This window comes from Melitaea cinxia, chromosome 17, assembly GCF_905220565.1.
Source record: "Melitaea cinxia chromosome 17, ilMelCinx1.1, whole genome shotgun sequence".
Classification (NCBI taxonomy): domain Eukaryota; kingdom Metazoa; phylum Arthropoda; class Insecta; order Lepidoptera; family Nymphalidae; genus Melitaea; species Melitaea cinxia.
This window is the reverse complement of record NC_059410.1, coordinates 633,145-878,267: the sequence shown is the minus strand read 5'-3', so window position 1 is coordinate 878,267 and position 245,123 is coordinate 633,145. Positions and strand designations below refer to the sequence as shown.

The 245,123-nt window shown below is 37.0% G+C and overlaps 16 protein-coding genes and 1 long non-coding RNA gene across 21 annotated transcripts; 10 read left to right on the top strand and 7 right to left on the bottom strand.

The window, feature by feature from the left end:
- Nucleotides 1-3,976: 3,976 nt before the first annotated feature.
- On the top strand, nucleotides 3,977-16,379 carry LOC123661533 (translin-associated factor X-interacting protein 1-like). 4 transcript variants are annotated; one of them, XM_045596492.1, is made up of 11 exons: nucleotides 4,553-5,165; nucleotides 5,587-5,724; nucleotides 7,829-8,016; nucleotides 8,638-8,813; nucleotides 9,427-9,553; nucleotides 10,050-10,158; nucleotides 10,844-11,010; nucleotides 11,698-11,893; nucleotides 13,602-13,754; nucleotides 15,122-15,296; nucleotides 16,100-16,379. In XM_045596492.1, exons 1-11 carry the CDS (start codon nucleotides 4,671-4,673, stop codon nucleotides 16,261-16,263), a joined length of 2,088 nt encoding a protein of 695 aa, XP_045452448.1. In that variant the 5' UTR covers nucleotides 4,553-4,670; the 3' UTR covers nucleotides 16,264-16,379. The 4 variants fall into 4 exon arrangements, 1 of the variants encoding a protein (XP_045452448.1); XR_006744349.1 differs by lacking the exons at nucleotides 4,553-5,165; nucleotides 7,829-8,016; nucleotides 8,638-8,813; ... (5 more) ...; nucleotides 15,122-15,296; nucleotides 16,100-16,379 and adding an exon at nucleotides 3,977-4,116 and having other exon boundaries at nucleotides 5,587-5,903; XR_006744350.1 differs by lacking the exons at nucleotides 4,553-5,165; nucleotides 7,829-8,016; nucleotides 8,638-8,813; ... (5 more) ...; nucleotides 15,122-15,296; nucleotides 16,100-16,379 and adding an exon at nucleotides 3,977-4,120 and having other exon boundaries at nucleotides 5,587-5,903.
- Nucleotides 16,380-22,085: 5,706 nt separating this feature from the next.
- On the top strand, nucleotides 22,086-27,410 carry LOC123661547 (WD repeat-containing protein 89). The gene is made up of 7 exons (XM_045596505.1): nucleotides 22,086-22,339; nucleotides 22,865-23,085; nucleotides 23,487-23,662; nucleotides 24,983-25,246; nucleotides 26,593-26,681; nucleotides 27,000-27,102; nucleotides 27,263-27,410. Exons 1-7 carry the CDS (start codon nucleotides 22,191-22,193, stop codon nucleotides 27,398-27,400), a joined length of 1,140 nt encoding a protein of 379 aa, XP_045452461.1. The 5' UTR covers nucleotides 22,086-22,190; the 3' UTR covers nucleotides 27,401-27,410.
- Nucleotides 27,411-28,368: 958 nt separating this feature from the next.
- LOC123661482 (cysteine and histidine-rich protein 1) lies at nucleotides 28,369-35,940 on the bottom strand. The gene is made up of 7 exons (XM_045596437.1): nucleotides 35,561-35,940; nucleotides 34,198-34,436; nucleotides 33,873-34,027; nucleotides 31,348-31,575; nucleotides 30,376-30,533; nucleotides 29,251-29,450; nucleotides 28,369-28,534 (listed from the first exon to the last, which is right to left on the bottom strand). The coding sequence occupies exons 1-7, from the start codon at nucleotides 35,771-35,773 to the stop codon at nucleotides 28,507-28,509; spliced, it is 1,221 nt and encodes a 406-aa protein (XP_045452393.1). The 5' UTR covers nucleotides 35,774-35,940; the 3' UTR covers nucleotides 28,369-28,506.
- Nucleotides 35,941-44,189: 8,249 nt separating this feature from the next.
- LOC123661774 lies at nucleotides 44,190-45,152 on the top strand. The gene has a single exon (XM_045596713.1). The coding sequence runs from the start codon at nucleotides 44,190-44,192 to the stop codon at nucleotides 45,150-45,152; it is 963 nt and encodes a 320-aa protein (XP_045452669.1).
- A 1,888-nt stretch (nucleotides 45,153-47,040) lies between these two features.
- On the bottom strand, nucleotides 47,041-55,998 carry LOC123661521 (SAP30-binding protein). Of its 2 annotated transcripts, XM_045596480.1 has the most exons (2): nucleotides 55,218-55,998; nucleotides 47,041-47,326 (listed from the first exon to the last, which is right to left on the bottom strand). In XM_045596480.1, the coding sequence occupies exons 1-2, from the start codon at nucleotides 55,860-55,862 to the stop codon at nucleotides 47,105-47,107; spliced, it is 867 nt and encodes a 288-aa protein (XP_045452436.1). In that variant the 5' UTR covers nucleotides 55,863-55,998; the 3' UTR covers nucleotides 47,041-47,104. The 2 variants fall into 2 exon arrangements, with proteins under 2 accessions (XP_045452436.1, XP_045452435.1); XM_045596479.1 differs by lacking the exon at nucleotides 47,041-47,326 and having other exon boundaries at nucleotides 54,932-55,998.
- A 4,839-nt stretch (nucleotides 55,999-60,837) lies between these two features.
- Nucleotides 60,838-64,357, top strand: LOC123661894 (trafficking protein particle complex subunit 11). The gene has a single exon (XM_045596830.1). The coding sequence runs from the start codon at nucleotides 60,876-60,878 to the stop codon at nucleotides 64,185-64,187; it is 3,312 nt and encodes a 1,103-aa protein (XP_045452786.1). The 5' UTR covers nucleotides 60,838-60,875; the 3' UTR covers nucleotides 64,188-64,357.
- Nucleotides 64,358-64,363: 6 nt separating this feature from the next.
- LOC123661895 (proteasome subunit beta type-1) lies at nucleotides 64,364-65,216 on the bottom strand. Its single transcript, XM_045596831.1, has one exon. The coding sequence runs from the start codon at nucleotides 65,097-65,099 to the stop codon at nucleotides 64,401-64,403; it is 699 nt and encodes a 232-aa protein (XP_045452787.1). The 5' UTR covers nucleotides 65,100-65,216; the 3' UTR covers nucleotides 64,364-64,400.
- Nucleotides 65,217-65,439: 223 nt separating this feature from the next.
- Nucleotides 65,440-66,036, top strand: LOC123661334 (dolichyl-diphosphooligosaccharide--protein glycosyltransferase subunit DAD1). Its single transcript, XM_045596296.1, has 2 exons — nucleotides 65,440-65,787; nucleotides 65,865-66,036. Exons 1-2 carry the CDS (start codon nucleotides 65,580-65,582, stop codon nucleotides 65,993-65,995), a joined length of 339 nt encoding a protein of 112 aa, XP_045452252.1. The 5' UTR covers nucleotides 65,440-65,579; the 3' UTR covers nucleotides 65,996-66,036.
- Nucleotides 66,037-70,379: 4,343 nt separating this feature from the next.
- Nucleotides 70,380-144,743, bottom strand: LOC123661773 (E3 ubiquitin-protein ligase AMFR-like). Its single transcript, XM_045596712.1, has 10 exons — nucleotides 144,266-144,743; nucleotides 102,223-102,480; nucleotides 90,454-90,606; nucleotides 89,670-89,780; nucleotides 88,627-88,805; nucleotides 78,965-79,075; nucleotides 78,250-78,440; nucleotides 74,532-74,780; nucleotides 71,100-71,190; nucleotides 70,380-70,581 (listed from the first exon to the last, which is right to left on the bottom strand). Exons 1-10 carry the CDS (start codon nucleotides 144,569-144,571, stop codon nucleotides 70,380-70,382), a joined length of 1,851 nt encoding a protein of 616 aa, XP_045452668.1. The 5' UTR covers nucleotides 144,572-144,743.
- On the top strand, nucleotides 122,389-124,279 carry LOC123661752. Its single transcript, XR_006744396.1, has 2 exons — nucleotides 122,389-122,772; nucleotides 124,138-124,279. It is a non-coding gene; the product is annotated as an uncharacterized LOC123661752 (long non-coding RNA).
- A 495-nt stretch (nucleotides 144,744-145,238) lies between the features above and the next one.
- On the top strand, nucleotides 145,239-158,832 carry LOC123661772 (protein VAC14 homolog). Its single transcript, XM_045596711.1, has 20 exons — nucleotides 145,239-145,432; nucleotides 145,505-145,655; nucleotides 146,721-146,951; nucleotides 147,364-147,581; nucleotides 147,839-147,959; nucleotides 149,649-149,787; nucleotides 150,755-150,948; nucleotides 151,194-151,329; nucleotides 151,627-151,732; nucleotides 153,058-153,229; nucleotides 153,500-153,618; nucleotides 155,303-155,382; nucleotides 156,031-156,190; nucleotides 156,322-156,402; nucleotides 156,534-156,614; nucleotides 156,746-156,826; nucleotides 156,958-157,038; nucleotides 157,170-157,250; nucleotides 157,382-157,462; nucleotides 157,885-158,832. The coding sequence occupies exons 1-20, from the start codon at nucleotides 145,332-145,334 to the stop codon at nucleotides 158,012-158,014; spliced, it is 2,544 nt and encodes an 847-aa protein (XP_045452667.1). The 5' UTR covers nucleotides 145,239-145,331; the 3' UTR covers nucleotides 158,015-158,832.
- Nucleotides 158,833-160,494: 1,662 nt separating this feature from the next.
- LOC123661771 (inhibitor of nuclear factor kappa-B kinase subunit epsilon) lies at nucleotides 160,495-167,175 on the bottom strand. Its single transcript, XM_045596710.1, has 8 exons — nucleotides 166,429-167,175; nucleotides 165,720-165,947; nucleotides 163,763-163,898; nucleotides 163,536-163,687; nucleotides 162,574-162,792; nucleotides 161,419-161,810; nucleotides 160,954-161,095; nucleotides 160,495-160,698 (listed from the first exon to the last, which is right to left on the bottom strand). The coding sequence occupies exons 1-8, from the start codon at nucleotides 167,173-167,175 to the stop codon at nucleotides 160,495-160,497; spliced, it is 2,220 nt and encodes a 739-aa protein (XP_045452666.1).
- Nucleotides 167,176-167,545: 370 nt separating this feature from the next.
- On the top strand, nucleotides 167,546-176,293 carry LOC123661648 (cactin). The gene is made up of 12 exons (XM_045596600.1): nucleotides 167,546-167,825; nucleotides 167,962-168,294; nucleotides 168,725-168,962; nucleotides 169,645-169,819; nucleotides 170,324-170,457; nucleotides 170,622-170,774; nucleotides 171,595-171,718; nucleotides 171,933-172,189; nucleotides 174,540-174,678; nucleotides 174,784-174,970; nucleotides 175,541-175,685; nucleotides 176,072-176,293. Coding segments are annotated over exons 1-12 (2,076 nt in total). The 5' UTR covers nucleotides 167,546-167,823; the 3' UTR covers nucleotides 176,261-176,293.
- Nucleotides 176,294-177,808: 1,515 nt separating this feature from the next.
- On the bottom strand, nucleotides 177,809-178,837 carry LOC123661649 (NADH dehydrogenase [ubiquinone] iron-sulfur protein 3, mitochondrial). Its single transcript, XM_045596601.1, has one exon. The coding sequence runs from the start codon at nucleotides 178,739-178,741 to the stop codon at nucleotides 177,941-177,943; it is 801 nt and encodes a 266-aa protein (XP_045452557.1). The 5' UTR covers nucleotides 178,742-178,837; the 3' UTR covers nucleotides 177,809-177,940.
- A 2,441-nt stretch (nucleotides 178,838-181,278) lies between these two features.
- Nucleotides 181,279-188,456, top strand: LOC123661770 (tudor domain-containing protein 5). The gene is made up of 11 exons (XM_045596709.1): nucleotides 181,279-181,540; nucleotides 181,636-181,844; nucleotides 182,176-182,282; nucleotides 182,373-182,541; nucleotides 183,128-183,320; nucleotides 184,539-184,650; nucleotides 185,191-185,419; nucleotides 186,148-186,338; nucleotides 186,518-186,659; nucleotides 186,756-187,094; nucleotides 187,674-188,456. The coding sequence occupies exons 2-11, from the start codon at nucleotides 181,656-181,658 to the stop codon at nucleotides 188,454-188,456; spliced, it is 2,454 nt and encodes an 817-aa protein (XP_045452665.1). The 5' UTR covers nucleotides 181,279-181,540; nucleotides 181,636-181,655.
- Nucleotides 188,457-211,338: 22,882 nt separating this feature from the next.
- Nucleotides 211,339-212,332, bottom strand: LOC123661538 (uroporphyrinogen-III synthase-like). The gene has a single exon (XM_045596497.1). It carries the CDS (start codon nucleotides 212,211-212,213, stop codon nucleotides 211,461-211,463), a length of 753 nt encoding a protein of 250 aa, XP_045452453.1. The 5' UTR covers nucleotides 212,214-212,332; the 3' UTR covers nucleotides 211,339-211,460.
- A 575-nt stretch (nucleotides 212,333-212,907) lies between these two features.
- Nucleotides 212,908-213,663, top strand: LOC123661539. Its single transcript, XM_045596498.1, has 2 exons — nucleotides 212,908-213,201; nucleotides 213,358-213,663. The coding sequence occupies exons 1-2, from the start codon at nucleotides 212,908-212,910 to the stop codon at nucleotides 213,604-213,606; spliced, it is 543 nt and encodes a 180-aa protein (XP_045452454.1). The 3' UTR covers nucleotides 213,607-213,663.
- Nucleotides 213,664-245,123: the final 31,460 nt, after the last annotated feature.

The following is a 245,123-nucleotide window of genomic DNA, read 5'->3' as shown; positions in this document are numbered from 1 at the left end:
TGAATCATTTTGGTATCATGTTATAGCCTATTAACTTCCTAAATAAAAAGAAAGAACTCGAAGAGGATCTTGCTATTACAAACACAGCTAGAGTAATTCATCTCAGGCGACCGCGACCGACGTTAATACGGCCCTGGTGGGCTGGCAACTGGTAAAATTTTCATGGATAAATGGGGTTCCGGGCTGTGGAAAGACAACCGACATAATCGAGAACTTCAATGAGAATGTAAGGAATAGTAGCCACAATCACAGTCGAAATTGCAAAGGACCTAAAAGAAAATTGCTGTTTGGTGACCGTAGTGCTGGCTATATCGCACCGAAGACGTTGCTGCCCGTCTTCAGTCTGTGCATTTGAAAGTCAGTGGTTGGATTGTTATCCCGCCATCGGTCGGTTTCACCAGTTCAGAGATTGTATAATGAAACTTTGTTATCCCTTAGTCACCTCTGACGACACCCACGGGCAGAGAGGGTGTGGCTATATCTTAAGCTGCGGTAGCCACATAGCAGAGATATAGACCACAACAAATGAAACTACAGTTAGTACATTTTTAGCACTTAACTGCTGGCCATACAGATGTTTGCCGTGGTCTGGGTGTTTCTGCAGTCCTTGTGGGTCTCTCCACCGTGGCTCGGAGAGCACGTGGTTGCTATCATGTACACCTGATAGTGATCGTTACTCATAGTGGGGAATATATCGGCCAACCCATCCGCATTGGAGCAGCGTGGTGGGTTGGGCTCTAATCCTTCTCCTAGATGGGGAAATAGGCCTATGCCCAGCAGTGGGATATTACAGGCTGAAGCGTATAGTGTAGCGTTCCTGTATAATTATTAAGTGTACGGTCACTTGGACAAGGAAAAATTATTATTATATCCGCCAAGTTTTATAATTTTGTTTTAGAATTTTTAATTAAAGTTATACAAGTATGTTACAACAAGTGATATACAGACAAAATTGTTTTAAATTTAATTTTCGATGATTAATACTTGTTTTTTAGTGTATAAAATATTTTATACATAGAAATAATACATATATAAATACAAATATTACACCCAGATTCGGGAATCGAACTCGCAATCCGCGGAAAGGAAAGCAGGGCTAGAACAGACTGCGCCAACAGGCCAGTCATCAGATATCTATGATAACAATCAAGACCAAGAGATTAAAGTGCACTCCGAGGCAAAGTAGGTAAACTTACAAGGACAGACACCCAGACCGGTAGGAAATACGCATTCAGCCTGTAACATCCCACTACTGGACCTAGGCCTCTTTCTCTATGCAGGAGACGGAGTTTAGCTTCATCCACCACGCTGCTCCACTGCAGGTTGGCGGGTATGTTACTATGAGTAACGATCGCTATCAGATATTTATGATAACAACCGGGACCGAAGACTTAATGTGCTCTCTGAGGCGCAATGGTGAAGACCCACAAGGACAGACATTCAAACTGGAAAGAAATATTTGTGCAAATCAATTATCAAACCCAAGCGAGAATCGAACCCGCAAACCGTCGGTGTTTTAGGCTACTACTAGCACCACTATACAAGAGATAAGAATAATAGCATGTAAATTCTCCCTGCAGTTCATTTCTGATTCAGTTCAGTTCAGCCTATTGCAGTCCACAGCTGGACATAGGCCTCCCCAAGTTCGCGCCAGACATCCCGGTTTTCCGCAATTCTCATTCAGCCTACACTGGTAATCTTATGTAGGTTTCGTTTTTCGTAAATCGTTTGCCAAGACGCGGTCTCCACTCCAGGACCCGTCTGCTCCAACAGCTATCGGTCCTGCGACATAGATGACCAGCCATGTCGGTCTCTGTATGAACTTGGACAAAACGAAAGTTATGTTTAACAACCAAGCCATACCGAGACCGGTATCGATCGATGGTAGCCTCCTCGAGGTTGTTCAGGATTATATTTACCTAGGCCATACTATCCAACTAAGCAGCAACAACTTCGAGAAGGAGGCCGATAGGAGGATTCGATTGGGCTGGGCGGCGTTTGGCAGCCTTCGTCGAGTCTTCACTTCGAAGATTCCGCAATGCTTGAAGACAAAAGTCTTCGAGCAATGCGTCCTGCCTGTATTAACATACGGAACCGAGACGTGGACACTGACGAAGGGACTGGTCCACAAGCTTAAAGTCGCTCAACGTTCAATGGAACGGCTTATGCTTGGTGTTTCTCTCAAAAGATACGATCAGAAATGAGACTATCCGCGAGAGAACGAAAGTAACCGACATAGCCCACAGAATTAGCAAGTTGAAGTGGCAGTGGGCTGATCGTTTCTGATTGTTCCATTTAAATTACAAAAATGTAAGTATAAGTTTAAGAATAATAAATTTATAAAATATTATTTAATGGTTTAGATTTAAAAGTCAATAAGTTACACTTCATTTATGTATTCTGAATTACATTTGTCTATTCATTACAATTTGTTTCGGAAGTTGCTAACGATTACTCTGTTATATTCTATTTATTAACGATAAATATATATATATATATATATATATATATATATATATTATGTATGTTCGAGGATATCTTCGTCATTTATGAACCGATTTTAATAATTCTTTTTTTGTTGGAAAGGAGATATCCTAAGTGTGATACCATAATAAGGAAACCAGGATCTGATATTGGAATCCTAGAGAAATCGAGGAAAACCCTCTAAAATCGTAATGACGACTAGTTCGTTTGTTAATTTTTTTCGTCTACTTACGTTGTATTATTTGTCGATGTATTTGAAGTCGCTTTTTTTCGTTTGCCAGCAAACAATTATTATTTCTAACGATTCTAAATAACAGCGATAACAATATGTAGTACCTATACAGCTTAACCCTGATAATCACTACAGAAACTAATCGCTTGTTTAAGATAAAGGATTGATAACGCCCTAACACTGTTTTAACGACAATTTCTTAAAATGTATAGCGCATCACCAAAATACGTTAGAAATATCGAATATGAAATTGAATCAAAATTACAATTAATCAAGCCTACCAATTCGGAGTTACTGGAGACAAAACAGCTGTATTTTGACAAAATTCTTGAGGTAGATACGCAATATACTAAGTAAGTTTTTGTTTTATACTATTTTACTTTCAATAATTATTTCAGGCCTATCAAGAAGGTTTTAAGAAACTCATTGACTATGCTGTAACACATTCTTCTCTTCTATCCAAAATAAAAGAGGCTTATGATAATGCTTTACAGATAAGAGATGAAAGAATTTCACAATTTATAACACAAGATGTAAGTAAAAAATAAATTCTGTCATTACATTTAAAAGTTTATTTCAATTATGAGGTAAGAAAGTTTTAAAATGTTGCTGTGAAAACAAACTTTATTACTTATTACTGCTTAAAAAAATGAAGTCAAATACTTCTAGCGTTAAAAAATAACGTGCATATTCCTTCGTAAAGTTGATATAGTTATAGTAATATAATTTTTATATAAATAAGACATTTTTCTTTTTAAATCCAGAATAATACCTGCGTCTGATACACATGCCGTTATCTCAAATTCTCAAGCTACTTTAGTATTTCAAAGTTTCAAATACGATAAAACAATATGATTCTCAGTTATGTAAATAATTGAATTGTAGATCTAATGTCAATTTTAGCAAATTTAACTAACGATAACTTGTGTAAATAAATAGATGCATATGAATGTAACTTAGCTATACCTACCTATGTTTAATAGGTTGAAAGTAATGTAAAGATGTGACCATTGAACTATTGAATAATTGATTGATTTTCTAGATTGTAGTGCTTAATACCCATTTAATACCTTCTTTTTTATCGCGCAATTACTAACGTATTTGTGCAAATACAAATAATGTATATCTCATGTAATGATAAACAAATAATACTATCTTATACAAAAACAGAGGAGAATACGATTATGACTATTTATAAATATAGTAGTATATAGTTAACCTTTGATAAGGGTACACTTTGCAAGTTTGCAGTACAGTTCTTTGACATGATAGGGACACTCGACAGTCATATAATTATATGATAGGCTCACCGCTCATGAGCTCTTGACAAGTTGACAGTGACAACTTTTTCTTAAACTGTTTTCGTTATTTTCCTTCATTTTTCTTGTTATGTTTATTTAGTAAGTAACTATTTTGGATACATGAATAAAACAAGCACAATTATATAAAGAAAAGTTTAAAAAATAATACGTTACAGCAGTTTCATCAGTTAGTTGATTTGTATAATATGTCTTCACAATTATCGAGCGATTCAAAAGTTTACGTTCTCGACGGCGGTTTTTCATCTCAAATATCCCGACACGTCGGTGTCTCCGCTGATGGCGACCCTTTATGGAGCGCGCGCTTCCTTCAGACGAACCCTGATGATATCGTCAAAACACATTTGGATTTCATTCGAGCTGGCGCTGATATTATAAGTACGAACACTTACCAAGCTTCGGTCAGCGGTTTTGTGAAACATCTCGGGGTAACTGAAGAACAGGGATACGGGCTGATACGTCTCGCGGTTGACCTCGCGAAGTGCGCCAGAGATAAATATATTGAAGAGTGTCTGGAAAAGGGTATTCGGCATCGCCAGATACTAATAGCAGGATCCGTCGGTCCATACGGTGCTTACTTACATGATGGTTCAGAATACACTGGCACATACGCTGATAAGACTGCCGAGGATACCATGAGAGAGTGGCACAAACCACGCATAGACACACTAGTTTCATCTGGCGTAGACTTGCTGGCTCTCGAAACTATACCCTGTCAAAAGGAAGCTCTAGTCCTAGTTGACATGTTAAAACAGTACCCAAATACAAAAGCTTGGATTTCCTTAAGTTGTCAGGATGATAAGAGACTCGCTCATGGAGAAGATTTTCAATCTGTAGCAAGGAATTGTTGGAAAGCAAATCCTGAACAACTTATTGCTGTAGGAACAAACTGTTGTTCACCAAAAATAGTAGCAAACTTAATAAGAGGTATTAGTGAGGGAATGAGTTCCCCTATACCCATTGTCACATACCCTAATTCTGGAGAAAAATACAAACCTGATAAGGGATGGATAGAGGGTGATTGTGGCTCTCTAGACTCTTTTGTACACGAATTTTTAGATCTGAATGTGAGATTTATCGGAGGTTGTTGTAGAACATACGCTGAGAACATAACAAAGATAAGAAATAAAGTAGATAGCTACCTAAATAGATCACCAAAATAATCAAGGTATCTTGCAATTTGTCAACAAGGAGATTACAAGGAGATTGGATTATGTTATTTTTGTGGTTCTTAAAAGATAATTAAAATATTTTATCTTGTTTATATAAAACACCTCATTATATTTCCATAATAAACTATTAAATGTATACTTTTAAGTTTTTAGCACTACATAAATACATTATTTATTTGTATATATGACCTTGTTATCAAAATATAATTTAGTTGGTAACACAATATTTATGTTAAGTTACTTGGAATGTAACATTAATGTCTCTTTTTAAGTCATTATTAAAGAATTGTTTATAAATGTAAAATAACGCAATAACAATAATAAGTTTCTTATGTTAATATTGTTATAAGAGGTATAATAAAGGAAAAAATTGTTACAGAAAGTTTTCGGTATATCTACTAGAAAGAAACACAGAGATGAAAAAATGAGAGCAATAATGAGAAAAAATCAAGAGATCAGAGAGGAAAACTTAAAACTATCTTTTGAGATATCAAAAATGAAAAAAGAATTAGGAAAAGTGTGTAAAACCTTGATAAAAATATTCCTTTTTGATACAATATACCAAGTTGTGATATATGTAATTATGTAGTAGTATTGTGTTGTTTCAAGTTGTGATAGACTTATGGCTTATGTTAGGTGCATCTTTTGTTAATTTAAAACCAATAAGGCTGAGCAATTAAATGTAATAAACTTCAAGGAAATGAGTTTTTTAATGTATTATTATATAAAGCTGATGATATAAATTAAAATGAAAAATAATATATACTAACAGTTGGCAGACCTCTTGTTATTAGTTATTATTCTTTATCTATGTTCTAAGCGTTATGTGAATTCCTATGTGTTGATGTTTGTGATGTCCATTATTAGTTATGCTGTATTTATTTTATGCTTTTTTTCATTATTTGTTTTTAATTTTTCTATTTCAATCTTTTTTATTCATGTCATTAAAGAATAATAAGATAAAATGACTATTTTATTTACTTTTTTAGAGGAGTAAAAAAAAAAGTTAAATAATTAAAAACAGATATATATATATATATTGTGAATTCCTTAAAATTTAACAAACTCATAAATTGTCTTAGTTAAAAAATAAATTTCGAGTTAATATTTAAAAGCAGGTAAATTTCAACCTTAATTAACACCTGCACTTACGACTTTAAATTTTATTAGGGGTCAATAACGTGTCTCAGAAAGATTCAAAATTCGTGACGTAAAATTTTTGAATCGAAAAATATAGCCTAGCTTAGCCACGCGCGCCTTGACCAATAAAATCGTAGTAAATTTAAAAGTTGCGTTCAAATTTACGCGACGCGTTGGCGCAGCGGTCACATCGCTGGAAGTTGCGCTAGCGGTTGCGGGTTCGATCCCCGCATATGACAATCACTTGTATTGGCCATATGTCGTGATGTTTGTCGTGGTCAGACCTTTTGTGCTTGTGTATTGTGTGTGTTTTTGGACCCCCGACACAGGAGATAATCCTAGTGGGGGCTGTTGAGAGTGAAGCGTTTATTGTTATTGTTATAAATTAATTAGTTGAAGTAAGGCCCTTAATTAATGCTTCGTTCCTATCATAAGTAGTGTGATGTTATGTAGCCTACAGCTTTCCTCGATAAATGGGCATTAGTACCTGACATTAACGCATTCAACCAAACAATAATATTAGTATGTTCAAAACTCATAAAAATTATCTCTCAATTATCAGGGCTCGATGTCAAAGACTTATTTTTCGTTTAGGTTATTCAAAAAATAGCTAATTAGCTATGTATATATCCGCCCATTGTCAAAGATAATCTATAAGTGTCTTTAAGCTTTATTTACATTTTATTTGTGGTGTATAATAAAAAATTCTTGTACGGTTACATACCCATACTACGTGACCCATTTTTACAATTTTTAACCCCCCGTTGCCTACCCGTAGTATTTGCTAAGACCCTCTCCCCGTCGAGTTTTCACGTAGTAATCTATACAAATAAATAAAATTGAAAGGTCTGTTTGTAATATTAAAGTAACCGCTTTTTACTAAATGAATATGGATGTATTCACGGTACGTATACTAAAATAACATTTTTTACAATTTTTGTCTGTCTGTCTGTTTGTTCCGGCTAATCTCTGAAATCGCTGGACCGACTTTGACGAGACTTTCACTGGCAGATAGATGATGTAATAAGGAATAACTTAGGCTTTTTTATTTTAAAAATTTATTTATTTTATAACTCTGAACTCTCAGCTAACTGAATTATAACTTATTAAAATGCACGCGGACGAAGTCGCGGGCACAGCTAGTTCAAAAATATGGCTTAAATAATTTTTTTGCAAACAGAAAGTTAAAAAATTTCGGCTCCCGTTTGTCTATTGAGGATTGCGGAAAACCGGGATGTCTGGCGCGAACTTGGGGGGGCCTATGTCCAGCAGTGGACTGCAATAGGCTGAGCTGACTGACTGACTTATCTATTAATACCATAAAAGTGCCATATTTGAATATATGTAGCTCCAAAAAGCGGGAAGTTTTTCTAGAGATTATTGATACAACTACGTAACGAAAACTACGGGTACGGGTCATGTACTATGGGTACGTTCCCTACACGTATACCTAAATACGCTGAAAGAAATATATTTTTTAGTTAACAGATGACAAGTTTACCGATTACTTAACGTTAATGAAAGAGCGCGATGCGCGTTATACGTTGTACTTCGAAAATGTCGCGCTTCAGCTGAAGCTGCGCGAGTTGGACGGTACTTCTAGCTCTTCTTACATTGAAGACGCTTACGGTGATCCCGTTGTGCTTAGAATTGCCCTAGAACGATGTCGGTAAGTAGTGAGGAGTTACAGAGAAACAAGAATATATAAAGTCAACTTGGAAAGACATTAGAACCTTTAAGTAGGATCATAATATAAAATAGTGCATGGTAACCAAAAAAGATATTTTGTGACTTAGACTTATAAATTCTGTTTCTTTTTCTTCGAAAAGAGATTCAATCTTTTTTTTTTTTTATTGAAGTACCTAAAACTTCTTTACGCACGCTTGACTTGGGGTAGTGAATACGTGACGAGAGCGTTACGAAGAGTGTGATCCGTGTACCGATTTTGATGTTTTTTTTTTAATGTCACTAGGTCGGCAAACAAGCGTACGGCTCAGCTGATGGTAAGCGATTACCGTAGCTTATAGACGCCTCCAATACCAGAAGCACCGCAAGCGCGTTACCGACCCAATCCCAAATCTTCTTGTAATTCTTTTTGTATTCAAAAACAATCGCTATATGACTTGTATGTCATATTATGTCATTGTCATATGGCGCGATTTGACGAGTAGTGTTTGACTTATTTCTAATAATGTATATTTGATTTTTTTTTGTGTCCAAACTCCAAACACAATTCTTGTGCTTAGGTATATGTATGTGTAAAGCCTTTGTATGTAATGTTGAATTTTAGAGAACAACTAGCAACAGCTCAAGCGGAAGTGAAAAGAATGGCCGACGAGTACTCGGAAACGGTGCCTCGGCGCGAACACGACAATTTAGATGCCAAGTTTTATGATGTTTCAAAGAAATTGGATTCTTTGACTTCCGAATACAAAGCGTTGCAGAATACACACAAACGGGTTTTAGGTAAGGCACATCATAATAATCATAATTATAATCGTTCGATATTTGAATTTAAATAGAAAAATCTCACGAGGAGAAAGCGCAGTGGTCACAGCAACTAGCTGTTACGATAACGTAACGGATTCTATCCCGCTCGTGATAAAAGTTTAGATCATACAGATGCTACTCGTAACCTGGGCTTTTGTATTAACGTTTAAACTTCAAAAAAAAAACTAAGAGTTCTGTCCTATATCTACAGGGTACGTTGTTATATTTCATTATAACCGTTTGGTAGTCCATAAACTTTTTTTTCATACGACTAGGTCAGCAAACAAGCTTTCTGCTCACTTGATGCTAAGCGATTGTAGTATGTTATAGGCAAGCGCGTTGCCGACGCTACTTCCAATCCCCCCAGGAGCTGTCACCTTACTCACTAGCAGGATCACACCAATGCTTGAAAGCAGTATTATTTTGCTGTGATCTTCTGTAAAGTCGAGATACTTGCCCAGTCAGGCTGCTCCAGATATTGAGCAGGATAATTCCTTCTGTGCCCTACCCTAGTAAAACTCTTTATGATCTGAATCTGTCCTGATTGTAACATTCTTTTTTGAGTCCTAACTAATGGTCTTTGGTACAGCACAAAAGAAAGGCGTTGAAGAAGAATTAATGGAATGCAAAGAAAGGTGCAGGGAACTAGATCGCGCGGGGACGCCGCGCCCGCAGTGGGAGATATGCGCTGACTTCATAGGGGGCGGGAGGGACAGGTCAGGCGTTATAACCAAAAATATATACCAATAATAAAGTTGAAGAGATTTTGAAGAAAAACTTCTTTAAGCACGCTTGACTTGGAGAGTAAACTGGTGAATGCGTGATGAGAGCGTTTTGAAAAGTTTGATCGGGTGAGGCGAACGGAGCAAGAGAGATGAATTGTATGAAATTCTTGTGATTAAATTAGTTTAATCTCTACTTAAATTTTAATTTTGTTTCGTGCAACTCAGCGTAACTGAATCAAACTGTGAACGTCTCACGGCTGTATAAAGGCTTTTTCGCCTCTATTCGAGTCGAATCGCTTCCAATAGCCAATATTTATGCTATAAGCGGTGTATCTTGGTTTATACAGACCATGCTGATATTTGCCGTATACAGAGAGTTTATGCTTGTGCATTGTGTGTTTCCGGACACCCGGCACAGAAGTCATTCCTGCTCAAGCTGTTGACTTAAGCGATAATTTAAAACGTAATAAATAAATGGTCCAATCAGATGGTGGCAGTTGGCTAGCGGGCTATCATCGCGAGACATGCTCAGGGTTCTGCTCAAAGAACTCGGACCTGCAGCTGAGTCGGAACACTTGGAATATTTTGACGGACTGGTTAGTATTTTTTTGACCACCGTTTGACACTATTTATGTGGTTCAATGCTGTTTTGGTGTTTTATTTTACTTTACCTCTAGTTTTCCTTTAAAACGCATAAATCTTTCGCCTTTTACTAAAGATTTTAATTTAATCTGAATATACCGTTATCGCATTGGGCAATAATAAATATAACGTTTTTTTTTTTTAATCTAAGGAATATAATGTATAATTAAATTTGATAAAGTTAAGTGGTGAACGGTAGTGACGTAATGAGGGCCTAGTATAAAATGGTATGAAAAACACGACTGAAACTACATTCGCCTTCCATGCCTTCGTACATTTTTTTTCTCAGTTGCCCGGTTGCGATATTCAGAAAACAGTTTGTTTTGAGTACGAACTGTTACATTTCAAACAATACATATACTTAATTTAAGCATAATTCTCAGAATTTCCTTCTGAATCGTAAAACGATTTCGGTAAAACGTTACATCACTATGACATTTTTAACGTGAAACTTCTTTACGCACGCTTGACCTGGGGAGTAAGCTAGTGAATGCGTGACGAGAGTGTTACGGAGCGTGTGATCGGGCGAGGTGAACGGAAGTTAAGAGGGAGATATAAGTAAGATGGAACTAAAGAAGTTTTACTTCAGTCGTGTGGTCTAAAGCACATTCGTTTTTTATTTTATTTAATCGAAACTAGGGAACAGATCCTATGATCCCACCGTACCTTCGTTACGAGGGTCGCGTGCGCAACCTGCGCCTGTCACGAAGAGAGATCAGCGTCATCATCAACGACGTGTGGCTCGGCAAAATGAAGCGCAGAGATGTCACCCTGCAGGACTATCTCACGAATTACTTTGAGGACAGGTATGTATTGCCTGTTCGATTTATTTCTCAAAAATATTCCGTAGCCGTATAGACGATCGCAACACCAGAAGCATCACTCGCGCGTTCCTGACTCTACCCTCAATACCCTCCAGGAACTTTGGTAACCTTATTTAGTACCCCACGACAGGAACGTTACACTGCTTGAAAGCAGTATTAATTAGCTGCGATCTTTTATAAGGCTAAGGTACTTCCCCAGTCGGAGTGCTCCGGATTTGACCAGAATTAAAGGCGTAGAATAAGTAGCTCATTCAAAATTTTGTATTTCACAAACCACTATCCATGCTATTGGTAATAAAAAACGTTGTAGTCTAGTCCTAATTTTATTTCTTCTTATAAGAAAGGATCTTTACCACATAATGTGCAAGCTTAAAAACTTATATAGACCTCAATTTGATCGTTCGAAAGCTCGGAAACAATCCGGCGGCTGTGTTTATCGCCTATCTTCTCCTAAATGGCTGGACCAATTTGGTTGAAATTTTGTTTGTAGATTTCAATGGGTTCATTGATGGTTTGTAAACATAATATGACCCGGTAGGTGTCGCTGCTGTTAGTATATCAGCAAACAAGTTTGGCATGACAACATCTGTCGGATCCGCTAGTATATATATTATTTTAATAGATTGGTTAAAAAAACACGTAGACATACATCTTATAATGTGTGTCCAGATACCAACAACCATCCATCCGTGCGGAGTGGGCTTACAACCTGTGTGCTGGCGCGGAACAAATGCTGGACGAGCCTCAAGTGAAGTTGTTCTGGGGCGTCCTGCACGGACACCTGGCCGAGGATATCTACTGGGGGCTGCGGGCGCAGTGGTACGGCCTCAAGGACCAGCTCTACGGGCAGAGCCGGGATGGGGAGGTAGGGCGGTACTTATTTTTAGTGGACATATTATGATATATATGTCTGTAATTTCCTTTTTAACCGACTTCAAAAAAAGGAGGAGGTTACTAAATTCGACCGTATATATATATATATATATATTTTTTTATGTATGTTCGGGGATAACTCCGTCATTTATGAACCGATTTTGATGATTCTTTTTTTTTGTTGGAAAGAAGATATCCCTAGTTTGGTACCATGATAAGGAAACCAGGATCTGATGATGGGATCCCAGAGAAATCGAGGGAAACTCTCGAAAATCCGCATAACTTTTTATTGGGTGTACCGATTTTGATGATTTTTAATTTAATCGAAAGCCGATGTTTATCATGTGGTCACATTTAAATTTCATCGTGATCTGATTATAAGTTTTGGAGCTATTTTGATAATGCGTATTTACTTGGCTATTTTTTCGTCTACCTATGTTGTATTACATGTCGGTATAATTGAAGTCGGTTTTTCTTCGTATGCCTGTAAACACAATTATTTTACACAACTAGGTCGGTAGACAAGTGTACATACACAAGAAGTACCAAATAGAAATTTATGATATTGCGACATATTGTTATTATCTTCTTTTGTTTCAACGGTTGCTATGTTAAAGTTATGTTATACTTTGTGCTGTCAATAAAGTGTACCATGAATGTTCCTCTAAGGTAGGGAATAAATAATAAATACTATTTATGCATTTAATATTCTAAATAACTACAGCATGGGTACCTGTGGGTATTAAATTTTACAGCAACACATTATGAAGGATTGTGCATTTTTTTTTTTTTAAATATTTATTTGCCTAAGTTTTCTTGAACGCTGTTCCGTTTTGATGACTGGAGAGGGGCGTTAGTGCTACAATAGAGTTTTTTTGTTGTAACTGTAGTCACTAACATATAAATACATATATGTATCATGTTATTTGTTCCAAAAAAAAAAAGATTTTTATTTTTTTATTTACTTTCACTTTAAGTGGTAGCAGACAGTAAACGACACATCCTTGCATAATCGTTTTAGACCTTGACAATGTCACCAGTTGTGGATAACGCTATTTGACGGATGACAGTATCCGACGGTAAAACGTTTTTTATTAATTACTAGATGACTCGGCAAGCGTTGTCTTGCCGCTAAACGCTATTTAAAAATAGGGGTTAGTGGTAGAATAGTGAAAATTTAGGGATGTATGTATTTTTCAACGCCAAATCATAATAAAATAAAAAATAAATAATTTATCTAAAAATAAAAATAAAAATTTAGTATTGGACCACCCTTAACATTTAGGGGTATGAAAAACAGATGTTGTTCGATTCTCAAACCTACCCGATATGCACACAAAATTTCATGAGAATCGATCAAGCCGTTTCGGAGGAGCTTAACTACAAACACCGCGACACGAGAAATTTATATATTAGATTATTTATTACTATTAAATTCTATTATATTAATGAGACATTTTTATTCACATATACTAATCTTAAATTTGTACTTTATTCATTGAGGAAAAACCTTTCCTACTAGCCTATTCAGCCTCTCACTGTTAATGCCTATTTGTATCGTCATCCGTCAAATAGCGTTATCTGCTACTGGTGAAATAGTCCCTTTATATTATTGTTGATTTGTAATACGGGTCTGTATGTCATGCCTTAAAAAAGAAGTAAGTAGTATCCCAATAATTAAAAACAAACTCATCACACAGACCATCTCAATCGAAGACTTCGAGAAAGTAGCAAGAGCCACTTTCCCGCTAAAAAGCGAAGTGGACATCAAGAATCTGACCGATGTCGTGAAGAAGCAACTCAAATTGAAAATCAACGCTACTGACATCAACTTGGATAAGCTATTTTTCGAGGTAAATTACAAACCTTGCTAATATGCTACTTTTTAGTGAAGAATATAAAATTATATAAAACTAGCTGACCCCGCAAACGATGTTTTGCCGTAACACAAAATTTCAAATATTTTTCTCAATTTGATCGCAGCACCAACTGTCGGGACAAACTGAAATTGAAATAGAATAATATTTAATATTTGATGCTGCGATGGTAGCGCAGTCTACCGGATCCAATGTAAAACATTCCAAAATTAACAACTACTTATAAATGTAAAATTAGTTAAATAAACATTTTCCAGTGGACCAAATTGTGAAACTAAACCATCCTCGAATCCCCTTGAACTCTCACAAAAAATTTCATCAAAATCCGTCCAGCCGTCTAGGAAGAGTTCAGTGACATACACACGCACACAAGAAATATATATATAAAGATTAGGAATATATCCGCCAACTCGCATTGGAGCAGCGTGGTGGATTAAGCTCTGATCCTTTTCCTGCATGTGTAAACAGACCTATGCCCAGTACTGGAATATTACAGGCTGAAGCGATAAAATTATTGTGTAGGCTTGGCTTAAACCAAGTTAAATAGGTTCCAATCGTCAGGAGCGTATAACTTTTCTTAAAAATAGTTTTATTATGAAGACGTTCCCTTTAAAAAAAAAATATCCCATAAATTTCGTTTTACTCAAGTAACGCTTCAGCCTGTAATATCCCACTGCTGGGCTAGGCCTTTTTACCCGTCTAGGAGAACGATCAGATTTTAATCCACCACGCTGCTCAAATGCGAGTTGGAGGGTATATTCCCTACTATGAGTAACGATCGCTATCAGGTGTACATGATAACAACCGGCACCAACAGCTTAACGTGCTCTCCGAGGTACAGTGGGGAGACCGCCAAGGACTGCACAAACACCCAGATCACGGCAAACATCTGTATGGCCATTATAAATGTAGTCATGTGTGGGTTCCAGTGCTGCGACCGTTGCGCCAACGCGGCGCCAACTCACTTACTCAAGTATGCACTTTATTTATTTCGACTTGTTAAGATAAGAATACAAACAATAAAACTATACTACCGCTGTGATTTTATTTTAAGTGTCATACTTGCCAACGTAGCGATCTTCGTACCACCATTTTTTTTTTTTTGCTATAAAAATATCTGTTCAAAATTTCATTAAAATCTATCCAATAATCTCGGAGATTAGCCCGGAAAAATACTTGGAGAGTGAGCTGGTGAATGCCTGACGAGAGCGTGCAGAGAAAAGTGTGATCGGGCGATGCGAACAGAAGTTGAGAGGAAGATATAAGTTAGTGAAGATAGAAAGAGTTGAGAGAGACTTGCGTTTTGTAAGCTTGGTGTAAAACACACTTGTTTTTTTTTTTAGAATGAGGAAGGTTTCGAGCGTGCAGAACTCGCTCGAGAACTATTCAGACAGCGTCAGTTGGCTCAAGACAAATACATTCGAGAGCTCGTGGCAGAACTTGGAGGAAGACACGCCAATAAGACCATCACTGTCGACAGTTTGAAACGAGCTTTCGCTATCGTTGACCCGGCAATAAGTATGCATTTAATTTAGAAAATTCACTTCTTAAAGATTTTCTACACTTTATCTCCCTGTTGAATAATTCTTGATATAGTGGTGCGAGTAGAAAAACCGCTCTGGTGTACTGTTGCGAGTAGTGGCCTGAATCATCGACGGTTTGTGGGTTCGATTCCCTGATATTTGTACAAATACTTCTTTCCAGTTTGGATGTTTGTTCTTGTGGGTCTTCCCGCTGTTCCTCGGAGAGCACGTTAAGCCGTCGATCCCGGTTGTTATCATAAATACCTGAAAGCGATCGTTACTCATGGTAGAGAACAAATCCGCCAACCCGCAGTAGAACAACGTTGTGGGTTAAGCTCCAATCCTTCTCCTAAATAGACAAAGAGGCCTATGTTGATTCCTAAAAACTTTTTGTTTTGCTTATGAACCGTTTTCTGAACACAGAAACCGAGCTTCAAACGTATAGTAGTAGTATGTATTGTATTTGTATTGAATATTATCTATCTTTCTATTACCTACATTCATATGTATGAAATCTACACAATGATATGGAAAATACAAAGAGAAATCCAACCAGTACCATGGTAAGTATTCCAAACTTCGGGCATTTCGATAAAATCCGAAAAACTTGTTTCATTACAATGACTGCAATTCGCGTAAACCTTATAAAACAATACACAATGAGAAATATTAAAATGGAATCAGCACTTCCCAAACAAACCCTTTAAACAAGTACATATAAATATAGTATTACCATTACTCTGGGCCTCACTCGGTTTATTAAATTTAACTTAATTTCACATTTCACTGTTATTACAGACCACATACGTATGGAACGCTACATCCGCTGGGCGTTCTCGGACCAGACGTCTGAGCTCAGTAGCATCAGCCCGATACCGCTCCGCTCTCTCATCACTAGGCTTGCGGCTGGAGACATAGAGAGGGTAGGACAGCGTTACAAGGGGGCTAGGAGACTTAAATAAACATTTATTGTAACACGTATTTTAACTATTTGTTATTATAATTACGACACAAATGTATATCATTGTCATTTTCAATAGGTATTTGGATAAAAAATATATTTATTAGCAACAATAAATTTTGTTTTTTTTTTTTTTTAATTGTAAAGTAAAACACTTTACATATTTATCATCCCAATAAAACTCAGCTCAGCTCAAGCTATATTCAACACATTACAGCATGATTACAGCTCAACTTCTCAACAACTAATTGACAGCTACCCCATATCCCTATTTAATATATAAAAAGAATGTTTCTCTGTATATCCTTTATAGAATCGTAAACTATGCATTTGATCATGTCATGATCTTCAGCAAAATGTTGTGCATGAGCCCACAACGGTTTCATGATGATAATAAACTCGTTGTTCAATTAAAATAAAAGCACGGTTTTTCCGAATGAAAATAGGTACATCACTAACCCCTAATAACATAAATATGTCAATTGTCATTAGTCATTCGAACAGTTGACAGGAAAAGCGCGGGAACTTTGAAGTGAAAAGGCGGTTTTTTTTTTTTTTTCAAAAATATTTTATTAATTTTATAATTCATTCACTGGAGTTTTTTATAAATAAATACTTATAAATTAATCAAGAGATGGGGAGAAGTAAGAAAAGGAAAAAGAAGGAGGAAGGTAACGCTGAGGACGACTCGTTGAGCTCCGACTCCGAGTCCATAAAATCTGTTGAGCTAACAGACGCCGAAAGGTATGCCCCGTTTCGGGTAGCCGATTACGTGCGGCACTACCCTGAGAACGGGGGTAATTTTGACTATATTGTATTCCTGGAGAGTACAGAGGCTGACAAGCCAATCGGAACAAGAGACATGATGACACTCGCTAATAGCATAAAAAAATATAATAAAGGCGTGAAACAACTAAAACGCATTAATAAAAGTAAAGTTGGAGTTATCTTTGATAGACCTGCTTTTGCTAACGCGGTCTTAGGCAACAAAAAATATCTTGATGGGTACAAACTTAAAGCTTCCCTTCCGGCTGCCGCTACAGAGGTCACTGGGGTAATTTCTCATGTGCCTATAGAATTATCCAATAAAGAAATATATTCAGCTCTAACTAGCACGAAAAATATTATATCTATACGTAGATTTATGCGACGTGTAAGAGAAAATGGAGAAATAAAATTAATCCCCACAAAAACAATTTCTATAACCTTTTCCTGTCCCAATTTACCAGATAGTGTGGACCTCAACAGCTGGCGGTTCGAAGTACGGCAGTACATCCCGCCAGTAAAGCAGTGTCTAAAGTGTTTAAGATATGGTCATATTGCAAAATTCTGTAAAAATTCACAAAGATGCAGCATTTGTGGCGAAGGTCACAATTTTAAAGATTGTCAGACTCCTTATACTGCAGCCAGTTGCTGTCACTGCTCTGGCAATCACATTGCCATATCCCCTGCATGCCCTGTTAAAAAAGAAAAAATCCAGCTTAACAGAGATAAATTTCAGAAAAAAAGCTTTGTTGATGTTTTAAACAGCTCTCACTTTCCATCATTAAACAAAACTGATCAGTTCTTATCTCTTTTAAATTCCGAAATAATACTCAAATCTATTACAGAAGCTTTAGTAAAACTTATAACACTAAACAAAAATAATGAAATACCTATCTCTTCCCAAAATATTAAAAATGTCCTGCAAGATACATTAAAAAAGGTTACTAATAAATAAATTGTACTTTATGGATACTTTAAATATTGTGCAATGGAATGCTCAGAGTATTCTACACAATCAACATATTTTTAATTATTTCCTTTTGGACAAAAATATTCACATTGCGTTAATTTGTGAGACTTGGTTAAAGCCTTGTCAAAAATTTAAGATACGTCATTACAATGTAATTCGTCTTGATTCAGGAAACACCCACAATGGCGTAGCCATATTAATACATAGCTCTATTTCTTATTCTAAAATTGATACTTTTTATGATGACTCCATTCAAAATGTTGTTGTTCGTATAAAATACTCTAGCAACAAAGAACTTACTATCATAAGCTTTTACAGTCCAACTAATTGCAATCCCGCTTTTTCTAAATCTAAACTAGACAGGTTAATTAAAAGTTTACCAGAACCAATCTTCCTAGCAGGAGATTTTAATGGCCTAAACTCAGCCTGGGGCTGTTCTACTTCTAATTGTCGAGGCAAAGACATTTTAGAGTCTATCAATAACAATAATTTGGTTATACTTAATGACGGAAGTATGACCACTGTTGGTTCGCACATATGGAGACAGAATGCTCTTGACTTAACCATAGTATCACCTTCATTGGCTCTAGAGTGTGACTGGTCAGTACATGACGATCCCTTAGGCAGCTACCACTTTCCTGTAATCACAAAAATTTTACTTAATAACAATCATTACAATGCCACTCCTATTCCCAATAGTAGCTCACTACCCTGCTTCCCTAACCTGAACAACGTTGATTGGAACATTTATAATTTAAATGTCCAACTATTGCTCACTGAATTTTCTCTTGATACACAAGACCCCCTTCATAACTACACAAAATTTACAGATATTTTACACTCAGCACTGTGGAAATCATCTTCTATTTCTAAGCACTCTTTGGTTAATACAGCTTTATCTTCATGCTCTCCTTCTAACTTAAATAAAAAAAAAAAACTTCTTCCTTGGTGGAATTTCAATTGCACCAAAGCCGTATTAAATAGCAAAAACGCTTATTTGACTTTTAAATCTGATCCCACTGAGGCTAATTACATTAATTTTAAAAGACTACAAGCCACCAAAAAATATATTATCAGAAATGAGAGAAGAAACAGTTGGATAAAACTTTGTGAACAATTTAACAGATCGACTCCTATATCAGTCATTTGGACGTATATGCGAAAATTTAACAAAAGCTATTCTCCACCTTCCCATAACAACTCTGACTATTCTTGGATCTTTGATTTTCTCAAAAAATATACTCCAGATACTGTAGAGCCAGCCTTTAATCTTAATTCTTTCTGCCATATTCTTCCTAATCAAAATTTTATTATAAAATCTTTTACCATTGTCGAATTAAATTCTGCTATTTCATCCAGAAAAGACTCTACACCTGGCCTTGACTACATTTCATATAAAATGCTTAAACACCTGTCTTCTCAATCTAAACTAATTTTATTAAATATCCTGAATCTTCTTTGGGAGCATAATCTTATTCCTATGGATTGGAAGGTTGATTGTTTAGTACCTATCTTAAAACCCAACAAGGACAAGTTTAACTTTGATTCATATAGACCTATAGCATTGACTTCTTGCATGGGAAAAATATTTGAACAACTTTTAAAACAAAGATTGGAACATTTCATAGAGTCTAATCATATTTTACCTTCTAATCAGTTTGGTTTTAGAAGAGGCAGGTCTTCAAGGGAGAGCATTGCTCACTTACATCTTGATATTTATAATGCTATACAATCAAAGCAAGCTCTCGCTGGAGTTTTCTTCGATGTAGTTGGAGCCTTTAATAATGTTAACCATCATATTCTATCCACGGAATTAGCTGCGATTGGTTTACCTGTAAAAGTTATACAATGGATTTTTAATTTTTTGCACAGTAGGAAGGTATTTGTTAAGTATAATAATAGACTTATTGGTCCAAGGCTTTCTCATAAAGGTACATGTCAAGGTAGCATTTTGAGTCCATTGATTTTCACACTTTATATACATAGATTAAACTTAATTCTAGGCTCTCATATATACAATTTACAGTTTGCTGATGATTTGGTAGTCTATTGTTCTAGTAATAATATAACTACCCTAAATCTTAAGTTAAACGAAGCTTTAGTTAAATTAAATTCTTATTTTAATTATCTTGCATTGGACATTAGCTTTGAAAAGTCTAAAGTCATAGTTTTTAATAAAGTAGGGTCTGAAAGAATTAAAATAAACTATAATAATATATCTCTTCTTATCACAAATGAAGTTAAATTTTTAGGTGTTATATTCATGAATAACTTATCATGGAACAAATATGTAGACCACATAGTTGATAGAGCTCTTAAGGCTCTTAATATTTTAAAGTCTCTTGCAAAAACATATTGGGGTTCTGATCCAAAAATCCTTCTTACCCTATATAAATCTCTTGTACGCAGTCATTTTGAATATGGATTTCTATGTTTTTCTGCTAATGACAAGTTGGTTAACAAATTAAATATTATTCAAAATCACAGCCTGAGACTTATCACTGGCGCCATGAAAACAACCCCAATTAATTCGTTACAGGTCGAGTGCAACATTTCCCCTTTACACCTTAGATTTAAATATTTGAAATACTGTTTTTTGCTAAAACTGTTTTCCATTAGTAATCATCCTCTAATTAAAAAGCTTAATTACTTACATAGTAAATATCCTGTAAATGCTCCATTAACTTCTAATAACCCATTTATTCTCTTCGAATATTCATTCATGTTAAATCTAAATAACCAACACAAAATACACAGTTCTAGCAATTGGATGTGTTACGAAAAGGAGTTTGACTGTCTTATTAATCAAATCGATATTATTATTGACCATAAGCTAAAAGAGCGCCAGGAAGTTTACAACCTCATAGCACAATACTCTGATAAGTTCAAACAAGTTTACACAGATGGATCAAAAAATGATATAAATGTTTCCATGGCCTATTATGTACCTCATCTGAAGTTTGGCCAAGGCGTCAGATTGAAAAAGGAGATATCAATATTTACAGCTGAAGCTCTAGCAATTACTGCTGCCCTAGAATTCATTAAAAAACAAACTAATCAATATTGGCTGATCATTACTGACAGTATGAGCGTTCTAAAGGCTTTAGATAATTATCAATTCAGTGCTAATACAAACTTCATCATTTTAGAAATAAGACATCTCCTTTATCAACTATCCAGAAGAAACTACAACATCAAATTATTGTGGACACCTTCACATATAGGAGTAAGGGGAAATGAACATGTGGACTTTCTGGCACGTTCAATTGTTGACAGTGACAGCGGCAGCCCTGTTGACGAGAATGTTGCCGTACCATACACTGATCTATTAGTTGCTATTAAATCAAAAATCCTATCTGATTGGCGTGATCTTTGGCGACAAACCTTGTTAAGAAAAGGATCTTGGTATGCTCAGATAAATCAAGATATTGGAAAAAGTCCTTGGTTTACTAAATCGCATCAACATAGAAGCAGAAAATATTATACAATACTATGCCGCTTGAGATTTGGACATTGCAGATTTAATGCACATTTGAATCGTATGCGTATCATCTCATCGCCCGTTTGCCCACATTGCACCAACAACTCTACACAGTCTTTAGATCACATATTTTTTGAATGCTCCGCTTTTAATCTGGAACGCCTCTTATTTATAGCCAACTTGTTATCAACTTCTGGACCAAAAAATGTCCCGCGCAATACACAAGATTTATTGACTAATTTGGATAACTATACTAGTATATTTGAATTTATTTGCAATACTATCAATGATATTTGAAACAGGATCAGGACCTTCATTCATCGGATGTGAAATTTTATTTTGACATTTCAGGCTTCGGCCTATTACAGACTTGGTTTCGACCTCGCCTAACACTTATAGACAAAGAAGAGTAGACGAAAATATGAAATTTCAGACTTGGTTTCGGCCTTACTCTACCAGTCATCGAATCAGAAGAACAATAAAGTTACTTCAGACTTGGCTCCGGCCTTTTGATATATCAGAACGAAACTTACAAATTCAGACTAGGCTGTATGGATTATAGTCCTTTGCCTTTCCCTATTGGGGATAAATTTTAAAACAACAATCGAACAGTTGACAGTAATCATGCTGTTGTTATAGGTTATAAAACCAGTGTTTATCTATTTCATTTTGTTTATTTTTTGATTTATTAATTTAAAAATAATTCGTTAAAATGACTGATATAATAGAAAATGAAGAATTAGACAAAGATACGGTCGGAGCGGACGAATTAAACAGTTTATTTAGCAAAAAATATAATCTGCTTACCGAGACTGCAGTAACGTTAAAGTCCACATACATAAATAAACTAAGCTTAACTAAGTAAGTATTACAATTATTTTTATTTTAGTTAATATAATATTCTCAAAACGAGATCTGTTTAATAATTATAATAACGTAACTTGACATTGGAGTTGTTCGTCTTTCGATACTAAAACTTCAAAAAAAAGTTTCGCTTTTTTATTTTATGGCAAAACATGATGCACAACTACAAAATAATCAAACAACATACAAATATACGGTTACGGTCGGTCCCGGTTGTTATCATGTACACCTGATAGCGATCGTTACTCATAGTAGGGAATATATCCGCCAACCCGCATTGGAGCAGCATGGTGGATTAAGCTCTGATCCTTCTCCTACACGGGAAAAGAAGCCAGTAGTGGAATATTACAGGCTGGCGTTAAGCGTATACAAATATACAGAATTTTCATAAAATTTAATTATTCATTAAAATACTATCTTAATATGCATTATAATAAGTCACAGGTGTTTTAAGGTTATCATTGTACAATTTTTATTTTCTATACAATGAAGTACTTAACTTTTAATTAATTTACTCAACAGATCATTAAACTTGGCTGTGAGTTTACTAGACAATAGCATAGAGGTATATAGAATAGAAAAATCATCTCTGAACAGAGTTTGTAAGCTCAGTGGCCACAAGAAAACCCTCACGGAGCTAGTGTTCAGTCCTACGGAAGATCACCTTTTGTACTCGGCTGGTCACGATGGAATTAAGCTGTGGGACACACGAACCAGTGGGTTGTGTGTGCAACAGTATGAAGGTTAATTAAGTTCAATTATAAATAACATTAAAAATGTATAAACTTAATTATATTAATAAGTCCTGAGTTGTGAGTCTGTGTTGTGCTTATAAATAGTATAAAATGTATCCCATTCTAAAACCTTTTTATTGTGAAAGAATGACATTCATATCAAGCCAACTGTACTCTCAAACATATTGTAACATTTATTGCTTGACTTACCTCTGAACTATGTAGTTTAGATTAATCCCATTTGTAACATTCCATTGATAGGCCTTTCTTCTCCATGTAGGAGAAAGGTGTAATTTTATAATGGCAAAACAATAAATGAAACCATCTGATACTTTTAGAATTAACCAATTGCAACAATACTTACTTTAAGTAATATCAGTATTGATTTTCATAAATTATTTATAATTCAGATGAAGAGGATTCACCCTCAAAACCGTATGACGCTATGGATATATCTTGCACTGGGCGTGTAATTTGTGCCGGCAGCCAGTTGGTTCAAGAGGACGCTTACCTCGTCTTCTGGGACCAAAGGAAACCGAAACCACTGGGAGGCTACTGGAACTCACACACTGACGATATTACGCAGGTATTTGTGCTGTATTTTGAAAGGATGTATACAATGCTCAATACTAAGCTGTGTGGCTATGGCAGATAAATATAGCAACCCACTCACTTCCCGTGGGTGTCGTAAGAGGCGACTAAGGGATAACACAGTTCCACTACCACCTTGCAACTTAAAATGCTGACCGATGGCAAAATAGCTGTCTGTCCAACTACTGGCTTTGAATTATATAGGCCAAAGATGGGTAGCAGCGTCTTCGGTTTAACAAAGCCAACCCTGTGGTCACTAACCCTCCTACGATTGTTTTATATATCACTGTCCAAAAAAGGTTGAATATTCATGTTTCAGAGTTTCTTGCAAAACATGCAAATTCTTGTTTTTTTTTTAACCGACTTCCAAAAAAGGAGGAGGTTCTCAATTCGACTGTATTTTTTTTTTTTTATGTATGTTACATCAGAACTTTTGCCCGTGTGGACCGATTTCGACAAATTTTGTTTTAATCGAAAGGTGGTGTGTGCCAATTGGTCCCATTTAAATTTATTTGAGATCTAACAACTACTTTTCGAGTTATATCTAATAATGTGTTTTTACTTAACGCTTTTTTCGTCGACCTACGTTGTATTATACCGCATAACTTTCTACTGGATGTACCGATTTTGATAATTCTTTTTTTGTTGGAAAGGGGATATCCCTAGTTTAGTACTGTGATAAGAAAACTAGGATCTGATGATGGGATCCCAGAGGAATCGAGGGAAACTCTCGAAAATCCGTAATAACTTTTTACTGGGTGTACCGATTTTGATTATTTTTAATTTAATCGAAAGCTGATGTTTATCATGTGGTCACATATAAATTTTATTGAGATCTGATGACTACTTTTTGAGTAATCTTTAATAACGCGTAGTTGCTTGACTATTTTTTCGTCGATCTACGTTGTATTACTGGTCGATGTAATTGAAGTCGGTTTTTTTTTTCGTTTGCGAGCAAACACAATTATCGTTATGTAAATATAACAATGCGATGGCATATAAAATATACTCAATTATTTGCTTCACTGCTGATATAAAGATCATAGCTGAATAATACCGTTTTCAAGAAATATTGTGTTCCTGTTGGTGAGTAAGGTGACCAGAGCTCCTGGGGGGAATTAGGGATTAGGTCGGAAACGCGTTTACGATGCTTCTGGTAATCGCTTACTATCAGGTGAGCTGTACGCTTGTTTGCCGACCTAATTACATTTAAAAAAATCTGTGCTTTTGATATTAAAGACGAATTTAAATTTTATTAAATTTAATTTTATTGCTAATATAGCAGTAATTAATTACAAATTTTAAAATATTCCAGGTTAAATTTCACAAAGATAAAACGGAGATCCTTGCATCCGGGTCTCTCGATGGCCTCCTCAATGTGTATAATATCATGGAGGAAACAGAAGACGATGCGCTCACATATTCTATGAACTTAGAGAATTCAATAGAAAAGATATCATGGCTGAACGATATACACGCGTCTTGTATCACCCAGTCTAATGATCTGCAGATATGGGACACGTCGAGTGGGGATTTAGTTAAAACTTATAGCAGGGATAAGATAGCTAGAAGTATAAAGGTATGCAATAGCTGTTGTCGAGTATTTTTAACCGACTTCCAAAAAAGAAGGAGGTTTTCAATTCGACTGTATTTTTTTTTATATGTTACATCAGAACTTTTGACCGGGTAGACCGATTTCGACAAATCTTTTTTTAATCGTAAGGTGGTATTTGTCAATTGGTCCCATTTAAATTTATTTGCGATCTAACAACTACTTTTCGTGTTATATGTAATAATGCGTTTTTACTAGCCGCTTTTTTCGTCGACCTACGTTGTATTATTATACCGCATAACTTTCTAGTGAATGTACCGATTTTGGTAATTCTTTTTTTGTTGGAAAGGGGATATCCCTAATTTGATACCATGATAAGGAAACCAGGATCTGATGAAGGGATCCCAGAGAAATCGAGGGAAACTCTCGAAAATCCGCAATAACTTTTTACTGGGTGTACCGATTTTGATAATTTTTAATTTAATCGAAAGCTGATGTTTATCATGTGGTCACATATAAATTTTATCGAGATCTGATAACTACTTTTTGAGTAATCTTTGATAACGCGTAGTTACTTGACTATTTTTTCGTCGATCTACGTTGTATTACTCGTCGATGAAATTGAAGTCGGTTTTTTTTCGTTTGTGAGCAAACACAATTGTTATATATGAATTTAGTAAAAAATATCTTTCTTATCAGTTATGAACATGTTATTAATAAGTTTTATCATTCAATACAATAAAATAATAATAAAAATGTAAATGCAATATGTTTTTGCACGCTAATCTTAGAAACTGCTTATCCGATTTTGATGCGGTTTTCACTAATATATTGTGGTAAGCTTCACTTAACAGTTAGTGTTAGTTTCATGTCAATCGGTTCATAAGTAAAAAAAGTTATGCCAATTTAAAGAATCATGTTGAACATGTAAATATCTAAAGGATGGTGTTTATAATCCAATATAAACCAAAAGATATATTCAAAAAATGCTCAGCGACAGTCGTGGGCACAGCTAGTGCTTAATAAAATTTAAACTAAAGACTAGCCATTGGGCGCAGGTTGTAGGTTCGATATCCGCCTGAGTCTGTATGCCATATTTATATTGTTATTTATATATCTATATATGTATTATTCTATGTATATTTATTTTTTAAAAATGTAGCTATATCTGTCGGCTGTTACCTATAACACAAGTCCTAAGTTGCTATAAGATATTTATTTTTAAACAAATCTTTCTAGGTTTTTGTTAAACTTTATAAAGCAAACTAGGAATTTTATATAACTACATGGATGTCTGAACGAAATAAATAATTGAAATTGCCAAAACTTTTGCATTCATAGTTGTGTAATAAGAAATTATTGTCAAATTTCAGAGATTAAGACCAGATGACTGTTACCTAGTAGATACATTCACATCGGCAGATAAGATGGTGATACTGGCTGGCTCCTATGGAGGAGATGGGTAAGGGTACTCTATATTACTTTTACCATCATCATATATTACTTTTTTCATCATTCATCAAATTTTCCCTGTATTTCAAAAAATTTAATCTTGTCTCTGGTGTGTTGTTTTATTTTGGGTGATAAACTGATGTTATATTAAATATCCTGTAGGACAATTTGTTTTTTTGAAAATAATTTAATATATTGTCTACATATGTATGTAGAAACAAAGGGTTTAGGTACAGGACAAAGTAAGATTTTTTTTATAGTTATGGTCTGAGTGCCTGTTATACAAGACTACATATGATATCAATTTGTCATAATTAAAAATTTCTAGGAATGTTCTGCGGTCAGTGACGGAGACGGGCAAGAAACTACAGCCCACATCAAATTTCACTAGTAACAAGCAAGTTGTCAGATGTTGTGCCTACGATGAAGAAGTGAGTGTTATTACCTTAATCATTTTATCATTCTCCTTTTCTTTCAGAAATAGAGACATAAGAACTTAAAGTATTTCCACGTTTCTGTCCTTTATTTTAAAAATTATATTTAAAAAAAACCTTTACAAATTATAATTTACTTTTTTTTTACAATTTTCAGCGAGATATATTAGTAACAGCTGGTGAATCCGGTCTGGTGAGCGTTTGGACCACCGACAGCAGTCCTCAAGCGGTGTCCATATCCAAAAAACTTAATAAAAACTTAAAGTTGCATGACAAGAGACATAAACCTTATTAATACATCATAACTATGTTGTTTCATTTTATCCGCTGTGGTTATGCCCTATTCAACATTATTTATATTGTTTGGTCCCCTGAATTGTAATTAATATCTTCATACCTCCTTATTTTTTACATAAATTAAAACATTTTTTTAATACCTATTATTTAACCAATTCTAAGTTTCTAAGTCGCACAAACTGACCTTCCAGTAAATTCAATTTATTTATTTATTTATTAATTAGCTCAATATTAAATTAGGGATTAAAGTAATTAAGGGATACCATATCATTCTTTTTTATCTTTCCGTATTTCTTTAAAACAATTTTCTTAAATTCCGATCAATCATTTGGCTATCTTTCTGCAATTGATATGAAATTAGGTCAGTTACTCGTATTTGAGTTAAAATACTTTTTAAGCGTGAAGTGATTAATAAATAAAACAAGAAAAAAGTATTTAAAATTTTTATTTTTACGAATATATAGCACTCCATTTTGATTTTAAAACATTAGTTACTTAATACATTTAATTTCACTATTATAAAATTATTTAATTAAAGTAAATTACGAACTAATATTTGTATTAAAACTATCAAAAGTCACTTTACTTAAAATCGTAAGAATTATTATTTTAATGCTCTCAAAATACAAATAAAAGAAAAATTACTAAAAATTAATTGTCATTATAAATATAAAATAAATATCAATCAAATCTGCCAATATTTTTTTTTTTACTATCTACAACAAATTTGTACTGTTATAATCTCCAACGCCTTTTTAAACTTAAAACACGTTAATATTTCTTATCAAACTCCTATTGAATTGACGTTAAAAAAATACTTCAAGATTTTACTTTTTGGATGAGAGACTAGGAGTTTCGCACCCCTAGTGTAGTAAAACAGAGATTATAATTACTAAAATTCCGCTGTCTGTACGTCCCCTACGTAAGGTTATTAAGATTTTTTTACAGCGGAATAAGATCTGAGACTGCATGTGATTAAAGTGGATTTATTATATCAGCTACAAAAAAAAAAATATTAGTGAAACATTAAAAAAAATATTGCATCGATCTTTGGTGAGTCCAAAGCGGAAGAATGTATTTAGTGATGAGGCTCGTCATCAGTCATCATTTTGTCGACAAGAACATTATGAGCCTGGAACAAAAACGAAAATAATTAGTTTTGATGTCCTTTTTATTGAGAATCAACTAGTGTAACATGTGATAGTAAAGTTGATTGACCAGTAAATGTAGCAGATGTGTTTCACAAACTATCAGGTGATGATTATATAGTTTTTTTTTTAAATATAAGTTTTAACATTCATGGGCTCTTAAGTGCCCACGCCATTTTTATTTACATTTTAATTTTTAAAGCGTTGAGGCGTTTTATATTCAACACTGCATGTTTCAAATTGCGAACTAAAGCTTATTTTCTCTAATTCGATGGTGAGTCCAAAAATGTTCGTGCGAGATATATATACATATATATTTATGTAGGTTGATAATTAAGATAATTATTTACGACTATGGATTTTTTCTATCTTTTTTTTCATGCTACGGTTATATAGGTTTATAGGCAGTAATGTAGATGTCAGTGTCACGTGACGGATAGACAGTGAGAGGTGTTTTTAGTGTGAAGGCGTGTAGCGTTTGAAGATGTGTAGCTTGGGGTGGCGCGGGTGAGTCACCGGAAGTGGATGGCCTTGCTGGGTTTTTTTTTTCTATCTTTTTTTTCATGCTACGGTTATATAGGTTTATAGGCAGTAATACACATGTCAGTGTCACGTGACGGATAGACAGTGAGAGGTGTGGTTTAGTGTGAAGGCGTGTAGCGTTGGAAGACGTGTAGCTTGGGGAGCGCGGGTGAGTCACCGGAAGTGGATGGCCTTGCTGGACAGCAGGCGGTTGGTGTCGGCGGCGTCGTGCAGCGGCAGCGCGCGCGCGGGCGCCGCCTCGTCCTCGCGGAAGGCGTGCGCGGCCAGCGCGGGCGCCAGGCGCGCCTCGCCGTACGGGCCGCGCACGCACGCCCACGACACGGCCAGCGGCGCCGCCGGCTTGCTCTTGAGCACCAGCTGCCCACCGCAAACGTTATACTGTCGCATTACACTCCGTACGTGCACTCTGTCGTGTATCTCGTGTTTTCATGTTAAATTACAGCTATTTTGAAATTGTTAGTTCATTTGCTACCATGACTATTTTTTGAGGAGTAGATTTTTTTTGATGTTGGTTAAGTATGTTTATTACCGTATGGCGAGATAATTTCATTATATTTTTTTTCATTTAAATATAAAAGATGACCGCGGATTTTATTGTTTTTCTATTTGGGTATTTGTTCCTGTGGATCTTTCCACAAAATTACAATAATTAATATAGTCATCAGGCGCAATATATATATCGTCGGTTAAATGGAAAAATTACATTTCTCAAAATTTTCTAACCGTAAGGTTATTACTGGAAAGAGTGTTAACAACATTATTTTTTATATGAATGAAAGACCTTTTAGAAAATTACACGTCAAGCTCACTAGATGACACCATTGCATTTCGGTACTCTGCGGTCATCGCCATATACATGATTCTAGAGAAACGTCGCTCTACCATTTTTTATAAATATTGTCATTTTTTCAAATAACAACGATATCTAAATCTTTATGTAAATATCTTTAAAGTTATGTATAACACTTACATGTAAATATAAAAATTATAAGGAAAAATTAATTTTAATAAAAGTAAAAACTTTATATGCGTGTATTGCAAAATTTGCTATTTTTGAATAATGTCACTTTTTTATTTAACCGACGTATAACATTGGCAGTTATTAGCAATTATTACTTTTAGTTGAGGAACAAATTTATGGTTGGTTAAACTAAAATACTTCTCATGTGTAGGAGGAAAGGTCTTGCACTGATTTACACCGGATTATATTTACATTCGATCGTACTCCCTATTTCTTGGAATCCTGGATAAAAACACTTAGTCTTCAGTAAATAGTAAATACCTGGTAAGTGATCTCACGCTGCGAACTCTGCGTGGGGTCGCGCTGGTTCTTGTTGACGAAGGCCTTCACGACCCACTGGTGCGCGAAGGAGCAGAACCGCGACGTCTCGTAGTACAGCTTGTGGAGCTCCTCCGTGCGGTACGGCTTCAGCTGTAAGTCTACACGGACACCGTACTTGAAAGATTGCCAATTTCTATGCAACCTTTTTTAGGTCTCTAGAGTATTACTGTTCGGTTTTTGCACGCCTCCTAAGGAGGTTGTGCTTTTTTTCAATTCTATCCTAATAACATACAATCAGACCCATCTGTGATTATCTGCAAGAACCAAATCAACTAATCGAATGTATTATCGTTGTATTTTTCATCATTAGTTCTTATACAAGCTACTAGAGGACGCTGCTAGAATAAATTTCAAGGAGACTGATAGTGGTGTGTGATGCTTCATCGGAGTAGTGTGGGTCTGGTCTGTGGACTGATAGTAGTATGTGTAATAGTCCAGCAGGGTTGGATGGGGGGTAAATTTAACTTAGAGGGTGATTTTCTCGCAGGAGATCAGGTCGAGCAGTTGTGCTGCTATCACTGAGATTTTGAAGATAGTGGTGTGTGCGATAATCGATCGAGTGGGACTGAGGGACATTTACTGTTGAAGATGATCTTCTCGAAGGAGAGCAGGTTTTCTTATTTATTAAGCAATATGTTGTCACTTCTCTGTGTACACTTCCCTACCGCTTTTTCACTACGCTGTGTCCTATATACCCAAAGGTTGTCTGGAAGAGATCGCTACACTAGCGATAAGACCGCCTTTGTACACTGTTTTTTTTTAATTTATATGTAATATGTTATTGTGTTGATCGTTGTTGTGTACAATAAGGAGTATCTATCTATCTATCTATCTATCTATCTATCTATGTTGTCGCTACACGCTGCTGTGCACGATCTATGAAATCATTATGTGCGCCGGTGCAGCGGTTACCGTTGAAGGTGATCTTCTCGCAGGAGAGCAGGTCGAGCAGCTGCGCGTGCAGGCGCAGCTCGGCGGCCGCCTGCTGCTCGCGCGCCGCCAGCAGCCCCAGCAGCTCGGCGGCGGAGCGGCGCGGGTGCGCGCACGCCGCCTCGTGCGCCGCCGCCGCGCGCGCCGCGCCGCGCCAGCCGCAGCCCAGGCACGCGTAGCGGCAGCCCGTCACTCTGCGGCGCGTGGACGCTCACACGTGCCCGAGCACCCGAGCACTCGAGTGCACTGAGCACACGCACTCACACGTGACCGACCACTCCAGATACTCAAGTGCACTGAGCACACGCACTCACACGTGACCGACCACTCCAGATACTCGAGTGCACTGAGCACTATTGCACATGTCCGATCACTCCAGGTACTCGAGTGCACTGAGCACACGCACTCACACGTGACCGACCACTCCAGATACTCGAGTGCACTGAGCACACGCACTCACACGTGACCGACCACTCCAGATACTCAAGTGCACTGAGCACACGCACTCACACGTGACCAACCACTCCAGATACTCGAGTGCACTGAGCACACGCACTCACACGTGACCGATCACTCCAGATAGTCAAGTGCACTGAGCACAATTGCACGTGCCCGATCACTGTAGCTCAGTGGTTCTTAGCCTTTAAGTCACCATTTCCAAAATGTATGTTTTGTCATGGACCACCAACTCTTGTTGGAGTAAAATCTGGAGTACTTTGTTATATAGCCTTATGGCCTCGATTTCGCTGACCAGTTCGGATGCTTCCACGAACTACTGGTTAAGAACCACTGCTCCAGACGGTAGTGTGCAGTGTGCACTCAAACACATGAGCGAGTAGCGCGAGTTGGTCCATACCAGGAATGTTATGAATACGAAATTTCATATCCGGTATATTGGTTTCGAATACGGTTACATATTTTAAAATATTATTAATAAATATTAAATATACCTTCGATACGAAAAAGACGTATGCGCCGTGTGTGTTGACTCGCCCGAGCAAAAATATAAACATGTCATAATCTGTCGTATATTCATTCCTATACGAAATTATTCAAAAACTTTTTATATCAGAATTTGTTACGGAGCTCCATAACATCCCTAGTTCAAACATAAACTCTAATCGCTTAATTTACTCATTGCGTTAAGATATACCGCTTATAAAAAAAGATGCGCATCAAAATAGAAATACTCCAATAATTTATTTACCTATAAAGCCCCAAAAATGCATAAATATATCATACGACCCACTAACGCACCGTTAAAAAGTGGCACACGATGCTTAAAGATTACGTAAAATTGAGTAACGGGTGAGAATTTGTCCGTGAGAGCATGGACATCTCTCATGAGGCTCATGACACAGTAAGTGGTATTGAATCAACACACAAGTTGCTTTACTATACTACGAACGGAACTCACAAAATAATTAATATATATTGGAACTGACTAATTTTTTTTTCTTATTCTTTAAAAAAATAGGAGGTTTTGTCACACAGTGACCACGTCACCAACATCGTTTTTAACTAAATCAACAACGTATCTTTAAATATATGACTACAAGTTGTTAAAAAAAAAAACAAAGATCTCGATTATTTTTATTTAAATTAATAGTAAAATAATTGGTTTTACTATTAGCTCCAAAATAAAACAGTTTTTATCATTACTGTCCGTAGAGTTGTATCTCTGATATTTAGGTCGACGATAATATATTTACATTTACTCTTTCTTAAAATAAATTGTTAAATAGAACGAGACAGGAACAGTTCGTGCATTATCAATTTCCTAAATAAATAAACTTTAATGATTTCACAGCAATATTCATAGAATCATTAATAAATAAATGGAATTTGATTAATTGTTGAAAAAGAAATTCTTAAATCATAAATGGCGGAATCACTATGAATTAGGCCGCACAATGTTGTAGCACAAGATGAATTATTTTAGAATTTTTATAATATTATAATAGTCTAATAATTCGAAAAAAAGAATACTGCAATTATTATATCTGCACGATGGATTAGCTTCAAATAGAATATTGATTAGTTTGGTTCGCATTCGCCCGATTATTTTACCTAATCAAGCACATATTTATCGCGTGGTAGTTGGACACATTCGTCAAGAGGTTTCGGAACATTTATCGCTTCACTGTTATATTTAGTTGGTTAATAATGTAAATACAAGAGGACTAATTATGAGTCTTATGTTAAAAGAAAATCTTATAAATATCCTTGCACTATTAGAGAAAGAAGATTGTATTCGAATATTAGGGTAGTTTAATATGGGATGGAGGAATAATACCTATAAAAATTATCATAATTATCGCTATAATCCATACTTAATTGGGTCTGGACATGCAACCCTAATTTTTCCTAAAGAAGAACTTAGGAAGTAGTATCAGTAAGAATTAAACATAGAACCAGGGTTAACGAGTTTAAGCGTAAGCGTTAAAGCGACAGTTTAGTTGGTCAACCAGCGCCATAGTGAAGGTAAACACACCTGTGGTACCTACGGCGCTTGACCGAAGCCTCCGTCACCTCTGAGACGAAGTAGGTTCTTCTGATGGCGGATATCAGAAGCCAGTACACACTGGTCACAATGCGAACCAAACCAGCGAAAGGGTAACGGGGTGACGAATCGACAACCAGTTGGGAAAACTTGTACGGCCTGGGGACGAAAGTGGAAATCAGCTCCCGGTGGAACGATTTAGTGGATAAGTTTATGCGTTTGCTTAAGGACACAATGAGGAGATATGAAACAAAGAAAATAAATATTTTTGCAGAAAAATTAAATTAAATATGATGAAAAATTATATATTATACATAATCAAGTTTTACCTCTCTTCACAGATATTCTCTTCGTGGTTATGGAGAGAGTGACGGGGAAACACTCGCGTGCAGTGCCTGCACTCCAGGGGAAGTTCTGAAACCGTTTTCTCGACGGCCAGGTTCCTCGAGGACAAAGCTTTGGAAATCTCCACGCGACAGTTGGGACAGGTGGCTGTCTCGTCGCGCAAGCGTGCGTCAGCGAGCAAGTGATTGAAGCAAGGCGCACACATTAAGTGCCCATTACTACACTGAAAATTAACCAATGTTCAGTAACATACTTAAGTTATGGACACATCCAGAAGTTTTTGGGGGCACAAAGTGGATAAATGCATTGATGATTGCCGGGAAAACAGTAATTAAACTTTCAACATTTCATATGTAATACAAACAATTCTGACAATTCAAGTATGATTTAAACTACACATTAAATGTTAAGAAAATAGAATTCTATATGAAAAGATTTTATTCAATATTATGGAAAAAAACAATTTTAATAAAATTAATTTATTTGAAACATTATAAACAAATTAGTTTAATGTGTAGGTATGTATGTTTCTACCTGATCCGCTCATATTAGTTGACCCTGAAAAAAAACTATAAATATTCAGACAAAAACAATTTAGAATTTTAAAGTTCATATTTAATTTTATGAAATTTTTGCATCTATAAGTACTTACTCGAACAATATAGTTACATAAATTATTGCAAAATAATTTTAGAAGTTATGTAATTTTAATTTGGCTTTGTACTTTATACTATTCACACGTAGTTATGAAGTTAGACTGTGTTATTTATATAATATCTTGACGCTCAACTCAAGTAGAGATCATTTTTTTAAATTATAAGTTAATCTGTGTGAAATTATTACTGGAACGGGAATGGGGTAATTCTAAGGTGTTTCAAAGAAAGAACTACATCTCACAAATAAATATATTTATTGAAGTGAAATGCTACAAAATGTGTACATACTACATATTTCTATAAAAAAATGAGATCATACACTAAAATTTCAACTAAACAATATCACAGACTCTTAACCACAACAAAAAATGCAATAACTTAACTATGCAAAATATACATAGAAGTTCGTGGTGCCATTTATTTTATATTAATAATATCGGTTGACAATTTCACAAAATTATAGCTAAAACATATCAGAACGATTCTAACAACAGAATCTTACACGTTACAACCAAATTCTGGCTTCTCAGTCGATATATTCCAAGTCGCAATTTGGATTATATAAAATTTTAAAAGTAAAAATAAAATATTATGAAATATCAAGTTTCGTAATACGTTAATATTATGTAAAAGAATAAAAATATAAAACAGCTGATGACACAAATCAGTGTTATCAGCTGTTTTGAAATACCTGATACACGGCCGCTTGAGGCAAGTCCAGACAAACTGCGCAACACAATATGCCCCCCAGTCTGTGCTCCAACTTTTCAATCTGTTCATTCTCTATTACTGTTTTACGTTTTTTAGGAGAAGGCCCCTCGTCGTCTTTAACGTTTGACTCAATTTTACTCTCAGGATTTTCACTAGAAGAAGGAACAGGATCACCTTCGGGGGTCTCAGCCATTTTCAAAAAAGAAATAAAGTAAAAACTAGAAAAATGTCAATATTGGGCACTGCTCGAGTTTCGAAACTGTCAAATAGATATAAACAATGTTCATTCGCGATCGCGAACAAAGGTTTGTTGTGTTTATATAGATGCCCCCGCCCTTCTCACTTCAACCCCGTGTGTTCTAGTTACGGGCACAGACTCGTACTCGTTACGAGTGGTTACGAGCTTACGAGTCAAGAATACGATCGATAGTCGATACGACTCTAAGCGATCCTATACAAATCGATATTTTATTTATTACTCGTCAATTCAAAAAAATTATACTTAATTAGCGCTTAATAGCCCTGGCTTCTTACGAATGCAATGCTGATACTCAATATAAAATAAAATAAATATAATATATGATATAAGCGCAAATAAATGTTTTTATTTACGAAATCTCATCTAAAACTATCAGTGTTCCTCTACTATATAACCTTGCGCTGGAAGCACTCTATTTATTAAAGAAAACCGAATGAAAATCAGTTGCGTAGTTTTAAAGATCTAAGCATGGAGTTTGGAGAGCTCTCTCTCTCTCGCAGCGCCAAAGAATCAAGCCGATTCGTGTTGAACGCGGTCAAATGGAAGGAGCTGATATTAAGGCGCCCCAGCCCACAGGTGAGAGTAGTATTCCATGTGGGGCCGGATCTGTGCCTTATATAATTGTAAGAAGTCGAACCAATATCTCGCCAATTCTGCTCACGTACTTCGCTTTTGCCCCAGCAATAGCTCTTTTGAAGGATCTGGAGGCAAAGCTATACTCCTTTTTTAACCGACTTCATATATATATATAATGTATGTTCGGGGATAACTCCGTCGTTCATGAACCGATTTTGATAATTCTTTTTTTGTTAAAAAGGCGATATCCCTAGTTTGGTACCATAATAAGGAAACCAGGATCAGATGATAGGATCCCAGAGAAATCGAGGGAAGCTCTCGAAAATCCGCATAACTTTTTACTGTGTGTACCAATTTTGATGATTTTTAATTTAATCGAAAGCCGATATTTATCATATGGTCACATCGAGATCTGATTACAACTTTTGGAGTAATCTTTGATAATGCGTATTTACTTGACTATTTTTTCGTCTACCTACGTTGTATTACTTGTAGATATAATCGAAGTCGGTTTTTCTTCGTTTGCTTGCAAACACAATTATTAATGCGCTGTTCTTTATATCCTAGGACATCGATGCATTAACCCAAGCTCGGTAGCTTTCCCGCTTATGACATTTAGCTATTTTGCAGGGTCGACCAAACCAGGGCTGGGATTTGACGCCGATAGGCACGGCAGAGCACGAAATAAAATGTTCCATGGCTTGCAGCACCACTTCGGCGACAGAATCAGCAACGACGTCTGGATGGGTAGGATGCAAAGAAGGACCGCATCCCATCCCAATGAGCTGACCTATAGTGCCAAACGCATCGGCTGTCCGCAAAGAGAGGCCATGATAGGCGTGTAACTGGCACAGAACTCCGGACTAGACAGTGGTCTGACGCGTCAAGTGGGGCGTCCACGGAAATCACATAACTGTCCGGATGAGTGGTCAGCAGAAGGTCCAACAGGGAAGGCGTATGATCTTCCACATCAGAGATACGCGTTGGTGATTCTACTAATTGTGTCAGATAATGATCTGAGGCAAAGTCGTAAACAGATCTTCCCGCATGATCGGTTGTACGTGAGCCGAGCCACTCGGTGTGGTGGGCGTTGAAATCACCTAGTATCACGATCTCTGCGGATGGGATCTGTTATAGCCATTTGTATGTGCTCTATAAGTCGATCAGTTTCGTTGTTAATGCTGTGGGACCTATATAGGCAGGCATAGACTCGGGGATGGTCGTCGCTGTCTATGCGCAACTAGAGGATGGAGAGGGGTGACGAGAGCAGACATCTTCTCTGACGTACGCGCCAACTCCAGCCCGCGGTATCAACAAGTGTTCTAATTTGTACCCCGGACAGGAGAGATAAGAGGTATCAGCTGAGAGGATATCTGTGTAGTTTTTGCGTAGTCTGTGCAGCCATCATGTTTGGGGGGGGGGAGGGACGAGCTCTAGTCACCTTACTCACCAACAGGAACACAACACTGCTTGAAAACAGTGCTATTTAGCTGTGATCTTCTGTAAGGTCGAGGTACTACCCCAGTTGGGCTGCTTCATATTTTAAGCAGGAATTTTTCCTGCTGTGCCCTACCTCAGGATCAGGCAAATAAAGCATATATAGATATATAATATAATTATATAGGTGTATTTAATGTAGTGGAATGTAAGTAAATAACAAATAAATAAATAATAAATAGATAAATATTAATAATAACTATATACAAATAAATATATTAAAAAAAAACACTTACAGTAACACAGGCTGTACGAACCAAGTCGTACATTTGCGAATCAGCGAATTTATTAAATAAATTGGCTATTAATATAATAATTATTCAGTACGTTTTCGATCTATCAAGGCGATCGCGCGTGCTCGCACACCGGGTCATTTGATCATCATCAAGGATCAATAAATTAATTAATTTAATTAATTGTGATTCGGGTTTATTTCATATTAACAAGAAAAGTGTGTAGAGTCAAACAAGGACGCTACATCCTTTTATGGTCCTTCGAGCTTTTATGGTCCTTCGAGCTTTTATGGTCCTTCGAGCTTTTATGGTATTATATGGTATATTAATTTTACGAGCAAAAAACTGACATTTCGTGAGGTGAATCCTTTTATGGTGACATTTTGTGAAGTGAACTGTGGACATTAGATTACAGACTATTTTTTATCGAAGAATTTTTAGCACATCAATTTAAGTAAACATGGAAGATCTTCTATCAACACAGCAGCAGTTGGTTGGAGCTATTGAGCAGCTCTACAGCAATTTCAAGAAAGACGGGCCGGAACGCAAGACCGGTGATTACATCAGGAGGAGACTTGAAACGCTAGATAAGTATTGGGAGGAATTTCAAAACAACCACCTTAAATTATGTGGTTATAGTGACAAGTCGCATGATTATTTTGTGACCGAGCAGTTCGACACAACTAGGGAGCGCTACGAGCATGTCAGGTCCGTCATCGTGAATTATCAACTACGTGACGCCAAACCGGGCACTCCGCTGCTGCGGCCAGCGACTGCACTGGCTGGCGCCGGGCCGCCGCAGCCGCCCACTCGCGCCTCGTCGACGGCAGCAAGGACGGACAGCGCGCACGAGTCTGAAGCACATCAGGTAACTTTCAGGGCACAGGGCGTCAATAGCAGGACAGATGAGTTGCTAAGAAAGCAAGCGAGCAACTTCAGGGCGCTTCAGAGAAAGGTAGCTAGTATTAACTTAGATACGGAGTTAGATAAATGGGAGTTTGACGATTTATTAAAAACGTTACAATCCCGGTGGTCGGCTATAGATACTTTACATCTTGAAATAGATAGTGAACTAGAGGGGAAAAATCAGGAATACGATGCGGCTTTCTATCATTATGAAAGATTGTACGAAGACATGAAAAGGGCTATTAATAGGAAAATGAGGTCTATGTGTCATAGGGAGAAAACAACTCCGCAGATGGAATTGCCTATTTTTAGCGGAAGCTTCCAGCAGTGGACATCGTTCAAGGATCTTTTCACTGAAACTATCCACACAAACGCATCTCTATCATACGCGCAAAAGATGCAGTTTTTAAAGGGTAAGCTCCGAGGAGAAGCCGAGCGGTTAGTTCAACATTTACAAATAAGCTCAGATAATTACGATACCTGCTGGGAGATACTCAATAATAGATATAACAATAAAAAGCTTATTTTTACGTCACACATCAATACTTTGATGAATATTTCAGTGTCGCAACAACCGTCGTTCGGACATATCAAGAAAATCCGCGATACGTCACTGGAGTCGCTAAATGCGATAAAAAACCTGGGTGTAGACATAAGTTCATGGGACCCTTTATTAGTACATATTTTAAGCCAAAAACTAGATTCCGATACTTACAACGAATACATATCATCGTTAAAACAACCAAAGGAATTACCTATTTTAAAAGATTTTCTAAATTACCTAGAAACTAAATTTACGGCTCTTGAGACTTCACGGAAAAAGCAAGAAAACCCGACAGCGAAGTCTAGTTTCAAAAATACATATTATAATAATTCACCAACAGAAAATCGCTTAAATTACAAGAAACCTACCTACTTTACACAATCAAAGGTTTCAAGTAACAGAGTTCAAAAACCTGCACATACGGCAAAATTACCGTGTCACTTTTGTTCAAATCGCGAACACGGCTTATATTATTGCACAAAGTTTCTAGAGTTGCCTAATCATATGAAACGAAAATTTATTATAGACAAAAATGTATGCAAAAATTGTCTTTATGATCACGAAGGCAAAAATTGTTATTCTGAATCGCGTTGTCGAGAATGCGATGGTAATCATAATACAATTTTGCATGACGTATTTTGCAATAAAGTATATACGTCGAAAAATACAGAGTCGAAGGTTTCGAAATCGGACGTGGGTAATACACATGTTTCGGTAAATTGCAAAGACCCTGAAATCCTGTTGGCAACAGCCATGGTACAGGTACAAGCTCGGGACGGTACATACCATAACATTCGAGCCCTACTAGATCAGGGGTCTGAGACTACTCTCATATCAGAGAGAATAGCTCACATTTTAGGTTTACCACGCAAACATTGCAAGGGAACTATAACTGGAATAGGTGAAAAGGAGAGCAATTGTAAGGGGATTATTAAAATCAAATGTAGGTCTAATCAAGAAGACTTTTCTTTCGAAACAGATGCGTATATCATGAGAACTTTAATAAAGAATCTGCCCTCCTACAGCTTTCCTAAACCAGAGTGGCCTGCATTAGAAAATTTGCCTTTAGCGGATCCTTACTTCAATATGAGAAGACCGGTAGACCTTTTACTTGGAGTAGATGTTTTTAGTAACTTACTATTAGACGGAATTTATAAGGCGGGGCCCGCTCTCCCGATGGCTCAAAAAACGCGTTTAGGTTGGATTTTGAGTGGCTGCGTAAAAAAGAGTTTTAAATGTAACATAATTGTACATAACATCGACGACATCTGTCAATTTTGGCAAGCAGAAAATATCTCAGAGCCATCTACTATGTCACTTGCCGACCAGCAGGTCATTGATTTTTATAATAAAACTACTATACGTCAGTCGGATGGCAAGTATCAAGTGCGCCTCCCCCTTAAAAATGAAATAGAAAATAAATTAGGCCAGTCAAAATCAAAGGCCATTGCACAGTTTAAACAGTTAGAACGAAAGTTTGTTAAAAATATAAATATAGCACGAGAGTATAAATTATTTATAAACGAATACAAGCACTTAGGTCATATGATACACTCAAATAATTCCGATTCATCCGGTTTTTACCTACCGCACCATTGTGTTATTCGAGATGAATCAACCACAACTAAGTTACGGGTGGTTTTTAATGCTTCAGCGCCTTCCACTTCCGGTTTGAGCTTAAATGAGTTGATGGAAAGAGGTCCTAATTTACAACAAGATCTACAGAGTCTTCTTATCAAGTGGAGACAGTTTAGATATGGGTTTACTGCGGATATTGAAAAAATGTTTAGAATGGTTTGGTTACACCCAGATGACCAAAATTATCAAAAGATCATTTGGAGAGAGTCGCCGTTAGATAAAATGAATATTTTTCAATTAAAGACAGTGACATACGGCACCAAGGCTGCGCCGTTTCTGGCAATGATGACACTTCGACGTTTAGCTCAAGATGAGAGACAGAATTATCAAGAGAGTTCCGCGCCGAAAGTTATTGAATCATCATTTTACATGGACGACTTAGTCTACGGATGTCATTCTATCGAATCAGCAAAGCGTTTAATAAACGACATTGTTTCGATTTTAAAGTCCGGAGGGTTTAATTTACGAAAATGGAAGGCCAATAATCAAGATATACTCCCAAATAAATATAGTAATATAGAACAAATCAGTTATGACTTTAAAAACACCGAGTCATCAAAAACGTTAGGCCTGAGTTGGGACCCACAGCAAGATCAATTTACATTTACCTCAAAATTAGACTTCATGACGAAAAACCCTACAAAACGTATTTTACTTTCAAATATATCAAAATTATTTGACCCACTGGGCTGGCTATCTCCAATTTCAACTAAAATAAAACTATTATTTCAACAAGTATGGCAATTACAATTAAAATGGGACGAACCTTTACCGGGAAATATATTGAAAGAGTGGGAAAGTATGAAAATTGACTTAGAAAATATAAATAAATTTTATATACCTAGGTGGTTAGGAACAATAAAGAATAATGTCATCGAACTCCACGGATTTTCAGATGCGTCAACAAAATGTTACGCTTGCGTTGTTTATTGCAAGGTAATGACACATGAACAGACATCGGTAACTATGATAGCAGGAAAATCAAGATTAGTTCCTGTAAATAATAAACTTACTTTACCGAAACTTGAGTTATGCGGTGCCTTATTACTCATAAAGTTATTGTCAAAAATAAAAAGTTGCCTTGAGACATACCAAATTAATTACTACTGCTGGGTTGATTCCATGGTAGTTTTAGGATGGATTAACGGTGTACCTGAGCGCTGGAAACCATTTGTAGCAAATAGAGTAAAGCAGATTATCGAAGTGGTACCGCCTAGCAGCTGGAATTACGTTAAGTCGGAGGAGAACCCCGCAGACTGTGCTAGCCGTGGTTTAACAGCATTACAATTAAGAGATCATAAATTATGGTGGAACGGGCCGACTTGGTTAAAAACGCATAAAACTAAAGATCAATTTAATACTAAAATAACATTTTTTACATGTCAAGAAGCCAAAAGAACTAGAAAGATCGTAGCAACTGTAATTCATAATCAAAATGAAAATATCATAACATCATTACTTTTTAAATTTAGCTCGTTAAGCAAGATTGCGAGAATATTAGCCTGGGTCTATAGATTTATTAATAATAAACGTGAAAACAAGAAATACTTAACGTTAAGTGAAATAAAGCAAGCCAATATAAAAATCATTCAACAGTGTCAGCAAGAATATTTTATTCAAGAATTACGTGACATACAGAAAAGAAATAATGTATCATCAAAAAGCAAGATTTGTATGCTCCACCCTATACTTGATGAAGATAAAATTTTAAGAGTGGGGGGACGTCTAAAACACGCAAATATTAACCTAGATATGAAACACCCCATTATCATTCCCAAAAATAGTCGTTTATCAGAATTAATTATCAACCAGTGTCATGAACTCACCTATCACGGTGGCGCCAAGCTTACTTCCGGGTTTATTCGACAAAAGTACTGGTTGGTAGGGGGACTCAAAGCCACGAAAAAGCGTACTTTTCAATGTGTAAGGTGCAGAAAGCACACTCCGAGTCAGCACTATCAAATTATGGGCGATTTACCTACAGCAAGGATGAAAGAACAAAAATCAAATGTAAAACAAGATGACGTTAAGCAAGTATATCACGTTACCAAAACAAGTAAGAAGAATACCTATAGCCTTTCGAAATTGTTGCTTACAATTTTATTTTTTATAATGACATTTATATCAAGATCAGAAGGTTCGTTTAATATTACGCCGCTTAGAAATAATCAAAGTTTGTACTTCGACAAGATAACAAAAATGTCTCTAATCAAAGACGAGTGGCGCCTAGTCGTCTACTACGACATGAGTCCCTACTGGGAGGGGTCATTCACATTAAGCAAGTACTTAGATTATTTACAAAACATTTGTAATAGTGAACAAGAGCATTCACAATGTGCAGCGATCATGTTACAATTACATCACGGTTATGAACAATTAAATCATTATAATAATGTTATGATGAATAAGCATACTGTGCGCACGCGACGAGGAATAATAAACGGAGTAGGTAATTTAGCAAACTCTTTATTCGGAATTTTGGATAGTAATTTCGCTGAAAAATATGAGCAAGACATTCAACTCATCAAGCACAATCAAGAGCATCTCGCCGCACTCTGGAAGAACCAGACCTCAATTGTCGAAGCCGAGTTAAATGTATTGAAACGCACGGAGAACGTTATGAACAAGCAACACAAGCTCATCAACCAACGATTAAATCAAGTAGAACAACAATTATACGCCGTCAAAAAGGAAAGCTTTAAAAATAACGACTTTATTCTCTCCGCAATAATAGCCAACAACATATTATCTCATCTCAAGGACATACAGAATATCCTACTAGCCACTATGACTAACATTTATAACGGCCAGCTCAGCTTACACCTCCTGACACCTGATCAACTACGCCAAGAACTAAACACTATTTCAACTAAAATATCGAAAGACTTATCACTCACTACCTTTTGAGAACATAAGTTTACCTAATATTTATCATTTATTAAAGGTAAAAGCTAGAATGTCAACAAACTACCTATTATTTGAAACTAAAATACCTCTAGTTCACCGAGATACCTACGAAATTCATAAAATCATCGCCGTACCACGTTTAGTAAATAATAACATCATGATTCATATAAAACCCGTATCTAGTTTCCTAGCTATTAATTTACAGAAAGAGGCTCTGTTGCCTATAACTGAAAGTGAATTAAAATCGTGTCTGCAGCAAGAGTCAGGCACTCTTTTATGTAAGACCAAGTCTCCGGTGTACACCCTGAAGGACGATGAAAGTCTTTGTGAAAGGGATGCAGCCACCGGAAGATGCAGAATTTATGAGGAACCGTGCCAATCACAGTGGCATGAATTAAATCAAGTGAATACTTACTTTTATTTTTATTGTAAACAACAGAACGTAAAATTACTATGCGACGATCAAGTTTCATCGTTACCGTTATTGTATTCTGGCTTATTGACAATAAATGACGGATGTATACTGAAGTTCAAGGACTTCACTGTGTATACTCATAAACAAGAAATGAGTACTTTGCACTTCAAAGCCGATATTATTGCTCCAAACTTATCTCCGATAAACTACTTTTTTAATATATCGGTTCCGACCCTCGGCGCTACTAACGCAAGCGACAAAGACGACGTCAGCGAGCATTCGAAGCGGCTAATTCAGCTGCAGGAGCAAATCGAAGAGATGAAGCAGACTGTTCCGTTGTATGACAGCATTAGTAGCCACGACATTCATCATTATACGGCAACCTACATCATCGTTGCCGTGGCTATCGTCGGGGCAGCTATTTGGGGATCGCGCAAGATCCTCCGCAGGCGGTCGGCGCAGGCGGCGGCGGAGCGCACGGAGCGGCCGACGCTGGCCACCCCGCGGCCGGCGGCAGCGCGGCGGCGGCCGCCCTCCTCCACAACGGTTATTGACCAACAGTGTGTGTGTAGTGCGAGTGACGATAGTGTTAAATAAATAGTGTTAAATTTAATTCTATTTAGATAATTAGTTTTTTTTTTCTTACTAACAAGTGTAGGTTAAGAACAAATTGAAATCACCTTGTATCATCTCATCACTACTAACTTTTCGGTGTGGGAGCATGTACGAACCAAGTCGTACATTTGCGAATCAGCGAATTTATTAAATAAATTGGCTATTAATATAATAATTATTCAGTACGTTTTCGATCCATCAAGGCGATCGCGCGTGCTCGCACACCGGGTCATTTGATCATTATCAAGGATCAATAAATTAATTTATTTAATTAATTGTGATTCGGGTTTATTTCATATTAACAAGAAAAAGTGTGTAGAGTCGATCAAGGACGCTACACAGGCTTAAGTGTGTATTGTAAGTAGAACATAAGTGTACATATATGGTAACTAGGAAATAAGTGTACATATATGATAACTAGCAAATAAGTGTAAATATAGACATAGATAAAAAAAAAATTGAAAAATATCATCAAATTAAAAAGAGTAATAAATAATTGTGTTTGCTCGCAAACGAAAAAAAAACCGACTTCAATTACATCGACGAGTAATACAACGCAGATCGACGAAAAAATAGTCAAGTAACAACGCATTATCAAAGATTACTCAAAAAGTAGTTATCAGATCTCGATAAAATTTAAATTTGACTACATGATAATCATCGGCTTTCGATTAAATTAAAAATCATTAAAATCGGTACACCTAATAAAAAGTTATTGCGGATTTTCAAGAAGTTCCCTCGATTTCTCTGGGATCCCATCATCAGATCCTGGTTTCCTTATCATGGTACTAAACTAGGCATATCTTCTTTCCAACAAAAAAAGAATTATCAAAATCGGTACACCTAGTAAAAAGTTATTGCGGATTTTCAAGAGTTTCCCTCGATTTCTCTAGGATTCCATCATCAGATCCTGTTTTCCTTATAATGGTACTAAACTTGGGATATCTCCTTTCCAACAAAAAAAGAATTATCAAAATCGGTACATCCAGTAGAAAGTTATGCGGTATAATACAACGTAGGTCGACGAAAAAAGCGTCAAGTAAAAACGCATTATTAGATATAGCTCGAAAAGTAGTTGTAAGATGTCAAATAAATTTAAATGGGACCAATTGGCACACACCACCTTTCGATTAAAAGAAAATTTGTCGAAATCGGTCCACCCAGTCAAAAGTTCTGATGTAACATACATTAAAAAAAAAATAAAAAAAATACAGTCGAATTGAGAACCTCCTCCTTTTTTGGAAGTCGGTTAGAAAAAAGCAAGCCACGGTTGCTTAGACCGAATATAAAATCATCATATCAAAAAATTCGATCTAGCGGTTACATCGTTCCATAGCTTAATTGGCTAAAGCACCGACACGGTAAGTCGGAGATGCAGGTTCGATCCTCATTGGAACGTTCGATTTTTGATGTGATATTAAAAATTGTTTAGAATTTCCTAATGTGTGGGTAACACAAAAATAAATCATAAGAATTAAAAATAGCATGGTGTCCTCTCCTGACATAGATTTCAATGTAATGTGAAACTTTGAATAGTTACGAGTGCTGTAAAGGACTCACTATAGACGGCGCCACGGTCGCTTAGACCGAATATAAAATCATCATATCAAAAAATTCGATCTAGCGGTTACATTGTTCCATAGCTTAATTGGCTAAAGCACCGACACAGTAAGTCGGAGATGCAGGTTCGATCCCCGCTGGAACGGTAGATTTTTGATATGATATTAAAAATTGTTTAAAAAAAATCAATTTGTTCTATTCCAAAGATCCTACAAACATTGGTATTAATTAGAGCGTTTGCACCGCTACACAAGAATGATTGTTTTTTAAAGCTCAATTCGAAGTTATGAAATGTTCAAATGAAACAAAATCAGTGTATACTTTACTTCATTTTTTAGTCTTAATGTTTAAATTTATAACTATGAGTTTTTCAGTCATATTTTTGGTTTTTTCGCAATGGACCCAAATGCAGAAATGACTGTTCCTTTAGTGCCTGTGACATTGCTGGTGAGAGGTTGCTGCAGGAGACCCGGTTGTTTGATGCTGGGCTTAGATGCTACATTGGGAGCTGCTTGATCCCACTTTGATTTACGCTTCTTATCTTCATCGCTGTCAGATTTCTTAGCGACGCCGGATATAAAATCAAATTTTGATATTTTATCGCAAAAGATGCAGTTTTTAAAGGGTAAGCTCCGAGGAGAAGCCGAGCGTTTAGTTCAACATTTACAAATAAGCTCAGATAATTACGATACCTGCTGGGAGATACTCAATAATAGATATAACAATAAAAAGCTTATTTTTACGTCACACATCAATACTTTGATGAATATTTCAGTGTCGCAACAACCGTCGTTCGGACATATCAAGAAAATCCACGATACGTCACTGGAGTCGCTAAATGCGATAAAAAACCTGGGTGTAGACATAAGTTCATGGGACCCTTTATTAGTACATATTTTAAGCCAAAAACTAGATTCCGATACTTACAACGAATACATATCATCGTTAAAACAACCAAAGGAATTACCTATTTTAAAAGATTTTCTAAATTACCTAGAAACTAAATTTACGGCTCTTGAGACTTCACGGAAAAAGCAAGAAAACCCGACAGCGAAGTCTAGTTTCAAAAATACATATTATAATAATTCACCAACAGAAAATCGCTTAAATTACAAGAAACCCACCTACTTTACACAATCAAAGGTTTCAAGTAACAGAGTTCAAAAACCTGCACATACGGCAAAATTACCGTGTCACTTTTGTTCAAATCGCGAACACGGCTTATATTATTGCACAAAGTTTCTAGAGTTGCCTAATCATATGAAACGAAAATTTATTATAGACAAAAATGTATGCAAAAATTGTCTTTATGATCACGAAGGCAAAAATTGTTATTCTGAATCGCGTTGTCGAGAATGCGATGGTAATCATAATACAATTTTGCATGACGTATTTTGCAATAAAGTATATACGTCGAAAAATACAGAGTCGAAGGTTTCGAAATCGGACGTGGGTAATACACATGTTTCGGTAAATTGCAAAGACCCTGAAATCCTGTTGGCAACAGCCATGGTACAGGTACAAGCTCGGGACGGTACATACCATAACATTCGAGCCCTACTAGATCAGGGGTCTGAGACTACTCTCATATCAGAGAGAATAGCTCACATTTTAGGTTTACCACGCAAACATTGCAAGGGAACTATAACTGGAATAGGTGAAAAGGAGAGCAATTGTAAGGGGATTATTAAAATCAAATGTAGGTCTAATCAAGAAGACTTTTCTTTCGAAACAGATGCGTATATCATGAGAACTTTAATAAAGAATCTGCCCTCCTACAGCTTTCCTAAACCAGAGTGGCCTGCATTAGAAAATTTGCCTTTAGCGGATCCTTACTTCAATATGAGAAGACCGGTAGACCTTTTACTTGGAGTAGATGTTTTTAGTAACTTACTATTAGACGGAATTTATAAGGCGGGGCCCGCTCTCCCGATGGCTCAAAAAACGCGTTTAGGTTGGATTTTGAGTGGCTGCGTAAAAAAGAGTTTTAAATGTAACATAATTGTACATAACATCGACGACATCTGTCAATTTTGGCAAGCAGAAAATATCTCAGAGCCATCTACTATGTCACTTGCCGACCAGCAGGTCATTGATTTTTATAATAAAACTACTATACGTCAGTCGGATGGCAAGTATCAAGTGCGCCTCCCCCTTAAAAATGAAATAGAAAATAAATTAGGCCAGTCAAAATCAAAGGCCATTGCACAGTTTAAACAGTTAGAACGAAAGTTTGTTAAAAATATAAATATAGCACGAGAGTATAAATTATTTATAAACGAATACAAGCACTTAGGTCATATGATACACTCAAATAATTCCGATTCATCCGGTTTTTACCTACCGCACCATTGTGTTATTCGAGATGAATCAACCACAACTAAGTTACGGGTGGTTTTTAATGCTTCAGCGCCTTCCACTTCCGGTTTGAGCTTAAATGAGTTGATGGAAAGAGGTCCTAATTTACAACAAGATCTACAGAGTCTTCTTATCAAGTGGAGACAGTTTAGATATGGGTTTACTGCGGATATTGAAAAAATGTTTAGAATGGTTTGGTTACACCCAGATGACCAAAATTATCAAAAGATCATTTGGAGAGAGTCGCCGTTAGATAAAATGAATATTTTTCAATTAAAGACAGTGACATACGGCACCAAGGCTGCGCCGTTTCTGGCAATGATGACACTTCGACGTTTAGCTCAAGATGAGAGACAGAATTATCAAGAGAGTTCCGCGCCGAAAGTTATTGAATCATCATTTTACATGGACGACTTAGTCTACGGATGTCATTCTATCGAATCAGCAAAGCGTTTAATAAACGACATTGTTTCGATTTTAAAGTCCGGAGGGTTTAATTTACGAAAATGGAAGGCCAATAATCAAGATATACTCCCAAATAAATATAGTAATATAGAACAAATCAGTTATGACTTTAAAAACACCGAGTCATCAAAAACGTTAGGCCTGAGTTGGGACCCACAGCAAGATCAATTTACATTTACCTCAAAATTAGACTTCATGACGAAAAACCCTACAAAACGTATTTTACTTTCAAATATATCAAAATTATTTGACCCACTGGGCTGGCTATCTCCAATTTCAACTAAAATAAAACTATTATTTCAACAAGTATGGCAATTACAATTAAAATGGGACGAACCTTTACCGGGAAATATATTGAAAGAGTGGGAAAGTATGAAAATTGACTTAGAAAATATAAATAAATTTTATATACCTAGGTGGTTAGGAACAATAAAGAATAATGTCATCGAACTCCACGGATTTTCAGATGCGTCAACAAAATGTTACGCTTGCGTTGTTTATTGCAAGGTAATGACACATGAACAGACATCGGTAACTATGATAGCAGGAAAATCAAGATTAGTTCCTGTAAATAATAAACTTACTTTACCGAAACTTGAGTTATGCGGTGCCTTATTACTCATAAAGTTATTGTCAAAAATAAAAAGTTGCCTTGAGACATACCAAATTAATTACTACTGCTGGGTTGATTCCATGGTAGTTTTAGGATGGATTAACGGTGTACCTGAGCGCTGGAAACCATTTGTAGCAAATAGAGTAAAGCAGATTATCGAAGTGGTACCGCCTAGCAGCTGGAATTACGTTAAGTCGGAGGAGAACCCCGCAGACTGTGCTAGCCGTGGTTTAACAGCATTACAATTAAGAGATCATAAATTATGGTGGAACGGGCCGACTTGGTTAAAAACGCATAAAACTAAAGATCAATTTAATACTAAAATAACATTTTTTACATGTCAAGAAGCCAAAAGAACTAGAAAGATCGTAGCAACTGTAATTCATAATCAAAATGAAAATATCATAACATCATTACTTTTTAAATTTAGCTCGTTAAGCAAGATTGCGAGAATATTAGCCTGGGTCTATAGATTTATTAATAATAAACGTGAAAACAAGAAATACTTAACGTTAAGTGAAATAAAGCAAGCCAATATAAAAATCATTCAACAGTGTCAGCAAGAATATTTTATTCAAGAATTACGTGACATACAGAAAAGAAATAATGTATCATCAAAAAGCAAGATTTGTATGCTCCACCCTATACTTGATGAAGATAAAATTTTAAGAGTGGGGGGACGTCTAAAACACGCAAATATTAACCTAGATATGAAACACCCCATTATCATTCCCAAAAATAGTCGTTTATCAGAATTAATTATCAACCAGTGTCATGAACTCACCTATCACGGTGGCGCCAAGCTTACTTCCGGGTTTATTCGACAAAAGTACTGGTTGGTAGGGGGACTCAAAGCCACGAAAAAGCGTACTTTTCAATGTGTAAGGTGCAGAAAGCACACTCCGAGTCAGCACTATCAAATTATGGGCGATTTACCTACAGCAAGGATGAAAGAACAAAAATCAAATGTAAAACAAGATGACGTTAAGCAAGTATATCACGTTACCAAAACAAGTAAGAAGAATACCTATAGCCTTTCGAAATTGTTGCTTACAATTTTATTTTTTATAATGACATTTATATCAAGATCAGAAGGTTCGTTTAATATTACGCCGCTTAGAAATAATCAAAGTTTGTACTTCGACAAGATAACAAAAATGTCTCTAATCAAAGACGAGTGGCGCCTAGTCGTCTACTACGACATGAGTCCCTACTGGGAGGGGTCATTCACATTAAGCAAGTACTTAGATTATTTACAAAACATTTGTAATAGTGAACAAGAGCATTCACAATGTGCAGCGATCATGTTACAATTACATCACGGTTATGAACAATTAAATCATTATAATAATGTTATGATGAATAAGCATACTGTGCGCACGCGACGAGGAATAATAAACGGAGTAGGTAATTTAGCAAACTCTTTATTCGGAATTTTGGATAGTAATTTCGCTGAAAAATATGAGCAAGACATTCAACTCATCAAGCACAATCAAGAGCATCTCGCCGCACTCTGGAAGAACCAGACCTCAATTGTCGAAGCCGAGTTAAATGTATTGAAACGCACGGAGAACGTTATGAACAAGCAACACAAGCTCATCAACCAACGATTAAATCAAGTAGAACAACAATTATACGCCGTCAAAAAGGAAAGCTTTAAAAATAACGACTTTATTCTCTCCGCAATAATAGCCAACAACATATTATCTCATCTCAAGGACATACAGAATATCCTACTAGCCACTATGACTAACATTTATAACGGCCAGCTCAGCTTACACCTCCTGACACCTGATCAACTACGCCAAGAACTAAACACTATTTCAACTAAAATATCGAAAGACTTATCACTCACTACCTTTTGAGAACATAAGTTTACCTAATATTTATCATTTATTAAAGGTAAAAGCTAGAATGTCAACAAACTACCTATTATTTGAAACTAAAATACCTCTAGTTCACCGAGATACCTACGAAATTCATAAAATCATCGCCGTACCACGTTTAGTAAATAATAACATCATGATTCATATAAAACCCGTATCTAGTTTCCTAGCTATTAATTTACAGAAAGAGGCTCTGTTGCCTATAACTGAAAGTGAATTAAAATCGTGTCTGCAGCAAGAGTCAGGCACTCTTTTATGTAAGACCAAGTCTCCGGTGTACACCCTGAAGGACGATGAAAGTCTTTGTGAAAGGGATGCAGCCACCGGAAGATGCAGAATTTATGAGGAACCGTGCCAATCACAGTGGCATGAATTAAATCAAGTGAATACTTACTTTTATTTTTATTGTAAACAACAGAACGTAAAATTACTATGCGACGATCAAGTTTCATCGTTACCGTTATTGTATTCTGGCTTATTGACAATAAATGACGGATGTATACTGAAGTTCAAGGACTTCACTGTGTATACTCATAAACAAGAAATGAGTACTTTGCACTTCAAAGCCGATATTATTGCTCCAAACTTATCTCCGATAAACTACTTTTTTAATATATCGGTTCCGACCCTCGGCGCTACTAACGCAAGCGACAAAGACGACGTCAGCGAGCATTCGAAGCGGCTAATTCAGCTGCAGGAGCAAATCGAAGAGATGAAGCAGACTGTTCCGTTGTATGACAGCATTAGTAGCCACGACATTCATCATTATACGGCAACCTACATCATCGTTGCCGTGGCTATCGTCGGGGCAGCTATTTGGGGATCGCGCAAGATCCTCCGCAGGCGGTCGGCGCAGGCGGCGGCGGAGCGCACGGAGCGGCCGACGCTGGCCACCCCGCGGCCGGCGGCAGCGCGGCGGCGGCCGCCCTCCTCCACAACGGTTATTGACCAACAGTGTGTGTGTAGTGCGAGTGACGATAGTGTTAAATAAATAGTGTTAAATTTAATTCTATTTAGATAATTAGTTTTTTTTTTCTTACTAACAAGTGTAGGTTAAGAACAAATTGAAATCACCTTGTATCATCTCATCACTACTAACTTTTCGGTGTGGGAGCATGTACGAACCAAGTCGTACATTTGCGAATCAGCGAATTTATTAAATAAATTGGCTATTAATATAATAATTATTCAGTACGTTTTCGATCCATCAAGGCGATCGCGCGTGCTCGCACACCGGGTCATTTGATCATTATCAAGGATCAATAAATTAATTTATTTAATTAATTGTGATTCGGGTTTATTTCATATTAACAAGAAAAAGTGTGTAGAGTCGATCAAGGACGCTACACAGGCTTAAGTGTGTATTGTAAGTAGAACATAAGTGTACATATATGGTAACTAGGAAATAAGTGTACATATATGATAACTAGCAAATAAGTGTAAATATAGACATAGATAAAAAAAAAATTGAAAAATATCATCAAATTAAAAAGAGTAATAAATAATTGTGTTTGCTCGCAAACGAAAAAAAAACCGACTTCAATTACATCGACGAGTAATACAACGCAGATCGACGAAAAAATAGTCAAGTAACAACGCATTATCAAAGATTACTCAAAAAGTAGTTATCAGATCTCGATAAAATTTAAATTTGACTACATGATAATCATCGGCTTTCGATTAAATTAAAAATCATTAAAATCGGTACACCTAATAAAAAGTTATTGCGGATTTTCAAGAAGTTCCCTCGATTTCTCTGGGATCCCATCATCAGATCCTGGTTTCCTTATCATGGTACTAAACTAGGCATATCTTCTTTCCAACAAAAAAAGAATTATCAAAATCGGTACACCTAGTAAAAAGTTATTGCGGATTTTCAAGAGTTTCCCTCGATTTCTCTAGGATTCCATCATCAGATCCTGTTTTCCTTATAATGGTACTAAACTTGGGATATCTCCTTTCCAACAAAAAAAGAATTATCAAAATCGGTACATCCAGTAGAAAGTTATGCGGTATAATACAACGTAGGTCGACGAAAAAAGCGTCAAGTAAAAACGCATTATTAGATATAGCTCGAAAAGTAGTTGTAAGATGTCAAATAAATTTAAATGGGACCAATTGGCACACACCACCTTTCGATTAAAAGAAAATTTGTCGAAATCGGTCCACCCAGTCAAAAGTTCTGATGTAACATACATTAAAAAAAAAATAAAAAAAATACAGTCGAATTGAGAACCTCCTCCTTTTTTGGAAGTCGGTTAGAAAAAAGCAAGCCACGGTTGCTTAGACCGAATATAAAATCATCATATCAAAAAATTCGATCTAGCGGTTACATCGTTCCATAGCTTAATTGGCTAAAGCACCGACACGGTAAGTCGGAGATGCAGGTTCGATCCTCATTGGAACGTTCGATTTTTGATGTGATATTAAAAATTGTTTAGAATTTCCTAATGTGTGGGTAACACAAAAATAAATCATAAGAATTAAAAATAGCATGGTGTCCTCTCCTGACATAGATTTCAATGTAATGTGAAACTTTGAATAGTTACGAGTGCTGTAAAGGACTCACTATAGACGGCGCCACGGTCGCTTAGACCGAATATAAAATCATCATATCAAAAAATTCGATCTAGCGGTTACATTGTTCCATAGCTTAATTGGCTAAAGCACCGACACAGTAAGTCGGAGATGCAGGTTCGATCCCCGCTGGAACGGTAGATTTTTGATATGATATTAAAAATTGTTTAAAAAAAATCAATTTGTTCTATTCCAAAGATCCTACAAACATTGGTATTAATTAGAGCGTTTGCACCGCTACACAAGAATGATTGTTTTTTAAAGCTCAATTCGAAGTTATGAAATGTTCAAATGAAACAAAATCAGTGTATACTTTACTTCATTTTTTAGTCTTAATGTTTAAATTTATAACTATGAGTTTTTCAGTCATATTTTTGGTTTTTTCGCAATGGACCCAAATGCAGAAATGACTGTTCCTTTAGTGCCTGTGACATTGCTGGTGAGAGGTTGCTGCAGGAGACCCGGTTGTTTGATGCTGGGCTTAGATGCTACATTGGGAGCTGCTTGATCCCACTTTGATTTACGCTTCTTATCTTCATCGCTGTCAGATTTCTTAGCGACGCCGGATATAAAATCAAATTTTGATATTTTATCTCTCTTCTCTCTTTCACGTTTGTCCATTTCCAGTCTCTGAACTTTAGAAAGCTCATCATAGTATGATTCTTTACCCCATTTCAGGGGATCGTATATCTCTGGAGGATAATTAGTATCCAACTCATTTATGTCACAAAATTGTATAAGTTTCTCGTATATACTCGGATTCCTAAAATTCTTTTTGTCCTGTATTATTCTATTCATGTCTAAGCCTTCTGTCTGCATCCGATTGTAGAACTTTGCTATTATATCTTGTAATTCTTTTGGACACTTTCCCGGTGGTTCTGGAGGTATAACGACTCCGTCTTCTGTATCCTCGGGTTCAGAACGAGGCACAGCTTCATCGGTGTCAGTTTCCATTGAAAGTCTCCTCATGTCGTCTTGGTTTTCTGCACTCGGTGATACAGGCTCCTCGTCGGAAACAATCGTGTCGTCAACATACGAAACTAGTCTTCGTTTAGGAGATACGGGCGCGGAGGTTGTCTGTTTAGCCTCTTCGACGATTTTCGGGCTTGCGGGTAATGATTGTGTGGCAGTGACATCTTCTTTGTCTGGAGTTTGCTGTCCATCTTCCATATCCTCTTCTCCTTCGGAGTCCGTGTATGTCGCGGTGAGAGAAGCTAACGCCTGAGAATTCATTTTGAAGCGATTCTAAGTGCAATAACAGTAAATTCTTTTTTAAATATAATTTTAAGTGATTAATTTTCTATTAAAAATTTTTAAATACATGTTTCGCATGTTATTTTAGCTGTCAAAACTTTCGTAACATAAGACAAACGTCAGCTCGCTAGTTATTTGACTTTGACTTCATGCAGTACATTCAATGTACATTCCGTTCAAATGGTTTCAGGCAGAGGTAACCTTTAGAAATAAAGTATGGTGTGAAAAATAAATGGATACAAAGTTTTAATAACAACTGAAACTATATTTGGAAGCCATATTGTATTTTAAATAATTTTATTGCTTACTTATTTAAGTAAAACTACCATTAATTTTCAATTTAATAATTATGTTAATTTTACTGAAAGATAAAAAATACATAGAAAGACAAAGATGTTTATAGAAAGATATATCTGGTAAGATATTTTAGAAAAAAAATATTATATAATCCTAAGTATAAAAAAGAACTAAAATTTATATTTTGTTGTAGTTTCAAAACTGAAGATATGCTACATCTGCAAAAATAATCGCAATGCTGTTTTCTGTCAGAATTTCTGAAGCAATTGACGTTAGCTAGCTACTTATATAGGTATACAATCAGTGTTGCCAACTTAGTGGATTTTCCACTAGATCTGGTGGTTTAGACACCCCTTTTGGCGGGAAAAAATTGGTTTTAGTGGCTAGTGGATTTTTTAGTGGTTTAAGTTTATTCCAGTTAGTGGTAAGCTTCATAGCTTACCACTAAAGAATGATCTAGTATTTTTCTAGGATTTTTTTACAGGCACACACAACAGGCAAAAATGGTATATTTTGTTGTGTAGGCAACACCGAACGAATTCAAGCCTGTCGGCTGTTGGGAATTCCCCAAAAATTGTTTATGAATTTCTTGAATGAACATAAACTTTATATGTTCAACTATTGGTTAATTTTGATTTGATTCGAAAGACCAAGTTGTTATTTGTTTACTCAGTCGTCAGTCAGTTCAGTGAACAGTACAGTTCTCTATTGGTTCGCTATCGTTCTCTAATCTGTAAATGATACTTACTTCTCAATCTTGCTTTAATTTGTTTTTAAACTGTTTAGCGCTGTAAAATTATTTTTGAAATAGTTTTAAATAGTATTTGATAATGCTCAAGCCACAGTACACCAAAAAGTTTCGAGATTGTTGGTTACGTGACGTTGTTACAGAGATATCGTGGTTGAAGTTTTGAGGTTCGATTTTTAAATCGGAAAAAATTAACCTACCACCTTTGAGGTTAGAATAACGCTTGGCTCCGGTGCTGCGGGAAGTGCAGCCCTTCCGAGGGCTGCCTTCCCTCCGCGCATCCGGCTTAAAAAAATACTAAGTATATATATACTTAGAGGTAAGGCAGACCAAGACCACGAAGACGTGGGTTGCTCCGATTCGGTTTTGGGTATTTTTCGAATTTCTATACCTATATTCTAGCACACAATGTTACTAGTTTTATTAGAATATTATGTCTGACGCTTTATTTTGTTTAAAAGTGTCTATTTGTCAGTCGTTAAAGGTCAGTTCGTATCGTATTTTGATCTTGCAGTAAAGATCGTTTTTACGTAAATTTGTTCGAAAATAACGCGTAAAAGTCGCAGAACGGAGCATGAGTATACTTCCCGCAGCACTAGAATTAAGGTAGAGTCAGAAGTAACAAAAATTTAACCTCCCATAAATTAAAACCTGTGTGTCAGAAGCAAGACCTGTGCGAGTTGATATTAATTATCGAACGAAAATTTTGTTTTCGAATGTTTAATACAGCGGCTGGACGAGGCCTCCGGTGGGGCCCCCGGAAGGATCAGTGTGGACTCAATGAGAGTCGGGTATGACAAAGGCAACGTATCAGACAGGTACGGGTGTCTAAAGGCCTCACTGAACAACGAGGTCATTATATACGAAGACAGGGGGGAGGATCTAGGCTACCTAAAACCCAAGATCAGGACATCTAAACCCCCCGCATCGCCGGCTCTTGAAGAGCCCACACCCAGCGGATCGGAGCGCCTACAGAAACAGGTCGAGGCCCAAAAGGCTGAGTTAAGCAATCGGACAAAAGCCACACCGAAACCGAGCCTGATGTCGATGGCGAAGTTTATCCAATCGACGATCTCCCCAAAACGAGGCAAAAAACCGCCCCACTTGTCCCCCAATCAGGTCGATACAAGAGAGCGGCAAATTAAGGCGTTGGAAAGGTTCACCGAGGACGAAAGTTCGAAGCACCTGGAGGCGCCACCAACTGTTCGAACAAGGGCCGATATGGGGCAAGTAACACCACCAAAACTTCGACCAGCGTCCACACCATCTGAACACGCGCAAAATGCCCTTACCGAGTTCCTGGCCATAACAAAGGCAAACCGAGAGGTGAACCTGGCCACATGCAATAAGATCATGCAGACCTACCAGTACAACAACCTAAAGTTACTGGAGGTGGAACTCGAAGAAGCCGAAGCAGCCATTTACAACAACGACACTCGACAGATACTCAAAGGAAATATGTCTGGGAGGTATATGGCTGCATATAACATCACAGCAGGCTTCGTGAGCGCGGTCGAGTCTGAGGGGCAGGAACAAGAGCCTCAGATCTTCAATACACCACCAGGGGACCCGGTGGTGGTAGAGGCCAGATGCACGAGAGTAATGCTGGATGATCGGATACTCCGGATGGCTCAAACCATCACGGGGGACCGTGACGCCGATGATTCTTCCGTGGTCTGGGGGCTACCTTCACTGGAATGGATAAATGGGGTTCCAGGATGTGGCAAGACAACTCGCATAGTCGGGGAATTCGATGAGGACGAGGAAGTCGTCATTACGACCACAGTCAAGGTTGCCAAAGAACTTAAGGAGAAGCTGGCACACCGCTATGGCGTTAAAGCCAAATCTAAGGTGCGCACTATGGCCTCCGTACTGGTCAATGGTTTTCGAGAGGGCGCAAAAATCAGACGTCTTACGGTAGATGAAGCCCTCATGAACCACTTCGGGGCCATAGTGATGGCAGCCCGACTATCAGGGGCCAAGAAGGTGGTCCTCATCGGAGATATTAACCAGCTGCCGTACATCGACAGGGAAAACCTGTTCAAGATGCGGTACAGCAGACCAACCCTGATAACAGGCATATCGTGGGAGCTGTCTTGTACGCACCGAAACCCCAAGGATGTCGCCTTCGCCATCAGCGAGGTCTACAAAGATATTTATAGCTCAAGCCCAATAATCCGTTCCCTGCGCGTGGAAAGCTTCACGGGCGCGCAAATCTCTGCAAGACAGAACTGGACCCTATACCTGGTCTTCACGCAGGAAGAGAAGAAGTTGCTGGTGGACCGGGGATACGGGAAAGGGGAGGGGTCGCGTGTCTTGACTATCCACGAGGCGCAGGGCCAGACGAGTGAGAGTGTCATCGTCATCCAGACGAGGAGTGGGAGGCTGCGAATACATGACAGCGTTTCGCACGCGATAGTCGCGGTGACTAGACACACCAAGGCCTGTGTCTACTACACCGACTACAGGGATGACGCGATCTGTCGTTTCGTCGGGAGGGCGGCGGAGGCTACGGAAAAAGACATCCTCGAGCATAGTCTTAAGATGGCGATTCATAATAGAGACACCGCCGTCGTTGAGAGTATTCTCGAGATGTCAAAATAAAATTGGAATAGGTTGCTTGGCTTGGGAGTACTCCTCGTTGGTAGTAATATAGATAATATTAAAAATATATATATATATTTAAGAAAACTATTATCACGCATGTAAATAATGTTTAGCTAGATATAAGTATAGTATTATAAGGAAATAATAATAATAACAAAAAAAAAAAAAAAAAATTTGTACCATAGATTAGATTAAGAACCGGTCGGTGGACTCACGTCTCTTTTGGAGACATTAAAAACAAACATAGTCTGACTTGAACAGCGATGTTATTGACTAACGCCTACCTTGAAATAGAGAAAAAATAAAAATAAAAATTTGCATGTATTAGAGTAAAAAAGGACATGGGTTCATAAGCCCGTGGATGTATGACTTGTTAAAAAAAAAAAAAATGTTTAATACTAACTAGCTTTCGGGCGCGGTTTGGGTGGCGTTAAATTTGGTAATGAAAAATAAATTAAAGAAAAAAGTAAAATATAAAAAATATATTTTTAAAAAATTCTTTATACAATAATTAATGTTACTTTTAATAGAGATTTTAAAAAAATTCATTGTGTATACTTGTTTTTTAATTGTTAATTTCGCGCTCTCACAAGTATTCGCTGCACCAGCCTCTCTGTGTCCTGAATCATTATTTATCATTTATTTTAAAAACTATTAACTTTATCAAGATTGTTAAAGAGAGCAATGTTATTAATAATTAAATTCTCTATAATTTGATTCTTACAATTTTTTTTCTGGAATCAATTTAACAAAATTTATTTAAGCATGAGTCGGAGCATGTAATTAAAATTACATTTTTATCTGTTTATATTACTTTTTTGTTACTAAAGCAGAAAGTAATTCTATTACAAATTGCAGATGAAGCTGATTCATCAGAAGACGATCTCCTTTAGTAGTTATGTACTTACCTAATTGTTTCCTTTTTTTCTGTAGTTACATTAATTATTGTTTCCTGTAACTCAAATAATTATTATTTTATTTCATGATAATAATTACGTTGTTGTTGTTGTAATTTCAAATTATATTTAGGTAGGTAGCTGTTGTCTTTGATTTTTTTAGTGGAATTCTGGTGGTTTGAGAGGCCAATAAGTTTTAGTGGTTTCTGGTGGTTTACACGGCTTCATTTGGTGGGTTGGTAAAAATAAAGTTGGCAACACTGTATACAATACACTTACCTATATCGTGATTGACGTTTCTCGGTTGACGAGATATGAAGGGGTGTTGGAGTTCGTCAATCTGAAATATAGCTTATATTTCACCTAACAAACTTATACATGTTGTGATATGAAATAATAATATATCAGTTTCCGCCATTCGGCCATCTAAAATAAACTTCAACTATGGCCACCCAGCCGAGTGATAACACCGAGTTTCCGCCCGAAATAATTCTGAAACCCCTGGCCCTAATCGGACTTTCGGGTTTGGACACGGTAAACAATGCAATACACAAGACGATTTGGGACGCCTTTTCAAACAACAGACGGCCGGATCGCGCTGCAGTTAAGTTCAAAATATTGAATAACACCTTTGAATTCCCTGTCGTTAAACCGAAAAGAAACTCCTATGAGTGGTACATGCCGAAGGGAATTTTGAAGAAGAACTGGATACCTAAACGTGTGTCCTTGATTCCTGCTCTAGTTGTAATATTTTACGATATGGAATGGAATGATCCTCAATGGAATGAAAAGATAATCGAATGTGCGTCCAGGGTTCAGTCAATTCGTGCCGCAGTGGAGGGACACGCGACTCGTGTCGCTGTGGTGGTCGTCCAGAGCGGGCTTTCCCCCCCACCTTCAGAATATATGTTAGGAGCGGAAAGAGCTCAGGCATTGTGCTCTGCGTGTGAAATACAATCAAAATCACTGTTTGTTCTTCCTCATAGTGATCATTTAATGGGGTATATAATTAGACTAGAAAATGCTTTCTATGATATAGCGCAGAACTACTACCACCACGAAACTAAAAATATTAAGCAACATCGGGATCATTTAAATAAAACTACTCATCATTATTTATTTGTGCGGCATCAGTTTAAGTTGGGTTTCTTGAATGAACTAAAGCAGGACTTCAGTACGGCACATAAACACTACATGCACGCCTACAACAACTTACTGGAAACCAGACAAGTTGATACGAACATCCACGAAATAAGAACTGTTGCTGGCTATATCAATTATAAACTTTGCAAATTGCTTTTTACACTAAATCTGGCCAGAGATGCAATTGCACAACTTAAATCACACATTGAAAGATACATAAATAAAATAGGACCAACTGAATTGCTTTTTGAACACTATGCTTGGATTGCTAGACAGTACAGTGCATTTGGGGAATTGTTTGATGAAGCCATTAGAGTTGGACTACCTGGCATCCAGTCCCAACATCCCGGATTCTATTACCAACATGCTGCACAGTTCACAGCTAAGAGGCGGCAGGTGATGAGGTCGGTTTGTGGTGAAGCCTTACAATATCCACCGCCTCCCGATCCTATTGAAGGTATTGTTGAATACTATGGACAGAGACCTTGGAGACCTGGGAGACTCAGTGCTGATCCTCACGACCCCCAAAAGGAGCAAGCTGCAATTCTAGCGTTGCAATACAATGAGAGAGTTTTCAATCACTCTGCTATGATAATTAGCTTTTTAGGTAGTGCAATTTCTCAATTCAAGACATTCCACTCACCCAGGATGAGAAAACAGCTTGTGGTTGAAATGGCAAATGAATATTACTACTGTGCAGATTATGGCAAAGCTTTGACACTACTCAGCCATATGCTTTGGGATTATAGGAAAGAGAAGTGGTGGTTTCTGGCATCCTATGTCCTTAATAGAGCCTTACAGTGTGCCTACTTATCTGCAAAGATACAAGATTACATCCACCTTTCTATAGAGGCACTGTCAAAAAACATTCAAGTGCCAAATAATGATAAGGAGAGAATTTTCAAGAACATTAAGTCAGTGCTTAATTTAGACATTCCAACACCAGAACCTGACATACCGGCCTCTTCACAAGGTAAAGCTTTGGAAATGTGGGGTATGGCCATTGATAAGGAGCCATATGTAGTTGTTGTAGACATGGATACCATAGCAAGTTTCCTTGAAGTCAAAACTAAATTTAGGCAGCTTAAATACAGAATGGATGAATTAATTGAGGTTGAATTATTTGTGAGACTTACGTATGAAACAGTGCTAGAAATTAAATTAGCCGTTTTAACAGTCAGCACAAAAACTGAAACCATTGAAATACCTATCACTGACAATGAAAGTTCAAACATTACATTGAAAGGCCGCAGTGTTAAGAAATTTTTGTGTAAATTTAAATCAAACCCTCTTGATAATGGGTCAGAGTTGAGTATAAAAAACGTATCATTTGTTCTAGATTCTAATAGGAAAAGGAAGATTGTTATGAATTTCAAAATAGAAGATAATAAAAGTTTACCTACTATTCATCCTGAGTTACTACATTTCATACTTAGTCCTAAAAGTGATTATGAATTTGACTGTATCGTGCCTTTAACTACAACAGCTATAATAAGCAGAGAGTGTAGATTGTCTATAGGAATTGATAATGCAGTGCCCGCTCTCCAGGGAGAATGGTTTCCAACAACCTTCACAATAACCAATAATGAGGATAGTCTGGTTTATGACATGACAATAGTTCTGTCTCTTTTAAGCTCTCCCGATAACACTAACCCTGAGGCAGTAACAGAATTAAGCTTTAAGCGAGGTGAACCACAGCCTCAACCTCTTAAAATATGTATAGGTGATGTAAATAAAGTGACCACATACTCAAATACATTCTATTTAAAGACTAACAGAACTGCCACAGCGACAGTTCAAATAAAAATTTCATATAACATAGACCTGAATGATACTCCAAAACTTGAATGTATAAAAGATTTTACCACAAAAATTCCAGTGATCAAGCCATTTGAAGTGACCACTAATTTTGTTGCGATGAATTTTAAGGCAGTTGCCAAGTGCTTTGTAGATGACCCATTCATAGTAATGCCTCAAATAAAAATTTTAAGTCCATGGGAATTGCTCATTTTAGACACCGAATTAGAAACAGTAGACTGTTTTAGATATGCTGATGATAGAAAGCCACCATCTTGTATAAGTAATCTACAGGTAGGAGAAAAGAATGTTGCTTCAGATGCCATCTGTATACAGGCCAAGTACAAACCCAAAGATCCTCCCACGAGAGTTGGCTTGTATAATATAAAGTGGCGTAGAAAAAGTAATACTGATGGCCACTTTGTTATGAGCAGCACGGCTTTATCTGGAATTACAATAGATGAATGTCCAATTTCAATTGAAGTTAACTACCCTGAAGTGGTAGATTTACAAACATCGGTTCCTTTAAAATGTACATTAATCGGAAACACAAACACACCTATAAGATTAAGTTTGTCAGTGGAAGGATCAGATGCTTACATGTTTGCTGGTTATAAAAAGTTTTCTGTTACCGTCCCTCCTAAGGATAAAGTGGAACTATGTTACAACATTCACCCCTTAGTAGCGGGAAATACTGTACCTCCCAGAATTAAAGCTACAATACTGGGTGATAACTCTAGACAAGAAGTTATCACGGAAATGTTTGATAAAATCTTTCCACAAAATATATTTGTTATGCCTAAATACAATAAATGAATTGTGCTATATTGTTGATCGTTCAGGTTGATATTTGTAAATAGTTATGAACAAATATGTAATTATATTGTAGTTACCCTGTAATTATTCTTAGAATAAATTCAGTTAATTGTTTTTATGTATTTTTTTTTTGTTAACAGAAGATATTAAAGTTCTTATTGAAAATGAAATACATATTTTATTTATGAATCTTTATTTAATAAAAATGAAAACTTAATCTTTACGAAGCTCAAATTTCTCTTCTTGAATGCCATTTGCAGTAATAATCAGTATATAGATACAATCACCGGTGTAGATGTCACGTTCAGCGGCACTGATGAACACATCCTTTAAAAGTGCCAAAGCTTTTTCTCTGGGCAGCGGTACCTCTGTCACATTCTGCATATTTTTCAATCCTATCTGATTGTCCAGAAGAGGTTGTAACTGAGCTCCAGCAGAGCCACCAGCACGATAGTTGGAACGTTCGCAATGGCCGATAGGATCATAACTGTACACACAACCTTTTCCCTCTGCATCTAGTCCGGCCAAAACATTGGAGATGTAGTAGGGAAAGAATCTTTTGTAGTATAACATAGTAGATAACATCTGAGCTACTGCAGGAGTGGACATTGACTTGTTATGTTCGTGCTCATACATCTGCATGCGAGCTTGAAGTAACCGAGTTAGTGTGAGAGTGTCGCACCAACATCCTGTGGCGCCGAGGACGGTCTGATTGGAGAGTTTAAACAGTTTCTTCTGTTCTCTTGTGTAGATAGAGAAACCGGTACTCAGACGAGTATCCGCTCCAATTACAGCATAGTCTTCGCCGGCGATGGCCACAACGCTTCCTCCGTTGTCTGCGTAGGGTTCGAAACGATGCTGTTTAGCACCAGGCACTGCATATTCAGGGAAATTTTCATTAAGTCCAAGCATTTTGTTAATTTAAGTAGGTACCTAATATGTTATGAATAACAGAAATATTTCAAAGGTTTTGTATGAGTAATGACATGCACTATTCCAAAGAATATTTGACAATTGCAAAATGACAAGCAATTTCGTTCGTTGACACCTATTTCGATTTACGTATTACGGATAATATTAATACAAATACGTATTTTAAGTACTTTTTAATACTTAAATGCATAAATAAATATTTTTAATGCTAGTATTAATAATATAATATCTATTTGATGATAAAGTATTTTCCACAACTTTTTTTTTTCGTTAAGTGTAAACTTGTTAAGAAACGCAAACAATAAAGTAGCCTGCAGACTGCAGTAATCTATGGCATAGATGTTACACGTCAGTAACCAATTCAAGTCAAAATACGTCAAAAACAAGGCAAGCCGAAAAGCAAGAAAAAGCCGGAAAATTTTAATAATTTCAGAATCACAAAACGTTTAGAAGTATACAATGACGTCTCTTGCTTCTGTTATTCCAAAACTCTACCAAGAATACACAACTAAGACTCCAAAGAAACTAAAAATCATTGATGCGTATTTACTCTATATATTTTTAACTGCGGTTATACAGTTTGCTTATTGTTGCCTTGTCGGCACATTTCCATTTAATTCCTTCCTTAGTGGATTTATTTCTACAGTAAGCTGTTTCGTACTCGGAGGTAAATATTTAAAAATACCTAATAAACAACATCTAACTAGAACTTTATCATAATAACCTTGTTTTCTCGTCTTACAGTTTGCTTGAGATTGCAAGTGAACCCAGAGAATAAGAATGAGTTCCAGGGACTGAGCGCCGAACGAGGCTTCGCGGATTTCATATTTGCACATCTTGTATTGCATATTGTCGTCATAAACTTTATTGGTTAAGTCTTTCACTTATTTCAATTAATATATAAATATTACATATATACTTTGAGTTTTATTTTTAATTATTATTTTATTATTAATTAATTTATAAGGAACTATTTCTCTTTTTTTAAATATTTGTAAATACCATAACTCGGCAAGTAATTTTCAAAACCAGTTATGCCTGCTTTTCAATCATTCCACCAACAAAAATGTTTGATAGTATACCTAATTTTAATAGCATAATTTTTAAAATAGCGACAAATGAAATTTTAAGAAATTTTACTTTATATTAAACTTGGTTTGTAAGAGTTTAAATTGTTTCCAATCTTAAGTAGAAGTTTTTTGAAAGTTTAAATCAAAAATCTAAAATTTTATGACCATAAAAATTACTCTCTAAATTGCATGAGTTTGTTGTAGCACTTGTGTTTACTTTTAGTCAGAGGCAGCTTGTGACATTTTTTGATGGGGGTTTACAAAAAAATACGAGAAACTAGAGCTTACCATTTATTTGTATAGAAAATCTATTCCGTCCATGCAGATTCACTGCCATTGCAGACACCAGCTCCAAACACCAGATACGAAAAACAAAATAATTTATTGCTTTCTGTACATACACACAACCAAGGGGTTTTGAAATATTTTTCTGATTTAAAAACACACGTAAACGATTTAGTTTCTGTATTACGTTTTTGACTAGGTACAATTTCAGTTCGAGGCACAATTTGAGTCTTTTACAATTTTTAATAAAAGATACACAATTTTTAACACAAAATGTCTCACACAAATTATTTTTATTACTTATTAGCGACCCGCTCTGGCTACGCAGGGGTGCAATGCTGATACTAAATATCAAATATAAAATAAATATTTGCAATGTAAGCGCAAAAAATGTGTTTATTTACATCGCATTAGAAACCTCTAAAATTATCAGTGTTCCTCTACTATATTATGCAAGTAGTTTAAAAGATCTAACCATACAGACAGCGGGAAGCGATTTTGTTTTACACTATGTAATTATTTAAAAGAAAAACTGCTAAATAACTGATGAAGCTGACAGGTATGTTTGTATAAAAAAAATATACATAAGAACGGCAACAACACACCGCACGCCCCACAGCCGAACCTGCGGTAGGTATAGCAGTCGCGCGTGAGCAGCGCTCCAGATTAGGCTAATTTCTCATATGGAATCATTAATTTCACGCGTCGGTCTGACTCTTTCGAACTCATTGAATACAGAGTGCCTAGTGCGAGTTTTATTCACAAAAACATGAGAGAAACGCGTTTATACGTGAAGATTATTTTGCATGGGAATTTAAACACTGCAGCCTAGACGATAAAGAATAGTATACGATACAATCGATACAGAGCCATCTAGCGGTAAAAGCGAGAACTAGGTTAAAATGCCGAATTTCTCATACAAAATAAAGTTAAAATTTACGCCCGTTATTGCGAGACGGATTAAACAAAACTCGCACTAGGCACTCAGTGCTAGGAATCGTAATAAACTTCGTTTCATTGGGACGCAATCACTGGCGCTCCATTCGTACAACTTGATGCCAAATGTATAATGTATAATAATACACAATCGTATAGGCATGGTAGAATAGAAATAATTTAATGTAGTATAGTATTTAATATAAAGAAATATAGGATTTATAATTTGCTATGAAATTTTAAATTATATTTGGAGTGGGAGTGCACAAAACCAGACCTCATTAGCACGAGCTGCCTCTGCTACCCTTTTAGGATATGTACAATGCATTTATTTAAGTCAGGCAAGGTAATGACCAAGGATTTTTCTTTTTAATAAATACACAAATTTATTTAGTTTCTTTATTTTTGACTAGTCTCGAATCAAATTTTAGTTACATTTATTTATAATAATAAATTTAATATTTAATAAAGCCTACAGCCTCACATTTACCTACAGATTTCAGTGATGAAATCAATAATTTATATGAGACTGTACATTTTACTTTTTACCTAAACATCGTTGTCACAAAAATGAAAAGAACAGTTTACTTTATTCTCATTTTAAAGTAAGTACCATTATAGTGAGCTTTCAGCGGAGATTAATTATAAAAATACATAACAATGATTATGTAACATTTATCAAATGACTACATCAATATACATAGGTATGTAATTCACTAACCCCTAGATACACTGTCAAGTTATGATCGAGGCAATTTTTTAAAGTTAAAAAACCAATTGGAGTATTCATGTACAGAATACACAAAATTCACAAAAGGGAATGAATGTAATAAATATTATGTATTTTATTTTTCGGTGTAACTAATTAAACATTCATGAAATAGTACTTTATTTTGCACTGTATTTTCCAATTAAATAATTAAATTACATTTGTGGTTAAACAGTGTAGCCTCGTCAATAAAAATCAATTTTATAATCCTAACTATAATTAACATTAACATAAAGATCATTGATGATAAAAACAAAACTATCAAATATTATGCAAAGTAATAAACTATGAAACTAGAAAATATAACCAAATTTTATGTGTATCCATAGGTTACACTCATCCAGTAGAATAAAAGCATGGCAACCGCCATTTAATACCTTTAAACGTTGACTTATTCTAGAAAATATGGTGTGACCATATTAAAAATTTTCAATAGAATAATACATAATAACAAGAACAGCTATTACTTCAATAACTCATTGCTACAATATTAACGTGATATATAAAAGGAGTTACAGTACATTATATATACTATGGACAATGTCAAACGATATCGATACAAATCGAAATTTCACATTAGAAAAATACTCTCTAAATATAGTAGAAAAAATAAGTCACTCGCTTCTGACTACTGACAATGACAAAATGATTACAATAATATATTTACAAACAAGCTTCTACATGTTCACACTGGCACTGACAACGCTTGACAATTGTAAAATATAAATAAAATAATAACTTATCAAAAACTACTTTGACCACATCTTAATTTCTTCTGTTCGTAAGAGAGATGCGACAATGTTATGAAATTAAAATTTATTAACAGCTTCCGAGAGGAATCCAGTCCTACTCATAATGTATCTAAAATATCCAAATAAATAACAATCAATAAAAGTCAGTACCGGTTGAAACATTTGCAGCGGTTAAGGACAATTATGAACAATGTCATATTAAAAAGTCACCAAAGCTACATCAATAACACTCATCACAAAATATCACTAACAATATTAAAACTAATTCTTAAAATTTATCTCACGTTTACTAAACATCGAGTTTCAATAAATAAGATTATACTGTATCACATTCATTTAACAAATAGAAAAGTGGACATACGTCTAGATAATACATAACATTAAAAAAAAAAACACTTGAAATACAATGGACAGAACGTTTACTGGGACACGATGGATACGAAAACTATGAGCCGGTGTTTATTTTATAACAATAATGTACAAATATGTACCAAGCAATACAAAATAAAAATTTGAAAAAAAATAACAATTTAAAATTCTAGTGGCCATATCTAAGATATGTCAAACATTAGTTTTACACGTAAAAAAATAAAATAAAAACCGACAAACGAACGATAAATATTAAAGATATTTTACACACTTTTAAATATTTTTTTTTTTTTATATTACATAAATTACATTTTTATTTAAGTTTACATTTTGGACATCGTATGAAACGTGTTAAGAGATGTTAAAGTTACAGTTTACAGACATCTACGATAACATTAACATTACAGTAAAAATCAGCCTCAGTTCTATGTTACGTAACTCTCTCTTTTTTTTGAACGTATGACTCATACAAAGATACATGAATCAAACACTTTAGTGGATTATTTTACACTGAGGACACCAAAAAGTTTATCTATGACTTTTTTTTTAATCTATTAAATGAAATTTCACATCAAACCTTTTACACAACAGTACTATTATGACGTTGTTTGAAAATACATGAGAACGCAGTACCATTTGATCGTCGATGGCGCGAAATCAAAGTAAATTTACATTAATCTTAATTAATTTTAAATGCACGATGACATATCAAATAAAATATCAAATAAAATATGAAAGCTGAAACAGATCAGTGCAGGCGTGTAATATCGTGCATCCAGCGAGTGAAACCGTCGTTTACGTGAAGGGTTCGTAGTTCTATCGAGTCACTTCAAAAATGTCACATTTAACACCTCCCTAGAGCCGAGATCGACCGCCCAGGCCGTTCCAGTCCATACGAACGCCAGGCCCCCGACCGGCGAGGGCTTCGATTCACTCACGGATAGATACCGCATTTTTGTGAATCGAATGTATATTGTTTTCTACTGCAAGGCGAGGCGAGGGAGGGCGGGGCGGGGCGGGCGGCTCAGTGCGGGGCGGGGCGCGCGTGCGCGAGGCGCGCCAGCACGTGGCGGAACACTCAGCTGCGCGCGCTGGCGCCGGCCGCCGGGCACGCGCTGGCGGCGCCGCCGGCCACGCCGCCAGCCACGCCCCCGGCCACGCCGCCAGCGCGGCGCCGCAGGTAGCGCGCGCGCGCCGCCGCCAGCAGCTCGTCCTTGCGGCGCCGCAGCCGCGCCTCGCGCTCCGCCGCCAGCGCCGAGAACTCGCCGCTCGGCTCCGGGCTGCCGGGCAGACGCCTCCGTTAACGTCATTTCACGCGGCACGGTGTGGTACGCGTGTATAAATGTATATCTAATATATAAAATTCTCGTGTCACAGTTTTCGTTGCCATACTCCTCCGAAACGGCTTGACCGATTTTGATGAAATTTTTTGTGCTTATCCGGCATCTATGAGAATCGGCCAACATCTATTTTTCATCCCCCCAAATGTTAGGGGTAGTCCACCCCAAATTTTTTTTATTTTATTTTTTAGACAAAATTTTTAATTTCTATTTTTTTACGATACAACATTAAAAAATACATACAACCGTAAATTTTCAACCCTCTACCATCAACCCCTATTTTAAATAGCGTTTAGCGGCAAAACAACGATTGCCGGGTCAGCTAGTTATTATACTAAACACGAATCATGAGCTGTTGTGATTTAATGATTTAAATAAATCGAATCGATCGATTTTTATGAATGATATAACGTTTAAAAAATATTTGCTACGAAATTCAGAATCTAGCTCGAACTCACTTGTCGTCGGAGTCGGGTCGCAGATCGTCAGCCAGCGGGAAGGGCTCGCGGTCGAGCTCGCTCGCGTCGGGCGACACTGCCGGCGACACTACTGGAAACACATATTTATATATTCATTCATATTATTTTGGTAATACAGAGTCATCGAACCAATCAATTTTGTACCGAATTAGAATAGAGGTCTAAAATAAAATAAAACGCTACCCCTGGTACCACTGTCACACTTCGAAACCCTATAGTTATAGAGATATCCATGGTTAAAGTTTTGATGTTAGAAGAAGAATTTTGTAGCTTTCACACGTTATTTTCATATTTCACATGCGTTTTTTTCACATTTCACACGCTATTTTCACATTTCACACGTTTTTTTTTACGTTTCATAAGTTATTTTCAAAATAAAAACGATCTCGACTCCAAGATCAACAAACGATACAACTTACGTTACTCATGCTCCGTTCCGTAGTTTTCACATGTTATTTTCATATTTCGCACATGATTTTAAAATTTGACACGTTAATTTAACGTTTTCACACGGTTTTTTAACAAACGATACAACTCATGTTTAACAACTGAGAAATAGATGTTTTAATAAAAAATGACAGGCCACTTATCGTTTCGCTCCAAAACATCATTACATCATCATCATTACAGCCTATACAGTCCACTGCTGGACATAGGCCTCCACAAGTTTACGTCAAAAATAACGTGAACTCATGTGTTTTGCCCATAGTCACCACGCTGGGCAGGCGGGTTGGTGACCGCAGTACTGGCTTTGTCGCACCAAAGACGCTGCTGCCGTCTTCGGCCTGTGTATTTCAAAGCCAGCAGTTGGATGGTTATCCCGCCATCGGTCGGCTTCTTAAGTTCCAAGATGGTTGTGGAACCTTGTTATCCCTTAGTCGCCTCTTACGACACCCACGGGAAGAGAGGGGGTGGCTAAATTCTTTAGTGCCGTAGCCACACAGCATAAATTCATTGTTTTTGCTTAAATAACTATAAAGGCAAAGGTCTAAGACCATACAGCCTTGTTTCATGTTATGTTTTTTACTGAAATATATTTTATTTTTATTTATTTACTGTTACATACGAAAAATACTCAATATTTTAGTTCATTTTATATGAAAATAAATAAAAAATATAGTGAAGTGAAAAACATGACATGAATAAAAAAAATTACCATAATCAATACATAATCAATATCTGACTTCAGAAAGGGGCCGTTTATAGGCATAATTCCATTACAAAAAAAAACCCTAACCTATCTAATTTAAAAATTACACCGTTTATAGACATAGTTTTGTTACTTAAAAAAAATAACCCTAACCTACCTAATTTAAAAATTACACCGTTTATAGAGATAGTTTTGTTGCTAAGAAAATAACCTTAACCTATCTAATTTTAAAATTACACCGTTTGTAGACATAGTTTTGTTACTAAAAAAATAACCCTAACCTATCCAATTTAAAAATTACACCGTTTATAGACGGTTTTGTTACTAAAAAAAAATAACCCTAACCTATCTAATTCAAAAATTACACCGTTAATAGACATAGTTTTATTACTAAAAAAATAACCCTAACCTATCTAATTTAAAAATTACACCGTTTATAGACATAGTTTTGTTACTAAAAAAAAAAATAACCCTAACCTATCTAATTTAAAAATTACACCGTTTATAGACATAGTTTTGTTACTTAAAAAAAATAACCTTAACCTACCTAATTTAAAAATTACACCGTTTATAGACATAGTTTTGTTACTAAAAAAAAAATTACCCTAACCTATCTAATTTAAAAATTACACCGTTTATAGACATAGTTTTGTTACTAAAAAAAAAATTACCCTAACCTATCTAATTTAAAAATTACACCGTTTATCGACGTAATTTTATGAGTAAATAAAAATAAAATATATTTAATAAAAAAACATAACACGAAACAAGGCTGTATGGTCTTGGCCTTTGCCTTTACAGTTATTTAAACAAAAACAATAAATTTATGCTTAGATTGCTTTGGAGCGAAACGATAAGTGGCGCGCCATTTTTTTTTAAGCATCTATAACTCAGTCATTAAACATCAGTTGTATCGTTTGTTAAAAAACCGTGTGAAAACAATAACTTAACGTCTGAAATGTTAATATCAAGTGCGAAATGTGAATATAACATCTGAAAGCTACGGAACTAAGCATGGTTACCGCAAGTTGTATCGTTTGTTGATCTTGGAGTCGAGATCGTTTTTACGTACTCCTGTTCGAAAATAAATTATAAAGTTGCGAAACGGCACATGGGTGGCATTCACCATAGCGCCAGAGCTAAGGTGAAGTCAGACGCGGAGCTCAAAGGTATTATAACAGCTTTAAATTCTTCCTCTAATCTCAAAACTTTAACCATGGATATCTCCATAACCATGGGTTTTTGAAGTGTGGCAATGTTACCTTGTATAGCTTCCCCTACACCCTCCGCCCTCCACTCCCAAAAACCCCATATTTCGGATTTTCCTAGTCTAGAGCTTAGCCGCAGAGTGCGCGGGTACTGCGGGAACAGGCGCGCCACCTGCTCCTGGTGGTGTAGTACCTGTGGGCGGCGGCGGCGTGGTGGGTGTGGTCGGGGCGGGGGGCTGCAGGCGGCCCTCCAGGATGTTGTCGATGGTGAGGTGCGGCGAGCGCGTGGCGGCCAGGTCGGCCAGCAGCAGCGCGCGCGGGTACTGCGGGAACAGGCGCGCCACCTGCTCCTGGTGGTGTAGTACCTGTGGGCGGCGGCGGCGTGGTGGGTGTGGTCGGGGCGGGGGGCTGCAGGCGGCCCTCCAGGATGTTGTCGATGGTGAGGTGCGGCGAGCGCGTGGCGGCCAGGTCGGCCAGCAGCAGCGCGCGCGGGTACTGCGGGAACAGGCGCGCCACCTGCTCCTGGTGGTGTAGTACCTGTGGGCGGCGGCGGCGTGGTGGGTGTGGTCGGGGCGGGGGGCTGCAGGCGGCCCTCCAGGATGTTGTCGATGGTGAGGTGCGGCGAGCGCGTGGCGGCCAGGTCGGCCAGCAGCAGCGCGCGCGGGTACTGCGGGAACAGGCGCGCCACCTGCTCCTGGTGGTGTAGTACCTGTGGGCGGCGGCGGCGTGGTGGGTGTGGTCGGGGCGGGGGGCTGCAGGCGGCCCTCCAGGATGTTGTCGATGGTGAGGTGCGGCGAGCGCGTGGCGGCCAGGTCGGCCAGCAGCAGCGCGCGCGGGTACTGCGGGAACAGGCGCGCCACCTGCTCCTGGTGGTGTAGTACCTGTGGGCGGCGGCGGCGTGGTGGGTGTGGTCGGGGCGGGGGGCTGCAGGCGGCCCTCCAGGATGTTGTCGATGGTGAGGTGCGGCGAGCGCGTGGCGGCCAGGTCGGCCAGCAGCAGCGCGCGCGGGTACTGCGGGAACAGGCGCGCCACCTGCTCCTGGTGGTGTAGTACCTGTGGGCGGCGGCGGCGTGGTGGGTGTGGTCGGGGCGGGGGGCTGCAGGCGGCCCTCCAGGATGTTGTCGATGGTGAGGTGCGGCGAGCGCGTGGCGGCCAGGTCGGCCAGCAGCAGCGCGCGCGGGTACTGCGGGAACAGGCGCGCCACCTGCTCCAGCGCGCCCGCGTCCACCGCGCCCGGCGCCACGCCCCCGCGCCGCGTCACCTCCACCGAGAAGCTGGGCAGCCACGACACGTAGCGCGAACCTATGGACGTGTTACAGGAGCGTTCGTGTGATGCGGGTAGTTAAAACATTTTAAGGTTATTTAGAGGTCGTGGTCGAATCAGTCAGTCAGTTCAGCCTATCGCAGTCCATTGCTGGACATAGGCCTCCCCATTTTCACGTCAGTTTCAATTTGCTAATTCTGAGCGGTATGTCGGTTACTTTCGTTCTCTCCCATATAGTCTCATTTTTAATCCTATCCTTGAGATACCCCAAACCGCTCCATTGCACATTGAGCGATTTTAAATGTGTGGACTAGTCCCTTCGTCAGTGCACACGTCATGGTCGAATCATCATTACAGCCTATACAGTCCACTGCTGGACATAGGCCTCCACAAGTTTACGCCAAAAATAACGTGAACTCATGTGTTTTGCCCATAGTCACCACGCTGGGCAGGCGGGTTGGTGACCGCAGTACTGGCTTTGTCGCACCGAAGACGCTGCTGCCCGTCTTCGGCCTGTGTATTTCAAAGCCAGCAGTTGGATGGTTATCCCGCCATCGGTCGGCTTCTTAAGTTCCAAGGTGGTTGTGGAACCTTGTTATCCCTTAGTCGCCTCTTACGACACCCACGGGAAGAGAGGGGGTGGCTAAATTCTTTAGTGCCGTAGCCACACAGCATGGTCGAATGTATTTTTATAATTAGTTAACAGGACAAAAAAGACAATATTCTCAATTCGTTGTGTCACCTCACAACTTTTCACTGGGTGGACCAATTTCGAGATTCGTGCTTTCATTAAAAGCTGGTGTTTGACATGTAGTCCCATTTAAATTTGTACGATTACTGACAAGTACTTTTATTAGCTTGGGGAAAGTCTTTTCGTATTTTCTAGTAAAAAAGATGCAATAAAATCGGTTTGGTTGTATTGTTTGTAACCGGCTGGTTTCGATACCACGATAAGATGACATTTTGAAAATTAAACTTAAGAGTAAGAAATAATTTCCTGCCACTTTTCATTTGTTTTTCTGTCCGCCAAAATGGGTGAATCCAACGAAGGCCGCAAAAAATTTGTGATGTTTATGGACCTAATGCAGTGTCAGTAAGAGTAGCACAAAATTGGTTTTGAGCTTTTTTTTTTCAGTCAGGAAATATTGATGTCGAGAGCATTTCGCTCGTCTCCCGGTTACGGATATCTAAATCTGGCGAAATTTTTGAAAAAGTGGAGTTAAATCGACATCTGAGTAGTTACAATATAGCTGAATATCTGAGAATGGACCATAAAACAGTTGACCCATTTGAAAAAAGCTGGCTATACAAAAAAGGCTTATGCCCAGCAGTGAGCGTCCGTGAGCTGATGTGATGATGATGATGATGATGATGATGATGATGATGATGATGATGATGATGATGATGATGATGCAAAAAAGCTCGATATATGGGTGCCACATGAACTCAATGAAAGAAACCTAATGGACTGTGTACTCATTTGCGATTCTCTCTTAAGATATAATGATATGGAAACATTTTTGAAGCGATTGATTATTGGTGACGAAAAGTGGATCACCTACGATAAAAACGTACGCAAGAGATCGTAGTCAAAGATCAGTCAAGCTGTACAGACTATCGCAAAAGCCGGGTTGACACTCGATGTGGAGTGTATGGTGGGATTAGAAGGGCATTATTCATTATGAGCTTATACCATCGGGCAAAAACATCGTTTCGGATTTCGATTGTCAAGAGCTGATGAGACTTAAGCAAGAATTTGAAAATAAGCGGCCAGAATTGATAAACAGAAAAGATATGGTCTTTCATCATGACAACGCCCGGCCACATACATCTTTAGCCACTTAACATAAATTGAGAGTTTGACTGGGCAGTCTTAATGCATCTACCATATAGACCCGATCTTGCACCCTCGTATCAATCAATCAATCACAGCAGCCTTTCGCAGTCCACTACTGGACATAGGCCTCCACAAGTTCACGCCAAAAATAGCGTGGTGACTTTTTAGCCCATAGTTACCACCCTGGGCGTGTATATTTACATCTATTTAGGTATCTCCAGAATTCTTTAGGTAGTGTAAAATTAACATCAAGAGAGGACTGTAAAAACTATTAGTCGCGGTTTTTAAATCAGACGCCACAAAATTTCTACAGCAACGGAATTCTGTCACCTACGAAATGGCGGCAAGTTATCGAACCGAAATTTTTGTAAAATCTTACCTTGAATTCTTCTATTAAATACGTAGAACCTTTTTCCCGACCTAATATAATAAGCTTATTTATTTGACTGCTACACCGACTCCTTACATCGTATTACTTGTCGATGTAATTGAAGTCGTTTTCTTTCATTTTCAAGCAAGCACAATTAGAGATATCCTCAAAAATGTGTGCATCTAATTTTTTTAATGGCAAGTCTTTAGATTAAGAGCCGTTGAATTATCTAAGCTTAAAATTTTACCGTTTATCAGCATAATTTCGTTACAAAAAAAATAATAAAAAATAATAACCCTAACCTATCTAACTTCAAATTAGACCGTTTATCGACATAATTTCGTTACAAAAAAAAAGTTACCCTAACCTATCTAACTTCAAAATGACGGTTCTTAATCTAAAGCCTAGCCAATAACCATAACCTACCTAACTTTAAAATGACGACTCTTAATCTAAAGACTAGCCTTTTTTTATTAAAGGTATAAAACGTTTTGGATAAAATACCGTCAACTGTCCAGTGCGTGACCTTCCAGCTCAGTAAGAAGAAACAGACAATGCAACACGCAAAGGAGAGCAGAAGAGCCCCGAGTGAGATCCGCGCAACCATCTACTAAGCTCAGAGTTGTACAGTCGTAGGCGTAGACGTAGTATAGTAGTACAATATACTTTATCAATGTGTGTCTTTGAACTTTATAAATTTCCTCAATGTCATTTGAAGTGAAGATATAATGAAGATAGTTTGGTGCGGTAATATAATTTTGATTTTATTTTTAAATAATCTAAACTTATTTATCAATTTTAAACGAAATTTAAATAAATCTTTTCACTTTTGTGACAACGACTGACAAAAATATTTTATTGACAGCTGAAAAACTTGACAATTTGTTGTACATTTATATATTTTTTAATTGTTTCATTGAAGTTTTATATGGCTTGTTATATTACGTTTTGTATCTACACATTTGACAACCAAAGAACTGCCGAATCAAACCTGTCATTTTGACATAGATGTGTAATTAGTGGGTAAAGTGTGTGAAAAGAGCGGAATGTATTAAATTAGTCAAATTAGATGATCTTGATATTAATTATTTAAACAAGCTAACTTCTAACAAAAAGAAAAAGTAAAAATGAAGCCCTAACAAACACGTCATGTATTAATTTTCTATTTTTCAAAAAAAAAGTCCATGGCAGTTTCATGTACCATAATTCATACCATAATACCAAGGCGGCAGCTAAGCTCATGCAGTCTCCTGGTTCCTGTAGTAGTAGTATGAAATGAACAATTGTACTAGAAACTTACCATCGAAATGAAAGAGGTGGTTGGGCCTCGATTCGGCAGCAGCCAATGTAGCGAGCGGGGCGAGCGGGGCGAGGGGCGCCAGGCTCGCGAGGGGCGCGAGGGGCGCGCTGGCCGGCTCCGGGGCGGCGGACAGCGCGCGCCGGCACGTGGGGCACGACGCGTCCTGCTGCACCCAGCGGCACAGGCACGAGCTGGGGGGCGGGGGAACGCGGGCGGTGGAGAAGTCAATTGGGTTTTTTTACTTTTAATCAATCATTACGATTCAGCCTGTAATATCCCACTGCCTATATGGCCTATATAGGCCCCTCTCTCTTGTAGGAGAACCCGACTTTAATGAAACTGAAAATATTTGAATAATCTGAATTTTATTATCAACTTTAGGCAAAATTTTAATACATTTTTCATTTTCATTCACAACATTCATTGACAGCTGAAAAATTTGACACTTTAGATGTACAATAATACAGTCTGTTAGTTAAGCAAAACCATTCCATTATGACACAATTGAAAAATAGTAGAATACCAAACCCATCATTAACAATAATTACGAAGTTAATTTTACTAAACTAATCTATCATTTCTTAGGATTACTGAAGTGCCAAAAAAAAGCTAGTTCTTAAAAAAAGCAAATCTACAATTGTACTATGAGTATATGATAGAAGGCTGCAAACGCGACAGACAGTGTTACACGTAGGTATGTAGTAGTCAGACTCACTTGTGGAAGAGGTGCGCACAGGGCAGCTTACGAGCCTCCTTCATGGGCTCCCAGCAGATGGCGCAGTTGTCCTCGTGCTTCAGAACCTCTTCCGCGCTCGCCATGGGATAGCTGAAACACACCGATATAGCTTTACCGTTACCGTCACCGATAACTACAATATTAACTGCTTCAACAATTTAATAGTATTATATCTATAACTTTAAATGTCTTCTAACTTTCATATCTCTAACTATGTGGATCATTTACTTAATCAAATTAATGATAAAGAACACTAACGATCTGATAAAGAGAACGTTTTTTTTTTATTTTTATTTTATTTTATCATTTTTTAGGAAAACTTACAGCTAGACAATTATTATATAGCTTTAGAATTACTACTAAAAGGCCAATTACAAGTTTTCACAGTTAGGTAGAAATTAAATAAAGTGTAAACTTAAAGATATTGCGCTACAACGATAAAATCCATTATCACAAAGTAAATAATATTTGGTAAAAATATTTGCAACAGTATGAAACTCACATTAGACAACAAGATATTAATAGACTTTTTCAAAAAAAAAAAATATTAACATTAAATTTAACCTAAGAATATAAAAACTAAACTTCATTAAAAAACCCGTTAGTAACAATTTGTTTTAGTTGTCTAGGCGATGTACAGAATAGGTCAACATCGAACTGCGTAGAAATGGCATTGAAACATCCACTCGCTCGCATCAGGTAGTTATTTTGCCTATAATTTGTTTTAGCTTCGGGTATATAAAGTGTGGCTGGTCGTCTACAAGAATATGGAACACGTAAACCAACAGCATGCAAAAGTTCGGAACAATCAATCGAACCGTTAGCGATCTTTATCAAATATACAAGGTCAGCTATACGCCGTCTCTCATAAAGTGGTAATATATGAAACTTTTTGCAACGGTGCGTATAATTTGGTATATATAGATTTGTACGGAATTGTATGTAACGTAGGAATCTTTTCTGTATACGCTCAATGCGTGTACTATAAACATTATACGCCGGATTCCAGACTTGTGAGCAATATTCTAAGTGACTTCGAACGTAAGCACAGTATAAAATTTTGAAAACTTTGATAGATTTAAAGTCCGCTGACATACGTAAAATGAACCCAAGGGTTTTTGAAGCTTTATTTACGATAGTGTTAATATGTTCGTCGAATAATAATTTGGAGTCGAATACTATTCCTAGGTCACGAATGGACTTAACCCGAGTTAAATCTGTGTTTTTTAACTTATAAGTGGATATGATTGGGAATGGCTTACGAGTATATGAGCATATAAAGCATTTATTTACATTTAAGTCCAATTTATTCTCTATACAATATTTTTCAAATCTAATAAGATCGTCTTGTAATAGCTGGGTACATTGATGAGACTTTATTGGGCATATTATTTTCATGTCGTCAGCGTAAAGCAAAATTTTGGAGTTATGGAAACACGAATGAATGTCGTTTACAAAAATATTAAATAAAAGCGGACCCAGCAGCGAGCCCTGAGGTACTCCAGTTGGTATTGGCATGGGTAATGAGGTATATCCGTTAAGCACCACAGTCTGGCATCTGTTCCTAACATAAGATGTGAGCCATCGGTACAAGTTACCCCTTATGCCTATGGATTGGAGTTTACGCAACAGCAGTATATGATCTATTCTATCGAAACATTTACTATAGTCTGTATATATGACGTCGACTTGAGAGGGCTCCGACATATGTTTTGATATGTAGTCACTACACAGAACCAGGTTTGACACAGTGGATCTGCCTCTTATAAAACCATGCTGTTGTACTATGAAAGTATGTTTAAGGCACGCATATAACTGCTTATGTACAACTCGCTCCAATATCTTTGCAAAAAGGCAAAGTTTGGATATAGGTCTGTAATTCACTACGTCATCCCTTGGTCCCTTTTTGTGGATAGGAGTGATATACGCGGATTTCCAAATAGACGGCACCTCACCCTCTGTCAAAGAACGCCTAAATAATAGAGAAAGAGGCAGTGCGAGACTTTTAGCGCATCTGGTTATAAAGAAAGCTGGTATGCCGTCTGGACCAGCTGATTTACTCAGGTCAAGCGACTCCAACAGCCTACAAACCTCTACAGGATCAACCTCGATGTCTCCAATATCAGCTACTGATAATGTGATGTCCGGTTCGATAAAAGAATTGAAGGAGTTCTCGGAGTCAGCACTATTTAAGAAAGTCGAGTGAAAATAATCGCCGAACATGTTACAGATTTCTTTTCCACAGCCCGAGGAACGCTGTCCGAATCGCAGTACGGCTGGAACTGCGTTGTTCCGATTTCTAGATTTTATATAGGACCAAAAAGCTTTCGGATTTTTGGATATATTCCTCTCAATGTTAGTTATGTAATCAGTAAATAGACTTGATTCTAACAATTTCGCACGGTCTCTAAGAACTATAAAAGATTGTAAATCCGAACAATTATTATATATTTTATATTTTTTGTGATATTTGTATTTTTCTTTTATTACTTTTATAAGAGGTTTATTATACCAAGGTGGATATTTATTCGAAGGAAATATTGTTTTTGATGGAATGTATTTGTTGCGAAGTTCATTTAATATATCATAAAAGAATGTTACCGCGTTTTCTAAGGTTCTACTAAACAATTCGTTTTGCCAATTAATCGATTTTAATTCGGACGTAATAGCGTTATAATCAGCTGTATGATATAGGTATTTGGTATAGGGTAACGGACACAAAGTGTGTAGTTGAACAAAATCTGCCGATATAGTAAGTGCTGGGTGGTGCGAGTCCTCTGGTACAAGGGAGTCGTGGCAGCGCGTTACGGTTAACAAGCTATTACTAAATACTAGATCCAAGAGCCTATTGTTGGTATTAGTAACAAAGCTGTATTGTGACAAATTACACAGACTAAGATCATCAAATAATTCAGTCTGTACAGAGCTTTGAGTACCACAGGCAGTATAAGAGCCATCATCCGAAATTTGCCAGCTTAAATTAGGCATATTAAAATCACCAATTATAATAAATTTGTCGGAGGGGTTTTTTAAAATTATATCCGGGAGATTACTGGAAAAGGTAGCCAGTTGAGTAGAAAGTGAACTCTCAGTGCCCCGATTACAAATATAGGTTGTACATAAATGCAATTTGTACCTTACATTGGGTTTCCGGCAGTGAAGTGTTAAGGTTACCCAAAGATCTTCTGCGTTTGAACACCAGTCACTACGCGCCTCTGAAGCAAGTTCACGCCGAACCGCAATCAAGACACCTCCAGCCAAGGCTTGATTGGTTCTTCCATAATCACGATCACGCCGCCATACGATGTAACGATCGTCAAAAAGTTCACTATCACTTATCCCTTGCACCAACCAAGTCTCCGTTAAGCATATAACGTCATAACAAGAGTTCATGCAAACGTTTCGATAGAAAGTAGATGTTTTCGTACGTAAGCCGCGGACGTTCTGATAATATATTTTAAGCATCATTTATAACAGGAAAAAAATAGGCATTGATAAGCGATAGTAAGGCATAAGGGGCAAGCAATAAATTGTAAGTATAATTGTATTATAATAACTGTGAATAGGTTTAACGCCACACAAAAGCAATGAGCAAGTTGCAAAAAAACAAATAGATAACAATAAAAGAGGGCAGTATATAAAAAGCGTTAGCAAAGCAGCAATAGGCGAGAGATAGGCAGCTGACCGAGCGAGATACGGCGACAGCGTAAGGCTATAGGAGGAAAGAGATGCGCGTGCGCCAAACGAGCTACTATGTTGGTATGAAACCGGTATGCGAGCGAGTCGGTGTTTCTCAACCTTTTCACAAACGTTATTTTCAAACTTAATTATATAAACAAAAGTTAACATAAACAGCATCAAAGAAAACAAGGAAATTAAATATTTTTTTTTAAATCTGATTCTGATATGACACGGATCACATGTGCCGTGGGGTTTTTTCGTGCGAAAATCTTGCATCCTCTCACCCACACAAAGGCAAAACCCCGCTCTTTAGCCAAATTCTTTGCTTTATTCAGAAGCAATTTATTCTGGAGGGTAAGATGGTCATTAATAAATATACGACTTTCACCGTGGAGTCCAAGGTTAGCTGCCACAATAGTCCGCTTCTTTGCTGCTGCAACGAAATCCTCTTTCAAATATCTGCTGTGTACTGAGACAATTATAGACTTATTGCCCTTGTCGTTGCGCGTAGGAATCCTCGCAATATAATTTATGTGCTCTTTGGGGATTGAACAGCCAATGACGTCTCCAATCCTGCCAACTACTTCAAACAAATTCTCCGAAGGCGTAGATGGAACACCTTTAATCTCGATATTGTTGATCCGAGACCTCTGTTCATATTCATTTATACTGACTTCCAGCTTAGAAAACCGTTGTTGGAGTTGTTGAAGTTCTTCTCTAGTTTTGAGAAGGCTTTGTACCTCTTGACTGATCTCTCTTGACTGATCTTTTTGTTTTAAAAACGATTAGAGGATGGAATAGTGGTCGTCTATTTAATTGATATTTGGTCGTCAAATTTTAATCTAATGTTTATGATAGTAAACTATTAAGGGAGTAACTTTTAAAACCTGCTCTAAAAATCAGATGTGTACGTAAACTTCATATATAAACATGGGATATCAACGCTTTCAAACTGTAAAATGATATGACTTTTAGTATAGATATAAGGTGCTCGACTGCTAACAGCGGTCCTTCAAATGAGGGGGAAGTACCGGTATGTGTTATAGATCACTTTCCATGTCAGAAAAAAAAAAAACATTCCGAACCCTTTTGTAAACTTTACTTCGACTTAATAGACTACGAACGCCTGCTACGTCAGAACCCTTTCCTCACAGTGCAACGCCCCTCCCTTCACATGCTATTTTACTCACCCCAAAAATTCAACACTACTGAAGAGCAGTATTATTTAGCAGTGTGTTGTTCTGTAAGGTTGAGGGTAATTCCCCAGAGGGATCAAAATTTCAAGCAAGTAAGATTTTGACCTCAAAATTTTGAGCAAGATATAAACTACTGTGCGCTACCGCAATAAGTACTGATAATGTCCTGGTATAGTGGTATTCTTTATGCCGGTATTCAAGTGTTTGATTCCCACTCAAAGCTGATGACGCGTTGGTACAGCAGTCACTGCACTTGCTGTTACGCTGGCGGTCGCGGCCTCGATCCTTGCACATGATAAACATTTGTATTGGCCATATAGATGTTTGCAGTGATCTGGGCGTTTGTGCTTGTGTGTTGTGTTTTCCGGATATAGGAGAAAAATCCTACTGGGAACTGTAAGGTGTGAAGCGTTTATTGTTATTATTATTTACTTATTTATATTTGTGCCTGCTGTGTGCTTACGGCAGTAAAGAATATAGCCTCCACCTCTCTTCCCGTGGATGTCGTAAAAGGCGACTAAGGGATAACAAAGTTCCACTACCATCTTGGTACTTATAAAGCCGACTGATGGCGGGATAACCATCCAATTGCTGGCTTTGAAATACACAGGCCAAAGACGGACAGCAGCGTCTTCGGTGCGACAAAGCCAGCCCTGCGGTCACCAACACGCCTGCCCAGCGTAGCAGCTATGGGCCAAAACACGCCATTTTTGGCGCGATATTGTGGAGGCCTATGTCCAGCAGTGGAATACGATAGGCTGAAGTGAGTGAGTGAATTTGTGCCAATGTTCGTTTATTTTAGGAGCGCACGTAAATCTGTCGATCTCAATTGCTATCATAAACAACTGATAGCCATCGTTACTCGTAGTATCGAAATTACCCGCCAACCCGCAGTATACCAGCGTTGTCGATCAATCTTTAAGCCTATATGCAGAACAGGTTTTGTCCAGTTGTGGGTCGTTGACAGGATCAATAATTCAGTTCATTTCATATTTGTAAAAGTAAATAGTTCCTCAGTTACTTGAACTCGTAACCCGCGTGAGTCATTGACATTCATATTAACTGAGTCTTCGTGCATTAATTAAAATTTATATCATTCAGGAATCAATAAATGTGTTTACTAAAATATGTAAATTGGTATAATATTTGAATTTAAATTCAATACAAGGAATATGGTTCGGTTTTTGGCGGGTTGATTTACACGTGCAGGAAAAACCTTTTTTTTTTACATATTTCTTTTTTCTTGTAACAGTAATGATACCATAATCATTATCTATACAAATAAATAAAATTGGAGTGTCTGTTTGTAGTATTTAAATAACCGCTTTTTACTAAATGCATATGGGTGTATACACCAAAATAACATTTTTTTAAATTTTTGTCTGTCTGTCTATCTGTCTGTTTATTCCGGCTCATCTCTGAAACAGCTCGACCGATTTTGACGTCACTGGCAGATAACTGATGTAATAAGGAATAACATAGGCTACTTTTATTTTAGAAATTTATTTATTTTATAACTCTGCGAACTGAAAAATAACTTTTTTGTTTAATTCCATGCGGACGAAGTCGCGGGCACAGCTAGTGTTATATAAAAAAACGAGTGTGTCTTAGACCACACGACTGAAGTAAAACTTCTGCACAATGGCCTGCACTGTGTCTTAGATATACGAAACGTAACTGGCTATGAGAGACAGAGAGAATGAAAATATGTGCTCGCACCTCCCTCGATCACATTTTTCGTAACGTTCTCGTCACGCATTCACCAGCTTATTCCCCAAGTAAAGCGTAAGTACTTCAAAAAAAGTCATAATTTAAGTAATAGAGCAACACGGGGGGGAGTAGCCATGCATAGGCGTTCCCCTCTGTCAAGGTATAAGTCCAAACGGTCCTACGCGTACAATAAAATTAGTTGCAGTCGCACTGATCACTAGACTAAATCTAGTTGCGCGATTGAATCAACGTCTTTCAAAAAATGCCGAATTTGTTTTTTTGGTGCAAAAAGAGATCTGCCACGTATAATTTACTAAAAGATGGTGTTACCCTTCATATCTAAGTATGTTTTAATCTCATTATTACTGTATACTTCTTTTAAACCTTTTTTAAACTTTAAAAATTACAAATGTCGGGCATGTTGTTTCGGATTTGTTTACAAACACTGGCCGCTTGCCCTCATACAATATGCGGATCGGGTAAGCGACTGATTCGAGTCTATTTCCGAAAAGTCGCTTTCGCCGAGCGATAGTGTTGTTACCGGTATGTTTGTAGATAGTTATCGATAAAAACGGCAAAGACATATTTGAGATTCTATTTATTATAATATAATATTGCGAGCTTAATTTTAATAAACATAGTTTTATAATAAAATTGCATTAAATTATATATAATACAATACTTACGAGTATTAACACATTTTACTAGAATTACTTACTGTGAACTTCGACCATAATGTTTTATTTAATAAATTAAAATTTTTTTGCAGGTTTCCTAAAGATCCAAATTTAAGGCATACATGGAATAAAAATTGTAATAACCGACTAACCTGGACGCCCACATGAAATAGTGTCATTTGCTCAAATCATTTCATACCTCTGACTTTCAAGTGTGGAACTGGCAAAATTAATAATGGAAAAATATACCGGCACAAGCATTTGTTTCTTAATGAAAAAAGAAAACCCAGAAAAATGTATTCGTCATATTTATAGAAAACTAATCCATTTTAAAAACCAGTAATAGTTTGTCAGTATAGTACTGTCACTGGTTTTTAAAATGATATAAACATTTAATTTATTTTTGACATGATAATTATTGTAGTATATAATAAATAAAGTCCATCTTTATAATAACACCTTACCTTTGTATCACTTTAAAAACCTAATTTCCCTAACCGAGTACTTGAATTTATCGATAATGCGTATCGACAGTTGTTACAATCACGGCTGTAAGCAACTTGTCAGTGTAGTTGCGGCGTGTCATTATACTGTAATGACACAGAATGTATCTATGTGTGTGTGTGTGTGAAAAATGTGTTTTTTATTTAGTTTGTGTGAGTGTGTGTGATTTCTCCCCCGCAAAAAATGACAGACAGTTTTGAATCGATAAAAAACGCTATGGCTACTCCCCTCCGTGTTGCTCTTTGAATTCAATTAGACCTTAAAAACAAATTGTATTGCATTATTTTATAAAGTATTTTTTAATGAATCCTCTGTAAAACACTAAGAAAACGGACTGTGTTCTTTCTCTGTGTTTCTTTAGTCATAGCGTGATAATTGAAGGCTTACATTTCTCAATACATCAAACATGTAAATAGTTTGTCACATTAGACTAGCTTCAGCTTGTAATATCCCACTGCTAGGCATAGGCCTCATACCAGATGAAGAAGGATCAGAGCTCAATCCCTTTTTAATTTAATTAATTAGGTTAGCGGATATATTCCCTACTATGAGTAACGATCGCTATCAGGTGTACATGATAACAACCGGGACCGACAGCTTAACGTGTTCTCTGAGGAAGATGAACACATGAAGATGGACAGACCCACAAGGACTACACAAATACCCAGACCACGGCAAACATCTGTATGGCCAATAAAAATGTTTGTCATGTTCGGGGATCGGAGCCGCAACTGCCAGCGCAACGGCAACAAACCGGTGCTGTGACCGTTACGCCAAAGCGTCGTTGAAGACTCATAGACTGATAATTGAAATTAGCAAATTTAACAAACAAACAAACTCTTTAACCATGTAATGATGCAAATTTATAATTGTCATTTGCTAGGAAGAACTCCTTTGTTCGCATTAATAATTTATTATTATCGATCCGTAGTGCACAAGTCAAGTTCAAAAATATACAATACATATTCATATTACGTAATTTAAATAATTATTTAAATTACTTTGGATACCGTATTAAATATGCGCAATTAAAAACAATGATACAATAACAAAAACAGCAGCAGGTGGCGCAGCTGCATGAGCAGCACCAGCGACGTTGTTGGACACTGTACACTGTACATTGTACACCGGCACGTGCGAGTGTGTGAGAGAGAGGAGTGCGACTCACTTGCGGCTCATGTGGTCGGCGAGCGCGGCGTAGAGGCGGTGGCGGCGCAGGCGCGCCAGCAGCGCGTACAGCAGGTGGCGCAGCTGCATGAGCAGCACCAGCGACGTTGTTGGACACTGTACACTGTACATTGTACACCGGCACGTGCGAGTGTGTGAGAGAGAGGAGTGCGACTCACTTGCGGCTCATGTGGTCGGCGAGCGCGGCGTAGAGGCGGTGGCGGCGCAGGCGCGCCAGCAGCGCGTACAGCAGGTGGCGCAGCTGCATGAGCAGCACCAGCGACGTTGTTGGACACTGTACACTGTACATTGTACACCGGCACGTGCGAGTGTGTGAGAGAGAGGAGTGCGACTCACTTGCGGCTCATGTGGTCGGCGAGCGCGGCGTAGAGGCGGTGGCGGCGCAGGCGCGCCAGCAGCGCGTACAGCAGGTGGCGCAGCTGCATGAGCAGCACCAGCGACGTTGTTGGACACTGTACACTGTACATTGTACACCGGCACGTGCGAGTGTGTGAGAGAGAGGAGTGCGACTCACTTGCGGCTCATGTGGTCGGCGAGCGCGGCGTAGAGGCGGTGGCGGCGCAGGCGCGCCAGCAGCGCGTACAGCAGGTGGCGCAGCTGCATGAGCAGCACCAGCGACGTTGTTGGACACTGTACACTGTACACCAGCACGTGCGAGTGTGTGAGAGAGAGGAGTGCGACTCACTTGCGGCTCATGTGGTCGGCGAGCGCGGCGTAGAGGCGGTGGCGGCGCAGGCGCGCCAGCAGCGCGTACAGCAGGTGGCGCAGCTGCATGAGCAGCACCAGCGACGCCATGGACAGCACCACGTTGCTGTACACCACCATGTGCGCCACGTGGCACGTCTCCGTCACCAGCGACACCGCCTGCCGCGCACGACACCCGACACATTAACACCCTTTCACTACTCATTTGATAGTCATGACGGCTTCATCACCACTAAATCAGCTAAAGTTTATGCAGTTTCAATAACTCTCAAGTAAACCTGAATATAATGAATCCAATGAGTGCGCAAGCACGACTAAGTTCGGTTAATGCAGAACTGTCTTGCCAGAGTAGTTCGTATATTAAGAATAAATAAAAGTTAAAAAGGGTTTTTTTCATGTTAAACGTGATTAATAACACCTACAGTATTTAGATATTCAGGAAGACCCCTCGAAAACGTTTTTGCCAGACTTATTGGTTATTAATGAATTAATTAATAAAATACTATTGGGGGTTTGTTTTCCATTCTTCTGATAGACTCTGAAGATTGATTGTGAAACAGAAAACATATTATGTGTGAGATAACTGTCTGAATTTTTATTAATAACCGTCGAAATTGGGCAAAACGTTCGTAAAGCTTTGGAAATTACTAGATCCCTAATCAATATCAAGCAAAATATTCTATATCTTTCTGGAAGACAAAATATTACACGTGTCTGTACTGGGCTCCTACAATTGAGAATGAGATTTGCGCAAATTTTCTTGCAAGCAGCACGTGCAACGAGCAAAGAATAGCCACTAAAAAACTTCATAAAAGAAAACACACCAAGTATCAAGGGTCATTCTATATTCGACAGGCATCCGGCGCACATGCTGCATTGATTTGTTTACTGTTTAATCAAACCATCATTACTTCAATGTTTTTTATAAGTAATAATATCAACACGCCCCCATACACATCCATAAAGGCGCATTTATTTATGTTTAACGCCTATGTAAATGCGTGTGGGTGTGTGTGTACTCACATCAAAGGCAAGATGTGTGTAATATGCGGCGGGTCCGGCCGCGTCCGCATCGTACGCTCTGAGCGCGAATCGTGCGATTACGTGCAGCGCTGACACGCCCACCAGCAGACACTAAAGGACAGTACGTAGTATTTAATACTTATGATATTCTTTCTTTCTTTTTACTGAAAAAACCTATGGTGCCAAGATGAGCAAGCTAGGCTTACTTCTATCATAAGTCTTAACAGATACCGGTAATAATACCGGATACCGGTATAACAAAGTTCAGGTATTTTGGATACCTTACTCGCCATGTAGTTGTGTGGCTCCGGCAATAAAGAATATAACCACCCCCTCTCTTCCCGTGGGTGTCGTATGAGGCGACTAAGGGATAACACAGTTCCACTACCATCTTAGAACTTAAAAAGCCGACCGATGGCGGGATAACCATCAAACTGCTGGCTTTAAAATACACATGCCGAAGACGGGCAACAGCGTCCTCGGTGCGACAAAGCCAGCCCTGCGGTCACCAACCCGCCTGCCCAGCGTGGTGACTATGGGCAATATACATGAGTTCACGGCATTTTTTGGCGCGAAATTGTGGAGGCCTATATCCAACAGTGGATTGAGAGAGGCTAAAGTGATTCGTCACGAAAACACAACTTAGTTGTGATCTTCTGTAAGTTTAAAGTACTTACCTGATCGAACTGCTTCAGATTTTGATGAAGAAATTTCGTGCCCTAGCTTATTAGCAGCATCAATTATACTTTACATTAAATCCTGAAGATACCTAAACTATACACACCTCAGCGGCCATAAACGCGAAGGTGTCCTTCCCGGCGGGCAGGCCCCAAGCCACGGCCACCACGAACAGCGCCGCCGCCGCCATCAGGATGCCCACCAGTAGGCCGAGCAACCGCGTGTGCGCCCAGCGCGCCGCGCTCGGGGATGACGACATCTGGGAAACAGGGAAATCCTTTTACAACATTACATTAATCTATTTACCGGTCGTTATTATACATTGGAACCATGTTGAAGTAACACAATTGGTCAACTCGTAGTATTTCGATATTTAGTTATTAACCTGAAATAACCAGATTGAAATAGCACAGCAAGATAAAAAAAGGTAGTTTTTAAAAACCAAATTAAAATTAAATACAATCATGGAATTTTGAACAAAACAAAAGAATCCACATATCACTTCAGCGTAATATAGTCCACAGCTGGACATAGGCCGTCATAAATGGTGCGAACTCATGTGTTTTACCCATAGCCACCACGCTGGGCAGGCGGGTTGGTGATCGCAGGGCTGGCTTTCTCGCACCGAAGACGCTGCTGCCCATCTTCGGCCTGCATAAATTTTGTATGTTCATGGAGATCAAAACAGAAGGTGGACACAGGATGGGATACAATGTAGTAGATTTTGTTTGATGCCGGAACAAAAGTACAGGCGGCAAAGAGACAAAGAACTCTATAACTATTCTATTTTCTTCTATTGCTCTCATAAAGAAATCTATAATTAGCTTCTTATGACACACAGTCATCAGCCGTTTACAACATTATTATATTTATAGCTTGACTATGCATCTATACATTGTAAAGAATTAATCATAGTTAGAGGACGTCGACTTCCACAGCAATCAAAAGAACGTGTTATCTCTCTGTTGAGAACTTTCCGATCCCCTTTTATAAAGAAAACTTCGAGTTATACAAGTTTATTTATTATAACAAGAAAACTCGTATAAGTTTTACGACGTAGATAGTGTACGAGACCGCTGTTGCGGAGAGAAGGGGCGGAAGGTAGTTTTATCAAGTGCATTTATCAACTTACAATAATAAAAATTGTTTGCTTTTTATTTTTAATTTATTTATTTATCCATTTTTATGAAAACAAACAGCATATTATAAATTTTATACATAACATATTTAAAAACCATTATCAAAACAGTTTTCATTGGTCACTTAACATATAAATAAAGCACGTGGTGTAGATGCGCGCCGCCTTTCGAAACCGAGCAAAACTTAAAGTGGATAATAGTGATTAATAATTGTGTTTGCAGGCAATTGAAGAAAAACCAACTTCAATTATATCGACAAGTAATACAACGTAGGTAGACGAAAAAGTAGTCAAGTAAATACGCATTATCAAAGATTACTCCAAAAGTTGTAATCAGATCTCGATGAAATTTAAACGTGACCACATGATAAGTATCGGATTTCGATTAAATTAAAAATCATCAAAATCGGTACACCCAGTAAAAAGTAATGAGGATTTTCGAGAGTTTCCCTCGATTCCTCTGGAATCCCATCATCAGACCCTGGTTTCCTTACCATGGTACCAAACTAGGAATATCTCCTTTCCAACAAAAAAAGAATTATCAAAATTGGTGCATAAACGACGGAGTTATCTCCGAACATACATTAAAAAATTTAGCGAGTAACATTAAAAACAATAATAATAAACAATTGTATCGAAATTGAAATATAAAAATATTATTCGACACGGTTCCTTGCTTTGTTCAATCTATATTGTTATATTACATAACTTATATGTATGCACTATATACTTATATGTAGTGGACTTGGAAGGGACACAGGACATGTTAGAACCAAACTACTACCTATACTGAGTGCATTGAGAAAGGTATCAAACTGCATTCAAAATAAAGTACCAATGACAATTTATAACACCTTAGTTAAATCTAACATTGAATATTTAATAGAAGTGTGGAGATGTGCCGCTAGGATAAATTTATTCCCGTTACAAAGAATTCAAATAACCAATAAATTGTATCAGGAAACAAAATTGTTCAATATCACACACTTATACACCTTATTACACCTGCATACTGATCAAGAACATTATCAGCAAATCAATACACTCCAACATCAAAATTGATAAAAAAATAACTAAACATAATTTAAGAAACAAAAATAAATTAATGCTGACTATTAATTTACCAAATCATCTTCGAGATTCGGATAGCATGAATATTTTTAAATCAAAATTAAAAGAACACGTATAATTACACAATGTAATTGTAAATATTTCGATGAGGCGCTCCAGAGATAAAAATTGTTACATCCTATAGTATATCGATTGTATCTCATTATAAGTGAACGTTATGTTTTTATGAAAAATAAATTCTTTAAACCTATGTACGTATAATTATCATATTCACACTGCGCACCTTCAATATCCTATAATTTCTAGTAATTTTAAACAAAAAATCGCACGTCATAAATGTAATGTACAAATGATACGCGCAGCAGCAGATTATTATTAATTTTATTTCACATTACACGAATAAAAACAAAACCTGTTTTTAAAAGGTACTTTTTGAATTTAACATTTAAACTACTTACTAAAAACAAAAAAAAAACAATAAATACAACTAGGTGCCACTTTAAAGAGAATTGTAAATGATTTTATTAATTTGTTTTAAAGTATTATATAACGTAAAGGTCATGCCTTGAAAGATTTTTAAAGTGATTAGTTAGAAGATAGAACGATTCAGTGTCTGAGAGTGAGCCGCAGCCCTTGGTTCAGCGGAACGACAACGATGCTTTAAATTTTGATTTATTCATTCAACTTATACTAATCCCACCACTGCTGGGTTGTTTTTCGAGCGGGTTGGCGGATTATTTCCCTATTTTGAGTAACGATCCGATTCCGAGGCTCTAAATATATTTTTTTATATAAATAAATAATAAACGCTTCACACTACACAGCCCCAGTAGGATTTTCTCCAGTATCGGGGGTCCGGAAACACACAATACACAAGCACAAACGCCTAGACCACGACACACATCTATATGGTCAATATAAATGTCTGTCGTGAGCGGGGATCGAATCCGCGACCGCCAGCGCAACCGGCCGTGCTGTCACCACTGCGCCAACACGTCGTGAATTATATTAAATTGCACTAGTTTATTTTTTAAATGTCACAGTAACATATTTGACAGTAAGACCGGAGTATACAAAGGTCACAAACTATCCCACGCGCGGAACCTGAGCACGATCAATACAGCATCCATCTCTGACGCAGAAGCGTTGGCGGAACGGTGCTTTCAACTGGTTTTACGATACGTAAAACATATATTACATTAAATATATTAATACATTAAATATATTAAATTAACTAACTATTAATTTTAATTATATTATATTACATCGATGCTGTAATAAAATTTGAAAAACACGTGTTTCGAGTAAGTGGAACGACGTAATAATTTAAAGTCTTGTGTTATGATAAATATTGAGTAGATATTGCCTAGAGCATAAAACAAAAGTTCTCGGTCGATAGGATGTGTTTTCGATTCATCCAGGTTTGAACTGCTGGTTTTTTTTTTCAATTATTTATATACAGAAAAAAATTTGCTACAATTTATGTGATAAACAGCGCAGCAAACACAATTAGCAGTTTAACAGTGCACTGTGTTTTTAAAGTAATAATACTAAAGTATATATTCACGCTGATGCTTCAGCCCGTAATATCCCACTGTTGGGCATAGGCCTCTTTCCCCATGTAGGAGAATGATCAGAGCTTAATCCACCACGGTGCTTCAATGCGGGTTGGCGGATATATTCCCTACTATGAGTAACGATCGCTATACCCTTTATTATCAATTCAATGTACGTTTAAAAATTATAGAAAATAAATCTGAAACATATGCTATATTTAATATAAATAAATAAATAATAAATAAATGTCTACACAATACACACACGGTCGTCTGTTCCTAAAGTAAGCAACTTAATGCTTGTGTTATAGAGAACAGCCGACTGGTATATAGTTACATATTTTTTTTTTTTCGATAAACATACTTATAAATAATACATATATAAATATATGAATAAATATTTATATTACACCCAGACTCGGGGTGGGAATCGAACCCACAACCCTCGGAGCAGAAAGCAGGGTCACTACAAACTGCGCCAACGGGCTAGTCACTATATAATATACGGGCTAGTCACTATATAATATATAATATAACGAAACATACATGTGGTCTTATTACCAACTAAATAAACGGAATATTTTATTCCGCTTCATATATTCATATATAAAAAAAATCATTAAACTAATAGCCAAGACGTAATTGAACAAATAGATTACGGACGAAACAGCTGTGCCTTGGAATTAATTACATGAGGAAATAACCTTCGTATTAATATTTTAGCACACAATCTCAATAAAAATAAAAATAAAACATTTGACTTTTAAAATACGAATAGCGCTTTATGTACAGGTATCTTATTTCTTAATAAATAAAGGCACTTATAATGCCTTCTTAAATCAGCTTTTTAACCGACTTCCAAAAAAGGAGGAGGTTCTCAATTCGACTGTATTTTTTTTTTTTTATGTATGTTACATCAGAACTTTTGACTGGGTGGAGCGATTTCGACAAATTTTCTTTTAATCGAAAGGTGGTGTGTGCCAATTGGTCCCATTTAAATTTATTTGAGATCTAACAACTACTTTTCGAGCTATATCTAATAATGCGTTTTTACTTGACGCTTTTTTCGTCGACCTACGTTGTATTATACCGCATAACTTTCTACTGGATGTACCGATTTTGATAATTTTTTGTTGGAAAGAAGATATCCCTAGTTTAGTACCATGATAAGGAAACCAGGATCTGATGATGGGATCCTAGAGAAATCGAGGGAACTTCTTGAAAATCCGCAATAACTTTTTACTGGGTGTACCGATTTTAATAATTTTTAATTTAATCGAAAGCTGATGTTTATCATGTGGTCACATATAAATTTTATTGAGATCTGATAACTACTTTTTGAGTAATCTTTGATAACGCGTAGTTACTTGACTATTTTTTCGTCGATCTACGTTGTATTACTCGTCGATGTAATTGAAGTCGGTTTTTTTTTCGTTTGCGAGCAAACACAATTATTTTAAATATTCCTTGAAGTACGAGGATGGTTCTTACGGAGAGAAAAATTCTAAAAAAAAAATTAATAAAATTTAATAATCGACTGTTAGGCGATACGAAGTTCGCTGGGTCAGCTAGTTTCTTAATAAATAAGGCACTTATAATGAATCAGTTTTTTTTCTTTTTTTTTTTCGGATATTATCGCGGTTTATTAGGTTTTTTACATACCAGTCCTCCCGTGACCACGGTTGCTGTAAAGTATCCGAAACGTCTGGCATTTCAAAAATCTAAATAAACCGCGATAAAATCAGATAATCGATTGTTTCATTATAATGAGTGAAATTCGCGTAAAATTTAGAAAATAATTGGAAAAGGCACTCTTGTTATTGATTATTAGTAGGTATACATCTCAGTTAACTAGGGTTATTGGTATTATTTAAATTGAATTGTGCGCAATTACATAATATACGAAGGTTTGGTAAAGATGTATTTATCGTAAATGTAGAGATCTCTTCCAGACAACTCATTGGTTATGGCACTATAATGTTAGCTTTTTTTTTTAAATTATTTATGTAATTTTATACTGTCGACAAAAATAAATAAAGACATGTTTTGTTATTTCACTTAATAGTTTAAATTATTATTATTATTGTTTTGTTTGATTTATTTTATTTTACGGTATTTGTTGTTTTATAAAATACTAAATTTCCTAAATACTTTTATGTACTTAATTAAAAACCAATCAACAAAATTTAAAAAAAAAAAAATCAAGAACTAGAAAATATATATAAAATTCAACATTTTTTTTTTCAAATTGTGTTGCTTCTATACTATCCGAAGGAATTTCGTTCCTACCTGGTGTCCCATGACACCACATAATTTTTAATTTTATTTAAGAGAAGTATTAAAGTAAATTAGTGAAGAATTTTAACAAAATTTTTAACATCACCAAAGTTTGCGTTCGTTCAATTAACGGAAGGTTGTACGGTAAACCACTGAATCGCCTCCTCGGTAAATGAACCTTATGGAACTTTGTGCTGTGAGCGTAGCTTGTAGAGTTATAAGATACGCTGTTAGTTTTGAAGTGCTGGTTATGAGTCCCGAGATATTCAAGTTTAACTTTCAATATGACCTGGGACGTGTGCTCCTGTAATACAAAGTCTAGAAGACAAATTATCTATACCAATCACGGCGAGCGATCGAAACTGAAATGAGATTTAGGATGATGTGTTATATCTATTTTAAGAAATACCTACACCGACATTTATATACAAAAAAATCTGACACGGAATGTTGTTGTTCTAGATACATCTTAAACACCGAGTAATCACTATCAAGAATGTTATGACGTTAACATGTTCGATGATAATAAGCAGATGCGTCTAATATTTGAGAATTTAAACATTTTGAAAAAAATAAACATCACAATAGATTATAAAATTGTACATACATATATACATACATACATATGCTTACACACTTACATACATTCACATATACATAGGATATATTATATAGTAAATTCTTTAATAATAATGTCATATATATATCATTACATCCTTTCTACCGCGCCAGGCTAATCACTCTTCTAGCGATAACACCATAATTCTCTCATTAGTTGAGGTGTAACAGAGTGTTGTTATATTATGTTTAACCTCCTGATAAAAGCCTATCAGTATTATATATGCTAGATAATCAGATCAAAGCTGTGTGTGTGTCTTTTTTGTTGGAATCTCTACTTTCTGGCGGTATAAAAGAAATATGCAATACTGTGGAAAATTTTCGCAGGAAATGAAAAAGAACGAAATAAATCGAATTCGAATTTTTTTTTCAATCATTATGTAAGTGTAATGTATTTACTAAATGTTTCATTTTAATTACTCGAAATAAATAAATAAATATCGTATTACTACACACACGGTCGTCTATTCCTATGATAAGCAACTTAATATTTGTGTTACAGGTAACATCTGACTGTTAGAACTATTTTTGTTTTAATTATACATACAAATACTAATACTCGAAAAATGTAAGTTTACATGTATATGTGCTGTGTGGCTACGGCACTAAAGAATTTAGCCACCCCCTCTCTTCCCGTGGGTGTCGTAAGAGGCGACTAAGGGATAACAAGGTTCCACAACCACCTTGGAACTTAAGAAGCCGACCGATGGTGGAATAACCATCCAACTGCTGGCTTTGAAATACACAGGCCGAAGACGGGCAGCAGCGTCTTCGGTGCGACAAAGCCAGTACTGCGGTCACCAACCCGCCTGCTCAGCGTGGTGACTATGGGCAAAACACATGAGTTCACGTTATTTTTGGCGTAAACTTGTGGAGGCCTATGTCCAACAGTGGACTGTATAGGCTGTAATTATGACATGTATATAATTAAAAAAAAAATTGCACTGGTCGGTTTATTATTTTGCAAGTCAAAACGAAAACCAGACGAATAGAACACGAAGATCAACGCACGACTTTGTCATTATCTCGGCTCCTTCACCCGAGCTTACGGTACATTTATATGAATCGTTTAACGGAATATGTTATGAATTGAATAACAGTAATATAATTTATGAACCATCATCATCATTCCAGCCTATTGCAGTCCACTGCTGGACATAAGCCTCCACAAGTTCGCGCCAAAAATGCGTGAATTGCAGTTCACTGCTGGACATAGGCCTCCACAAGTTCGCGCCAAAAATGCGTGAATTGCAGTTCACTGCTGGACATAGGCCTCCACAAGTTCGCGCCAAAAATGTGTGAACTCATGTGTGTTGCCCATAGTCACTACGCTGGGCAGGCGGGTTGGTGACCGTGATAATTTATGAAACCAAATGCAAAAAAAATACTATTTTTGTTAGATGATTTTGGCTGTAAACAAGCGTTATGTTCGACTGTTAGTAAGCGGCTTCTAATTAATTGTATGTTATTGTAAACGCTTGAGCCTGTAATATCCTACTGCCGGGAATAGGGCTCTTTTTACATGTAGGAGAAGGATCAGAACTTAATAAACCAAGCTGCTCCAATGCGGGTTGCGGATATATTCCCTACTATGAGTAATGCGGTCACAAACCCGCCTGCCCAGCGTGGTGACTATGGGCAAAACACATGAGTTCACGTTGTTTTTGGCGTGGACTTGTGGAGGCCTATGTCCAGCAGTGGACTGTATAGGCTGTAATTATATGAGTAATGATCGCTTTCAAGTGTACCTACATGAGAACAAATGGGATCGACGGCTTAAAGTGCTCTCCGAGGCACGGTGGGGAGACCCACAAGGACTGCATATACACTTTGACCACGGCAAACATGTGTATGGCCAATGCAAATGTTAGTCATGTGCAAGGATTAAAATCGCAAAAGTCCATTGGTTACAGTAACCGCTCACCCTTAGTTGGACCATAAGTCTTTTTTACCACCATATTGGATAGAAAAGATGACGATTACGGGAATCTTAGTAATATAATTTCGTTGGCAATTTTTTGACAGATTTTTTTTTCTCCTCAAGAAACAGAAAGAGATCTCCAAAGAGATCCTAAAATATTATATAGCCTATGTCTTCCTCGATAAATGGGCTATCTGACGCTTAAAGAATTTTTCAAATCGGACCAGTAGTTCCTGAGATTAGCGCGTTCAAGCAAACAAACTCTAGATTGATAATATTAGTATAGTATAGATTACAGTTATCACACACGTGAGATAATGTAGAGGTCGTATAGAATTTAATTAGTACTCGAGACGATAATGACCATGTACGGTAATGATCTAAGTACACGTTGCCTACTATTTGATCACGTGTGTTTGTGGGTTTTTGCGCGTGTAGATACACATATCGGAGGTCTAGCCTTCATTTATGGTTTTGTTATTGCACGATTTTTTATAGCATAATAAACATGTCTATATAAATAAATAAAACTTAAAACTGGTGTGTCTGTTTGTAATATTAAAGTAAACGCCTTTAACTAAATGCACACGTACCGTGTACCAAAATGACATTTTTTTACAATTTTTGTCTGTCTGTCTGTTTGTTCCGGCTAATCTCTGAAACAGCGGGACCGGTTTCGACGGGACTTTCACTGGCAGATAGCTGATGGAGTAAGGAGTAACAAAGGCTACTTTTATTTTAGAAATTTATTTATTTTATATCTCTGCAAACTGAAGAATAAATTCCACGCGGACGAAGTCACGGACACAACTAGTGTTCCTATAAACTTTTTAAATGTTTCGAAAAATGAAGGCGTGTTCCTTTACGCCTTTGATTTTCCTCACTGGGGATAGAATTTCGAATTGATTCAAAAATCAACCTCTAGTAAGCAGAGAAAGATAGGTACTTAAATCTGGTCAATTAGTAAGTAAAACTGTCGTCATTATATATCTTAATTCAATTTATATTACAATAATGATCACAATTCTATAACGGCCCGTTCTTATTTACGTCTCGGCGTCGGTAGCGGGGTTTTGTTAAAACCGTAAACAGTTCCTTGTAAAAATTCCAAGTTCTCCATATTATATTCGCGATGACGTATTTCACAAGTCGCACTGGAATGGATTTTACAAGCGATGTAATTTCCTGGTGTAAAATTACTACATTTCGCTTTTCAAGGAACATAGGCTTTTGGATACTTTCAAGGTTTCATACATTCCTCGTAAACAACAAATTCCATATTGTTGACGCAATTCCGTATTCCTGCGATTTAGTCTGACGAAAATATAAGTACAAATATACTATATATTGAAAAGCAATATTTGTAATTTAATTATTGCTAGTGCTCTAACGATTTTGATGAAATTGGGGGAGGGGGGGTTTAAAGCAAGCGATTAATATGGAAACCTGTATAAGTAACCCAAATCACAACGCTAAACGGATTACTTTTTCAATTTTTAATATAGTTATAGCTTCATACCATTGAGTTATTATAAACTTCACCCAACTAAACGACCATAATAAGTCACGTCACATCTTTCCTTTTTCATCTATTCAAAAAATAAAGTTTTCTTTTCATAGAATATCTGTTAACGTCGATTGTTCTCCGATGTGTATATTTTAATTTATTTTTAACCGACTTCAAAAAAAGAGGATGTTTCTTAATTGTCGATGTAATTGAAGTCGTTTTTTTTCGTTTGCTAGCAAACACAATTATTACAACTATAAAACTTATTAGCATAATTATGATCTAATTTAATCACAACTAACCCAGTTATTACGCTGCTTAAGGTCATCTTCGGTTACACGAAGGTTACACAAACCGAATAGCATAATTATTACAGATCGTATACATTACATAACAATATATATACATAAAGATTTAAAAGGACTCCATCAATGACTATTAAAGGCCAAGATTTTTTTAACCGACTTCCACAAAAGGAGGCCGTTCTCAATTCGATTGTATTTTTTTAATGTATGGTACCTCAGAACTTTTGACTGGATGGACCGATTTCGATGATTTTTTTTTAATCAAAAGGTATTGTATGTCATGTGGTCCCATTTAAATTGAATTGAGATCTAATGACTACTTCTTGAGTAATCTTGGATAACGCGTATTTACTTGACTATTTTTTCGTCTTCCTACGTTGTGTACGTGTACGACAAGTATGTCGATGTAATTGAAAAAGTTTTTTTTTTTATTTTGCGAGCAAACACAATTATTACACTTAATAGTTGCAATTAAGATAATCCTGGGTCAGTACCAGAAATACATACAACACTACACACGTTCAGAACAGACAAACAAACAAACAGTCAATAAAAATGTTTGTCATGAGTGGCGATCTACGACTACGATTACCAGCAAAACAGCAAGTTACTGTGACCACTACGCCAAAACATTGAGGACACTGCCGTTACGAAAATTCGCTTCTACTTCTATACCAATACTTCTTTATGCCAAGTCAAACCCTTCTCCTTCTTCAGGTTTTTAACTGAGGTAGGGCACAGCAGGAATTTCCTGCTCAAAATATGGAGCAGCCCGACTGGGGTAGAACCTCGACCTTACAGAAGATCATAGCAAAATAATACTGTTTTCAAGCAGTATTGTGTTCCTGTTGGTGAGTAAGGTGACCAGAGCTCCTAGGGGATTGGGGATTGGGTCGGTTACGCGCTTGCGATGCTTCTGGTGTTGCAGGCGTCTATAAGCTACGGTAATCGCTTACCATCAGGTGAGCCGTACGCTTGTTTACCGACTTAGTGACATAAAAAAAAAAAGATTAAAATGGCTTTCAATAGTGCCCAATGAGCACAGATGATTTCGCCAATGTCACGTAGAAAAGTCAAACCCAATAAGGATTTAATGGCATTGTTACTGTTAAAATATGTTAGTGTTATGTAATTTATATGTATTAAATAAATAAATAATTATAATATATTAGACAGGGCTTAATCGTCTGTAGTGAATAAACAGCGACGTCAATTGACGACACACCAGACAATTCGGCTGCATCCATTTATGGCGACATTTTCACAATACCTACTATATATTTATATAGCATATCTCTGTGTCCAAATAAACAACACAATTATTATGGGATACATTTTAGCCTAAAAAAATATAATAAGATCACTTTATTTCGCCATTTTGATTTCGAAAAAAAAAAGTTTTTGTTGATTGAGCTCATATTTCATAAAGCATGTATAAGGACCTACAGGATTTTAGGAAGAAAGTAACACCACAGTACTTACATAGTCGAATCGATCCTTGCAGAGCTGGCCGAGCAAATGCAGGAAGCCGACGAGCGTGAACCACGAGCACCAGAGCAGAACCTCGTCCATGTACTGCACGTTGAGCACGCCAAACACGAAGATGAACTTGTAGAACACGTAATTCCAGAACTTGTCCTTGACGCGCTGAGCCTCCGCCACGCGAAGACGCCCGAACACCAGGCGCTGGATGAGGAAACCGAATAGCGCCAGCGAGCAATACGCCATGTTGATCAGCGTCTGTAGACAAATAGACACGTATGATTAATACATCGGAAGGTATTATTTCAAAAACTTTTTTGAATAATATCAATTTAGCGATGTTGGTATATAACATTTTTTAAAATTAATTTAATACAGCTGTATCTAAATAAAGTAAGTATTATTTGCAGAAACCTTTTCACAAACTAAGACACTAAACTATATAGTTTTAGTGACAACTTAAATAAAATTGGAGTGTCTGTTTGTAATATTAAAATAACCGCTTTTTACTAAATGCATATGGACGTACACAGGATACATATACCAAAATAACATTTTTTACAATTTTTGTCTGTCCGTCTGTTTGTTCCGGCTAATCTCTAAAACGGCTGGACCGATTTTGACGGGTTTTTCACTGGCAGATACCTGTATTAGTAAGGAGTAACTTAAGCAACTTTTATTTTAGAAATTTATTTATTTTATAACTTTGCCAACTGAACAATAACTATTTTGTTAAATTTCGGACGAAGTCGCGGGTACAGCTCGTTAATACATAAAACGAGTTAATCACCGTGTATTTCGTTAATAAATAATAATCCGATCCAAAGTGCCGATATATCGGTAACTCAGAATATCTTAGTAATCACGAAAGTATAAAAAGTTATAAGCTCTATTTGATCACGCATCAATGTTATCGTTTGCCATTTATATTGTGACTCAATTGGCGTATGTTCGGTTCATTTAACGTGGATATATTGCCCGTACTTAGGCAGATAGTGTATATGAAAGCGGTTTTGTTAAGCTGTTTACGCTCGCGTGATGTCAACTTAATGGAGTTATAAGATGATAAAATATCGTGTCACTGTTTTTATTACTGTCACATGTGTTTGGATGAGAAAGTTCTTTTATTTTATTATGCAGACCAAATATTTATCTAGCGCTGTCGGTCACGATATATTACACGATCACATGCACAACTGGCTGTTGTGCTTGTAGTAATGGGTAAAATGTCAATTGTGTATTGGTGTGTGTTTGTGTTTAGTGTTTCTGAATCTCAAAACACATGAATCCTTCCGGTGTGTGTTATGTATGAGCGAGCGATTTATTAAATCAAAGTCAAAGGGTTTTATTACCTCTAGAATATTAATATCAATTAAAATAACCTAATTTTAATTTGTGAGCCTCCCCACCGTGCCTCGGAGAGCACGATAAGCTGTCGGTCTCTGTTATTATCTTAAATACCTGATAGCGATCGTTACTCATAGTAGTAACTATATCCGCTAACCCGCAGTGGAGCATCGTGCTGGATTAACCTCCAATCCATCTCCCACGCGGAGAAAGAGGCTTGTGCCCAGCAGTGGGATAATACAGACTGAAATCGTGCATTTTAATTTTATAAGCACGTTTGATTCAGCCTATTAAAGTTAAAGGAAATGTCTCTTGCTTCTTTAGAAGTATCCTCACGAATAAAGGTTAAGTACTTATCACGATATGTTACAATAATTTAGAACTTCTTTATGATCATTAATAATAATAATAATAATAACTCTTTATTGTACACCAAGAGTGAGCAAAATTACAAAAATAAAAACAGGAGCTAAGTACAAAAGGCGGCCTTATCGATATTGAGCGATCTCTTCCAGGCAACTTTTGGGTAAGGGATCATTTTAATTTTTACAGAAATTACTTTTAAGTTTTTATCCTGATACAAAAAAAAAACGAGTCAGCTCTACACCACACATCATCATCATCATTCCAGCCTATTGCAGTCCACTGCTGGACATAGGCCTCCACGATTCGCGCCCAAAATGGCGTGAACTCATGTATGTTGCCTATAGCCACCACGCTAGGCAGGCGGGTTGGTGACCGCAGGGCTGGCTTTGTCTCACCTAGACGCTGCTGCCCGTCTTCGAACACACCGTCTTGAAACACACACCACACGACTGAAGTAAAACTTCTTCAGCTCTATCTAAACTATATCTCCCTCTCAACTTTTGTTCGCCTCGCCCTATCACACTTTACGTAACGCTCTCGTCCCGAATTCACCAGTTTAGTCCCCAAGTCAAGCGAGCGTAAAGAAGATTTCCTTCAAAAACTTAATAACTTTTATTTAACACGCGTATATAAATTATTCAATATTCCATACATTATCTAATAGGCCGGCAACGTTGATCGATATCGTCGCGACCTCAACCGCGTCAATCTCTCAGGGTCGAGAGCCGGTGTTCAAGTCGTCGAGAATCGAAGAGCTTTGTAAAGCTCTCGATCGCTTCACACGTATTTTTAGCTTGAAATTCATTTTCAAGTACGCTCCTCGCCCACGGGTCTCTTTGACACGGTTTCGAATTGCCTACAAAATATATTAGAACAGAAATGACATGTATTGCCAATGCGATTTTTTTAAGTAAAACTTTTGTACGCATCCTTGACTTGAGGAATAAGCTGGAGCAAGAAAGGTGCGAGCACGCATTTTCTTTCTCTTTTTCTCTTATAGCCAGTTACGTTCCTCTATCTAAGACACAGTGCAAGCCTACTGCCAAAGGTTTACTTCAGTCATATGGTTAGATCATATACCAGCACACTCGTTTGTGAAGCAAAACTTCTGTACGCTTGAGTTGGGAAGTAAGTTGGTGAAATGTATGACGAGAGCGTTATGAAAAGTGTGATCCGGCGAGGCGAACGGAAGTTGAGAGGGAGATATGTTAGATGGAGCTAAAGAAGTTCTACTTCAGTCGTGTGGTCTAAAGAACACCCGGATTTTTTATTTGTATCGGTTTTTTGAATTCCTGTTTCTTCATATTTCTTACAAGGAAACGAAACGATTGTAATGAAACTTAAAATGTTGAACATTCACAATTAAACACATATGTATAAATTCCCATTTTTATACTAAAATTCCCGCAGGACCAGTTGTGATATGTAAAGATCTAATTTCGATGTTGAAAATTTTCTTTTATTACTGTTTTTAGATATATTTTTTTTCGTTTTACAATAGTTAACTGTTTAAAGTTTGTCTCAAAAGGTTAGCTTTATTATATAACGATAAAGCATCCTCTTGCAATCGATTGCAATTGATACTACCTTATTGGGAATTGGAATTTTAATCCTATTTTTATTACTATTTTGTATTTTTATACGCGCTTAAGCCTTTAACATCCCACTGCTGGGCATAGGCCTCTATCCCCATGTAAGAGAAGGATCAGAGCTTAATACACCACGCTGTTCCAACGCGTGTTGGCGGATATATTCCCTACTACGATCGCTATCAGGTATACATGATAACACCCAGGAACGACGGCTTTACGTGCTCTCCGAGGTACGGCACTCACACACCATTACACCAGAGCGGTCGCAAAAACTGTAAAATAATTAATTATTTAATAAAACACATTTTATTTAAAAGGAATAAAGAGAAATATATTCACGGAAATAATTTCTAAGACCGAGCTTTATTGAAAATCCCGTTTCAGGGATTAATTCAAAAGTGAAGAACACTTAACTCGAGGAAGTAATCTCGGAGCTGTCAGGTTGAGACCTCCGCCCTTGAGCACGGTGATTCCCACCCAAGGTGTTCCGCTAATTGAGATGTATCTTAGAACCTTTACGAGTGGAGTAATAATTACTGCAAGCTTAGTTGATCGTGTCTTGCACGTACTAAATAGAAGCATTTTCATTGTGTAGGGTAATTTGCAGATTAAACTTAGGTTTGACTGTAGCATAAGTAAAAAAAAAAAACACAAAAAAAGGTGATATATTTAGTACAATTTTAATTGTACATCTAAATATTCCTCAAAAACACTGTCAAGTAGCGATAACTACATGAAAATCCGTTTAGTAGTTTTCGAGCTTATCAAGAAAAGAGAGATAAACGTAATAGCGGGAGATTGTGTTTTATAAGTGTGATTATATTTTTATACACACGGGTTTGCTAATAAATATTTCTATCAATACATTTAAAACGTCGTGTCTTGTTAGTATCTATCGACAGGCCATAGTTCTATATAAACAGTAATAATGCTCCGCGATCAAAAGGTCTTTAAAGTACACATTTCCTTGAGCCTTATTTATGTACAACAAAATCCCACATAACTTTATTGATTACTAGCGACCCGCCCCGGCTTCGCACAGTTGCAAAAGCTATCAATGTTCCTCTACTATGTTATGCATGTATTATACGTATAAAACTTCCTCTATTTACTAAAAACGCATCAAAATCCGTTGCGTAGTTTTAAAGATCTAAGCATACAGACAGCGGGAAGCGATTTTTATACTATGTGGTGATGATATAAAAAAATATTTAATAGCCAAAATATATTTTTTTACAAAATTATATAATTGCGCTGTCTTTTATGGTGGACATATAATGAAAAATTTTAATTATTGAATATTATGTCAAGCTTATAAAGGAATAACTGTTTAGTTTCTAGCTCATTTTGTTTTTAACTCTAACACACACAATAGTTATAATTAATTGAAATATTACATACTCTTTAATGGAGGTAGGGCATAGCACACCCAGGGAATTGGGGGTTGGGTCGATAGCGCGCTTGCGATACTTCTGGTGTTGCAGACGTCTATAAGTTACGGCAATCGCTTACCATCAGGTGAGCTGAACGCTTGTTTGTCGACCAAGTTATATAAAAAAACTTCATCATTAATCATCATCATCATCATCATCATTCCAGCCTATTGCAGTCCACTGCTGGACATTGGCCTTCACAAGTTCGCGCCAAAAATGCGTGAACTCATGTGTTTTGCCCATAGTCACCACGCTGGGCAGGCGGGTTGGTGACCGCAGGCCTGGCTTTGTCGCACCGAAGACGCTGCTAGCCGTCTTCGGCCTGTGTGAAAAAAAAAACTTCATATGTTAACTAAATTTTTAGTTTATAGCTCATGTAAGTGAATTTATTTTTTAGGGAAAATAAAGATTCTTAAACCATAAAATAATATTATAAGGTGCTTTTGAAGCCCCATTTATGTTTTCATTTTCCACGCTACATTACAACAGAGATCAGAACCAGCTCAGTGGAACGTGTCTCTGAGCACGTAGCGCCAATTTCGGTTGGGTAAGGTTATAATCAATTTTACATCACCCTCTGATTGATATTTTATTGGGACATAATTAATAAATGAGTTATTCTTTGAAGCTAATGATACGAGAAAAACGTGACGAGGAAGTCAATAGAATTTCTGAGAGAGATGTTCAATGATATCAATATCTTTACTGTAGTTAAAAAAATCACTGACAAACTTTGAGTAGAAAACCTTAATACAATATCAACGAATATCTTTTTTTTGTATGCTACTACGTCGGCAAACAAGCGTACGACTCATCTGATGGTAAGCGATTATAGACGTCTGCAAAACCCGAAGCATTGCATGTGCGTTGCCGACCCTATGCCCGATTCCTCCAGGAGCTCTGGTCACTTTACTCACCAGCAGGAACACAAAACTGCTTGAAAGCAGTATTATTTAGCTGTAGTCTTCTGTAAGGCCGAGGTACTTCCCCAGCCGGGCTTAACGATCAACGATGGCCTTAACGATGGAAAGGCATTTGATTGAATTAGGCTTGACCAAGCTACCTCTATATCCCGTCCTGTCATTAGATATAGTTCCACATATTGTAAGCGGGTGGCATGTGGTGATTTCGGCAAACACGATTTTCATACTTGCGTTGTTAATTTTCTTTAATTTTTTTGTATAACGACCTTAAATTTTGAAAAGTGATCCGAGAGCTTTTTCCGGCTTATATTCTTGCGGCTTTCTGTTCTACGGTCCATTGAGTTAAGTAATTTGTTGTAATATTTAATAAAGCCGATGACATACTAGAAAAATAAATTTCAATATCGGAAAATTAGAAATTTATCTCATCGATGGACAATATTAATAAGGTTATGTTAAATTTGTCAAATGTAATTATTGAATTGTCTTGTTTATATACAAAATAGTTTTTCGTTTTCTAACCGACTTCTAAAAAAAGGAGGAGGTAGTCAATTCTACTGTATTTTTTTATGTATGTTATTTACAGAACTTTTTACGGGTGGACCAATATGATTAATTTTTAATCGAAAGGAGTTGCTTGTCATGTAGTCCCGTTTAAATTTAATTCAGATCTGACGGGTACTTTTTGAGTTATCTTTAATGATGCGGATTTTACTTGACTATTTTTTCGTCGACTTACGTTTACTGGTCGACGTAATCGAAGTCGGTTTTATTTTCGTTTGCGAGCAAACACAATTGTACCTTGCTGCTCTCTTCATTTCTTTTTGTAGTGGATTAAGGTCCCACACGTATCGTTCATGAAAAGGCTTATGCCCAGCTGTGGGGTTGTATAGGTGAATCAATCAACGTAACATAAATCTGACATTTTGCTAAATGTTTTAGTTTTATCCAAATGTTTGTTTCGAGGTTATTTTATTCTAAATTATTATGCATTAAATTTATAACGTACGTTAAAAATCCAAGGTTGGCGATAAAAATATAAATAAAAAAATATGATAAAAAAATTTATTTATTTATTTTTCCTTATAAACATCATGACTTAGGCGAATCGTATGTTACATAGACATCGATACTAACAGATTATAAATATTACGCTTCGCTTAAGCCTGTAATATCCCACTACTAGGCATAGGCTTCTTTCCCCATGTAGGAGAAGGATCAGAGCTTAATCCACCAGCTGCTCCAATGCGGGTTGGCGGATATATTCCCTACTATGAGTAACGATCGCTAGGACTGTACCTGGGATCAAACCCGCAACCGCCAGCGCAACCGGCACAATCCACGGCTGAGACCGTTGCGCCAACGCGGCGTGTAAATATTAATATCATAAATACTTTATATTTTTTTTCAATGGGCTTTTCTTAGCTAGTGTACCAATTTTAAACAATGAACGTTAAAATAATATCCTACCTATGTATTACGAGATTAAAGATGAGATATGATGATGATAAGAAAGAGAATTATAGACAGTCCAAGAAAGCGATGATTAGATGTCATGAAGACATGAAAGTCGATGATCTAAAATAAGGTTAAGGTTCTCTGAACAAAAAAAAATTGAATTCAATTCACACCAACACAAGTATAAGTAAGTAGTCAGGTACAATACACATTATTATGAATAACTCAAAAACTACTCGTCAGTCGTCAGGTCTCGATTAAATATAAATGGGATCGTACGATAAACACCAAGTTTCGAATTAAAAGAATCATCAAAGTCGGTAAGCTCGGTAAAGAGTTATTAGGTAACACTTAACGCCATTTATAAATATTTCTACAGTCAAAGCTCAAGCTAAAGAAAGATCAGAACGAAACGGAGAAGCAGAAAACAACTTTGTATTATAATGAAACATCTCTTTCGGATTTCATCCCATGATCACAGAAGGACTTCCTGTGACCATGGTTACATGGTATCCGAAACGACATGTAAAAAACCTAATAAACCGCGATAAAATTCGAAAAATTTGTTTCATTATAATGAGCGAAATACGCGTAAACATTAGAAAACAATATATAAATATTGTAAATTACTTAAAATTGTAAAACTTCACGCAATAATCAAATTAAATAATTAAGCAAATTTTTAATTTTTAGTTGATTTTGCTTACATGACTCTTATGATTTTTTTGAAGAGTAGATTGGTTTTGACGTTCGTTAATTGTGTATATAACCTTACGGAGAAATAAATATTTTCATTTTATTTCAAAGCCGACTGCGCCAACGACCTTTTTCACAACGTATAATAAAACCGCGATATACGTATAGTTACATATATATTTATCAAATGCATTTCTAGAAGAGTCTGTATATGAGTAAGTATCGACGATCGATTGCGAAATAACGCAACAATGCACTAGTCGCCGGCCGCCAGCCTCGATACGGCCGTTCGCGGTTCAACAAACAGATTGGAACGGAGGTGGCTGTCTGTGCACACACACTCGTACATCTACACTCGTACCACACATGTATACATATCTTTGTATATATACATGTATGTGTGTATATATGTGTTATACGACTTCATAGGAGGAATACTCGAGTGCTAATTTCTTTAAATACTAATGAGTTCATCGAACTCGTAGCGATTATGGTCACACGATTTAAGATAACTATAAAATCTCAATGAAAACAATTTGAATTTCATGTTTCAGCCTGTAACGTCCCACTGATAAGCATAGGCCTCATTCTCCGGGTAGAAGAAGGGTTGGAGCTTAATCCACCACGCTGCTTCACTGCGGGTCGGCGGATATACTCAACCAACAAGTGTTGGTGCTCTCCAAGGCCCGGTGGGGCGACCCACAAGAACAGACAATCAGACCAGAAAGAAACATTTGCCACATCAAATAAAAATATCCGTCTCGGGCGGGAATCGAACCCGCATTCGCCGGTTTGTGTCCACGCGATGCCCGCACCACTACACCAAAGCGATATGGTGTTGGATGATCTTGATGATTTAAATTAATGTATTTGCACAAACAAGTTGGGCTTTAAAATATCACGATATGAGTCACACAAGTGAAGCGATAATCATTAATATCGACAAGGATAACAACGTGCCAGCTTACTAGTTTTCAACCATAGTAGGATTTAGTATCGCTCGCTTTTCATACAGGGGGACATAAGACTCGCCGAGTTGCACGAAAAGGAATTAAAATTTAAGTAGTGATTAAACTAATCTAATCGCAAGAATTAAAAGAATAAAATGCTTGTGATTAAATTAGTTTAATCTCTACTTAAATTTTAATTTTGTTTCGTGCAACTCGGCGTATATAGTTGACTAATTTACTATCGTTTTTTTTTTAAAGTAACAGTATTTTTCTTTTTTTGACGATGCTTCGGCATACCGGATATCCATATTAAATTATTAAAGAAAATAAATTTATATTCAGTAACTGAATGTATATTGAAGTTTTAAAAGTGCTTTTGAAACCAACACGAATAAATATTATCGATATGTATAACACATAAACATAATTCACACACAAATATAATTGAAAAGTGTATGCACGTGTTAAAATATTTTTATATTTTCGAGTATTTTCGTCGGTCGAGCCGCGCCTGCCTCGCAAACACGGTCAATGTCATACTTTATTTTATTATGAGAGTCCTTATTAGCATAATTAAAACATACGGTACGAGAGAATTCATTTGCATTTATACAAAACATAAGCTTCGTGGAATATGTTGTTTCCCATTGTTACAGCATATAAGAGACTTTGTATTTGTTATTTTTGAAAACAATATTCCGACTAGATTCCGACCGATTACTGGTGGATCGCCCAGTTTATGTATTTGGCCCTCATTGGGTAATAAGAGGGCTTTCATGAGTAGCAATTACCTAAGAGAGCCCACTCAGGATCCAGTCTAGAAAACCCTTATTTAAACGAAAATACGTTAAGGCGGTATATTCTACCTGGGCACTGAGTGGAACTGCAATGGGGAAGCCCAATATAAAAATAAAAATTATAGCCGGTAAATATGGGTTATAATTTTGGCTCTGAGTATGAGTGATTGTGTTCACCCAATTCGCTGTACTTAATGGAGCCTGATTGAAAAAATAAACACTTCAGCCGTAGGACTTAATTTGCATTATCTATACATTATAATAAAATGGTAGGAAAGTCAAAACTGTACATTGAATATTTTTTAAAGGAATACTTGGGGTGTGATCTACAATCGATACCGAAGACAAAAATATAGTTTTTAGAATTTTTGTCTGTTTGTCTGTAGGTATGTCCGGGATAAACTCAAAAAGTACCGCATGGATTTACTTCAAATTTGGCACGAATATTATTAAGAAGTCGGGTCAACATATAGGCTACAAATTATCACGCTATCATCTACGGGGAACGAGCAGTGAACCTTTATTTCTTCAACGCATTTTGTAACAACGTGTAATCTAACGACCCATATTTGAATGTTGTTATTATGTTAATAACCATGCTATAAACTACCTTCATACTATAAATAACTATATTCTGTAGTATATTTAGTATCAGCATTGCACCCGTGCGAAGCCGGGGCGGGTCGCTAGTGATTCAATATAATCGATCGAATTTTAATGAGAGGTCATACAAGCAGGGTTTGAAAAGTACCCGCAGACGGAACTCCAGATTAATTAGAGTCGACCATCGATTACGTCATGTATTTCAGCAAATTTTGAACTTTCTACCTCACCTTGATGATAAGTGGTGAGGTTTTAGAACACCCTCTCCCCATATCCAAAAATTGAGTCCAACGGGCCAGCCCAAAGAGAACCCAATTGGTCTTACAATAAATTTCCAAACAAGAGCCAGATAGGTCTTTGCATGACATTACTATATCGAGCCCAACATGGCAGTCTAAAAAGAACAATATTGGCCGGACGTTGAAATTTCTAGTCGAGATGGTGGCAAACAAGCGTGCGGTTCATCGGATGGTAAGCGATTAATGTAGCATTTGAGCGCGAAAAAAGGAAAAGGATCACAAAAAGATAAGAAAGCTGACCACATTGTCTTATAATACTTAACATCCGGTAACATCCTTCTGCGGGGAAAAAACAAAATACTCTCCATATTTATATGCAGAAGAGGATTAGAGGTTAATCCATTACAGTACTCCATTTCTGGGTTTTTCCCATTTGCGGGTTGCTGGACTACGTGCTTACAAGGACTAACGATGGATCAGATTTACAACCGGAACTGGGGCATGAAACCAAAAGACATATACGCCAAAGACATAAAACATATCTATCTATACTAATATTATAAAGAGGTAAAGTTTATAACTTTGTTTGTATGTAGGGGGTAATCTTCACAAATACTGATCCGATCATGAAAATTTTTTCACTAACAGAAAGCTACACTATTCAGGAGTGACATAGACTATATTTTATTGTAATTGAACAAAAAATTCACTAAATAAGAAAAAGATTAAAATATAATATCAAAATGGTAAATAAACTAGCGCCATCTATCGTTATTAGAAAACAATTTATTAGTCTTTCGACGTTATTAATTTAGTCTTATTTTAGTCTATCGGGCAACATATTATTTATTTAATTGCTATAAAATTTGTTCTTTAAAGTATGTTATTTGGTTTGTAATTTAAAATAATAAATACACGGAAGCAACATATTATTTTTTTAAGTGCTATAAAATTTATTATTTAAAGTATGTTATTTGGTTACAACGAAGTGGGCTCGGGTCGGCTAGTATTATATATTTATACTAGCTGGCCCCGCAAACGTTGTTTTGCCATATATGTATTTTATTAACCATCTCAACCCCCCCTTATAACTTGGGGGAATGAAAAATAGATGTTGGTCGATTCTCAGACCTACTCGATATGCACACAAAATTTCACGAGAACCGGTCAAGCTGTTTCGGAGGAGTTTAACTACAAACACAGCGACACGAGAATTTTATATCTTAGCTTAAACTATAATTCTCACCAAAACAAATAGGTTCTCAAATATAATATAGATATATGCTTCTTATTTCTATATAAACATACCGAAATATTTCCATCAACACAACGAACACAATCGACGAGACAAAATTTTAATACGTTCGCGTTTTTTTTTTTTGTATTCATATCAATAATAATTATCTAAATATGTATTTATCCGCAAAAGGTCATCATACATATTTTTTGTAACTGAATCATAAAAATCAATAAAGGCATATTTTTATTAATTTTATTTTCATCATTACAGCCTATACAGTCCACTGCTGGACATAGGCCTCCACAAGTTTACGCCAAAAATAACGTGAACTCATGTGTTTTGCCCATAGTCACCACGCTGGGCAGGCGGGTTGGTGACCGCAGTACTGGCTTTGTCGCACCGAAGACGCTGCTGCCCGTCTTCGGCCTGTGTATTTCAAAGCCAGCAGTTGGATGGTTATCCCGCCATCGGTCGGCTTCTTAAGTTCCAAGGTGGTTGTGGAACCTTGTTATCCCTTAGTCGCCTCTTACGACACCCACGGGAAGAGAGGGGGTGGCTAAATTCTTTAGTGCCGTAGCCACACAGTACATTATTTTACTTAATGTTTATAAAAATATAAATAAAATCAGTACGTCCGCACTTAGACTTGTTTTTCTTCAAATACTTGTTTTGTAATATTATGAAATAAGCTAAACATATTGATAAGATACTGGATATACTTGTACCATGAGATTTGACAAATATAAAAAAAAAAACAATAGGTATTGTAGCCGCGTTGGCGCAACGGTTACAGCCATGGATTGTAGCTGTTGCGCTGGCAGTTGCGGGTTCGATCCCCGCACATGACAAACATTTGTATTGGCCATACAGGTGTTTGCCGTGGTCTCTTGTCGTTTGTGCAGTCCTTGTGGGTCTCCCTTACGTGCCTCGGAGAGCACGTTATGCCGTCGGTCCCGGTTGTTATCATGTATACCTGATAGCGATCGTTACTCATAGTAGGGAATATATCCGCCAACCCACATTGGAGCAGCGTGGATTAAGCTCTGATCCTTCTCCTACGTGAGGAAAAAGGCTTATGTTCAGTAGTGGGATATTACAGGCTGAAGAGATTACCATTGTAGGCGTTTTCTTACAGACAGCCCCTGTCTATGTGTCAGCTTAAGTGACAAAAAACAACACAATATTGGCTAGGGTGGTTTGGGCATAATTCTTTAGGTTCCCAGCGAGACGCCATTTATATCTTACTACCTGTGACCCGCGGATACACACGCGTTAATTTGAGGAAAAAACATCGTATAGCCTTCCTCGGTATCCAACACAAAGTTCCTGAGATTAGCGCGTTCAAACAAACAAACAAACTTTTCAGATTTACAATAGTAGTAGATATAGATTTTAAACGGGTAACACATTTTCTTATCGTAGAAACTAAAATGAAATGTTTAACATTTCGTAAATTGTCAGATCAATTAATCAGAGCGGACATGTGTGTTCTATCTTCTAATATTAAAAATAAATAATCTGAAATATAATTTAATTATTTTAAAAACTACACTCGATTCTTTTTTAACTAAACGACTGTATACCTACTCGTACAATTTTTTTTTGCGATAATCGCTAGCGGTTACATGTTCGATCCCCGCTCACGACAGACATTTGTATTGGACATATAAATGTTTGTCGCGTTTATGTTTGTGTATTGCGTGTGTTTCCGGACCCCCCGCTGTTGAGTGTCAAGCGTTTATTCCATTAGTATATATATATATATATTACTTGGGGACATTGAGTGTGAAGTGTTTATCATTATTATTGTACTTCATCATTACAGCCTATACAGTCCACTGCTGGACATAGGCCTCCACAAGTTTACGCCAAAAATAACGTGAACTCATGTGTGTTGCCCATAGCCACCACGCTGGGCAGGCGGGTTGGTGACCGCAGGGCTGGCTTTGTCGCACCGAAGACGCTGCTGCCCGTCTTCGGTCTGTGTATTTCAAAGCCAGCAGATGGATGGTTATCCCGCCACCGGTCGGCTTTTTAAGTTCCAAGGTGGTAGCGGAACTGTGTTATCCCTTAGTCGCCTCTTACGACACCCACGGGAAGATAGGGGGTGGCTATATTCTTTAGTATCGTAGCCACAAAGTACCTACTTATTATCAGTATTGTACTTATTACGAAACAAACAAAAACATGCAAAATATTACCCATTATCATCGATAGCTTGACATTGCATAGTTAGGAATCTATACTTATCTATATAAAACATTATTTATGAGGCAAATTTAATGTTTCAGAATTGATTATCTTATCGGGTCACGTTTTAAGACTTAAACTTATATAAAACGATGGAGTGCAATAAGCCGTCTTCGGAGCGTCGTTTCGAAAAATCTCGAAGATATTTTTGGAACGAAAATAAAATGAATATTCAAACGAACAAAATGTTCCCGTTCGTAAACAAGTTTAAAACGGCGACATTTATACGTATATATTTATACTAGCCGCGCGGTTTCTCTCGCATTAAGAGGAAAAATCATAACAAAATATTATATCGCTTCAGCCTGTAATATCCCAGTGCTGGGCATAGGCCCATTTTTGCATCACTTGGTTGTCCGCCTGTCTGTCAAGACCCTTTTACTCAGGGACGCGTGGAGGTATCGAGCTGAAATGCATATGAAATACTCAGGGCTACTGTCTCTAGGAGCTGTGAAAAAATCAAACTTCTAAGCCAACGCACTCAAAAGATACTGCCGTTTATGGTGGAAATTTTCGACACTCGCAAGGGAATCAAAACCTACAGGGTACATCCCGTGAATACAGAATCATGAAATTTGGTACGAAGCAACATCTAATAGCACAGATAAAGGAAAAATTACAAAAAACCCAAGTTTTTAGTTACATCATACAATAAAAATATTTTATTTAATAATTTTTGTACGGAATCCTCGGTGCTCGAATCCGACTCGCACTTGGCCGGTTTTTTTTTACTTACACACATACTCACACACACATACACAGTACAGAGATTGAGTAAAACACTTATGAATGACAGATATATACAATTGCAAGATGTATATTGATAATATAATTAATCTGGATATTTAAAATCCTTCGACATGTTTCAACAATAATTGTGTTTGCTCGCAAACGAAAATAATTATGTTTGCTCGCAAACGAAAAAAAAACCGACTTCAATTACATCGACAAGTAATACAACGTAGATCGACGAAAAAATAGTCAAGCAACTATGCGTTATCAAAGATTACTCAAAAAGTAGTTATCAGATCTCGATAAAATTTATATGTGACCACATGATAAACATCAGCTTTCGATTAAATTAAAAATTATCAAAATCGGTACACCCAGTAAAAAGTTATTACGGATTTTTGATAGTTTCCCTCGATTCCTCTGGGATCCCATCATCAGACCCTGGTTTCCTTATCACGGTACCAAACTAGGGATATCCTCTTTCCAACAAAAAAGAATTATCAAAATCGATACATCCAGTAGAAAGTTATGCGGTATAATACAACGTAGGTCGACGAAAAAAGCGTCAAGTAAAAACACATTATTAGATATAACTCGAAAAGTAGTTGTTAGATCTCAAATAAATTTAAATGGGACCAATTGGCACACGCCACCTTTCGATTAAAACAAAATTTGTCGAAATCGGTCCACCCGGTCAAAAGTTCTGATGTAACATACATAAAAAAAAAAAAAAAAATAATTGTGTTTGCTCGCAAACGAAAAAAAACCGACTTCAATTACATCGAAGAGTAATACAACGTAGATCGACGAAAAAATAGTCCAGTAACTACGCGTTATCAAAGATTACTCAAGAAGTAGTTATCAGATCTCGATAAAATTTATATGTGACCACATGATAAACATCAGCTTTCGATTAAATTAAAAATTATCAAAATCGATACACCCAGTAAAAAGTTATTGCGGATTTTCAAGAGTTTCCCTCGATTCCTCTGGGATCCCATCATCAGATCCTGGTTTCCTTATCATGGTACTAAACCAAAGATATCCCCTTTCCAACGAAAAAAGAATTATCAAAATCGGTACATCCAGTAGAAAGTTATGCGGTATAATATAACGTAGGTCGACGAAAAAAGCGTCAAGTAAAAACGCATTATTAGACATAACTCGAAAAGTAGTTGTTAGATCTCAAATAAATTTAAATGGGACCAATTGGCACACACTACCTTTCGATTAAAACAAAATTTGTCGAAATCGGTCCACCCGGTCAAAAGTTCTGATGTAACATACATAAAAAAAAAAAAAAAAAAAAAAAAATACAGTCGAATTGAGAACCTCCTCCTTTTTTGGAAGTCGGTTAAAAATACAGTCGAATTGAGAACCTCCTCCTTTTTTGGGAGTCGGTTAAAAAAACCGACTTCGATTACATCGACAAGTAATACAACGTAGATCGACGAAAAAATAGTCAAGCAACTACGCGTTATCAAAGATTACTCAAAAAGTAGTGATCAGATCTCGACAAAATTTATATGTGACCACATGATAAACATCAGCTTTCGATTAAATTAAAAATCATCAAAACGGTACACCCAGTAAAAAGTTATTACGGATTTTCGAGAGTTTCCCTCGATTTCTCTGGGATCCCATCATCAGATCCTGGTTTCCTTATCACGGTACCAAACTAGGGACATCCCCTTTCCAACAAAAAAAGAATTATCAAAATCGGTACATCCAGTAGAAAGTTATGCGGTATAATACAACGTAGGTCGACGAAAAAAGCGTCAAGTAAAAACGCATTATTAGATATAACTCGAAAAGTAGTTGTTAGATCTCAAATAAATTTAAATGGGACCAATTGGCACACACCACCTTTCGATTAAAATAAAATTTGTCGAAATCGGTCTACCTGGTCAAAAGTTCTGATGTAACATACATTAGAAAAAAAAAAAAAAATACAGTCGAATTGAGAACCTCCTCCTTTTTTGGAAGTCGGTTAAAAACATTAATAAATAAAATTTATACTGCCTTGGCTCAATCTATTTCCATTTATTGTATCACACTATGGCGAGGTGCAGCCAAGAGCACATTAATTAAGGTAGAAAGAGTACAGAGGGCCCTACTAAAGGTATGTTATTTCAAAAAACGTAGATTCTCAACACAGAACCTTTACACCGTAACCGATACACTTTCCATCGAAGACTTTTTATATTACATATAATAATAAAAAAAACACACTGAATCAGACTTCAACCCTAATAATATAAATATAAATAAGCGAACAAACACTAGTGTTGTTAGGAAAATCCAGACACACACAAGATTTGCTCAATCACAATTCACAATATATATATATATATATATATACATACGGTCGAATTGAGTAACCTCCCCCTTTTTTTAAGTCGGTTAAAAACAAGAAGAATTGAACTTAGTGGTCGTTCGAAATTTATGTGCGTACTACATACACTTTCTCGATTCACTTTTATTCATACAGAAGATATACTATTTCGCGTAGCCTTGATATAATTAAACGCATATAATATATGTAAATGTGTACATATTTATACGACATTTATATGTAGGTATGTATGACCAACCGAATAATATTCAGCTTTTAAAAATTATACACAACAGTTTTGTAAACATGTTTACTTGTTTACGACTAGACGTGCACCGCGGTTTTACCTACGATTTCATTAACATTCTCTATAGAGTAATAACTACACTTCTAGACGGTGTATTGATATAACACTTGATAAATATCTACACAACACACGGTCGTCTGTTACTAAAGTAACTGACTTACTACTAACTTAATACTTGTGTTATAGGTAACAGCCGACTGGTATAGCTACATATTTTTTTTTCGATAAACATACATATAAATACTTCATATATAATAAATATATATTACTCCCAGCCTCGGGGTGGAAATCGAACCCACAACCCTCGGAGCAGAAAGCACGGTCACTACAAACTGCGCCAACGGGCAAGTTATACACTTATTACCGTATTTTAAGTTAGATGTTCGGGATCATATATGTGATAAAATACAATTTAATGTAGCAGAACTTCCGCGATGCCAGAACCAACACACCCACTGATAAAATTTGAAATAAAATGTTTTAAGTATCTATTACTAATCATAAAGAACTAGATAATTCGTTTCTTATAAATCTCACACATATTGACATTGGCACAGGTGGGATAAGATCGCTTTGCGCATCGTACAGAGGTCGCAAAATGAGACCATAAAAAAAAACGAGTGTGCTTTAGATCACACGACTGAAGTAAAACTTCTTTAGGTCCTACAGTAATATACGAAACGCAACTCTCTCTCTCTTTCTACCTCCATCTCCCTCTCAGGTTCCGTTCGCCTCGCCCAACAACACTTTTCGTAACACTCTCGTCACGAAAAAAAGAAAAGATAGTTTTACTTTAATCAACAAAATATAAAATCATTTAGTGCTCATTAATTACAAAATATTGAAGTGAAGTTTAAGGTCAGCATTCAATATCCGTGCCGATAACCATACAGACAATCATTCTCTGTATATAGAATGTATATAGAATATGATTCAACCGACCACGTCACGATATTGTTGTTCGAGTATAAATCGTCTACTTGGCGCGCGTCCGGACGATACTGCGCTGTGATGGTAAACATTACTTTAAAAATACACATTGTCCACGACGTATCTATTCACTATTCAGATACACATACATGATATTCGACACGTTATAGCTTTCTAAAGAAACACACAGTATTGTATTTAGGGCCTATTTCACCAGTTGTGACAGTTCTTACCTAAAATACAGACATAAAAAACCTACCTCAGGAACAGAGGACTGTGTATGTATATTACTTATCTATTCCAACCTAATGTTCACACACTAACGAGAGTATTACATAAAATTAGTGCCTCCTGACATACATAAAAAATACATTAGGAATCTAATTATATATATTGTTTGCAAATTAAATAATTGTGTTTGCTCGCAAACGAAAAAGAAACCGACTTCAATTACATCGACGAGTAATACAACGTAGATCGACGACAAAATAGTCAAGTAACTACGCGTCATCAAAGATTACTCAAAAAGTAGTTATCAGATCTCAATAAAATTTATATGTGACCACATGACAAACATCAGCTTTCGATTAAATTAAAAATTATTAAAATCGGTACACCCAGTAAAAAGTTATAGCGGATTTTCAAGAGTTTCCCTCGATTTCTCTGGGATCCCATCATCAGATCCTGGTTTCCTTATCATGGTATCAAACTACAGATATCCCCTTTCCAACAAAAAAAGAATTATCAAAATCGGTACATCCAGTAGAAAGTTATTGCGGATTTTCGAGAGTTTCCCTCGATTTCTCTGGGATCCCATCATCAGATCCTAGTTTCGTTATCATGGTACCAAACTAGGGATATCCTCTTTCCAACAAAAAAAGAATTATCAAAATCGGTACATCCAGTAGAAAGTTATGCGGTATAATACAACGTAGGTCGACGAAAAAAGCGTCAAGTAAAAACGCATTATTAGATATAACTCGAAAAGTAGTTGTTAGATCTCAAATAAATTTAAATGGGACCAATTGGCACACAAAACCTTTCGATTAAAACAAAATTTGTCGAAATCGGTCCACACGGGCAAAAGTTCTGATGTAACATACATAAAAAAAAAAAAAAAAAAAAAAAAAAAATACAGTCGAATTGAGAACCTCCTCCTTTTTTGGAAGTCGGTTAAAAATAGTTTATTTATTTATTTAAAAACACGATTGACTCACAAATTATATATAAAAAAAATAATGGAACAAACGTCAGACCTAATTTTATTAATATAAATGTTTAATTAATTAGGTAGGTGTGAAACGTTTTCATACATAAACGTTTATATCTATAATTACTTAAAAATAAATAATTAATTATGATGTCACAACACTCACAACGAATTCAATACTTGGTTGATTGTAACACGATGTCCAAAAGTTCCGGGTTTTTACAGTACCTTCCTAATTACTATTAAGATTTGATCTTAAGCCGTTGTGAAGATAAATATTGTGAATGAATATACAAAAAAAAATGAGATACGCATTAGCAAACAATTCTGTATCAGTGAAATATCTTCAAAAGCAAATGCTTTCTTAAGATTTTTTGGTACCACAAAATGGTTAAAAAAATATTTTTACATTTTTAACATTAATTTAGACATAAAGTGCCTGAAACCAAAGTAAAAAGGAAATGTGTTAACCCTTATTAATTTAGTTGATTATTAATTTATTATACTCGTACAAGTAATTCTGACTGACTTGAGCTGACTCGCATCTCAATCATAATCTATTTTAAAACAGTATGGCTGATAATTAGCTCTTAAACAATATCAGTATGGAGCAATACAGTGCTAAAGGTTCCATAGTCGTCAGATTCTTATATGGTCAGAATCTTGTGCCGGGAGACATAAACGAGACAAGCACAAACGCCCAGATCAAGACATACATCTATAAGACCTATAGAAATATCTGCTAGATCTCTATCATCCAGTTGCACTAACCACTGCGCCCATTCATCATCGAAGCTCACGAGATACCTAATATAGATATAGAATGCGGAGACACCGAACCGCAGGGACAAATGTCAAGGATGTCTCCCGCGACACCGTTGCAGCTGGGAGCGCGCCAACTCTCAAACTTGGCTCAACTTCTTGAGCACATTCGAATACTCGTGCGATATGTATTGATATCACTTGGAAAATTAAACTCTCAAAGAATTGAAACTTTCGAAAATGGATTAATAGCTTTGTGTTGTGCCAAAATAGCACGGATGATTTCGCCCACGTTACGTAGAACAGAGTATACACGAAGAAAAATTAAACGGTGCGCTCGAGATAACAATCTCAAGAGAATTTTGACGACTGTAGTAATAGTAGGTATTTTATGATTCACTAAACTTGAACAACACAAACATTTAAAATACAATAACACATATTTTTAAACATTGCCAGTAATCTATCTATAATCTATAATAATATATATAAAAGCGAAAGGTCACTCACTCATCACGAAATCTCCGAAACTATAACACCTACAAACTTGAAATTTGGCAAGTAGGCTCCTTATAGGACGTAGGCATCCGCTAAGAACGGATTTTACGAAAATCGACCCCTAAGGGGGTAAAACGGGGGTTGAAAGTTTGTATGAAAGTCCTATGTTTTTGAAGTAAGAGACTTGAAATTTAAAATGTAAGCTCTTTAGATGGTGAGAAGGTGTCCAAATAATGTATCTTTAGACAGCAACTCCCTTTTGGGGTTAAACGGGGGATGATAAGTTGACTCCCTCATCACGAAATCTCCGGAACTATAACACCTACAAATTTGAAATTTGGCAGATAGGCTCCTTATAGGGCGTAGACATTTGCTAAGAACGAGTTTTACGAAATTCGACCCCTACAGGGGTAAAACGGGGGTTAAAAGTTTGTATGAAAGTCCTTTGTTTTTGAAGTAAGAGAGTTGAAATTTAGAATGTTCGCTCTTTAGATGGTGAGAAGGTGTCTAAATAATGCATCGTAATCTATATATATAAAAGAGAAAGGTCACTAACTCACTCATCGCGAGAACTCAAAATCCATCCAGGTTTGACAAAGATAAAATTTGGCAGGGAGGTAGATTATAGTTAGCAGACGTCCGCTAAGAACGGATTTTACTATATTCCACCGCTAAGGGGGTTTAATTGGGGTTGATAGTTTGTATGAAACATACACAGCCTGAAAATAAAACTAAGAATGTGGTGTATAGAGAGGTTTTATAAAAATAACTATTAAATTATACTAAATTGTGCATTTTAAAAAGTTACTCAGTTTGATAAGCATTTCAAGTGACTGAAATAAAAAAATAATTTGCGTTAAACATCTTAAAAGTAATGCATATCTTTAAACCACGCGGACGTAGTCGCGGAAAACAGTTAGTGTATTATAAAACAAAGTCCCCAAAAGTGTATGTGATCGATTCGCTCAAAATCTACTGAACGGATTTTCATGCGGTTTCACCAATAGCAAGAGGCAGGTTTACGGAACGGCTAAGCCGATTTTGATGAGAGCTTCACTGGAAGTTTGCCGGGAAAACTTTGTGACACACTAATTTCAACGCGGGCGAAGCCGTCTTTGTATAAATACACTGTATTAGAACGATAAAAAGATAAATTTACAGCGTAATTTAAATTAGCTTCATATAATTACGTAAGAAAAGACAAAAATAACTTAAATCAAGCATAAATAAACATTCCACATTTACAGGACAGCAGGGTCATCATAGATAGAATGAAAGACAATTGCAAATGATAAGGGATTCAGAACATTTTTCGAAGCTACTATTACTTACGAAGTACCAGGGACTATAAAAAAAATAATGGTATATAAAAACTCATTTATACACAAATGCGTTTGTTATTTTCCTACAGATAATAAATACATTAACTGGCACGAGGTGCTGATAGCGCACGTGATGGCAACCTCACCGGGCACGTGCGCGGTAACAACCGCACTCGGCGGTGATTTATTACTTCTTGATCGCCTTTAGCTAATTATAAATTATCACCTAAATTGGACAATTATTATTAGGGACTCAGATATGACGTCCATTCTCGTACTGCGGTGACCAAAGTTTTAATTGGAACACGTAACAAAACAACAATCAAATCAATATCAATAATTACATTTTTTAATTGGCTTAAAAACAGTTTTGAGTGTTCATTTTACAAATTAAAATTACATTCGTTTTTAATAACCTTAATTATACAATAGATATGGTAAAACCGGGAGAGATGCCGCAGTGGGATAGATGCCTCATGTTCTAAAAACCTAACATCCCGAACTCACAAATAAAAATTAATCGCATAAGTAGGAGTCGAAGTCACCCCGTACCTCGGATATCCACAGATATTCGTGTGGCAAGGACGTGTTTGGATCGTGTGTGTAATTTTCTCCGTGGCGAAATTTAAAAACACGTCAAAGTTTTAAAGGTTAGTATTTAAAGGTTGTATAATTTTATAAATAGTAATAAATTCCATTATATTTTTTATCACGTCTATATACTGGGTCATTGAGTCTGCATATAGTTGTAAATAGATGCTATTTTGTTTATAATTTATTTAAAAAATACGTGGGCATCTCTCCCAATCACAAAGGATAGTTGCCCTGAATTTTAGAGGTATAGGTGCCCTTGGTGCATCTATCCCTTCATTCACCATATACAGAGTAAGTTTATATGTTTAATTTTTTTTGTGTCTGCTATATTTTTTATGTATTTAGGTATATTTATGTTGGGATGTTTTACTGATTCTAGCACAACTGTGCCACGAAAATATAAAAGAAAGGAAGAAATGCGAGCTCGAGTATGTTCTTGGACTATACAAAACCTACAGTCAGCTTTCGATGAGAAAGTATGATTGTGCAATGTGCATGTTGACACTTTATATGAATATTTTAGACCAACGATTAAGAATTTATACTTTTGTTGAATAAATGCTTGTAAAATTTTATTAAATTTATATATATATAGTATAATCTGTGTGATATAAAAATTATATTCTAATTATAACAATGAAAAGATATAAAAAAACACAAAATTTTTTTCATTGCTATGGCCCATGTTTCTTGGAGACAATCGATGTTTTAGGAGTAGCCTAAACTAACATTTGGTTTTTCGTTTACACGGTTTAAAGGGCATCTATCCTACTCACTATTTTCATGGTGAGGCAACTATCCATATAGGTAGGCATCTATCCTCAAAAAAAGGGTTCACGAAAAGCTAATTTCTGCTTAATCTGCATTGGCTAGGTTGAAAAAAAATAGTCACAATTCAACATAAAGGATTGAGCTAGCTACATTAATAAAAATTATTCGTATAAAAATCATATCTTTAAAATTAGGTGGCTATTTCAAAAAGTGAGGCATCTATCCCGGTTTTACCCTATACGAAGAAGCTACAAGCGGGGAAGTACCTCAAACTTACACACAAAAGTTCACACCTAAAATAATACCGTTCTCAAGTAGTTGTGTTTCTGTTGTAAATAAGGCAGCCAGAGCTCCTTGGAAGGGTTGTAGATAGAGTGAATAATAAGCTTGCAATGCTCCTGGAGCGTCTATAGGCTACACCGCTACGGTGACCACTTACCGTCAGACGGACCATAACAGATAAATAATTAGTTACATTTAAGTATATTCATATATATTTATTGTCATCAATAATTTATATTAATAATTATTGTATATTTTAAGTAGATATATAACTAAATAGTACATACTCGTAAGAAAATACTACCACATAAATACCATTGCGTACGAAATAATTCGTACCGTTTAATATTGATTATTTATAACCTAATTAATGAATAACGATAAGATGGAGGTCGAATTTAAAATTTCGAACCGGAAGCGACCCTGAGTACACAAACACATAATTAGATAACGTTGTTTCATGACCCAGTTATTAGTAAAATGAATAATAAAACTCCAATCAAATTTATCCGATCCAATTTAATTTTCGTGACAAAAATATTCTATTTCAACTGCTCGATAAAACAAGGTATAATTTCATCGCAGTCAAGTTAATTTTAACTTAAAAACTCAATTATTCACAAATCTTTATAAATATTTACGTGTTAAATACTATAACTTGGGTATATATTTTTTTGCATCATAATTTATTATTTTGATAATAGTACTAGAAATATTTCGATAATAATAAATACAAAATACAGTTTATATTAACTGTACACGCATATCAGTAAATGTTGGGTAAAGACAATTATTTAAATTCTTTTTATTAACAATACATGTGTTTCGAACGACGGCTGTCGCGTCACTGTCAAAAAATAAAATAAAACTGTGTATTTACAAGTACACGCACACATAGATACGCTAGATGAGTTGAACGATCTATAATATAAGCGGTAGCGGACTAGCTTTCTCTTTCACTAAAGAATATTTATTTTTTATGTTTATTGGCTTATATTTGTTATAGAATAATATACTCTATCCAAAATTAAGAATAAGACTTATATTCCTACATTGTGTATTACAAAATGTTTCTTTGGCCGGTGGGCTATGGTAGAGGTATGTTATGTAACCTATGGCCTTCCTGTTCTTCACATCCCCCCAAAATCTATGTTTACTGATATAGAGTCTTAGGTACTTCCAGTATTATCCATTCAACTCATACATCTATCCGTCCTCAAAGTTTTTTTGTATAATATTTAAATGACGTCATTGCTACGATGTTGTAAAAATTCTAACAATCCTTCATAAGCAACTGTTCTTAATTATTTCAGAGTCCATAATACATTGGAATAAATAATCACTTACGCACACTCGGTGCTCGAATAAAAACCATCATTGTCAGTTGTTTCACAGCTGTGGTTCGAATGCTTCAAAGATTACGTCTCGTAAAACATTTCTTTCGCGCTTTCTGAGGCTTAATATATGTAACATTATAATTTCGTTAAATTCTTTCTAACTAAAAGATTTTGCTATTAAAAACAAAAATGAAGGTAGTTGTATATTTTTTTGATTATTGGTAGCTTAACTGCGGGTTGGCAGATACATTCCATACTATGAGTAACGATTGTTATCAGGTGTTTATGATAACAACCACCGAAATCTTAAGATGCTCTTCAATGCACTGTGGGGAGATCCACGAGGACAGACACCCAGACCGGAAAGAAATATTTGCATATAAAATACAAATATCCATTCCAAGTAGGAATCGAACCCAGAATCGTGGTATTTTCACGTACACGGCACACGCACCACTACACAAGAGCGACGTCAGATAATTTACACACTCAAAAAATTAGTCATACTTAACACCGTTATATTACAAAGTCTACAATGACATAACATTTGTATTTACAGTTAAAAGGAAACTCATGTTTCGGCACCGAGACTTGGTTCGAACTTTCTTAAGACTCGACCAAATTTGCCGACGCCGTTAAAAAAATTATCTGTATAGCTAACGGCTAACCTTAATACACTACACTATAACGGTACCTTTGGTTATATTTCAATTTGCCGTTCATTTTTTTTGTTTACTATTTAATATCAAATTCGACCACACAGCTAGAACCTCTATTACTAATATGCAGAAAACATACCGATACCATTTCAGTGAAAATTAAAAATAAATCTATTCTACGACAACTGAACTACTTTTCGCGATAAAATATATTCTGGTGTCATTCCAGACTATAATTCTATCTGCGACTGGGTAAGAAGCATTAATTTATCCACTTTAGCATTTACAAGTACTATACGTCAACGCTGACACTTGGCTCAACCACGCACCAATGAATTCGTAGTAAATTATAGCGCGCCTGACTTATTATTTTTTTGTACAACTAGGTCGGCAAATAAGCTTATGGCTCACTTGATGGTCATCTGCAACCCCAGAAGCATCACAACCGCATTGCCGATCCTACCGTCGATCCGCCCAGGAGCTCTGGTCACATTACTCACCAACAGGAAGCAGTTTGAAAGCAGTATTATTTAGCTGTGGACTTCTGTAAGGTCGAAGTACTATCTTACATCAACCGGTCGATTTAAAGATGGTAAATAATTGTCAACAATGACTCATTATTTTCTTAAAACGAATAGACTACAGTAATGTTTTGGATTGTCTGGGAGAATTGGCAAAATTGCCATTAGTCCACCCATGTCCCTATCTTACAACTAAGTTTAATGTGTATCATGTAGTTGTGTACAATAAAGTATAAATAAATAATACTTATTTACGACATATAACAGTATTTAACCTTAAATAATAATTTTTATCACATTTCTGTAACCGGTAAGTAATAGTACTTTCATAAACCGTGACTCCAAGATACATAATATTATTTTTAGAGAGATTTAAATTACGTAAGATCTTGCGCATATATATTATCTTTGCTGGTGTTGTCTATGACGAGTGAAATACCGTTATTGAAGTATTTTACGTCGATATTTTTACACTGAGTACTCTACTAAGTATTAAGGTCATCAATATCACCATTCCAGCCTATTGCAGTCCACTGCTGGACATAGGCCTCCACAAGTTCGCGCCAAAAATGTGTGAACTCATGTGTGTTGCCCAAGTATTAAGGTACACAGCAGAAATATCCTGCTCAAAATCTGGAGCAACCTGACGGGAGGAGTAACTCTAACTTACAGAAGATTACAAATACATAATGATGCTTTTGAATAGTATTGTGTTCTTGCAGTGAATAAGAGAACCAGGGTTTCTATGGATGTGCTGTGGTATGTTATAGTTGGGGTAGGGTCGGTAAAGTGTCCGGGGCGAGTTGGCGAATGCTAGCGCGACCCCATCTTGCCCCACCTAGACGGATGACTGCTCACAACGTGGTGGTTTTTAGCCAGTAGGAGTTGGCATCAGTTCTCCGGTGCCCCTGCGCCGAAATTTATCCACGATGAATTTTGCCCAAGTTAAAAAAAGGGTCGGAAACGTGTTTGTGATGGCTTCTGGTGTTTCAGGCTTTCATAGACTAAGACAATCGCTTGCCATCAGACTACCTATAATTTTATTCATTACTACGGTAGTATGAAATAATCTTTTAACAAATATTTTTTAATAATAACGAAAGTGAGACTGGGAGATTGCAGCGTAAATTCAAGTGCAATACGCCAATTAGAATACAGAAAACCAAAGTGACTGATACGAAAATGATTAAACGTATTTTAACATTTTTACAGTTCGTTAACACCGAGGGTTTTTGCGCTTATCAGTGCAAAGTTTCACGGTGACCGCATTGTCATTAATAATGACAACTAATTAAATAATTGTTGTTTTATAAACCGATATCAAAGAACTCTACAATATGCACTCTCGCAAATACAATGAAAAAAATATTGTTTTTATTACTTGTATACACGCCTTGTACACACCCTTTATGTGTATAGAGATGTATAACTTTACATCGACAAGTAATACAACGTACCTAAGTCGACGAATAAGTAGTCAAGTAAATACGCATTATTACATATAACTCTAAAAGTACTTGTTAGATCTCAATTAAAATTAAATGGGACGAAATGACACGCCCTACCCTCCGATTAAAAAAAAAAACCCGAAATCGGTCCATTCAGTCAAAAGTTCTAAGGTAACTTACATAAAAAATATATATAATCGAATTGCGAACCTCCTTTTGTGGTTATTAGTTAAAGAGTAACTGTAATTAAGTAAAGTAGGGCACAGCAGCAAAATATTCTGCTTAAAATCTGAAGCAAACATACTGGGGAAGTACCTCGAAGTACTCACACCCTTAGTACTAGGTACGGTGGGCGACGCGAAACTTCACATAAAATGTCAGTATAACAAATCAATCTTACATCCGATGTCAGTAAATAATAATACAAAAATTACAATGCAGACAAAAATAGAAGAAAAAAAAATAAACACGAAGATAACACTATCGCGTTCCAACATTACTTGTACTGACGTCCGAAGTAACATATAACCGACTCGCTGACCCGTCGAACTTTGTAAAACCATATTTTATATCGTCAAAAGCAGATTTACAAGGGTTCGTTGGTCCTGATTTGAATATATCAGCCAGTATCAGTTCGATTCTAGTTAAGGAAACGCACAAAATTTAAACACTATTCAGTTTTTCGTTTTCGGTTATTTCAAAGAAAAGTATTATAGAAGTCTTTAAAGTAAAGATCAGTACATATTAATTATAAATACATAAATTTATAGGCATTAAAATCTGTCTGCGCTTCAGATTGGGAATACAAAAACTTTTTTTCTGTTAATAATTTGTCAATGTCTCATTAATGAGCGAAATATCGCAGACCAAAAGACAAACACGAGCTAATATTTTAAAAAGAAGATAATTTTATTGCACAAGTCGGAACAAGTTTGCATTTCACTTTCGCTGGACATCTCTTCGCCTCGCCGAATCGTCTTGAAATTTTTATTTCTATTTCATGTATTTACTTTCCTTTTTATTAAATTGCTATTACTTAATCTTGCGTTATCTAATAAGAAAGATAAACCAAAACAACGATTGAGTTTTACATCTATTTTAATATTACATTTCATGAGTAGAAAGTTTCTTCTAATCATCGAACTACACTTGATCATCAGGTCCAGAAACACACACAACTCATTAACAAAAAACATTCAGACCCCAATAATCATCCGCATATCCTAATCATACATCACCGACGGGAATCAAACCCTCTGTCACTAGTGCAACAACCAGAGTACTCGCGATCAGTGCGCCTGCTCGTCACCAGTCATCAGAAGACCTAAACACGCTCTTTTACACTAAATTGCAAAACTTTTTGTATGTTATACATAGATACTTCAGCAGCATCATAACACAGAAAAAAGAGGTCATTAAACGTCTCTGATAGATTTAGTGCTAAGGCAATATGTAGGCTTTGATAAAAGTTTGAGTCACAAGGAAGGAGCAATAACCTCCTGGTCGCTGTTCCATGAATTACCATTATCGAACTGAAATTCAAGGCTGGCACATTAACCTGTAATTATATAACTTCACTCTCTTGGACTTTGAACAAAACACAGATTAATATAATATTGTAAAATGTACTTAAAATTTTCTTGCTCCTCGTTAATATTTTCTTTAATACTTATTAAAAATATAATTACAAAGATGCGAACTATCGACTATTGCAAAAAATCTTCTTTATTCGCTAAATGAATTTATTATGCGTTATGTTTTATTGCGTTTTAATGATAGTGTCGATATAAATAAGCTCGTGTTGATAACAATCGACTGTTGTTAAAGGTCAGAAGTTGGTGAAGTGATTGAAGGAAAGGTTAGACTTATTTTAAGACAAGGCTCGAACGTTGTACTTCGAAAACACACTTTCCTTATACACCGTTTTTATATTACCTAATCCGAGTTGTTCATCTTTTTCGTAAATTATTTGTAAAGATTTACGCAGGCCAGACTGTGCCAACGAGCTCGACGAGGGATCAAGGGTCGATATAAGTCAGCCAGTTCAGTCTATTGCAGTCCACAGCGAGACATAGACTTCTCCAAGTTTGCGCCAAACATTCCGGTTTTACGCAATCCTTATTTTATTTTTTTATGTCACTAAGTCGGCAAACAAGCGTACGGCTAACCGGATGGTAAGCGATTACCGTAGCTTATAGACGCCTGCAACACCAGAAGCATCGCAAGCGCGTTGCCGACCCAATCCCCCCAGGAGCTTTGGTCACCTTACTCACCAACAGGAACACAATACTGCTTGAAAACAGTATTATTTTGCTGTGATCTTCTGTAAGGTCGAGGTACTACCCCAGTCGGGCTGCTCCATATTTTGAGCAGGAAATTGCTGCTGAATCCTCAGTTTAGCCTTATCCAGCCACCAGCGGAAATCTTACGAAGATCGTCGGTCCAACGGGCCGGAGTGCGTCACACACGGTTAAAAATAACCTTTTCTACCCAGTTAATTGCATGCAAAATACGGTAGTGGTAGCGGAACTGTGTTATCCCTTAGTCGCCTCTTACGACACTCACGGGAAGAGAGGAGGTGGCTATATTCTTTAGTACCGTAGCCACACAGTACACAGTTGACATGAAATGATGATTAGATTTACTAATTTATATCTCCCTCTCAACTTCCGTTAGCCTCGCCCGATCACACTTCGTAATACTCTCATCACGCATACACCAGCTTACTCCCCAAGTCAAGCGAGCGTAAAGAAGTTTTCCTTCCGTCAACAGTCAGACCCAAAACAATATCACTATATTTTCGTAATAACAACCAAAACAAAGTATTATCAACTTATATCACTATTTGCGTCATATTAAAAACAACTACATTTTAGGAATAAGTGACTTCTGACTTCATATCGAACGATCACTCACATAAGCTATTATCTTGGACAAATAATACACAAGCACAATGTGAATGTGTGTGTGCCAGCTCTAGTTATTGTACCTGCGCGTCTTGTACAAGCTTACATGATCGACAATCATGATTCAGCCTGTAACATCTCACTACCGGGCAAGGGCCTCTATCTCCATGTTGGTCTCCAGGTTGGCGGATATATTCCATACGAGTGCTATCAGGTCTACACGTTAACAACCGGGACCTATAGCTCAACGTGCTCTCCGAGGTATAGTCCATCTACCCACAAGGAAAGATGAACATTGATTCTGAGGAACTAACTGCGGCTCTTATTGTGAATCTCCTGATATTTCCAGTAAAGTTGCAGGCGCCATGTTCACGTATCCAAATATCAGTCGCGGTAAGTCACGTAGTTCCAAAAGCGTTCATAGAGTGACCGTAAAAGTTAAAAAATTATACCATTTTAACCGATTTTCAAAAAATGAGAAGGTTGTCGATTCGAATGTATTTCTTTTCATGTTTCGATGATTCTTTTTCGAAATCGAAAGCTAATGCTTGTCATGTGGTCCCATTTGACATTGACAATGCGTATTTCCTTGACTATTTTTCGTCTACCTACGTTGTATTACTGGTCGTTATAATTGAAATCGGATTTTTTCATTTACGAGCAAACACAATTCTGTTACAAACGCTGTTTGTTTTTTTAAAAATAAAAATAAATTAATAACGCTACACTGTTATTAGTACGATTTTTGAGGTCAGTGCAACTAAATACTTATTACATATATACAAAATTATACAACATCGGCCTCCGCTGACTCTGACGAAGGTCGACAACCCCGAAGATCAAAGAAATAATATTGACGAGACGCGCTCGTTTAGCCTTCCTACAGTAACATGACTAACTACTGCCTCGCACGTTGCTTGGATCAATTAGAGTGTAGAGGTCATGTACATCGTTTCATAAATATTTTCAAGATTTTTATTTTACTTCGTCCTTTTTTAGTTGTTTTTTTTTTGTTTTGTTGTTGTGTTTTTCGTCGTTTTTTTTTAGTTTAAGGTTAAATATTAACGAAGCTACAACACCGTCTGTGATTACGGAATAGGTATTTGTTTTTATATTTCAAACCTTTTTGTAAAAAATATTTGCGGCAGTTAGTAACTTATTTGAGACTTGGTGCGGTCACGACTTTGATTACCGTACATGCCAAAATATTTATATAGGGCATTATAAATATTTCTCGTGGCGTGGTTAGAGATTTTTTATACTGAACACGATGTAATACGTAGTAACATAGGGGGTTAATAATACTATCCTTGCTTTTCCTCTTAGCGAAGAAGCAAAAAAATTGTATAAAACTGTACAAATAAGCGTCGTGTGTAAGATTTAGTGTGTAAAAATGAGGGTGACATGTGGTCAACCCGTGAACAAACCCCTTATAAAAAAATGAAGATTATAAAAAAACATCTCGTGGACTGGGCGTTTATGGTACCCAAAACGGCATCGCCCCGTCTCCGTGTACACATACCCTAGTTAGGGCCGTTGAGTGCGAAATATTTGTTTTAATATTAAAAAAAAAAAAACTACTTTTTTAATCATCTGCAACAAAAAGGTATGCAGCCGCAGGTAAAAAGGCTTCGTATAACAAAGAATAATTACAACGTGGAGATTATGGTTCTCAAGGCTTTCACTGCGGGTAAAGTGTTAACTGCGAGAAAATAACCTTCAAGATTTTTTTTTAATTAATTATACCGTGACCTTGTTTTGACTTTGATAAAGAAACTTAGATTTTAATTTATATATGATGCGTTGGAAAAGTGGTATTAGCAACTGTGGCTATTCCGCTAGCTGGCGGGTATGTTACCTCGTAATGTTATCGTATGTAAGATCCCACTGCTGGAATAGGGCTCTTTCCCCATGTAGGAGAAGGAACAAAGCTCAATGTATATACCTGATCATGACAAACGTACGTATAGACCATACAGTTATCTGTCATGATGATCCTGCCGTTAGCGTTTGTACCTATTCGTTGCCGTTGAGTATAATGGATTTATTTTTTTATTATTATTATGTTCATATATCGGAACCCTTCATATAAAATATTAATCGTAATCATGAAAAGGTCAATGTCAAGTGAAGACCAAAAATTGAAACATCAACACGTTTATGCGTTTCTCGACGCTTATGATGTTGGAAACTTCTTTATATTTACGTATTACAACAGTTCGAGAATATTTAACAACTACACTATAACCTACAAAATAATAATAAAGGTTTTATTCACTTGTTAAAACACATTTTCTCGTCAAGCGTTGTGTACAGTTTTTATCTTAAAAATTACATTGTTTATAAGCGTCATAAATAATATTTACAATCCGATCTCGTTAACCTTTTGCAATTGACTCGATACAAAGATGTAAATTAATAAAAATACTCTAATCAATTTTTATATTATTTTTGTAAGTAAACTTGAAGTACAGGTATATCTTTTACTAATACTACAATTTGCAAACGAAAAAAAAACCGACTTCAATTACATCGGCCAGTAATACAACGTAGGTAGACGAATAATTAGTCAAGTCAATACGAATTAACCTACTACGAAATAACTCAAAACGTACCCGTCAGATCTCAATTAAATTTAAATGGGACTACGTGACATGCGCCACCTTTCCATTAAAAAAATATTATAGTTAAAAAAAAAACTAAAAAAAAACCACGCTTTTATAGCTAATTGAACTAAAAAGGAGAAAATAATTTTTAATTACAAAGAGTTTATATTACAGTAGTAGAAGATCGAACAATCAATCATAATTAATTACTTCAAAATAAAATTATAATAAAATTTCAGTTATTAAGAGAATAATTCATTTCAGATTAAAAAACGTGGGGTGCATTTTACGATATTTTCATAGCTTTTTATAACTCTCCGCACATAGATAGTTGCAAGTAGAATAATTGTTACATTTAATATATCAAAAACCCCACGCTTAGAAACAACAAAACAAATTCTTAACTTAACAAATAACAAATACTTTTATAATAGTAATGAACATATAGTAAAATTTCTAAATAAACGAACGGATAAACGATAATTACGCTCGTCTGATGTTTAACCCCCGACCAAAACTAAGCCACGCCATATCAGCAGCCCTGGCAGCTTAATCAGTCACGGCGCTCCACTGCGTAAGTCTCGGGACTCATCTCGACAAGTTCACGAATGTGTTCCTTTAATCGAGATCAAGATGAATTTAGAACATCAATTAGGTACTAATAATATTGATATTGGATCTAATTGGTTCGTTTTAGGGTATATATTGATTGACACCGTTACAGGGCTGTACCAGTTTCAATATTAATAATAATATTATACATCTTTAAATTATATTTATTTGTGGTTCGAATTGAAAAATTATATTTGTGTTGGATACCCTATTTACTGACGTAGAGTATAGGCTATTTTTTTTTTCAAATTAACCCGTGTGCAACCGCGGTGTAAAGCTAGTATTATTAATAATTATGTTTTATTTTTCGAATATATTTTGATCATATATTGTTATTACTGTTCATTAGTGAAGCACTTAACAACGTGTTAGTTACAAAGAAGTAAAAAATGAATAAAATTAACGGTACAAAGTAAAGGCCTTATTACTCATAAAAATATGAAAACAAAGATATATTCTTGTAATCTTGTCCAAACACTATAAATGTGAAAATTTGTGAGGATGGGTGTATGGATAAACTATAGAATAATGGATAAGAATAATGGATATGTCCTAACCGACTTCCAAAAAGGAGAATAAAAATTTGACTGTTTTTATTTCTTTATATATAAACATTTTCTAATATATCAAAAATCGACCGTTCCCGTCGGTGCTCTAGCCAATTAAGCTGTGGAACGATGTATCCGCTAGATCGAAATTTCTGATATGATGATTTCGGTCTAAGCGACCGTGGCGCCGTCTATAGTGAGTTCTTTACATTAACCCGTAACTATTCAAAGTTTCACATTACAATGAAAATCTTTAACAGGAGACGACACCGTGCTATTTTAATTTGCACGATTTTTTTTTATTTTTGTGTTACCCACACATTAGGAAATTCTAAACATTTACTAATATCTCTAAATTATATCTATAAATTCTTTATATAAGTATGTTAACTCTGAACTTTTGACTAAGTAGACCGATTTCCACGATTACTTTTTTAAATCGAAAGGTGGTGCGTTTCATTTTTTCCCATTTAAATATAATTGAGATCTAACAAGTACTTTTCGAGTTATATCTAATAATGCGTATTTACTTGACTATTTTTTCGTCTACCTGCATTGTATTACTTGTCGATGTAATTGAAGTCTTCTTTTTTCTTTTACGAGCAAACACAATTATACGCAAAAACTTCTGAACTGATTGAAATTGAACTATGTACGTACTCGTAGGTAGTTAGATCCAGAACAAAACATTTATCCCGACAGTCCGACGAGATGAAAATTATGCGAGTGAAGCCGCTAGACGCAGCTAGTACATTGCTCGATAAAAGAACAAAATTATTTTTAATCAAGAGGGAAGAGTAGTAGTTCCCAAAATATTAATAAACTTAGAATTATTTTTGCAAAGAAAAAAGTTACACGTTTTCACCTTATTACAAAAGTCGTGGGTATACTCGTATTGTTCCCAGGACTAATTTAATAATACAATACAATAATTATACTGGTATAACCGACACATTTAACCTCTCTTTATTTAATTGATAAGTAGGTATCATATAATTTTTACATGCAAAAGGCGATTTTTATCTATAGTATGACAACAGACGATAAATCTTTTTTTTCTGTTCATTATTTTCAAAACAAGGAAATAGAAAAAAAAACCGATATATTTATGAAAAAAATACAGTGAGACGAAGTTCGGTTGGTCAGCTATTTGTGTATATTATTTAAAATATTAGCGAGCAGTTAATAATCGTTCACACGTTGTTCGATTCTAGAACCGATCGAACTACGACTGGAAGTTACGATAACAGTCAACAAACTCGCTCATAAAAAAAATCATTAACCGTTTTTAAAAATTTATAATAATTATGTTTTCTTGCAATCAAAAAAACCTACTTCGATTATATCGACAAATAATACAACGTAGGTAGACGAAAAAATTGTCAAGTATCTACAAATACACCATTACTTCCAGATCGATATCAAAGATACGATGAGTCATTTATTTTGGTACAAAGTCGAAAAAGTTATCGTCTAATTTATAGACTGCTTGTACTCATATTTTTTATATTTTTTATCTTAAGCTTGATAATAAAACTCTTTATTGGAATTGGAAGGGTTTTTATTGGAATAATTTTTACTTATCAATGTGTTGGTCAAATAATTTTATTTATTTTTTCATAATAATAATAAAAAATTCTTTATTTTGGACCAAATTCTTAACCAGTAATTGGTAAGCGCCATCCTTTTCTTACGGAATTCGTTCAATTTAAAGTCGGCAGAATTCTACGTAAACGTCTGGGGATTTCAAACGCTTTGATACGGCTTCAGCAATGTAGGTAATGGCAGTGCGGAAGTATTTCCCACGTATTTTATTATAATACAGAATTTTATAATTAATTATAAAATTTATAATGAAACAAATTTTTCGGGTTTTATCGCGGTTTATTTAGTTTTTGAAGACGCCCGATATTTCAGATACTTTACAGCAACCATGATCACGGGACGTCCGAAAATGTTGGTTTATAATTAAAAATGAGTGAAATTCGCGTGAACATTAGAAAATTATATAATTTATTAAATTAACTGAGATAAACATTTCAACATTATTGTCCATACCTTTCACAAGATATTAACCCTGGCCGGTAATCACAAGGTAATGTCCTCATCAAATGATAGTTAAGATTATCTATTAATTAGTGTTGTGCTTATTGCACAATATTACGGGCTTGTTTCAACGGTTTTTGACAAAGCTTATCCGACACTTAAGTTTCTGATATGATTTATCAGAAGTCAAACAAGACCTTTGTAACTTATTGTATTATAATAATCAAATAAATAAGCCAAAACATTATCTTTGTTGCCATGTTAAAATAAATTACTTTAGTTTGTCACTAATGACCGCTTTTTTTTTGACATAAAAAGATATGTATGTATAATCTACATTAGATTAACACCATTTTTACAGTTATTTTATTTGTAAATTATCAAACGTTTCAGAGACGCTCAGCTATCGCTGAAAGATTACGCCTCCGAGAGGAATGGTCGGCATTGAAAGGGACAAGTGATGATACGAATCATAAACAAAATACCAAAAATGTTCTCACAAAAAAATCTCAAAACTTAGTTATATCTTTTCCTAAAAATGTAGGAACTACAAGTAAATATAACACTAGAAAGAATGAACCATCTAATGTAAGTATTATTTGTTTTCATTATTTATTTTTAGCTTAAATTTTATACAGACATAAGATATTCTAATATTTGTTAAAAACAGAATTGAACGAAAAATTTATAGATTTTTAATATATGCATAGTAAATTACTAATTATAATCATTCAATTTATAAAACTAAGTATGTAAGTTAAATTAACACCTCACACTCAATTGCCCCCCACCAGTAGGATTACCTCCTATGTCAGGTGTCTGGAAACATTTAACAACTTTTGAATGACTCAAATTAAAAAAAAAATCAATTGGTTATTTGTTTTTTTTTTTTTTTTGTTGTTTTAAAACCTTCCGCGGGTCTTATGAAACATATAAAAAAAATAAATTAGCCGAATTGGTCGAGCCATTCTCGAGTTATGCGCTGCTCCAATGCGGGTTGGCAGATATATTCCCTAATATAAGTAAACATCGCTATCAGGAGCACATGATAACAACTGGGACCTAACGTGCTCTCCGAGGCACGGCGGGGAGACTCAACACAAGGACTGCACAAACACCCAGACCACTGCATATTATTATTATTATTGAAAATATATTTTTTTTTATGTTCAAGCAGCCAGCTGACGTATGTACAAGCTATGTATTAGCAAGTAAGACCGTTTTAATAAGTTCGAACTCTATCACCTTTTAGCTAATATCTTTTTTATCTATGTGACATTGATAAAAATATGGGAAGAAAAAAAGCAATACAATAATCTAACATTGGTAAATAATTTTTCATAAAAATTATATATTTAAATTTGTTCAAATACCGTGATGCATGAAAATAATTTTTATGTAAAAGAACGTTTACGCAACGAACGAAATATTTAAATGAAAAACAATTTGCAAATTACACACTTAAAATTTTTCAAGGCAAAAACAAAAGGCTCTATCTTACACCTGATTACGTAGGTAACTAGGTACTAAGCAAAGAGTTTTTATTAAAAATACAAGTAGGGTGGATACCACGTCGTAATTAATAATACATTTTATATTAAGCTACACTACCTCAGCTCGACTTTAGATTTCACCCATACTAAAAACACATGAGAATTGAGAGCGCTTGGTTGTTCATCGCGCGAATTATATGTATTTTCTCCCCACAAACATTACCAATAGTTATTTTTTTAAAAACGCAACATATGAAATGTTCTTCATACTTATTTTAATTACCATGCTTAATCTCAAGTCCATAACTTCTATATTTACTGAGATATTAAGGTTTTAATACAAAATTAGAGGTAATTTTGCGATTTTTTTGTATCGAGACAATTTTATGGAATCGTGTTTTCGAAACATATGGAAGATAGTTTATGTCCTGAACTTTACCATACATAAATTTCAAACTTAAATATTCAGCAGTTTGGAAGATATGTACATCCTGCCGAGTGGAAAATAATCAATTTGAGGTAGCATACACTCTTAATAATAACGAAACTTACTTTGCAAAGAAACTCGGTAATTTATTTATTTGGTCAACCAACGGTTGTTAAGATTAATTCGACCACAGGCTAACGCAACAAACTTTGTGCCGCAGCTATAAATGTCTTTTATGTAATATATTATATTTACATTAATTAAAATATAATTTGTTCTGACTCACATTATTTATTTTTCTGTCAATTTGGGTAAATCCCTAATGATATCAAAACATCACCCGATATTTTGTTGAATAAGTTACGAGTACAGGGATCTTAGGGGCCGCCGATAAATTACGTTACACCTTCAGCTACATCTACGAAATGTGACATTGTGTGACAAGGGTAGGGATGGGTCCAAAATGTTTGTAACTCCACATTACAAAATATAATACATACAACATTGATAATGATTTTATTGAGAAAATAATTTAAAATAAAATAAAAATAATAACGAAACTGATATTTTTATTAACCGACTTCCAAAAAAGGAGGAGGTTCTCAATTCGACTGTATATATATATATTTTTTATGTATGTTACTTCAGACTTTTAACTGGGTGGACCGATTTCGACAATTTTTTTTAATCGAAAGGTGGTGTGTGTCATTTGATCCCATTTAAATTTATTTGAGATCTAACAACTACTTTTCGAGTTATATCTAATAATGCGGTTTTACTTGACGCTTTTTTCGTCGATCTACGTTGTATTATACCGCATAACTTTCTACTGGATGTACCGATTTTGATAATTCTTTTGTGTTGGAAAGTAGATATCCCTAGTTTGGTACCATGATAAGGAAACCAGGATCTAATGATGGGATCCCAGAGAAATCGAGGAAAACTCTCGAAAATCCGAATTGGTACAGCAGTCGTCGATTCAATATTTGCTGTGTATGTCATGTCATGTCGAACCCTGACATACGATTAAATTCTACTGAGGGCCGAATGGAATAGAATAAGGACTGACTAAAATTTCGGTTCCAGTAACGGTTTCAGTCAATTTCGGTCAAAAAATAATCTGGTTTAAGTCTTATAATTAATCAGCCTATTTTCGTCTCTAGTGTGCTTTCGTCTTTGCTGTGTTTGTGAAAGAATTTTGGTTTCGACCGAAAATATGATCAAAGTTAAAATTCCGACTTCAACTAACACTGAACAAGCAAAAGATAAGTAACAAAACTATATATAACTCAAAAAGTACAAATCAAGATATGGCTCAAATTTAAAAGGGTCCAATTGGCATACATCTGATTTCGAATAAGAGAAAAATCATGAATTTGTAATGGTATGATAATGCACAAAAAAAAAAAAAAAAAAAAAACGGTAAAATTGAGAGTCATTTCATTTCAGGGGCTGGTTAAAAAAAGCCACCTAACATAGTTTATATTGGGTGAATATATAAACTCATCAGTTTTGTTTTAATACATAACATTAACATTTTGTACAGAAAATTAACATTTTAAACACGCTCGATTACTCATAACATTTAGGTATATCAGTAAAGAGTTGTATTAAATTATTAGGTACATAACAATTTCACAATACTTTGAAATGGAAACTCGAATGTAACCAGGTTTTTCGTTATTAGGACTATAGTTCAAAAAACCATTTAAATGCGATTTCATTATCGTTAAATTAGGTAAAAAAACGATTGAAAGTAGAAGCATTTGCATACAGCAATTTTTTAGGAAACCCACTTCACCAATAATAAATTTGAATGAGTAATATTTAGCCCATGAGTGATTTAATTTAATTAGGTATGTATATTCATCATTCGCTTACATGAATAATATTTACAATAAACTGAACATAAAATTAAAAATACATAATTTTAAATCAAAAGATATTTCTAAAAGATTTCCTTGGACATATTTTTACGCTCAAAAAAAAAAAAAAAAAACATTTTGTTTAACTCACAAATAAATCAATTTTGAATGCAATGTTAAAAAAAATACAGTTAAACTTAAAAACCTCCTTTTTTTAAATTAAATAGTTTAATAGCAAAATAAATAGTTTTATAATTGAATATTATAATTTAAAAATAAGTACTTAAATTTAAAAATGAGAAATATGCAGTAAATATTCAAGATAACGAAAAACAAGTTTTTTTTTTTTTGCCAACATTATATAACAAGTAAATAAAACCAGTTTTTAATAGTCAATGCAAAGAAAATTTCTTGGCTTGTGTATGAGTAACAGACCTTACTAGTCCTACAATCAATATTAAGAAAATATAAATATTACAAAGAGGTGAGATTTGTGTTTTTGTGTTATTTAATGTTTGTTGAATTGAAAAAATTCTGTCAACAAGTGAATGTTAGATTGTCACGTTGACAAAACGGAACAGCCCAAATCATACAATCTACACGGCAAAGGCACAAACAAAAAGCCAGTCATTTTTATATTTCGCTTCATGTTTATTATTGTAATTTGACAATGTTTTAGTTTAATTGTCACAGAAACTAGTTAGTAGCTTTGTAAAATACGAAATTTATTATTATTATTCTCGGTAACTAATGGAAACTGAACACCTTAACATAACAAGGTTCATACAATTCATTGAAGTAAACAAGTAAAAAGGTACAAAAATGCATTAAAATTCAACAACCATATTGAGAGAGAAGAGTACATTTTAACAAAAACTAAGATATTATTTTCATTTAATATTTCATGAAACAATTTAATATGAGTAATTCAGCACAAATTTTTTATAGATTGGACATCTCTTTTACAAAGCATCAAATGTTTGTATACATAATGAGACAGAGATTTTAACTGCATGATTTTCCTTTTTTTTTACTTTTGTTAATTATTATTTTTTAACTGTTACTTAGTGTTATAATTATGTATAGTAATAAAAGTGATTACTTTATATTGTAACTATTTTGTTGCTTGATTTTAATCACTGTAATAATCTTTATATTACTTTTTTAAACACCTGCTTGTACTATTTTTTTTTATAGTTAACTTTATGTATATGTAACAAAATGTACACATTCCCATACAAACTGCAATAAAATGCATATTATTGATGTATCTCCTGCTAATGTCATATCAAAACAAATATTACACAATATTTGTTTATTCATAGACAATTTATTTTTTGTTTTTTGTTTATAGTAATACTGTTCTAAGTGCACATTTTTTATTTATTTATTTACTTTGCCAGAATATGGTATATAGGTGTCAATTTTAGAGGTTTAACTAATAAATTCATAAGTATCAAATATCAGTTAATTAACAATTTTGTGTTAATTAAAATAACAATTAAAAAAATAATAATTAAAATTCAATTAAAAAACATGAAAATAAAAATATTATAATAATATTATGATTTTCATTTTTCATTTATGTTTTGATTTTTCTTGTTGTTCCTAATAAACAGGCATAATTAAGTAACAAACTATAATTGAAAAATATATTATTTATTAACACTTAATAATGAAAGAAAACACTTTTTTATTGTAAACTCAATTATTAAGTTAGTAATGAACTAGCCTTAATAAGAAATTGTTAAGAGTTTAGTTTTTTTATGAATGTACACCAAGTTTCAATAAAAAGTTTTTCCTGTTATTTTTGTCATAATAGTTAAAGGCTATTCAAGCTCAGTCATACAACTTTTATTATCGTTTATTACTTTAGATAAACAGTTTTCAAGGAAACTAATTATTTAAGTGTGTAATTTGAACACTTTAAGGACTCACCCACATACACAATGGCTCCTGCATCATAAAGGTCATCACTTCTAGAAACTGATCGCTAATATTCTTCGTTCCGTTGATCGGAAGCTCCGCGGGTGCCGTAACCGCTGGTTGCACCATTTTTACCGCTTCGCCCTCCACGCTGTTCGAGGCCGTCTCCTGTATCTGCAGCGTCGTGTTCGCCTTCCAGTTCGGATCACTCGTCACATTCACAGCATAATACATAGCTACCGACAACAATAATACACTTCCCGCCGAGTAAACCTTGAGGTTCGGCAAGGGCAACCTATCTACGAGAGTCACAGGCATCTTGAAAGTTCTCAACTAGACAACTAACGCGTAAATATAACACCGGACCCCCGATCACTCCGCGAGTTTGAGAACATTGAACAGTTTACGAATACAAAATTATCAAAATAACATCGTCGAGATAACAACAACACGACATCATCAGACAGTAAAACGTCAGGCAAATACGGCCGCGCGTGATTGGTCGCTGCTTTATATTTAATTATTTATATTTTTATGCGTCAATTGTTATCGATTTTGAGAAAGGGCACTGTATCGATATTTGAAGAATTCTACTGGAATAGAGTTGATCAAATAATATTACATGATATTAATTTTCATTTGTATAGTTCACTAGAACGTAACAAATACATAGAATTACTGAAAAAATAAGCTTAGACAAAGTATTTAAAAGCAGTTTGTAACAAAATTATAACAACAATGAATAATCGTATTGAAGAATGTATTCGAAATGTTTAACATCGATTAAATACTCGATTAAAGAATGTCATGTTTAAACATTATTATTTTTTATTTTATATATATTAAAAATGTAATTTTCTTTATTTATTTTTGTTACTTTTCTAATTATTAATGAAACATTATATTCGTGTATTAGAAAATACAACCAGTTTTTGAACTGCAACAAAAAGAAATGACGTTAGACGTCACGCCATCTGTCATTTTATTGACATTTGTTGGAGGAGGAGCCGAAAATATTACTTACTTTTGAAAGAAAATAGTTCATAAATAAGCAATAAAATATATTAATATAATAAAAATGGCGGAAAGAGACTACGCGCCGCTAAGCGGGGCATGTGTCCGGGGACTGTGCGATAAATTATATGAAAAAAGAAAATTTGCTGGCGTTGAGATAGAAAAGTACAAATTTGACTTAAAAATTTCTTAAATTACTATGTTATATATATAACTAGCAGTTTGTTTTGTTTACAGGATGGTTAAAGATTTTAGTGACGCTAACAATACTAATCAAATAAAGCGTCTTATCCGCGTTCTTGGACAAGATCTGATGTCCTCTACTAACCCCAATGTAAAGAATGGAGCACTGATGGGTCTGTCATCAGTGGCAGTAGGTTTAGGAAAGGTACACAATATACACATATTTATTCCTTAACATTTTCCCTATCAAATGTTCATATAAACTTTAATTTAAAAAACATATCTGAGGGCTTAAAGTAATCTTTATTTACGGATTATTTGATAATTAATATTATTGAAAATAAATAATGAAAAAATAATACTTCTTGTATAAATACTCCACGAACAACATGTGCTTATGATTAGTGCTCTGCTTTTGTGTTGCATTATGGTCTAAAATATTTGTAAATAAACCTATTTGTAGTAAAAAGATTTCCAAATTATTGTTCAATTATATCAAAATTAACTTAACGTTAGAAAAATGAGATTTGTAAATTGTCTTTTTTAAAGTTTGTAAAATAAAAAAAAGACTTACTTTGGTATATGGCTCTACACATTTTTCACATTAGTGTATTTATCATATCTAAATGTGTTTTATTATTTAAAAATATATTTGTGTGTCCAGAGATAACCTTCTGTACCCTTGTAAAAGTTAATAGTTGCCAATAAAAATAATATATATATTTTTTAAACCTGTAAGATGAATGATTGTTGAATGAAATTAAGGGTAATTATAATTTTAATTACTGTATTTAGGAAAGTGTACAGAAGGCGTTAATTATTTTGTATTTTTTATTTTTATTTTTTTAATATTAAATTTTGTAAGTTTTATTTTTATTTTTTTAATATTATCTTAGCTTGTGATTTTACACAAATTGTTGTGTTTTGAAAGTTTTGGGATGTTTTTTACTGTTTACTTAACGTTATTAAATATATAAAATTGTAGTATTTGCGGTTTAACAAAAATTGATATTCTTCTAAATCACAATCTAGAAAAGGGAAAGTGAAAATAAGTTCTCTAAGCCTCTAGGGGAGGTACCTCACCCTTACAGAAGACCATAGCTTAATAATATTAAACTCATGAGTCACGTAGCAGCTATAGAGGATAGGGCGTTTGGGTGGACAAAGCACTCGCAATGCTCCTGGTGTCGTAGAGCACGGTATCTGCTCACCGTCAAGGGCACTGTCCGCCCGTCCGGCAGCGAAATGACGGCGGGTGACGTTGGCGCAGGGCTCGGCGACGTACACCAGCGAGCTCACGCACCCGATCGTGGCGTGCCTGGGCGAGAGCGAGGCGCGCGTGCGCTACGCGGCGGCCGAGGCGCTGTTCAACGTGCTGAAGATCGCGCGCGAGGCGGCGCTGGCGCAGTTCCCGCTCGTGTTCGACGCGCTGGCGCGCCTGGCCGCCGACCCCGAGCCGCAGGTGCGCCAGGGCGCCGAGCTGCTCGACCGCCTCGTCAAGGTGCGCTCGCCCTCGGGGCCACACTCGTGACGACTTAACTACCTCGTAGCCTACGTACTTCGTGATAGAATTTGATACGGTGCTAAGAGACTTTAATGAACACACAGGGTTGAATGACAAGTTTCTGAAGTTTCACGAAATCGAGAAGAGGTACTGAGTTAATAGGATTATAATGCAATTTTTTTACTGTTATTTTGAAAGTAAAAAATTAAGAACATTTATGCTTATAGTAATATCCTTCCCGAGCGGGGATCGAACCTGCAAACTAATTAATGACCGTCTCCGCCACGGCCATCATTTGTTACGCTCGTCAACGGGTGTTCATACCGTAACACAAAAGACAAATCGCACAGTAAGTGCTGTTGGCCCCTGACGCCGGAGCCGGCGCACGTGTGTAAGGGCGAGTGCGCAGGACATCGTGACGGAGAGCCCGGCGCTGGAGCTGGCGCGCGTGGTGCCGCTGGTGCGCGAGCGCATGTACACGCGCAGCGCGGCGGCGCGCCAGTTCGCCGTGGCGTGGGTGTCGGCGCTGGACGCGGCGCCGGCGCTGGGCCTGCGCAAACACCTGCCCGACCTGCTGGACGGGCTCTTCACCGTGCTCGACGACCCCAACCCGGAGATACGCCGCATGTACGTACGCGGCACTGCTTGCAGGCTGACACACAGACTCCTTACGACACGAGACAACCATCTCCTCTCACAATGTATGTTTGCTATAGGTAAATGCATATCAATCTACGACGCCTAACCTAACCTACTACGCTACGACATCAAAGTTACTTCCTTAGTTCTTCAAAACATTGGTCATAATTTTTCCAACAGGCGGTGGAATTTTCATTTTTTACAATTGGTCTGCGCACTTATTTCACTACATACCTTACCTCCAGGTGTGACGTGCAACTGAACGAGTTCCTCCGCAGCATAAAGAAGGATCCTTCAGAGGTAGACTTTCAAGCAATGATCAACATTCTCATCACGCATGCGCAGTCGACGGAGGAGCTATTGCAGGTAAGTCACTTGTCTACAAGAATAACAACATTTTACACCACAAAATAAATATATTTACTTGTTTATTTATACAATACGCTTTCGAGACATTTTAATGCTCATTCAGTTTACAATATGGAAAGATATTGAGGTAAGGTACATCAGGAAATATTTGCCCTAAATCTGGAGCAGCCCGACTGGGAAGGAACCTCAACCTTTCAGAAGATCACCAAATAATATTGCTTTCAAGTGGTCAAGTACCATTATGTCCTTGTTGATGATATGATACTCGTGGGTAAGGTAGTCAGAGCTCCTTGTCTTGTTGGGATGTCCTATAATGCAGGCTTCAATAGGCTTTACGATAACCGCTTATGGGTCATCCATAAATTACGTCACACGAATTTGATTATTTTTGGACCCCTCCTCCCCCGTCCTTGACACAGATGGTAACATTTATGAGATTGCCCTCCTACCTAGCGTGACGTCACATATTGCAATTTTCCACCTTTAAATTAAAACATCAGTTTCGACACAGATATATTTTGAACTGTGATGTCACAAAATATTGGACCTCTCCTCACCCCTTGTCACATAATGTTACACTTCGTCGACCCCTCCTCCCCGACTCCCTCATCAACATGCGACGTAATTTACGGATGGTCCCTTACCATCATACAGACCAAATGCTCGTTTGTGATCCAAGAACTTGAATATCGTTTTATAATTAAAACAACAATTTGACTTACAATCGTTTGGTTCACACAAGGAAGTTTAAATAATCTGTTGATATAATTAAACAATAAGTGTTATTTAATCAATTAGATTAACTTTGATGTGTGGCCAATGGTATTAATGTTTAATTAATGACTTTAAAATCTCTTTAAGAAGCTGTAATTAATATGTCGTGAAAAGAACAATTAACTTGGGTAAAAATTGGAAGTAAAATGTTTTTTAATTTATCTGAAAGAATTTAATATTGAATATAGTGGAAAAATATTGTTATAATTAAATGTGGTTTGATAATTAGATAAATAAATATTTCACATCCATCGGCCCCACATTGAGATGATATTCTGTGTTGGGCTTACATTCATTTCTACCTACACAGCAATCACATCATCATCACAGCAGCCTTTCGCAGTCCACTACTGGATAAAGGCCTCCACAAGTTCACGCCAAAAATAGCGTGAAGTCATGTATTTTGCCCATATTCATCACGCTGGGCAGACGGGTTAGCGACCGCAGGGCTGGCTTTGTCGCACCAAAGCAATGCTGTTCGTCTTCGGCGTGTGTATTTCAAAGCCAACAGTTGGATAGTTATCCCGCATCTGTCGCCTTTTTAAGTTCCAAGGTAGTAGTGGAACTGTGTTATCCCTTAGTCGCCTCCTACGACACCCACGAAAAGAGAGAGGGGGTGGCTATATTCTTTGATGCCGTAACCACACAGCAATACACTCACCCGACGTGAGACACACATTTGTATGGTATATGCAAAAATTTGGCTTAAGCAAGGATCAACCTAATTTCATCATTTCTGTCATCTGTAATAAAAAAAAATAACTAAGAACTATACTGCCATAGTAAATGTATAGTAGTGCTTAAAAGATACGAGTCTCTTATCTAAAATATTTACAGTAGGACGAAACAGAGTTTTGTAGTTGCGCAAAAGTGTTAGTCGTACTGTGGTCAGTAACGCGGCCGGGCGTGCAGTTGACAGCCATCACGTGGCTGAAGGAGTTCGCGGAGCTGAGCGGCGCCAGCGTGCTGCCGCACGCGTCCGGCGTGCTGCGCGCCGCGCTGCCGTGCCTCGCCTACACCGACGAGCCGCGCAAGAGTATCCTTTGGCCTCGCGCTCGCGCTCCGGGGGGGGTCGACCTCGCACACACCCACCTTCGTTGAGGAAGGGCACAGTGGGAGATATCCTTTGACCCCTCCCACACCCACCTTCGTTGAGGAAGGGCACAGTGGGAGATATCCTTTGACCCCTCCCACACCCACCTTCGTTGAGGAAGGGCACAGTGGTAGATATCCTTTGACCTCTCACACACCTACATTCATATTTTGATGAGTAAGTTGGCCAGAACTCCTGGGGAGGGTGCTTCTAGTGTCGCTAGCGTCTACAGGCTACGGTAACCACTAACCCGTGGACCGTACGCTTGTTTGCCAACTTACCCGTACAATAATTGTGTTTGCTCGCAAACGAAAAAAAACCGACTTCAATTACAACGACGATAATACAACGTAGATCGACGAAAAAATAGTCAAGTAACTACGCGTTATCAAAGATTACGCAAAAAGTAGTTATCAGATCTCGATAATAATTTATATGTGACCACATGATAAACATCAGCTTTCGATTAAATTAAAAATTATCAAAATCGGTACACCCAGTAAAAAGTTATTGCGGATTTTCGAGTTCCCATCATCAGATCCTGGTTTCCTTACCATGGTACCAAACTAGGGATATCCCCTTTGCGAAAAAAAAAGAATTATCAAAATCGCTACATCCAGTAGAAAGTTATGCGATATAATACAATGTAGGTCAACGAAAAAAGTGTCAAGTAAAAACGCATTATTAGATATAACTCGAAGTAGTTGTTAGATTTCAAATAAATTTAAATGGGACCAAATGACCCACACCACCTTTCGATTAAAAGAAAATTAGTCGAAATCGCTCCCCCTAGTCAAAAGTTCTGAAGTAACATACATTAAAAAAAAAATACATTCGAATTGAGAACCTCCTCCTTTTGTTGAAGTCGGTTAAAAAAATACACACACAAAGTACCGTCCGGTGAGTCCTTACGAGCAGCGGGCAGAGATCCGCGAGACGGCGGCCACGGTGAACCTCCAGCTCACGAAGCTGGTGTCGGAGGCGGGGGGCGGCGAGGGCCGCCTGCAGCTGGACGCCGCGGTGGACGTGCTCACGCAGCTGCTGCACCACAGCTCCGTGCACACCAAGGTGGCCGCGCTCGACTGGATCCTGCACCTCTACAACAAGCTGCCGGCCGAGGTGGGCACCGACCGCTGTGTACATTGTTTGTAGTGCCGAGACGCTGGTATGGCTATGACATATAACTGATAGGGTACATAACACCATCGCGCCGAGATAACGTTAATGAAGTAAATAAATTAAGAAGGTAAGTTAGTTTAGCATAAACCGTCCAATGTGCGCATATGTGCGCATATGTACTGGATCATTTTCATTAAACACGTGATCTCGTCCTGCTCGTCCTGAAGTGGCGTGTCCTGTCGCAGATGTACGTCCGCACGGAGCGCGTGTTCGTGAGCGTGGTGGGCTGCCTCACGGACGGCGCGGACGACGTGGTGCGGCGCGCGCTGGCCGTGCTGGCCGAGATCTGCTCGTGCGCGCCCGCCACCGCCGCCGCGACCGGTGACGGCACCACCGCCACCGCCACCGACACCACCGCCGCGACCGGCGACGACACCACCGCCACCGGCAGCGCCACCGGCGGCGCGGCTCCCGGCACCGACTCGTATGGTGAGACTAGATCGGATTCTGATGCAAACATTTTATAGCTCAGCTACCTACCGTGTCAACATAAATTGTGTTTTGGTATTGGAAAGATAAAATCGATTATTAAAAATTCAAATAAAAACGGATAAAACGGATTTCCGAAAAAATCTTGTATTTGTGCAATGTGAGCAATATATCACGGTACCCCCACAGGTGACCTGGAAAACAGTCCCTACTACCACAAGTTCCTGAACGCGCTGCTGCGCCTGCTGGCGGCTGACGAGAACCTGCTGGAGGACCGCGGGGCCTTCATTATCAGGTGCTTCTTATTACCATGTTTTTTATTTACCAAATTATTTTTATCCTTTGATGCTTTGTGTGTTAAATAAATCAAATCATGTAAAATATCAGTAAAATTAAAAATAAATTGAAAGCATTCGATGTTTGAAACTAAATTTTTAGGTTGATAGGGGGTAGATATGGATTCCCCTGACTGGCCCGCGACTACTATCATCTCGAAGCCGAACTACCACATATTTTCGGATAAGTTCCGGTTCGGTCACACGATCCTTTCTTATACCTTTTTATCTATACATTCGACCCGTGCCTCGCAACAAAACAAGAAGCAACGGTTCTACAGCGGCTCCGCATTCTACATTTGACCTCATCCATTGAGACCTTCTTGAGGTCTTCGAGTGGAACAGATGTAAGCTTGTCCAATTTAACTCCTCGAAGGCACAAGTTTGCGCGTTTACCACCTAAGTAAAAACCTTTATCACACCCCTAAACATCAATATAAGTATTGGGATCCTTGAGGTAAATATTACGAGCGAGGTTCAATTCCAGGGTCACTTGGAGAGCAGAAGCTGCGTTGGCACAACGGTTACAGCCATGGATTGTACCTGTTGCGCTGGCGGTTGCGGGTTCGATCCCCGCACATGACAAACATTTGTATTGGCCATACAGGTGTTTGCCGTGGTCTGGTTGTTTGTGCAGTCCTTGTGGGTCTCCCCACCGTGCCTCGGAGAGCACGTTAAGCCGTCGGTTCCGGTTGTTATCATATAACCCGATAGCGACCGTTACTCATAGTAGGGAATATATACGCCAACCCGCATTGGAGCAGCGTGGTGGATTAAGCTCTGATCTTTCTCCTACATGGAGAAAGAGGCCTATGTCCAGTAGTGGGATATTACAGGCTGAAGCGTATTGGAGAGCAAAGGCTAACTGGCTGGAAAAATGCATTGAATCAGAGAACAGGGTGTGCCTGGTACTTTACATCGAGACACCGGCTTCTGCGTTAAAAATAAAACTCTGATCTATCCCCATGTGTAGTATTGTTCGCATCTTTGGGCAGATGGTCCTGAATGCTAACTGACTATATCCAACGCAGGGCAGCTTGCATTGTTTGATACAAAACGTTACGGATGGCTTAGAACATTTATGTGTAAGGAAAGACGTTGGCTCACTTGTGTGTTTTTGGTGCTTATCTATAGTATAATGGGGACCGTTCTAAAGACGCATGGATAACAGTAGCCATTTAACATTAGACGGTTACAGTCCCATGTTAACCCTCCGTTTTGTAAAAAAAAGCAGCAGCTGTTAGTAAGATTCGAATGAGACAGTTATAATTGGGAACGGGCGCAGGCAGCTGGTGGTGCTGGTGGGCGCGGAGGCAGTGTACCGCGGCGTGGCGGGCGCGGCGCGCGCGCGCGAGCCGCGGCTGGCGGCGCGCCTGGCCGACGTGCTGGCCACGCTGCTGCTCACGGCGCCCGAGCTGCACGCGCTGCGCCTGCGCCTGCGCGCCTTCGACGACGAGGTCGGTCACTGCACACCGCACTACACACCGCACTACACACTGCACTACACACCGCACTACACACCGCACTACACTCCGCACTACACTCCGCACTACACACCGCACTACACACCGCACTACACACCGCACTACACACCGCACTACACACCGCACTACACACCGCACTACACACCGCACTACACACCGCACTACACACCGCACTACACACCGCACTACACACCGCACTACACACCGCACTACACGCGTACTCACCCCCCGCCTCGCCCGCAGGCCGCCGTGTCGCTGTTCCGCACGCTGTACCTGTGCTGGGCGCACAGCCCGGTGGCGCTGCTGGCGCTGTGCCTGCTCACACACAACTACGCGCACTGCGCCGCGCTCATCAGTACCTTGTATCCTTTGCGACCTTGTTAAACTTTCTCTTGTAAGCAAATGAGGCTCAGCAAAGTTGTTGCAAATTCAATAGAACTAGTATCCACGTTATTCTCTGTGACATAAGAATGATATTTCTTTTTGAATTATTCAAATCGGACCATTACTTACGAAGATATTAAGTAATAGTAGATTATTAATTAACCAAGAAGATAAAGCAGTGTCTTCTGTCGTGGGTGACGATTTAAATCGCGAGCGTAACGAAGGACTCGAGATTTACTCCCTAGCGTAGCGAGCGTGTTAAAAACTTAAATCACGAGCGAAGCGAGGCGTTAAGACGATTAAGACGAGTCCTGAGTGTAGCGAGGGATTTAAGTTCACCCAAGACTAAGACAGCTTTATCACCGAAGAAAATACTCTACTTTTCGTACCATTTGCGAAAAACGAACGCTACCCCTGGTACCATTGTCACACTTCGAAACCCCATGGTTATGGAGATATCCATGGTTAAAGTTTTGAGGTTAGGAGAAGAATTTCGCAGTTTTCACACATTATTTTCACATTTCACGCGCATTTTTTTCACATTTCACACGCTATTTTCATATTTCACACGTTATTTTCATGTTCTATTAGTTATTTTCAAAATAAAAACGATCTCGACTTCAAGATCAACAAACGATACAACTTACGTTACTCATGCTCCGTTCCATAGTTTTCACATGTTATTTTCACATTTCGAACTTGTTTTTAACATTTCGCACGTTAATTTAACGTTTTACACGGTTTTTTAACAAACGATACAACTAATGTTTAACGACTGAGAAATAGATATTTTAATAAAAAATGACAGGCCACTTATCGTTTCGCTCCAAAACAATGTAAGCATAAATTCATTGTTTTTGTTTAAATAACTGTAAAAGCAAAGGTCTAAGACCATACGTGAATTAGACACATATCGGACACTTAATTTGTTTCAAACACACAATTAACCAATGCAAACAAACACCTGCGCGCCTTACGGCTAACTGGCATAGACCGTCACAGTGACGTCACAGCCTTCCGCATCGGCCGGATAGTGAACTCCGCTAGTAATTTGATCATAACTTCGTCATTTTTTTGTCGTGGAACAAATTTTTTACATAGCATACAGACAGTATGTTAAGGATTTCTTAGCTCTATGAATCTGCATTCTCAACTAAAAGCGTTACGAATCCTCATTGAAAAAGATATTTGAAGCCGGCCGGTATTAAATATAAATCTAGATAGATATTTGTCTATTAAAACTATTTGTAGAATATAAATAATGTATTTATGTGTACTGTAAATGGCTAATATATTGTTGCTAGCTACGTTATTCATAGTACAATCTCTAAAGCGAATTCAGTAGTATTGCATTATCGATACCAGTAGAAATTGCAGGCCGAAGAATGTTTTTTTTTTTTTTTTAATATTACATGAATTGGCTCGAAAATAAATAACAGGTATTTAAAAAAAAAAGTTGAGTTAGAATGGTGTTTTCTCTGCAAATATCGTACGCAAAGCCGATACTTCATTCTCAAGATTATCGTTAACATAAGTAAGGAAAAGAATTGGACTGAAAACGTCTACCTTGCGGTATGCCTTGGATGGTCGAAATTTTTATAAACACGATTACAACTAATATACATAAGTGGGTAAATTTTATTCCTAAACGAATATTTTCAGCGGTGATCTCGAAATAACAGTCGATTTTCTAACGGAAGTAGACAAATTAGTACAATTAATTGAATCTCCGGTTTTCGCATGTGAGTATACTTTTTATTTATACACATATGATTCTAACGTAAAAAATTAAGAAGTGTCAAATTTAATTTGTACGATTTTATTTGTGTGTTTTGGAACGGTCGATTTTTGATATGGTACTAAAAAATGTTGAAGTTTCAAATTTACCCAAATAAAAATCATTTCAGGGGATCACAATTTGAGCAATTTCTTTGTCTCTTTCACATGATACTGATTCACATGATATGACTTTCACTTTCAGCACACAAGTCGTGTCTATCTTAGCAACTAGGTCGGTAAACAAGCGTATGACTTACCTGACTGTAAGCGATTATCGTAGCTTAATGACGCCTGCAACACCAGAAGCATCGTAAGCACATTGCCGACCCTATTCTTAGTCCCCCAGCTGTGATCTTCTGTAAGGTTGAGATACTTCCTCAGACGGGCTGCTCTGGATTTTGAGCAGGATCTTATCTATAAGGTCGAGGTATTTTGTGGTGGTCTAGCTGAACCGGGGATACCGTATTTTAAAAAGCATAGATATAGATAGAATAGTAAAGCTAAATTCGTCTCTAGATAAATAAGGAACACGTAATAAACTTAGCATGTAGTTGAGTATGCCGAGTTGCCGATATCAGCTATATAATCCGTCCGACGATACGTGTCCGCAGACCTACGGCTGGAGCTGCTGGGCGGGCCGGGCAGCGCGGAGCTGCGAGCGGCGCTCTTCGGCCTGCTGATGCTACTGCCGCAGAGCGAGGCCTTCCACATGCTGCGGCGCCGCCTGCACTGCGCGCCGCACGTGCCGGCGCCCGCGCAGCTGGCCGACGGGTGAGCGAGTGTGAGTGTGAGTGAGACAGAGCGAGGCCTTCCACATGCTGCGGCGCCGCCTGCACTGCGCGCCGCATGTGCCGGCGCCCGCGCAGCAGGCCGACGGGTGAGCGAGTGTGAGTGTGAGTGAGACAGAGCGAGGCCTTCCACATGCTGCGGCGCCGCCTGCACTGCGCGCCGCACGTGCCGGCGCCCGCGCAGCAGGCCGACGGGTGAGCGAGTGTGAGTGTGAGTGAGACAGAGCGAGGCCTTCCACATGCTGCGGCGCCGCCTGCACTGCGCGCCGCACGTGCCGGCGCCCGCGCAGCTGGCCGACGGGTGAGCGAGTGTGAGTGTGAGTGAGACAGAGCGAGGCCTTCCACATGCTGCGGCGCCGCCTGCACTGCGCGCCGCACGTGCCGGCGCCCGCGCAGCAGGCCGACGGGTGAGCGAGTGTGAGTGTGAGTGAGACAGAGCGAGGCCTTCCACATGCTGCGGCGCCGCCTGCACTGCGCGCCGCACGTGCCGGCGCCCGCGCAGCTGGCCGACGGGTGAGCGAGTGTGAGTGTGAGTGAGACAGAGCGAGGCCTTCCACATGCTGCGGCGCCGCCTGCACTGCGCGCCGCACGTGCCGGCGCCCGCGCAGCAGGCCGACGGGTGAGCGAGTGTGAGTGTGAGTGAGACAGAGCGAGGCCTTCCACATGCTGCGGCGCCGCCTGCACTGCGCGCCGCACGTGCCGGCGCCCGCGCAGCTGGCCGACGGGTGAGCGAGTGTGAGTGTGAGTGAGACAGAGCGAGGCCTTCCACATGCTGCGGCGCCGCCTGCACTGCGCGCCGCACGTGCCGGCGCCCGCGCAGCAGGCCGACGGGTGAGCGAGTGTGAGTGTGAGTGAGACAGAGCGAGGCCTTCCACATGCTGCGGCGCCGCCTGCACTGCGCGCCGCACGTGCCGGCGCCCGCGCAGCAGGCCGACGGGTGAGCGAGTGTGAGTGTGAGTGAGACAGAGCGAGGCCTTCCACATGCTGCGGCGCCGCCTGCACTGCGCGCCGCACGTGCCGGCGCCCGCGCAGCAGGCCGACGGGTGAGCGAGTGTGAGTGTGAGTGAGACAGAGCGAGGCCTTCCACATGCTGCGGCGCCGCCTGCACTGCGCGCCGCACGTGCCGGCGCCCGCGCAGCAGGCCGACGGGTGAGCGAGTGTGAGTGTGAGTGAGACAGAGCGAGGCCTTCCACATGCTGCGGCGCCGCCTGCACTGCGCGCCGCACGTGCCGGCGCCCGCGCAGCAGGCCGACGGGTGAGCGAGTGTGTGAGTGTGAGTGTGAGCGAGACAGAGCGTGATGTGACATTCAATGCAAGCACGTGGTCGATGTACTGTGTGGCTATGGTACTAAAGAATATAGCCACCCCTTCTCTTCCCGTGGGTGTCGTAAGAGGCGACTAAGGGATAACACAGTTCCGCTACCACCTTGGAACTTAAAAAGCCAACCGATGGCGGGATAACCATCCAAATGCTGGCTTTGAAATGCACAGGCCGTAGACGGGCAGCAGCGTCTTCGGTGCGACAAAGCCAGCCCTGCGGTCACCAACCCGCCTGCCCAGCGTGGTGACTATGGGCAAAACACATGAGTTCACGTTATTTTTGGCGTGAACTTGTGGAGGCCTATGTCCAGCAGTGGACTGTATAGGCTGTAATGATGACGCGGTCGATGTGCGCAGCGCGCGGCAGTGGGACATCGACTTCGCGGCGCTGCTGGCGGAGTTCCGGCGCGTGCAGGCGCTGCACCGCGAGCACCGCCTGCTGGAGCGCCGCCTCAGCCGCTCGCGCCTGTTCGACCCGCGCTCCTAGCAGCGCGGTCCGTCTTGTACATAGTCGTAACGTTATTATGTCGGTCGGTTTCTCATAAATCAGTTTTCGGTACATTAATTTGCGGTTGTGACTGTAACTAAACATATTAACCCCTTGACATTGAGTTGCATGAAATTGAACCAAAACTAGGGCCGAAACGAGTATGAAATGTGGTCGACGTTGTATGTGAAGCAGCTATTAAGCTAAAAATGCTGATAATTGAGGAGCAACTTAATTGTTTCCTTGTAAACACATCTTTAGTCTAACGTTAAGAACATGGCCGCTCTTCGAAATTGCAAATTATAAATAAAACAAAAATTAAAAATCAAAATATAAATTTATCCGCCAATTTTTTTTTTTTTTTTAATCAACGCAGTGTTTTATTTTGCAATGGCATTGTCCAAACATTTTGAATTAATAATACTAGCATATTTATTTTATTTATTTTATTAAATTGTTTATGTATGTCACTAATTAAAAATTAAGTACTATTTAAATAGTATATTTTTTTTAATATTCAAATCCATTCCCAAGATGGAGTTATGATTAAGAATTAACGTATAATTTATTTATAATTTAATTTATTTTTGTCATCAACTCCCAATTGTACTCAACTCGGAGTAATACTCAAGAGCACAAATCAAAGGCTTTTTTAATTTGAGCATTCGCATTAGGACAATTATGAAAAATAATTACTTTGAAATCCCTTTACAGTAAAATAGTGGATTTAGTCTTATCAAAAATGAATTGTTTGCACTAGTGTATTAAATACTTGTAAAGCCTAAACAAAATTACATTAAAAATATATTGTATGTACAGAAAAATAGATATAAGATTATAATTTTATATAATAAAAGATTACCACATTCCATTTTTGTTGTTTTTATTGAAAAATAATGATTCAGCATGTAACATTCACTGCTGGGCAGACCATTTGAAATGGTCCATTTCATCCATGTAGGTCGAAGGGATCGATGCTTATCCGCCACGCTATTCGTGCGGATTGAAGGATATATTCCCTACCATGAGTCACGATCAGAGTGCCTAGTGCGAGTTTTGTTTAATCCGTCTCGCAATAACGGGCGTAAATTTTAACTTTATTTTGTATGGGAAATTCGGCATTTCAACCTAGTTCTCGCGTTTGCCGCTAGATGGCTCTATCGATTCTATCGTATACTATTCTTTATCGTCTAGGCTGTACTGTTTAAATTCCCATGCAAAATAATCTTCACGTATAAACGCGTTTCTCTCATATTTCTGTGAATAAAACTCGCACTAGGCACTCGGGTATCTATTATAACAAACGGGACCGACAGCTTTACATGCTCTCCGAGGCTTGGTTGGTGGGGACAAGGAAAAATAAAAATAAGACATTCAAATCTATTGTCATTTATATATTTTAATATATAACTGTCCTTATGTAAACGATGGTATACTATAATTTACTAATTTTAGATAACAGTTAAGAGAGCACCATTACTTTCATTGTTGAACAAATTAATACATTCTTCATAATGCCCTTACAGCCTTCGTTTGAGTCATTTTTACATCAATTTCTACTTAATTGTAACTAGTTGACGAATGCAATATATTTTAAAACGAGTAAATTCTAACTCTTTCACTTAGTATCCTGGACAACTATTTAGAACCCCGCAATCGATAAGGTCCTACATTTATTATATACTATATGTATTTAACTATTGTACAAAAATTTAATTGTAGTAGTGTCCAGGGCGTCGTGCTTAATAATAAATACAGATGTTGTAAAGCCTTATTTTTCTGCATATAATAATATAAGATTGTCTGGAAGAGATTGCTATTATATAGATTACTTCAAAAGTTTATCTTTTTTACAAATTTGAATAAAATCAATTCATTGTATATCAGATGTTGTTGCACAAAAGTGGTGCAGGTGATATGATTACAAAATAGATGGAAAATACCAAAAGAAATACCAAAAACATTTTTGAATTAATAAAATTGATAATTAAATTAACAGTTTATTTAATTTATTGCACTTAAAGAATTATATTATAATATTTACTAAAGTCAATTATTTTACACGAATTTCAAAAGTGGAAATAATATTTGGGATAAATTGCTAAAAATACGTTAAAAGAAAATGGAACAATCTTTGAGATCCATAGAAAACATTGCACAGTCTTTTCAATTACACTAACTTGAAGAAGGTCCACTGACAAATATAACCCTTCACGTCACGACTTGCGCGATTATGAGCAGTCACTGAATTACGTCACGACACACGATTTCTCCGGTTTCGAGCACTCGTTCCCGTCTCGGTCGCCGTCCCGCGAGCCCGCCGACTCGTACAGCACCGTGCACGCGGCGGAGCCCGACTCCAGTGACGTCACGGACGCGCTCGAGCTGCCGGCCGAGGGCGAGCTCTGCGCGCCGCACGCGCCACACGAGCACGCGTCGCACCGGAGCGGCGAGGGCGGGCGGGGCGGGCGGGGCGGGCGCTAGGGCGCGTCGGCCGTGAGGTGCACGAGGCGCGCCACGAGCGCCGAGCTGCACGCCACGGCGGCCGCCACGTCCTCGTGCGCGGCCAGCAGCGCGCGCACGCCCGCGCCGCCCGCCCTCACGCCGTCCCCGCCCCCGCCGCGCGCCCCGCCCGCGCTCGCCTTCTCCTCCTTCTGCGCCGGGCTCTCCTTCGTTGCACTCAGCTGAAATATTACAACAAATTCGAAATTACTCTTTCGTACAATCGAAGGATTGATTGGTGAGCTTATAATGTTCCACTAACGGGTATAAATCTCTTTATCCATATCTGCGAATCGTTGAATATTAACCTACCTATAGTTAATTATAACTATAATTGTCAGGTCAGGCGCCGCCAGTGCCAGCACCTCGATCTCGGTAAATATTAGAGTTCGATCCGATCAGATAAGAGTATTTGATGTAAGATGAAGGCTGCCCACCTGTGCGTCTTGCACGGCGGCGCGCGTGGTCCGCTCGGCGTCCTGCAGGCGCGCCGCCAGCGCCAGCACCTTGAGCTCGCCGCTCGCCACGTCCTTGTCCAGGATCTGTGTCTGCAGGAACACCGTCTGAGCCACCTTGTACCTGGGGAACGAATACGAGTGGTCGAATTATATAAACAGTCATTTAACAACATCAGAAGATGCAGGTAATGAAGTGTCATATCATTTTAATCGTCTTTGACGGAGTAGAAACATAGCTAACGGAAAACTCACTCACTCACAGCAGCTTATCGAAATATAATACGATATATAAAAATGGAAAAATATATTTTCACAAAATCTGAAAATGTAGTGCCGCAGACGCCCGCATTGGAGCAGTGTGGTGGATTAGGCAGTGGTGGGATATTACAGGCTGAAAGCGTAGAAGCCCAAGAAGTCAAAGGTGGCGCTCCGCCTCCCGCTCACCAGTCGGCGATGGCGTCGGCGCGCGCGCGGGCCAGCGGCGCGGCGCGCTGCAGCAGCGCGCGCGCGCGCCGGCCCGTCTCCGCCACCGTGATGCGCTCCAGCACGTGGAACTGCTCGTCGTTGTAGGTGAGCGAGCGCGTGGCGCGGTCGCGCACCAGGTGCTGCCACGACTCGCGCAGGCGCTCGGCCAGCGTGCGCGCGCGCGCGTGCAGACGCAGCTCGGCGGGGCAGGGCGCGGCGCGGCGCGCGTCGTCCCAGTCGGCGCGCAGCGCGCCCGCCGCGTGCCGCGCGCGCAGCGCCGCGCCCGCCGCGCGCAGCGCCTCCGCCTCCTGCGCCACCGGCGCCGCCGCCGCGCCCCACGCGCCCCACGCGCCCGCCGCCCCGCCCCGCGCCTGCGCAGGGGCTCCTTTCACTTCGCGCCTCGCTAAACCTTATCTCTATGACCATTAACGTACATGTAATTTTACTAAATAAAGTTTTACAATTCAAATCCAATCAAAAGTTAACCTTAATAAATTAGACTTAAAACCCCCTTCAAATAATTATTTCACAAATTAAATTATTAATTATGGCTATTAGCGCATGCTCTATGATGCCCGGGCAGAGTGAGGTCGAGCGCGTACTCTGTGTCACCTGAATAGAGTGAGGTCAAACACGTGCTCCATATCACCCTGGGCGGCGCGAAGTTGAAGGCTCGCTTCATATCACCTCTGCGGAGCGAGGTCGAGCGAGTGCTCTATCACTATCACCTGTGTCACCACGGCCAGGCGCGCGTGCTCCGCGTCACCTGTCAGCTGTCACCTGTCACCTGTCAGCTGTGAGCGGTCACCTGGGCGGGGCGCGCCAGTGCGGCGGCGAGGTCGAGCGCGCGCGCGGCGTCGTGCAGGCGCGCGGCGTGCTGCGCCAGCGCGGCGGCGCGCGCGGCCGCGAGGGCCAGGCGCACGTGCTCCGCGTCACCTGTCAACTGTCACCTGTCACCTGTCAGCTGTCACCTGGGCGGGGCGCGCCAGTGCGGCGGCCAGGTCGAGCGCGCGCGCGGCGTCGTGCAGGCGCGCGGCGTGCTGCGCCAGCGCGGCGGCGCGCGCGGCCACGGCGGCCAGGCGCGCGTGCTCCGCGTCACCTGTCAACTGTCACCTGTCACCTGTCAGCTGTCACCTGGGCGGGGCGCGCCAGTGCGGCGGCCAGGTCGAGCGCGCGCGCGGCGTCGTGCAGGCGCGCGGCGTGCTGCGCCAGCGCGGCGGCGCGCGCGGCCACGGCGGCCAGGCGCGCGGCCAGCAGCGCGCCCCAGCGCGTCACGCACGCTCCGCACAGCACGGACACCGCGCACAGCGCTTCCACGCGTCGCTTCACCACGTGACCCACGCTGCACGCCGTCTGAATTTAACATATTTGACGTTTATTTTTCGTTCAAACAAAGTTATGTCACTAAAGTACTTCTAAAGTTTGGCGTCGATGACGACCGAATGTTTCAGACACTTAATTATGTAAAATAAAAAATTGAAAAGAACTGTCACATTACAACACATCACTTAAAATTTTGCATTATGGTAGGGGAGCCCCACCGAGGATTTTGGGAGTTACTCGAGCGCATCAGAATAACAAAATTGAGCCTTGCACCTCATGAAATACTCCAATCATACTAAGCTCTTTATAAAGTGCTAAACGTCTAGGGCAGTATCAGATTAGTTAAAACAATCGACTATTAAAAAAAGAGGGTGTCAGATTACTGCAATATACAGACCCAATATCTAACAAGTAGGTGATAATGGTGTGTTGTGTATTCTTAATCTGACGGTTTGAAAAAAATTCTATTCCTTCATACGGTCACATTCACCACGCAAACCGACAGATTAATTTTCTTCCGTTATCAGAAACACGTAGCGCGCATATGTCATTAATGTATGACGCACTCAAGTACCTACGAGTATTTCTTTGTGACTACATGCTCTCCACCACCGCTGAAGAAAGGTATACATTATTTAAAACAAATTTTTCTTTTTAGCATCTTACCTTCATAATCCAACTCCATATACACCACGATACTCACGACGCTCGTGTAAATCCGTTTTTAGCTATTTGACCTCCACTACCATAAAAGATAAAGATTGCGAACGCACCTTCGCCTGCGAGGCGTCGTTCTCTACGGAGACGATGTTGGGGAACACGGGGAATTTAGGTATTTCCGGCTCGGGCGCCATGCTCACGTTGTTGTTGTTCTTGTTGAAGAGCATCAGCGGCACTTCTGCCGTCGTCTCCGGGTAGTTCTTACCTGCAACGAGTGAACTTAGTTTTCGAACTGGGAACAAAAATATCGACATTTGTTTAGACATACTGTAATGCGTACCGAGTGTATTTTCGTCAATTTCACTAAGTAGCAACGTGTCCTTGTACAGTAAAATCTGCGACTCCGCAACCACGCTTGTCTGCTCGCAGATGTACGTCTGCAGGTGCTCATACTTCTCCTCGGGTTTCAGGAAGACCTGCCCACACATTAACGTAGATAACAACTAAAGAGAACCTTCCCAGTTTCAAAGCGTCTAACATTACTCACACGAGTTAGGGCATAATAAATAATAATTTTAAACAAAGTACTGCTTTTAGTGAGGTATGAGGTAGTATGAAATTTCCTGCTCTCTAACCTCGACCTTATAGAAGATCACAGCTAAATAATACTGTATTCAAGCAGTGTTGTGTTCCTGTTGATAAGTAGAATGACCGCTCTTGGAGCCATTGGGCATAGGGTCAGCAACGCGCTTGCGATACTTCTGGTGTTACAGACGTTTGTTTACCTACCTAATTATTAAAAAAAAAAAAAAAAAAACTTAAAAATCGAACCGGAAAGATGACACAAACAACGAAAGCTAAAGAAAACAAGACCCAAAAAAAGTGACGTAAAAAACCTTATTCAATAAATTAAATTAAAAAAAAGTTTTTATAAGAACATCGCAGTGACTTTTTACGCGCGAAACCATGAGCATTGTTTGAATAGAAACCGCGTCTGTATTCATGTGTAACGGACGCTTGCTAACGTAACTCGCAATGTAGAGCGTGCCGCAACACTTACATAATACCCGCGCAAATAAAAATACGACCACGTTTCCGCTCATTAAGAGTGAAATTTATAAAAATCGTATCGATATTAACCTTTATTACATAAAACAACCTAACAATTTAGAATAAAACTAGATGAACATCGTTCGGCGTTACGAATTTTAACATTCAACCCTATTGATTGATTCAACTTGTAACATTTCCACTACTAGGCATAAGTCTCTTTCTCCATGTAGGCATGTAGGAGAAAGGTTAGAGCTTAATCCACCACATTGCTCCACTGCAGGTTGATGAATATATTCCCTATGAGTAACAAAATCTTTCCAATGTCTATGACAACAACCGGAACCTACAATTTCAACCCTAAATACGAAGAAAAATATTTACGGGACATTCTTACAAAAAAAAAATACGCATTTTTACTTCCAATAATGGGAAATTTTGATGTAAAAAGTAGTGTCCTAGAAGTGGGTTAAAATTAGACTATATTTTAATATATAATGCCAAAGGTATAGTTGATATAAATTGCTTTAACGATCAACATTCAATTCACCCAAATACATTTCACTTAAGGATTTCAATACTACTAAATCATATCATTAAAATTTCATTATCTAATACACAAATAATAATCACAATAGAAGATAATATCAAATATTATTAAATATATAATTTAGTATTCTTTGCTAATGACTTTCAAACGTACGAAAAGTATGTCAAGGATTTCATTGTAATTTAATGATTGCTTCTGCACTTGGTTTAAACAAAGCAACTGTTTGATATTACTGCCACAGCCTTAAAAAGTTATTTCAAACAGTAATTGCAAAGTTGAGACAGCGCAATCATTTGGCGGTGTGTGGGGATGGGGAGACATTACAATTATGGCCCACAAAATTTTTATACTCAAAATAAAAATATAAAAATATCTTTCTCAGACTTGGTTTTGACAATAATGATTAATAATTGACATGTTCAGGCTTGTCACTTATTAATATTTCAACTATTTTGGTGTAGAAAACTAAGGTTTTGTACTAAATAAACTCCTAGTATTAAAAAACCAGTTACATACCAAGTTTTTAAAAAGAATATGGCAGGTATTAGTAATAGCCAATAAACAATAAATTAATTATTGGCCCTAAGATAATTTTTTTAAAATATTATAGCAGGTAGTAATACAACCTCATTTGTATAAAATCATAGATAGCCTGATTATTGAAATGAGATGTAAATAATCTTTAAACTAAAAATACCTTTATACTGGCCGCTTTATTCACATGAAAAATGTGAACAGGTTTAGTCGAGGTCACTGTTTGAACTTCTGAGAAGAATCTCTCAAAAGTCCAGATTCTGTGTGGATCCACTTCTAACAAGCCAGCAAGTAATGGTGTGACTAACTTGCAGAGCCCCATGCTCAGTTGACAGTGCGAAGGCAATTCTCGTGACCATTCTATGGGTCCATTTTCTGTTGTTTGTGTTCCCTAAAAAAATAAAACAATTTATTTAGAGAAAAAAAAAGCTAGATAAAATCTTATTATATCTGATTAGTATAGTTTATTTAATCAATTATATTTTACACACATTACATGTTTATAATTATTTTTTTTTCTGTTATTGATAAATAATTATTTCTAACAATTATTTTCACTTGTAGTAGATTTTTGGTGAAAATAAGCTATATTTATTGCCTGTATCACTTCGACTACCCCTAATTCTAACTAGAGTAACATTGATACACTTTCCAATCGAACAAAACAACAAAAATTATTATAGAAAACCTTTGATGTTTATTATTATATTTAAATAGAAACCATTGCTCAATTAATAAGACCGCCTTTGTACATCTTTATGTTTCTACTTTTTTTTTAATTTTTTTATGGTGTCCAATAAAGATAATTCATTCATTCATATAAGTAGAAAATTTTGTTTATTTTAATAATAAAATCGTTAATCATAACTTACTGATATCACTCCAGAAGCTTTCTTCGTCGTAATATAGAACATAGTCTCTTTGTTTCTCCTTCCCCCATATGGCCTGAATGGTAACTGACCAGTTGCCACATGGTACAACGTCACACCTATCGACCACAAATCAACAGTGGCACCAAAACTCTTGCCCACAGGCTTCCTGAGTACTGCTCTCTCATACATATCGGGATGAAGGTACTCTTCTGTACCATACAGTGACACAAATTGCTCCTCCTCTTGCAATTCCCGCGCCGCGCCAAAATCAGTCAACTTATACGTAGTCGTGCCATCTTCACTAATAAACTTCATAATATTACCAGGTTTCAAATCTCTATGAACCAAATTGTTGTCACGCAAGTGCTTCATACCAGCGGTTAAATGTTCTAGAACTAGTAGAAATTCGTGCTCTTGTAATCCATATGTGTTCTCTGGATCGTCCAGGATGTTGAACAAACTTCCGCCAGTACAGAGTTCCATGACAATAACTTTACCACGTCCATCCTGTTCCTCCTCGATTGCTAATAACTTAACGATGTTTTCATGCTTCACTTTCTTTAGGACTTCGAATTCACGCATCTGGACATCATGAGGCCTCATATGACTTAGTTGATTAAACGTCTTAACAGCTACCGGTTCACCGTTATTCTTATTAACTCCTTGAAACACAGCCCCGGTGGCTCCTTTACCTAAAACACTTGTCGTACACCACACGTAATTTTCTGATCCTCTTAAAAAAGACATAGTAACTTTGTTTATATGGAAATGTCCACTTAAAGAAATTGTAACTCAAAATATAAATAATTTCCCAAATTACGGAAATATTTCAGTGAATGTCCGTATTGTATTTCACTTAGTTGAATATTTAATGTCTATAAATTATTCGAGGTTCGTTTTAACTTTCATTTTTTTGCTGTTTTATTACACTCGGCTCTAACTGCAGAGATCTCTGACATTAGTTTGACAAATTTGACATTGCTTACCTAGGATGAAGTATGCTCTATGCTCCATGTATGCTCTTTACCATCTCTTTACATAAATGACATGAAACGTTTAATAAACGCGATGATTAAAGAACGAATAGGTTATAAGGTTACTCATAGAGTATTATACATCATGATTGTAGGGAAACTTCAAAAAACTTTGTCAAAAAACTTATGAGCTGTCAATTGTTATTTTGTTGTGTAAATATTATAGCGTTTTTAGAAGAATTTTGTTAAAAAAATCTTGACCAACAGTGTTTTAAATAACCGTAATTTATGTTAATCACAAAGATAATGCCAAGTACATAACATTTGTATTTAACATGATATGAACCCTGAAATTTACCTAAGTGTTCGAGACTCGAGTGTTTTTGTGAACGTTATTTGCGTTATATTAGATAAATAGAAAATGTAAGTATAAATAACATTCACCAATGAATATAATACTAAAAATGTATAATGGTGTTCATGTTTTATTATTAAACTATTAATACTTTCTTAATAAAAAATTTCAGTAATTGTAGATAACCTATATTTAATTTCGTAGGTCGTCAAAACACATAAGTAAGTATCGCGATGAATCTCGTAGTCGATCAGTTGAACGTCGGCAGGATGTGTCACATAAGCACATTTCCAAATCGAAATCTCCTAAAAGGAGACATAAGTCCTCAAGCAGAGATAGGAAAGAGTCTAAACATAAAAAGAGTAAGAAGAAAAAGAAGAAACGATCAAGCAGTAGCAGTTCATCAAGTAGTAGCGACAGTGATGAAGAGGAGTTGAAGTTATTACAGAGATTAGAAGCAGAAAGACTCAGACTGAAGGAAGAGAAACGGAAACAAAAGGAAATGCTGAAAGCTAATGAAACTCCCGAGGAAAAGAGGTATGTAGAACATATTTCCAGAAGTAAATTTTTTAATCACAAATTTATAATCTTAAAAGATTTTATTCTTTGAATTAAATATTACTTTTGTTCTCTCTTTGTTGGATACAAATAGATTTCATTGATTGTTAAGTGACTATTTGGCAAAACTATTAAACGTTGTTAGACTAGTTTGTAATGTTATTAGTTTTTAATAATGAGAAGGAGCTGCTGGCTATCAATGTTCTTCTTTTGTTATATTATTGATTTTAAGTACATACCAAAGTATCTTTATTTTACAGTGAGTTAAACTATTTTATGCAGACTGAGTTGCTCTTTAATTTACTCTAACCTATATTTTTTATTATTTTATAATCTGTTCATAAAATTTGGTTCTTAAACAAACAAATCCGATAGTAAGTATTAAACGTTCAATGAATTATATTCTCAGAGCTAGAAGACTCAGAGAAAAACAGGAGAAGGAGCGAAAGAGACGTGAACGTATGGGCTGGGACAATGAATACCAGTGCTACACCAACCAGGATAACCCATTCGGAGACTCAGCACTGACTAATACCTTTGTGTGGACAAAGAAACTCGCTAAGGAGGGCGTCAAGAATGTGTCGCATGATGAGCTTGAAGCGTTGAACAGACAAAAGCAGTTAGAAAATAAAATTGAGTTGGAAAAGGTATTTATTGTAACAATTAGATATTTATTAAAACATAAACATAGGTACTTTTATGCTAATATATTGACTCCAATAATCACAAATGACCATAAATAGTTCTGTGGGAACCATTTATATATTATTTAGAAACTCCGATAGTTAATATCGTTGTGCTTGCATAATGTGTGACATGAACAAACTCCTTAACATTGCAAATGACACATAGCCTACATATTTCGTCAATAATATCAAAGTATTAGATTAGTGGTGGATCAGTAATATTATATTCTATATTATCACAGGCCGAAGACGGGCAGCAGCGTCTTCGGTGCGACAAAGCCAGTACTGCGGTCACCAACCCGCCTGCCCAGCGTGGTGACTATGGGCAAAACACATGAGTTTACGTTATTTTTGGCGTAAACTTGTGGAGGCCTATGTCCAGCAGTGGACTGTATAGGCTGTAATGATATTATATTCTATATTATATTCATGTTAATAGCTCTGGTACAATACAATATAGGTACTGAAATAAAAAGACGACATGTTGGCACAACGCTCACAGCACTGGTCTATAGCTGTTGTGGTCTGGGCTTTTGTGCTTGTGTATTGTGTGTGTTTCTGTACCCCGACATAGTAGAAAATCCGACTGGGGGCCGTTGAGTGTGAAGCCTTTATTTATTTATTTAATAGAGTTGTTTCATAGGTGAAGCAGCGTCGTCTGGAGCGTGAGGCGGAGCGAGCGGCCCGCGAGGCGGAGGCAGCGGCGGCGGCCCGAGCTCGTGAGGCGGCGCAGTTCCACAGCTGGGCGCGCCACGAGGACGCCTTCCATCTGCACCAGGCGCGCCTGCGCTCGCAGATACGGATCAGAGATGGACGGGGTAATGCTGATAACCATTTTTAGACTTCTAACTGCGTAGAATGGGAGGAGATTTTGTCTTTCATAGACTGGTGTTTTTAGAATGTGTAAGAAATAAAAACATTGTACTTTTTGGGGTTCCGTACCCAAAGGGTAAAAACGGGACCCTATTACTAAGACTTCGCTGTGCTTCGTGTCCGTCCGTCCGTCCGTCCAACAAATACTAAAAACAAAATAAAATTAAAAGTTAAGGCCATACAGCAAACGCGATTTTTTGGCTATTTTTGCTCAATATTAATAAATGGTAACAGGTAGACACTTGAAATATTCACAAAATACTTAATAATAAATAATAAAATTATAATAAAAAATCATACATCCAAAGTGATTTTTTGCCACTTTTTGCCTGATAATAAAATCAGCACTAGGTAAATGCTCGAAATATTCACAAAATAGATAGTTATTTGTATATGTACCCCAATCAAATTAAGTTTTTCTTTTAATTAATACCGTTTTCCACCTGCAGCAAAACCAATTGATCTGCTCGCCTGGTACGTAAGCTCTGAGCAGTGTGTTGATGCGTTAGAAATGCACGAACCATACACGTACCTAAATGGGTTGAACGCGCAAGACTTAGAGGATTTACTTGAAGATATCAAGGTATGATTTTAGTTTTAATTTTACCATTTTGAAAAAAAAAACAATGTGTTTCCGACCCCAGCATTAGTAAACGCTATATATTATTTACTTCTTTATCGTTCAGTTTTTTACATAAACACGAAACGCTCGTGCGAGTGTAGAGCTATAGCCGTGAAGTGCCGCAGGTGTACAAGGAGCTGGAGCAGAACGCGAACCAGGCGTACTGGGAGGACGTGCAGACCATCGTGCTGGACGAGCTGGCCAAGCTGCGGCGGCTGGCGGCGCCGGGCGCGCGCCGCGACGGCGTGCACCAGGCCGTGGCCGACGACGTGACGCAGGTGGGCGGGGCGGGGTAGTGCCGCAGGGGTACAAGGAGCTGGAGCAGAACGCGAACCAGGCGTACTGGGAGGACGTGCAGACCATCGTGCTGGACGAGCTGGCCAAGCTGCGGCGGCTGGCGGCGCCGGGCGCGCGCCGCGACGGCGTGCACCAGGCCGTGGCCGACGACGTGACGCAGGTGGGCGGGGCGGGGTAGTGCCGCAGGGGTACAAGGAGCTGGAGCAGAACGCGAACCAGGCGTACTGGGAGGACGTGCAGACCATCGTGCTGGACGAGCTGGCCAAGCTGCGGCGGCTGGCGGCGCCGGGCGCGCGCCGCGACGGCGTGCACCAGGCCGTGGCCGACGACGTGACGCAGGTGGGCGGGGCGGGGTAGTGCCGCAGGGGTACAAGGAGCTGGAGCAGAACGCGAACCAGGCGTACTGGGAGGACGTGCAGACCATCGTGCTGGACGAGCTGGCCAAGCTGCGGCGGCTGGCGGCGCCGGGCGCGCGCCGCGACGGCGTGCACCAGGCCGTGGCCGACGACGTGACGCAGGTGGGCGGGCCGGGGTAGTGCCGCAGGGTACAGGGGCTTCTGTACACTGTTCATATCATAACTTGGGGGGGGGGGGGGTGATCTGTTGTCAGAAGTGGCAAGGGAATCAGGTATTCTATCCGCATCATTAACTATATGTTTACATGTATCAATTGGCAAAGTTTAAATATTTATCGTTGGTACTGTTGTCAAGAGTGAAAGGCAATCAAAATATATTTTGAAGCTGATTAAATATGAAACATAGAGTGAGATAGTAACGGAGTTGTGCGTGTTCTTCATCCAGATCTTCAAGGGCAAGACGGGCGCCCAGCTGGACGCGCTGCGGGAGCACATCGAGGCCAAGATGAGCGCGCGCCGCGACGGCGTCGACGTGCCCTACTGGGAGAGCCTGCTGAGCCAGCTCAACGGTACGTGTCCTCACATCGTATACTGAGGCAGGGCACGGCAGGAAATTTCCTGCTCAACATATAGAGTAGCCTGACTGGGGAAGAATCACAACCTTACAGAAGACCACAGCTAAATAATACTGTTTTTAAGCAGTATGTTCAGAACTGTCTGTTGGTCAGGGACTAATACCAAGCGCGCCCCTACCCCTAACAATGTGTGCCGTGTGTGTGACAGCTCACATGGCGCGCGCGCGCCTGCGCGACCGGCACCAGCAGAACCTGCGCCGCAAGCTGCAGCTGCTCAAGCGCGAGCAGGGCGTGCAGCCCGACCAGCCCGCCCACTCCGACCAGGCCACCGGATCCGACCAGCCCGCCCACTCCGACCAGCCCGCCGGACCCGACCAGCCCGCCGGACCCGACCAGCCCGTCCATCCCGATCAGCTCGACCACTCCGACCGAGATGACGCGGAGCGAGGGTACGTGGCTCTTTACATCTCTTACGTGAATTTATATTATCAAAATAGCACCATATTTTTTTTTTTATTTTATCTTTTGTTTATAGAGGACTAGGCTTGCAATGTAAGAGGGAGGTTTTTTCCCTAATAACATAAAAAAAACCAAAGGAGTTCACAACTAATAATCTCTCAAGATAGATTGTAATTAATTTTAAATTATTTATATTCATATTCGTTTATATACCTTACTTATCTACCCACTTTACTTACCCATTTATCCACTTACCTACCTACATACCTAATTTACTCTATGGTGATGGTTACTTACCCACTTCTCCACTTACCTATCTATCTGTCCACTTTATATACCCACCTATCCATTTACCCACTTACATATTTACTTACTAACCTACTTACAAAACCTGGAAAGCTTTTTTTAATGTAACTATACTCTGTTTTTTTTCGCTACGGACTAAATTGACACATGCAAATGTCAATTTTCGAAATAATGATACCAGCTTTTTAGTAATAGTACTGTACTACGAAACCGGGTTTATGAATCGTATTTTTTACTTTGCTCACATAATTTTATTATTATTATCTCTTCTTCGAATATTTTAAAAATCATGGTAACTATGGAGCATCAGATAAAAAAATATATTTTTTTTTATTGTAATTACTCATTATACGGAGTAAATACAACAATTATTTATTTGCTGTTGAAGAATACGCAATAACAAGTTAGAAATTGGTCGATAGACTGTAGCTAATGCCATAAAAAACGACTAAACGGCTATTTTGAATACACGGCATTTGTCCTTCAATCTCTGAAGTGTTCGAATGCGCCCGTTGTCGTATGCGATGTCACGTGTTATTTGTTTCCTTTTCGTTAAATTTGTTTGTTTTGTTTTTTTTTGTTACGTTGTTTTTTTTTTGTTCTTAAGTTTTGTTATTTTGTTTGAGCCATATATAATGGACGCTCAGCCTTCAACTTTGTCGCGTAAACGCGATGAAGAAAACTTTTCGTTAAGAAAAAGACAAAAGCATATTTCTTTCGCCGAAACTGAAAAAAAACATGATAATGAACGCGTAAAAATATGTATACACCGAAAAGAGAACAGAATCTCCAACCTAAACGCTGAAGAAAAACTAACGTGTTTTAAAAACTGCTGAAATTTTAAACATAGCCAGGAGTTCGGTATACAAAGTGCTCAAGGAGAATGAGAATTTGAGCGTTCCAAAAATTGCACACAAGGCAAATTATAAAGAGAAACTGTTACCTCCGCTACCACTGCCACCCTTCGGAACCCTATGGTTATGCAGATATTATGGAGATATCCATGGTTAAAGTTTAGAGATTAGAAGAAGAATTCCGAAGCTTTCACAAGTTTATTTCACATTTCACATATTATTTTCGAACAGGAGTACGTAAAACTGATCTCCACTGCAAGATCAATAAACGATACGAACTGACATAAACGACATACGACCACTTTCAATATTCTATCTATCTCTGAATTTGCTTACTAGAGATATAATTTTGACGTGAGCTCCATAGAAATTGCGTCAAAAATCTATCGCTAAGAGGCAAAACCAGAGATAGATTGACTATTGAAACAGCCGTATAGACAACATAGACTGAGATAGATAGATCTCCATAACCATTGGTTTCCGAACAATGGCAATGTTACCTGGTATAGCTCCCTATCCACCCTCCACCCTCCATTCCTCAAAACTTCATAATTCGATAGTTCTTAATCTAAAAGATAGCCTTAATTTGCATGTGATTACTAAGCTTAATAAATACTTAAAAAATAAGTGTTTCATTTATCATATCTATACATTAGCCATACAGGTACATATATAGGTATGCCTATAGGTACATTACGGTTGTCGCCACATTCTAAAGTTTTTAAGACACATTTTTGTAATTATTGCTGAAAAACGATACTAAATTGTTAATTACGTAAAGTTCCGGTAGTGGCATATCACTATTAATGATTTGCAAAAAACTAGCAACACAGCTTATGTCAATTTAGTCCGTAGCGAAAAAAAACAGGCTATAGATCGACGAACAAGCGTACGGGTCACTTGATGGCAAGTGATTATAGAAGTTGTAACACCAAAAGCATCACAAGTGCATGGCCGACCCTATCCCCAATTTCGCCCAGGAGTTCTGGTCACCTTACTCACCAACAGGAAGACAACTGTGATCTTCTGTAAGGCCGAGGCACTACCCTAGTCGGGCTGCTTCGTATTTTGAGCAGGAAATTCCTGCCTTGCCCTACGCCAGTGTAACGCATATCTCTCCACCCCGCAGGTCCCGCTCCCCCGAGCCGGCGGAGGAGCTCGAGGCGTCCTCGGACGACGAGGGCCGGCAGCAGTACGCCAGCGGCGGCTACTCGCCCGCCTACCTGCGCGCCGGCGCGCTGGAGCCCGGCACGCTGCTGCTGGAGGCGGCGGAGGACGCGCAGCGCCTGGCCTTCCTGCGCGCGCGCCTGCACGCCGCCAGCGCCGCCGGCCGCCACGCCGCCGCGCTCGCCGCCGTACGTAGCAGCCCCGCGCCGCGCCGCGCTGGCCACGCCCTCCCCGCCGACCCTAACGACCCTAACGACGCGACTCATCCCCAGGCGGAGCCCGCGCCGGGCGGCAGCGGCGCGCCGGCGGGCGGCGCGGCGCTGGAGGCGGCGGCGCGCCGCTCCATGGCGGGCGGCGCCGACGGCGAGGGCGCGCAGTTCAGCGTGGAGCACGCGCTGCCCGACCAGCCCTACCTGTGGGCCGACAAGTACCGCCCGCGCAAGCCCAGATACTTCAACAGGTACACACATGCTCACATCTATATAGCGGCGCGCCCTTCGAGCGGGCCCCTGGCACACACATGCACGCACGTACACACACACGCACACACACGCGCCCACACACGCGCACGTACGCTCACACACGCACGCACGCACACGCACACATACTCACCCGCGCACACTCACGCGTACTTCCACGGTCACAACTGTGTAACGTGCACGAACGTCACGCTCCACGTCTATTGCACGCAATCAAACCTATTATTTTTAACATTGTTACTTTATGACCTGTCAAATTATAAACTGTCAAATAATCTTCTTCAAAAAAAAAAAAATGCAACATGTTAAATTTATTCCCTTAACTTATTAATCGACATTTATTAAAAAATTTAACACACTTGGTTAACCAAATCTTTTACAATGTGATTTGAAAAGATAAATATAAATACCAGGTCAGGTAGGGTATATATGTATATATCAATGATAAAAGGTTATCGATAATCTAGGGATTTAAAAAATAATGTGGTGACATTTTCGACTATTGTATAATATATTATGTACTTCTATTAAAATATCAATTCATCGCTCAGAGTGCATACGGGTTTCGAGTGGAACAAGTACAACCAGACGCACTACGACATGGACAACCCCCCGCCCAAGATCGTGCAGGGCTACAAGTTCAACATCTTCTACCCCGACCTCATCGACAAGAGCGCTACGCCCGAGTTCTCTCTTGTGAGATATTATTCAAATATTACCTTGCTACCCTAGATTAATTAATTATTTATTTATTTTAATTTTATTTTTAGTTAATTTTTGCACGAAATGCTAAAACCGCTTAGTAAGTAATAAAAAAAAAAAAAATTGAACTATAATTACAGTTATAGAATCAAAAATAGAAAATATTATAATTCTTATAATTTTCAGAATAAAATTTTCTATGTATATATTATTGTAAAGTATAAGAGCATAATAAATAATGGAATAATAAATGGAAATAATTGGATTCCTTTCAATTCACTCTAATAGTGTAAATTCTTTAAACATAGCTTTTACTCTATTTAAAAGAAAAAATCTTAATTTTTGAAGATTATATCCTGATCTATTTAATGCTACTGCAGAAGCCATGCGCCGACAACCCCGAGTTCGCAGTGCTCCGGTTCCACGCCGGGCCGCCCTACGAGGACATCGCCTTCAAGATCGTCAACCGCGAGTGGGAGTACTCGTACAAGCGCGGCTTCCGGTGCCACTTCCACAACAACATATTCCAGCTGTGGTTCCACTTCAAGAGATACAGATACCGTCGATGATTATATTATATATATATATTTTATGACATTGCACTTATTGTTTCATTCGCTATAAACAATTTCATTTGATACTAGCCAACGTGACCAATGTGCTCCTACTCAAACTATTAGAATTAAAAAATAAATTAACATATTATCTGTGTTTTACACCGTAGGTGCAGTACTTAAAAATCTTATCAACTTGCACTTATATTTTGCTCATAGTTCTTATATATTTTAGGCGTAGTTTTTTTGTGGTTTATGTGAAAAATATTTTCAAAAAATAGTTTGCCAAATGGTAAAATCAAGTTTTTTAAGCAAATAGAAAATATACTAATTCATAAGTCAAAACCGACTTAATGTTTGTGAAAGGTCACTTTTGCTTATCCTCTAAAAATTCCCTTTATAAAATATTTAAGATAAAATTAACTCAACAGTCATCTCTACCAAAAATTATTTTTGTAGTAAAACTTCTTTACCACCTATGACTCCCCGATAAGCTGGTGAATTCATGACGAGAGCGTTACGAAAAGTGTGATCGGGTGAGACGAACGGAAGTTGAGAGGGAGATATGTTAGTGAAGATAGAAAGAGAGAGAGTTACGTTTCGTATATTACTGTAGGGACATCTATAGTTTTACTTCAGTCATATGTTCTAAAATACTCGTTTTTTATTTTTAATGATTAGTATATGACAAAACTGCACATGCATCTACTGTCTGTTTTTTCTTCTAAATATTATATATAGTTTGTATATTATTTTCAAAAGAGTAACTGCAGTTTCTTGCCAATTCTTCTATCCATTACGAATCGGTAGCTTTACTTTTACAAAAATAATAATCACTTTAAAATTGTAATATGAAGATTCGAAAGTGCTCTTGGAGCCTGTTTGAATAAAGTTGTTTTTAATTTTGATTTTGATTAAAATTCAAGTTTTACTTATAAGAACAATGAAGAAAAAAAAAAAACATTTGGTAACTATCGTAATTTGAAGTCGTCCTCTAATAATTTTATATCACAAATGGTAAACAAGTATACATTCCTCCTCATGGTACGAGATTACCTTTGCCTATGGGCATTTGCAACATTAGCAGAATTTCAAGTATGTTACCCAGAAACTTTACTACTGTTACTTAAAAGCTCTGAGTAATATGTAATACAATAAATTTCATCTGCTGTAATTTTGAATAATAATAAATTTTAAATCTTAATGCGCATCTTCAAATTAAAGTTTTGAAATATCTTTTCATATAATATGAAAACTAGAACTAAGAACTTGTTTAATATGTTAGTTGTTGTACTCACTTCTCAAAGTACTTAAAAACAAACTAGGATATTTTCTAAAGTTGACAAGTGTAATTCAAAAGTTAAATTTATTTGAAAGGTGTCCTTGTTTGTCCTCTTTTTCTTATTGCTGTTATATCCTTAATGCACTCAATGCATTTACACTGAGTTTAATTAAACTATTTCTTTTAATTTAATTTAATATATATTTCAAATCAAAAAGTACGACCTGTTTATATTATACAAATTAATTAGAGTTCAAGGAAGGCTTTATGATACCATAACAGCTGATCAACTGAATCTTTATTATATAAAGAGTTCACAAGTTGATGAACATTAGTTATAAATTGTCTACACACATTGGTTTGATTGCAAGCTATTGCTTTATTCAAGATATTTTTATTACTTCTCTATTAACCTATTCCTTTTTGGGCTGATCTTCAGATTTATTGACTACTTCTTCAGCAGCAGGGTTGGCTCGGAAGTTAGGGAACTGTTCCCATGGAGCACTAAGCTCAAAGCGTCTGAACTCCTGAGCCAATTCCAATGGCTCAACTACAACTCTTTTCTGCTCATCATCATAACGAAGCTCAACATAGCCACTGAGCGGGAAATCTTTTCTGAACGGGTGGCCTTCAAATCCATAGTCGGTCAAAATCCTTCTCAGATCTGGGTGGTTTGCGAAGAAGACTCCGAACATATCCCAAATCTCTCTTTCATACCAATTGGCAGCTTTGAAAACTTCGCAAGCCGAGTCGATAGGTGTCAATTCATCAGTGTACGTTTTTACTCTTATTCTGGCATTGTACCGCAACGATAACAGGTTGTATATGATTTCAAATCTGTACTGACGGCTCGGGACGTCCATGCCACCGATGTCGACGAGATTTGCAAACTGAGCGTTATGGTGGTCTTTTAAAAACTGCAGCACTGGAATAACACCTTCGGGCGGAATAAGTACTTCCAATTCATTGCCTGCGGTAATTTGCACTTTTTGAACGTATTTCGGCAAACATTCAGCTACGTATTTGCCGAAGTCAACCAGTTGAGACTTTTGCAATGGATCGAATTTAGCCACTGTAGGCCTTGTCTCTGTCTGCGGTGTGGCTTGATCTGTTTTCGTAGCAACTCGCTGGAGGCCAGAGTACTGATTATTGTTTAGGACAGCGCGCCCAAGGTTCCTTCCTGCACCAAGGGTCCGTCTTAAGAAAAAGGACATTATTTGTGGTGTTTTTCTCGTTTATCCTTACGTAATTATCGTTTCAATCGAATCGCAAGTAAAACTCGTAGTGTCACAAACATGTCAAATTGACAGTGACATTTCATTACAGCATCTAGGGCTTGGAATACCGTTAAAAATTCGGTATTGTTAATTTGTCAAGGTCGGCATAACGTTATTTTTGGAGTAACGATACTTTAGATAACGTTATTTTTCACACATTTTACCGTTATATTTTTTACCGGTAAAAACTCATTTAACGTTATTTTTAACGTTACTTATCTATACCGTTACTGTTAATTGCTACTGTTAACGTTATAGGTAACGAAATTATTACGCTCGTATAATGTATGTAAGAGACAGATTAGATTTGTAATTTTCTATATTGGTTTTTGAATTATTACAGAATACGCCATATAATGTTTGTTTAGTGTGCACATATGTGATCTATTTTCAAAACAATGATCAAAACCATGATGGAATATGAAATAAGCTGTTCGTTGTGTATTATTATTTTTAACAAACTTGAAAAAAATAAGATATTCTTAAGTTGATTGAAATTTTTTGTAATGTGTGTTACTTCATAATTTATTTTTATTGAGTGGACCGTTTTCGATAATTTTTTTTAATCAATAGGTGGTGCTTGTTACGTAGTCCCATTTAGATTTGATCAAGTACTTTTCGAGTTATATCTAATAATGCGAATTTACATGACAATTTTTTCGTCTATAAACGTTATTTTACTTGTCAATGTAGTTGAAGTTGGTTTTTTTTCTTTCGTTAGCGAGTAAACACAATTTTATTCATTATATTTCAATATCTCTGAATTAGTTGTTTTAATTAGCAACTGAATTCCAGTACAATAATAATAATCTATTGATGAAAAAATTATACAGGTATTTTGTTCATTGATGGTCGTGCCTACTTTTATTTATTATTGTTCGATCGCACAATTATAATCAAATTTAATGCCACGCGCTGTTGCCGCTCTTATCAATACGCATTGAGCGGCGCGGGGAGTTCAGCGCGTTGAGTCGAAGATTTTCTGCACGGAGCGGCAACGTCGTAGAGGTATCGATAAAAAATTCGTTAATTCGTGATATATGAGGTAACGTTATCAGTATCGTTAAAATCCTATTTAACGGTAAAATTTAACGTTAAAAAACGTTTTCGTTACCGAAATACCGTTAAAAGTTTTAACGGTAAAAAAGGTATCTGTTAAAATTAACGCTATTTACCGGTACTTTATAATGGTAATTGGTAACGGTAACAAGCCCTGACAGCATCACACTTATCAGATTCAGAACCATGGATCAAGTATACTCTCATCCTAGTATCAGAACATTCCAAATCCAATATGTATGGCCCATATAAATAATAATAATTTCAATTTATTTTTATTTAGCTATGCCCACGACATCGTCTGCGTGGAATTTAACAAAAAAGTTATTTTTCGGTTCGAAGATTTATAAAATAAATAAATTTTTAAAATAAAAGTAGTTTACGTTATTCCTAATTACATAAGTTATCTGCCAGTAAAAGTCCTGTCAAAATCCGCCAGCAGTTTAAGAGATTAGCCGGAGCAAACAAACAGGCAGACCGAAAAAAATTAAATTAAATATTTGATATAATGTACCGTGTATATATCCATATGCATTTAGTAAAAAGCAGTTATTTTAATATTACAAACAGACACTCCAATTTTATTTATTTGTAGTATAGGTAAAACATCACCGTAGATGCCCGTGCTTTTTTTAAAACTTCTAATATTTTCATTATTATTTATCAGCGAGCGACATTTTGTTATAAATGACTTTTCAAACCAAGCTTTTCCGGTACTTCAGTTCCTGGGCCATCGTTCATGGTCCGACACTGACAGATTTTTCTGCTATTAAATATTTTGTGAATATGTTTTGTGATCATTTTTATTTTCAATTATCAATGAATTTAGAATATATTGTTAAATTATATAAAAAAATAAAAATATAGAATTGAGTTTTAACTAATGTCAGGCTTATTTTTTACATTTCCTTGCTTACTTGTGGGATGTGACATGTACTTGATGTAGTGTAAGATGTGTGGGTTTAGTTAGGTTTAGCGGTGGTGTATTTCATGTAAGTTGAGTTTCTTCTTTGCAGAATGTACATTATCAATCGGTACGATCGGTTCACTGTTAACTATAATTAATATATTGTAAAATAACGATTCAAACTATTTTTGAATCTTACTTGTATAAAGTAATTTTTGATTTTGATTTTTGACTACAAAAGTTGGTTTTAATTTTGTTATTGTCTTTTTAAAATTGTGTAATTTAAAACCGATTTTTCATATTTCAATAGTCAATTGTAAAAATTGACGAAAAGATAAAATAATCGATTATTGTAAAATCGATTATTTACATCGACATTGACCAATCGCCAACGCTTTGTTGACCATTGCTACCAATGCTACCATCCTTTTAATATTTATTCTACTCTATGGCTACCTTTATATACTCTTTGATTATGATGTCTCTCACATATACTCTTTGATTGTCGTGTCTCGAGCACAGAGTACAGTCGAATCTTGACATGTGTCGTTAGTTAGCTCTATAATGTTAATTTTAAAAGAAACATTCTAAATTTGTTTGTAATGTAATATAATATAGTTTTTGTATGATAATGTGAACAGTTTAATTAATAATCATCAAATAAAATAATAGTGTACAATATTCCTGTTTTTCGCTATAGTAAAATTATATACCTCATGTAAATTCGAACGTTTTGTTGAAACAATCAAAACAAATCTAAACAAGTGAAGGTATTTTACAATTAATATTGAAGGCGGTGAAGTGTTAATTATTACTTGTTTTCGATTATTAACTAAATCGTAACTCCAAAAATGTTTATTTCAAGACTAGGTAAAGCTGAGAAAAATGGAAGAGGAAATTAAGCAGTTGAAATCGGTCTTGAGGTCCCTCGTAGTGTCGAGTCCGACCCAGGTGGACGTGCGCTCGTTGTGCCGGGACTACCGGAACATGGTCGGCAAGCAGATTCCCAACGTTAAGTTCGGATTTACGGACACGGCTACGTTTCTTAGAGAAAAATTTAGTGACTGTTTTGTAGTAAGTAATAGTTAATTTATCTTTAAATAAATTTATAAGCCTTAGTGTTATTATTAAAGAGAGATATTATGTAAGTTCTTTATAATACTTAACAAATTATATTATTTATTTGTTTGTTATTTGTATCTGACCGAAGGGCTTACTTTAAGCAATAATTCTGCTTAATGCTTCAATATAATTTTAATTTACTTTAATCTAATTGATCATTAGGGTTGCTAAAGTGACTTGCAATGACAAGTCACTAATTACCTAATGAGCGTAATATAATATATGTATATTTGATAAATAAAAAATACTGTTTAATATTTTACTAAGAACACAAATGGATTAGTTTCAAGGGTCTGCAATGAATCCTGTTCTGACGTTGATTGTCCCAGATTCTTTAAAGCATATAGACAAGTTCGTACAAAAACAGAGGACACCCACATCTGCTAAACTGTAAGTTTACATAATTATATGATTAAAAAAAAAAAAAAATAATAAATAACATGAATATTACTAATGTTATGAGTATTAAATATTTTACAGTAAAGGAAAAAGAAAAAGTGTACCAGAATCAGTTGCTAAACCAGTTCAGACAGATTTAATTGTGAAGAGTTTTAAAGCAAAAAGTGCGCAGAAGGAACAAATAAAGGCAGAGAGTGTTGATACACTAACTGTAAATAGTAAAAATTCAAAACCAGTACAGACTTCAGAGGTAAAAAATGATTTTGAATTACTATTATTACACTACGTAACTACATGGAGAAAGATACTTATGCCCAGCAGAAGATGTCATAGGTTGAATCAATTTATCAATTGATATTTTGAAGATTTAATTTTTTTTTAGTTTGTTTCTAATGGATGGATATACAATAATATTACTGGGCAAATTAAAAATTCTTTTAACAGTAAAACGGTAATCTTAGTGACATTTTGACAAGTCAAAATTGTAAATATATCGCCTGCAAAGAGGCAGCTTAAAGCTAGGTAATTATAATTAGTAAATTACAAATTAGTAGACGAATACAGTAATTTTGTAATTTACTAATGATGAATACAGTAATGTAATTAACTAATTATAATTAATTATAATTAACTAATTATAATTAATTATAATTAACTAATTATAATTAATTATAATTAACTAATTATAATTAACTAATTATAATTAATTATAATTAACTAATTATAATTAATTATAATTAACTAATTATAATTATCTAGCTTAATGATTTGTGACAATACAATCTTAGGCTAATAATAATAATTGATAAGCTCAAAAACTAACTTCTATGTTTCAGAGTGAAAAAAGTGAAAATGAAATGTCAGTCAGTAATGGATATTGTTCACAAAGAACTTTGAGAAACTTCCTTGAAAGGAGAACTGCACTCCAGTCGCAAACAAGTCTCAAGTCACTCTCTGTCAGTGAAAAGTCTTCTAGTGGAAAGGATTCCACCAGCAAGGATGATGATTCCGGAAGACAGACGTCTTCAAGTTAGTTCTTTTTGTTTATTGCTAGATTGGAATGTCCACTCCATGATAATTATGTTTCACTGTGTCTGTAATGAGTTATTCATTCCACTGTTTTTATGTGTGCCCAAATTTTAAAGTGTGGCTATCATTATTGTACTCTATTTCCGTCTTTAATCTAAATTTATCCTGATTTATCAATTGTAAATATACTAATAGGACAAGTAGATATAAATACCTCCTACTTTTAAAAAACAATGTACAGTGTCATGGAATTATTAACCGACTTCAAAAAAGGAGGAATTTACTCAATTTGACCGTACATATGTACCAATTTTTTTTTTTAAATGTATGTTTGGGGATAACTTTTTTGTTTATGAACCAATTTTGATAATTCTTTTTTTGTTGGAAAGAAGATATCCCAAGGGTGGTACTATGATAAGGAAACCAGGATCTGATGATGGAATACCAGAGAAATCGAGGGGAAATCTCGAAAATCTTAGTTTAGACTAGTGTGTTTGTTAATTTTTTTCATCTACTTGTAATACTTGTCGATGTAATTGAAGTCGTTTTTTTTCGTTTGTTGTTGTTGTTTGCTAGAAACACAATTATTTATTTTAACTAGGAATAATTTTGTACAAGGAATATAGCCACAGGCTCAAAATACCTCATACAGAAACAAATGAAAGTTGGCTAGTTCTTTTTGTGTTTATGTTACATCATAATACCAATTTTTTTCACCAAAAGTAGTGCCTGTCATGTGGTCCCATTTAATCCCAATTATTTGATCGAGGTCTGACAAGTAGTTTTTGAGTTATCTGTAATAATGCGTATCTATTTGACTGTTTTATTCTCTACCTACATCATATTACTTATCAATGTAAAAACATTTATGGAACTTTATAATAATCGTTAATCTTATATATAAAATTCTCGTGTCACATTGTTAGTTACCATACTTCTCCGAAACGGCTGTACCAATTTTAGGGATAGGTCTGAGAATTGGCTTACATCTATTTTTATACCCCTAAGTTATAAGGGTGGAAGGATTAAGAGGGTTAATAATATATATATGGCGAAACAACGTTTGCGGTGTCAGCTAATATTATTATATATTATAATATGTATTAAATTTAATTATAATTCTGTATCACTTATATAAGTTCGTAAAATGTGTAGATGTGCTTTTATGTCAGTTTGATTTTGACTATGTTTACATTCTAATATTTTTTCTCATTTAAGGTATGAGCAGCGGCCAAAAATCTCAGTTAGAACAATTAAAACAAGAATTGAGGGATATAATACTGAGTCATCCGGACGGGGTATGGTGTGCGGATATTCTAAGAATTTACAGGTGATACCAAAAATCTTAATTATAAAACATGAAATCAATCTAATAAAATCGACGTGTTACTAATTAATAAAGCCGATGACATTATAAATAAATAAAATAAATATATACAACATACATGTGTGTGTATGGTATATATATATTGGTCGTCTGTTGCTACTAGGTAGGTAATATAGAGCTATACATATATTTTTTTTATAAACATACTTATAAATATTACATATATCAATAAATAAACGTATATTACACCTAGACTCAGGGTGGGAATCGAACCCACAACCCCTGAAGCAGAAAGCACTACAAACTGCGCCAACGGGCTAGTCAAATTATAGAAGTCGAAGTCTACTGAGACAGTACAGAATGCACTGGCTTAATTATCTAAGTTTTTAATGTGCCTCATGTTAAATTGTAGCAATTTTGCAATTGTTAGTTGATTTCCTACCATGACTCTTATTTTTTATGAAATGTAGAATTTATTTGTGACGTTCGTTAAGTGTGTCTACATAATAAATAATTTAATTTCATGAAATTGATGCCATCCAGGGAGCGGTACGGACGCGAGCTGGTGTTCCCGCGCTTCGGCTACTCCAGCGTGCTGGGCCTGGTGTTCGCCGTGCCCGACGTGGGCGTGTCGCGCCAGGCGCTGGGCGACTGGCTGCTGTACGACGCGCGCGCGCTGCCCGCCCTGGCCGCCGCGCCCGCCCCCGCGCCCGCCCCCGCGCCGCGGCCCTCCGCCCCCGACCCCGAAGACGCGTTGCCCGGCATCGCCTTCGTGAGTAGCTTGTCCTCGCCCCTCGCCGCCCTCGCCCCTCGCCGCCCCGCCAATATTTTCTTTTTTTTTATTCAAGGTGCTTTTTTGCATTGCAAAATAATAATTTTGTACTTAGGAAAACCATTATTTATAATATAAAAGGCTATTTATAATTTGGTCCACGCATGACATCTATCAGAAATGATGCTATACAAAAATATAAATTTGTTGAGCGTGTTATTTGAAATTCTAAGTATTTTATATCCAACACATTTTGATATGACCATAAAGTTGTACGGTGTTCCACACAACTTTAATTTGATACATGACATGAGTGCACACGCCCACGAGGTTATATGTGAACTGAACTTATTGCTTAACTTACAAAAAAATCAATAAATTTAATCTAATATATAAGTTAATATATATAGTTATATGTTACTTATATAGTTTTACTAAGTTATTAAGTGTTTGAGAAGGTTAATACAATATATGGCAAAACAACGTTTGCGGGGTCAGCTAGTTACAATATAAAATGTCGAGTTGGCGCAAATGTACGGTCATTTACCATACACTACTAGGAAACTTAAGAAGAGACAACAAAACAATTTTTTTGCTAACATTTGAAAAAAAAAACAAGCAACTATTTGTTATTTTTCGAAATATCTGTAATGTTAGTTTTGATAATCAATTTCAAATCAAATAAAAAAATATAAACATTTCACACTTTAGCCACTGTCTCTGCGCAGGATCCGGACGTGTTCCCCGAAGACTGCATGCACTTCATGGATAGCATCCCGTCGGAATCTCTGGTGGATATTGAACCCGGTACTATGTTAGAGGTGGTCGTCGCCGAAGTGTATTCTCCTTCTCATTTCTGGCTGCTACGTCTAGGCGAAAGCTACAACATCGCCATGGAGGACATGATGGATGAGATGAAGTGAGTGCAGTGAGGTCTCTTGGATGATAAATTTATTTATTTATAAGTCAACATCAACAAGTACTACAACAATAAGTATAATATTGTAATAATAAAATAAACGTTGGTATGTAGATAGTTGCCTACTTTATTACAGTTGTTTTAAAGGTTTTTAATTCAAACTACCTCCTTTCTTCCAGCGAGTACTACACGAAAGGCGAGGGCGCGAACAGAACGCTGGCGCTGGGCGCCGTGCGCGTCGGCCAGTACTGCGCCAGCTGCTACGAGGGCGACTGGCACCGCTCGCTCATCGTCAAGGTCGTCGACAGCGACACCGTCAAGGTGAGTGCCGGCGGGAGAACGACTCGCGCCCGAGACTTTTGTTTCACGAAATTAGTTTATGCCGGACGTCTAACCTCACCCTCGCCCGCGGCGCAGGTGCGGCACGTGGACTACGGCACGGTGGAGCGCGCGGCGGCGGCGGCGCTGCGGCCGCTGGCGCGGCGCTGGGCGGCGCTGCCGGCGCAGGCGCTGCGCGCGCGCCTGGCCGCCGCGCGCCCGCCCGCCGCCGGCCGGCGCTGGCCGCGCGCCGCCGCCGCCGCCTTCCTGCGCCTGGTGCGCGAGCGCCGCCTCGTGGCCAACGTCGTGGCCGCCGACCCGCGCGACGGCGCGCTCGAGGTGCTGCTCATCGACACGAGCGGCGCGCGCGACCGCTGCCTGGCCGCCGAGCTCGTGCGCGCCGGCCACGCCGACGCGCGCCCCGACTCCGCGCTGGCGGTGAGTGCCGAGCCCGCCCCCGCCCCCGCCGGCGCCGACGTGCGCGCGCTGCTGGGCGAGGTGCTGCGCCTGGACGAGGGCGGCGGCTCTTCGCTGCTGGCGCGCCGCGCCGCGCTGCACGAGCGCCCGCGCCCGCCCGCCCGGCCCACCAGCCTCGTGCTCCGCCGCAGGCTGGAACTGGCGCGGAAGCCCGTCGGCGAGCCGGCCCAGTGACGGTGTCGCTACTGTTATGTTCCTCCTTAGACTCGTTTACGAGATATATAAGTGTGATGAGATGACGACGGCGCGTCGCTCCCGAACTGACGATTTAAAATTGTACTATACGTGGCATAAAACATATCAAAAAGCTAAACATAGACACCTTTAAATAAATTTCTGAGGTATCTTTATCTAACTCCATACTTTTCAATCGCGTACGTCGGTAAAGATTATAACCTTTAATTTAAAAAATAATTATATCGTGCCGTTCGTGCCGCGTCTTCGGCCCGGACCCGACCGACGGTACTCGTAACCCGCGAGGTCTGCACGTCCCCGGGTCTAACAATGTGGTATTAACGGGTTTAACTTGGGTTCTTGCAGACGTCGGAGTGTTACCTGTACCCTCGGTTCGAGGCGCTGGAGAACGGCGATACGCCCAACTTCGCGGAGATCCACGCCTACCTGCGCGACGGGATCGCGCTCGAGTGCGTCGACGACTACCGCCGGCACGTGCCGCCCTGCCTGCCCGACGCGCCCGCCACGCCGTCTCCGTCCCCGCCCCCGCCACCCCCATCGCCGCCCCCGTCGCCGCCCCGACCGCCTACCACCGCCCCGTCCTTCCCGCCTGTTGGTCCTACTCTCGAGCCCTCGCCGCCCGCCGCCCCCGCCTGGGACGCTGGCACGCCCACGTCGCCCACCGCCCCCGGCTGGGGCGCTGGCACGCCCACGCCGCTCGCCGCCCCCGCCTGGGGCGCTGGCATGCCCACGCCGCCCGCTCCCGTGCCCTTGCCGTTCGCAACCCCCATGCCGGGCGTCGCGGGGGCATGGGACACTCGCACAGTCACGCTGTCGGCGCAGGAGTGCGAGACGTACGCGCTACTAAGTGTGCTGCAGCCGGTGGCAGCGCACCGCTTTATGCTGGCTGCGCTATCGCGTGCACTGGCGCCCCACCCCGCAATGGACTCGCTGGCGCCCCGCCCCGCACAAGACTCGCTGGCGCCCCGCCCCGCACAAGACTCGCTGGCGCCCCGCCCCGCACTAGACCCGCTGGCGCCCCGCCCTACACTGGATCCGTTGGCGCCTGAGTTCAAGATGGCGCCGCGCGGCCGGCCCGACATCCGCCCGCCGCCCGGATTCGAACTCGACGACAGACGACTACACTAGCACTTAAAATAAAAAAAACAGTTTTCAGTTTCGCAAACAGTTTGTGCTTTAATTAAAATTTCGATTGATTCACTTTTAATCGACGTCGATTAAGAGCGAAGGTGCCGCTTAGCCGCTGGGCGTTAACGGCGTTCGCGATGTGACCGCGTCCCCGGAGCCCGTAGTACATAAGTGTGACAAAGTTTCCTAAATATACCTACCTCCTCTAGTTCCATAAGATTTCTTATTGTTTGTTATAAATGTTGCTTCTGATGAAGATACCTCAGTTTGTTGCTCGTGATGGTCGCAGCTCGATCAGTAAAAATCGCTTGATATTTCAGTGTAAGATGACATTTTTAGGTGTTAAGTACTTTAGTCGACACGAATCTTGAGCGCTGAACACGGCTGACAATGGCTAACTTCAATCTACAAGGGAACCAATTTTTGGTCTCTTTGATAGTGTGAAAAGTGAGCGGGAGCGGGGAAATCATATTGTGTTTCTATAATTCCAGTATTTTTTTTTTTGAACTTGTAATACGATGATTTTCCTGTCCTACTCAAAAAAGTTACTCTTCTAAAAGTAAATAAGCAAATGGACAATACATAGTTTTCATGTAGAGTGATCCACATCCTGCCGCTGAGCGCTTAAGATCTGTGCCAGTAATTTTTAAGTTTAAGTTATACTTTCTTTGTTTTGTTAAGTTTTTGACCCCTAATTGGTATAGTTTAGTTTCCTAGTGTATTATATACTGTACTTGTTTGCAAGTAACCTTTTTTTTTATTACAATTTATCTAGTGTATTACATACGATACATATATTTTATTCATTAAATTAATTTACAAGTTTCGTAAAATAATTGTTTATTTGTAAATACTTTTGGTGAAATCTCACTTTTGTATGTATTTTCGGTGACAAAATATAGTAATATGTAGATTACTATTTATCGTAATAAATTATAAATTTTGTTTGATAAAAAATAGTGTCATTACATTTTCACAACTACGTGTCAAAGATCTGTGAATATTTTAAACTGTTGTACTCTTATAAGTAACAAGGACAGAGAAGATTAATTAAATATAAGTGATTCTGTGATAATAAGAAGACATTAACTATGTATAAAACAATTGTAAAAAATGTTTGTGCACTTTTTTTAATAAAAAAATATTAAATAACATTTTATTTTTGTTATGCCCTAATTTTACCCAAATTTTGGTTGATGTGTGGTGGCTAAAGTAGTTAATAGAAGAGATGTTCAAGAGACTCTCATCATCAAAACGTATTCAGTGTGAAAATTAGGTACTAAAAACATGTTATTAGATGTATGTATACTCTTTACCGGTGGGAGAAAGTATGAAAAAAAAAAACAGTTATAAAGACTTACTTGGAGCAGCCCGACTGGTGCAATAGTAATACTGCTTTCAAGCATTGTTGTGTTCCTGTTGGTGAGTAAGGTGACCAGAGCTCCTGGGGGAATTGGGGATAGTGTCAGCAACGCGCTTGCGATGCTTCTGGTGTTGTAGACGTTTATAAGCTACGGTAATTGCTTACCATCAGGTGAGCCGTATGCTTGTTTGCCAACCTAGTAAAAAAAAAGTTATAGGTAGCTGATGGGTTATAGGTACTTGCATATACAACAGTATTACAACAGATCCGTGAATGTGTATTTTTTCATTTGTCAAACGTAATAGCTTGCTATTAGGCACGCATCGTTTATATGTGACGTGAGACTACAAACGTAAAAGCTTTTATCCTAGGTACCTACCAAAACTATTATGCTTTATCATAATAAATAAATTTATCTATTCAAACAATATAAATGTGTTTGCCCGGAAACGAAAAAAACAGACTTCAATTACATAGACAAGTAATACATCGTAAGTTGAAAAAAATTAACAAACGCACAAGTCGTCACTACGATTTTCGAGGGTACCCCTCGATTTCTCTAGGATTCCATCATCAGATCCTGGTTTCCTTATCATAGTACCACCCCTGGAATATATCCTTTCCAACAAAAAAAAAAAAGAATTATCAAAATCGGTTCATAAACGACGAAGTTATCCCCGAACATACATTAAAAAAAATATATCACTACATAGTTTAAAACAAAGTCGCTTTCTCTGTCCCTGCACATGTATGTACGCTTATATCTTTAAAACTACGCAACGGATTTTGATGCGGTTCTTTTTAATAGATAGATTGATTCAAGAGGGTGGTTTATATGTATAATAACATCCATTAAATAGTGGAGAAATACTGTTATTTTTGAGTTTTCTAATGTTATGTCGTAAATAATAATTATTATTTTTTTCGCTTAAATTGCAAACGCAGGCTGAACCCTACGAGATTTATCAAAATAATGTACTAAGTATTGTACACATTGAAAAGGTCTACAGAAAACTCCGCGATGGTATATACCTATCTCTTATGGATATCCCACAATAACATTTTTTTGTCATTTACTTTTTACGACAAATAATGGCTAATTTTCGAAGCGATTTTAACCAATACAGCATTAATCCTTATCCAATTAAATACCTTAAATATATTTTTTATTTAATATAGATCTATATGGCCCTTTACAGCATATGATGTAAATGAATATTTTCGAAGATATTACAGATTTAAAAATCGCGGTACGTAGCGTTTGCGGCGGTTCCGGCCGGCTTTTACTCTAAGTTAACGCGTGCGGGCCACGGGCAGTAATGAATAAATCAAAACTACTGGATCGATTTTAATCATTTTTTCAGTGAATGACATAGGCTATAATTATATTTTATACCCGTGCGAAGCCGGAGCGGGTCGCTAGTATACCTATAGACGGTCGAATTGGGTAACCTCCTTTTTTGAAGTCGGCTAAAAATTGTGTCTGCAACCTAATTTGTCTAAAGTATTAAATTGGTTTTAGCAGTCAAAATCTTTTTGAAGTGAAAACACAGATATTTTTAGTAGGTAGTAAGTTGGCTAACTTTGCGCACAGGCAATATCGTAACCAATGCGATTATTGCTATAGTTGTAAAGGCGGGACTGTGGACGAATGCGAAAGCGTATCCATCCAGCGGTTTTAGTCGGTAAATCTGTCATTACTCCCCCTCTACCCCAGGCGGAGAGTATTCATGAGGATTGTCCTACGAAAAAAAAAGAGTAGTAAGTAATAAGTTAGGCTGACCCGTCACGCTCTTAGGTCGAAAGACTCGATCGGGTGAACTCGGGACTACCGAGTGTAGGTACCCCATATACTAATACGATCCATAATATTACTACACAATACATAATATTATTTACTAGATAAATATATATATATATATATATATATATATATATATATATATATATATATATATATATATATATATATATATATATATATAATTGATTGCGATTGATTGCCAATGAAGTTTTCACTTCTGCCGTGCGGTCTTAAACACACTATTATTTTTTATAAACGTAATACAGTACGTATTTTAATAATTTGGTGAAATTTCTTTTTAATCCGATTCCATAATTTCTTTGTTTATGTTATAATGTATCTTCGTAATTTTAATGATTGAATTTTCAAAGATATAATACTTAATAATTTTGAATCTAAATATACTTTTTTTTGCCAACAACAACAATTGATTTGATAAAAATGCGAATGGCTTGAAGATATTTTAAATATAATTAATAATTAATTATTTTGTTACTATTTATTGGAAACTCAATTTTCAGTGGTAATCTTATAACGTACATTGTATGTTATTATGATAATATTAAAATTTATATTGGTTGTTCAAATGTTCATCATAATTAAATAGATATTTCATTGCATTTTTATACCATTATTTATTGTAACGCTATTTGCATTTGCAATCCTTAATTTGGCTGTTTATTTTTCATTATTACTCATAACAACTATCTGAATTTTTGGTAGACAGGCTAGTTCATAGATTACCTATACACTTCTAGTTTACTTGAAAATGAAATTTTCATGTTTTATCTATGCTTCAGTCCGTGACATTAAAAAAGATGATAACAAACATGGCGCGCCAGTAGAGCGTCTCTGAAAACTGTTTATCATTTTACGTTTTTACGAGTATTCAGATTCTCGTCGTCGTAGTATGCGGTCACCGTCAATAGGGCAAAGACTAGATGTCGCTCGGAATAGGTAGGTACAATGCAATAGCGAGCGAAAATCGAGTGCGAACGGAGCTACAGTGTGTGCATTTCAGGAGGGGCCGGGGCGACGGCGCTCCGCGGTAGAGGCCGAGGCGGGTGATATGCAAGCGGCGCCGGCGCGCTACGTCTCCGCGAGCGAGTTGTACACGACCGACGAGGTGGAGCTGCTGCTGGAGGAGATCCGGGAGCTGGAGCCGACCAGCTGCCGCGGCGAGGACGTGCAGGACTTCGAGATCGCGGGCAGCGGCGGCGCGGGCGCGGGCGGCCGCTCGCCCGCCGGCACGGAGCTCACGGAGCGCTCGTGGGACTCGCACGCGCACTACTCGCGCGCGCCGCCGCCGCGCCCGCGCGCGCTCGCCCCGGTCTACTGCCGCCTGTCGTACCTCGCCACGGCGCCGGGCGCCCTGACCCTCCTGCTCGTTGTGAGTTCCATTTCACTTAGCTGACACGTGCCTAAACCCGGTTAGGGTTCAAATTACTGATTTGCTTATAGGAGTAATCTTAAAAGTTCAGGCTCAGTACATTTTGACAGTCAGATTCAGTACATATTGAGGGTTATCGCTTATAAATAGATGACAATTTACAAAAGCTATAATGATATAAAATTTCTTCAGAATTGTAGTTGTATTGTATAGTACTCTTTTTGTTTGTCGCTCATAAACAGCCAAATTCTAAAATTGTTATTTGAAATTTGAGAATACGATTTAATTATATTCACTAGCAAGTCTAGTTAAGGATGAAATTTTTAAAGATATATTTTAATTTTTTTTTCTAATCATGAATTCCCAAAACACAATATATAAATAATTGATGTATTCTTTAACTTGTTTAGTTGGTACGTCAGTGGTGCTTAACTTGAATGACTGTTTATATAAAGAACTTTTATCAAAGCAGAAAAAAAAATTCAATTACAGGAAACTATGTATTTATTAGTTGATCTGGTAAACTTACCGCCATATTTTTTTTTAATTTTGCAATAAAAATATTGCGGTCATTTACCAAAATAAAGCCTACATTGTAGGTTTGACAAAGTTTTCTAATCTGTGTACCTGTGATCCTTGCAAAATTTCATTTAAATTGATCTACTAGGAGATTTCGCAGATTAACTCGGACAAACATCTTGCACATTATCTAACATTAACTTTTGACGGAACAAACTCTGTCCGACCAGCTAGTATATAGAAAAGTATCATGAGACATCTTATATATATGCCACAGTACTGAAGTACACAAACCTCACATCTAATTTATTATGTATATCTAATAAATAGAGACAAGCATTTTATTAATCATGTATGCAATATTCCATTTATAAATTGGTTTAAGAGATTCAGTGTACCTGCTCTGACCTACTTAGCAAACAATGTCTATTATGTAGATGTGCCGTGCTCGTGTGAGACTCTGTGACCCTCGCACCTTTCATTGTCAACTTTTGTCCACGAACAATGAACTCTTGTTGTTTTGAATAGACAAAAAAAGTTTGATCTAAAGATCACTATTTAGTGATAAGCTGTCACTGTGTATGCTTTTTTGTTTTATTTTTAGACTTTTTATTGCACTATTATGGTATTATTGTTTTTGTATATTCCTATTTGTTAAGTGTTCTCTTACACTTATTTTACTCATTAATAATTTTGTATATATAAAAATAGTTTTCTGGTGGCATATTAAGTTTGAAAGTCGAATGAGCAGTTTGGTCTCTAGGTTGAGAAATCTCACCAATGTGAGCTGTTATGAGCAGTATTCTTTTTTATTAGACACTTTTCATATCTATTAATAGGCTTTTATCAATGTAAATGCTTGATTTTCATTCCATATTGTCTATTTATTTTATAAATTCGTTACTAAAACATAAATATATAACTTTCCTTAATGTAAAATCCTTCTATTAAAATTATTTCTCATTGATCTCTCATTAGTTTTAATTTTCTAAAAACTCTTTAAGCATTTAGTAATTCAGTAATTTATTAATCAGTAATTTATTTATTAAAAGAGACCTACCTACCTAAATTGCACACCAGGGCATTTTTTATCTCTTTATACAACTAGGTCGGCAAACAAGCGTACGGCTTACTTGATGGTAGGCGATTACTGAAGCCTATAGACGCCTCCAACATGGGATCGCTAGCGCTTTGCCCACTCTACTCCCAATATCAGGAGCTCTGGTGACGTTACTCACCACACACACAGCTTCAAAGCAGTATTATTTAGCTGTGACCTTCTGTGGTCCCCGCCCCTGCAAGTGTGTGTTGGGTGTGCCCGCAGCTGTGCTCGCTGTGCGCGTGCGCGTGCGTGTGGGCGGCGCTGGGGCTGCGCGCCGCGGCCGCCGCCAAGCCGCTGCTGTTCGGCGCGCTCACGTCGCTCATGCTGCACACGCTGCTCATGCTGATGCACGTCTCGCTGCTGGACGCGCTGCTGCCCGTCGACTGGAACCGGCTGGTGGGTCTCGTTCATTATAACTCTCGGTTTTTACACTCTTCAAAAAAGGAGGAGGACTTTTTACTGGATGGACCGATTTCGATGATTCTTTTTTTAATTAAAAGGTGATGCTTGTCATGTGGTCACATTTAAATTTAAATGGATACCTAATTTTACCAAACATGTATAATTTTAATTTTTAAAAACATTCAAATAAGCCTACTTACATTCTTATATCATGAGATTAATTTGAATTTATTTTGTTTATGTTTGGTTTCACAGTAGCTCAAGCTCCTAAAGTTTAAATTATGTGTTTGTTATTAACTTCCAGGGCGGGGTATCGTTCGCGTGGAGCGCGGCGTGGTTGCTGGGCGGTGCAATAGCGCTGTTGGTTGCGCTACCGGCACCTTCGCACTCCACCGTCGCCACCATGCTCTACACTGCAGCCGTGAGTACCATACAGCCTTTGATTACATTAGGTGCACACTGTGTGCGAGCTTAAGGGAATATGCAGCTTTAATTTGTTTATCACTAAAGTGACAATCCTTGTTTCCTCCTGGTTTGGCTGACTGAGCATTGATTGATGGATCCACAGGCACTGTTTAATTATTTACCATTGCTAGGGCACACTTATATCATCCAGGCAGCAAATTAAATTATAATGTGTACTTGATTTTTTTTGTCAGTTTTGGTATTCTACTAATTGTGTCAGACATTTTTTTTTTCCTGTCAGTATTCTACTAATTGTGTCATAATATTTTTTAGTTTTGTTATTCTACTGTATTACAATTTTTTTTTAAATTTACTTTTAGTAGACTAATAAAATTATTGTGTCTGATTAAGGGGCCCGGTAGCGATGCACTGAATTCACTTATAAAATAAAACTACCGGGTTTGAACTGTGGTTCGGACGAGATTTATTGCACTAATTTAAACTAACGGTTAAGGCCTACTAGTCACCCTTGACCTCTCGCTTGGCCTGGTCTCTCCAAAACAAATTTTCGTTTCTTCATATGATATAATATAAAACAAATGATAGCGCGATTTATTCGACTACTAACGCCATCCTGTAGTAAATAATAAAATTATGCAAATCAACAATACATCAAACTTATAACTCAATTTACTTCACAAGTAACGCCCTCTTTTGGTAAATAGAAAAAAATTATACAAAATTAGCTTTATAAAATGATCTTAAACATACCGCCCACCAAGGACGTTACTGAGGGGACGTCCTTTCAAAATTTTGATAAAAGTTGTACTACGTTACAAAAGACTTACACTACATATAGAACTTATTTGATCTTACTTTAAGTTTGATCTTGAAAAAAAATAATACAATCCTTATACAATAATAAATCAAAGAAACGAAATTCAAATAAATGAAAATATTTGAACTTGAACTGCATCAACTGTTACTAGTATAACAAAATTTAAAATAATTCAGAACTTATATAAAACTAAAAATCTATCAAATCCTTTAAATGTAAGATTTGGATTTAAATATAGCATACAATAATTAGAGTTATTAATAATAACAATATCACATTGTTATTACAATATAAAGATGAATTGAACCTTAAATTTATGCTTAATAAACTAGGTATAACTACTATGACAATGGTTTACTTAACTTAAAATAACACAATAAGATGTAATTATAAACAATTGATAAAACTATGTTATTCTGCTACAGGTAAAATACAAATTTTTGATGTTGGTCTTTTAATAGTAGATGATTTTGTGCGCAATGTGACTACACGAGTTATGCCATCATCACCTGGATGTTTTTCCAAGATGCGACCCAACAACCAACGACTAGGTGGCAAATCATCTTCTTTTATCAAGACAATGTCTCCAATTTTAGGTTCAGGAACAATATAAGACCATTTATACCGATTCATTAAATTTGAGAGGTATTCATTATACCAACGCTTCCAAAACGACTGTACCATCCCCTGAACAAATTGCCAACGCGATAGTAAGCTTAAATTTGGACTTTCATGTTGATTATCTGGTACGCTAACTAAGGGTTCCCCTATTAGAAAATGTCCAGGTGTTAAAGGTAACGGTTCACCGGGCTCATCCACATGAATAATGCTTATGGGTCGCGAGTTCAAGCAAGCTTCTACTTGACTAAGAAGTGTGGTGATCTCTTCAAACGTGAGAGTAGCATCACCAATCACCCGTTTTACATGAAATTTCGTAGACCTTACTCCTGCTTCCCAAAGACCACCAAAATTAGGACAATGAGGAGGAATAAAGTGCCACTCAGTTCCGTTAGCTTCCAAGTGTTCTGCTATTGATGGTTGAATCGAAACTAAGTCCTGTAATTCCCTAGAGGCACCCACAAACGTTGTACTGTTGTCACTCCATAGCTTGGCACAGTGGCCTCGCCTAGACACGAATCTTCTAAATGCAGCCAAAAATGACTGAGTACTCATATCACTCACTGCTTCTAAATGCAGCGCACGAGTGACCATGCATACAAACAGGCAAATGTACCCCTTATAAGACCGGTGACCACGACCTTTCGTTGTCCTAATATTTATGGGCCCCGCATAATCCACTCCACTATGTAAAAACGGTCGTGCTGGAGTGCATCGAACAGATGGTAATGATCCCATAAATTGCTTTTGGATTTTAGCTCTCTGCCTAGCACACTTAACACACTTATGAACTTGATATTTAACTAGATTCCTGACCCCTTTAATCCAGTAAGCTGTTCTCAAATAATTTATCATTAATTGCAGACCTCCGTGCAATGTTTTCTTATGAGCATCATCAATGATAAGACGAGTTAAATGACTAGAGTGCGGCAGAAGTATTGGATGTTTCATTTGGTCACTCAACTGTGATTTCTCTAGTCTACCTGCAACTCTGATAATGCCCTTGGCATCAAGATATGGACATAATGATTTTAATGAACTTGATTTTAATTGTAAATATCCTTTATCCTTTAATTGTGTATATTCTTTTGTATATATTTCCTTTTGTGTTTGTCTTATACAGCATTCTAACGCACCGTCTAACTCTACCTTTTGCAAATATAGTCCGTGATATATTTTGTTCTGTTTTAGAAATCTTCGACAGTACGCGATTGTTCTGAGTAATTTCGTTAACGTCGAAAATCGTTCAAATAATCCGTTTTCAGGAACTAAGGCTACATGAGTCTTCACTGACTCCTCCATATCTACCTTAACTTCAGTCTTATAAGTTGATCTACTGTAGTCTAATTTAGTCGCTTCTAAGAATGCCGGTCCACGAAACCATAAATCACAGGTAAGTAATGAGCTTGGTAGTATTCCCCTTGATGCAATGTCCGCTGGGTTATTCTTGGTGGAAACGTGAAACCATTGAGATGCTTTTATATTATTTAAAATTTCAGATGTTCGATTGGCCACAAAAGTCTTCCATCTACTTGGGTGGCTATTTATCCAGGCTAGCACGACTGTAGAATCTGTCCATGCTCTGATGTTGTCTTTCGGTATTTTCAGGACTTCAGCTGTTTCATTTAACAGTTGTGCCAATAGAACTGCGCCACACAACTCCAAGCGAGGAATACTCACTTGTTTTACAGGTGCTACTCTGGTTTTTGCAACTAGTAGTGATACATGTACTTCGCCTCTGTGATCCATGATCCTCAAATAAATTACTGCTGAGTAAGCTGTTTTAGACGCATCACTAAACCCATGAAGCTCCAACTCATCATTCAATTTAGTACCAAGCCAACGAGGTATCCTTATACAAGTAAGTAGTGATAGCTCTTTACGATAGATATTCCATTCTTCAACTAATTCTGTTGAAAGTTCTTCATCCCAATCCACACCTGCAAGCCACAATTTTTGGATGAACACCTTTGCTAGTATCACACTTGGAGCTAACCAGCCTAAAGGATCGAACAATCGAGCTATGTTTGAAATTATAGATCTTTTGGTTACAGGTGCAGTCGTCGGTGGAGGAAGATTCACGGTGTACTGGAAAGTGTCATCCTTGCGATTCCAGGTAAGTCCTAAGATTTTCATTATATTATCCATTTTTATTTCTACTCCTTTTTCTTCATTGTCTATTTTATTTACTTTTGAGTGTTCTTTTATATCTATGTCCTTATGAATATCTATATTTGTTCTATATTTATTTATTTGTCCTTTACTGCATTCCATTGATTTTATTTTGTCTATTATTTCTTGATTGTTACTATTCCATTTCTGCAATTCGAATCCACCTTTTCCTAATAGCCCTGTCACTTGCTTATATATTTCTATTGCCGTGTCTACGGTGTAACATCCTGTCATTAAATCATCCATATAAAAACAGCTGAGAACTTTGTCCTTTGCAAGTGGGTAATTTTCATCTTCATCTAAAGCTACCTGGTGAAGTGTTCGAACTGCTTGGTAAGGTGCAGAAGCTGTTCCAAAGGTGACCGTTGTCAATTCATAGTCTCTTATTTCCTTTTCAGGGTCGTCACGCCAAAGTACACGTTGAAACATGACATCAGTTTCTGCTACCTTGATTTGACGATACATTTTGATAATATCTGCAACTAGAGCTATGGAATACACCCTCCATCTTAATACAGTGTGTCTTAAGTCTGCTTGAAGTGTCGGTCCGACCATAAGAGTGTCATTCAGTGAGACTCCGTTGCTGTTCTTTTGTGAAGCATTAAACACAACCCGAACCTTTGTGGTAGCTTTATCGTCCCTTACCACTGCATGGTGAGGTAAGTAGACAGCTGCTTCTTTATTCAGATCATTCGCTTCGACAAGTCTCATATGTCCTAATTCTAGATATTCATGTATTACTTCACGGTACTTTTCCTTTAAATCCTTATCATTTCTTAATTTTCTTTCTAATGAGATTAATCTTTTTTCAGCTATAGCACGTGAATTTCCAGATTTGCAAGATAGATCTACTTCTTTAAAAGGTAACCGAACAATGTATCTTCCGCTTTCATCTCTTCTTGTTGTAGAACTATAAAATTCTTCACATTTTTTCTCTTCAGGTGTGACTATTTCCCAAAATTTCTTAAGGATATCATCTTCATTTACTTGTACATGCATTACATTTATTTTTTGTGACCTTTCCATATTTCCTGTAGAAATTATTCCTGATAAAACCCACCCTAAAGTAGTATTCTGTGCAATCAAATTACCATAAGGATTTTTAATAATGCCATTTTTTATGATGTAACTATAGGCGTCTGCTCCCAACAATATATCGATTTTATTAGAGTTCTTAAACCCAGGATCTGCAAGAAATAATTTCGTTGTATCTAACCAATTCAGTGTGGTTTCGATGCTGCGCTCAGGTAAGTAAGATGTTATTTTCTTTAATACATACGCCTTTACTTTAATTACAAATTCAGGGTCTATTCGGGACTGTATAGTCAAATACACCATATGCTTTACCACGGTTGACCCATCCTTTCCAAGACCCGAAATAAGACCTTGTATAGGAATCTTTTTCAGTCTCAGACACTGTACAGTAGCCTCTGTTACAAAACAAGCCTGCGAACCCTGATCAAGCAAGGCACGGGCGGAATAATACTCACCAGTCCTAGACTCGATCTTTACTAATGCAGTGGCTAATAAAACCTGACTGGGACGAGTCACCTCTCCCGTAGACAAGCAAGAAACTATTGGTGGTGAATTAGTTGAAGGGCTAGATTGTTGTGCCGAACTGGATTGGTTTGCCTCATGATCTATATGAAGCAGAGAATGGTGACGCTTCTTACAAACTCTGCAAGTCGCGTCCCTTTTACAATTATACACGCTATGATTACTACCCAAACAGTTAAAACAAATACTGTTGTTCTTAACAAAATTACGTCTTGTTTCAATTGGCTCTTTAGCGAACCTTTTACAAAAGCAAAGCTTGTGGAACTCTGAACAGTACTCACAGCGCATAGGTGAACTCGTGGCTAACATTGACTTTGAACTATGAGAACCATCAGCACTCTTATTGGCCCGATGAACAGTGACATTTTTTGGCTCCATACACTCCAAAGCTCTAAAACGTTTTTCAATAAAAACTTTAAATTGGTCAAAGGTTGGCAGATCGTTGTTGGAATCGCTATTAGATATATATAACTCCCACTGTTTACGCGTCTCGTTATCTAATTTAAATGAAACAATATGTATGATAATAACATCCCATGTACTCACATTTATATTTAGATTTTTAAGTGCATTTAAACAATCACATGTGGTGTCGAGCAATTCTTTCAACGACATTGCTGATTCCGTATGTATGCGTTTTTGACCAAACAATCTTTTTAAAATACAATTACTTAAATATTTTTTATTATTATAACGTTTTTCTAACAGTGCCCAACACTCACTGTAATTAGCATCAGTTATTGGAGTGTGGCGAATAAGCTGTTCAGCTTCACCAGACAGGTGACTTTTTAGATAGTGGAGCTTTTGTACATTATCAAGAGACTCATTTTTGTGAACTAATGATATGAAAAGATCATGAAACGTAGTCCATTCACCATATTTGCCAGAAAATATTGGTATAGCGATTTTTGGCAACTTAACAAAAGAATTAGGTGACTTAGTTGAACTAGAATTACTATCACCTGGTACAGAACACTTGCTTACACTAATTTTATTAAGTGTTGTTTTCATAAAGCTTTTATACATTATATAAGTGTCCTCCACCCCATCATAAATATCAACAACTTTTTGACTAATATCCTCTATTTTAAACTTTTCATATATTTTAGTATTAGTATCTTTAAATAATGACCAATCTTTCTCTAGCAATTCTTGTCTTGCTTCTATATATTCGACCGTTAATTTGTCTTTATTACATTTTTTAAAGTTAGTCAATCCTCTAGTTATAACATTTTGTAAATCCTTTAAAACATTAAGCAATCCGTCCATTTTTATAATAACTTATGATATATACTATTTCAACTAATATAGGTAATCTTTATATTGCAAAAAAAAAACTAATAACTCAAAGTAAATATTGATATAAAAAGAAAAACACTAAGTTATTAAACAATTTATAAAGCAAGACCCGATTGCAGTTAGTATAAATATTACAAGTTAAATGAAATGAAATATCATAAAATTTTCTAAGTCTCAAAAAATGTTTAAAATTTTACAAGTGTTTTAGACACATTAAAGTTTGACGGAAATCGGACATAGACTTCTCGTTCCCCCGTTTTTTATAAAATATTCTAAGTCCTTAATTAACATGCACAGTTACTAAGTTAATTTTAAATTAAAACAATAATTTTCTAAGTCTAAGAATGATCACAAATATATAAGTCCAAATTTCTTCGAATTTTTTAAAGTTGAAATCTTCATATAAATTAAGTTCAATTTAGCTTGACAAATTAACTTCCAAACAATAGTTAAATAATTCAAAATAATGTACTCACAAAATTGCACTTCACACAAACTCAATATGATGATCTGCTTGTGGCGCCCTCTGGTGGCCAGTTGCACGAGTCCGCCGTTGGGTTGCTGCCTCCGCCCACCAATGCTGGGCTACTTTGCTGTTGCTTCTGCTTCTGCTTTGTCACCGCTTCTTAGGTGACTGGCATGTACCCTTTATTGCAGCGATCCACTGCAGGTACATGTAACGGCCGAACCGTTGAACTCAAAAATCCCGATATTATCCGGCTCGAAGGACCAATGATTAAGGGGCCCGGTAGCGATGCACTGAATTCACTTATAAAATAAAACTACCGGGTTTGAACTGTGGTTCGGACGAGATTTATTGCACTAATTTAAACTAACGGTTAAGGCCTACTAGTCACCCTTGACCTCTCGCTTGGCCTGGTCTCTCCAAAACAAATTTTCGTTTCTTCATATGATATAATATAAAACAAATGATAGCTCGATTTATTCGACTACTAACGCCATCCTGTAGTAAATAATAAAATTATGCAAATCAACAATACATCAAACTTATAACTCAATTTACTTCACAAGTAACGCCCTCTTTTGGTAAATAGAAAAAAATTATACAAAATTAGCTTTATAAAATGATCTTAAACAGTGTCATAATATATTCATTATCAACATATTACTGACACATGCCTATTAATTTCTTTTGAAACATCAGTAATTATGTACATAACATTAACAGTGGTATTATTTTTATTATTTAGAGAATTGTCTGAAAAATCAAAGTAAGTAAAGACAACTTGCTTATTGGCCATATAAAAAGTATATAATTTATAAAAATGAAGAAGTATAAATACAAAAAAATACAATAAAAAATGGGATAGGGAACAGATACAGCGATAAAAAGGGATGATCGATCGGGATATTCGACGTCGTTCTCGGCATTTGGCATCGTACCTCAGCGTGTAGGGCGAGTATCCGCTTCAGCCTGTAATATCCCACTGCTGGGCATAGGCCTCTTTCCTCACGTAGGAGAAGGATCAGAGCTTAATCCACCACACTGCTCCAATGCGGGTTGGCGGATATATTCCCTACTATGAGTAACGATCGCTATCTGGTGTACACGATAACAACCGGGACCGACTGCACAAACACCCAGAGTACGCCAAACACCTGTATGGCCAATACAAATGTTTGTCATGTGCGGGGATCGAACCCGCAACCGCCAGCGCAACAGGTACAATCCATGGCTGTAACCGTTGCGCCAAGGCGGCGTCTGGCGAGGTAGGGCGAGTATCCACGTGACACTGAACTAAGCGGAGGGCCCGCGGCATCTCAATCGAGTGCAATGATGAAAGCGAAGTATCCTGTGTCTGTTCGCAGGGCACGGGGCTGTGCGGCGCCGGCGCGGCGCTGCTGGGCGCGGGCGCGGCGCTGCGCGGCGGCTGCTTGCGGCGCGGCGCGCGCTCCCGCCGCGGCTCGCTGCGCGCCGCCTACCGCGCCGTGCCCAGCGCGCCCGCCGCGCCCGCCTTATAGTGCCCGCCCCCCGCCCCCAGCGCCCGGACCGACTTCTGACCGCCGCCCAGCGTCCTGACCGTGCGCCAGCAGCCACCGAGCGTCGGGCCCGACTCTCCCGAGACCGCATTGTGACTCCTGACCGCTGACCCGTGTAGTGACCGTGCGCGTGTGTCCGTGTAGTGACCGTGCGCGTGTGTCCGTGCCGTGCAGTGTCTACGCGCGTGTGTGCCGGACCGAGTGTTGAGGTGTTTCTACGCGTGTGCCACTGCCGGGATCGACCTGGCTTCGGAAAACGTTCGGCGACTGCCTCCCGGCGACTTAGTAAAGTAACGGAACCCCAATTTTATATCCAGTGTTATATTTTGATTGTTTTTATTTGTGAGCGCTGTCTTTACTCGTAACGTGGTCGATACGTCCGACCGACTTTTAAGTGGCAGCCGTTAATAATAAAATACCAGAACCCCAAATTTATATCCCGACTGTGCTTTGAAACCGTTTTTTACTTCCTCAATTTGTGAACGGTGCCATTGCTCTGAGTGTAACCTATTAATTTTATAAAACCGTTTTGAATGTTTTCAATTGCTTTAAGTTATGAGTCGATGCAACTGTGAGGTTTCGATTTCATCCACATGAAGTTTGTTGTTCCTCATAGTTGTACCGGCGTCACGACTAATTATTTATAGTCTTATGGACTAGGGAGGAGATATCGACGATGAATTGATTTAATTGTACATAGCGATGTAGCGAATACAGTTCGAATGTGTCATGTTCAAGACCGAAGAGTACTGAAACATTACACGTTAGTGGTATGTCTCGTCGCGGATCGGATTGTCTAATACTGCCACTAGAGTTCGCCTGTGATTCACGTCCATTTATTTATCTAGTCTTGTCGGTCAGTAGGAGCAGTAGGGCAAAATAGATTTGATTGCAACAAACCGTACCTCTGATGCTGTTTCTAATGACTATAAATTTGTAATCAGTAGTCGGTTTTATGATATGTAAATGAGTTTTTGGAGACTACATGTGAACACATTCTGTTGATTAAAGCTTTAGTGTCCACTCGAGAACGGAACTTCAGATCTATTTTGCTATACTGCAGTTTAGTCACGATTTCATTGTATTTTAAAATTACATTATTTTTTACACAAGTCTGATTTTGATGCTAGTCCATTTAGTGTTGTAAGTATAATTTTTAATATTAACGAGCAGCATTCCTTAAGTAGTTTTTGCACAATTATTAGATTATTCGAATGCATGTTTTACCGGTGTTTTCGTAAGCTTGAGTCTATTTGCGTTGCGTCAATCTGATATGTTTCTAATGATATTATACAATTAATTGATAAATATACAAATGTATGCAAAGGGTAATTTTTAATTATAATCAACATATTTATTGTGCTAAGAATTTGGTAGTAAAAGTTGATTATTGTATTATTATTATTCATATATTAATTATGTAACTATGTATCCCGGCTTGAGGTGTTTATTAAGTCGGAGCTAAAACTAATGAATGAATGAAGAAAATATTTCTTTGATCAAACTGTGGGTAATGAGTTTTGACTTAATTAAGCACCGTGGATGCATTACTTAAACATTATTTACGCCATTTATTTATTGTGACGCTTGTAACGGATCAAATAGTTTGCATGATACACTCGTTTGTAAGAAATATAATTAATGATAAGGGGATTTCAAAATATACCAAATAAGAATTGTTATAGGATGTAATTTTATACTGTCTAATCTGTCGTACTCGCGCTATGAGCTTAGGATGTTTGTACCATTGTTTAGTTACCAAGAGGGAACAGAGACTAAAGGTCAGGTTGAAAACTATTGAAGGCAATATAGACAAGTTTATATACAAAATTTCGTTTTTACACAATTTATGATCTTTATCAGTTGTATTTTCAAATGAATTCTATCGAATTTGGAATAATTTAGTAACATGTATTTTCTAGTGACGATTCAAAGAAAAGTTTGAAACTCTAGTCTGCGTTTTCTTGTTTTTTATATTATATCATACATATCACCAAACGACTTACGTGATTCTTTATGTACTCTTACACTATTTGTATGTGGATATTTTGTAATAAGTGTTCCTTTAGGCGTTTATCGCGTCCCACGACACCACGCTCACTTGTTATTGGACACCAATGACTCTTCCGATTATGAGTGTAGATTTATGACTCTGCGGCCGCTCGAATCTCGAAAACTACATGTTTTGTCTTATATACTGATATTTCCTTATGAAAATTGTGTGACAATTAGGTAAAAGTCAGAGCACCAGTTACCGAGCATGAAGTTTGTCGTAAGTGTGAATAAGATTATAGCCGAAGTCACCGTAGGGTAGCGTGTACAGTAGTTTGGGAGCTATGAGCTCGCGGATACTGATGAATGTAACAATAGGAAAAATAATATTTATAACTAATAATAATAATTGACCAAAGTTTTCTATCTTAAATTTTTGTAACGGTGTAACACTCCGGGCCGCAGACACATTCAATTGATGTTTGTGAAAGAGTACATTGCTTTGTGTGTTGTATTTGTATTGTATATTTATTTATAAGAATGAAAAATTTTTTTCAAGAACTGGTGATTGTAATGTTTGATCTCGATGAAATTTGTGCGAGTAAGTTTAAATTTTAAATTTTAATGATAATACATTTATGGTTTTTATACAATTTTTGTGTTTTTATTTTGATTCTATTTAGTTTTATGGCGATGTTTAATAGGTATAAAAATTTAAAGAATGTTGGCATCTTACCTTATCTTTAAAATACATTAGTGAAGTAATAATTGATTTTTTATCATTGAAATCAAAGCTAGATCTGCCGGATTATACCATATACTTTGACTAATATCGTTACGATTAAATCTAACGATTTACTAGTTTATCTTATCAATTTAATTTACCATATAATGTATAAAACAAAAGCGGTTATTGCATAAAATGCAGTTAAGATGGATAATTCGACGCAATCTGTTCCAAAATTGGAAACGGAACGCGCGCTCTTACGCAAATACTATCAGGAAAATGATTTCTTTTTGTCGATTGAAGGAATACTGAAAATTACATCAATAGTGAGTGGAGTGCACTTTTAAATTATTACCCATTTACCCTACTCTACTTCTGTTATTGTAATTAAGTGATTGATAAGTGAATCGATGTGATTGTAGAAAAAGTAATAGAAAATTAGTTTCGTTTGATTTCATTTTACTGAAAATGTTGGGATTTGCTCAGTCCTAACAGGTGATCTAGATTTCTAGAGTAAATAGACTGAACTAAACTTAAACAGCAGGTAAACCTCCTGCCTACCCTTCTCTCAATATAGATAGATAATTGTGTTTGCAGGCAAACGAAGGAAAACTGACTTCAATTATATCGACAAGTAATACAACGTAGGTAGATGAAAAACTAGTCAAGTAAATATGCATTATCAAAGATTACTCCAAAAGTTGTAATCAGATCTCGATGAAATTTAAATTTTAATGATAAACATCGGCTTTCGATTAAATTAAAAATCATTAAAATCGGTACACCCAGTAAAAAGTTATGCGGATTTTCGAGAATTTCCCTCGATTTCTCTGGGTTCCCATCATTAGATCCTGGTTTCCTTATCATTGTACCAAACTAGGGATATCTCCTTTCCAACAAAAAAGAATTATTAAAATCGGTCCATGAACGAACCCGTCCCCGAACATACATAATATATATATGAAGTCGGTTAAAAATACATTTTAAAGCGTTAAAAAACGCTCAGGGGAAGAGTAGAGGTGAGTAACTTGACTGAACACTGTCTACTTAAATACATCCCAGAATTTTTAGTAGTGCGTCGTTGGTTAAAAAGTTCAAGGAAAATAAGAAAACTAAGGATAATTTTTCCGGGGTATTGCAGACGGCGTGTACGGTACTGGGGATAACCCAGCTGTGGGGCGGCTGGTGCTTGGGGGCGGGCGGGGCTCGGGGCGCAGGGGACGCCGCCGGGGGCGCGGCGCTGGGCGCGGCCGCGGCGCTCACTGCGCTCAGCGCCACCCACGCGCTGCTGGCCGCCCGCGCGCCCCTCACGAGCTTCATTACCGTTGGTATATTGCAATAATCGATACACACAAATATAACAGTAGGTAAGACATGTACTTAACAAGTTCTATAATTATATTTGGTTAGAATAAGCAGTTACTTTAACTGACGACTATAGTAGCTACATAAACGCTACGACGATTTTTATTTTTTAATTAATGACACGAATTTTTGTATTATAATGTACCTAGCTGACTCGGCAAACGTTGTCTTGCCGCTAAACGCTATTTAAAAATAGGGGTTGATCGTAGAGGGTTGAAAATAGAGGGTTGTATCATAAAAAATAAAAAATAAAAACAATTTATCTAAAAATTACAAAAAAAATTAGGGGTGGACTACCATTAACATTTAGGGGGATGAAAAATAGATGTTGTTCGATTCTCAAACCAACCCAATATGCATATAAAATTCCATGAGAATCGGTCAAGCCAACACAAGAATTTTATATAAGTATATATATTCGATTTTACAACTTACATCTTGAAGCTTGTAAATGAAACAAGTAAGTTACTTGTTTACTTGAAGTAACTGTCGACGGAAAGTAGCTCATTGCTATACTTTCACACAATTCCAATATCGTGATTCAGTTGTTGATCACAGCGTTTCCTGTATTAGTAGTATTGACATATTTGGTATTCTACTATTTCAACTGTCAAAATGACGTCATAATAGATGGAAGAATGGTTTCTCGGTGGCATGCCACTATTATAAAATAAAACAAAACTCTCCTAATAAAATAAATATTAGTAATCGATCACTGTCGAAATTTTATAAAAATAATGAATTAGCACCCATGATTGTTTCACAGCACAATGATACTCAAATTAAAAGACGTTGTAAGCTGCATTTTGCGATATTAAGTAGGATAGAAATTAAACATTATATTTGACAAAATTTGATTTAAATTACACATTAGACAAGCTAGATGAGTAAAAACAAGGCTTTAAAAGCTTTGTGATTAAAATATTTACATCAGTCTTTCTTTGCCGGTATTCTAAAATAAACATGGCTTTTGAATAATAACAAAATTTCGTTAATTATATTAAGGCAGATTAAATCAGATTTTTAAATACATATTCAACCTTTTCTCCGCAGGACATGGTTATATCAACAGTGATTGGGGTGTCTTTACTGCTTGTGGCCATTCTCAGTGTCAGTCTGTGTGAGTTGAGAAGTGTGATCGACTACGTGTCTGGGGTAAGAAGGATTAATGCAATATACGTTTAGAAGTAAACCGTTACAGATTTGGAGCGTAATTTGTAATAAAGTTTCGATGTAGCCTGGCAATATACATCATGTATTAGAATTAAATACAAGACCAGTACACAGAGTACGTATCCAAAGTATGAGATACATTTTTAAAGAAAAATGTAAGAGTTATTATTTATATATGTTATGGTTATAACTAGAGAATTTCACACTCACTTAACGGCCATCAGTAGGATTTAATCTGTGTCATGTCTATGTCAGGGGCGTGGAAAATCGGAACAAAAGTTATCACGACAAATAGCTGTAGGTATAGCCTTTTTAAATATTCATCATTAGCGGGGATCGAATCGAACTCGGGACGATCATAAACCTACGTTCAAATCTCAATAAGTACAAACAAAATAAAAATATTCGCTTCTTTCGTAAAATAATAATATTTTAATGTATTCATAATATAATTTTATAGTTTAAATTACTGCTCGCGGGGACAAAAATGTTCTACAAGACAATGATTTTATTATCAATCGAACATTAACAAAACCTACTAAAACTACTGTGAATTATAATAAATTTTAATAAATTTATTTATTTATTTTATTTTATACTTTATTGTACACCACAAATATATTACAAACAAAGCATAAAGATAGTTACAGACAGTGAAGTACAATGGGCGGACTTATGGCTAATTAGCCATTTCTTCCAGACAACCCATTTTTAATTAATATTAATACATTAAATACTGTAATTTATGAAAGTTTCGCATGGAATATAAGACACGGTACACTGTGTACACTTCACAATAAATTGTAAAGCTTGTTTTTCCCTTTTTAGTGGTTATTTATCGCACTCAGGTTTTTTTTTTAAATAATTTTTATTAACGAATTTTTAGTTTATCATTAATAAATAAGCACATTTCCGGAAACTACCTTTCTTTTGTAAGCAAATCAGGCGGAGAGTTCAGATGCTCTTCACTCTTACGTACGCGTTTGACTCGGGTTCGAATCCTAATCCGAGATCATTAATAATTTTTTTGTGATTTTCTGCATGACTTTAAATTACACGGTGACAGCGTAAGACATAAGAAAATACAGATGATTGTTTTTAACTCATACCTAATTGTATTTGCTCGCAAAGGAAAAAAACCGACTTCAATTACATCGACAAATAATACAACGTAGGTAGACGAAAATATAGTGAAGTAAATACGCGTTATCAAAGATTACTCAAAAAGTTGTAATCAGATCTCGATGAAATTTAAATATGACCACACGATAAACATTAGCTTTCTATTAAATATAATGTGGTCCCACTTAAATTTATTTGAGATCTAACAACTACTTTTCGAGTTATATCTAATAATGCGTTTTTACTTGACGCTTTTTTCGTTGACCTACGTTGTATTATATCGCATTACTTTTTACTGGGTGTACCAATTTTGATGATTTTCAATTTAATGATAGCTGATGCTTATCATGTGGTCAGATTTAAATTTCATCGAGATCTGATTACAAGTTTTTGAGTAATCTTTGATAACGCGTATTTACTTGACTATTTTTTCGTCTACCTATTATACGATGTATTACTTGTCGATTTAATTGAAGTTGGTTTTTTTCGTTTCCGAGCAAACACAATTATAAATTTTTTTTTTTTATATACAGTACGCAGTGTCACTCGGGCCATCATGGCCATTAAGTGTGAAGCGTTTATTAAAAAAAAAAAAACAACAAAAAATAAAACAAACACTAAAAGCATTACACTCCTGCAATCGGGTATAAATTATAAATGAGGTAAAAGTAGTAGTAATGAAGGTTAACCTTTTTTATAAGAAAAGATATAGTAATAAGGAAATATATTATGTTAGCTTATTTGCTTGTTGATATCAATTTTAAAATTAATTTTTTTTAGTGTTTTTTTTTCTCATTTTTTTTCAGCCTCTCGCATTAGTTAACTCAATACTAATCATTGGTAGTGCTGTTGTGACCTATATGGCAGTTTCTAAGAAGTGGGATGCTGTACTTGGCCCAAGTAATAATCGAGGAAGTCCTGACACAAATGATTTGGAAGTCTGAGAAGTTAAATACCAAAGAATTAAACATAGTTTTAATTTAACATATTTAATTATTTAATCAATCTTTTGTACAAAATAAAAATACTATAAAAATTTCTTCTGAATACAATTTAAAATTCCTCTTGTACTATATTCGAGTATTATATAACAAACAATCAACCTCCATATACAAAAAACCGACACCGTAACATGGAAATATTTGTTTTATATCACTAACTACATGATTCCATAGCTTTGAAATATTGTTGGACAGATTCAATCAAACTTTCTGCCTTTGGTTTTGTTGCCACACCTGCAATTTCAACGCCTAGGTTTTCAATTTTGTGTGCCGTTGAATTGCCTATTGCAAAGTGTGGTAACACTGAAAGGTTATTGTTAAACGTCTGTAGCTGACGGTAGATGTATTCACAACCGGACGGACTGAAGAACACCATGCAACAAGGATTGACTGTGTTGTTAAGTTCCATCAGATTAGTTCTTAAATTTTCGTTTTCCTTAGTTTCATACACGGTGAGCGCGTCGAGTGTTATACCCTTGGATTTTAATATATTTGGTAAAATTTCGGACCTTAAATTGCCGCAAGGAAATAAAAAATTAGATTTTTCACTATTCTCATTTGCTATGAGGGTTGCTAAATTTTCTGCATTCCCCGTTGTAGTGCCTAATGCTTCTAAACCTAATAATAACTTAATTTTTTGACTGCTAGCCTCTCCCACTGTGTATATCCTCTTAGTGTTCCAAGTCACAAATTTCGAAGGGGACCAACATTTAGAAACTGCCTCTATAGCTCTGGGGCTAGTGAGAATTATTCCATCATAATTAGTCGTTTGTAACTTTTCACCCAGCTCCTGTAGATTCATATACTCGAATTGTAGCGGTTCCACAAATACTGCCTCATAATTATTATCACTGAACACTTTTTTGTAGTCCTCTGACACACTTTTAAATAACACAATTTTCTTCATGGTTCCTTATTAAGCGTCGGAAAAAAACATGAATTGCACCTCCTTTGTTCTACAAACTACTACTACATAGCAATTATGACCCTGAAAAGGCAAGAAACGAGCGAGTGTAATTTATAGCACGATTCAATGGAATTTTTATAAGATGTAAAGGAAAGTTTCTTTATATATTTTTTAACACGGTAATATTAAGACTTGGTATAATGAAAATCTATATTCATAAATTTAAGGGGGTATTGTAATTAATTATTGTCTATATCCAAAGAAAAATTTCTTATTTATTATAGTTTTACACTCAGAAATTGCAAACTTTTGTTGTGCACAAAGTTGACGTACAATACGGTTGGCATAAAAAAAATGTCAACAAATGTTTGACACTGACGCCTCTCAGTCACACGGCTTACGTTCGGATAATTTAACAAATAAAGGATAAACCATTATAATTAAATAAAAACATAATTGAAATCCTTCGGCAGATAAAATAGTACAAATGATGAACTATTTATATTAACTATTTCTAAAGTGAAAGATGTGATAGAAAAGTCATTCAAAATCCGGAAGAAAAATCTAGTGTCAACACCTTTTAAGATAAATATATGTTGTATTTTAATACACAAATTATAATTTTTAGGCGTAATTTACGATACATATTATTTTTCGGGCAGCTATGTAAAATAATCTGCTAATAAGGCTCTCGATGCCGTTAAGCGGGTGTTCGACTTGTACGGGATTGGTGGTGACGGCGGTAGTAACAATATTGCTCTTTCCAGCTCAGTACTATGTACCAGATTTGTACGTGGGACCAACTGAGCCTTCTCCTGAACCAAAGTTACTGCGGGTGCCTGTTTCAGCCAATGCTACGTATACTTGGTTACCTCTCGACCTTCCTCCTGTGGATTTGTTTCTTACAGTGTTATTAATTCTATTGGCAATGGTAACCTATGTCTGTGACTGGATACAAAGAAAGTTAATGGAGAGACGAATATTGAAGGTTATTGTTAATTAATTAATTGATTGTTTATTTTTAACCGACGAGAAAACTTTTTATCTGTGTAGGCAGTAGATATTAATGTTTTTTTCGGTAGGATTTTTGATATATAATATTTTAAACGTTTTTGTATAACTTTCCATTTTGGATGTCCGGCAGTTGAATCAGTGTTTACAAGACTGCATTGAGCGATTGCGTTCTTGGGATGTACGTCAGGAACAACTGGAAGCCACGCTGAAGATGGTGCAGAATGCCACGTCCGAGTACAACTTGCTGTTATACCTGCTGCTGCGTCAGCACCGCCTCGGCCCTATCGCTAGGAAACCAGTTTCGCACTGTATCTTCGACAAGGAGCTGGATGATCTCAACTTCGTCACGAATCCTATTGATAATCAAGAAACTTTTTAGTGTGTGTGTTGTGTTGTATTGTTTTAATAAAATTAGTTTTTGGTCTAATTTGGTTTACGGATTTTTTTAGTATCAAAACTCGTGGGATTGTTATCAGGTGCCACCCCTTAGTATATGTGATTTTAGGATCATAATAATTCTAATCAGATGTCATTTCAAATCGCATGCACAGGAACGTACCACCGAAGGGTACTGTCCTTCATCACTCTTTTGCGTTGTAAGTCCAAGTCCAGATATAAGTAATTTGTAATAATACTTTCAAATTACGAATTAAAATTGTTTGTAATTTGTTTTAATTGCCTAAATACTGTCGAGATTAAACAACAAAAGTATTCTCATTTAAACATCTGTAAAGCGTTGTACTCCCTTAAGTGATTAAGAAAATATTTCGCTAAAATTTTGTAAGAAGTAGCTTTAACTGTGATGGACGTCTCTCGTTAGCGTTTGTTTAAGACGAGCCTAAGAAGAGCGACCACAAGATGCTAAGCGTTGTTGACGAAGTTTCAAAAGAATTTTAATCTCTACAGGCTGTTGACACTAAATTTTGCTGGCGTTGCCGTAGCTAGGCATTTTCTTATATGGGAGATAGTTATTTTATTAGGAATTTTATTATTCCTGGAAATAGACAGTGTAAAAATTGGCATTCGGACAGTTGATACCATTTAAAAAATATTTGTTATAACATTTTTTGAAATGCTTGATTTGAAGGGTCAAATAGTGATGAAGTTCGGGTAAAAACTGTTTTTTTTATGTGATTTGCTTATAGGCTTCTGGGGGACAGGCTTTGAGGGAAATAAAAGATATTTATCATGGATGAAACCACAAGACCTGAGTGTTTGTTGTAGAGAATTCTATATAAAGTTATAAACGTCTTTTCTTCGTACATATTTATGACTGTGAACCATTCTGAATAACTGAACTAACCTAAAGCTTTATTTCTAGTACTCAAGATCGTTTGGTATTTTTATTTCATTATTCGAAATTCTGGTCTAGAACGCCCTCTCAGAGGGTTTCGAATTTAAGGCAATTACTTTTGCCGATAACTAGCTAATTTATAATTGTAAATATGTATTGATTACTTTTTTTAATAATAAACCAATAAGGACCGACGTACAAATACAACAATATCCAACCCGAGCGGGAATCGAACCCGCAAACCGGCGACTTTTAGGCGACTACTCGCACCAATATATCAGAGCGGTTGTTGAGCGGTCGACATGATCAGCAAACGAATTATTTATATTAATACATATTTTATAAATTGTACGAATAGTATAGAGGACAAGTCGTTAATATAAACGGATGTTACAGTGAGTCGGCTCACGTTACAAGTGAGTTACATTCAATATAACCAAACTTTTTGCTTATGACAATTACTTATACGTATATTGCGTAAAATATTTCTAAAATAATTTATTAATACAAATCTTTCGACTGATATCACACAAATGTAAAAAATATACAACATCTAAAATAGAATGATTTAACGTATTTTAAGAAAGAAATAAATTAATATAGCTTTTCTTTTAATCAAATATGCTTGAGCGATTAAATTTTTATTACTTTACTAACTGTGCCCGCGACTTCGTCCGCGTGGAATTTAGTGGTGTTCAGTTCGCAGAGTTGTAAAATAAATAAATTTCTGAAAATAAAAGTATCCTAAGTTACTCCTTAGTACATCAGCTATCTGCCAGTGAAGGTCCCGTCAAAATCGGCCCACCCGTTTCAGGGATTAGCCGGAATAAACAGACAGACAGACAATAATTGTGTTTGCTCGCAAACGAAAAAAAAACCGACTTCAATTACATCGACAAGTAATACAACGTAGATCGACGAAAAAATAGTCAAGCAACTACGCGTTATCAAAGATTACTCAAAAAGTAGTTATCAGATCTCGATAAATTTATATGTGACCACATGATAAACATCAGCTTTCGATTAAATTAAAAATTATCAAAATCGGTACACCCAATAAAAAGTTATTACGGATTTTCGAGAGTTTCCCTCGATTCCTCTGGGATCCCATCATCAGACCCTGGTTTCCTTATCACGGTACCAAACTAGGGATATCTTCTTTCCAACAAAAAAAGAATTATTAAAATCGATACATCCAGTAGAAAGTTATGCGATATAATACAACGTAGGTCGACGTAAAAAGCGTCAAGTAAAAACACATTATTAGATATAACTCGAAAAGTAGTTGTTAGATCTCAAATAAATTTAAATGGGACCAATTGGCACACACCACCTTTCGATTAAAACAAAATTTGTCGAAATCGGTCCACCCCGTCAAAAGTTCTGATGTAACATACGTAAAAAAAAAAAAAAAAAATACAGTCGAATTGAGAACCTCCTCCTTTTTTGGAAGTCGGTTAAAAAAATGGTAAAAAATGTTATTTTTGTATATGTACCGTATGTACATCCATATGCATTTAGTAAAAAGCGGTTATTTTGTTATTACAAACAGACACTCCAATTTTATTTATTTGTATAGATTGATTGAATTATGCAGCCTGTAGCATTCCACTGCTGGACATAGGCCTCTGTCTCCATGTCGGAGAAGGATTTTTATATTACATATATTTTTTTTCAATAAAGAATAGATACGAGTATATATGGTTTTAGATTATCAAAGAATTTTTTAAACATAAATACTAATTATGTTTTGTTTAAGTATTTACGTAGGTAGTTACTTATTAGATTCATTTCTAAGTGTTTTTTTTTGTGAACAGAAATATTATTTATACAGTAAACATTAAGCTATTATGAGCATTTCGTGGACGAACAGCTTTGAAGACTAATGGAGCCGTTTAATAAATTTTACGCCACAATTCCTTTAATTAGTAAATAAGACTATTGTTTACGTACTTTTCAGTGTTTTAGTAAATACAAGCTTTGTTGTAAATCACTTTTTACTTTTAATAGTTACTGATGGAATCCTACTGAAAATAGAAAATTGAAAAATAAAAACAAGGCGTTCCTTCCAAATAAAAAGATTTTACAGAACTAATTGTATAAATATTATTATGGAATGTAAAAAGTCATATATCTTTACTAATATTAATAAATGTGAGAATAACTCTGTCTGTCTGTCGCGTTTTCACGCCAAAACTACTGAACAGATTTAAATGAAATTTGGTACACAGATAGTCTAGAGCCTGAGGAAGGACACATATTACTTGTTAATGCGAAAAAAGGGGCGTAATTACAACAGTTACGTAATAAAAAAAATATAAAATACCTAATACTTATTATGTGGAGAGTCCGAAAGAACGCCGAATTAGAAAAACTTATGACCGAGCCAAATATACTTGGAGAAATTAAAGCACAACGCCTCCATTGGTTTGGTCATGTAGAACGAATGGGTGAGGAACGAGGACTGAGGAAGCCTTACTTGGGCCGACCATCGAGCTGACGCGACGTCCGGTTGGACGACCTAAGTATCGCTGGCTCGATCGAGTTGAGGTGGACCTGTGCGCGTTACAAGCCAACAATAATTGGCAAGAGACCGCTCAGGGCAAGATGGAGAGATTTCGTCTCGGACGCCAAGACCCTCTTTGGGGTTTCAGCGCCAAAGGAGTATTAGTAGTAATACTTATTATGTACTTGTATTCGCCTACGAGAGGAAAGGCACTTTTAACGCTTTTTACTATTAATTGTTATGTAGTGTAGTGTAATTTCCGTCGGTCTTTCAAAATACATGAATAAAATTTAAAATACTAACTTATATTGTATACTGTTATTAGTACATTGTTTTAGCGGTCTTTTCCATGTACTCACGAAACTTTTTAAGTCTACACATTGTAAGCTATGAACAAAAACATTACGCTATGTATTTCAGCAAACCTAACTTATAAATATATTAGTAAAACTATAATATACAAAGTTGTTTCTCTGAGGTAGAATTAGTGCAGACTGCAGACGTTCATCACAGAAGGAATATAATAATCTGTGAGTTACAACAAAAACTATGCTAGACGGTCTAGATTGTGCGGAGTTGTCTTGTAACTTTCTCCTTGTTGTAGCTGGGACTTGAATTATCGCGGCCAAGATGAAACTTGCGCACCAGTACTATTTGTTTATGACTACGCTTTGTGGGAGCTTGGGTTTAAACAATTAAGCGCTGTCTTGACAAAACAGTCGAGGCTGCAGCCTTTTATGCTTGAAGTAACTTTAAGAATAAATAATGTGTACGCGCTTTATTGTTTTTAGGACACTGATAAATTAGATGGTCTAACATCCTCCTAGATAGTACTGCGACCGCAGAAATAATGTCCTAATGGTCTTTGTCGTACTTTTGAAGTAACTTCTTTACGCACGCTTAACTTGGAGAGTAGGCTGGCGAATGAGTGACGAGAGCGTTACGAAAAGTGTGATCGGGCGAGGCGAACGGAAGGAAAGTTTAGAGGGAGATATAAGTTAGTGAAGATATAAAGAGAGAGAGTTATGTTTCGTAAGTTTTATTTTGGTCGTGTGGTCTAAAGCGCACTCGTTTTTTTAAACGATTTCCAAAAAAGAAGGAGGTTCTCAACTCGACTGTTTTTTTATGTGAATGATTGGAGTTAATCCACAATGTTGCTTTACTGCGGATTAATCGATATGTCTAGAAGTTTCTTCTAAAATACTGATGTATTTCTTTGTACTCGTATGTTCTCCATCAATGCCGGGAACAACAGTTGATTTTAAGATTCACGAGCTTAGATTTATTCCAAGTCACATTTATTTACTTTTTATCTCTTACCTTTTCTTTAACAACCGGTTTGGCTCTCTAGTGTTGCATGTGCCCTGTACGGGTCTAACAACTGGCGAGTTGCGGGTTCGATTCACGCACGGGATCGGTATTTGTATTTGTGTGTACAAAAACATATGTCTTTTCGGTTTGGATGTGAGTCCTTTTGGATCTCCCCACCGTGTCTTGGACAGCACGTGTGGGTTTCGGTTGCTATCATTTACACCCGACAGCGATCGTTATTCATAATAGGAAATATATCCACCAACCCGCAGTGGAACAGCGTGGTGGATTAAGCTCCAATCTTTCTCCTACTTGAAGAAAGAAGCCTATGCCCAACTGTGGGATGTTACAAGCTGTATATTTTTTATATATAACCAGTTCGGCAAACAAGCGTACGGTTCACCTGATGGCAAGTGATTACCGTAACTTATAGACGTTTGCAACACCAGAAACCAAAAACATCGCAAGCGCGTTGTCGATCCCATCCCCGATTCCCCCCAGGAGCTATGGTCACCTTACTCACCAACAGGCACACAACACTGCTTGAAAACAGTATTATTTATAAGCTGTGATCTTCTGTAAGGTCGAGGTACTACCCCAGTCGGGCTGCTCCATATATATTTTGAGGAGGAAATTCCTGCTGTGCCCTACCTCAGTTAAATATTATATATACTATACGGATATATATACTTAATTTTATATCTTCATATTAATATTTAAACAAAATAAGGTTAGTTATCATTCTACAGATAGAGAATCTTATTGCTCGTTTTGTGAAACTAATAACCTATTTAAATATGAATATTTTATAACCAAACGAAAATAATTGTAGCGTCCTTGATTGACTCTACACACTTTTTACTTGTTAATATGAAATAAACCCGAATCACAATTAATTAAATAAATTAATTTATTGATCCTTGATAATGATCAAATGACCCGGTGTGCGAGCACGCGCGATCGCCTTGATAGATCGAAACGTACTGCATAATTATTATATTAATAACCAATTTATTTAATAAATTCGTTGATTCGCAAATGTACGACTTGGTTCGTACAATAATAAAATGAGAATTAAAATAGGAACATCTTTCTTTCCTAGTTTTATTACTCTTCGCTATCTGACATCACAAGATACTTTAAAAATGCTTTATTTTGCTCCATTTTATATCAGCGAACGTTATCTTAAAGCTCAAGACGAATATTCTACTTATTTTCTAACTTGGTACATATTTTAAACTGAAATAAAATCGTTTAAATCACATTTCACCTTTATATTTTTCGAATACGGTTAAAGTCTTACAAATAACAGTTTAATGAAGATTTGTTGACGTAATGTTGCGTCTTCTACTCCAACGGGATTTGAATAGGGTGATTTTGGTGAGTCAGGGTTACCAAGTTGGAGACTTTATCACATTTTATAGGAGTTACGAAGACAATTAATTTAAAATAAGATAAAAAATTATGGAGTAATCTCTGCTTATTTTTTATTTGACGATTACTGACTAAATATTTTTAGAAGGTTTCATTAGTCTCTGGAGGTTGTTCACTCGAAGATGTCTTCCAGCTCAAACGGCTTACAAGTCCAGAATTAAAGCTATATTTTCAAAGTGATTACAATGAAATGGTTGCTTGTTTATTTAAATAATATGTATTCTCGGAAAACTTTGGTCTTTATAGATTAAAATTGATAATATTTTTACTACAAATTATCTATCTAAGCTTTTATATAATTAAATCTTCTTTTTCAGTGCGTTTCTTTTTAAAAAAGGTAACAGTTTTTAAGCATCATCTACATTAAAGTGATTATAGTCAACCTTATTGCCAATTCTATATAAAAAAAAAACAGTTTGTAAGTGTGGTGTAGTGGTAAAATATTCTCGAAGTTGGCAACACTGCCACTCATTTGTATCGCAGATTTTTTTACGAGCCCCGTTTTACTTTCGTCTCTTTTTATGTCCTGAACGTGTGGATAAATTTGGTATATAGAAAGTTTTTCTTTAGATCTACAAAAAAAACTTGCTCCATATATCTAGACAGATATTAGTTATGTTATTGTGTCCACTAGGTATTTAAAAAATTATGTGGTGTCGTGGGACACCAGGTAGGAACGAAGTTCCTTCGGATAGTATAGAAGCAACATAATTTGAAAAAAAAATGTTGAATTATATATATATTTTCTATTTCTTGATTTTTTTTTTGTTGATTGGTTTTTAATTAAGTACATAAAAGTATTTAGGTAGTATTTTAGAAAATAGCAGATACCGTAAAATAAAATACATCAAACAAAATAATAATAAAAATTCAAACTATCAGGTGAAATAAAAAAAACACGTGTCTTTATTTATTTTTGTCGACAATATAAAATTACATAAATTATTTTAAATAAAGTTTACTACCTAGCAATATTTTAGTTTTACAAAAATCATATTATACAGTCGTGTGACTGATATTACGTCACTTCTGTTATATATTTTTCTTACGGTTTTAGTGTCACATTTTTCTCAGTTCGGTCGCTCAGCCAAATGTCAAGCCTGCCGTAAGAAACTTCGTTTCGTTCCAATAACACCAATATAGAAATAATACATATCAGATTGATTTTAACAGAGTATCATAAGGTACAAAGGGTAAGTGGTAGACGTAGTAGTAGTTACAATGCGTTACATGAATCTCCACGTGTACATGTAGCAAGTATTATAAAGCGATCGTTTCAATAGTTTTTCTGAGAAATAGTGCAAAACGTACGTATCAGTCTAATCAATTATACGCACACCAATGCATAATTTTACAATAAGATTAAAAATTAACATGGTAATTTTTTTACTAAAATGATTCAAAATCGGGACCATGTTTTGATAAATAGCACATTTTTGAATCATTTTAGTATTTTTACAATAATAAAATAAGACCGTTATTATAAACGATTATATTTAAAATTGTGTACGCAATTTTGTATAATAAGCTATTTACTAATGTTGTTCACGGCAGTAAATTTATTGTTCATTGAACAGCCCGATTGGGGAAATATTACAGAGGATTACAGCTCAATATTACTGATGTCAAGTAGTGTTGTGTTTCTATGGTGAGTACGGCAGTCAGGGTTTTTAGGAAGTTTTGGCGATTACGGTCGGTAACACACTCACAATTCCTCCGGTGTTGCAAACTTCCGTAGGCTACGATAATCGCTTCCCACTGGTGAACCGTGTGCTTATTCTTCACCCTATTGTTACAAACAAAGTACCAACTTACAGACATTTAAATATTTATTATGGTAGTTTGAAGCTGCAAACAGGATGAAGGATAACATACGACGATGTACGACATAGGGACCTTCAAAAAAAGAGCATATTCCTGTCTGAAAGACCGGCAACGCACCTGCCAATCCTCTGATGTAGCGGGTCTCTGTGGATGTTGTTTTCACTTACCACCAGGTGAGCCAACTGTCCGTCCCCTGTTCTATAAAAAAAAAACAATTTATGGAAAAGTAAAATTATATATAGACGAAGTCGCATGAATACACATGTGGGTAAAAGTACACAGGCGAGGTCACAAGGCTCTTTGTAGCGGCCCGCGTCTCTCGGTTGGCGGGCTATTCCGAGTTTTGGACTTTGTCGTTTCAAAAGGACAGGAATGTTAATCAAGCCTTAAAACTTTTGTTTATTCTTTATGAATGTGGGTGATGTGACAGAGTTATATTATACACTATAGAAACAACACATTGCGAAAGTTCCCACAAAAAGACAATGGGCAATAATGTACGAAGTTTTTGTTTCAATTTCTGTGGTTGGTATGTATTTGAGAAGCCCGCTAAATTTCTATGATTTTTAGCAGTGAGCAGTATATATTTTTTCAATTAATAACACGGAGTAATAGTAGCAGGTTGATTATAAATGGCAGTTTGTTTTCGTGTTAGGTTCTGCCTCAAAAAGTTATTTTGATTGTAGACAACCACAATGGGGACATGGAGCTATCATTCTCTTTTGTTGTCAGTCTGTCAGTCAGTTCAGCCTATTGCAGTCTACTGCTGGACATAGGCCTCCCCAAGTTCGCGTCAGACATTCCGGTTTTTTTCTCTTTTTATTTGTGTTGCTGTAAAGTCCTGTTGGGACGGGGTTGCTTGATGTGAGAGCTTCCTAATTTTTCAATAGTTGAGAATTCAATAATAATAGCACTTCCTCCAACTGTGTACGTAAAATCCCTTCTTATACTCGTAGCATATGTCCGAGCCCTTCTCTATTTTCCTTATTCCAATATTAAACATTGATATCCATTTTTTATTAGTTTTTGTGGTAAAATCTGTCCTATTTTTTTATTAGTATTTATGTATACAGTAATCAACTAGGCTCTTTAATGGTCTTTACAATAATTTTACATAAATTGTCTTCGTTTGAGTAAATACTTGTTAACATTCACCGAACATCCAAGCATGGTAATGTTATAATTTATATACCATTTTGGTCTCGATATTCATCGGAAGACTTATTTTGACCAGGCTATAAATGAACTTGGCTTCGATTCTGCTTTTTGTTGTGATAATGTTCGATTTACGCTTCGAGTGCATATAAAGACTAAGTGTAATATTTATTAATTACATTCATTTAGTTGCTATATAACAGACGTAAATTATTCACATTAGGAGCAGGCGAAACGAGTATTATATCATTATGATACTCACCTTTTCCGTCATTGTCACACGTGACCTTGGCATCTGCAAGGTCGCCAAAATATCGGAACTTTCAAAATGACAGTCGCGGTAAACCCCTAAACGAAACTCGAATAGATTATATACACCTGCTTATGTAGAAGGTGCTCTATATATGCATTGTTATTGATCGTCTCTATTTAGATAAAAAAGTGAGTGTGTGTGTGTACTTATATACTCACCTAAGAAATTATACTTTACTGGCTAACTTCACGTTGCTAACTTCTTCTTCATTGACTAGCTAGTTTCAGGGTGTCGGTTTTCTGTGACGGTGTGGATATCGTAAACATTTTCTCTCATAATTTTATTCTAACGCGCCAAAAGTGGTATAACTTCTTACGTGCGTACATAAGTACACACACTTTTTTATTTATTATTATCGTATTATGAATATCTAGAAAAATTTTATTTAGACATTTCAATAGGTATTAAAATTTATTTTGGGTTGCTATTTGTCCGAGACAACTGTGTTGAGGGTCCGCGGCAGGGTCACAACACACTTGCACTGCACCTGGTGTTGCAGATGTCCAAAGGATACAGCATCAGCTTACCATCAGACGACCATAGCTTATTGTGCCACCTTCGTAGTATTAAAAAAAAACTTACTTTTTTACTTATTTCAATAGGACTCGAGTCCTCGAGTCAATTCAAGTTATTCATCATTATTAATTGTGTTTGCTCGCAAACGAAAAAAAACCGACTTTAATTACATCGACAAGTAATACAACGTAGATCGACGAAAAAATAGTCAAGTAAATGCGCGTTATCAAAGATTACTCAAAAAGTTGTAATCAGGTCTCGATGAAATTTGACATGATAAATATCAGCCTTTCGATTGAATTAAAAATCATCAAAATCGGTACACCCAGTAAAGAGTTATGCGGTATAATACAACGTAGGTCGACGAAAAAATAGTCAAGTAAAAACAAAAAATTAGATATGATATATGTGATAGCTTGTTATTAGCTTTTTTTTTATTCATATTCTGTATGAGGTATAGTTATAATAAGCTGTAAGCTATCCAAATAAAATAAAAAAAAAAAAAAAAAAAAAAAAAAATAAAATAAAATAAAATATAGCTCGAAAAGTAGTTGTTAGATCTCTAATAAATTTAAATGGGACCAAATGACGCATACCACCTTTCGTTTAATTTTTATTATCGAAATCGGTCTACCAGTAAAAAGTTCTGATGTCACATACATTTAAAAAAATTCGAATTGAGAACCTCCTCCTTTTTTGAAGTATGTAAAAAATCCACGCTAATAATAATATCAAAAAAAATACAGTCGAATTCCCTCGAACCTCCTCCTTTTTGGAAGTCGGTAAAAAGTATAAGTAACTTATAGGACAATAATAAATAATAATCATATAAAATTTTTCTTTTACGGTGTAAAATTTTTCTCTGATAGTGTAAAATAAAGAGTATTTGTATTGTATTGTATTGTAATCATAAACTTCCATTTTATAAGATCATTTATTTTTCAGTCGGTCAAAAGATGTTCGTAATTGGGGATAAGTATTGCTTATTTATGTATTTTGATCTCTGTGAGATGGTTCGCTTAATTTGCCTTTCAAATGTACTCAAGATGTGATATTCAAAGACTGGCCCGGTCAGATCGGCGACGCGACCTCGTTTACAATTCCGAGGTATTTACGATGTAAATACCTTTTATTTGAATATAAAATGAATAAATAAGAATACCTTTCGAGAACATAATTTTTCTTTATAGACGTGAATTCAGAATTTAACTGAGGTAGGGGCACAGCTCGATAAATCCTGTTCAAAATCTGACGCAGCCCGATTGTGGCATTACCTTGATATTACAGAAGATCACTGTTAAATAATACTGCTGTCAGGCAGTGTTGTGTCATTGTAAGGTAATCAGAGTTTCTGAAGATGATTGGGGGTAGGGTTGTTCCATGCGTTTATCCACCGTTGCAGAGGCCGCCGCTGGGACCATTTGGAAAATAATACAAATATAACCACGTGTAACAATAAGTTGTAAATAATTGTAATAGGTTTTTTTTTACCTTTTAAATTAAAGAAGATTTCCATTTAATTTAAGAGACACTATAAGCGAATTTGATTTATTTTAAGCAACATTAGCGAAGAGTCTTTACGAAATTTTTAAGGCTTAGTAATATTACCCTTCTAGACTATTTTATTTCGACGAAGAAATGTAATTTTATAGGCACGTAACTCTAGAAAATCACTTTAAGCCGGATTTATATTTGACTGACGTGTCGTGTCGTGTCGCATCAGAACAGAATCGGTATCATACATTTTGTATGACAACGCTTTCATTGATGTGTTGTGACATGTCGTGTCGTGTGTCGTGACATGACATGGCTTCTGATGTGTCGCACCAGAACCGAACCCGGTTCGCGTCAGATAAGCGGGTTGCGGGGGGGTGCTGATACGGCGCTATCACGACACGTCAGATTAATGTGCGCGCGCAGCAGTGCTGTGTTATGACGCGTCAGTAGGGACACGGTATCGAATACAAAGTATCGATACTGTCCTCATGAGCAGTAGTGCTATTCTGTAAGAACATTTTCGTGTCTCGACAGCGGAATCCGCGGTGAGATATCAAATTCGTATTCATTAAAACTCGACAGTCCCGTAGCGCCACACTTGTGAGTGCGGCGACGAGTCGAACCCTGTTGCGTGAGAACGTTGACATTTAATAGTATGAATTCGGTATTCTGTAAAGGGATTTAACGCTTTACACATCACAATTCGAGACTTGATTCGTCACTTGACTTCATGCACATATTCTAAAATAAAGTCATAAGAAAAGAATATCGATAAAATAAACACAGCTCTAAATTGCCGCTCTTCGATTCGACACTCACTTCACATCGCTTGTGCGTACGGAATGTTTACAGAATTCCAAACCAAGGTGAAGTGGGTTCGCTTTCGAAGTGAGCGCTGTCACTCACGTGAAGCTCGATATCGAAATTGTTATTTACAGAATAGCCCTGCTGTATCGAAAAAATGTATCAGTACTTCTAAGTATCGAGTACAAACACAAAAGTACAATCCAAAATCTCCTTCTCTTTCTTTCTTTTTTTAAAAGAGTAAGCAGCATTAAAAATTGATATCTTCTTCAAAAATCTGAAACAGAATCCGATGACTCATAGAAGAACATTTTAAACGTTTGACCTTTTCTAGAGCTGCGGCTGTATTGATTCAAAATATTGTCCTGATGCGTCAGAATACGACATAATAATGTAAACGCTAGTCATCATGTCATGACACGACACGACAAGACACGACACGTCAGTCAAATATAAATACGCCTTAAGATTTCGACGTTGTTTTATATTACTTAATAGATTTTAAATTTAAAGTACGCAAATTATATATTTTATCTCCACAAATTCTTAATCTTCTTCTTCCAATGTATTTTGTATAATAATACAAGTTTTACAAATAAAAATTTCTCATTTTATTCTATTAACTCTTATATGTATAATTCATCTTGAAATAATTTTCCTTATAATCAAAATCTTAATTATAAGTAACTTTATTAAGTAATTTTCAAAAGGACTTTTGAGAAATCTAAATAAATCTAAGTCCATAATCATCACTCATCATCATCAGTTCAGTCTATCGCAGTCCACTGCTGGACATAGGCCTCACTAAGTTCGCGCCAAATATCCCGGTTTTCCGCAATCCTCATCTAGCCACCACCGGAAATCTTACGTAGATCGTCGGCCCAACGCGCCAGAGGACGTCCCACACTACGTTTGCCAAGACGTGGTCTCCACTCCAGGACACGTTTGTTCAAACGGCCATCGGTCCTGCGATACAGGTGACAAGTGGACTGCCACTTCAACTTGATAATTCTGTGGGCTATAAGAAAATATACTAAATGTGAAGTTAACATCAACTCAGGATACAAATCTGAGATAAACTGGCAAAAAAAAAGTCACACAAACAGTCCTTCGTTTAAAAACCGTCTATAAATATTCATTTTTCTTTATTTTATTTTTATTCATAATTTAGTCGTGTTTCATTATTTCTCTGAATTTTTAGTTTTTTTTTGACCATATAATTTTTGCTTTTTCAATATGTGTAATCTAGGAAACAATATGTGAATTTTAACAACAAAATACGATTCCACATTGGAGTCAGAGTTGCTACAGTTTTAAATGCTTAAAGTCTTAAAATTCGTTTAATTAAAATTTTATTCGCCTCCTAAAAATGCTTTTCATACTTCTACTTTTAGTTGAATTTGAAAAGTCAAAATTTTGCAGAATGCTGTGGTTGCTGTAACGTTTAATGAAAAATAAGATCAGAATTTAAAAAAAAACTTTATACAACAGCCACGTGCATTTCGTGTCGGAGAACTTTGACCAGGAAACCCGTTTCGACGTTTAATATGATGTTAAAGAAAAAAAAAGTATGCATGGTGTTTCACGCAACACTGCCTTTGTGTCCGAAACTTGATCAACGACAGTCAAGTGAGAGTTACATTGTTGGTGTTGGTTCGTGTGAAAACTCTCTGCTAAGCCGTTGACTGCTACATCAAAAAAAATAGTTACTGTTGAGTCCACTTTCCACATACCGGTAATTTCGTAGGCAATTTTGGGAATTATGGCAAATATTTACCTACTTCATTTTTTTATCCTTACGGGATTATAATATGGAACTGTAATATCAATAACAATCGCTTACGATTCAGCCTGTAACATCCCAGTGCTGGGCAGAGGCCGTTTTCTTGGGTAGGAGAAGAGTCGGAGCTTAACCATGGTGGACTAAGCTCCAACCGATGGATTAAGTTATTCCACTGCAAATATGGACTCTACTGCGGATATGTACTCTACTATGAGTAACGATCGTTATCAGGTGTATATGATAACAACCGGGACAGACAGCGTAACGTGCTTTCTGAGGCACGGTGGGGAGACCCACACAGACCGACATCTGAACCGGTACGAAATATATATTTGTACAAATACAAATATCCATCCCTAGCGGGAATCGAACCCGCTAACCACCGATATACCAGATATACCAGAGCTATGGTAACAGTTCCTTGGCGCGTTGATATGTCCGTACTATTAGTATATCAAATTTATGGGCTGCAATTAACCTGTCAGTGCTACATTTACTTCATTGTTATTGTTACGTTTAGGGTTATCACTTTGAAACATTAAACAGAACTATATTTTAATGCTAGTACGTAACCCTACTATACAGAAGTTTGCAGCTCCCTCGCGTTAAGAAAGTTATATGTGCTCAGCAACATAAACAGTATTAATGACGCTCAGCCGGAGGCAAGGGACAGCGTGATTTGTGTCAGCTGTGTCTCTTTGAGCGTCTCCGAGCTGCAGTTGTTGAGATTTCATTACAAAGATGCGTTAGAGAACTCGACGCTGTCTTCCTTTTAGCATTTTTTATTTATTGAATCGATAAAATCGTGTGGTATATGAAATTAAGATGATTTCTGAGCCATTATATCTAGTAGGTGATAATATATGAATTGTCCGGCGATTGCGGGATCGATTCCGAGCTCAAAATATATATTGCGACTAGCTCGTTGGCGCAGTTTGTAGTGGCCCTGCTTTCTGTGCCGCTGGATGCGGGTTCGATTCCCGCCTGAGTCTGGGTGTAATATTTGTATTTATATGTTTATATATGTATTATTTCTTATTATGTATATTTATAAAAAAATATATATATATATAGTTATACCAGTCGGCTGTAACACAAGCATTAAGTTGCTTATTATGGGAACAGACGACCGTGTGTGTATGTTATAAGATAAAAAATAATTGTGTTTGCTCGCAAACGAAAAAAAAAAAACCGACTTCAATTACATCGACGAGTAATATAACGTAGATCGACGAATAAATAGTCAAGTAACTACGCGTTATCAAAGATTACTCAAAAAGTAGTTATCAGATCTCAATAAAATTTATATGTGACCACATGACAAACATCAGCTTTTGATTAAATTAAAAATTATTAAAATCGGTACACCCAGTTAAAAGTTATTGCGGATTTTCAAGAGTTTCTCTCGATTTCTCTAGGATCCCATCATCAGATCCTGGTTTCCTTATCATGGTACTAAACTAGGGATATCTTCTTTCCAACAAAAAAAGAATTATCAAAATCGGTACACCCAGTAAAAAGTTATTGCGGATTTTCGAGAGTTTCCCTCGATTTCTCTAGGATCCCATCATCAGATCCTGGTTTCCTTATCATGGTACTAAACTAGGGATATCTCCTTTCCAACAAAAAAAAGAATTATCAAAATCGGTACATCCAGTAGAAAGTTATGCGGTATAATACAACGTAGGTCGACGAAAACAGCGTCAAGTAAAAACGCATTATTAGATATAACTCGAAAAGTAGTTGTTAGATCTCAAATAAATTTAAATGGGACCAATTGGCACACACTACCTTTCAATTAAAAAAAAAATTGTCGAAATCGGGCCACCCGGTCAAAAGATCTGATGTAACATACATAAAAATAATTGTGTTTGCTCACAAACGAAAAAAAACCGACTTCAATTACATCGACAAGTAATACAACATAGATCGACGAAAAAATAGTCAAGCAACTACGCGTTATCAAAGATTACTCAAAAAGTAGTTATCAGATCTCAATAAAATTTATATGTGACCACATGATAAATATCAGCTTTCGATTAAATTAAAAATTATCAAAATCGGTACACCCAGTAAAAAGTTATTGCGGATTTTCGAGAGTTTCCCTCGATTTATCTGAGATCCCATCATCAGATCCTGGTTTCCTTATCATGGTACCAAACCTGGGATATCCCCTTTCCAACAAAAAAAGAATTATCAAAATCGGTACATCCAGTAGAAAGTTATGCGGTATAATACAACGTAGGTCGACGAAAAAAGCGTCAAGTAAAAACGCATTATTATATATAACTCGAAAAGTAGTTGTTAGATCTCAAATAAATTTAAATGGGACCAATTGGCACACACCACCTTTTGATTAAAACAAAATTTGTCGAAATCGGTCTACCCGGTCAAAAGTTCTGAGGTAACATACATAAAAAAAAAAAAAAAAAAAAAAAAAAAAAAAAAAAAAAAAAAAAAAAAAAAAAATACAGTTGAATTGAGAACCTCCTCCTTTTTTGGAAGTCGGTTAAAAAAATACAGTCGAATTGAGAACCTCCTCCTTTTTTGGAAGTCGGTTAAAAAATCATCGTAGCCACCGATGCTTTTGAGCGCATTGGTCAATAATTACAATGATTTGTATACTTTGAAAGAAATTATGAAGTAAGTACATTCATATGTCTGTAGTTGAGCAGTAATGCAGATTAAGCTCCAAATTCGTCTTCGCAGGGAATGAGGACTTACTTCAGAAGTAATGTATGTACGATACAGAGCTGTGTGGCTACGGCACCAAAGAAGAATATAGCCACCCCTTCTCTTCCCGTGGGTGTCGTAAGAGGCGACTAAGGGATAACAAGGTTCCACCACCACCTTGGAACTTAAGAAGCCGACCGATGGCGGGATATCCATCTAACCTTTGGCTTTAAAAACACAGGCCGAAGACGGGCAGCAGCGTCTTAGGTGCGAAAAAGCCAGCCCTGCGGTCACCAACCCGCCTGCCCAGCGTGGTGACTATGGGCAACACACATGAGTTCACGCATTTTTGGCGCGAACTTGTGGAGGCCTATGTCCAGCAGTGGACTGCAATAGGCTGTAGTGATGATGATGATGACAGAGCTGGTACATGTTTATGGTAGGTATTCATACATACATGGTACGGGTACACGGTATTTATATACTATGTTAAAAAGCACATATATTTAGAAGTAGTTGTTTGTTGCATCTTACATTGTGCCTTTGTACATGTCTATATTTTCTTTTACGGTGTAAAATTTTTCTCTGATAGTGTACAATAAAGAGTATTTGTATTGTATTGTATTGTATTGTATTGTGTCTTGGAAAATCTCGCAAGAAGCATACAGCTTATTAAGTTATATCTCCCCACTGCTGTATCATCCCACTGCTGGGCATAGACCTCTTTCTCGCTAGTGGATTAATGGAGGATGATGATAATCGTTCGTTTAGACTATACTAAAATAAAGTTAAAACGTTGGCTTCCATAGTTTTATAAGATTCCTATTACACGAATGTTCATTTAAGCATTCGTTAAGTTAATCAGTTTATCGATATGAAATAGCGTACAAGTCGAAGGAAATGAAGCGATTTATTTCAGAATATTTTCACTTACAATTAATAAAAGATAAACAGTAGTTTATATTCGAAGGAGAGCCTTAAGTGGGTATTTACATATAAATCAGTTATAACAGCAGACTGGACGCTAAGGTCGAGCACACAGGCTTTCCGCTTGAAATTGTAACCGCGTAATTCTTTGTCTTCTTCTAAGTGTGTGTATATTTGTACAAAGTTGTTAAACAAAAGTGTGTGTGTGTGTGTCTGTGTGTGTGTGTGGGTGCGTGTGAAATTTACACACGGCAGAAGTGAAACTTCTGAAAAGTAGCCACCGAGAATATTTTTATATACTGTGTAATGTAAGGATCCTAGTTGTCCCTATCGCGCGGACTATCACTCTAGATTAGCACACTTCATTTTAAGCTCTGCGACGCGAAGATGCGACGAAAAATTTGTGACTTGAAAACGCTTCACAAGATTCTACATGGGCAAGCGAGTTGTTCAAATATCTGCCAGCGAATCAACATCAACGTCCCTAGATCTATTCCTAGACATCCTAATAACAAAATTTTCTTTCCCTCCTGTACCAGGACTAACGTTGGTAAATATGCTCCTCTCAACCGATTAATGGGAACATACAATTAATTATTGTTAGAAGGCGACATTGATATCTTTTTTTCTGTTAATTATAAAGAATTTGCCAAAAATTGTTTGTTTACTTAGAACTCGTTAAATTAACTGTAATCTATTTATTTGTTGGAATTTTTGTGTATGTTTATTAGTTTTAACTGTGCATTTGTATTGTATTGATTCATACCTGTCAACTCTATGTGCTCACTAACTGTTGTATAATAATTGCTGTATACACTTTAAAAGACAAATCATACTGTTGTAGTGTCGGAGGTACGAGGGGCAAGTGAAACGAATGACGTTCGATATTAGACTGTCCTTATTGTATTAGAATACTATCTTATATACGATTACACCACTACACCTCCGGGGGTGAACGAAAAAAAAAATCAAATACATTTAGATTTTTTTTTGTTTAATAAACTAAAACTAAGTATAATAGTATAAACATGTTATATTACGTTATTAATTACTAAGAAAATTATCAACTAATAAATAGTTTTGTTCTGTCTTTATGAACTAATTCTACTTTATTATTTTTATTTATTTTAACATTAGAACCCATATCTTCTAATACGCGATAGGGACCTTCAAATATATAATCTAATTTTTTAGTACATTCATTTTTTATTAAAACTAAGTCATTTATTTTATAAGTGATTGGGTTACATTTCTTATCATATACATGTTTTCTAGTCTCTTTACTACGTATTAAGTTATTTCTTGCATCATTTAGAGCAATTTCTAATCTATGCTTTAAATCTAAAGAAAAATTATCTTGGTTATACAAAGGTTCTATATGATGAGATATTGATTTTGGAATGTTACATAATCTTCCAAAAATTAATTCGAAAGGAGCATATTTAGTTTCGCTATGAATTGTATTATTAAAACTAAAGCACCAAAAAGGTATCCAGTGAGACCATGAATAGGTACTATTACTGCAATATGTTCTCAAAAATGCACTTAAATGCTTATGAGCATTTTCTAGAGACCCAATCGATTGATGGTGATAAGCTGTTGACGTTAGTTTGTTTATTTCCAATAACTTACAGACTTCTGCCATAGTTGAAGAGGTAAATTCAGAACCTCTATCTGTTGCTATAGATTCTGGTATACCAAACCTTAATATAAAATTATGTACAAAGGCTTTCGCCACACTCACCGTCTCCTTATTTTTAATTGGATACGCCTCTATGAACTTTGTTAGTTCACACTGGATCGTGAGAATGTAACAGTTACCATCTTCGTCTTTATCCAGTGGACCAACTAAATCTAAATATATTTTTGAAAACCAGCTGAGGCTGTTGTCGTAATTGTCATAGGCTGTTTTGTGTACCTACAATATTTTGTCTTTTGACATTTGGGACACTTGCTTACAAAGTCATAAACATCTTTTACAAGACCTGGCCAGTAAAATTGTCTCTTTATATTATTCGTCATTCTGCGTACCCCAGCGTGGCCACTAGTGGGGAGCAAATGATAGTCATGTAAAATAAATTTCTTAACTTTTTCGTCATCTATTCTTTGTACTCCTCTAAGTATACATACTTTCGGACCGGTCCATGCTTTTAATAATTTGAGCTCATTACATAAACCACATATAAATTCTTCATTTTCTTTATTTTTAATTATACAAATTTCTTTAATGTTCGTTTTATTACAAAATTTCTCTAACTTAGTCACAAATTCGACTCGCGAGAATTGCGCCCTAAAGTTGAGATTTATACCTAACGTATCCTTGCTAGGAATATAAACGAAACACTCTTCTTCTATACTAACTAAATCATTTTTCCTATATTTATCTACCTTATATTTCTCCATTAAAATCATCTCTACCATATCGCACGGTTTTCTTAATAACTCCACAACTCTTGGTTGATCAGACCTTTTGTCAGTGGCTTTACTAAGAATCGGCGAAACATTCTTACTGTTCTCATCCAATTTTCTTTTTTGTGCCCTAGTCATAACATTCAATGTCATGATTCCCTCATGCATACTCTTTAGCTCATCAGACGTTATACATACCCTGGACAATGCATCCGCGACTACATTGTCCTTACCTTTCAGATAAACTATCTTAAAGTCATATTCTTCCAGAAGTAAACGGAACTTTAACATTCTATTAGACGGATCCTTCATTCCAAACAAATAAACTAAGGGCTTATGGTCAGTCATTATTGTAAATTTCCTCGCATACAAATACGGCCTAAAATACTTTACAGCCCAAACTATAGCAGTGAGTTCTTTCTGAATCGTAGGATAATTCAGTTCAGCTTTATTTAGTGGCCTACTAGCATAAGCCACGGGTCTCAAATTTTGGTTACATAATACTGCACCAATAGCTACACCTGATGCGTCAGTCTGAACTATAAATTCGTTTGTTTCAGAAAAGTTTGGATATTGAAGTATAGGTGGATTCATTAAAAATTGTTTCAAGAGTTCAAATGATTTCTGACATTCATCGTTCCAACAAAAAGTTACATTTTTTCTACACAATCTATTCAAAGGTAATGTTATTTCGGCAAAAGACGGTACAAACTTTCGATAGTAGTTGCAAAAGGCGACAAATCGTCTGACTTCATCAACATTTTTAGGTATAGGGTAATTTTGCAAAACTTTAGTCTTTTGAGGGTCTGGCAAAATGCCATCACCAGATACAGGATGTCCTAAATATAAAATTTCTTTTTTCAAAAACTGACACTTGTCTGGGTTGAGTTTCAAATTGACTTTTCTTAGCCTTTCAAGTACAGAAATTAGATTAGAATTGTGAATTTCCAAGTTTCGTCCAAAGACAACCAAATCGTCCATATAAAGAAAACATTTTTCATACGTCAGACCAGACATAGCTATTGACATTACTCTACTGAAATTACTACATGAAGTCTTAAGACCCATCGGTAATCGTTTTAAATGATATTGACCTGTGCTAGTATTGAATGCGGTGTATTTACGGCTATCGGGACTAAGACTAACTTGATAGTAGCCTTGGTTTAAATATAAATGCGAGTAGTATATAGAACCTGAAAGCGAATCTAAAATTTCGGTGATGTTTGGTAGTGGAAACTTATCATCAACAATAACATCATTTAATTTTCTATAGTCAACTACCAAACGCCATTTACTAGATTCTTCTGACTTTTTTGGTACTAATAGTATTGGACTGGACCATTCACTTGACGATTCCTCTATTATGTCATCTTTTAACATTTGTTTTATTTGTTTGTCTATTTTTGGTTTCAATGACTGAGGTATACGATATGGTTTTACATAAATTGGACTAACGTTTGGTTTAAGTGTTATAGATTGTTCGTATACATTTGTTGTGTTAAGTTTATCTCCTGGTAAAAAGAAAACGTCTGAATATTTAGAACAAATAACTTCAATCGCTTGCTTCTCTTCAGTATTTAAGTGGTTTAATTTTAGAAATGAAAGCAAAGTTTCGGCTCTAGTTACATTAGATTTTGATTCCGAAAATGAAAAAGTGTTATAATCACTTAAAAGGTTAATTTCTGGAACAAAATTATCTAGCTTAACTTCTTCTTCCCTAATGTTTAGTATCCTAACCGGTATTCTACCATCTTTGGGCTTCACGATAGTTCCTGCTAAAAACACATCATCATACAACTCTCTCGCGCTTACAATACAATCAACTTTCACATCCTTATTTAAATAAACATAATGGATTGACTCACTACGAGGTGGTAAAACAAGATTATTGCTAAAGTCTGGTTTGTCTAAAAGAGGTAAATTAACTAAATTATTATTGTAATTAATAGTTAAAATATTACAAGATAAATCAATGTTACAGTAATGTTTTGAGAGAAAATCTAATCCTATGATTCCACTAACTGTTAACGGCAATTTTTCAAATACATGAAATTTATGTAACAATTCGTCATTATTTATTTTGAGTATAAGCGAAATTTGTCCTGTAGAACTAATCTGTCCTCCTATGCCATTAATTACGGTATTATCATTGGATATAGGAATATCCTTTGGTACATTATCTCTTTTAATAACAGATATCGAAGCTCCAGTATCTATCAAGAATAAACATTTTCTATTGCTAACGTAAAATGATACAAATTTACATTTGCTATTAAAAGTTAAAATAAGCTGTTTAAAATCGAAAAAACTGCTTATTTACATCTAGTGGGTTTTCAACATCGGAATGTTGTGACGTGTTACCATTTTTAGTTTCTTGAGCAGTGAAAACATTTCTATTACCTCCACGCCAGTTGCTGTTACGACGATTGTTATTATTAAACCTACCACTGCTAAATCTACCTCGATTACTATTTTGAAAAGGTCTCACGGAACCACGAGGATGGTAATTGTTACTGTAAAAAGTTCCACGATGACTTTGTCCTCTAGCTATCGAGCAAGTTCTGTACTTACCTCGAGCTTGGCGTGTAAATTGCAAGACATCAGCTGACCTGCTTGAACTTGACGGAGTTGACATGTCTTCGTCCTTGGCCACCTGTATCGCGTCTTTGAGGCTTTTGCAGTTCCGCGCAGCTACGATGGTACTCAATCTGGAATCCTTTAGCCCATCTGAAAATTTTTTAATCGCCATCTTTTCGTTTAAAGGTCTTAATACAGCGAATGTACTCGCATCGCCTTCAGCCTGAGATATAGTAAGGTCAGTAAAAAGTTTTTCTAGTTCAGAACCGTACTCATCAATAGACTTCCAACCCTGATTTGTACGCTGAAGCTTAGACTGGATAGCGGTAAAAGATTTTTTAACTAATAAATGTTTTCTCAAATCCTGAATAAGATCGTCAACGGTATCGTAACCAGCTGACAAACGCAACTTTGCGTTTTCGGAAAGTCGACCTTTTAAAACGAATTTAATTAAACATTTTTTTCCCGCAACATCTAACATTTCCGCATACATATCCACGGCATCAATCAACCGTTTCGTGGTCTCCTCTTTACCATCCATAAGGGGTATCAAACTACAAGCAGTTCGCATATCGAAATCCATTTTGGTTTCAAAGGTTTCAGTTGAGCTCTTTATACACAACTGGGATATTTCTAAAAATAATTGATAAATTTTATCATAAATCGCAAACAACGATGTAACTACGCTTGATTTTTCTTCTTTTAACTTAGATAACGTTACATGCGCTTTATTATACAAAATTTCAGCTTCTTTAAATTTATTCGAAGCGATAGTACCAGCATATCTACTCTGACCCTTCTTTATCAAATATTTTCTTATTACCAATAACTCATCATATATCTGGGTAAAATTTTCAGCCATAAGTATATGTAACTACAAATAATAATTATTTAACACAAAGTACATAATAAAAGTATTTATAGCATTGTCGAACTTCGACCCGATTGTTTTATTAGCGGGTGACAAATAAAGAACAACTATTCCAAACATGACCATATTCGTCGAGAGCTATCATGTTCGGTGAGTCGCAGAGCCCGATTTATGCAAGTATTATTTATAAACGTAATGAATAAAACTTATTGACATTTTACACAGCATGAATTCTTATGCTATTTTTAGATTAAATCTTTTACATTTTTTTTAGATTAAACATTTAAATTTTTTTTTTTTTTATATATAAATCAAAAGATAGTAAATTACTTACACCATAGGTATTAAAGTCTCTAAATTGTCTCTTCACTAAAATGTAATGAAATTATTATTTTAAGCGTCTAATTATTTTTAATAACGACACACATACTAAACTAACAGGCACTCGCACGTTTTACGACGCACACGCACATTTTGGATACGACTTACGACGCACTATTTTATTTACGCACTTTTCACAAGTCGTTATGCGATTTAGTCAAAAAAAATTTTTTTTTTCACCTCACCTTACACTTGTTCTTCCCTGGGTGACGCCACTTTGGTAAAGTAAGTCGATGCCTCCCTACGTCGCAGAGAACGCCGGTTCATTTGCCTCACCATCCATTCGTTGTGCATTTTCTTATAATAACGGCAAAACGCATAACCTGTTGCTGCTAATAAGACAACGACTATAATTGTTAGCAAAATGTTCGTTGTGCTAACAGTGGAGTAGCTGGTTTCAGCAGATGCACTATTTTTCCCGTCTCCAGCGGCTGTCTGCGCGATGATTGTTTCCTCTTTTGAATAAGTCTTACCCATATTGCATTTTTTTTTTTTGTAGACACACAGACCGCGGTTTTTTTTTTTTAATTATTTTATTTTAATACGGCTATATTGAAATATGCGCGCGCGCCCCATATTTGTCAAAGAGTTTCTCAGAAAAGCAAGCGCGTGCCGGGCACTTGCACTGGCAGGGTCGCCATGTAGTGTCGGAGGTACGAGGGGCAAGTGAAACGAATGACGTTCGATATTAGACTGTCCTTATTGTATTAGAATACTATCTTATATACGATTACACCACTACACTGTAGTGTACCTGTGTCTAACCTCGTATTTCTACTTGCAATGTTTTTATGATGTGCGGATGGTGTGTCTTTTTAATAAATAAATAAACAAATAAATAAGTATTGTATCTCATTCTTTCGCCGACTTAAACCTATAACATTTATGTGTTTGTTTCATTATTGTGACGTATTTTTGCTTCATTGAGTTTCAAATCACAACGAAATCCTAAAGAAGTTTCATTTCAATCGTAAAAGTTTCCGTCAAAACAAACCCACGAAAGAAAACAGATTTGTAGGTACTCAAAAAATTGAAATCTAATATATAAAATTCTCGTGTCATGGCGTTAAACATTGAACTCCACCGAAACGGCTCGACCGATTTCAATAAAATTTTGTGGGCATATCGGGTAGGTCTGAGAATCGGCCAACATCTATTTTTCATACCCCTAAGTTATATGGTGGGGGGGGGATTAAAGGTGTTAATGACATATATGGCAAAACGACGTTTGCGGGGTCAGCTAGTGTATATATAATATTCGATCGCAGTTCTGGCTTGCATCTTGTATATAGTGGTATAGTACTCGTTGAATATCGTATATCTTAAAGTCCAACAAACACAGACACGGTGCTATCCACGAACTCGTAAACTAGATCAAAATTGCTTCTATAATAATGCAATGCAAATGACAATGGAATCACTTTTCAAACTTTCTTCTACAATGGTATATAGACCTTTTTTTAACGTAGGGAAAATCCTCATGGACACTCTCCGGCGAGAGGGCACCGGAGAGGAGTCAGACTCTTACTGAATAAAAACCATCCACGTGTGAGCAGACCTCCGCCTAAGTGGGGCGAGATGGGGTCGCGTTAGCATGCACCATCCGCCCCGGCGGCCGGCCCGAATGAAAACATCCGGGCCCCGGCACCCAGAGAGGGCGGCACCCACAAGATCACCCTTCCCGACGACGCGTTGGATCTCAAGATAGTCGAAGCCCATCCCACATGGTATATAGACCATTCCTGGATTAGCCTTAAGTTCTTTGGAATAATCTCCCGAAATTCATTAAAGAAAGCTCATTGCTGTCCACTTTTAAAAACAATCTTAAGAACTATCTGCTTTTCAAAATTAGAATAGATGTATGAGATGCATATATATGTATTATATTTATGTTTTATGTATGTATGTAAATGTATTTCTGTATGTTTATATATGTTTATGTATGTGTAGTGTATGTATTTTAAATGTTTTTTATTGCTATTCCTGCACTACTTTGTCCCGCGTTCATATTATCTCTAACTGCCATGGGTTGACTGGAAGAGAGATCTCTTTTAGAGATAAGTTCGCTCTTGCCAACTTCCTATATTATAACGACAATTGTAAAATTTACTTAGTGCAATAAAGAATATATATATAACACCGCGACACGAGAATTTTATATATTAGATTACAAACAAATAAAATTGAGCCATTATATATATATATATATATACTATATATATATAATCTAATATATAAAATTCTCGTGTCGCGGTGTTTGTAGTTATATTCCTCGGAAACGGCTTGACCGATTCTCATGAATTTTTGTATGCATATTGGGTAGGTCTGAGTATCGAACAACATCTATTTTTCATCCCCCTCAATGTCAAGGGTAGGCCACTCCTAATTTTTTTTTAATTTTTAGATAAATTTTATTTTTTTATGATACAACATTAAAAAATACACACAACCCTAAATTTTCAACTCTCTGCAATCAACCCCTATTTTTAAATAGCGTTTAGCGGCAAGACAACGTTTGCCGAGTCAGCTAGTAATATATATAAATATAATATTTATAAACATTTAATGAGGAACCAGTGGCTGTGCCTAACGTGAATTGGCTCTCGAGATATTCAAGCAACGAGCGCCCTCGGGCGGAGTTTCGGAGAACTAACCGACTGTGTCAAACGAGAATAGTTTCTGTGACGGCTCATTAAAGTTCCGCAACAGTTTCACTTCAACAGAACCAAGAATTTCGAAATGAAAAGGCCTCTTAATTCCGAACTAAATTCTTGCTATAATAACATTGTATTATAATTATATACCATTGTATAATAAACATATATATATATATATATATATAATCAATTTTACATCTAATAATATGTTACAATAAGTAATTCCGCCGATTCCGTATAGTTCATACGACATATATAACAAGTAAAAAGATGCCAAGCACAAAATTCTAGATATTTTTGTCCAAATTCAATCTCTAAGTGATAATGTTAAAATCTTCTTGACACGGGTTTAAAAGAAAACATCGTAGTAAGACAACGGACCACACTTGATAATAAGCGGTTACCGTAACCTATTGTTATGTAACAACCGCTTTTGTGTACTAGTGCGTGTAGGCCTTTAGATGCGGTTTGCAGGTTCAAAATGATTCCCTTATATAAATCCACTTGAGGCAAAGGCTTTCAGTATTATTTTATACAACAATGCAGATGAGTTCTTCAATGTAACGAAGAAATGAGTTCTTACTCATCAATGTGATTAATCGGTGCGGTCGAGATTACAATCTCAATTGAATTTTGAAGACCATAATTTTTTTATGTATTTTGGGATTAACCTTTGTGAGTTTCAAATAGTAAAACTAAGTATTTGTAGAATAATAAATAATAATTAACGTAAAAATAAGATTAGCAAATATATCTTCAAATAGGCTGTTTAAATAGATGTTTCAACACAAGTACTCATTGAATATCATTGAAGCCAGAAACATTTAAGAGAACGTCGCTTCAAACATTTCGTTGCTCGTTCCGATCCCTCTTTACCCAGTATAATGGGTTATTGTTCAGAGTATGAATGCAATTCTATTGAGTAAATTAATTTCATAAATTTCGTGCTTCACAATTTATCGATGAAAACGCATTTAAAGCGGTATTTCTAAAGAGGAAAACCTATAACTTTGTTTGGCGCGTTTCTTTCTATGGTCTCCGTTCTGTTTTATAGCTGTATCTTTTAAAAATAAACTTTTAAATTTTTCATAGGCTTATAACATGATTTCTAATTAAGTTAAAGTTGATATTCCGATAATAATTTTGTGTCGAAAAAAAAGGTTCGATGTTTTTAGTTTCATCTTAAAATTGTGTTGTGTTAAATATGCGATGTCATCCATCTGTGTACATAAAATTTAGACTGGGCCAAGAAATCAACTATTTCTTCAAAGCATCTCGAAAATATTATTTGCCTTTGATATGAATATTAAGAGGTCATCGCAATTTTTGGTTATTTCCAGAGTAGGTTTTTGTCTCATAGCTCCTAAACTATCGAAGTAAATGATGACTTGGAAACATTTTTTTAAGAAAATTAAAATTTCTTCAAAAATGTCTGGTTAAAATTTTTTGTCAGATGAACCGTTTTCTCATTACCACACCTTGGAAATTGCTATTATTTCACACTTCGATTTTTTTAACTTTGGAATTTTGTAATTCACTTAAACCTCAGCATCTGGAAAGATACAGTAAAGATTCTTGAAGGAAATTAAATTCTCTACAAAAACGTATTTTATAATTTTATAAGTCACTTTTTTTAAAATTATGCAAAGTTAAAGTTGAAGTCAAAATGAAATTCTTGTTTTTAAAAAATTGTTTTTTTTTTTGGCCAGTCTGCCTAAATGTATAAGTATATACCTACTCCTAATAAATTCCAAATTGCTTTTGTCTATGTATTAATTTTCTTGTTTGGAGGATAGTGACACTTCTTGATGGAAGACGCATTTTTCGGAAAAAAGTCTAGGATCGTTATATCAGCAAAGTTATGAAGTAAAAAAAAATCAGCAATGGAATACTCTTGCTTTAGCGTTGAATAAAATATCATTTGATAGAAACTGTTGGATACGAAGCATCGTCTGGTCAAATTATGATCAATTTGACTCGAGCGGAATTGTTCCGGTTATACGGGTAGGTATTAAATTAAAAATGTGTAGACGGTTCAAGAAATTTTGGGTTATGTTCTCTAAAAGCAGTTCTTAATAGGAATTGAACTCATAAAATATGGGACACGCGTCCCATCCACTAGGCCATCTTGTTTTTAACCAAACAAGTAGTCATTTTCTAATTCAAGCGTAATTGGTACAAGATGTACCGTAATAGAGTTCTTAGAAGGTACATCATTTATTCATAACCCTTTTAGCCCTTGTAACAAAATTAGCGAACGAGGAGGTGGGTTGATGTCTAATACATCGGGACAAAATCATGTAAATTTTACATATATGTGGGCGCTTACAATAGTTCGTCAATTGAACATATTCTGTTTACTTTAATTACTTCATAAACTATTGATTGATCATTACGATGTAAAATTATGAATTTTATTTGAAACATCAATTGTAATTCACATTTGATATTGAAATAGTTAACATGCAATGTATGTGCAATGAAGTGTACCGCACTCAGTGCGCTTCATCCATTCGGACTTCAGCCACTGGACAGTGCGGACCTCTCTGAGACGTTACGCTGTTAGTTTAATAAACGAAGCCTTAGAAACCGTTTTGGTGTTTCACATATAAGTTGAGAGTCAACAACAAAACCGTAAGTAATGTCAGCTATGATGGCATCAGGCTTTTTAAAACGCAGAGAGTGTTCTTCTTACGTTATATATTTTTTACACTAGCTGCGTCACGCGTTTTCGTCGTCCTAATTTCCGATCCCGTGAGAATATGGGAATAAGAAGCAGCCTTTTTATTATTACAGATCTCCAGCTGTATAAGTTTTATTAAAATCGGTCCAGTAGTTTTTGCGTGAAAGAGTAACAAATAAACATATGTACATACATGTATCCATCCTCATAAGCTTTCACATATATAATATTAGTAAGATATACGTTAAGTATATATGTCTTTTTCTTTTCAGTACGAGAATACTGATCAATTTAGAAACATCTTCGATTCTACGAGACTTACAATAGATTTTAATTAACATATTAATTAACAAACTACTTATTGAGAGTGAAGATACGAACCATTTTACTCACATCTATACACCTTGATAGGATTTTCAAATCTGTTTCATGAAACCTAACTAGACATGTCTCGTGACTGCGCCTGGTTTGTTTGATTGAGTTTAAAATAAAGATCTAAAACTTTGAAAAGAACTTTGATTTTAAAAGCAAATATTTCTTTAAAGTTTTATTTTAATAGGACGAAAAATGTGTCTTCATAGATAAAATTTAATTGCAAGTCATTTTACAAGTAAAGTCGTCGGAACATCGCAGCGGAGCTCGTGAGACAGAACACCGAGTTTTTATAAACATTTCCCAAGTTCTTTCTACGTAATTAATTTACGTGTCAACGACTATCTTTCGTCGTTAGTGTTTTTAAAGATGTCACTTTGAAGACGATGTGAATGAAGAACTCGGAGTCACTTTGAAATACTTTTCTGTGGAATGTTAACAACTCACTCTGAGTTTATATAATTTGGTTATTTGCATGGATTCAGCTTCTAACTTTCCACTATATTGCCTGCACTATAGGCCTTATTCTCCATGAAGGAGAAGGACTGGATTTATACATATCCTGTTTTAAATTCAAAGAAGTTACATGCAAAATAGTTCGTCTAATTGTTAATCGATGCAAAAGAGTTCGTCTACGCTTCAGCCTGTAATATCCCACTACTGGGCATAGGCCTCTTTCCCCATGGAGGAGAAGGATCAGAGCTTAATCCACCACGCTGCTCCACTACGGGTTGGCGGGTATGTTCCCTGCTATGAGTACCGATTGTTATCAGGTATTTATGACAACAACGTCGGTGTTTAAGGCGACTTCTCGCACCGCTACACCAGAGCGGTTGTTATTTATACCTAGTTTATTATAAATTAAAGGCATTTCTAATATTTACGCGAATCTCACTCATTATAATGAAACAATTTTTTCGGATTTTATCGCGGTTTATTAATTTTTTTAGATGCTCGACGTTTTGGATATTTTACAGCAACCATGGTCACGGGAGGACAGTCCTCAACTTAATACTGCAATAAAATCCGAAAAAGGTGTTTCATTCTAATAAATAGCATTTATTTATAATTTTTGAAGAACATTTATCTATACTAATAGTATAAAGCTAAAAAGATTCTTTAAATGCGCTAATGTCATGAACTGCAGGTTCAAATTGAATTTCCTAACCTCCCTCCTTCCTTCCTCCTTCTTATTTTTCCTAAAATTAACGTGTGTGAAATCGCAGGGCACAGCCAGTTTTTTATAAATAACACCAGATGTCTACGACGTAGCACTCGTAGCACTCGTAGCACTCGGTGATAGTAATAAATAGTTTATAACGTCTACCACGATTTTGCTTATTTCATAGATTTTTCGAAGAAAAAAACACAGTTCTTTAGCAGCGTGCGCTAGCTCCAAGCACTCAACGAGTCAAGTGTAGGTCTACGTTGTTACGTGTTGCTCTCATAATAAATGCAAGTTTATAAACAAACTGTTCCGGTCTTAGTTCAAAAGCCATACAAATAGAGAATATGACCGAGTTTTAGACGCCGTTCTGAATCACTGTATTACTTATTCAGCTTTGTGTAAAGTGCGGCCATTGAATAATCTTATATATAAAAATGAATCGCAAAATGTGTTGCTAAGCGCAAAACTCGAGAACGGTTGGACCGATTTCGCTAATTCTTTTTTTAAAATGTTCCTTGAAGTACGAGGATGGTTCTTACGGAGAGAAAAATTCTAAAAAAAAAAAAAAATTAAATTTCCTGAAAAAGTCTAAAAACAACACTTTTCTATACTCCCATACAAAAGATTTGTGATAATACTTAAAAGTCAATTTGAACTTTAATACCATACGATAAAGTTTGTGTTAGGCGATACGAAGTTCGCCGGGTCAGCTAGTATATAAATAAAAATAAATAAATAAAA

Coding starts and splice junctions, on each gene's coding strand:
- LOC123661533 (XM_045596492.1), top strand. CDS start 4,671: ATGAGAGAGTGGCACAAACCACGCATAGACACACTAGTTTCATCTGGC. Junction 5,725..7,828: donor TGAAAAAAGAATTAGGAAAA/GTGTGTAAAACC, acceptor TATATTTTTTAG/TTAACAGATGACAAGTTTAC. Junction 8,814..9,426: donor TACACACAAACGGGTTTTAG/GTAAGGCACATC, acceptor TCTTTGGTACAG/CACAAAAGAAAGGCGTTGAA.
- LOC123661547 (XM_045596505.1), top strand. CDS start 22,191: ATGACTGATATAATAGAAAATGAAGAATTAGACAAAGATACGGTCGGA. Junction 23,663..24,982: donor ACACTGACGATATTACGCAG/GTATTTGTGCTG, acceptor AAAATATTCCAG/GTTAAATTTCACAAAGATAA. Junction 27,103..27,262: donor GTTGTGCCTACGATGAAGAA/GTGAGTGTTATT, acceptor TACAATTTTCAG/CGAGATATATTAGTAACAGC.
- LOC123661482 (XM_045596437.1), bottom strand. CDS start 35,773: ATGGCTGAGACCCCCGAAGGTGATCCTGTTCCTTCTTCTAGTGAAAAT. Junction 30,534..31,347: donor CGAGAAGATCACCTTCAACG/GTAACCGCTGCA, acceptor GTGTCCGTGTAG/ACTTACAGCTGAAGCCGTAC. Junction 29,451..30,375: donor AGCGTGAGATCACTTACCAG/GTATTTACTATT, acceptor TGCGGTGGGCAG/CTGGTGCTCAAGAGCAAGCC.
- LOC123661774 (XM_045596713.1), top strand. CDS start 44,190: ATGTCAACAAACTACCTATTATTTGAAACTAAAATACCTCTAGTTCAC.
- LOC123661521 (XM_045596480.1), bottom strand. CDS start 55,862: ATGAATTCTCAGGCGTTAGCTTCTCTCACCGCGACATACACGGACTCC. Junction 47,327..55,217: donor AAAGAGAGAAGAGAGATAAA/ATATCAAAATTT, acceptor TTTTGCGATAAA/ATATCAAAATTTGATTTTAT.
- LOC123661894 (XM_045596830.1), top strand. CDS start 60,876: ATGGCCACCCAGCCGAGTGATAACACCGAGTTTCCGCCCGAAATAATT.
- LOC123661895 (XM_045596831.1), bottom strand. CDS start 65,099: ATGCTTGGACTTAATGAAAATTTCCCTGAATATGCAGTGCCTGGTGCT.
- LOC123661334 (XM_045596296.1), top strand. CDS start 65,580: ATGACGTCTCTTGCTTCTGTTATTCCAAAACTCTACCAAGAATACACA. Junction 65,788..65,864: donor AAGCTGTTTCGTACTCGGAG/GTAAATATTTAA, acceptor CTCGTCTTACAG/TTTGCTTGAGATTGCAAGTG.
- LOC123661773 (XM_045596712.1), bottom strand. CDS start 144,571: ATGCCTGTGACTCTCGTAGATAGGTTGCCCTTGCCGAACCTCAAGGTT. Junction 102,481..144,265: donor AGGAGCCATTGTGTATGTGG/GTGAGTCCTTAA, acceptor ATTTGTCTACAG/ACGCTGATCAACATGGCGTA. Junction 74,781..78,249: donor CCACCTCTTTCATTTCGATG/GTAAGTTTCTAG, acceptor ACACGTCCATAG/GTTCGCGCTACGTGTCGTGG.
- LOC123661772 (XM_045596711.1), top strand. CDS start 145,332: ATGGCGGAAAGAGACTACGCGCCGCTAAGCGGGGCATGTGTCCGGGGA. Junction 145,433..145,504: donor GCTGGCGTTGAGATAGAAAA/GTACAAATTTGA, acceptor TTTTGTTTACAG/GATGGTTAAAGATTTTAGTG. Junction 145,656..146,720: donor TGGCAGTAGGTTTAGGAAAG/GTACACAATATA, acceptor ACGTTGGCGCAG/GGCTCGGCGACGTACACCAG.
- LOC123661771 (XM_045596710.1), bottom strand. CDS start 167,175: ATGTCTTTTTTAAGAGGATCAGAAAATTACGTGTGGTGTACGACAAGT. Junction 162,793..163,535: donor ACGACGCCTCGCAGGCGAAG/GTGCGTTCGCAA, acceptor TGTTAAATTCAG/ACGGCGTGCAGCGTGGGTCA. Junction 161,096..161,418: donor GCCGACGCCATCGCCGACTG/GTGAGCGGGAGG, acceptor TTCGTTCCCCAG/GTACAAGGTGGCTCAGACGG.
- LOC123661648 (XM_045596600.1), top strand. Junction 169,820..170,323: donor ACGGATCAGAGATGGACGGG/GTAATGCTGATA, acceptor TTCCACCTGCAG/CAAAACCAATTGATCTGCTC. Junction 174,679..174,783: donor CGCCAGCGCCGCCGGCCGCC/ACGCCGCCGCGC, acceptor CTCATCCCCAGG/CGGAGCCCGCGCCGGGCGGC.
- LOC123661649 (XM_045596601.1), bottom strand. CDS start 178,741: ATGTCCTTTTTCTTAAGACGGACCCTTGGTGCAGGAAGGAACCTTGGG.
- LOC123661770 (XM_045596709.1), top strand. CDS start 181,656: ATGGAAGAGGAAATTAAGCAGTTGAAATCGGTCTTGAGGTCCCTCGTA. Junction 183,321..184,538: donor CGGAAGACAGACGTCTTCAA/GTTAGTTCTTTT, acceptor TTCTCATTTAAG/GTATGAGCAGCGGCCAAAAA. Junction 187,095..187,673: donor GCCCCGACTCCGCGCTGGCG/GTGAGTGCCGAG, acceptor GGGTTCTTGCAG/ACGTCGGAGTGTTACCTGTA.
- LOC123661538 (XM_045596497.1), bottom strand. CDS start 212,213: ATGAAGAAAATTGTGTTATTTAAAAGTGTGTCAGAGGACTACAAAAAA.
- LOC123661539 (XM_045596498.1), top strand. CDS start 212,908: ATGCCGTTAAGCGGGTGTTCGACTTGTACGGGATTGGTGGTGACGGCG. Junction 213,202..213,357: donor TGGAGAGACGAATATTGAAG/GTTATTGTTAAT, acceptor GATGTCCGGCAG/TTGAATCAGTGTTTACAAGA.